At 39.7% G+C, this 288,358-nt stretch overlaps 1 protein-coding gene across 2 annotated transcripts; it reads right to left on the bottom strand.

The window, feature by feature from the left end:
* Positions 1-69,418: 69,418 nt before the first annotated feature.
* STIM2 (stromal interaction molecule 2) lies at positions 69,419-251,851 on the bottom strand. Of its 2 annotated transcripts, XM_027544220.1 has the most exons (13): positions 251,256-251,806; positions 179,194-179,324; positions 133,451-133,565; positions 102,670-102,781; positions 98,767-98,882; positions 95,468-95,645; positions 94,768-94,945; positions 88,899-89,066; positions 88,609-88,632; positions 88,106-88,206; positions 87,572-87,810; positions 75,633-75,906; positions 69,537-70,980 (listed from the first exon to the last, which is right to left on the bottom strand). In XM_027544220.1, exons 1-13 carry the CDS (start codon positions 251,671-251,673, stop codon positions 70,503-70,505), a joined length of 2,532 nt encoding a protein of 843 aa, XP_027400021.1. In that variant the 5' UTR covers positions 251,674-251,806; the 3' UTR covers positions 69,537-70,502. The 2 variants fall into 2 exon arrangements, with proteins under 2 accessions (XP_027400022.1, XP_027400021.1); XM_027544221.1 differs by lacking the exon at positions 88,609-88,632 and having other exon boundaries at positions 69,419-70,980; positions 251,256-251,851.
* Between the last annotated feature and the right edge of the window lie 36,507 nt (positions 251,852-288,358).

Below are 288,358 nucleotides of genomic sequence, written 5' to 3'. Positions count from 1 at the left end.
TGGGGCTGGAGGTTGTACAGCCAAGCATCCCTCCTGAGATGTCAACCAGGGGGATTTTTTACAAATGTAAAAAAAGATTACATCACTTCTATCTTTAAATCTTAAAATGGCCCCTGTCCCACTCGGAATAAGATCTAACCCCTGATTTTCTAGGTCATATATTCAGGGCCAGCACCTCTACGGCCTCAGCACCTACCCGCACACCCTGGCTTTCTGAACTTCAGCTGCACTGACCTCTTTCTCATCTTGAACCAGACCAGGCTCATATCTGCTCCTATACACTGGCACTTTGCTGTCCTTTCCATGTAATTTGTACTTTTTGCCATTTTTCTTTCATTCACGGTGCCTCTCAACTTTCCCTGGCCACCCTATCTGATGTTACCCACCACCGACACCCTCCCAGCTAGGCTCCAATGTCATTCTTTCCTTTTCTTTAGAGTATGAGATGACCTCAGGTCTGTCTCTGTTTAGTCTCTCCCATTAGGATATAAAAGCCATGAGGATAGAAGGAGGGTATGTCCTTCATCCTGGTGTTCCTAACCCCCAGAACAACCTGGCTTATAAGAAATCATCGACAGCAATTTCTAAAGAAATGAAGGAACTAGTCTGGGTGATCTGCCTGTCCGTGGTGGTTGGTTTTCATTTTAGAGGGATATTGAGGGGAAATGAGACATGCTGTGCATCTGTCAGGGTGACAATAAGAAACAGCACACTCAGTGGGACAATGGTACATGCACGCTCAGTCACTTCAGTCGTGTCTGACTCTTTGATACCCCATGGACTGTAGCCCGTCAGTCTCCTCTGTCCATGGCATTCTCCAGGCAAGAATACTGGAGTGGGTTGCCATGTCTTCCTCCAGGGGATCTTTCCCAGGGATCGAAACTCCATTGTCTCCTGCACTGGCAGGTGAGTTCTTTACCAATAGCGCCACCTGGGAAGCTCGAGGAGAGTTAAACAAAGGGGCAGTTTATAAAGATGTGGGCAGGGGTGGGGAAATTGACAAGGGATGGCGTCCTACCCTGGGCACAGCCAGGAGTTTCGCTTCCCCAGACAGAAAGGACATCAAGCGAGTCACGACCAGGCTGTGTTACCAGAGTAAGTCAAAGGCACCTGAAGAAGCAGAGACCAGAGCTTTATCGAGAAATGAACCCAGGAGGGAGGGGGCTCACTCTCCCAGCTCCTATCCCCTCTCAGTGCTTCTCAATGGATGAACTAACCAGAACCCTGGAGATGAAGGTCTTGCAGCTCAGCCTCTTAGGCAGAGACGCAGAGAAGGGTGGAGTGCAGATCTGCAGAAACAATGTTATCTCGCTTGTTATTCCCCCCACCCCAAACTTTCAAAGCCATACAGTAGCAGAGGAGTTATTCACCAAAGTGATACATACAAGACGAACAAAAACAACATATTTCCACCATGCATACAGATTTACAAAAAACAGAGTCTCCTTTCCCATAACCTCCCCCTGGCCCCTCTGGAGGCTCACCTTCCTCTTCTTCCCGCTGTCCCCCTCCCCGCCTCCCGCAGTCTCTCACTGCCCAGGGCTTGTCAGACATGGGAAGCAGCATGGTGGCTACAATCTGTGGAATCATCCTTTACATGTTGGTACTGCCTCGGGTTGTGGTGCAGAGTTAACTGGAGGCATAAAAAAGAATGGCATTCTGAAATTCTTACTGAGCTCAAAAGCAGCAGGAGGTGGTAGAACAAGAGATGTGAATTTCATGCCCTCCATCACCTGGGCTGCAAGTTTTGAAAATGCAGAATTCCTAAAATGCTGACCTTGGCAATGACAGGACTCAGGCTCAGAATTTTCTAAAGGATAAGGACTGCTCTGTGCTTCCCCCACAGATTTGGGTGTCTGTTTCTTAGCACAGAGCCCACTGAGATATGTGGGTGCACATATCTCAGCAATTCACTGAAGTTTTCTGTGTATTTGTTTCTTTGACATTTAATTCAGTGCTTTGCCCCAGGCTTCATATCACAGGCACAATCAAGTATATCTAATAAAACTGTAAATAGAGTCAGTGCTTAAAGCCCTTTTCTTAACATAATGGAAACTTGGGGTGGGGGCACATGCATGTGTGCTAAGTCGGTTCTGTCTTGTCCAACTCTTTGCAACGCTATGGACTGTAGCCCTCCAGGTTCCTCTCTGTCCATGGGATTTTCCTGGCAAGAATACTGGAATGCGTTGCCATGCCGTCCTCCAGGGGATCTTCCCCGCCCAGGAATGGAACCCGTGTCTCTTAGTCTCCTGCATTGGCAGGCGAGTTCTTCACCACTAGAGCCACCTGGAGGGAAAAGAGGAAAAGATTCATCTTCAACCTTCACTGCTCCAGCCAGTGGCAGCGATAAGCAAACTTGGCCCCAAAGTTCCAGGCGTCCAGGGGTTGTCGTTTGCTGCTGGTTTTCCCCACATCACTGGAGACTTCTCCACATTAGAAGAAGGATTTCTCTCTGCCACAGTTTGCATTATTAAAATCAAAGATCAGTGCTGGGTTTGGGGAGGGGTTTTATAGGGTCAATTTGATGCCCCCTGAGAAAGTACAGGGTAGCAGCATAGAATCTCATAGCTTTCTCTTTGCAGAGTCCATCCTCAAACTTCAGGAATAGCCCTCAACATGGGATCTCCAAGAACTGTCTGTAGGAACTAGCCAGTTCCTGGGCTCTGTTATGGCACTGCAAGAAACTACCTGTGGACAGGTAAGGAGCAAAGATGGAAAGAGAAATAAGGAAGGAGAATAGGGCAGGGAAGAAAACAAGGATTTAAATGATTGGTCCATGGGCACTCATCTAGGAAACAGAAGAGGCAGAACTTAGATTCAAGCATGCTTCTATTTGACTCCAAATTCCTTTCTTTATGGGCTTCCCTGATAGCTCAGTTGGTAAAGAATCTGCCTGCAATGCAGGAGACCCTGGTTTGATTCCTGGATTGGGAAGATGCCCTGGAGAAGGGAAAGGCTACCCACTCCAGTATTCTGGCCTGGAGAATTCCATGGACTGTATAGTCCATTGGGTCGCAGAGTTGGTCACGACTGAGTGACTTACTTTCAGACTCAGACTTCCTTTCTTTGTAACAAACTTTGAGTGTTCCTGGCTAATCTGTTTAACTCTAGTGATTTTCACAAAAGCATTTTTTAATAGGCCTTCAGATCAGAGATCAGATCAGTCGCTCAGTCGTGTCCGACTCTTTGCGACCCCATGAATCGCAGCACGCCAGACCTCCCTGTCCATCACAAACTCCCGGAGTTCACCCAGACTCACGTCCATCAAGTCAGTGATGCCATCCAGCCATCTCATCCTCTGGCGTCCCCTTCTCCTCCTGCCCCCAATCCCTCCCAGCATCAGAGTCTTTTCCAATAAGTCAACTCTTCCCATGAGCTGGCCAAAGTACTGGAGTTTCAGCTTCAGCATCATTCCTTCCAAAGAAATCCCAGGGCTGATCTCCTTCAGAATGGACTGGTTGGATCTCCTGGCAGTCCAAGAGACTCTCACGAGTCTTCTCCAACACCACAGTTCAAAAGCATCAATTCTTCAGCGCTCAGCTTTCTTCACAGTCCAACTCTCACATCCATACATGACCACTGGAAAAACCATAGCCTTTAGAAGATGGACCTTTGTTGGCAAAGTAATGTCTCTGCTTTTGAATATGCTGTCTACGTTGGACATAACTTTCCTTCCAAGGAGTAAGCGTCTTTTAATTTCATGGCTGCAGTCACCATCTGTAGTGATTTTGGAGCCCAGAAAAATAAAATCTGACACTGTTTCCACTGTTTCCCCATCTATTACCCATGAAGTGATGGGACCAGATGCCATGATCTTAGTTTTCTGAATGTTGAGCTTTAAGCCAACTTTTTCACTCTCCTCTTTCACTTTCATCAAGAGGCTTTTTAGTTCCTCTTCACTTCCTGCCATAAGGGTGGTGTCATCTGCATATCTGAGGTTATTGATAATTCTCCCAGCAATCTTGATTCCAGCTTGTGTTTCTTCCAGTCCAGCATTGCTCATGATGTACTCTGCATGTAAGTTAAATAAACAGGGTGACAATATACAGCCTTGACAAACTCCTTTTCCTATTTGGAAACAGTCTGTTGTTCCATGTCCAGTTCTAACTGTTGCTTCCTGACCTGCATACAAATTTCTCAAGAGGCAGACCAGGTGGTCTGGTATTCCCATCTCTTTCAGAATTTTCCACAGTTTATTGTCATCCACACAGTCAAAGACTTTGGCATAGTCAAGAAAGCAGAAATAGATGCTTTTCTGGAACTCTCTTGCTTTTTCCATGATCCAGCAGATGTTGGCAATTTGATTTCTGGTTCCTCTGCCTTTTCTAAAACCAGCTTGAACATCAGGAAGTTCATGGTTCACATATTGCTGAAGCTTGGCTTGGAGAATTTTGAGCATTAATTTACTAGCGTGTGAAATGAGTGCAATTGTGCGGTAGTTTGAGCATTCTTTGGCATTGCCTTTCTTTGGGATTGGAATGAAAAGTGACCTTTTCCAGTCCTGTGGCCACTGCTGAGTTTTCCAAATTTGCTGGCATATTGAGTGCAGCACTTTCACAGCATCATCTTTCAGGATTTGAAATAGCTCAACTGGAATTCCATCACCTGCACTAGCTTTGTTTGTAGTGATGCTTTCTAAGGCCCGCTTGACTTCACATTCCAGGATGCCTGGCTCTAGGTCAGTGATCACACCATCGTGATTATCTGGGTCGTGAAGATCTTTTTTGTACAGTTCTTCTGTGTATTCTTGCCATTTCTTCTTAATATCTTCTGCTTCTGTTAGGTCCATACCATTTCTGTCCTTTATCGAGCCCATCTTTGCATGAAATGTTCCTTTGGTATCTCTGATTTTCTTGAAGAGATCCCTAGTCTTTCCCATTCTGTTGTTTTCCTCTATTTCTTTGCATTGATCGCTGAAGAAGGCTTTCTTATCTCTTCTTGCTATTCTTTGGAACTCTGCATTCAAATGTTTATATCTTTCCTTTTCTCCTTTGAATTTTGCTTCTCTTCTTTTCACAGCTATTTGTAAGGCCTCCCCAGACAGCCATTTTGCTTTTTTGCATTTCTTTTCCATGGGGATGGTCTTGATCCCTGTCTCCTGTACAATGTCATGAACCTCATCCCATAGTTCATCAGGCACTCTATCTATCAGATCTAGGCCCTTAAATCTATTTCTCACTTCCACTGTATAATCATAAGGGATTTGATTTAGGTCATACCTGAATGGTCTAGTGGTTTTCCCTACTTTCTTCAATTTAAGTCTGAATTTGGCAATAAGGAGTTCATGGTCTGAGCCACAGTCAGCTCCTGGTCTTGTTTTTGCTGACTGTATAGAGCTTCTCCATCTTTGGCTGCAAAGAATATAATCAATCTGATTTCGGTGTTGACCATCTGGTGATGTCCATGTATAGAGTCTTCTCTTGTGTTGTTGGAAGAGGGTGTTTGCTATGACCAGTGCGTTTTCTTGGCAAAACTCTGTTAGTCTTTGCCCTGCTTCATTCTGTACTCCAAGGCCAAATTTGCCTGTTACTCCAGGTGTTTCTGGGAGGCCTTAGTGTGTACCGAAAAATGGGCTGAGTGTTTGGGAACCGATGATAAACAAGACTGAAGGCCCACAGTCTAGTGGGGGGTAAATGTGAAAACAAATAACTATACCCAAAAATGTAGTAAATGTGAGAACCTAAACAAGTATAAAATGCCATACGATCAGAGATGGGGAATGAACAACTGATCTAGAGAATATGACAAATATACATAAATAAGGGGATATTTAATGTGGGTTTTGGGGAATGACTAGAAGTTCAGAGAGCAGATAATAGCAAGAAAAGGTATTACAGGCAAAGAAACAGTTATTCCAAAAGACAAATATGGGAACAATGTGTGGAGGTGATGAGGGGGCAGTTTTGCCTCAGTCGTGTCCGACTCTGTGCGACCCCATAGACGGCAGCCCACCAGGCTCCCCCGTCCCTGGGATTCTCCAGGCAAGAACACTGGAGTGGCTTGCCATTTCCTTCTCCAATGCATGAAAGTGAAAAGTGAAAGTGAAGTCACTCAGTCGTGTCCGACTCTTAGCGACCCCATGGACTGCAGCCTACTAGCCTCCTCCGTCCATGGGATTTTCCAGGCAAGAGTACTGGAGTGGGGTGCCATTGCCTTCTCCACAATAAAAACATAAACATCCCCAAAATAGAACACTGCTGCAGAAAGCAAGGATCCTCCACTACTGGAGAGGTCTGAGGAGAGCGTACACAGCACTGCATCAATAAGAGAAAAATCAGGTTAAATTCTGCCTAGACTCCTTAGCGGCCCTTAAGGTGTTCCCTCTCAAGCTCGGCTCACAGTGGAATTGGAGTGTGTGCAAGGGTAGGGGCGTGGCCTCGAAATCACACCAGTCTAGTGAGAACCCTGGGTCTTGATTGACGGAGTCTCTCTGAGCCTTGGTCTCCACACCTGTGGAGACCTACCTTCAGTTCAGTTCAGTTCATTTCAGTCGCTCAGTCGTGTCCAACTCTTTGCAACCCGATGGACTGCAGCACACCAGGCTTCCCTGTCCATCACCAACTCCCGGAATTCACTCAAGCTCATGTCCATTGAATCGGTAATGCCATCCAACCATCTCATCCTCTGTCATCCCCTTCTCCTCCCACCTTCAATCTTTCCCAGCATCAGGGTCTTTTCCAATAAGTCAGTTCTTCGCATCAGGAGCCCAAAGTATTGAAGTTTCAGCTTCAGCATCGGTCCTTCCAATGAATATTCAGGACTGATTTCCTTTCAGATGGACTGGTTGAACTCCTTGTACTCCAAGGGACTCTCAAGAGTTTTCTCCAACACCACAGTTCAAAAGCATCAATTCTTCGGCGCTCAGCTTTCTTTATAGTCCAACTCTCACATCCATACATGACTACTGGAAAAACACCTACCTTACCTGCTAGAAGTAAATGAATTACTGGTGTAGAGCACTCAACACAGTGTGTGGAGTGGAAGATGAGTCCACAATATATAACCTTGGATGAGGATGTCATAATTATCACAAAAAGTGAAAACTCCGCTGGGGTAACTCTGACCTGCTCTTATCACCTGGGCCATGTGGCCATGATGGGGTGGCAGCTGCTGGCAGAAAACATGGCTGTGTGTACAAGGGACCTGGGCTGGGACACCAGTAAGGAGAGTGAAGTCAGAAAGTGCAGAGCTGGATCCTATCTCCATTTAAAATGTTGGTATTTTGTTCATCATAGCTCTTTCTGCCCTAATTTTTATTAAAAAAAGAAAGTGTTAATATATTATGTATCTTGATTCTCAAACTTTTTAGCACCTCCTTAAAATTTATGCCCAAAGTAAATTAACTGCTTGTTCCCCTCCGCCAGCACCTCCTCGGGTATTTCCATGCAAAGCCCCTAGTAAGCATCCCTTGTGGGTTCCAACTTTCACCTTAAGGTCTTTTTCTGCAGGACCCCCTAGCCTGTGCCAGACCCTAAGACTCTAAACAAAACAACTCCCGGCTTGGTAATACCTGAGTTCACTTGATTTCTCTTCTTTTTTTTTTTTCCTTTTTTTTTGCCCACCCTATTATGAATTTTATATAATTTTAAAAAAGAAAAAGAAAACTTTAGAATTGGAACGGTTGAGAGCTCTCCACCTGAAAATCAGCCCGAATTGTGTCATTACCCTGAGGAACCAGAGGAGTGAATTGAAATGAATATGGAAAATTCACACCACCTCTAAATGAGTAGTCTTAATGCAAGAGGAGCCTCGCTCAGAGGGCCTGTTTTCCAGGTGTAAAGTGCAGCCGGCTTCCCTAATCGACAGCATGGCCCGTTTAGCCAAGTGCGGAAGCCTTAATCAGCCTTAACGTCAGCGGCTTCCTCAAGGCCTGGTTCCGCTGACTTCTCTCCCTCTGCAACAGCCCTCAACAAGGCTGTTAAGTAATTCAGTTTGAAGAACTCTTATGGAGATCAATTTTACTAATGCACACACAGCATAATAGAGGCTGGGCTACTGTAGGGAGAGGAATCTCTTTTTTCAAATCAGAGAACAGGAATTACCGATCAGGTTGGAGCTGCAGCCTCACCATGCTTTCCCTGTGGATTAACATCTCCTGACTTGGCGCTTTGCAGAAAGGTTACAACTATTTATGACATGTGCAAGCCATGCATACCAATTAGAACTGCTGCACTGTTAAAATGGGCTTCCCTAGTGGCTCCGTTGGTAAAGAATCCACCTGCAATGTAGGATACCCAGGTTCAGTCCTTGGGTGGGGAAGACCCCTGGAGAAGGGAATGGCTACCCACTCCAGTATTCTTGCCTGGAAAATCAGAGGAGCCTGGTGGACTACAGTCCATGGGTCACAAAGAGTCCACCAAGACTTAGCAACTAAACCACCACCACAGCTTAAACTGGGACATTTGTGGGGGTTTCAATGCAGGCATCAGAATCCTTGGATTTCTAGTGACAGTTGTCACTCAGAATTGGCAGCATGGGCCTCAACTTTGCATGTGTATATATTCTAAGCTATTTCTTATCATACACAGTGTTCTTGGTTCTTTATCAATTAACCCTTCTGTTATAAATGTTTCTATTGTGAAAGTAAACAGTTATATTGTGAAGTCTGTAACTTAGCAACTATCCAGCAAGATGGAGATTTAATTCAAAGACAAACCACGGTCTTGTGTGAAAAAGTATTCAAAACACACAGTCTTGATAGAAGTCAGGAATTAACAAATAGCAAACCTCATAAGAACAAAGAAAGCATTTCTAAAGGTAAGGGGCTAGGGTAATCTAGAAACTGGTCAGTGAGTCACTGTGGATAAAGATAAATACCTGGGAAGTTGATGAATGTTAAATCCAACAGTTTATAATTAAAGTGAGTACTCGAACTAAAATGCTATGAACCCCAGGATTGGGAGTCTCTATAAAAGCTATTCTCTTAAAGCTGTGTTTTCCCTGTAACAGAGCTCCCCATCTATATGCCTCTGTGATTCATATTTTTTTGATATCATTCTGGTTGTATATTAAGTACAGACTCAGCTTGAGCCCATGGAAAAGTAGGACATCAGAGAAGCACTGGATCACCCAGGCTACTTCATACCACTTAGGAGATTAGCAATCTAAAAGGGCACACAAAACCTGCTTTAAAATGTCTTTTGCTTTCTGGCGTCTAACTTGAAATAAGCTTCCAGGAAGAAAAGATAAGGTGATGGGAGGGAGGGAGGAAATTAACATTGGTAGGGGACCTGTTATGTTGTCAGACGCTACGCCCAGACACTTCACAGAACTTCTCGCTTAAGCTGGGTCATAATGACGTGAAGTCATCAATCCTCTGGCCTTGTTCTCTTAGTTTTCAGAGAAGCCCTTTTACTGCAAAGTACCTTATGTGTCCAATTTTAATGACTCCTTTATTAGTTTGGATGCCAGTGACAGAATCACAATTCAAACCGGTCTTGGCAAAATCAGAGATTTATTAGCTCAACTGCAAAGAAAAACTAAGAAGCCAGACTGTGGGATGGGCAGAGATGCAGCCCAGCTTTATGACGGCGGGAGCTTGGAGAACGGTTATAACCAGGATTATCTGCTACAAGTTTCCCCTTTCTCTCTAGGTATTGCTTCATTCTTCTTCAGTGTACCCCTGCTTTTCTCCACACTTGAGGGGAAACGTGGCCCTCCCTAAAGCACCTGAGCTTGACATTGTGTAGCTTCTAGATCAGGAGAGCTGACTAATGCCTCTTAACCTCAAGACCAAAAATCTCAATAAGGAGACCATTTGTGATGGACACAAGGTGCCCGTGGTAGTCATGGTGACTGGAGGCGAGCACTTCCTGGGAGAAGGGGACAGTGAGCAGCAGTTCCCTTAAGGCTCCCTACATTCATCTAGGAAGTATTTCTCTCCTTAGCAAACGCCTAGTTTAAATCCTAGCACACAGAGGCCTTCAGTAAATAGTTACGAATGTCAAGAGTGAAAAAGGGTTGGTGGGGAGGAATTAAAAGACAGGAAGTAAGGAGAATAGACAAAAAGGCAGTCTGGCCATGATTCCAGTTAAAGTGACATAGCTTCCCTGCAGGTGAGCTCACCACCTACAAAAGCATATTGAGAGCCCAGGGGAAAGTCACTCATGTGTGTTTAGAAGCACGGGTGCCTTTACCCTCAGCTGACTCTCAGCTGGTGGGGAGCTCTGACCACACCGATTACGTGCTTAAGCTACCAGTGTTTCCAGGCTTATTTTATCTTCCTCTGCAATAATATATATATTTTTTTTCCTTTTAGCAGCTGCCATGAGAATCTGTCCTCCAGGGAGTGACCCACTTTCATCAGGCAAATGCTTTGATAAACCACTTGGGCTCAGGTCAGCCGAGGCTGGGATTAGAGACACAGGTGGGGCTGCTCCGCATAAGATAAGAAAAGTGACTGCTCAGTTTTAGAGAAGGAGGGTAAGAGGGAGGTGGAGGAGGGGAAGAAGGGGGAGAACGAGGAGCAGAGAGAGGAGACTCCATGTCAACGGCACATTCAAAGAAGCCTGGGAAGAAAAGAGACCCATGTCTGAGGGTGTGTGGTGCCCTGGGCTCTGCTATGTGAGCACAAACCCACCCCCAACCCCACACATCCTTCACAAATAGCAGCAATTCAATTCCCCTGCACCCACAGAGGTGGCCTTCCTGGAGAAGCCTGGAAAGGGAAGAGATTTTGTGTCCAGGTCAGAGTGGGGAATGTGAAGAGCCTGACCACCTGGACAAGGGGGCAACATCTGGCCTGGGTTTCTGGCACCCGCATGTGAAATGACAGCCCACTCCAGGCCTTAGGTCACACCTGCGGGGAGCCCAGCAGGGCCCTAGTGCTGGTGTCCCAAGCTGAGGACTGCTGGCCTTCCCTCCCTGCTCCTTAAGGCGACAAGCTGAAGTTCTAATAACAATTCCATCTGGTAAGTGTAGCCCTGGTAAACAGGTCCCAGGTTCCTGTCACTGTGCTGGTCTTCTGGCCTGAGGTCATATCCTCTCTGTTTTATTCTCTCCTCCAGACACTGTGCTGTGCTTCCTCTCCCCCACCTCCCGCCTGCATCTGGTGAGCTGCTCGTTGGCCTTAAGATCTCACCTTCCACGTTCCTTTTTCTAAGGAGGTTTCCTCTAGCCTCCGACACTAGACCTATGCCCCTTTGATATGACCATGATTTCCTGACTTATCTCCAGAAGCACCCTGATCATGTCAAATTAGAATTGTTTACTTGCCACTTCTCTGCCTGTCTCTCCCACTAGACCACAAACTCGCCTGCTGTATTTACCACTGCAGCCCTCGCATGAAGCACAGCGTGGGTCCCACAGCAGCTGCTCAATAAATACCTGTTGAATGTGTTGGATCTATAATCAAAGGCATAAGGCTCTGGGAAAACCACTCACAGCCAGTTCAGTCCAGATGCGTCCTCTCCCTTCCTCAGTCCCAGGCCCTCCCACTGCTCCCCATCAAAGTCATGCAGCTGTGGCTCTGCTATCAACAGTGACTCTTCTGGCGCACCTGCCCATAGAGTCTAAGATCCCAGCCTCAGAGAGGCGGGGAGAAAGGGGCCATCGAGAAGAGGCCGGACCCTTTGAATGCTTCAGGCACAAGTGCCCCTCAGGGCAGAGCTTGGAGACAGTGATCCAGTGAAATTAAGGTGGTGTTAGGAGAGTGAGGCTAGGAGGCAGAGGAGTGACCAGGCCCCTGTAGCACTGGGTGTTGGGTGAGGGGTCGGGGAGGTTTCTCCTCTCTTCTGAGAGCCAAGGCAGTACACAGGTGAGGATGTTGGGGGAGGAAGAAAGAGGCCAGGCATGGGGAGAAGGAGAATTCAGCTTTATCTGAAATATTTGTACTTTTTTACAAGGAAAATTATCTCTGTAGTACTTGAGTGGTAAGAGGTAATAAAATTATCAGAAAGGAAGGGCAAAAGGCAGAAGTAAGAAAGTAAAGAAAGAAAAAAGAGAAAGACTGAGGCAGAGAAGAAAGAGAGGAAGAGAAGAAAGAAGGAAAATCAAAAAGAATATAATTTAGTAGATTCAAGAGTATTCTAGAGTTGATTCACTCTAGAAATATTAACTGGGCACCTATTTTGTGCCAAAAGCTCTTACAGGCACTAGGTTGGAAAAATGGATAAGATAGAAAAGGTTCCCTCCTTCATGGACCTTCTGTTTAATAAAGGAGATAGAAAATAAACAAGTTAAGAAATAAATAACTTTATTCCAAATAGTGAGCAGTAAGAAAAATAAGAAGCCATCAGCATAAACAGAGAGAGAATGTTCACCAGTTATCTTTTGCAGTATAAAAACCAACCGCCAGGGACCTCCCTGGTGGTCCAGTGGTTAAGAATCCTCCTTGCAAGGCAGGGGTTGGTTGAATCCTCACTCAGGGGCATGCTGGGGGGCAGCAAAGCCCAGGTGCCCCAGCGAAAGATCCCGTGTGCTGCAACTAAAACCTGAAGCAGCAAAAGAAAGTAAATTTAAATATATATATATATATAATCTTTAAAGAGTAATAATCGTTAGGTTTTGCTCTTGACTCTCCACATTGGGCTGGGCTCTGTGGGGACAGTGTCTCTGCTCCACTCACTGTCACCGGGGCAGCTCCCAGGTGGGCGGCTGGGTCACCCAAGGCTGTTCTCCCACGTCTGGAGATGATGCTGGTTGCAGCTGCCACTTTGATGGGCCCATGGGCTGAAACACCTTCTCATGGCTTCTCTTCATGTCCTGAGCTTTCTCACAAAGTGGTGGGAAGGTTCCACGAGCAAGGGACAGAGAGTGACAGGGAGAGAAAGAGAGCGTGAGGCTGACAGTATATCGCCTTTCCTAATGCAGCCTCAGAGCTCATGAGTTCTATTCACAGAAGTGAGTCACTAAGGTTGGCTGGTACTGGAGGGGAGAGGAATTAGTCTCTACATTTCTATGAGAAGAACATCAAAGGATGTGTGGACATCACAGAGAGCCATGTGGGAGGATAGCCTCTTATACCAGATGGTTAGTAAAAGGGGTGCTCCAGAATCATTAGTCAAGGTTCTCCAGAGAGACAGAGGGAAGAGATATACATATACCTATACATATAAATTGACATAAACATACACATATGGCCTTCCCAGGTGGCACTAGTGATAAAAAACCTACCTGCCAATGCAGGAGAGATGTGGGTTCGATCCCTGGGTCAGGGAGATCCCTTGAAGGAGGGCATGGCAACCCACTCCAGTATTCTTACCTGGAGAATCCCAAGGAGAAAGGAGCCTGGTGGGCTACAGTCCATAGGGTCACAAAGAGTTGTACATGACCGAAGTGACTGTCCACACACACACATATATATATATTTATACACATAACATATAAATATATACATATTTGTATTTATCATATAGTTATATTTATTATATATATTTATATTACACGTGCATACACACATACATAGGAAGAAATATTTATTTCAAGGATTGAAAGTGAAATAAAGTGAATTCGCTCAGTTATATCCAACTCATTACGACCCCATGGACTGTAGCCTGCCAGTTTCCTCAGGTGATGGGATTTTCCAGGCAAGAATACTGGAGTGGGTTGCCATTTCCTTCCCCAGGGGATCTTCCCCACCGCCCCCCCCCCCCAGGGATTTTCCCCACCCAGGGATCTAACCCGGGTCTCCCACACTGCAGGCAGACTCTTTACCATCTGAGCTACCAGGGAAGCCTATTTCAAGGATTGGCACATGCAATTATGCCAATTCTGCCCACTGTGCGAAGTGGCAAGTCTGAAGCCCATAGGGCAGCTGTTAGCTGGATACTCAGGCGGGCCTTGAATAGTTGGAAACCACTGGAAGATTCTGCAGGGTAGTGCCATTCTGACTCACCCCGTGTAGAGAGGGTGCAGGTTGGAGGAGGGCGGCCCCGAGTCATCAGCTCCTGGATCAGGAGTCTGGAGGGAGTGGACGAAGGGGCATAGGCAGGGCAGCCCATGCTTGCCAGGCCAGCTGAACAAGCAGCGTCAGCTGTGAGACTGACATGAAGACAGCAAAATGGGGCTCTTGATCTAAGAAAGTCAGGTCTGAGATGGAAGCTGCTCAACCAGCTTGAATCAGAATAGCTGGAGAGTCAGGACAGGCTTGACCCATGGGCCCAGGGCTGCGCTGTCATCTGAAAGGCTTGGCTCAGCAGGTGATGCTGAAACCATGTGGGTGGGGGGAAGGGGAGGGGTGTTGGCTGACCCAGGAAGAGAGGAGAGAGACCACAGTGCTCTCCGTGGCCAGCTCCTTCCAATCATCTAGTCACGACCACCAGAGCAGGGATTCAAGGAGCTGAAAAAAGAAACAGAAAACAGATTGAAAAGAGTACTTCTCTGTTCCATCTCCCAAAAAGGCCACGAATGTGCTGAGATGTTAGGCGGCCCAGGAGACAGCTGGGAGGCGGTCGACATGCATTACTTATAAGACTCTGCTGAAATGTAAATTGAGGTGAGTTTATTGGCTCCCTTGGTCTTAAATGGAATCATGAAGTATTCATTGGGCCTTGCCAAGGCCTTTTCAGATCTGGAGCTCCGCGAGAAATATGTAGCATGCTAAGGTTACATTAATAAAAAATAAATAAATCCGTGTCCAGGAAACTCGTGCTTGTGCACTCTAAAACTGCCCATTCTGTAGATATTAATGTTTAATGTGTTTGTAAAAAGCAGTCGGCTTTGCCGAGCACAGCAACAAAAACATCCCGCCATCCTCCGTACTTAACATCTCGGCGCGGCGCCTAAGTGCCCGGGTGGAGGTGTTCTGAGCAGTGTCTGGAAGAGACACATTAAAAAGTTGCTTCACTAAGAGGAAACGTGCTTGCTCGCTGCTAAGGCGAGTTAGATTCAAACTTTCACCCACAGCTCACCCTGCTCAGGAGAAAGACTGAGAAGTGGATGTTCACAGAACTGAATCCATAACAACCAGACACTCTTTAAGGAAAGATCACGGCATTCAAATCAACAGAGTTTGTTTTATGGGGGAAAAAACATCTGATAAACACTCAACTCGGAGAAGCAAAAATACTTTCTGGCTTCAGGCCACTTGTACCATCCCAGGTGTTTCCTAGAAATTTCTAGAAAGAGCACAGCGATCAATCTGACCCATTGCTTTCTTAGGCCGCGGGGCAGCAGGCTGCACATCAGAGCAGCAGGGCTTGGTAGCTGTTTTGTTTTGCTTGGGATCTCAAGTCAGCACAGAGAAATCTCTGCTTCTCCTAATACTGATCTGCAGTCAGAAAACAGCTCCTAGCCCTGCCGGCTAAATCTCAGCCTCCCCACGTGCCTCTGGGTTACTTTTCATCCAGAGGCACCACTTGGAACCAAACAGTGAAATGAGAAAGGGCTGGTGCAGAGAACAAAGCGGATCACCCAAGAACGGGAATGTATGATATACTCAAATGCATCAGGCACCCCCACCTTGCCGCTCACTGTCCAGCCAACTCAGCCAGCATCTGCAAAAGAGGAATGTGGAAAGCAGAACAAGGTTGTCATTGTCCTTCACCTCCATATCCTGGCAGTCAGCTGACCCAGCAGACCCATCTCTGAAGTCAGGGACCAAGCCTGCAGAGAGAACATGGGGGCCCTAACTGCTTGAGAAATGCTGGGAGACACTGGGAGCTCTGCTTCTTATCCTGAGTGAGGGAGCCTGGCTTATGACCCTCCCAAGGAAGCTCTGCTTGTCACAGCCTGTATTGTGGGTTGAGTTGTGTCCCCCAAAAAGACACACGGAAGCTCTAACCCCTGGTTCTTGGTCTTACTGGTGACTTCGACTTGAGGATTAGAATAATGATGTTAATGCTGGTTAATAATATTCTCTTCATCTGATTTAACAAGGATCCTTAGCTTACTTCAGTGTTTTTTGAAGCTTAAACTCAGAAATTTATGTTCAGGAAATGTCTTTTCTCAAGAAGACACTAGGAACGTAACACAGCATTAATGTGGAGCGGGCGAGTCTCTGCTGTGGAATTAACGGGGGATTTTCTGCACAGGAGAGGGGAAGGTCTGCAGGCGCATCAGAGCCTGAGTGTCTCCTAAAAGATGTTGAAATCTTCACCCCCAATACCTGTGAATAAAGGCAGTGCTGTGACTGTGACCTCGTTGCTGTTGTTCAGTCGCTCAGTCGTGTCTGACTCTGTGACCCCATGGATTGCAGCCCGCCAGGCTTCCCTGTCCTTCACTAACTATCTCCCGGAGTTTGCTCAAACTCATGTCCATTGAGTCAGTGATGCCATCCAATCATCTCATCCTCTGTCACTCCCTTCTTCTCCTGCCCTTAATCTTTCCCAGTATCAGGGTCTTTTCCAATGAGTCAGCTCTTCGAATGAGGTGGCCAAAGTATTGGAGTTTCAGCATCAGTCCTACCAATGAATAGTCAAAGTTGATTTCCTTTAGGATTGACTAGTTTGATCTCCATGCTCTGACTTTCCTTGGGAAACAGAATCATTGCAGGCGTAATCGAGCTAAGATGATATCATCCTGGATTTGAGTGGGCCTTACTCCAATGACTGGTGGCCTAATAAAGACAGATAGATTTGGTGGCACTCAGAAACATGGAAAAGACCATGTGAAGAGAGCGGCAGAGTTGCCATTGTGCTACCAGAGCCAGAGAACACATAGGGCTGTGAGAGTCACCAGAAGGTGGAGGAGATGTGGAAAGATATTCCCCCAGGGCCTTCAAGAAAACATGGCAAGCTCACACCTTGATTTCAGACGTCTGGCCTCCAGGACAGTGAGAAAATACATGTCTGCTGTTTTAACCCTCCCAGTTCGTGGTAATTTATGCAGCAGCCAGCCCTAGGAAATGAATACACCCCAAGACACATGGTTGTAGCAGAGGGATAAGCAACAAAAATCTTGGTGCCAGTGCTGGCAGGAACCCTGTGGTAAGAATGCGGGTGTCCACACCTGGCCCCAAAGGGGCTTCTGGATAGGAATGCACTGAAGCTGCCTACAGAATCCCAGCTGGGCAGGATGTAGTCAGGGCACAACCTGTTCAGGAGGAAAGCAAACCACAAAGAGATAGCTTGGGAGATTCTTATAGCATGTTCCATCAGAAAGAGATATATTTTCTAAATGAGGATACTGAGGTCCCAAGTGGGGCAGTGACTGGCCCAAAGTCATACTGCTGGATAGAACGAGTCCAGGTCCAGAACTCAGGTCCTGATGCACCGGTAGACCTTCTCTCCTCCACACACAATCCTCTGTCAGCCCTACAGCAGGGACTTGCTAGGAACCACGGTAATGCTCTTCATGAATGTCAACAAAAAAAGACGTTTCTTAAACATAAATTTGAATAAAAGCTTTAAACACTCTATTACACTAAAGCACTGCAGTAGGCAAAGTGTCCATCTTAAACCAGGTAAAGGGACTATTGTTATTATCATTTTAATATTCAAGTCAAAATTATCAGTAAGCCCAAGAATACCACTTTCCTCCCATGTCCAGTTTCAAGGAAACAACCCACAGAAATTGAATCACAGTTTCAGCTAAATACATATTTAATTCCTTATGTATTTTTTATATTTTGCTTTGCACAGGACTATTTACCTAGTTAATGATGAAGTGAAATCCATTGTCACCAAGTTGATGAGTTTTTTCCTTACTCAGTCTTGAAGTGCCCCCTAGTGAAATGTTTTTGTATTTAATAAGCTAAGAAACTGCTGCAAAGATTTTCATAGAGCTGAAGAGAATTTTAGAAAGAAATAGGGGCAAGAGTGGAGGTGAGGGGAATTGTTCCCTTGTTTCAAGGGGATTTGAACATGATTGTTTTAAAATCTAGTTGGCAGCCCATTTCTGTTGATATACGCTTACTCACGTGGAGTGCCTGCCAGACTGGTCCCTGAGACAGGCAGATTTCACCCACAGAGATTCCACCAGAGAAATCTTGCAAGCCTGCTTGCACCTAGGCAGAAGGAACAGCCGCCCGGTTCAACACTGTGACCACAGAGGAGCTGGAGATTCAGCCAGTCACTCAAGCTGTTGCCATGAAACTTCTGTCAATTTTGTGCCTGAGCGATTTCAGGAAGCATCTTTTCAGGATAGGAAATCTAAGAGTTGTCCTTTGGTTATTTAAAGTCTTGCAAATTTGTACCAAAAATAGCATTTGATGGGGGTCATGCATATGTGGAGGTGAGGATCTACGGGGACTCTGTAATAAAAAATTAAGTGTATTAGTTAAATTAAAAAAAAAAAATTTAACCCGCAGCACTTGGTAAAGGAAAGAAATCACTCAAAGAACTAAACATCAGAGAGGCAACTAAACATCAGCTTCATCCAATCAACAGTTTACAACCTGGCCCCTGCATCAGAGTCAGCTAGAGGGTTTTTTAAAATACTCATCCCCTATCGCCACCCTCAGAAGTTCGAATCTGATTGGTTTAGGGTAGAGTAGGCATCAGTCTCGGAGAAGGCAATGGCACCCCACTCCAGTACTCTTGCCTGGAAAATCCTATGGACGGAGGAGCCTGGTGGGCTGCAGTCCACGGGGTCGCTGAGGGTCAGACACGACTGAGCAACTTCACTTTCACTTTTCACTTTCATTGGAGAAGGAAATGGCAACCCACTCCAGTGTTCTTGCCTGGAGAATCCCAGGGACAGGGGGAGCCTGGTGGGCTGCCATCTATGGGATCGCACAGAGTCGGACACGACTGAAGTGACTTAGCAGCAGTAGCAGGCATCAGTCTTCTTTCAAAAGTCTCCCCAGAGCAAGGCTATGTGCAGCCAAGACTGACTGAGATGATGGCCATTGCTCAGACTCTAGATCTCACCGAGGCACTTTCTGGCTGGTGATCTGGGTTCTCTTGGGGTCCATCCACTATAGGCAGGGGGATAGGAGAGCCTCACCATGCAGAAGGAATGGGCCTGCAGGTTCCTTGCCCCCTGGACCCTTGTAGCAAGTCAGTAAAGTAGCATCTGCTCCTGGATTGGCTTCCCAGATGAGTGGTTCACGGGGTGATTCAGATCCCTACGTCCACTCAAATTATTAGAGTGATTTCATTAACTGAAATGTGCCACAAAGCAACGCTGCTGTGCAGCCTGCACCCCAACCAGACCGCGGTGCTGCTGTGGGGGGCAGAGTGTCCCCTCTAGGCATGGACTTGGGCACCTGATAAGCTGGCAATACCACCAAGAAAGGCTTCTATAAAATACAGATTCCCAGGCCTGCCCCCAAGCTTCTGAATCAGTCTCCAGAGAGAGGACTGAGGAGTTTGGATTTACTAACGCTCCCTGGGTTATTCAGATGTGTTTCCAGGTACAACAGCTACTAATATATGAGAAAGTGAGTCTCAGTTTCAATTCAGGGAATTCTGAGTTCAAGCCCCAGTTTTGCCACTTAAGAGCTGTGTGGCTGAGCTTAAGTTGTTTGACCACTCTGAGACTCAGTCTCTCTGTCAAAGACAAATGCCTTCCCTCATAGAGTTGGAGTAAGACTTAAATTTAGGAGTGTGTGTAGGTATCTGGCCCCACGTGCAGTGGGGCTCAGTCAACAGCAGCAGTGCATTGACTAAGCTTCCAGTAACTCAGAATAAGACTCTAGACCCACTCACCTGAGCAAAGTTACTTAACTTTTCTTAAGTTGTTTTCTCATAAAATAGGGGTAGTAATAATAAACAACATAGTTCTTTTGAGGATTAAATGAGTTAATTCATGGAGAGCAAAACTCTTGGAACTCTCCTAGGATATAGTCAGTGCTCAGCATTGACTGAGCACATAATAAGCTGGATCTTAGTATGTCCAGCTTCTGTATCTTTTTGTTCATTCCATTAACCCCATTTTTAAGGCCTAATGAACATCCCACCTCCTCTGCTCCCAGGGAGCCACAAGAAATCATCAAATGCAGTGGGATAACCTGAGCCTTTGGAAGCCAGTGGTCCTGGGTGGGGGGAGGGGGGACCACAGGACCTCCTGACATCATCCAATGGCCCCTGTGAATACACCACCCATCCCAATAGCCCAAGAAAATGTGAACCCAAAGGTTGATGGGAAGGGACATCCAGCTGGGAGAGGGGGATCAAGGCAGACTCCTCACCTGTTGCAGAGCAAACCTAACACTTCTCCAAGTGACCTCTCTTAGGGTCAGTGACACTCATCCTTATGCCTGAGAGCAGCTCTTCTTTTCCCATTGGACAGAGACGAGCAACACTGTTCTCAGACAGCTTGACACTCGTGACCCCTTTGCTTAGCCCACAAGGGCTCCACTAGAGCCTGGGCACTGCTTGTAGGAGTAAATGCTCTGGGAAAATCACTGGCTCCCATGGGACACTGTAAAAACCTATAGGACTGTACAACAGAGTGTTGTTTGTTGTTTAGTTGCTAAGTTGTCGACTCTGCAACCCCACGGACTGTAGCCTGCCAGGCTTCTCTATCCGTGGAATTTTCCAGGCAAGAATACTGGAGTGGCTTGTCATTTCCTTCTCCAGGGGATCTTCTTGACCAAGGAATCCAACCCAAATCTCCTGCATTAATGGGAAGATTCTTTACCACTGAGCCCACTAGGGAGCCCAACAACACAGTGACCTTAATGTAAAATATGGACTTTAGTTAATTGTTCAACAGTTGTAACAAATGTAGCACATTAATGCAGGACGTTAATCATAGGAGAAACTGGTGGGTATGGGACAGGGAATGGAGTCTGTGAGAAGTTGCTGTACTTTCTGCGTAGTTTTTCTATAATCCTAAAAGTGCTCTAAGAAATAAAGTCTATTAATAAAAAAAAAAAGTCACCCTGTGAATCTCCCTTGTGTCAACCACAAATCAGCACTTGCCGTGGGCTTGCCATCTACTCTATAGGGATTAAATCATGTGCTGCTGCAGCTGTGGACTTCCAACACCCACTGAAGGATTTCAGGGTGGAGAGCAGAACTGAGGCACTCTGTGCTCCTGGAAAACTAGTAGGACAGGTCTTTAGATAGTCAGATATTCTCAGGAGCTGATTTTATGAGCCCAATTCTTATATCTCCTCATCTCTAATAAAGCACTAAAATCCTTCATGGTGACAATTGTTTCTCATGACTAGCAAAAGCTTTATGAAACCAGCAGAAACTTTCTACAAAAAATACGTGCTTGATTGCATGTACTCCCCCTTTGCCAAAATCACATATATACTGTCCTTTCCCCACTACCTCTTTGGAGCAGTATCTTAGAGCTATCTGAGGTGCTAGCTCCCAGGCTGCAGTCCTCACGTGCATGAGTGCAAAGTTGTTTCAGTCGTGTCCAAATCTTTGTGACCCTATGGACCAGACCATCAGAAAAGGCAATGGCACCCCACTCCAGTACTCTTGCCTGGAAAATCCCATGGATGGAGGTGCCTGGAAGGCTGCAGTCCGTGGGGTAGCTAAGAGTCGGACACACCTGAGCAACTTCACTTTCACTTTTCACTTTCATGCATTGGAGACGGAAATGGCAACCCACTCCAGTGTTCTTGCCTGGAGAATCCGAGGGACAGGGGAGCCAGATGGGCTGCCGTCTAAGGGATCGCACAGAGGTGGACACAACTGAAGTGACTTAGCAGCAGCAGCAGCATCAGACCATGGCCCATGCATGCACCAGGCTCCTCTCATATTGCCCCAGATAAACTTAACTCACAACTCTCACACTGTGCTTTTTTTTTTTTAGTTGACACTTGGAATGAAAGAAATAAAGCCTAAACCACCGCAGTGAGAACTAAACATCAGCCTGGAAAATCTAATCATCTCTGTGCCTCCCAGGCCCCAGTGTGGTGACTCCTCAACCAGGCCACCAGTCCCAAGTACCAAGTTCCCAAGGTGGAGCTGCCAGCACTCCGCCCCTGCCATCAGAGCACCTGTGGCCCCTCCTTAATCACAAAGAGCTTGCTACCTTCCCTCTAGGCTCATATTCAAGTGTAAATGAACCAGCCCAGTGGAGATCCCAGGTGGGGGCTTTGATTTTTACATCCCAGCTGCTCCCAGGGCTGAAAATTATTTGCTCACAAAGGTGAATCCTTTCTCCTGGGCTGCTTCTGCCAGCAACATTCCCCTCGCCTGCTGCCTGATGAATGAGTGCAGAGGACCACAGGCGGAAATTCTGCACGCCCCATTGGGCCAGTCACCAGGAAATCTATCCAGGGCTGATGAGAGCTACATCTGCCCACCCCGACTTAGCCAATTTGTCTGCCCTTAAAAAAAAAAAAAAATTACATTGAAAAAAAATGTCCAATTTTAAGGCAGAGGTTGTTTTTTTTCATTACTGTGAAATATTTAGTATCACCCTTTGCTGACTGCATTCCCCTCTGTTTGCTAAAAATAAGGAGCCCAATGTTCTCGTTATCCTGAAGGTGGTTAAACTTGTGCTAGCAAAGCTGCCAGGGGACTAAGTTGCACCCAAGAGTGTACTAGGGGCACAGCCAGGTGAAATGCTTCTATAGTGTTCCCAACAGGCACCTTGACAAAAACAAAACAACGACCATAGATCACAATAAGGAAGGAAGAAAGAAGATACTGTGGTTTAAAAAATAATAATAAAAGCATCCTTAATGTAAAAGTATCCCTGTGTTTGGGACACCAAAAGGAATATTTCCTAGAAGTTGGACCTCCTCTTTTAACCTTTGGATTATCCTCTCACCCACTCTTTGCCCTATTCCCCTCACATAATCCTGGTGGGTATAGAGTTCCCCGATTCCCCTGATCAATGTGTATCTTGACAAGAAAACTCCACTGATTACCACTCCCTCTCCCCATCTCTCTCCTGGAGGAGCATAGCACCCAGCTCATATCCTGGCCTGAGATTTGTTGACAGAGAAAAGAAAGACAGGCATTACTAACCCCCATTCACAGAGGGCAAGGAGAGATCAGAGAAAGAGGCAACCCACTCCAGACTGGTAGGTGAGAGTTTTAATAAGCCAGGGAACTTATATAGGAGACTTGACTGGATGCCACAAGTTGAATAGATCTCAGTACCCCCCAGTCAGAATTTTAAGTTTATCTAGAGGCCTTAATGGGATTCAGTCATGTGTACCATAAAGATGGCCTCAGCACCGCTTTGCTCTCTCAAGGCTGCATCTTTGCAAAGGGCTTCCACTGTGAGAACAGTGGGCAGGAAGTACATTCCGAGGACAGGTCCAACTGGTGAGGTCCAACCTGCAATTATGTTCTCTTCACATCCTCCTCCAACACTGTAAGTGATCCAGCTGTGGTAACAACCCAGGAAAGTACCAGAGAGACAGATAGAACCAAGAAGACTGATCTGACTCTCCACCCTATGATCCTGCCACAGCATGGCTCTGCGACTGCTGGCAGGGGCTTCATGGTGTGATAACCCAGCTATTGGCTGATGCATGGAGATCAGCCTAGATTAGCAGGCAACCTCTAGCCTGTGCTTAATGGGTCTTCAGCCCTGTTCCAATTCCTTGCATACATATATGAAATGAAAGTTTCTCAGTTTGCAAGAAACCTCAGAACTGAGAAAGAATGTTGATGCTTATATACTTTGAATGGAAAAATGCCACTAATTGTACACTTCAGTTAAAATGCTAAATTTTCTGTTCTGCATATTTTGCCACAATTTTTCCTTGTTTAAAAAAAACATGACATGCATTAACTTCTAACAGCATTTGACTCCCTTCCAAGTTAACGTTTTGTCCCATAATTCTTCTCCAGTCCCTTCTTTTGCCTGAGAAGAGGTATTTCTGAAGGAGAAGCAGTTGGCTTCTTACCCAGGTGCCTCTTACCCTATTCTCAGTCATCAAGCTGCTAGAAAGATGAACTGGGCTAGATAAATAATCATGACAGGAACCCCTTGACTTTCTTTTTAAAATGTTTGCAACCTGCTTCTTCCGTTAATATACCATGAACATTTTTCCTGTCCCTTCACTGTGATCTTCAACATCTGCATGGTATTCCATCTCTGGTTGCTTCATCTTCATAAGAGCACTGCAGTGAACCTCACTCTATGTACACATTTGTGCCCTCCTCCAAATATTTTCAAGGTCTTTTGTTTTGTTTTGTTTAGAATTCACAGATAGAGCCACCTCCTTTGTCCCCGCCACTGTATCCCCACACTGCCCTCCAACACTCCCAGGAGCTCATCTTGGCTCACTCTACCCAGCAGAAGATCCTGGGAGATCATCCCAGTATTTCTCATCAACCCGACAAGATCTTCACTGGCAAATATATTCATTTCTTTAGAGGGCATTTGTGGATCTTCATTTGCAATTTTAAGCACTCATTCAGTTGTTCTAAGACGTGGGCATTAAACCAGGGGATGGGCAAGGAAGGTAAACCCAATATTTGATCAAAGAAACAAGAAAGAAAACACCTCAGAAGAGGCTCCCTCAGCACGCTGGACAGTTCTTTCCTAAGCAATAAATTCGTCTGAGAACTGTACTTAGCTTGAACCATTTTTCAAGCTCATTCTCTTTCAAAAAGAAAACGGTAAGGGACGTGTGTTTCATGCCATGAGATAGCTGCACAAGGTCTGTGCTTCATTTTGCTCAGTATTAATCTCCACAGTCAAGTCGACGCTGCTTTCGCTGAGTCAGCGCCGTTCCTTTAAGTGACCTGATTCTGTAATTCCATTATTAATATTATGAAAATGGCTTTCCTCTACACTATTTTGTGCTATCAATGGAAAACCACAGTTCCAAAATGCATTAGCTGTTGCCGGCTCCGGCAAGATTATTTGCATCAATATAAACCGAGTTAATCATCGGCCTATTTGAATAATCAGTCACGTGGCCCAGGCACCTGCCTGGGGCTCAGCCGCACCTCGCCGGCCCGGAGCCCGGAATTTCATTTGGGTGCCGCGTTCTCCTAAGCGCTGCAAATTTTGCTGCTCGCTATCGCCCCGACATCTTGCCATTTACTTTGCCATTTTTCCTCTCCTTCTTCTGACAGTGATGTAAGCCTGTGCCCAGCCCTGTAATCAGCAGGTCGGAGGTAGTAAATGGCATGTGTTAAAACCGATAAGAGGAAGGACAGAAAGAAACGTTCATTAGGAAAAAAAAAAAATAATGAGCTCTGAAAAAATAAATGTCAGAATAGCAAAGACACCTCTTATTTTTCACAATATTAAATTGCCATTGGTATCTTAGGCCTTGAGGTAAATAACAGTTTACTGACTTACTATTTGCAAAATCAAAATTAAGGCAGGAAGGGATGAGAGGTGGGGAGAGTGGCACATTAGATGCTAATTGGGGGCTTTTGATACTTTTCAACCGTCTCCTGCGCCTTTCTGGATTGTCATGGATTTCCCACCAATGATGTCGTTGGCCATCAGCAGAAAATTAGGGAGTTGGAGGCTGCTGAGAAAAAGGGAAGGAACCAAGATATCTCTTTACAAATGCAAATCAAATCACTTTCCTCCGGATAAAACCACAAGACAGCGCTGAGGCTGTGCAGTGGGAACACATGGCCTCTCCACTCTATCTGCATGCCCCACCCCAGCCACCGTGCCTCCCCTTTCTTCCCTGGGAAGTTCATCCTCTCCTAACTCTCCCCCTTCCTTCCTTTGTAAGGCTCCACCCTCTGTAATGTTCTTCCTTCCCGTTTCAGATGATGTCCCTTCCTCTGACAAGCTTTCCCTGGTACCTGCAAAAAGTTGTGGCACCATTTTCCTGAGGACTTTACATGTTCCCTTTGTAACATGCTTCATGCTCCTAAAATTGGTTCACCAATCTGTAGTAGCTTGAATGGTAGCCCCCCAAAAGTTGTGTTCATGTCTTAATCTCTGGTTCCTATATATGTGACCTTATTTAGAAGAAGGGTCTTTGCAGGTATAATTAAGTTAAGGCAATGGAGATGAGATCAGCCTGGATTATGTAGACGGGCCTTACATCTGATGACAAGTGTCCTTACAAGAGACACTCAGAGGAGAGACACACTGAGAGAAGAGGAGAGACCAGGTGCAATCAGAGACAGGGATGTGGCTATAATCCAAGGGATTTTTGGAGGCACCAGAAGCTAGAAGAGGCAAAGAAGGATTCTCCCCTAGAGTCTTTAGAGGGAGTGAAGACTCTGACGCCTTTTTTTGGACTTCTGGATTCCAGAACTGCAAGAGAATAAATTTCTGTTGTTTCAAGTGACCATGTTTGTATTAATAGTAACTTGCTAGGGCAGCCACAGGAGCAGACCATAAGCTCCCTGAGGTCAGGCCCTGTGTCCGTATCACTCATCAGTCCCTACAGAGCACATACCCAGTATGTAGTACAGCTCAATATATGCTATATGAGTGAATGAATGAATTAATCAATGGACAAATAATGAAGGGCACAATAGTATAGGAAGAAATATTTTTCTTCAATATGAGCCTCCAGCTTATATCTATCTAAATACCTTATTGGAAAGGGTCCTTTGTTAATGATGAGACTAATCAAAGCTATGTGGCCATGTCTGAAGTATAGAAATGTAGCCAAGCCTCAGAGGACTCAAAAGAAAAAACTGGGAAATGGTCATCACCATCTCCCATCACAGCCCCACACACAAAGCTACTTTATCCTTCTCTCTGTAGCACAATAGTCTCTGTTTCTGCCTGGGGAAATCCGCCCACATCTCCTTCAGGGCGGTCCAGCTACCTTAAAGAGTGATCTCTTTCTCCACCCTAACTGTTTTCTCAGGGAAATTCTATGGTGAGCCCACATTGAATCAAATGCCCACCTTTATCAAGCAGAGGCAAGGGGCAAACATGGCTATAAGGAGTCATGTATGTTCGCAGTTCTTAGAGCAGAGGGCTGAGCAGATAACCCAGGAGGTACCTATACTGTCTAAAGCATCTGAATGACCCAGCATCTCTGGAGCTGCCATGTCCTCACTGGCTGCCAGTCTTGTAAATGGACAACCAGTCAGTGCACAAGAGTGGATTTTGAAGGTCAGACCCTGCTCAGTCCTAATGCTCCCAGACTTATATGTGTTCCCCTTGAAAAGTACTAAGATTGAAGTCAGTCCCATGAGTATATGCCAGAGACTCAGGCTCTTGCTGAAATGATTATACTACAGGGGAAAGCCACATTAAAAAAAAAAAATCCCACAGTAAGAACAAAACTACTTAGAGGCACTTATCATAATGAAGCTACATTAAATTACAACAAATAAATATCCTCTTGAAAGAATTTCTGCAGATAAAAAGCTCCAACTGGCAGAGGAAGGCCAGGAGTGTCAGCACTGGAAGAAGAAATAGTTGTCTGATTCAATGGACTCACTTGACTGATGCTTAATCAGCCTCAAGGGGAAAAGGGATGTGCCCCCATCTCACCATTAGCCGCGAGAAAGCCCTGGTTAGGATTTGCCCATCCCAGCCCCTGAGTAGTGCTACTGTTGTTTCCTCTCCCCTCCTGCAACAGTAAGTAAAGCCAAGAGAAGGAGTAAATAAAGCAGGTCAAGGAAAAGAAAACACAGACACAAAAGGAAAGGCGAACAGACTCAACCAAAACAAAGCAGAGTGTGGCAGTGAGAGAATAATATCCCTCTTCTCTCTGAGACTGGGCTTCCCTAGTGGCTCAGATGCTAAGGAACCTGCCTGCAATGCCTAAGAGCCGAGTTCCATCCCTAGGTCAAAAAGATCCCCTGGAGAAGGGAATGGCTACCCACCCCAGTGGGAATTCTCTCTTGCCTGGAGAATTCCATCGACAGAGGGGCCTGGTGGGCTATAGTCCATGGGGTCTCAAAAGAGTTGGACACGACTAAGCAATTAACACTTTCACTTTTCTCTCTGAAACTAGCCTGGATATAGTAAGTGCTCAGTGAATCACAGTTAATGAATTGCTGGTTCATAGCCAAGCTCCTCATTCACAAACAGAAAAGTCTCTCTCAAAAGGACAACAGCCAGCTATAAGAACAGCCCATAAGATTATTTTCTCATTGCTTCTTTCATAAAACAATTTTGCTCATTTGTGTGTGAAGATGAAGATTAACCAACTCTTGATGGGCAGAGAGGTGAGATTTTTATTCCTAACCCCCATTCAGTGCTGGAATTCATAGTGATTTAGGAAAAGCACTTATGGGAAGTTTACCATCCCTTTGCCAAGATCTCCAGTCTTCAACATGCAGGCCCCAACAGGCCTAGGGAGAGGAGTTCCCAAGTCCTCCCCTCTTGAAACTTAAATTTTTGTGACTGTGATAGTGTAACTTTTAATGAGATATATGTATTTGAGGCTTCTCTGGTGGCTCAGACAGTAAAGAATCTGCAACGCAGAAGATCCAGGTTCCATCCCTGGGTCAGAAAGATCCCTTGGAGAAGGGAGTGGCAACCCACTTCAGTATTCTTGCCTGGAGAATTCCATGGACAAAGGAGCCTGGTGGGCTACAGTACATGGGGTTGCAAAAGACTCAGACACAACTGAGTGACTAACACTTTCACTGTCTTTCCTATCAAACCCTTGGAATTTCCTGTGATGAGAGTAATAAATGTAACTTTTTATTTGGATGAGGTTACTTTGGAAATCACCTAGACCAGGTCAGGAAGCAACAGTTAGAACTGGACGTGGAACAACAGACTGGTTCCAGATAGGAAAAGGAGTACATCAAGGCTGTATATTGTCACCCTGCTTATTTAACTTCTGTGCAGAGTACATCATGAGAAACGCTGGGCTGGAAGAAGCACAAGCTGAAATCAAGATTTCCGGGAGAAATATCAATAACCTCAGATATTCAGATGACACCACCCTTATGGCAGAAAGTGAAGAGGAACTAAAAAGCCTCTTGATGAAAGAGGAGAGTGAAAAAGTTGGCTTAAAGCTCAACATTCAGAAAACGAAGATCATGGCATCTGGTCCCATCACTTCATGGAAAATAGATGGGGAAACAGTGGAAACAGTGTCAGACTTTATTTTTCTGGGCTCCAAAATCACTGCAGATGGTGATTGCAGCCATGAAATTAAAAGACGCTTACTCCTTGGAAGGAAAGTTATGACCAACCTAGATAGCACATTCAAAAGCAGAGACACACTTTGCCAACAAAGGTCCATCTAGTCAAGGCTATGGTTTTTCCAGTAGTCACGTATGGATGTGAGAGTTGGACTGTGAAGAAAGCTGAATGCTGAAGAATTGATGCTTTTGAACTGTGGTGTTGGAGAAGACTCTTGAGAGTCCCTTGGACTGCAAGGAGATCCAACCAGTCCATTCTGAAGGAGATCAGTCCTGGGTGTTCTTTGGAAGGACTGATGGGAGGGATTGGGGGCAGGAGGAGAAGGGGACGACAGAGGATGAGATGGCTGGATGGCATCACCGATTCGATGGACATGGGTTTGGGTAGACTCCAGGAGTTGGTGATGGACAGGGAGGCCTGGCATGCTGCGATTCATGGGGTCACAAAGAGTCAGACACGACTGAGAGACTGAAGTGAACTGAACTGAACTGAACTGAACTGAGGGGCTAGGTGATTGACCAACCACCTAGAGGAACTAACCACTGATTAGAGAAATGGAACTTTCAGACCCAGCCAGACCTCTGGGGAGGATGAATTCAGAGGATGAATTTAGTCACCAATGGCCAATAATTTAAAGAGCCATGGCTACATAATGAAGCTTCCATAAAAGCCCAATAGGGTGGGGTTCGGAGAGTTTCTGGATGGGTGAGCATGTGGAGATCTTGGGAGAAAGCATTAAAGCTCAGTAACCCCTCTTCATGCCTTGCCCTGGGCATCTATTCTAGCTAGCAGTTCCTGAATTCTATCCTTTTTTAATAAAATGCTGATCTAGCAAGTATAATGTTTCTCTGAGCTCCTTGAGCCACTCTAGCAAGTTAATTGAGCCCAAGGAGGGGGTCAGGAGAACCTCTATCTATATGGGCACTTCAGAAGCACAGGTGACATTGGCGTCTGAAGGGGGAGGGAATGCAAGTCTTGTGGGTCTGAGTCTTTAACCTGTGGAATCTGATGCCATCTCTTCAGTGTTGGAATTTAGTTGAATTGTAGGACACCCAGCTGGTATCTGAGAATTGCTTGGTGTAAAAAAAAAAGAAATCACACATTGGACTTGGGAATAAAACTTGTAGTGACCTTCCTCTAGGAGGTTCAGGTGGAGTCTTCAGAGCAGAGGAACAGTTGCTCCACTTTAGCGGAATTAAAATAGAGACAAATCCCCCAAGCCTGTTCCAGCTGGCTGGTGCCACTGGAGTCATGGGCCGTTCAGTCGAGTTGAGCAAATTGACGAGCAGCACTGGCCAGACGTAGACATGAACTGGAAAATATGCCCATGGACATTCACAGTCACCCTCTGCCTCTGCATGTTCTGATCAGCGACGGAGAACCTACGGGTAAGGCAGGTGGCAACTGTACTAGGCCTTTTTATTGAAGGGTCTTGAGTGTCCACAGATTTTGTTATCAGTGGGAGGAAAGAGGGGCCCTGTCACCAGTCCCTCCCTGGATGCTAAGAGATGACCATATACCCTTTCTTGCCAATGAAAAGTTAGAACTGTCACCTCCAGTCACCAAATCCTGTTGGTGCACAGCAATGTCACTGTTCTCTAACCAAGCTGCCTTCACTTCTCTTCCAGTTTTCCACTGGGAGGAACTTGTGGGTTGAACATCAGAAAATCAGTTCCTTCCCAAAACCTGTTTAGACAAAAGCTAAGCTCTTTGCCCCATCTTGTGCCCCTAGGGGCCAAGGCTGCGAGTGTGGAGACCACAAGGAGAATCACACGGTCAGGTCCCGTCCTGCCTCATTTTGCACAGATGCTCATTAGAGTTGGACTTGAAGTGCACAGAACAGGACGTTGCCATCAGTGTTTTGTCAGGCATCCTGGAAAGAGCCCCCTCACTCTGATATTTTGCTCCTAGATTCCTGGGCCCCATCCATTGACAGCTTTTTAAATTAAATCACCAAAGCATATTACGGAGGTTCTTAACACTGAAAGAGAGAGAACCCTGAGGGAAAGAGAAACAATACAGATATATCTTGATGGGCAAAGAAAAGAAGGACCAGAGAAAGGAGGCCAGCAGCCATGGGAGCAGCCAGGAATAGGGGTGGGATGATGTTATGAGTCTACCCCAAGGCAGACCGAAGGGTCTGGGTATCAGGAAACTTCCTCTGTGATGTGTTGAATGGAGGTCACCACATCTGGCAGCCCTGGAAGGACCACCCCCTGCACGGAAGAGATGTATAGAATATGAGAATTACTAGAAACCTCTGAGCCTCCACGGCCTCTGTGACAGGGAACCATGGCAGGAGGTGACTCTGTTTGGTGACTTCCATAAGGCCTCTCATTCTCTTTTCCCTGCAATCCAGTAAGCAGGGCTCCTGTTATCCCCACTTTAGAGACTGAAAATAGTATCAGGAGAGCTTTATAGTTTGCAATCTCACTGATTCCGGGTGGTCAACATCCTGTTTGACAAGAGAAAAGTCCCAGATCTCCAGTCTGATGGTAAACCCGCCAAGGACTCTGTTGGCCTTCGCTGCCCCAGCCTTGGTTAGGATCACCCTGTTCTAATGTTAACTTCTGTGCCTTAGTGGCTGAGACGTGGGTCATCTCATGTCCTGACTGCTCCTGGGGCCCTCTTCATACTGGTTCTCCTAGGACCTGATGGGAGAGACAACATTTGTAAACCCACAAATAAGAGCTATACCCTCTTCCCAGGAAAATGGGAAGCTCTTTGCTTTACTGGTTCTATGACTCCTGGATGAGTTTTCTGTTTTATGCAAAATGAAAATCTTAATAGTATCAACCTCATGTGATTTTTATAAATTTAAATGACAGAATGCATGTAACGCATTGAGCATGCACATGCAGATAGATAATAAATATTATGTAAAATGTTGCTATCATAATTCACCTACATTTCCAAAAATAAGGTGTTTCAAATGACCCTCTGCAGAATGAACATCTGCTTAAACAGTCTGTCTCGGTCCACTCCGGTTGCAGCTGGAATCTTCTCTGAACCAGGGCTGCTCTCACCTACACGTGCACCAATTAGTGGTCCCAGCGCCCTGGCTGCATCAAAAGCTAATGCCGACCTTTCCATGCATTGACGTTGTTCTCAAGGTTATTCTGCATATTGTTGCTCCTTGTCTTTCATTTCTCTCTGAGTCCCCTCCACATTCACACACACACACACCAGCTACTTTAAAAAGAAAAAGGCTTTCAGAAGGCAGTAAGCAACATTTAATGTAATCCCTGTTCTATTCTCATGATTACTCACACAGAGAAGTATACTGGAGGAAATGTTTAAACTCATTACAATTAAATAATGCATTGCCTGGGTTACTGTATCTCTTTAATAATAAAGAGTATCACTGTCTCTGTTTAATAATAAAGGTCGCCCACATTTTTGTAGTTCAAGTCCTGAGATGGCAATTGCTTTGCAAGTGCCCAGCATCACCTGCGCATTCATTTTTCTCCTAGAAAATAAGTCCTTACAATTGTTGCTTAAACCTGATTAGGATAGGGAAATGAAAGGAAACTAGGATTTTACTAGGCTGGTGAGCTTAAATGTGACTCTATCGAGCACACCAAATCATTAGTAGATGTGAATGTGACTGATGGAATACTGCATCAAGAGCTGTTAAGAAAAAGTTTCCCTTGGCATGTTCATTTCTGGGAAAGCCATTCAAATTCCTCCTTCCCCATACCTTTCCTCCTCCTGGTAGTGAAATTATCCATTTCAGTACTTAATCTGTTTTCCCTCTAAGATATAGATACAAGCAGAATCATTCATTCTATCCAACTTTTACCAGGTCTCTATGCTGTACCCACAACTGTCAGCCACTGGAGACACAGCAATGACGGCACCATGGTCCTGCCTTAAAAGGACTCATGGTGCAGTGCACAGGCGCACGAGGGAAGGACTGTAACACAGAGAAGGGGACTGTGGGGCCAGAAAAAGGAAGCGTGCTGCTGACGGGGCTTGCTGGGAGAGCATTACAGACAACACGTTTCAGGAGGGCTTTTAAGGTTGAGGAGTTCGCCAGGACATAAGGGGCCTTGTATGTGGGAAAAAAGAGTAGAGATTTGAAGCAAAGTGCCCAGTGTTTTCATAGAATGGCAAGCCCAATGCTAAGGATAAAAGGAGAATGTCTTGTTGGGTTCTGTATCAACAAATACAAAGGAAGCTTTTTCTACAAGTAACAGAAAGCCAGACCACCAGTAGTTTGAGCCATGATGGTAATTGTTGTTTACTTCATGAAACTCTGTGGGTTCTGAATGGCCCAAGGGTCATTCTGTGACTTGGTTATGTCATCAAATATAAGCCCTGCTCTGACCATTCTTCTCTTCTCCCATCCTCAGAGCACTGGCCTTCCGCCCTGGGGCTTGTCACCCCACCATGGTGGCTGCCACAAGTAGCTGATGTCACATCCTCATCTGATGCCCCAAGAAGGAAAGGAGGAAAATGAAAGTTTTCCAGAACCAAGTCCCCCAGCCGACCTCGTCTTAGATCTGAAAATAGGTTGTGTGCCCAATCCCCCATGTAAGGGAGAATCTGAGGGTTTAGGTAAGTGAGTCTCTGGCAAAGGGAAATGGAATGGCCTTGCCTGGATTAGCACAGTGCTGATTTATCTCTGAGGATGGGTGCGTGGTCAATAACCAACAGGGCCACACCTTTTATTATTAATGCTTGCTGCTGCTGCTGCTGCTGCTGCTAAGTTGCTTCAGTCACGTCCGACTCTGTGCGACCCCATAGACGGCAGCCCACCAGGCTCCCCTGTCCCTGGGATTCTCCAGGCAAGAACACTGGAGTGGGTTGCCATTTCCTTCTCCAATGCATGAAAGTAAAAAGTGAAAGTGAAGTCGCTCAGTTGTGTCCAACTCTTCGCAACCCCATGGACTGCAGCCCACCAGACTCCTCCATCCATGGGATTTTCCAGACAAGAGTACTGGAGTGGATTGCCATTGCCTTAATGCTTGACACACACACAAAAAACAGCATCAAGAATAACAACTCATAATCCAGCTTAAAAAAGAAACTAACTGCCAACATAGTTAAATCCCCTTTACAGAGCCCACCAAGATTCCTTTGCTCCCTTCTTCCTGCCCAGGAGGAACCCTTGGCCCAGATTTTGGAGATTTTTCATTTATTTATGTTTCTTTTTTTCCTTTGCATATATATTTCTCCCTGTTCAATTAATAGAATTATGGTGTGCATTGAACTTTCTTGTAGATATCATACTGCAAATATTCATTTGCAAATTGCTTTCTTTTGATCAATATTATGTTTGTGGAATTAATCCATATTGATTCATGTAGCTCTAGTTCATTCCTTTTCACTGCTATGTGAATTCCATTATAGAGATAACACAGTTTATTTCTCCTCTGCATGGACACTGGAAAGTTGCCAATATTTTGCTATTATAAATAATACTTCTATGATTGTTATTTTTCATGTCTTCTAACATACATGTGTAGGTACATGCCTGCATATATGTGTATTTATGTGTATATATTAATTCATCTAGGATATATATCTAGTGGTGTTTTTGTTGTTTAGTTGCTAAGTAGTGTCTGATTCCTTTGAAACCCCATGGACTGTTGCCCTGCAGGCTCCACTGTCTGTGGAATTTCCCAAGCAAGAATACTAGAGTGGGTTGCCATTTCCTTCTCCAGGGGATTTTCCTGATCCAGGCATTGAAACTTCATCTCCTGTATTGCAGGCAGATTCTTTACACTGAGCCGCTTGGGAAGCCATCTTGTGGTATCCTTCTGAACAGTAGTGTACATGTATCTTCAGCTTATCGTTGCCAGTTTCCAACAGCGTGTGTAAGAGGTCCCACCACTCCATACCCTAACAAAACTTGATCCTGTCAGACTTTGCATTTTTGCTAATCTGATGGTGTGAAACAGCATCTAATTTTAGTTTTAATTTGCATTTCCCTTATTAATAATGAAGTTAAGTATCTTCTCATATCTTTCCATGTGTTTGTTAGCAATTGATGTTTTCACTTCAGTAAATTATATCTTTTCTGCCTGCTTTTACTAACCTGTCTTTTTCTCTTCAATTTAGAGAAGTTCTTTATGTAATCTAGATATTAATTCTTTATATCTTCCTAACTTTTTTAAAGGTATCTTTTGATGGACAAAATTTTTTTGTTTTAACACAAATTGAACTTTTTGGTTTTTGTGATGGTTTGTGAGTTTGGAACATTATGAAATTCTTTTTTCCATCAAGTTCATAAAGACGGTCTATTTTCTTATAAAAGCGTTTAGACTTTTATATTTTAGTCTTTCTACAATTAAAATTTCAGCCCATATGATGCTGGGGATGTCACTGTATTTTTCTCCATAGTAATAACCAATTGCCAATAAGTAAGTAAGTTGACTGAATAGTGTCATTCTTTTCATTGAGCTGCTGTGCCAGCCGGATATGCCTGGAGTGTTCTGGGCTCTCTATCCTTTGCCAGTGATCTATTTGCCTGTGCCAGTGCCACCCTGTCCTCACTACAGCTTCATGATCTGTCTTGGGAGCTGGCAGGGAGAATCCCCCATCTTGTTATTCATTTTCAGAGGTGTCTGTTAGCACAGCATGACGTATGGGGACACCCCATTCCCATCTGGCTCCCTCCAACCAGTCTACACAACACCGGCTGCTGCCTAACTTTCTAAACCACTAGTAGCCTCTCTCCCCTTTCAGTTTGCAAATCCAACAAAGGATGGGACACTTTGTACTTCTTTGAGTTGAAAGACTCGCTTCCCGTTTGAAGTCCCATCTGAAAACAGACACCCCACGGACCACCCCAAGCTCAACTGTACTCCCTACCCATGCTCACCCACCTCCTTCTTTACCTGATAGGGTGAGAAATAACTTTTGATTGTACCTCTCCCAGGCCTCCCAGCCTGTCCAAACTTTCAGAATCAAATTTAATGTTCAGACTTTCTCTTTCCCGTTTCCTTCCACTTGTCTTGTTCAAATATCCTACCGAATTCCTAGTTTTGTTTATGTATCTCTAAGTGCCGTTTCACATGCATTTATATTTGTAAGTGCCTTCAAAAATATTTTCTGGAAAGGTGAAATCTAATTGTATGTTCTGTTTTACAGCGAAGGGGCTACTCCTTGAGGAGATGCAGCAATGAGTTCAAGAATGTGTGCTGCTATCTGGGTTAGAAGTCAAATCCTAACGTCCACACCAATGTCCTTCTCACTTCTTCAGTCTCCTCCTTCTCTTGGGGGGAGAGAGGGGCCTTCTGGTACCGAGAACAAAATGTCCAGTGGCCATTGAGGCTGACGAGGACTTTCAGGTTCCTTTTTGCTGAGGGCTATCCAAGAAACTGCAATGAAGCAGAACTTGGCTTTAAGGAACTTGACTCCTAGATTGTGTGTGTGTATGTTTGTGTGTATGTGTATGCTGGTATATCCACTTTTAAAATTAAGTGTGCATCTGAAACTCTGCAGAAATAGTGGCTTCCTTGTGCCAATTCCTTTTTAATTCCTAATCCCTCAGCTCTCCCCCTAAGGCATAGAGTTTTATTAACTGCTCAAGAAAGGGGGAGAAATCTTGATACCAACTTAAAAGCTCTATTTGCCCAGCAGGAACCATCATTTTTCTCTTAACCCAGAAACCTGAACTAACAAGCCAGAGGCCCTGTCCAGAAGGCAGAAGAAAGAATTCAGCAAGTTGTGAGTGTGTTAGCACAGGTGAGGACAGGCCCAAGGGCCAGCTCACTCAAGCTTGGGACCCGCGGGAATATTCCACTAAAGAGCGAGTGGGTCTGGCCTGGTGGGGGGTGAGCAGGGAGGGAGAGGGGCACAGTCACTCCCTCCAAGCCTGGGTGGGCCCTTCTCGCTCCCCCGTGCATATGCCCAGGAGGCCCTACTCATGGGTACACAGCTCCGACCTGGCAACTCTCACACTCAAGAGAGCAGCATCACAACCACCCGGAAGGCTCTTAAAGCGGACTGTGGCCCCAGCTCAGAGTCTCTGGTTCAGTGGGCTTGGAGTGGGCTCAGGGAATTTGCACTCTTAACATGTTCACAAGAAAGTGATACTTCTGGAACACAAACCACCCATGGGAACCATGGCCCCACTCAATTCAGTTAAACATGGAAAGACAACTACACAGGTGTCAGGCGCTGTGGGGACAGAGAAATAAATAAGACCCAGTCTATCCCTCCAGGATGCAGACACCTTCCCTGCCTCCTGCCAAGATGCTTCTTATGCTTTTGAAATAAGTTTGTGTTTCCAAAACCAGTTATTTAAAAAGAAACACCCAGGAAGCTTGAAATACATGGACTCCTAAGTTCCTCCCAGAAAATTTGGAATTATGAATTTGCATTTTCCAACAAGCTCCCCAGATAATTCTTATGATCATGAAAGTTTAAGATAGAGTTAAGGCCTGGTTTCCAAAATGCCCGAAAGTTCTATCATAAGACGAATCCCAGAAAAACCTACTAGTGTTCCCACTTCTGTTACCTATTATCTATCACAAGTCATTCTAAAATAAACTGGTTCTTTCCCATAAAAGATTTCAAATAAATAGCCTGGAAGAACAAGGAGGGTGGCGATTTGTAAAAAGCAGCGAGACCAAGGATAGGTGAAGTGTAGTAGGCTTGGATGGAAGGCACGAGATGTTGAGAGGCGCCCTGGGGTCTATGAAGTAAATTACAAAACGGCCACAATACTTGACAGCTCCTCCCACAAAAAAAGTGGAATCTATTTCTTCTCCACTTCTTGAATCTGAGCTGGCCTGTGACCTACTTTGATCAACAGAACATGGCAGGCTTATTCTAGAATGTTTCTAGAATGTGGCATGACATGGTCAAAAGCTACTCTAATCCTTTACAAGCCAGCAAACCCCAGCCATAGAAACAAATACCTGAGCAAGATAGGCCAGACAAGGACTGCCCTGTGGAGTCCAACCCAAATTTCTTGCAGAATACTGAGCCAAGTGGATGGCTATTCTCTCAAGGCACTAAGTTTTGGGTAGCTTGTTACGTAGCAAAAGTTAACTGAGACAAGAAAGAGGCCAGGGGGTGTCCAGGGAACCCTAAAACTCAATTCCATCATTGGAGCATTTTGCCCTAGGCCAGATCTAAATACTGAGCCCCTGCTGTGTGATAAGGCCACTTTCTGGCTTCCTCACTCTCCAGCACCCCACTTAAAATTCAGAGCTTTTCACTGAGCAGTGAACAGGAAAATTCAGACCCTTCCAACGTCTCAGCTTTGCTCACTGTCCCATTGCCCTGAACAACGGTAACAGCTGCCACTTGCCTCCACTGCCATCTAAGAAGGCAAAGCGGGTCAGGCCCCTGTTCACACCCATCTGCGGAGCATCTTGGCACATCCTGGGGACAGTGAACCTGGAGAACGCTCTGTGCTCTGGGTATCCACAGTGTGCTAATTCTTAATAAGCAAGGTAGCTGAGAAGCAGGTGGCCAGGTGATGGATGGAGAACACTTAGTGATGGCCTGAGAACCTGTCAGAGGGGCTCCAGCTCTGCCTGTTCTCACTGGGAAACTTGGGACAGGCGCTTAACCTCTGTGGACCCCAGGAAGTCAGTGGCTGCGTTTGGTCACCCACAAGTTTCTAAGGTTCTATAGAACAGAGAATGACGCTCAGGTAAGAGATCTGGGCCACATTTCTGAGACAGCTCGCTTTGGGCCGGTGCAACCCATACAGTCCACAGGACCCAAGATTTAGAGAGCCCCCTGCTTGGTTTAATGCTCAAGTGTCACCATCTTTGGCTCCTTAATGATTTTCTCTCTGAACTTGGGTTTTGTAAGTGAAGTCTGATGGGACGATGAAACACGTACATGAGAAGAGGAGATAGACACTAAGTGTGTCCCTCTCTCTCCCCTGCCATCACATTCCCAGATGGTGTTTAGGCTCCCGAGGAGCACAGAAAGCAAGTGGCCAACAAGGGGGAATTCAGCACGATTCACGTATATAACTGGGTAAGGGGTATATTGCCAGCCCCGAGAGGTCAAACCAGAACTTGCTCTAAATGCAGCTGTGAGCTCTAAGAAACATGAACAACCAGGGAAATTGCTGTGGGTTGAACTGTGTCCCTGCCCACAGATTCATAGTTTGGAGTCCTAATCCCCAGCACCTCAGAATGCGCCTTCATTCAGAAATAGGGTCATTGCAGCTGTAATTAGCTTAAATGAGGTCATATTGGAGTAGGACAGGCCCTACTCCAATATGCTGCTAAGTCGCTTCAGTCGTGTCTGACTCTGTGTGACCCCAGAGATGGCAGCCCACCAGGCTCCCCCATCCCTGGGATTCTCCAGGCAAGAACACTGGAGTGGCTTGCCATTTCCTTCTCCAATGCATGAAAGTGAAAGTGAAGTCGCTCAGGTTGTCTACTTGAAAGTTATACAGTCATGTCCGACTCCTAGCGACCCCATGGACTGCAGTCTACCAGGCTCCTCCATCCATGGGATTTTCCAGGCAAGAGTACTGGAGTGGGGTGCCATTGCCTTCTCCGCCAATATGACTGGTATCTTGATACAATGGGGAAATTTGGACCCTGACATGTACAGGGAAAATGGCATGTGGAGATTGGAGTCATGCTGCCACAAGCCCAGGCATGCTCCAGAAGCTGGGGAGAGATCTGGAAGAGCCTTCCCTAGAGCCTTCAGAGGAGATGGCCCTGCCAGCACCTTGATCTTAGACCTCTCCCCCTAGAGCTGTGAGATGATACATTTCTGATACATGCCATGGCATGGCAACCCAGTCCAGTATTCTTGCCTGGAGAATTCCATGGCCTGATGGGCTACAGTCCATGGGGTCGCAAAGAGTTGGACGTGACTGAGCAACTAACGCTAAGTTCCTCAGTCTGTGGTTCCTCGTTAGAGCATTTCTAGCGAAGGAAACCTGAACCCTACCATATCTTCTCTTCCTCATGTTACTCACCTTTGTTAGTCAACCACAGATGCTGAAAATGATGACACAGAAGGAAAAGGAAAGATGGTTAACTCATAATCCCTTTTCCTGTCTGTCGTCCTTCCTGACTCATCGTCAGCCAAATATAGAGTCACGGTGGAATGTGCATGAACCCAGCTGTTTTAAACCTGTTTTAAATTTCACTTCTTAGTGCATGCACATTTGGTGCAGCATTTTGACTCTTCTGGTAAGAAAAAAAAGTATATATATTTTATATGTATGTATATATATACACACATATACATTTTATATGCATGTATATGTATACACACACACACACACACACACACACACATATATATTTATATGTGGGTACAAGCTGCAAAATATGAATTATGTAATTTAGGTGATTATATGAGTTAAATGCTCTTATGTTTGCATTTAAAAGAGGCATTGCAAAATATACAGATGAATAGTAAAAGTCCTATTAATAATTAAATTTTTAATTTGTCTTTACTTAAAACAACCTTAAAGAGCAAATACAAAATGCCATCACAAATTGAAAAACAGACAGACCATGGAAGAAAGGAAAAAGTTTTATATTGTACTACTTTTAAACAGTACTCGTTCTCCACATTTTGAAGAAAAGGACCTGCATTTTCATTTTGTGCTGGACCCTGCAAAGAACATAGCTGACTCAATTCTAGAATAAGCCAAGAATTGCAGGAAATGATATTTCTACTTAGGTGCTCTGAACTTTTGGCTTTTCCCCAACTCCAAAATCTGGATCTTCTTGATATTATTTCTTATAACGATTCATATGCACACAGCATACACAGATTTTACATAATCACAGTGCTCAGTGAGCAAAAATGTCACCTTTTTAATTTCCCCATGACTGATGTAAGCTTAGTTCTTGAAATGCCATTTAGCACTGATGGAGGAAAAAATTTTCCAATTCAAAGAAGCGCAGTGATTTTGGGGTTTGAACTCAATTCAGGATACTGTCCCTTGTAAACTTTCTCTCTCTTTCTTTCTCTCTCTCTCTCTCAGACACACACACACAACACACTCCACACCTCCCCAGGGAGGGATTAAAATCTGGGAAGAAATTCCTGGCTCCATCATGAAGAGTCATCCACGCTGACTGAGATGTACCATTCTCTTTTGTCTGTACCCTTCAGTACTCATCTGTCTGTAGATGTTGCTGAAACGTGAGGGCCTTCTCTGCCCTCTGGTCCACACACCCCCTTCTGCATCTCTTCATGATCACAGAGAAGCACTTCCAGGTCCAGGAGGCTGCCTGCTTTCCCTCTCAAGGGCAGAGTTAAGTCGTTGTGACAGAGAATGAACAGCCCACAAGCAAAAATACTTATCTGACTCATTACAGCATAGGCTTGCCGTCCCCTGGCCGAGACACACCGGACATTACTTCTACTTTCTATTTCAGCACAGCAGACATTCTTTTCTCCTGTAGGACATCTGCTGCCTCCTCAGGAAGCAAGTCTTAAGTCCTCTCTACTTTGCAGAACCCCTCAAACTTACCCAGAGTTTCTACTAAGACAGGCATTTGTCAATGCTCCCAGATGGAAATCCAGCATGCCCTTAACCCTGGTGACGTTCATTCTGCTCATTCGTTACCACCAACAAGCCATCAATCTTTATCACCTCTTTGGAAGAAAAACTGATTTTATAACACCATGAACTGGCCACGTGTATTAGTTATCTATTGCTGTATAACGAATGATTCCAAAACTTAACAGCTCAGCAAAACAAACATTGATGATCTCACAGTTTCTATGGGTCAGGAACCTGGGCGTGACTAAGCTGGGTGTCTCTGCCTCAGGGTGTCTCCTGAGAATAGGGTCAATCTTTCATCGGCTGGACTGCAGTTCTCTCAAGGCTAGATTGAGAGAGGATTCACTTCCAGGCTCCCTCACGTGATATGGCGGGCCTCTGAAGTCTGCCTTCCAGCTCACTTACAAGGACCTTTCCACAGGACTACCTCACGATGTAGCAGCTGGCTTCCCCCAGAGCCAGCATGCTGAGAGAGAGCGAGGGACAGCTCCCGAGATGAAAGCCACTTTCTCCAAGTGACATCTCATCACTGCTGCCATATTCTACTCTATCTGATCTAACATGCTGTATTCCGTTTAAAGTGTGGCACTATAACCATAACATCACTCTAAGACTTATGACAAACTCTGGCTGCAAAATACCTTTTGTCAAAAATAAAACCAAAAAACAAAGTTCTTAATAGCCCACGCTATCAAGACAATTGTGTACCACTGTCTCTTAAAATCCATTCAGAAACTTGTCTGAAAACCATTATTCAGAAATACCTTAGCACTCCCCTCATCTCATCCTATGTCTTAAATTCCATTCAGAAACTTGTTTGAAACCATTATTCAGAGATATCTTAGTGCTCCCTTCATCCCCTGGAGGCAATAAATACTTTGTGACCAAAAAAAAAAGAGAGAGAGAAAAGAAAATAGCAAAAACCAAAAAAGGAACCAAGAGGCAAACCTTGGCTATTATCCTCTCATTTTATCCTATCATACTTACTTGACAAGGCATTTGAATGTCTGAAATTTATGTTTGGGCAAAGAAATCAAGCAGATAAAATGAACCAAATGAACGGGTACAAGCAGCTCAACATGCCATAAAAACTCCAGGGTCCCAAAGACATGACTATTTGAGTAAAGGTTTAGATCTGCATAATCATAGGCAAGACTCTCAGGAAGAGACCCTTGGCTACCATCAGCTGAAGGATATCAAAGTCGCTGTTCACATGCAGTCCATCTTTACACACGTGTGTTTCCTTCTCTCTGGCTAGTCCAGGCTCCTTATTCAACTCCACATCAGCAAAAGTTTCACAACGTCCACTGTGAGATCTCAGCCATAACATGAAATTTAAGTGTCTTCCAATATCAAGTAGATGAGGAAAAGTTCACTTTCTTCCTTCTAAGAGTAAGTAACAGTTGTTTGAAGGTTTCTTAAAAATCTAACAATAGAGTTACCATATGATGCAGCAGTCCCACTCTTGGACATATATATGAAAAAGACAAAGCTCTCATTTGGAAAGATACGTGTACCCCGATGTTCACGACAGCACTAGTTACAATAAGCCAAGACATAAAAGCAACCTAAGTGTCCATCAATAGATAAATGCAAAAAGAAGATGTGGCATATATATACAATGGAATATTACTTAGCCATAAAATGAACGAAATAATGTCATTTTCATCAACACAGATGGACTTAGAGATTATCATACTAAGTGAAGTTAAGTCAGGTGAAGAAAAACAAATATCATATGATATCACTTACACATGGAATCTAAAAAAAAATCAGATAAGTGAACTTCTTTACAAAACATAAACAGACTCACAGAGACATAGAAAACAAACTTATGATTACCAAAGTAGAAGGAGGTATAGGGATAAATTGGGAGTATTAGATTAACACATGCACAGTACCATATATAAAATAAACAGCAAGGATTTACTGTATTGCACAGAGAACTATATTCAAATCTTATAATAATCTACAATGGAAAAGAATTGAAAAAAGAATATAGATATACACATACATATGCATAACCCAATCACTTTGCTATATACCTGAAACTAACACAATATTATAATTCAACTCTACTTCAATTTTTTTTTAAGTATTCAAAAAAAGAATGTGTGTATATGTGTATATGTTTACTAAGTCATGTCCAACTCTTTTGCGACCCCATGGACTGTAGCCCTCTTGGCTCCTTTGTCCATGGAATTTCCCTGGCAAGAATAGTGAAGTGGGTTGCCATTTCCTTCTCCAGAGGATCTTCCAGTGATCGAACCCATGAGGATTCTTTATCACTGAGCCACCAGGAAAGCCCCCCAAAAGAATAAATAACAATAAAAATAACAGCTACTGTTTGCTATGCACATATTATCACTTACTTTGTTAGACACTTTACATGCATTGTTTTATTTAATTCTTATCCTCGCAACAACCTTGCAAAAGATATATTATCTTTTTTTTCCCCGGATGAGATAATCAGCTCAGATTAATTAATTCGTTTTCCACAGCTCATGCAGCTACAATGGGGAGTGCAGAATTCAAACCCATATCTGAGTCAGAGTCCATTCTCTTCACAGTATTACCACTCAAGAAGCAAATCTGGTACACACATCCTCCTAAAGTATCAGTTATCTACAAAGAGTTAGGGGGAAATATGATTTTCATATTAAAATAGATTATTACAGCTAGGGAAAATTAATGTGCATTGTTAAGATCAAGTAAACGCCATGGGTTGTGGGCTGGAACACACACGCAGATCTCTAGGGAGAAGTTTCCTCTTGGTTGCACTTGAAGTTTCCTCCATAAAAAAGTTCAAGAAGCCCAACACCCACACCCACCCCTGCCTCCCTACAAGTAAGCAAGCAACAAGCTAAAACAGCAAGACACCAGACAAAGTTTTTCTTATTTTTTTTGTTTCTAACTCAGTCTTGATTCCTTGTGGGCCTCTCACAACACAGCAGCTACTCTACAGTGAGAATGGATGGCTGCTTTTCTCATTCCTGCACCGCCCACCTTGCCTTGGAGTTTTAATACAAGCCTATTGAGATCCTTTCAGAGGAATGAGATATTTTGATTTGTTTGTTGATTTCAAATGCAAATCCCTGGGAAATATCACAGCAATTGCGTTCTAATTCACCTGAGTCGATTGCTTATTAGAAAACAATCTTTGCAACAGGAGCAAGTCGTGCAAAAGATGTAGAGATTGGGAAGCAGAGAGGCCAATAGAGATACTGGGGAAGTTACTGAGGATTCCTTGAGCTGTACTAATGTGTCATGTTTAATAGAAAAGTGAAGGGAGAAACATGGAGCCACTTGAAGAGTACAATTCAGTAATGTAGCCTCCATTAATTGAACGTTTGGACTTGGCCTGAACTAACAGACAAGTGCCATTTAGAGAGCAACCATATCCCACAGATTTGCACATTTGGACCATGTCTTTTCTTCACAACTCTTTAGGATAAAAATTGTCATTCCCATTTTACATAAGTAAAATGAGGCAAAATGTCCAGAAAGGCTCCTGCGTCACTGAACTAAAAAGGTGTAAGAGCTTCCAGGTTGGTGCTGGGAAGGGTGGTGTGCCCCAGGAGGGCATAGAAGCTCCCTCTTCCTATAAACGTCTCTCCCATTTGGTTGTTCAGTTCAGTTCAGTTCTGTTCAGTTGCTCAGTCATGTCCGACTCTCTGCAACCCCAAGGACTGCAGCACTCCAGGCTTCCCTGTCCATCACCAACTAACATTTGGCTGTTACCGAATTGAATCTCTTATAATTGTTGTTGTTGTTTAGTTGCTAAATTTTGTCGAGTCTTCTGTGATGCCCACAGACGGCAGCCCACCAGCCTCTGTCCATGAAATTTTCCAGGCAAGGACACTGGAGTGGTTGCCATTTCCTTCTCCAGGGGATCTTCCAGACCCAGGGACTGAACCCATATCTCCTGCCTTGTAGAATTCTTTATACCTCTGCCACAGGGAAATCCCTTATAATACATTAGTAAACGTTTATTTTTAAAAGATAGCAAAGTAGAGCTTTTAGCTGGAGTGTGGTTCCCCTGGGCCATCAGCCACAGGCATGTGCTATACCCTAGAAATGCCCTTATAGCTGTCATCACATTCTAATTCCAAATGTAACTGGAAATCTCCCCATCAGAGGTTTACACACCCTTGAAAGGTCTGGGGAAGAAACTGCCTGAGTTCATAAACCCAGAAGTAGAAGGACCCTGGGGATGATTCCTAGGCACTCACCCAGAAGCTGTTACAAAGTTCTCACCAGCATCTGCCCACACTCCTGCTCACAATTACCCAAGGACGATAGCTTTTTCTTTTCATTCACTTTCCAAATCTCATTCAAGTGGTTCTGATTGGCTAAATATATCCCAGAACCATATGAGGACAGGAACTGTGGGACATATAAGTCCCTACTTCTTCCTCCAAACATAGAAAAAAACAGACAGAGAGGCAGCAAAGATCCTGAGCTGATCACAGCCAACCCGGCCAAATGCTAGTCTAAGCATTGCCAACTTGTAACTCCAATCTGTGTCCCTGGGAATAGTATAAGGATTTTTAAATGGATGCCACTACTGTATTATGAATCTATTGCTGCATACAAACCACCCAAACTTAGTGGATTAAAGCAACACTAGTGGATTATCTGGGCTCACAAGCCCAGCAATCTGGGCTGTGTACCGCTGGTCGCTCTCACGTGTCTGTGATCGGCTTCTTTCCACTAAGTTGGATGGCTCTGGCTGTTGGCCGGTAGTTGGCCAGGCCCACATCTCTCTCATCATCCAGCAGAAGGGCCTGGGCTGGATCTTGTGGAGACTGGCAGGGTTCTAACTGTGGAAATAGAAGCTGCAAAACCTCCTGATGCCCAGGCTCAGAACTGTTACAATGTCATTTTGGACACATCCTATTGGCCACAGTATGTTACCAGGCCTGCCCAGACTCAAAGGCCCGGAAACAGCCCCACCCACGGATGAGAAAAGCCTCAAAGTCACGTTCCAATCAGGGAGGCACACAGACTGGAGTGTGCAATTTTTACAAACATCTGCTAGACTTTATCCAACAATTTGAGGAGCAGGATAAAGTTCAACCTGTTCTAGACTTATGGACGTGGGCAGAGGGGAGGAGGTGAGGTTGGGAGGAAAGGAGAGAGTAGAGAGAGTAGCATGGAAACATATTACCATATGGAAAATAGATAACCAATGGGAATTTGCTGAATGACTCAGGGAACTCAAACCAGGGCTCTGTAACAACCTGGAAGCAGGGAAACATATGTATGTTGATGTATGCTGATTCATGTTGATGTATGGAGAAACCAACACAATATTGTCAAGCAATTATCTTTCCATTAAAAATAAATAAATTTAAACAAAACAAACAAAAAATTCAACATGTTCTTATAAAGCCCTTGCAGGTCGTTAACACACTAGAGTGCATTATGAGTGGTGTCCCGACAAAGCCCTGTTGGTTTTGTGTGTCTGCGAGCCTGGTGCTCTGAGAATTGGCCTTGGGAACTGCCGGACTCCCACTGTGAATTCAAAGCCAGAAACAAGGATGGTACCTGTTTTCATAATTCAGGGGATAAAATGCCATAGGGCAGACATTTTTGTGGGGAAGAATGTCTTGTTTCATAGGAGGGTTGACAGGGAAATAAAGCCCCATTTAGTCCCTCCACCTTTGGTTTCCAATTGGAAAGACCACATCGCGTGTTCCAGCAGCTTCCCTGAGGTCATTAGTGCTTCAGAGCCAGCTGAATTGCAGGATAATAACGATTCTTTGCATTTATGGAATGCCTGGACTCTGAGGAGCGCCAAGTAATTTATAATCACTTATTAATTAATCCTCAGCCCCCACATGAGATGACGATGGGTTATTATGCGCCTTTGACAGATGTGTGAAGTGGCCAGAGGGAGCCCAAGTGACATTAAGCTTCTGCCCAAGGTCACTGTGTTGCCAGACTCACAGATCCTGTCCCAGCTCCATCAGCCTCGCTATCCATGCTACAAGCGTCTGCCACAGGAGCGCTGGAATTCCTCGGGGCTGGTGCCAGCCATTTCAGAGAAGTCTGAGATTTTAAGATCAGATGTGAGGATTTTGCTACTCCATTTTGTGTGTTACGGGCTGGGAGTGGGGGATGGAGGGGGTTCATGTTTTCCTCTTATGTATTTGGTTTTGGTGTTGATGTGCAGTTTTAGGTCCACCACTTAGGTGTCCAAGAAGAGTTGGTTCTAAGCGCATTGCTTCCACACTTTGTTCGGACATGTTACTTATGCAAGAGAATGTGGGTTCTCCCAGCTGAAAGGGACATGTAACAGCTCACAGAGTGTGAGAGGGGGCCTGGCAGAGGAGCAGGGAGCATGCGTCACTTCTGGCAGGGCCTCGTAGTTTCACAGCAATGTCTAATTAGGAGATAAACGCAGATTTGCTTTTCTAAACAGACTGCACTTACACTAACACTCAGAAAACCGAAGTCCACATCCCTGAGCAGATGAACACATCTGCAGAAAAAGCTGCCAGCTACAGAAAAGGCTTTGAGATTAATTTCAGGCATCCTTTCCAATTTGTTTTCTAAAGGATCTCTTACCTAAGTATATGTTTTTCCACACATATAAATGCAACCAGCCAGAGTGGGATTGTTTTGGTACAAGGAAGTGAGAACCCGTCGCATCGAAAAAAGAGCTACACAGTATCCGGAAAACTCAAAAACTGTGAGGCAAACACTCCAAGGATGAGGCACCAAGAGCCATAGCCAGCCTTCTGAGCTCTTCAAGACCAGCTGCAGTCACTGCTGGCACATGAGATTAATCACCTTGGATGACAGGAAAACCCAGGGCCATGAAGGAGTCATTAAGCATGGTGCTTTCCAGGATCAGTTTCATGGAAGAGAGCATTGTAATATCAGGAACATTGAGGCTAGGATACAGTCAAAGTTATGCCATCTGATGGAACTCCTCCCTTCCTTCCTTCCTTTTTTTCTTTCCTTCCTTCATCAAAGGTGTTTGAGCATTTCCTTTGTTTTTGTTTTTTTTTTCATTTTTACTGGAGTATAATTGATTTAAACACTGTGTTAGCGTCAAGTGTACAGCAAAGTGAATCACTTATACATACACTTACATCCACTCTTTTAGATTCCTGGCCCATATATGTCGTTACAGAGTACTGAGAAGAGTTCCCTGTGCTGTACAGCAGATCCTTATTAGTTATCTGTTTTATATATAGCAGTGTGCACATGGGCTCCCCAGGTGGCACAGTGGTAGAGAATTCACCCACCAATGCAGAGACGCAAGGGGAGGGTTGTTATCCTGTCTGGGGACTGGCCGGCACTTGCAGCTGTGGTTTCCTATCCGAAAGTTCCTGCTGGACCATCCCAGCACACCTTCATACTTTCTCTCATTTCTCTCTCCTTTTTTTGTCCCTGAGTCCCGAGATTAATTTTGTGTATCTGTGTGTGACAGGTGAACATATGTCCTTACATGTGTTTTAACTAATTGCTCATTAGTGGGTGAAATTTATTATCTTCAAACCATCCTTTTCCCTCCCATCTGCCCTCACCTACTGAATTCTCTTGATTATGTTCCAAAGCCATATTTGGCTGGTACCAATCTCATCTCCATCACTGCATGGCCCTGGGTGAAAGATTTAACTTCTGAGTCTCATCCCTTGCATCTGATATCTGTTTTACAGGGTCACTGTGAACAAGAAATAAAATAACTTATGTAAAGTGCTTGGCACAGAGTCTACAGTAAGTTCATTCTCTTTTTACTCCCTTTTCAAACCTCCTTCCCTGTGTTCCAAGGCACTTTGCTCAAACATTTGCCTTAGGTGATGGGCTGCTTATGTAAAAGTTAGTGACAACTAGTCCTTTAAATTGATGATGAATAATAAAAAGAAAAGGGAAATAGAATCAATACTGACTAACAAAGGTAACAAAGAAAGAAGAGGCATAGGCTTGAGGGGCTCGGGAAGTGGGGATAAGACAGAAATCATAACTGACTTTCATATGCACAGTCACCAGTAAGTCAGAAACATTCATTATTTACTATCAAACTCTATAATTTATAAAACTCATGCTTTCCAAAAATATTTACAAAACATTTATCAAATCAACACAATCATATTTCAAACAATAATCTTCCAGAAATTTACCATGCAGGAATTCACTCTATATTTAAGGAGACAAAAGGAAATGATAGATGATGATAAAATAAGTTGCTATCAAGAGGGGATATAAATATGATACAAAAGAACACAAGAGAATAAACATGTGATGTTGGTAAAGGATTTGCTTGCTTTGAGTAGATCCTTGAGTAACTGCCAACATCCATCTATGTGCAAACTAATAAAATATGTACCACATAAAGTGCAAAGTTTGGCAGACATCTGTGAAATAACAGCTAGTGGATAATGAGTTAACACATCCTCTGGAGAAAACCCTATTTTTTCTGACCTATTTGTAAATGAAGGATACAAAAGAAGATTCTATAAGAAGTGAAGAAAAAAATCTAGCTGTTTACTAGAACTATGTCTATGACCTGGTCTATACCATCACCAAGCATGGAAGCTACACAAGGCCCAGACAAGGACTGGCCAGCCCCTAAACTTCTATCACCTCCTTCCTGGGACCAGCTGGAGCAAAACCAGAAGCAAATTCTTCAAATATCTTCCTGCTTCGAGCCCTGCTCAGCACAATAATATTTCTATTATTCCAAGCTCTTAGGGAAAGAAACGTACCTTTACCTGCATTTTATTTTGAGCCAAATACACTTCGGGAAAATCAAAAAGAGATGATTATTCACTGCTCCCCCCCATCCCTCAACAACGTCTTACGGCTTAATTAAGACAGTAACGACTCTGGGGACAGACAACATGTTTGAATTCTAAGCCAGTCCCAGCTTAGCACGTTCCCTCACCAGGCAGGAATCAGGAAAAACTGAGAGCAAGCAAGCCCAGCTGAAGGTCACCACACCAGGGGAAAGTGACTCCTCTCTGATTTTAAGAAGAGGCAGGGAAAGCATGAAGCAGCAGCTGTGGGTTCAGAGAGCTGTGTTGGTATTTGACCAGGGAGAGAGGGCTAGGCAGATTACAAATGAAGCCACACAAGCAATACACTCGGTGGGCAGTGAGAACCAAAATGTGGTGTCCTTGTTGCTGCAATGGTTGGGACATACACATACGTACACACACTCACTCACTCACGGAAAGTATTTCCTTTAAAGAGATGTTCACAAATGAAGAACTATGATTTTTGTTGAACAAAATTCAAACCTCTCTGACCTTCTGCCTTGGAGGCATCGTGTGACAAATCAGAGCAAGCCCAAACCCCATCCCGGCCAGCGGTGGGCGCCAGCTTTTGGTGAGAAGCCCTTCATGCTGCTCAGAATGATGGATGCCAGCATGGGTGCAGCTCCAGTTATTAGGCCTTGTGTCAGAATCCACAGAAGCCCCCAAATGCCCCTCAACATCTATCACTGATGACAACCTCCTAAGACAAACAACAGATTTCATTCAAATCCACTGCTCAACTGGGAGGCAGTTTTCAATTTTATTCCCTAACGAAGGTGGCTTTACTGTCGTCGCTGTTGGAGAAATACAAAGTGGCCAGATTTCTGGTCCATAAAAAGGCCAGCATTAGAGTCTGGAGGAACGTGAGGTCAAGAACTCTTCTGAAGATTTATGTGTCAATAAACTTAAAGCACAGATCAGGGAAACTGGACTCTTTAATATGGCTCTTCTTTAGATATATTTGTACAAGCCTTTGCACTGAGCCCCACCATTCAGTGTTGATATCGTGCAGTGTTCTCAAAGACTTATCAAATATTAAAAACCCTATTCTGCAGAAAAACAGCACTTTACATGCTGAAAAGACAGAGTCTGAGTTATGCAACTTCCCTTTGTTTTCCACCAAGAGAAACTCAAGCATTTTTTTTCACCTTATACATTCAATGAAAGATCTTTTCCTTTGTTGCAGAATCAGTAAGAAGCTGCAAACCCAGTTATTTCAACTGTATTCATCCTGGGCTCCCCCTACAGGACATCAGTGTCTGAGCAGTTCGGGAATATAGTTCTGAGGACTGGATCAGATGTCAGAAAGGATGGAACTGGTCTCTTGGAGCTTCCGGTCTCCAAAGGCTTCCAGTCTTGCTCTGTAGGGACGACAGGCAACCACAGTGAACATCTCTGTGGTCTGAGATTATCAGTGAAAGAGTTCTGAAGAAGATAGGAATTTAGTTAAGCCCTGAAGCACAGGGATGTATGTAGTTAGCTGTTTCCTATTTCCATATCTCTGCATCTTCTATTCCCTCTGCCTGGAACCCACTCTTCATCTCATCTTAGAAAACACCTATTTTTTCTTGAAGGATTTCAAAATCTAGAGCTGGAGCATACCCCACCAGCCCCACCTCTCAGCTCAGCTATTTCCTTTCTGCTCCCTCAAGTCGTTCAGTCTTTGCAAACTCTGTCAGTTACACGGTGAGCATTTTGACAGAGTGCCAGGTGGAGCACAGGGCTTCCAGACCTGGGGCAAGATGAGACTGTCCCAAAAGTGGAAATGCAGACCTCACACTTACTATAACAAGATCCCATTAGCCAAAGGCTATGGTGTTGAAAATGCATGCTGCTTATAAAAAGTGACTTGTCTTGAAATTTTTCTTGAAACTAGAAAGGTTGTCAGAATTTTAAATGCTCCAGAGAAGGTTGGATTTTATGTGCGGTAATACTGATTCCATTTACCCAGGGTTAGAGCCGCTGAAAATCTGGACCAAAAGATAGACCACATCTCTCTCTTAACTCCTTCCAAATGGGTGGACTCAGGATCTGGAAGTATTTAGAGAGAGGGAAAATTCTGTTGTGGAAACAGACGTGTCCAGGAAGGCTTAGTGAAAGACATTCAGTCTTAACTATGGTCCGGAAGACAGAAAAGGAAGAGAGAGGAGGAGAGGAGTCAGGAAGGGTGTTTGGGAGGAGCTGGTTGTCCGGCAGAGTAGAAGCTATACCTGAGGAGGTCAGGTCACTGTTCTGACTTTACAGGGAGGAATCCGCTCACCCGCATGGGTGCTTTTGCCTGAAAGCTAAAGCTACTGATGACCTTTTCTCTAAAGATCTTCCATGGGTGCTGCCAAGTTTGATCCAAAAGCCAGACTCCAAGTAGGATGTGGAAACAGTATGCCACGTAGTGGAACAAAGGTAAAATCCATCATTTGGATCTAAGAGTCAAGGCATTCAGTTCAGGGGTGGGGAGGAGTCAGGAACCATAGAAGTAAGATAGTCTACACATAACAGAGAGAAGTCACAGTGGACTCTGCACGCTGCATATAGAATAAGCCTGCCCAGTCAGATGGGTTCCCTCTCTGTGCCATTTCCAAAGAAATCATGATAACTTCCTGGAGGCTGTGTTGCCTGGGACCCATACTCCCCATGTAGCCTGCAGAACTCCCCGGACACATACCTGCTCACCTGTCTGCTTGCATTTCCTTCCTGCTGCTGCCCTCCCCCAGCTCAGAATGAAGAAAAAAGGTCCCCAGAGTCACCTCTGTCCCTCAGTGGGGCCAATATTGGCACAGTGCTGCCCAAGATAGTCCCATCCCTGAGAGGGCTCATGCAGGGACTGGAGGGCTCGTCCATCAAGGAAACTGTAACCTTCAAACACTGAATGAGAGAAGCCCTCATGGAGTTCTTCCAACTCTAACCTTTTAGGGAGTAATCAAAGTGATGACAACCGGAGGGCTTAAATCCTACTTGGGTTGGTCCAAGGTGCAATTGACCAAGCTTTTACAAAAGGGAACTGCAGGGTCCCTGTGTCACACTTAGCTGTCAAGTGGATTAACCAGGACCAAAAAGATAGCACTTTGAAAACCTGAAACCAAAACCAAAGAATTAAATCAGTGAAATATTAGTTGGTTGTACTTGAAGATAAAATTAAATACTTAATATCTGTCTGTGGCATACCAAAGCAAATTATATAAAACAACTGCAATGAAATATTTAATTAGTTGCTCTGAAATGGATTTGCTCCCAAACCATTAATCTAATTAACATACGCAACTTTCCTCCTGCGGCACTCGCCTCGTTTATATATGAGGCCGGCACACAGCTCACATGTGTCCACTTATGTACATGTATATCTCTAAGAGCCTCCTCCTTGTAGTACACACTATTTTATGCTCCCTCGCCTCCCGTATTTGTGGGTAACATTCAGTATCCACAAAATAATATAAAGAAATTGCTCCAAATGAGAAACATTTGATGTTTCCAAGTGCACAGAGAAAAGGGCTATTTTTCCAGCATGCATTGCAGATGCGGCAGCTGAATTCATGTGCACACACAAACTCTAAATGAACAGCCTGCGTAATCATGACAATTACACGTTGCAATATGTTCTGTTTCTACTAATCAACCCAGGAAGCTCCAAGAGGGGGGAAAAAAAAGAAAATTGTCGTTTTGTTCTTTTAAATATTGTAGCTTGTGGACTATACCTGCTTACTGGTAAATTGACATCATTGGAAAAATACTGAAATAAATTTAGAAACAAAAATTATTTGCACTGAAAAATTAGATAATTAACATTTTGAAGGCCGCGGGAATGGGGATAGCTGAGAGAATGTCAGTACAATACTGCCATCTAGAGGAAACTACAGTTCAAAAAAAGTTTTTTTTTTTCAGGTTGGTTTATTCCAGAGAAATAAAATAGCCGATAAGGATAGAAAAAGGAGACAGGATTCTAAATAATGAGATTCCTATTTTCCTACATGACTTAGAGCAGAGCTCTCCAAACTTTTTTCACTTCTTTGGACTCTGGGGTATTTGGGAGGTTGAAGAGAGGGCATGATTGCTGACCTGACAAGGAGGCTGCCGCCTGGCCGGTCAGGAACCTGAAGACGTGAGCGGGAGGGAGCTTAGCAATGACTCCTCCTCCTTCTCTGTTTTTGTGTTTGTTTAAGGAAATCTGAAAATTTGTATTTGTATGTGAAATTTCCAGATGTTTTAATTTGGCAACTACAAAAAAAAAATTTAACTGTTCAGTATGAATACATGTCTGGGATGCAACTTTGGCTCAAAGGGTAGCGGGTTTGTGACATGTGGAAAGAAAGAAAAAATATTACTGGTGAATTCTGACCTAAGGAGAAAGGAAGGGAGAACTGAGGACGTTGTTACCAGCTTGGAAATGTATTAAAAAGGATTTGGCGGCCACACCCTGAGATTCATCATTAGGAAGACAAGAGTCTAAGGTAACAGTGGCATTCCCTCTCCAACTCTGTAGTTCAAGGACTTCTGTGGCATGAAGTGGAAGTGTTATTCGCTCAGTTGTGTCCAACTCTTTGAGACCCCATGGACTGCAGCCTGCCAGGCTCCTCTGTCCATGGAATTCTCCAGGCAAGCATACTGGAGTGGGTAACCATTCCCTTCTCCAGAGGATCTTCGCAACCCTGGCACCAAATCTGGGTCTCCTACATTGCAGGCAGATTCTTTACAGTCTGAGCCATAAGGGAAGCCTGACTATTCAGAAGAGTGTGGGGTACAGAAATGGAGAGAAGTGTTTTGAGGAGGAAGGAGTATGATAAATGCTGCTGGAAGTCTGAACAAGATAAAGTAGGGAATTTCCTGGCAGTCCAGTGAATAAGACTTGAGGAAATATGCAGTCTCACACACGCTAATGCAATGAGCTCTTCCCCCACCTCATCACACAGGGAAAAGTGTTCATAACGCTGAATCATTTCTGTGTTAGGCCAGTCTTAACCCTGGTTACAGCTGAGAAAGCTTCCCCAAGAATTGTGACCCAGGAGATGGGAGATGCCATGGGAAAGAAAGGAAGGAGAGAAAGCTTAGGGGAAAATGCCCAAGGCAGAGAGAAACTGCCAAAGAAGGAAACATGAGGCTTCTGTTATGATACTGTTTTCAAATCATTGCAATGAGCAAAAGTCATAACTAACTACAGGCTCAGTATCAAATAACTCAGAGAGAGTAAAACAAAAAATGGTATACAGAGTGAGGCGAAGCTCTGCGCTGTCTCCGTTGAGCAAATACGTGTTTGCGGGTAGCCAGCAAACACCAGGCAAGGTGGAATGTTGCAATTGATTTGCACTGTTCGGTTATCTTGTACTGAGGTGCTCTGTGTGTTCTGTTTTTCCTCCCAATAAATAACAGCAGGTTTACACTGTCACAAAGAGAATCATGACATATGTTTCGTAATTTATTCAGCTGATTCCACACGCTTCTGCTAAACAGAGGGGTGAGAGAAGGACATTTCAGGACTGTGTTCACAAGACCCTAGGAGGAAGCAGGGGCATGCATCGTCAGTGAGGGTGAAGGGGGTTCATCTCCTTTCCAATTTTCCTTCCTCTTTCTATTCTGATTTTTTTAATCTCCTTGTTCCATTGATTTATGAAAACAAGGTGTTAAAACCTCCATTTGTAACTGTGCCTTTGTCTAGTTCTTGCTTCAATTCTGTGATTTTGCTTCATGTATTTTAAAGCTGCATTATGTGTGTCTCTGTATATTTAGGAGTTCTGTGCCTTCCTGATGAATTAATTCATCATTATGAAATGTCTCTATTTATATGTAACAATAATCTTTGTCCGAAAGTCTCTCTGTGTGAAACTGATATAGGCACAGCCGCTTTCTTATGCTCACTATCCAGGGTACATTATTTTGCATCCTTTTTTCACTTTCAAACTACATGCATACATATATTTAAATTGCTTCATTTGTAGGTAGTATATTGTAGAGTCTCCCATTTTTGTGCAGGCAGTCTCTATCTCTTAAATGAAGAGTTTAGTCAATTCATTTTAAGTAATTAAAATGATTGGGTTTAATTCTACTATCCCGCTATTTGTTTTCTATTTTTTGAATCCTTCTTGTTTGTTCTTATGGTTTCTCCATCTCACCTGGCTCATTCTCTTTGAATTAATCATCTTTCAAGCATTCTGTGTGTTACTTTCACGGAAGTTTTAGCTATATCTTGGGATGACACTGCTCATCCTTGCTAATTACATACTGCAGAGCATTCATATTAAACCACTTCCTGTGAAATGTAAGATACTTGCAAGAGAATAATTCCATTCTCCCCTAAGCTATTAGTGTCATATATTTTATTCCACATGTGTTATAAATTCCAAAATGCTACATTATCTTTGCTTTAAAGTGCCATGTTTTTTAATAAAGTTTAAAAATTGCATCTTTTATATTTATCCACATTTATCATTCCCAGTGCTTTTTATTACTTTCAGTATATTTGAGTTTTCATCAGTATCATTTCCCTTTAGACTAAAGAACTTGCTTTAGCATTTCTTATAGTGCAGGTCTTCTGGCAAGCAATTTTCTCAGCTTTTCTTTTATTTTAAAAATTCATTTCATCCTAATTTTTGAAGAGTTTTCATGCTGGATACAGAATTCTTGGTTTGCAGAGTTTTTGCTTTCTTCCAACATTTTTAAAATGTTGCCCCATTTTCCTCTGGACTTCATTGTTTCTTATGAGAATGAGTTGTCATATGCATGATTATTCCCTTTTAAGTATTTTTTCCCTGGCTATCTTTAGATTTCCTCTTTAATCTTTGGTTTTCAAAAGAATGACTGTGATGTGGCTAAGTGTGGTTTTCTTTGTACTTGTTAGGAATTGGCTGAGCTTCTTAGATAGATTAATTACTTTTCTACCAAATTTTGGAGCTTCCCTGGTGGCTCAGATGATAAAGAGTCTGCCTGCAATGTGGGAGACACAGGTTCAATCTCTGGGTTGGGAAGATCTCCTGGAGAAGGAAATGGCAACCCATTCCAGTATTCTTGCCTGGAAAATCCCATGAATTAAAGAGCCTGGAGGGCTACAATCCATGGGGTCACAAAGAGTCAGACACGACTGAGCGACTCACACACACCAAATTTTGGAAATTTTCAGGTATTGTTTCCTCAAATATTTTTTTCTGAACCATTCCCTCTCTTTCTCAGACTCTTAATGGACATTTTAATATCTCTCACAGATCATCAAGGATCCCTGAGACTCTCTACATTAGTTTCATATTCAGACTTTTTTCTTTTTACATCTTTCTTCTTTAGATTAGATAATTCTACTAATTTTCCTTCAATTTCACTGTCCTTTCCTTTTGAAGTCTCCAATCTGCTGTTAAATTCATTCACTGAACCTTTCATTTCTGATATGCCTTTCAGTTATAGAATTTCCATTTGGTTCTGTTTTATTGTATCTATTTCTCCACTGAGATCTCACATCTGCTGACTTACCTCATTCATCTATTTTTTTAATAATTCTCTGAACATTTTTATAATGGTACTTTTAAAGTCCTGATCTTCTAAGTACAATATTTGAATCATATCAAAGTCTATTTCATTGATTGCTGTTTGCCCCCTTGATCAGAGGTAACACATGTTGCTCACATGTCTGATAATTTTTATTGTATGTTGGACCTTGTGGATGATATTTAAGAAGTCTGAATTATGTTATTGTCTTTAAAGAAGGTTGGTTTTGTTCTGCAAAGCAGCTAATTATTGTGAAATTTTCTTACCCTGGCTTGGTTTTATTTTTGTTAGGGTGGTTCTGTCTCATATTTATTCTTAGTCCCAGGATATGGCTTTTACTCATATTGCAGGGTTTGGCAAATGTTATCTATAAAAGCCAGGTAGTAATTAATTCAATTCTTGTGAGCAATGTATGGTCTCAGTTTCCTTTTCCTTCTTTTCCCCTTTCCTCTTCTTCCAGCTCCTGCTGCTTTTGAACAACACTTTTAAAAACTAACAATCATTCTTAGCTCAAGGGCCACACTAAAACATGCCACAAGCCAGATTTGGCCATAGTTTCTGGACCCCTACTTTTGGGCATGGTCCCCCAATCCTAGCATGTGGCCTTTATTAGTCCTTACCTGAACCCCTGCAGTGCTTACTGAAGACATTCCCTTTGGGATTGGTCAGACTTCAGTGTCTCACAGCACCGGACACCTGCTGGCTCATCACTGTCACTCTCCCCTAAGCCTCATGAAGCCTCACCTTGTGGATTTCCGCCAAGCTCTCAGCTAAGGATCCAGAAGACACCTTTACGGTCCACCTCACCTTCTCATAGACACACTGACACATCACTAACTTCCAAGCTGACACCACTCAGGCAACTGCAGATGGCAGCAAGGGACTGAGTCAGGATCTCCAGGACTTTTATTTCAGTCCAGAAGCACCCACTTTGTAAAAGCAGATTGAAGACCTAACATCCAGTGCAGCAAGAATTAGTTACATGGGAGTGAATGAACTGATTGGATGAATTGTGATTATTTGTACTGGGATATTATTTCTTAGGGCTTCCCTTGTAACTCAGTCGCTAAAGAATCTGCCTGCAACGTAGGAGACCCCAGTTCGATTCTTGGGTTGGGAAAATCCCCTGGAGAAGGAAATGGCAACCCACTGCAGTATTCTTGCCTAGAGAATCCCATGGACAGAGAAGCCTGGCAGGCTACAGTCCATGGGGTTGCAAGAGTCGGACATGACTTAGCAATTATTTCTTATTGTGAATTATTTTTAATGTTCTATTTTTATGGGCCTATTGCCTGGAGAATCCCAGGGACGGGGAAGCCTGGTGGGCTGTCGTCTATGGGGTTGCACAGAGTCGGACACGACTGAAGCGGCTTAGCAGCAGCAGCATGATTAAGCTCTTCCTCTTGATCAATGCCTAACCTTTATTTTAAATTGGGGATTAGAAAACTCTGGTCCATGGACTAAATCCAGCTCACCACAGGTCAAATCTAATCTATGTGCCATTGCTTACATGCTATCTGTGGCTTCTTTCAGGCTGCAATGGCAGATTTGAGCACAAAATTTGTGGTAGACCCATGGCCTGCAAAACTGAAAACATTTACTGTCCAGTTCTTTATAGAAAAAGTTTGCTGATCCCATTTTAGACTATGCTTTTGCAAACTGAAATGAACCACTCTTTACAACATTGTCAAAGCAGGTGAGGCAAAATGCAGCAAAGGAATCAGCAGCAAAGACACACAGGGCAGGTGGATGGTTTCAGATGATGATGAGGTTTCACAGTGTCAGCAGCACCGGTGTCTGACATTCAGTAAGTAAAGGCCTGCAGTCAACCTCTCAGAAGACTTTGGGGTTGGGTGTAGGGACAGGCTGGTAAATATAACTTCACTGAGGAATATATATGTGACACTAGATTCTCGCACACTGGTGAAGAGTATGAAGTCCTTTTTCATAGAACAGTGCTTGACCTACCTCAGATATTCTATGTGACCCAGAAGCTGAAGACCATAAGGAAGAGAAGAGTAGAGATAACCAAGAGGTACCCAGCTCTCTGATGGGGCCCTTCACCAACTCACCTCACTCAGTATAGCAAGAGTGAGGAGGGGCATTAGCATCCATCCCAGCTTCTCAGATGAGCTGATAGGCTCTAGGAGGATATGCTATTTGCCCAGTATCTCAGCTAGGAAATGTAAGGGCTCATACTCAAAGCTATCAAGACTCCAAATCCATTCTCACAATTTCTGCAGCATCATCTCTGGAAGGATAAGGAAATAAGGGAACAGGATTCAGGAGGGGGAGAGAAGTGGGAGAAGACACTTAACAATCTCTCAAGATGTACATTCAAGCACCTTATTTTTTCCAAAGGGGGAAGAAGTATCAAGACAAACCCTAGAATTGCCCTTTATACCTCAACTGTATATACCAATGTCCATATGAAGATAAAAATGTCCAAAAGACAAAAATAATGAGAACCCATAAAACAAACATAGACCAGAAGTACAAAGAGGAACGCAGGGCCTTTGTATCTGTTGTTCCCTATTGCCTTGCCTTAGAGGCTCCTTTCAAGGTATTTATATTCCAAGGAATTTACATACCTCACTTCCTTCATGTTATTACTCATACACCAGGTTCCAAACACTGGTCTTCCTGAGCATCCAAATGAAAACTGCAAACAACCATCTCAGTCCTCACTCCATTCATCTAACATATTACATAGTTCATTTGTATATTGTATCCCCCACTTGAATGTAACCCCATGAGACTGAAGACTTGGCTTTGTCTGGTTTTCTGTTTTGTTTTTTCATTTTTGTTTTCACTGTTGTACTCCCAGTATCTAGAACGGTTCCTGGCACATGATAGAAATGCAAACATTTTATTTTGTAATAATTTTATTTATTAAGCTATTTGTGGTGCGCTGGGTCTCCATTGCTGCCCGAGGGCTTTGTCTAGTTGCCGGGAGCAGGGGCTATGCTCTAGTTGTGGAAAACTCTTAACATTTTAAAATTTATCTCAAGGTCAAGCAAGTGCCCAGTGACCTGTGGCAGATGTTTCTAATTCTTTTGTTAAAATCCAGCCCCCTTCTCTATCATCAATAGAGTTGTGTCTGGGAGCAGCAGTAGCATACCAAACATAAATAAATAAAAGTAAAACCATTCTATTTCCCGCCTTCTCTTGTGGATGATGCTGTGAGCCACAGTCCTGGCTGATGAAGTGAAGAGGGGTGTTACTCGGCAAAGCTTCCTGAAAAGCTCTTTACAAGGTAGAGGCGTCAACAGGCATACACTGCTTAGCTTTTGCCTTCTTCCAGTCTGGCATGGACACGTGATGTGAGAGGCAGTGCAGCTGTCCTGGGCCATTAGGCAGCTAGGATGGATACAGTGGAAAGAGGAAAGGAGCCACTATGGGGACCACCTGGACCCCCTTCCTCTGGATATCTAATCCTAGGAGGGAGAATAGAGCCTCAAATTTCTGAGCCATTGCTTAGTCATGTTTTCTGTGACTTGAAGCTGAAGCATTCCGGTTAAAAACCACTAAGGTCAGAATTGTGCTTCCTGCTTTCCCCTCCTTCAAATCTAACTTTGCCGTGATCCATCTGCGGGAAAGTTAGGTGTGCTTGGCACCCCCTCAGCCAACAATATGGAGATTACAATTGCTGTTTAACAATGCAGTCAGTCGTGGCAAGACAAATAACACCAAGCACAAGACAGTGAAGAGCTGGCTGCTTTTCCTGTACAGACCTAGCAAAGGTTGGTTTCTCTCAAATTTTTCTAATCAGGAAAAAATTTCAGAGAGAGGAACAGACAGAATTAAATATGAAGTCCTTCAGTTTACAGGCTAGGAATACAATACATAGATACAGTCATTGTTCCCTGATACAATTAGGATCATCCCCGGGATATAGTTTTAAAATGTCAATTGAATCCCTAGTGAGAATTAAAAGAAACAGGAACTCCCAAGATAGGTCCCCTCGGCATTAACTTTGAGAGAGCTCCCCTAGTGCTGTTGACTTGCATGCAGGTTGAGAACCACTGCTTCAGTGGTTTCAATCCTTTAAGAAGGATTGAGTTGTGTCCTCCCTAAATTCATTTGTTGAAAGTCTAACCCCAATTGTGACTATACTTGGAGACAGAGTCTTGTTCAGACACTAAGTCATGTCTGACACTTTGTGACCCCATGGACTATAGCCTGCCAGGCTCCTCTGTCCATGGGGATTCTCTAAGCAAGAATACTGGAGTGGGTTGCCATTTCCTTCTCCAGGGGATCTTCCTGACCCAAGGATTGAACCTGCATCTCCTGTGTCTCGCATTGGTAGGCAAGTTCTTTACCACTGAGCCACCAGGGAAGTTCAAGGAGCTAATTAAGGTTCAGTGAAACCACACAATGGGATCCTAACCTGATAGAACTTGAGCATTCCCCATCTCTTGCTCCCCTCTCTGCCCTGTGAGGACACAGCAAGAATGCAGCTGGTTGTCTGTAAGCCGGGAAGAGGCCTCACCAGAACCCAGTCGTGCTGGTAGCTTGATCTGTTTCAGCATCCAGAACTGTGAGAAAATCAGTTTCTGTTGTTGAAGCCCCCAGTCCATGGTGTTTTGCCACGGCAATCCCAGCTATTATAAAACAAACTTCTAACCAAAGGGAAGTAGAACCACCCTCTCCCAAGGCTCCCCGTGGCTCTCCCATGGCTCTTCCTACAGTCTCTATCAGCCTCCAGAATTACCCTGCGCAGTCTCAGCCTTGCACTTGTCTCCCTCCACTTGGAAACCAAGTTGCTAAATATTTACTATTGGATTTAGTGACGGGTGCTAAGAGAGAATATAAGGATACGTAAATCAACAGTGTTTACCCCTCAAGCTATCTGGAAGCAATAGAAATGTAAAATAAATTTAAGAAGAATCATTTTCCCCACACTTAACCCTTTCAATGATTTCCCACGGTCTCAGGAGCACGTCTACCGTCTTCAATATGACCTGCAAGGCATTGCTCTCTCTGGGTCTCTCGCTTCCTCATTACCATCCAGCCTTCCTTCAGTTTCTTACACACACCTGATGCTTTTCCTCCCAAGTCCTTCTATATTACCACTGCCTGGGCCATTCAAAAACTTGGATCTCCTCTTTGTTTCCTACTAACTCCGCAGGGTTAAGCACAAAATCACTTCCTTGGCAAAGCCCTTCCTGCCCTTTAATGGAGTTAAAGCTTATTTAAATACTTGCCTGGCTCTGTGACCATTTTCTTCATAGCACCAATAACAAACTAAACGTGCTAAGTCACTTCAGTCATGTCCGGCTGTTTTGCAACCTTGTGGACTGCAGCCCTCCAGGCTTCTCTGTCCATGGGATTCTCCAGGCAAGAATATTGGAGTGGCTTCCCGTGCCCTCCTCCAGGGGATCTTCCTGACCCAGGGACCACGAAGCCCACATTTCTTACATCTCTTGCATTGGCAAGCAGGTTCTTTATCAATTGTGCCACCTGGGGAGCACCCTAATAACAAACAGGGTGATTTAAACAGCTATTTATGGATTCGTTCAACAAGTGAAGTGAAGACTATGTTTATCTTACTGTCCTGTGCTCAGCACTCAGCACAGTATAGGCTCTCACCATATAACTTACTAAAAGAATAAGATCTAATGATACAAGAATCCTACTAATTACCAGATATGTAGAACAGTCATTAAAAGCTCAAGTGAAGAGCAGGACTGATAAGCTAAGCAATTGCACAGAGGAAACACCTGAACAGAGCCTGAAAGGAAAGAAGCCATTCTGACACCATTTCTTTTAGACCTATTCAGACAGCACTCCTCATTCAGTGAAAGTTAGTCACTTAGTCGTGTCCAACTTTATGACCCCATGACTATAGCCCACCAGACTCCTCTGTCCATGGAATTCTCCAGGCAAGAATACTGGAGTGGGTTGCCATTTCCTTCTCCAGGGGATCTTTCTGACCCAGGGATAGAACCCAGCTCTAAAAATACATCTCATAAAGAAAACAGACTCATTACCCCCATGCCATCTTGTTCTCTTCCTTCTTTGGAATCTGCATTATAAGACAATGGAAATACAGCCATACCATGCTCATTTGTATGAGGAAATAGTCTTGAATTGCCTTTTAATCATTAAACTTGTGAATGCCCTAACAGTCTGAAACTTGAAGGCAGCAGTAATGTCTGTTACTCATTTATTCATTCGTCAGGCATATAATGTATTCAGTGACTGAAGTTCCAGTCTTTGGGACTTCAAAGCAAGATAAGGCAGAGTCCCTGCTCTTAAGCAGTTCGGTTTATTGGGAAAACAAATCAATAGTTCCATATATTAACAATCTGATGTGACAAACGCTAGAATAAACACCCAATTTCTGGACATTCACACAAGTGGTCTATCATGCTCAGATCGGGGTATGTATGGAAGGCTTCCTGGAGATACCTGAGCCGAGTTAAAACTTTAGTTTATGGCCCAAGACAGGAGAGGACATTCCAGGCAAAAGCAGTAGCCTGGCTTTTCAGAAACCTCCATATGGTTCTGTGTAACTGGAGGTTACACATGGCTGTGTCCTCATGAAGCCATGAGGCTAGAGAAGCAAACAGGCCCAGAACACCAAGGTCTTTTGCTAGTTTAAGTTTGTACTTTATCGTACAGGCAACAGAGAGGCATAGAGAGATTTTAATCAGAGACAAATCCATCCTGCGGCTTGGAAAGCTCGCCAAGTGGATGAAAGATGCTAAAGCCCTTTAAAGTTAATAAGATAAGAAATGAAGAAAGCAAGGCCCCAGGGCAGCAGAGGCATTAGCTGAGATGTTCAGGAATTAAAATGAACAAGATTTGGTGACTTGACAATAAATGCACCTTTTCTCTCCCTACTTGTCCTCTCCTTTCCCAACGTTCCATGCCCTAGTCGTATTCCTGGGTTCACCATCTTACCTTTACGTTATAGGTCAAAGGAAACGTCTGGGTCACTGCTGCACCCAGGCTTCATCCCCTACCCACCCTCAACCAGCCCCTCTTTGTTTTAACTTCCTGTCACACAACTTTTTGACTACAGATGCACATCTTGAGTGTTAATTGAAAGCTTTTTCAAGGAGAAGCACCAAAGTTGAATAGCTGGTACTTCAAAAACAAAACAAAAATGCCACCTACTTATTCTAGAAACCTTTTCCAGTTCCTAAGTGGTATTGCCCTTCAATCTCCCTCTGATCTACCAAATCCCAGGGACTGGAGGTATGTGAGAGATTCCAGAAGTTAATGTTCTCACACATGAGAAATTAGCCCATGTGGATACTTTAGAACTAAGATGCTCCAATTAAAAAGGTGATGGACCTCTACCAGAAATAGACACCAGGTATTCTCAACAGAACCACAACACTGGAATGGCTGCTATGTCACACAACTATTTGAAACTAAAATGTGGCAGTTGGAAGCAAGACAAGAACAAGTTTGACTCAGGTAAGATTTCTTAGAGCCCTACTTACAGGGGACTAGAACCTGCCAGGCCAACCAGGCAGGATGTGGGAAGGGGAGGGCGACTCTCCTGCTACTTTAAAGACGGGATTTGGAGGGGCCAAGTCACTGTGACTCCCGCAAACTGCACAACTGCTCTCCTTACCTGCTTGCTCTCTCATTTTTAGAGGCAAATGAAGATACTGCAACATAAGCAGTAAAAGATCAAACATCGGGATAATGGAGACCCTGGCAGTCAAAACTAGCTCATGAAGGAATCCTGGGCATTGCCTCAATCCTTTCTCGCTGATAAGAAATCAAGATCTGGACTGAGTCCTCCCTACAGTGTCCTACCTGGGCCCACAACACACATTGTCATGGATAGGACCCTGGGGGTCAGAGACCCATACATAACCTCAGGAAAGCCCAATGATGGGACTGAGGCAGCCTCTGAAAACTGGCCTTCTGATACCAATTGAGAAATGTAAATCAGAACTGCAATGAGGGTATCACCTTCCACCTGTCAAAATGGCCATCATCAAAGTCAACAAATAAAAACTGCTGAAGAGGGTGTGGAGGAAACAGAGCCTTCCTACACTGTTGGTGGGAATGTAAACTGGTACAGCCACTATGGAAAACAGTATGGAGTTTCCTCAAAAAAATGAGTTACCGAAAGATCAGATCAGGCCTCCTTGGGAAATCTGGAGTGTCTTTCAACAGACTGCTTTGTTTTCGGGTTGAGAGGGTGGGGAGGGAAAGTCTTTTACGGTACTGTCAGGCCTCTGGTGCAGTAGCTCAGTGTTTCTCTCTGGTGAACAACTTACCCCACAACGAGCACCCTCACAGCTGGCACAAAGTGTTTTGCTGGAACTCAGTAATTGCAAGTTCACTTGTTGGAACTAGACTCCTACTTAGTAGAAGCCCTAAAACTAACTCGCCTTTGGACTTGGCGTATTTCAGCCATAGCAAACCTCTCCACATCCTTAGCAAATTAACACCATCAAATTACCCTTGATTTAATAAATACTTTTGAATTCCATAATCCCTCTTCCCAACATTTGGTTTGTATTTCTATTACTGCCCTTATGTTAGGGTTTATGACCTGTCTCCCCTATTAAATATCAAGTTCCTTTAGGGGAGGTACCTGTCACATTAGCCTCGATACCTCCAGAGCTTGTCATAATGTTTGGTGCATGGTAAGCAATTAGATACTTGCTGAATGAATTAAGCAGATTCTGAATGCTTCTTACCTGCTATTGGAGGAGGAGGGAGGAATGTAGTTTCTCATTCAACACCTAAAAACAGGAGAGCAGTAAGGCTAAAACTTAAAGGTAGGTTTTCTTCAGCTTGCTTTTAAAAATAAACTTGTAAAATGCTATTTGATAAAAAAAAAAATTCACTGTTCTAGTAAGTAAAGAATACAACAGCATTTGAAGACTGTGTAAAAGACTGAGAAAAACACTAGGACCCCAAGCATTTAATGGGCAAAGGACATGAAGAAATAATTCACTGAAATTAAAAACACACGGCATAAAATAACCTTTCCATCCACACTAGACATTATTTACCTAGTAAAAAAAAAACGTATTAAAACAGTGAAGTTTTAACAAATGGTAATTCAGAAATGATGATGTGAAGTAAAAAAGCACTTGTACACTCAGATATTAGGGGGATATAAACACAGCTACATGGAGAAAGAATTTCCAGTCACCGTCAAGGTATACATGTAAGACTCCATGTGTATACATACAAACACATATGCATGTACATAAACTAAATCTTTATGCTTTTCTAAAAAATATGTATTCCAAGGAATGAGAATGTTCCTTAGAATTTATGCAGTATGACTTAGAAAGTCTACAAGTAATAAATGCTGGAGAGGATGTGGAGAAAAGGGAACCCTTTTACACTGTTGGTGGGAATGCAAACTAGTACAGCCACTATGGAGAAGAGTATGGGGATTCCTTAAAAAACTGGAAATAGAACTGCCTTATGATCCAGCAATCCCACTGCTGGGCATATATACTGAGGAAACCAGAAGGGAAAGAGACACGTGTACCCCAATGTTCATCGCAGCACTGTTTATAATAGCCAGGACATGGAAGCAATCTAGATGTCCGTCAGCAGATGAATGGATAAGAAAGCTGTGTTACATATACACAATGGAGTATTACTCAGCCATTAAAAAGAATACATTTGAATCAGTTCTAATGAGGTGGATGAAACTGGAGCCTGAGAGTGAAGTAAGCCAGAAATAAAAACACCAATACAGTATACTAATGCATATATATGGAATTTAGAAAGATGGTAACAATAACCCTGTATATGAGACAGCAAAAGAGACAATGATGTATAGAACAGTCTTTTGGACTCTGTGGGAGAGGGAGAGGGTGAGATGATTTGGGAGAATGGCATTGAAGTATGTATAATATCATATATGAAACGAGTCGCCAGTCCAGGTTCGATGCACGATACTGGATGCTTGGGGCTGGTGCACTGGGACGACCCAGAGGGATGGTATGGGGAGGGAGGAGGGAGGAGGGTTCAGGATGGGGAACACGTGTATGCCTGTGGCGGCTTCATTTCGATATATCGCAGAACCAATACAATATGTAAAGTTTAAAAATAAAATAAAATTTAAAAAAATTAAAAAAAAAAAGAAGTTAGCATAATTCTATCACTTGCTAATGATCTTCAGCAAATAATTAATTTTTTGGACTTAGTTTCCTTATCAGTAAAATGATAATTTTAAAAAAAGAAAAAAATGATCAGACCTTAGAAGGTTGGTGTAAAAATTAAATGAGAATATAGAGTTTAGAACAGTGCCTGGCATACAGGGCACTCAACAAATCTTAAATGCTAGCGTTCCATATATTAGAAATCTGGAAACAGCCTAATGTTTAATAATAAAAGAATGTTTAAAAAGATAGATAAATCAATACAACAGTATATCATATAATCATTAAAATGTTGCTCCTGAAATCATACAATCACTAAAATGTTGCTCTTAAAGAGTTTTACTAATGATGGAGAAATGCTTATATTAAGTGGAAAAGTATAATATAAAGATATATAGTATGATTTCAATTATGTAAAGTATTTATCAATATATAGAAAGTGATCTAGTAGAAAACATGCCAAAATATTAAAAGGATTACTTTGGCAGTAGAATTTGACCTGCTTGGTTGTTTTTCTTCTTCATACTTTTCTATCATGAAATATTTTTGGTAAGTAATAACTTTTAAAATCAGGAAAATACCATGGTTTTTATAAGCTTAAAATAAGGTTATAAATAGGTTAAGTTCAAAAATATATACTAACATCCAACTCTTCATGTGTAAATAGTGTGATATGGAATTATTGTGGCTTTCCAAAACTCAAATTATCTTTCAAATTTACGAATATGGAGCGTTGTACTAATGCAAAGTAAATATTACAAGCAACATGGAGCAGCAGCAAGTATTCCTTGGTTGAATCTGTTTATAAAAAGTGTATGAAATCTAGCACAAACAATGCATTCTCTGACTTACGACAGCCCACATTCTACTTAGGTTGGCCTCTCCCACTCCCAACCACAAGTTCTAGCAGACAGGTGTTTCTGATCCAGGATCCCTTGTAACCCTGAGCAAGGGCCTTGCTGGGCGTTCCTAGAGCCCTTCCTCCTCCCAGCCCCACTCCACACTCTGCAGCTTTTACCTTTTCTATTCATTAAACTGAAAAGTTCTCATTCCTTGTGCAGTTTTAAAAGGGAAGAACTTCTGCCTGGTTGTAAGAAGAAAGAAGATGTTCCCTTCATTCTGAAGAAAGTTTCCAAAACGCTTTTCAATTCTTTATGCAGTTTTTCCCCTTCCTCAACAGTTTCGGGCCTATGTTCCTCAATTCTTGACCTTTCAGGTTAACTTACCTGATAATTAGTCCAAAACGCTATGTTAATTTCAATCAAAGTATTTAACTTATACCACTGTCTACTAAATATATAAATATCTGTATATATAAAAATCATTCAAGACCTTAACAGTTTTAACAACTGCATTAAAGTATGCAAAATTTATAGGAGTTGTTGGGAAACTGTTAATATTCTCACTAAAGTATTTCTTTGGAGTAAGTCTCAAATGCTGATTGTTTAATCAGCATTTTCATCTAAACAGGACTGAGTTGGACATTACCAGTTACAGCCATAAAGCTGAAAAACCATTCTAGTTAATATGCCACCAAACATCCACTCACACTGCATTCACCAGATCATTTTGACTGAATTTTTAAAAGAATTTGTTTAAGCAGAAACTCCTCAGATATTACTTTGTTGCTCCACGTGACAATCTTCACAGTAAAAGTTACCTTTATCATATGCTATCATTTAAACAAACTTTACAAATTAATACAACACAATCTAAATGCACCATAAATTTATATTTGTTAATCTTGATATTAGAACATTTAAACATTTCAAACTACATAAAAATATGACAAACAATATAAAATAGAAAGAAATTTGTTGACAACTTGCTTTCAAAACATCACTATTTCTTATATTGCAATTAAGCAAGAAGACAGTTTACACAGCTCTCCAGAAAACATATAGTGTTCTTAGTGGAGTGTTATCAACAAAAATCAGCACAGTCCCACACAATAATGTCTGAGATTTATTATCTTTTCCACAGTACAAGTTTTTCACAAACCATAAATCCTTTGCAGTTATTAAGTCTGTAAACAAATGCCTGAATTCCCACATTCCCCCACCTCAGGATATGCTTGTGAATGTTTTAAGTCCGTCAATCAAGTTTTTTAACTCTTCTACTTGTGTAAGGAATTAAAAGCCTCTCTCTTTAAATTATTTATATTTTATCATACAGCCTGCAATGCAGAAAATCACAGTGAAAGCCCTGGGATAAACAAAACAACATGATCTTTACAGCAGGACTTGACACTTACAATGTTAAATGCATTTAAAGAAGCGTCCCATAATAAAAGCACGGGTTTTCATTTCCAGAAATCAAGTCAATTAGAAATTCTAGGTTCTACTTAAAAACCCATTTTGATCTAAAAGTGAAAACAGTCCCCTATCCGTAGTCATTTTATAAACTCTATACAGTTTCACTTGCAGGGATTTTTTTCCAGTCTGGAAAACAGTAGTGCAATTAGTTTTACTCCTTTAAAGTTATTTCAGTCCAGGATGTAAATAGCTCTGTGGAAAGATAAGAAGATGCTCTGGTAAACAAGAAAATTTTTGCAAGCCCATGCTGGCTTACTAGTCCATTAAAGCTTGTAAGTCCATAGTGGCTTTCAACAAAATGTTGTATATACATCACTAATAACAAAGCAGAAATAAATAGGCAAAAACGACTGTAAACTGTCTCATCTCTTAATGATTTTTCAGTAATAACTGGCTTGAAAAATTGATTATATAGTCATTTAAATAAGCAGACAGTAGACAGTTGCCCTTAAGGACATTCCACTATGGCATCCAGTCTGGAAAGCCTCAACGGAGTTACATTCCTAAAATTAAAACAAAAAAAGGGGGAGTGAAGGATGGGAGATAAAAGTTTAAAGATGTCACTTGAATGGAATTACACCAAGTCAGCCAAGCCAGTTCACTTAGATTTCTTCTTAAAAAGGCTTTTAATTTTTGATGGCTTTTTGCTTTTCTCTCCATTATGGCAAAGGTCATGTGGGATGCTGCTTATCCTGGCAACACTCGGGGCTTCCTGCACTGGCTTGCTGTCGTTGCCCGTGGAGGAACACGACGTATGGCGAGGTTTAGGCACGGGGATGCCACTGGAGAGCTGGTTCATGCTACACGATTTTTCCAGGATGCCATTGTATACTTTGCTGGCAGGACTAAAGATCATGCTCTTCGTTTCTGTCAGACCCATGCAATCAGGAGAACCCCGCGAGATGTCTGCAGTTATCGGTGAATCTCCTCGCGATGAATCCTCTAGAGAGAGCTCATCTCTTGATATTTTTCGAGGAGACAACGTTTGGTATATCTCAAGGCTTGAAGGAGGAGACTGTTTCCTTCCAATGGAAGAATTTAAGGAGTCACATTCTGAAGCTGTGTCTGGCACTTCCCTGGATGAGAGAGAGGCAAAGGTAAAATTCTGTCAGTATGTTCTTAAGGTACCAGCAGATGTTCCAAGGAATCCTAACCAGAACAGCTTCCATAGTTTAAGCTATCGTTCTGTACACATTGCAACAAAATTAGAAAACTACTACTCTAAATAATATACTAATCAAAATTGAATGTTTAATTTTTAACATAAACTATGATTGTTTCTATGAACAATCTAAAAAAACATCATAACTGAAGTTACAACTCCTTCAATTGTTAGAGAAATGAAAATGTTTAATTTTTACAGACTTTTATCATTTAGCTACTTCTGTGTTTTGTTTCCATACTGAAAACTTTTCTTACGAAATCATATATTTGACATATAGTTGAAAAGACAAATTACAGTCACTGCCTCTCCCTTTATTTTTTAGTCATTAAATTGACTGAATATAGCTTCCTAAGGAAGAAAGAAAAAAATATACTAAGCTAAAATATAACCTCTCCCAAGTTTAAAAAAGAAGGGGAGATCGGGGTAGGGAGTGGATGGCAGGTGAAAGGTAATGATACAGTGCTATTTAATAAATTCTCACTTTATTCCTCTGTGATTTCCCTCACCTTCTCCATAGTTGAAAGAGAAATAAAGAAGACTAGGAAAATAAAGTTTACAACCCCAAAGCCAACATACAGTAAATGCTATCAGCTATTCCTTCCAAATATGCCTCAAACCTACCTCTTTCTGCCTGCCCTACTGCCACTATCCCTCTTCCTGCCCTACCTCAGGACTGCAGTAGCTTCCTGGCTTCCATTCTTGCTTTTCCCTTTCAGTCACTTCTCTGATCAGCCCTTAAAGTGGTTTTTAAAAACTCAACCAGAGCACATCATTCCTTTACTCAAGAAACTTTCCAATGCTTCCTCACTTGCTTAGGCTAGAATCCAAAGTCCTTGCCAAAGTCCACTAAGACCAGGACGGTCAGGCCTTCGGCTGTCCCTCCGGCTGCACGCCGTACCATTTTCAGCCTCTGCCCTGTTCCTGCCACATGCCGACCTTGTGACCCCCTCAAGGCTGCTGCTCTTACTGTTCCCTCTGCCTCATCTTTCTCCCCTCTTCTCTGCATGGTTTACATCTCCCTGTCATTCACATCACTGCTCAAATGTTCTCTCCCAGAGATGTCTCCCCAATCACCCTATTCAGAGCAGCTTTCTCTCTCCTTTTACCAGTCTTTGTTTAGCTTCCCAGAACTTATCACTACCTAAAATATTTCATAGTAACTTGTTTACAGTCAGTTTCCTCAGAAGAAAAGAGACTGAATGAAGACAGGGAGTCTTACTAACTTGTTTTTTCCTGGAATAGGGACAAGCTAATGGGGATATTTAATAAATAAGGGAGGAAGGGAGGGAAGAATAGGGATCATGTTATATTCATTTTCGTATGTACCATCCAGGTGAGATGAACAGCACTCACTCTATGAAAGGAATGACTACGAAATGAAAAGTACAGTCAAGGTAGGGATTAGAGTAAAAAAGTAACTGGCAAAAGAAATAAGGTAAGAGAAGGAAAAGAACTAAAGACAGAAAGGCAGGAACACATGATCATCATCCACCAGCTGAAACTAGGCCAGGATCTTGTCTCACCTGTCTTGGCAGCTCAAGTTTTTAGCAAGTACACGACACACAGCAAGGACTAAATTCGTATTTGCAGAGTGAATGAAGTGAATCATCTCTCACCGTGGATGACCTATGATTACTATCATGACTCACGTATGGATGCATGTTTATGGCTTCTGACATGCATTTTAATATCATACTTTAGATATATATTAGATTGCTAAATGTATTTAGTCTTTCCATGAACTTTACACATACATGTATGTGCAGATTGTCTATTACACCACAAGCTCTCAGAAGGCAGAAAATCTCCTGGGAAAATAAGAGATTTAAATGATGCTTTCATTTTATATAGTTACATGTACTACATACTTTTTCAAATGCTTTTACAACTTGATAATGGATAGTGCTAACAGGGGGCAAGAGGCAGTTCAGACAGCAAGAAATGACTCAGAAATCAATCACCGGTAAGGACTTTTCTGCAAGGCTTCTTTCTGGAGTAGATGTCCATTAATCAAATAGTGTGTGTGTGTGTGTATACATATATATATGTATATATACACGTCACCGTTCCTAGAAGCTGTTCAGCTTCCAGAATCAGAAGCTGATTTAGTTAAAATTTTATGAATTTACTCTTTATTCTGTTATGTTCTTTGGCTGGTTTGTTTATGAAATTCTAAACTAGGTTAAAAATACTCCAAAATCTAGTTTCTAAAATCCAAATAATGTGTAAGCGGAATATCGGTCTAAGTTAGGAAACCTAGATTCCTGTCCTGGTCCGGCCATTAATCAGCTGTACAACCTAGGGCAAATCACTTAATCAGATCTCAATTTTCCTGACAAAGTAAGAGAATTTGATTAACTTCTAATATTTCTTCTAGTTCTCACATCCTAATTTCAAAACAATAATAATCTGAAGTGTTGCTTATTCTGTATAACTTAGTCAGATTTGGAATATAGGTCCAGTGCATCTTAAAATCTCCCATTTTTTTCTACAACATATATTCTTTAGAATGTTGAACTTAATTGTATATACCATTTATGTCATTTTTCTACCTTTTTCCCCCCATATTGACATGTAGTTGAATTTATGTAAGTTTAATGCATGTATAACAAGACTTAAAGTAAGGTTTAAATGAGTGTGTACATGTAATAATGTGTAGAACATAAAAAGATCAGTAAATAGTAAATGCTTTATTTATTACCATTTTGTAAGGATTCTGGTAGTTCAACACTTTAAAGACTAAGAGAAGAGGACGTTTTCTGAATCTAAATTCTTCTCGTATTTATCAGTGAGCTCTGAATTTCTGACAGTGCTCTTTGAAACAAGGACTGAACATTTTCATCCCTGCAAAAATTCTAGACAAGAATTTTAATTCTAGAGTTTTCCTACCAATTTCTGTAAGCCACACAGAATTAGTTTTGTCAGTAAAGCCATCTTACTGGTGACTACCATTACACTGCAAAGGCTAGACAAAAAAAGCTAACTATAAAGTGTTAACCAAGCAAAGCTGCATCAAATGCTCAGTAGCAATGAGGATACAAAACTTGTTCTATCTCCTTAGGAATATGCCATACTGATCACCTGCTAATCATACATTTTACTTCTGCTAGTAAGTAAAATAATGATATGTTACAGGAAAAAAAAAAAAAAATCACGAGAGAGCCTCCGGGGCTCATGGAAAATGTCCAGACCATTCTCTCTGGCTTTGTTTCTCTTAGGAGGGCAGTAAGAAGTCAGGCCACATAGCTATTAAGTAGCAGGATCAGAAACTATTAACAGTTTTCCTGTCACTTATTCCTCCTCCAAAAAAGGAATACGGTTTAGAAAGAGAGATCCCCAACAACATGAGGTCTCACTGGACTAGAACACACTGCTACTATATCCATTTTATAGAAAAAGAAACTGTTGTGAATATAAGTTCCTCCTTTAAGTTCCTACACCTTTAGCATCTGATACTGCATGCTTACTAGCAAGTACTAGCATGCAACAGAACAAATCATTAAGTGACAACAAATATTTTAAAACCTGAGGCATTCATATTTAATGTTTCTTTGTGCTCAAGCATACTGAGGTTCATGCCTTTACAGTTTACATATAAAACTGTTCATTCAGTTCAGTTCAGTTCAGTTTAGTCGCTCAGTCGTGTTCGACTCTTTGCGACCCCATGAATTGCAGCACGCCAGGCCTCCCTGTCCATCACTGACTGTCGGAGTTCACTCAAACTCACGTCCATCGAGTCGGTGATGCCATCCAGCCATCTCATCCTCTGTCGCCCCTTTCTCCTCCTGCCCCCAATCCCTCCCAGCATCAGAGTCTTTTTCAATGAGTCAACTCTTCATTAGACAAGTTGATATTCTGAGACTTGAGTCAATTGTGTTCAATGGCCTCTAATAGTTATATCTCAAAATATCCTAGGTCTGCAGTGGGCAGATTTCTAAGATGGTTCCCCAATTCCCAGCCCTGGTACACACACATCTTCTCCCAGTTAGTTATTAATCAACACTACCATAGGTGCTGCTATGAAGGGATCTTGCAGGTATAATTAAGGACCAAATCTGTTCATCTTTAGAGAGATTATTATTCAGGTAAGCCTTTTAAATTTGGGTCTAGAGATCAGAGATAAAGGAAGGCAGAGATTCCAAGCAAAGGAGGCACAGAGGCCACACGTGGATGGCAAGGAATAGCGGGTAGCCTCTGGAAACTGAGAGGAGCCCCAGCTGAGAGCAGACACAGAAACCGGCACCTCAGTCCTAGCTCCACAAGGAACTGAACTCTGCCACAACCAAGTGAACTTCGATGAGGCCCCGCAAGCTCCAGGTGAGAACAAAGCCCAGCCAACACTTTGATTTTCACCTTGTGGGACCCTCAGCAGAAAACCTAGCCACACCAAGCTTGGACTTTTGCATGCAGAACTGACAGCTAATACCATTGGGGTGTTGTTAGAAGCCCTGTGGTAACGTGTTATGCAGCAAAAGAAAATCAATACCACACACCACTCCTTCCCCCCCACCTCCTCCCACCCACCCAGCCAGACACAGACTGTACTTCATTCATTGCCAGTACCATTGCTTTTCTGCAGAGAAGTAGATGGCCTCCTCCTCCTCTTCATTCCGATACAGAGCAGGGCAACTTGACACTGAGAGGATATCTGGATCAGGGGAAGGCAACGAGTGCTGCGTGTGCGGCAGATGGTGGGGGTGCCGTGGGTGTGATGGATGCGGGGTGTGTGCAGGAAGCTGAGCTCGCTGAGACTGGGGGGAGGACTGCATGATGCTGCGGCGGGAGCGACACAAGCTGCTGCTTCTGGCCAGTGATGCAGCAGGTTTAGCCATGGTCCCTGAAAACCAAGCAGAAATAAATGGCAATGCTCATAAAGCCCACTGCTCCTTGCCCGCATGCTACAGAGACACACTGACGAGAGCTGGTGGCAGTGCCACCAGCGAATCTACCATTACTGCAGGAAGTGACTGTACCCGTGTTACCATCCTCTCTCACCTATGATTCTCAGGAAAGCTAAGAAGTGAAAACATGTAACAAAAATAAAAACAGGTCTGAAAAATAAACAGACATGAACATAAACACTTGAGGTTTTAATATAATAATTGGCATTACTAACCTAAAAGCTTAAATATTTACCTATGATAACAAATCCTTATATTTAAAAATCAACATAGCATAAAGACAGCACAACTTGTTTGAACACTGAGACATTTTAAATCAAGAATCATTAAATACTGTATATACAGTCTCACTACTTTTTAGACAAAGGTTAGATAAAAACTTGTTTCTTAAACACTGACTATTGTGGAACTAACCAGAAGTCTTAGATTACCTTCTACCTGCTCCTAGTCTCAGTCTAGACCTATGCTGATTGTAGACAAACTTCCCCTACATGCTTAAATCTTCACTGAATGGGCACCTCATTTCTTTGCCTTAATGGAAACAGAGTTCTCCTAACACTGCTCAAGCTGAAGCTATTCCTTCTTACAGAACTCCTATCTGTGGCATCAGCACATCACACTGATGGCCTTCTCATTCCCCAATACTGTCTGCAAACTCTCACTCCTTGTATAAAGACGTGTTTCTTCTCTGCTCACACTATTCAGCTCACACATGAATTTCTCACTTCCACCTCACTAGGCACTTGCTGTTCAGTCATTCTCTTTCCAGTTCATCCAACCTCTCATCAACTTGAGCCATCTCATCCGTAAGACCATCACCTCAACCAATCATGCTTCTCATCTCTTCTCACCAGACATTCACCTCTATTCTACTCCACCACCCACTCTCATGCCTTGGTCTCACCATTATTCAAAACTCCCATTTTTTGAAATAGTAAGTCTAAGATACCAAATAATCTAGACTCTGACCACATTTCTACCTTTCAAGCTCACACGTCCTGTTCCTTCCACTACCTGTCCCATTCTTGACCCTCAGCTCCATGACCCTATTCTACTGATTGTCCCTTCTGCTGCCTTTATTTTCATCCTCTCCCTTCCATTTCCCATCAGCACTTAAAAAAGTTGAAAAAACAAACCCAAGAAACAGATAAACCACAACAGCGACAACAAAGCCTCCTCTACGTGTCCTGGTTTCAGCGGACACACTATTCCTTCTCATGTAATGGATCAGTGTTGCTTTCTCCTCTACTTTATCTTCACTCACTCAGGGAAAAAATGGTAAAGTGCTCCCATATGATTTCGCTACAACTACTGTTAACAAAGTTATGATAAACGTCCTCACTGCTAAGTTCAGTGAGTATCTCCACCCTTTCTTACCACCGAATCAGCACGTGATCTTATTAGTTTGTCCTTTCCTCGACTTCTCCAACCATCTTCTCACCTCTTCCTTTACTCACTGCTTCAAAGTTCTATTCTAGGCCTCGTTCTATTCTTGTTCCACTTTTTCTTCTCAACAAATTTCATCCACTCCCATTACTTCAAACTATCCTTTGCAGTCAACAGAAGTCCAAATCTGTGACTCCAGCTTTCATGTTTTTTCTAAACTTCGGAACTTCACATTCACCTGCTTACTGGACATTTAAGTATTCCACAGATGTCCATACTGAATTCAACATTTTCATCCCAAACACACTCCTCCTTCTCTGTTCTTTACCTTGGTTTAAAAAAAAAAAAAAAAAAAAAGCTATCACACCTCACCTAGTTACATGAATTGGACAAACCAGATATTCTTGATACTCCTCTTCCTTCATCATAATCTACATCTAGTTAATCATAAAGGGTTTCTAATTCTACCTCCTCAATCCGTCTCACATCTGTCCACTCCCCCCTCCACCACCACTGCATTATGCTGAACTACTGTACCAGACTAATAACTGATCTTTCTCCTCCAACCTACTCTCCATGCAGCGGCCTGCACAATCTCTTTACGATGGAAAAGGAATATGACATTTTATTGCCTAGAACACTTGATTCCCATTAATTCTAGGATTAGGATAAAGCCAAACACCTTAACATGGCTTAGAATGCCCTATTTATCTAGCCCCTAACTTGGAACTGGTGTCCCTCTTTTCTGTTATAGGAATACTAGGAAAAGATATTCATCTCACACTTCCATTCCTCATCTCATCTCTCCCTTGACCTCTGATTTCAGGTTTTTGCTTAAAAAGCAGCTCCTCCAGGAACTTTCCTAGCCCCTCCAAATTTAAGGTCAGCATTTCCCCCCTTGTTCTCACATGGCAATACCACAGAGTATTTTCACATCATAAAACTTTTCGCATTGAATGGCTCTTGTTGGTCTTCCACTAGACTGCATGTTTCATGAAGGAATTAACTGTGTAAAATGTTCAGCACTGCATCACAACAACTAGCACAGAGCCAGGCAAAAAAGCAGATGTACAATAAGTATTTACTGAGTGAATCAGTAAGCTGAATTCAGTGAGTGAATCAATGAACAACTCAAATAGAAACAGCCAATGAAATATCTTGATGGAGTAAAAAAAAAGATGAAATTGAAAGGAATATTTTCATAATATTTGACTACCTCCATAATGGACTACCTCCATAGAAAGCTTTTTTGAAGCACAAATTATACAATATGAAAATACTAATTTAGTAGGCCAACAGTTAGAATTGTACTTACTTATGATTCATATATTACAGAACTAGAAGATTTCCAATATCGGAATCTTCCAAAGTCCAATATCACTTCACCAAAGAAGAAATAACATCCTACAAATACTAAAAGAATGTATCCAGGCTGACACAGATAATTAAGTTCTACAACTCTTAGCATATGATGCAGCCATTCTCATCAGCCACTGCTTATTTGGTATATACAGTAAAATGTAGCCACATTCAGCCATGACTAGAAGTGATGAGAAAGACTAGGAAGAATTAGGGTTCCCTGCTTGCAAAAAATGAGTATTACAAATATGGAAAGATGTGTCTCTAAGAAGGTTTAAGAAAAAAATTAAATATATTACATGAGGAAAATTCTAAGTAATCCAATAAAAAATATACCACGAAGATAAGAAGCAGTACATGGGTCACATATGGAATTGTTTACAACTCTACAATTCTCTTGAAAAATTTTCTTGTCACATATGTTGCCATTTCTTTCACTTAAAGAAATGTACAAATCCTTCCATTAGAGGTATATACACTTATAGAGTTGAGGGTCCTTCTTCCTTGTGGCTTAATGAGGTCTACAGAAGGCTGCACTCAGTTATAACACCATAAAACTCAAGTAGAATTAAAAAGCAGTTTGTTTTGACCTTGGATAACAAACTCTTCTATACATAGGTGAATATGTTTAATATCTCCAGGCAATTATTAATTCTCAATGAAAGTCTACAGCTATCTCATCCTGTGATTTATCAGAGTAGTGAAACACTGAAGTTTACTATACAGAAATTTATTTCTGAGATAATTTTTCATTCTAGTATCAGTAATTACATACAAAAGCAAAGCGGTTTAATATGACGCTATTTTGCACACTGTACTTCCTTATGACAAAGAAGGGAAAATTCTGTTTTGAATAAGGGGGTCCCCCTACCACCAACAACCGAAAATAATAAGTAATATATGGACTTCTGGTTCTAGCAGTATGGCAGTCAAAGATAACCTGACCACCATTCCCAACCCCTCAGCCCCTAACCACACATTTTAAATATCCTCAAATACTTCATTATGTGGAATAAAATAAAACAATAGTTTTAAGTGCATACCTGACTGTGAAAGGAAGAAGAGAAAATTCTCAGATGCCAAACAAAGACTAAAGCCAGAGCTAACAGGCTTGTGAGTGATGCGGGAACTGCTGTGGGAGGGGCTCAGTTTCAGTACTTTAAGGCTTTGGGTTTTAATTTGGGGCTATAAATGACAGCTAGAGCCCACATAAGGGGAGGAAAAGGAATCAAGAGTGAGTGTTCTGGATAAAAGCTTAGTCCTGGAAGGGCCACCACCCTCCTCAGTGGGAGGGTGTATTGCAAAAAAAATCTGACCAACGAACAAAGGAACTTCCTTCAATGCAAGTTCTGTCGATATAGGAATCTAAAAAGGTTCTTGTGGAAACATCAGTACTCTGGGTGTTCAATACTCAAACTCAGTACAAGCTAACTCATACTACCTTGGAGATCAAGTTTTTACTACCACAAAAGTCTGTGAAACTCAAATTCAAGAAGTTAACAACAACAAAAAAAAAGGATGGTTCTGAGTAGGTGAAGCCCTTGAAACTAGTGCCAGAGCAAAACAAATCATATTGAGGAGCTCTTCACAAAGTGTTTCCCAGGAGGAAGGAAAAAAAGCAAATCCCTTTAAGATAGTTCTTACTCCTACTCCTCACAAATGTTTCCCAGGAGGAAGAAAAAAAAAAAGCAAATCCCTTTAAGATAGTTCAGAACAACACTTCAGGAGAAGCCATCTGCTATGCAAACTCAAGAAACAGGTGCAATAATTCATCAAGATCACCAAGTAATACAATTATCAAATAAAACTAAAAAATAAGATGTTTAAGATCATTAAATTATAAAATAAAAACTGAAAATACGAGAAAAGGAAAAGCATTAAAAAACAAGTCGATTTTATGAAGAATCAAGGAGAACAGAAATGAAAAGTCACTGAAATTGAAAATTCAAGCAACAGGTTAAACAAAATTAGAGCTGCAGAAAGAATAAGTAATCTAGAAGACAAATCTAAGGAAATTTCTCTGAATGCAGCACAATTAGATAAGAAGAAAGGTTAAGAGATATGGAATATAAAATAAAATCCAGCATGTAACTAGAGGCTAATATTAGTCTTATATTTCTATATAGCTAATATTACAGTAGGAGTAAACAGAAGAAAAATAATATTCAAAGAGAAAATTACTAATAATTTTCCATAATTAAAGAGAGATACACATCTTCAGATTCAAAAGCATACCAAGTATCTGGGGAAAATTCTATACCTAATTATATTACAATAGAACTATATTATAAAAGAAAATGAAAACATTCTCTAGGCAATGAGAGAAAATAAGAGATTAACTAAAAAGAAATGAGAACAATCTACCTTACTAGAACTTCTCAACAGTAACAATAAGGGGCCAGAAAATGCTCTCAAAATATTATGGGAGAAACAATTATTAATTTAGAATTTGATATCCTATTAAATAACTATTCTAAAGTGAGAGTGAAAAAAAAAAGACATTTTCAGGCTAAGAAAAAATTTACCATCCCAGTCACTCCCTGAAAGAACTTTTATCAAAAAATATATTTTTAAGGAAGAAGAAAAAAGGAAAGAATGAAGAAAATACAATGAACAGAGAAACACATAAATATTTCTCAACAATGATGGAATAAAACAAAAAAAATGATTTTTGAAGGGTATTCAAAAGAAAATACTAGACAACATTAATATATAAGATGGGGAGGGGAGTGTCTAAAATTAAAGGATCTGAAGAACCTTAGGAGAATGATAGACAAGCTGAGAAGAGGTGTAGAAAATAGACAAAATAATATGCCAGAGATAAATCCAAATGGATCAACAAGCAGATTAAAGGTAATTAGATTAAGTTGACCACAGCTGGCAACAGAAATCCTCAAAGAGAATGCAATGAAGTAACAGTTACTGCTATTTCTTATACAGACATATTCTAGAGTCTGATGATGGAAAAAACTTTAAGAAAGAGAAAAGATTATGTTGGCAAATATTAATGAAAAGAAAGCTGCTTTAGCTATTTTAATATCAAATAATACAAACTTGAAGGCAAAAAGTACTGTTAGCTGTACAGCAGTCTCTGCATAATCATAAAAGAACAGTTGATCTTCTAGAAAGATACAGTGAACTTGTATTTACCACATAACTTGGTTCAAACTATATAAAACAGAAATGAGCAGAATCACAAGAATAAACTGATAAATATGAGCGTTCTTAACACATCTTTCTGTAACTGATAGAAAAGTAGACAAAAATATAGGTATATAGAAGATTTTTCATAACTAATACATGATTAACTAACAATGCAGTGCCCTATAACTAACAACTAGGAAAAGAGTTTTCAGATATGTGTGCAAAATTTTAAATATTCAATCAAATAAATGCTAGGTTATGAACCAAGTCTCAGTTAAATTCAGTTCAGTTACTCAGTTGTGTCCAACTCTTTGTGACCCCATGAATTGCAGCATGCCAGGCCTCCCTGTCCATCACCAACTCCCAGAGTTCACTCAAACTCACGTCCATTGAGTCGGTGATGCCATCCAGCCATCTCATCCTCTATTCCCTTCTCCTCCTGCCCCCAATCCCTCCCAGCATCACAGTCTTTTCCAATGAGTCAACTCTTCGCGTGAGGTGGCCAAAGTACTGGAGTTTCAGTTTTAGCATCAGTCCATCCAAAGAACACCCAGGACTGATCTCCTTTAGAATGGACTGGTTGGATCTCCTTGCAGTCCAAGGGACTCTCAAGAGTCTTCTCCAACACCACAGTTCAAAAGCATCAATTCTTCAGCGCTCAGCTTTCTTCATAGTCCAACTCTCACATCCATACATGACTACTGGAAAAACCATAGCCTTGACTAGACAGACCTTTGTTGGCAAAGTAATGTCTCTGCTTTTGAATATGCTATCTAGGTCATAACTGAATATGCTATTCAACATAATTGAATATGCTATTCAGGTCATAACTTTCCTTCCAAGGAGTAAGCGTCTTTTAATTTCATGGCTGCAGTCACCATCTGCAGTGATTTGGGAGCCCCAAAAAATAAAGTCTGACACTGTTTCCACTTTTTCCCCATCTATTTCCCATGAAGTGATGGGACCAGATGCCAGGATCTTCGTTTTCTGAATGTTGAGCTTTAAGCCAACTTTTTCACTCTCCTCTTTCACTTTCATCAAGAGGCTTTTGAGTTCCTCTTCACTTTCTGCCATAAGGGTGGTGTCATCTGCATATCTGAGGTTATTGAGATTTCTCCCGGCAATCTTGATTCCAGCTTGTGCTTCTTCCAGCCCAGTGTTTCTCATGATGTACTCTACATAGAAGTTAAATAAGCAGGGTGACAATATACAGCCTTGACGTACTCCTTTTCCTATTTGGAACCAGTCTGTTGTTCCATGTCCAGTTCTAACTGTTGCTTCCTGACCTGCATATAGGTTTCTCAAGAGGCAGGTCAGGTGGTCTGGTATTCCCATCTCTTTCAGAATTTTCCACAGTTTATTGTCATGCACACAGTCAAAGGCTTTTGCATAGTCAATAAAGCAGAAATAGATGTTTTTCTGGAACTCTCTTGCTTTTTCCATGATCCAGCAGATGTTGGCAATTTGATCTCTGGTTCCTCTGCCTTTTCAAAAACCAGCTTGAACATCTGGAAGTTCACGGTTCACATATTGCCAAAGCCTGGCTTGGAGAATTTTGAGCATTACTTTACTAGTGTGTGAGATGAGTGCAATTGTGCGGTAGTTTGAGCATTCTTTGGCATTGCCTTTCTTTGGGATTGGAATGAAAACTGACCTTTTCCAGTCCTGTGGCCACTGTTGAGTCTTCCAAATTTGCTGGCATATTGAATGCAGCACTTTCACAGCATCATCTTTCAGGATTTGAAATAGCTCCACTGGAATTCCATCACCTCCGCTAGCTAGGAAAATAGTTTTCATACATGTGTGCAAAATTTTAAATATTCAATCAAATAAATGCTAGGTTATGAACCAAGTCTCAGGAGATACCAAAGAATAAATGTTATACAGGTGCAATTCTCTAACCAGGATACAATTAGAAATTGATAAGTGAAGATATTTTTAAAAAATTAAGGACCAAATAAACAACTAAACAAGCACACTACATTTGGAAATGAAAACATATACTCCTAGGTAATTAATATCTCAAGGAAGAGACATTTTAAAAGTTGGAAACATTTTTAAAACTAGATGACGATCAAACTACACGTATCAAAACTCGTAGGTTCAGTTAAAGTGGTTCTCGGAGGGAAATCTATAGCCATAAAATCATATATTAGCAAAATGGGAAGCCTGAAAATTCATAAACCATTTTGAAAACAACTTGGCAACAACTCTTAAGAAATGCTTTCCCAACAAGTTAGAGATTTCTAGGTGTCCACCCAGAGAAACTCTCCAAGTCAGGAAGAAGGAGACAGAGATAAGGATACTCACTGCAGTTTGTTTGCAAGAGCGTAAGAGCAGAAAGAAATGGCAACCCACTCCAGTTTTCTTGCCTGGAGAATCCAGGGACAGGAGAGCCTTGTGGGCTGCCGTCTATGGGGTCTCACAGAGTCGGACACGACTGAAGCGACTTAGCAGCAAGAGCAGAAAGCACCTATCTTGGCAGAAAAATGGATAAACTGTAGTTTACTGCCTTGTGCGTGTTCCCTCATTAAGGTGTGTCCGACTCTTTACAAACCCATGGACTGCAGCATGCCAGGCTGCCCTGTCCTTCACTGTTTCCTGGAGTTTGCTCAAACTCATGTCCATTGAGTTGGCGATGCTATCTAACCATCTCTTCCTCTGCCACCCTCTTCTTTTTTGGCCTTCAGTCTTTCCCAACATCAGGGTCTTTCCCAATGGGTCAGCTCTTCACATCAGCTGGCCAGAGTACTGGGGCTTCAGTTTCACCATCAGCCCTTCCAGTGCATATTCAGGGTTAATTTGCTTTAGGATTGACTGGTTTGATCTCCTTGGAGTCCAAGGGACTCAAGAATTTTCTCCAGTACCATAATTTGAAAGCATCGATTCTTCAGCGCTCAGCCTTCTTTATGGTCCAACTCTCACATCCATACATGAGTACTGGAAAAACCATAGCTTTGACTACACGGGCCTTGTTGGCAAAGTGATGTCTCTGCTTTTTAATATGCTGTCTAGGTTTGTCATAGCTCTCCTTCCAAGTAAAAAGCATCTTTTAATTCTGTGACTGTAGTCACCATCCACAGTGATTTTGGAGCCTAAGAAAATAAAATCTGTCACTGCTTCCACTTTTCCCCCTTCTATTTGCCATGAAGTGATGGGACTGGATGCCACAATCTTAGTTTATTATTACAATACATAAATAAATATACTGTGGTTAACTCATATTAAACCGTTTTAGTGAATTTAATTAATCTGTATATAAACATGGAAATTCTCTGAAACATATTGGTGAGCAAAAAGTTGTGAAATGATACCTACAGCGTGATCATATTTATGTACATTTTTAAATAACCAATTGTATCTACTGCTTACAGCTATAGCTGCATGTAATAAAAGTACAAAAGGCTTTAGAAGACACACAACAACTTCAGTAGGAAGGGGAGATGACTTATTTTCTTTTTTCAGAGAAAAAGAAAGATGAATAAAGCAAAATGTTATCTTCATAGTAAATAAGTAATTTATTTTCAGCATTTTTAAGCATATCTGAAGAGCTTTATAGTAAGAAATTTTAAATAAATTGCTACTACAATCCTACTATAAATATTTAGTAGACACTATAAAGGTCATAGGAAAACAACTATTACCTGTTCTCCTATCCACACAGAGCTAACCTTTGATAATATTTTCTTTTTTATTTGTACATACTTAAACATATACAAGATTATTCTGTATACGGTTCTATAATCTTTTGTTTGGCACTTAGCATACCACAGGCAGGTCTCCTTGTCATTACTTCACACTCAGACAATTTACCGCACATCCATGGTGCAGATTTAAAACTGCTTTAAAGAATATATAATGAAGACCCTTCATTCTACCCTAGACCCTAGTACTGCTGCCAAGAGTTTATCTATCAGGTCTAGAAATTATGCTTTCTGTCCCTAAACAAAGTATTACTTTTGTGCCACTGGGTGGAGACAGAGCTCTCAAAGTGTAATCTCTGGTATAACTTATTTTCCACAGATAATAAAATTCAGCATTTCTAAAACATCATACTGAATTTAAAATCAGTTCTTGTACTTTCTTATTTTTAAAAGTTCAGATTTCCCTGTATATCACAATCATAAAGAAATTATTCACATTTGGTTGTAAGTTTTGTTTTAAATGCACATGTAGATATCTCGTCCTAATCAAAAAGTACTTTAAAAAAAAGGGAAAGAAAAAAACTTGTTAATTTTAGGGAATACATATACACATACTTCTGTTACTGAATACTGTTTCTAAGGAGAAACTGTAACTGAAAAGCTATCATTTTCAAACAAAACCATATACTTACAAATCAGTATGCATATGGCAAGCTTAAAGGCAGCCTAAGGGCACATAATTCTGATAAACACAAGTTGACAGCAGAGGGGCCCACATCTAGATAAAACTCTGCAGTCCTCACTATTCTGCAGCATGTGGAGGTGAAGTGACTGAGGTCACACACGTGCAGTATGTAAGTGCAGTGAAGACTGCATACAATCCGCCCTCTCCCCTGTTCCTCTTGTAAGAGGTTAATGTCTCCCCAATCTGCTTGTATTACCTGTCTACCATTAAACTAGATAATTAAAATCACAGATATGAACACAAGCAAATAAGTCACTAATTATTTGCAAATTTAGGGCTTTATTTCATAAAATTGCTTTAAAATTAGAACACTTTCTAAATCTTAACTTTTAGGAAAGCTCTATCAACTGACAGAAAAATTCAAACTGGAAAATCGTCATATATCATGATTTGTCTCAAATCTCTGTGTAAGTTTTCAACTGATCAATGATTAAATTTTGTGCTCCATTCTTTGGAATCTTGTTCTATATATACTGTTTCAAAAGGGTTACAAAGATTGGGAAAATGTATCAGATAAGCAATAATAAGGATAAATAGTTCTTCAAATAATTTCTAATGTAAGAAATATATATTTTAAATTTAATCTCTGTAACTTTGCAAAAATTCCAAATATTAATAAATTATAAAATATTAAAACTTTACCTTTCTACCAAAATGTAGAAACATTGTAAACATCTTCAAAGAATAGAGCATAACAAAGCAATTATAATGAAAATTGTACATGTTAAAACCACCTCTGGGAGAAGCACCACCTTCTAGCAACAAAAAGATACATTTTATAAACATAAACACATTTAACTTTGTTTAAAGTTGAATGGATTTAGTGCTTTATGAGTTAAATACAGCAGGATAATATTCTCAAATAAAAAGACAGAATTGGAAAAGCAAAACAAAATACTATGAAACATGCCTATTGGGACAGCAACTCAATTTAAAATACACTGACTGGCTCAAAGTCACAGAGCTGGTTAGTGAGTGGCAGAGCTAGGATTGGAGCTTAGGTTTCTAAGGCCTTCCGCTAATTTTTAGTTTCTACTATAGATAATGCTATCATATGAAAGGATGTTTTGCCTCAAAGTTCAGCATTTCATTCATACAATGACTCAGCATGTATGATGTGCTATTATATATGCGTACATACATATGTATACCACACATACCTTATATAGTATTCTCAAACAGTAAACACAATGAACAAAAAGAAAAAAAAATGAAGAATTAACTAAATTTTTATTATAGATTTCAAAGCAAATGATTCATAAAAGGTATGGTACAAAGTTAATTGTTAAATTGTATCAGCTCTTTTTTGAACTAACCACTTACCTGGAAACTGTGACACTATTGGGGGTGTATCTTCATCTAAATCATCTACTCCTCCAGCTATGGGATAGGGTGGAATGGAGACTCTGGGCATCACTACCCAGCTGTGATCACAATAAAGGGAAGAGGTGAGGCTGGGGAGTCCCGAGTTATGGGCTATCTGAAAACCACAGATCTTCTCTATCTGTTGCCAGCGAAAAAGTCGTTCTCGTAAACAAGTTGTCAACTCAGAAAGAGCTTTCCTGGAAAAGCCAATATAGGAATTACTTCTTGCATCAAAAAGTCTTTAATACAGCACTGAAAACAGGCAACTATATCAGCAGACCAAGGCAGTTAACCAATTTCCAAAAGAAATTATCCCCTCTTAGAATGAGCACAAAGGATATAAGAGAACATGATTAAATGACAAATGAAACCATAAATTGTCTATAAATAACAAATTAAAATTAAAAATTATCTATAATTACAAATTAAAACAAATTGTCTATAAATTTCTACACAATAAAAATAGACAGATAACTGCAATAAGATTCTTACTTTGCTTCCAGAATTTTGTGGTCTACCTCATCTAAGGAGGAGCTATGTGCAACATGTAGAGTTCCAAAGACTGTGCTCCTCTTCTTTTTAATTTTCTCTGCCTACAAGCCCAAGGAGAGAAAAATAAGGCTCAGTTTGGGGGAAAAAACACACACTAATAAGGTTTATTTTGTCTTGAATATATTAATAATTATAAAATCAATGGAGAATTATTAGCCAAGACATAGCCCTATTTTCTAAAAAAGGAAAACAGATGAGGGAGAAAGCATGCTTTCCTAAGCCAAACCCTGTTCTGGAGAATTTTTTCTCTTTATTTCCATGGATCAGAAAGACCTGAATCTTCTATTTAAAACTAGAAGAACATAAACTATATCCTACTGCAATGGCGGTGTTAGTGAATGCACTGAGTTTTTTATTGTTCTTTTTCACTAGAAATCAGAATAAGACTCAATAATTTCACACAATTATTAATAGTCAGACATTAATTTCTAGTAACTACTAACCTGAATCAGATATGAAGCAGCAACCTAGAGGAGAAAAGCTCTGTATAAAACATTTATGATCATGATAGTAGGGATGATTTTTAAATGATACTAAGGTCATTCTGAAAGGTGTACCCTTCTCTTAAAAAAGTAACTTTACTCTTCAGCCTATGATTACAAGAGTCAATCTACCCACTAAGTTCCAATTCATGAAAGAATCTGTGATACTAAAAATTTTATTCAGGCCTTTACACACCAACTGGTTAATCCCTTTAGAAATGTTAGTAAGTTTAGTCGATATAGTCGAGTACCTCATCCTTAGCAATAGCTAGCTGCATTTCAGCATTCTGTCTTTTTATATTGTAGTACTGGACTTCTACTTCATGTGTTAGCTGAAGCCATTTTTGAAGTGCATCTGGAACAGACCAGCTGCTTCTGAGTTCAAATTCTTTTTCCGCCTTTTTTAGAGCCATTCGAACCTGAGAGGGAGGGAGGGAAAAAAAAAAGAGAAGGAGGAGGAGGAGCGGAGGAGAGGGAGGTACAAAGAGATGCAAAGGAAAGTGGCAGAAGTTGGAGACAGAGAAATTTCTCTTTTTTAAAACTATTTAAATTAAGCTTAAAAAAAAAAGAAATTAAGATTTTTTTAAGTACCAGAATTAAAAGAAAAAAGCAATTTGAATTATACTCTTTGTAAAATCACAGTCTAAAATGATATTTCTAACATTAAAACAAAAGTTAAAGATTTAAGTACATCTTAAACTCACTAAGCAAGGTTGTAAAAAGCCAGAGGGTGAGAGGGAGCTTACATCTCTCTTAGGTTGCAATACTGCATTTTCACATTTTACAACAGCCAGACTCAACTGAGAGACAAAAACCCAGGGCATGTACCAACTGAAATGGATAGTATTTTTCTCATAACGTGTTTTTTTTGTTTGTTTATGGACAGGATATGAAGAAGTATCCAAAACAGGGTGAATACTTGTCCTATTACCCCTTCTAATGTTCCCAGAAGACTCTGCTGGGAACTATACACTATAGAGACTCTGCTGGGAACTATAAACTATAATTATACACTCATTTTTTAAGTAATTATACCATTTTAAAAAAGGTTTTCAGAAATCTTCTTTATGCCAGTTATTCCTCATTGTTATGAGCACATCTGCCTCTTATAGTCTGTTTTATATCACCTCTATTTAATTTTTTCCTGCTTCTGACACATCAAAAAGTAGATAAATTAACACCTGCAGACCAAATGTAAATTTCAAGAAAACAGACTGTGAGTGAGATTCATCTTGATTTTTCCAAGGGAAACTATGAATAGCTTCAGTGTCAGAATGTGTAAGTTTTTCTTCTAGTCAACTTTTAGGGAAGGCAGACAACAAACAGAAAATTAAAATGCTTAGTGTGTGAGTTTGTGAGGTGGCATTAAGTGCTAACAAAAAACCTCTTAGGGACAGTCTAAGAAAATGACACAGAGGAAGAGATAACCTATTCTAGGAATGATTCATTTAAAAACTAGCAAGAGCTCAAGCTAAGGATGTGTAAAGATACATGATGGAATTTATGAAATTATGCACACATATTCAAGACATATGCAAGACACACATGAAATTATGCACACATATTCAAGACAAGACACACATATTCAGACATCCTTCGGGAGCACCAAAACTGCAAATTAATTTTTCCAAAGTTAAGTAAACTGAAACTTCATTCCTAAACTAATGTGCAAAGGAATGTCTGATCTGATAAAATCTAATTTATTTAAATAAATCTTACATGCCAGAGTAAACTAGAATACTAGACACAAATTTCTGATAAAGAGAACAGCTGTCAGATACTACAAGACAAAAAATGTAGAAAAATATTTTTTAAAACTTTTTCAAGTTTCCTAAAAACTTTCTGAAACTCTAAAACCATCAGACAGGAAGTAAATAATTCAAAATGTAGACATTAACAGGGAAAGTAAAACAACACTTACTTAAGACAAATCATAAGCAACACTTGCCTGACGCGATTAGCTATGCAATATGCTTGGGACAATACTGTGCTTAATAAGACAGCTGGCAGGGCCCTGCGGCGTCCTTGCTAATCTCTCAGGAAAGAAGCTGAGCTCAGGTCCTGTGACACGGAGTTCTATGTAACACTACAAAGTGAAGGTCACACGCCTGTCTTCTTATAAAGCTAAAATTTCTGTACATTTTCATTGTCATGTAAGTATACAGATAATCTGAACAAATTCACTCATGTTTTTCTCATTAAGATTTTCCTTAATGTTGTGTCCATAAATGTATTTCCCCCAAAGAGCTCAATAAAGAGGGAAATAGATGCAGTGAAAATTGAATAATGAATAGTTTTTACAATGATGAATTAAGTTGTTTCAAAATACAATAATTATATAATTTTTGTGTCTTAGGACTAAAACAGTACTAAAAACATGGTATCACACATAAAAACAACCTAAGTATCTGAAAACATGGCTTCTGGACCTGACTTTATGATTTATACCTCTGTGAGCTTCTTTCAGAAAGGCAATGCCAAAGAATGCTCAAACTACCACACAATTGCACTCATCTCACACACTAGGAAAGTAATGCTCAAAATTCTCCCAGGCAGGCTTCAGCAATACGTTAACCGTGAACTTCCTGATGTTCAAGCTGGTTTTAGAAAAGGCAGAGGAACCAGAGATCAAATTGCCAGCATCTGCTGGATCATGGAAAAAGCAAGAGAGTTCCAGAAAAACATCTATTTCTGCTTTATTGACTATGCAAAAGCCTTTGACTGTGTGCATGACAATAAACTGTAGAAAATTCTGAAAGAGATGGGAATACCAGACCACCTGACCCGCCTCTTGAGAAATCTGTATGCAGGTCAGGAAGCAACAGTTAGAACTGGACATGGAACAACAGACTGGTTCCAAATAAGAAAAGGAGTTCGTCAAGGCTGTATATTGTCACCCTGTTTATTTAACTTATATGCAGAGTACATCATGAGAAACTCTGGGCTGGAAGAAACACAAGCTGGAATCAAGATTGCCGGGAGAAATATCAATCACCTCAGACATGCAGATGACACCACCCTTATGGCAGAAAGTGAAGAGGAACTAAAAAGCCTCTTGATGAAAGTGAAAGTGGAGAGTGAAAAAGTTGGCTTAAAGCTCAACATTCAGGAAACGAAGATCATGGCATCTGGTCCCATCACTTCATGGGAAATAGATGGGGAAACAGTGGAAACAGTGTCAGACTTTATTTTTCTGGGCTCCAAAATCACTGCAGATAGTGACTGCAGCCATGAAATTAAAAGACGCTTACTCCTTGGAAGGAAAGTTATGTCCAACCTAGATAGCATATTCAAAAGCAGAGATATTACTTTGCCAACAAAGGTCCATCTTCTAAAGGCTATGGTTTTTCCTGTGGTCATGTATGGATGTGAGAGTTAGACTGTGAAGAAAGCTGAGAGCCAAAGAATTGATGCTTTTGAACTGTGGTGTTGGAGAAGACTCTTGAGAGTCCCTTGGACTGCAAGGAGATCCAACCAGTCCATTCTGAAGGAGATCAGCCCTGGGATTTCTTTGGAAGGAATGATGCTGAAGCTGAAACTCCAATACTTTGGCCACCTCATGTGAAGAGTTGACTCATTGGAAAAGAGTCTGATGCTGGGAGGGATTGGGGGCAGGAGGAGAAGGGGACGACAGAGGATGAGATGGCTGGATGGCATCACTGACTCGATGGACGTGAGTCTGAGTGAACTCCGGGAGTTTGTGATAGACAGGGAGGCCTGGCATGCTGCGATTCATGGGGTCACAAAGAGTCGGACACAACTAAGCAACTGAACTGAACTGAAATGAGCTTCTTTCTTTCCTTTCTGAGGCTTATTGTTGTTTCATGTATAACAGGGGTACTATGACTTGTCCTGATTTTAAGTTTCTTAAGACTTTAAGAACAAAATAATTTATGTATTTAAACCACACAAAATATAGTCGTACTATTATTCATCCAAAAGCTCCTGTTTAACGGAAATTAACAAAATATATACCAGTTTTTCTGCCTTTTAATTTTGAGGAGTTGATTACCCATCACATAAAATACAATAAAGCTTTAAACTATGTGGGATTGTGGATTATGTGACATAATATGTAAATTAATTTCCCAGTTAAACTTACTTCTATAAACAAAGCTTTTAATAGCAGTATGGGAAAACATGGACTTTGGAATAAGACGCATGTAATCATCTTCCCTTAGCCACATAATAGCTGTGTTACCTATGGCAAGTTATTTAACTTCTCTGCGTACACATCTCATCTGTAAATAAGAATGTATCTATGTACAGTGAGGATTAAAATTTATGAGCAAACCGTTTGCAATGATGTACACAGCATAAAGTTTTGGCATACAGTAAGCACTCATAAAATTGTGTTTCTTGTTACCATAATCACATAGGATAGAGTTCTTTTTAAATACCCAATTCTCTCCTTTACACTTAGTGACTGAGGATCTCATTAGGATCATTAAGTTTGTGCTGGGTTGTAATATCCTGGTAATCTTAGGGTCTACCATGGAGTGCAAGGCCTCGAGGCTCCAAACCTCAGACTAGAATACTTGTGATTAAGAGGTCCTTCCTTACATGGTGTCTTTTCCTCTCGCTGAGGGGCAGTCTCCATTATAACATGCTATCAGTTTATGTCTCTATAGAAGTTTTCCCTCTACTGCTTTCTGATTTGTTCTTTCTTATCTGCAAAGATCAGAAAAACAGTTAACAAACGTTTTAGTTTAGCACTGGGAACAAACCAAGACTTGAATTCTCATTGAGAAGAGGTATGGAGTTGTCACAGAAGTAAAAAACATAAAATTAATTCTCAAACACAGGCTAATTTTAGCTAGGCCTTTTTTGTGAACTCCTTGTTTCTTTACTACATTCTGTAGAAAGAAGGTTCTATCAGGTAAACAGGACCAGACTGAAAAATAAGTCTAAGAGTCATTTTAGAGAACAAACTCCTTACAGGGAAAAGACTCAAAAGACAATGTCTAGGGTATGAGAGAAAGAAAAGTTAACAGTTAACAAAAGAGATAGCTGCATTCAGTCAGACAAGTCCTACCAAAAATGACAATCCTGAAGAACTAGTACCATACACTGAACATTTTCTGATGAGTTTAAGTTTAAACTGAAACTCATTCATAACTTAATTTTTATTTCATATTTAGCACCTGACTGAGAAGGCAACAGTGCATAAAGCAAAGTGGGAGGCAGAATACCTAAGTTCTTGGCCCTCTCTTATGAGTCACTCTCTAAACTTGAACACACTTTCTTGTCTTCATTTTGTTCCTCAGATTCTTTATCAGTAAACAAAGGGTCAAAGTCAGAAGAAGGAGATGACATTATGGAAGCAGAGGTTGGAGCAACAGGCTTTGAAGAGGAAGGAAGGGGCCATGAGCCAAGAAATGCAGGCAGCCTCTAGAAGTTGGACAAGGCAAGGAAACAGATCCTCCCCAGAGCCTCCAGAAGGAATGCAGCCTTGTAGACCTATTTTAGACTCTGACTGCAAGAACCCTAAGATAATCACGATGTGTTGTTTTAAGCTACTAAGTTTGTGGTAATTTTTTATAGCAGAATTAGAAAACTAATACATCTACCTATGAAGATATTCTCCTGCGACCTCCCCACCTTCTCTGAAGGATAGTGCAATGCCTGAATTCCATCCTGAGTAAATGCACAGTAGAAGCAGACACTGGAAAGGACACCTTTTGGACAACTTCAAAATCTGTAGCACAGAATGTTCTAAAACCATCCAACAGGATTCAAATGGATTTTTAATAGAGATTATTAACATGAGCAGAGAAGTTTAACATTACACATACTAATACTTTACTACTAGGTTATAGTCAGAAACTGAGACATACTACAGATGTTAAATAAACATCTTAGGTTTACTCAAGACAACATGGCATGGGCTAGGACTTCATGAATGAGTGAACATAATGCTAACTTTATCTTTTAGTTGGTTCTTTGTTTTTTGCTGTATGAACTCTGCCCAATGCTAACAATATGGACAGGTGACCCTATTACTGACCAAGGAAGAATATACGATGGAACAAATCTAGGAGACTGAACAAAATTTAAAAAAAAAATCCTCAGAGTAACAATACAAATTTCCTCACAAACTCTTCTTAAAAATGTAAATACCTGTTCCAATTCCTGCTCTGCATACTGACGTCTACTCAGTTCACATTCAGCTCCCTCCCTCAGCTCTCTCAGTCGAAAAGCTTCTTCCTTTGCGTAATTGATTTCATCCATCATTTTGCGCTCCAGATTTTGCTTTTCTACAGCAACATTTCTGTTCTCTTCCTGTGCCTTTTCAAGCCTTACAGAATAAACATGAAAATTCCTCACAAAAGTTTCCAAAACTTCATTATTTTAGTGAAGAATAAATATGTATCAAGCAATAATATACATGTTTTGATCAAAATTCGCAGCCATTTCTATTAATCTTAAATCTGGACAAAAAAAATCAGGTAACATACTAGATAGCTATTTGGTTTATCTTGGCCTAAAAATACAGAAATAGCATGGAAATACTCTTCAGGAAAAAGACTTTTCAAAAATTGATAATTATTTAAGTCATGTTTAAAATAAAATTTAACTACACATGTAATTCTACCTACATTTGATTTCCACTTGTCTTCTACCCATTTATTCCCTAATGCATATCTTTTTAATAAATTTGTAATTAGGACCTTTCTAAAAATGTGAAATGCAGTGTACACACAATTCCTGATATATATATCAATCTAAATACAAACGCATAAGCACATGCCCACATTACATATTCACAAACTGTATGGTCCCACATAAACAAGATTTATAGCCTTTTTTATCTACTCACCTCTCTTGTAAGTCCATTAGACTTTGCTCTGCAGTTTGTAGACTCTCTAAGTCTTTCATCATTTTTGCAACATGCTCTTTTGATGTCTTATTCTGCGTATAAGCAAACCAACACCCTCCAACACCAATTACTATAGAAACTGTAAGTATAAAATCCTTCATCCAGTTATGAGGAGGGCCTATAAAGAGAATTACAAATGGCAAATTAATCTGAGTATCACAAAATCTCAATACACATGGCCACTTAATTTAAAAAGTAGTAGATATCTAAAAACAAAATATGAAGATGTTCCTCCCATATATAAGCCCCAGCCTTTTACAAATCTTTTCTTCAAATAATCAATGAGTTTATGATAACTACCTGATATACTACACCTATAGGAGGCAGGGGCTTCCCCAGTGGCTCAGTGGTAAAGAATCTGGTTGCAATGCAGGAAATGCAGTTTCGTTCCCTGGGTCAGGAAGGTCCCCTGGAGGAGGAAATGGCAACCCACTCCAGTATTCTTGCCTGGGAAATGCCATGGACAGAGAAGCCTGGCGGGCTATAGTCCATGGGGTCACAAAAGAGCTGGAAATGACTGAGCAACTAAACCACAACAACAGGGGGCAGAGATAACCCCACATGGATGCACTACACCCCTGCTGGTACAGGAGTTAGTGACAAAAATCCTGGAGCATTCTGAAAAAGCACAGTATCTCCAATCACATACACAGGGAATGGTCCTCTATGGGGTGAAGAGTCATAACGAGTATCACCATCACCAGCCCAACTCCTTCCTTCAGACAGTTAGGTAGTGGCCATGCTGTAATACAAAAACTGAAACCCTAATCATTCACCAGAAAGCTTTCTTCCGAAGCATGTAGCCACATAACTAGTTAGGATTAATTAGTGATTCTCAACTGAGAGGGACACTTCCCTCCAGCAGACATTTGACAATTTTTGCTTGTCACAATTCGGGAAGTGGAAGTAGGGCTATTTGCTACTGGTATCCAGTAGGTAGAGGCCAGGGATGTTGCTAAACACCCACTAATGTACAAAATAATCTCTTTCCCGCTCCCACTCTGGTGATAACAAAGAATTATCTGGGAATTATACAGCCTAGAATGCAAATAGTGGCAAGGTTGAGAAACCACGGGTCAAATGATCACGACAAGCCATGTTTTAGGTGGTTTTTTGCCAGAGAGATCTGGGTGACTCGAGGGAAACAGGTGCCAGGGACAGATGTAACCCCCACACTTACTTGTTTCTAAAGTAAGGAGTCAGGAGCCAGGGCCTATTGTCTTCAGTAATACAAAACACAGAAACCGCTAGTCAAATAATTTCCTAGTTTATCTCTGAATGCAGGGGCTCAATTGAGGGATGCAGGGTAACTAATAAAACATGATGTATTATTTGATGTATTGCAAAGAGATTACAGGTGTTCAGTGAAAAACTGCCTAGCTGCCCATACCTCTGGCAGGAAGGAGATATTTTCCATGTTCGACAAGATGAAGAGCTCCACAGAAATGAAAAGTTCTCATGCTTATAAGCCTAGGGTTCATGTATGTTTACATGGTGTGATAAACAGCATGTTCCATGCCAGAGATCCTCAGCGCTACATATTTTCAGAGCAGATACCCTCACCTACAGTGAAAGAGATTCTCTCCTCACTCTTTGGCAGAAGGCTAAAGTCTCAAAAGGATTTGTTTTTATTCTGCCTCGGGCTGAGAGGTTCAGCTCAGGCTCTAGTTCAAATATGAGACTTATTCAGGCTGAACTATAATCACCAGAAATAATAATAAAAAGAGGGACAAGTCTCTAACTATACAACAAATACCATGAACTGGTAAGGATTTCAGTGAAAACTCCTTTAAAATGTATCTCTATTCACTGGATACTGCTAGTTTTTTTTTTTTTTTTTTTAAATAATCTTAATGTGGGTGTTCCAACCATAAGTTTCATTCACTCAAGTCATAATTCTAAGACAAACACATTAAAAAGGTAATGCATCATTAACTTCTAAACTAGTTTATTTATTAATACATTTGTTTTCAACATTCTTTGAGACTAGTTTGGTTTCTTTACAAATGATAATACTGTCTGGCTTACAGAATAGTTTGTTCTTGGATCAATAAAATAAAAATATCCCCAATCAACCTCTATATAGAGACAAATGCTATAGTTTAATTCCTATTTTAACCAATAATTCACATGAAAAAACTAGAGTGACTCTCACAGAAGACAATCCCCAATAGATTCAGTTGAAAATTCAGGACAAGGAAAAGGTTAGAAAGGGTATCATCTCCATGGAATGCTTGGCATTTCAATAGTGTTCTATTTCCTAGGTTTGTAATTCCCACCAACAGTGCATTTCCACCAACTCTCACAAAGGGGGGTTCCAGCTGTTTCACCAGCTGCTCTTTTAGCCTGAGCCAAAAAAGAACCACCAGTAAACTCATGGAATGCATCAAACCTCTCCAGTAACCCTTTTTTAAGCAGGGGCACCCCCAACGCAGTATCATAGAAATCTATAAGCCTCTTAACTGCAAAAACTGAGGTAAAATAAACATTAGTTTCTTCATTTATAATTTGTGAAAACCATTTTTCTAGAATTAGTCTTTCCGTTTTGAAAAATAAAATTCCTCTAAAATGTGTACTCTTCAAACAATTTCCCCCCAAAGCTTTCTGAAATCTGAAATTAAATGACGTAAACAAATTAAACTTCCCTTCTGGGAAGAAAGTATTCCTGTAAAGGTAAAGAAGAAGGCTTATTTTCCTTACAAATATGACAAAGCAATTTCTTAAATGTTCTTCCTCAGAACAATCAAATAATATTCTCCACCTTGTGCTTCTGCCAGAATAGTCTGTTCCTTTATACAGTTTCAAGCAGGCCTCTAGGGCCACTGTTTTTGATCTGTATCTTAAAAATCCTTTTCCTGGTAATTAATACAGTCCAGTTAGGATTTATTATTTCATGTCATCAAGATAGTGGGAATGCACCTTTTAAAAAAAGGACTCTAGTGAATATTGAACTATAATAACAAACATTAAAACTGCTATAGAGTTTTAAATCTAGAAATTTAATCAACTTACATATAGTTTTACAACTTTCTACATCAGTAACCAGCTTTGAAAATACCACACGGGATATTTCAATGACAGAAAATCTCATCCTATAAATCTTTTAAGATAGTATTATACTCTTATACCCAACAGAGGATTCTTCTGGTCTACTACCTTTCTTACTTTTTCCTTCTTTAAATAACAACAGATGATCTGATTACTCTTTTTCATCATATTTTGTGCGAGAGAATACTAACGCGTTAGAGGTCCGAACAAAACCACATCCAGCGCCTTGAGCTGAAGTTTTTGTCTATGACTCCGGTCGCTGATTTTCAACTGAGAGATCATAAATGAAAATTCATGCACTGCTATCCTGTTCATTTAAAAAAATACATACATATTAAAAATATTACTAGGATGTACACTTAAATATTTCAGCAACATACTTAATACTTATATATATTAGTGATGATTACTTTAAGAGTTCACCCAAGTGCAATTTAATACTTTATTATATGCAACAAAAACCTTTTCAGTGCAAGCTTAGCAGTGCAAAGACTTCTGTATGTCAATAATTTCATTGCTATATTGATGTTTTTGTTTTCTAAGGTTTCTTTATGCTATAAATTAATGTGATTCAGAAATTTATCAAATTCAAAATATTTTATGATTATTAAATTACCTCTGGCATTTTACCATCATTTCATAAACAACAAGAAAGTTGTAAGCAATTTACTTATTAACACAGCAGACTTAATCATTCTCAGTTTAGATCATATTCATTTTCTTTATAAATAGCATTTTAAAAACCTGTATCTTTACATTCTAATATTTAAACTATTTAAAAGTTCACTGAAGTCATAAATGAAAAGTAAAAAGTCATCGCTGGTTGGGGGAATAAATTGAAGAATATTTGTAATAAGAAGTATAGAACCATTTCACTAGCAATGAAGAAAGTCTGCAGGGTGCCAAAAGGCTCAGGTGAAATAAGGAAATAAAACTGCTTTGTTTTGGACTTCCAATCCAAGCAGGCCAGTAGTTAAGATGTCTTATCAACCAAGTGGGATACAAAGACGAATCTTATGACACAAAGTGTAATAATAATAATAAAACTGTTAATAACAATGACAATTAAAAAAATAAGCATGTATTATGTGCTGAGTACTGTGCCAAGAACTTTTCAAACTCAAAAAATTCTATAATATATGTAAAATTGCCATTTTATAAATGAGGAAACTATGGCAGTTGTAACTTGCCCAAGATGACATAATTAGTAAGAAGACAATTAGTAAGTAAGACAATCCCAATTATCTATGATTCCAATGACTGAACTCTGAACCTTTTATTTAGGAAAATTTCAGGTTACAGAACTCCTATGAGGTTTCCACAAAACTTTAGAGAGTAAAGAACTCTAACTTTCCCTATAGAAAATGCCTACATTCATCATCTCTGTGGGTAAACTTTTGTGTGTAAGCTCTTGTCACATCTTTAATATGACACTTATTAAAGTGCCTGAAGGCAAACTGTGTCTTATCTCTTTATCCCCAAACCTAGCATGGTGCTTGGCAAAAGTAGATGCTTGATAAATGTTTATGTAATAGATGAATGAATGCATGAATGGGGGCAAGAATGAATAGCAATACTATCAGTACACAAAATTTAAGAGAGACAATGAGATGTAGTAAAAACGAAACTATAAAACAGAATTTTATGCAAAGTTCAATATGAGTCCAGAGGTGGAAGGGATTCTACCTGAGTGGGTGAGGATGTCAGGGAAGTTCACACAGGTCTGAAAGGAATGAGGAGGCATGTGTCAGGTGAAGAGAGCCTTAGTATAAGCTCTGGTAACAGAATTACAGAATATAGAAAATACAGTAAAAGGTTTAAGATAACCATGACATGAAAACGAACATAGTTTTACCTACCTACTACAGATGTAATAGTATTTTAAAGTCACAGAAAGGAAACAAAATAATGAATTACTGTAGGTATGTGTACATTTGGAATGTGTAATACATTTCTTATACATTCTTACAAATAGCTCTTATATCTACAGTTACACTACAAAAAGCTTTGTGACGTAGGTAATTAATTGCTACTGCCCCTTTGAATGGACTCCTCTAATCTCTATCACCACATAAAAGGGGCTTGATGAAGACTATGCCAGTTTTTCTTTCCCCTCCATTCAAAAAGGCACCAGTAGGCTGACCTAAAAGTTTTCTTCTGTAGTAACATGTTCACTATTTTGAAAAACTTATCTTGATTAAGTGTGATGTTATCTCAACAATTCTACCAGAATTTGAGGTTATCTCTGATAACTTTCAGGCTTCCCAGATGGCTCAGTGGTAAAGAATCTGCCTGCAATCCAGGAGATGCAGGTTTGATACCTGGGTCTGGAAGGTCCCCTGGAGGAGGAAATAGCAACCCACTCCAGTATTCTTACCTGGGAAAGCCCATGGACAGAGGAGCCTGGTAGGCTACAGGCCATGGAGTCACAAAAGAGTTTGACATGACTTAGTGACTAAAAAACTGAAAATGTTTACTTTACTAAAACAAAAAAAGTGGCCATAACATGTACAGTCAAAATATTGAGCAGCCTGTTTATTTCATGTTGTTATTATGTAAAGAAACTTTCCAAAGGACCACATAAGAAAAGTTGTATAAGTCACAGGGTTAACATAAACAACTTAAAAAACCCTAATCCCACCTTAATGCTCTACTATTCTGTTTTAACTTAGAAATGTGTCTTATTTAAAAAGCAAGAACTCAATTTTTTTTCTTCTTTCCAGCATCTAGTTGCACCATGAATATAAAAAATACTTAATATGCACTTACTGATTTGACTCTTAACCCCATTAATTTCATCATTATAGTCATGTGCACAGTAAAATCAGAAATACTGATGCTCAGAATACATTTAAGGAGATACGGAAACTTTCAACTCGATCCAAAATACCAACTTCTAAGCAAAAAAAAGCTGTGTACTTAAATAAGATACATGCAGGCAAATTGATTAGAAATATGCATATAATAATAGACAACATTATTAAAGTCTTTTGATACAGAAACAATCTAAGTTTGAATGGAACATGAGCAATCTTGTAAGGGTCAAATTTCAGTGAAATTTCTGCAAATTTTAACATTTAAATCTTTAGTGATTATTAGGTTAACTAATGGAATTTTAAAATATAATTTAGAAAAGTAGTGACAATTAATTCCAGACATCTAAGGGATAAACTAGCATCTTATACTTTGGTATCAGATCTATCCAGGTTCAAATACTACCTGGGCAAAATATCTAAATTCTTTCTGACTTGGTTTCTTCAATCTATAAAATGGGAATAATAGTACATACTTAATTTTAACCTGAAGCTTAAATGAGATAATATACATTCAAATACATGTGTAATATACATTCAAAAATAATTACTATCATTTACCTTTTATTTATTAAACTTTTTTTTGAGATTTAACTTACTGTCTCTAATATTAAGTGGTTATTGCTGTTATTAAAAGAACAACAATTAAGAGATATCTGTACATTAATCCATTCAAATAGGTTTTCTCATATCAAATGAATAAGTTCTGTTACTTTTACCATAGGTTCAGAGGTTGGTCCTTTGATTTACCTAAGGAGAAGGCAATGGCACCCCACTCCAGTACTTTTGCCTAGAAAATCCCATGGACGGAGGAGCCTGATAGGTTGCAGTCCATGAGGTCACTGGAGTCGGACATGACTGAGCGACTTCACTTTGACTTTTCACTTTCATGCATTGGAAAAGGAAATGGCAACCCACTCCAGTGTTCTTGCCTGGAGAATCCTAGGGACGGGGGAGCCTGGTGGGCTGCCGTCTACGGGGTCGCAGAGTCGGACACAATTGAAGCGACTTAGCAGTAGCAGCAGCAGCAAAAAAGATATAGTTGACCCATCTTCTAATTCTCAAATTACTTTCTCTAGAAATAATTTTTTTCAAAGACCTGATTATTCAAGCAAGAAAAACTGATTAAAACTTACAAATTCATACCTTACAAGTGTCAGGGAATGGATATATTTATAATATTTTCTTTGAGTCCTTAGCCACAGAAGTAACTTAATTGAAAAGTGACCTTATTCTCTAGGAGCAGGAAAAAAAAAAAACACTTGGATAATAAAGACCCACCTGGGAAGCGTTGTTCCTTTGACATTGTTGTCTCTAAAATTCTTCTCATATTGGGGTAGTTCAACAAATTCTATCAACCACTGAAGTGTGTCCTCAAGGGTCCAATTATGAACTACAAAAGATAAAAACAAAGAATATTTTAAACACATGTGCATTCAGAATTTATAAAAATTATATATATGTATATACATACATATATAACACTACTGTAACTTCAGAGGAAATAACGATGTTAGACTGAATTTTCAATTCAATCACTAATAAGTACTAAAATAATGTTTGGCATTATATGAGAAGCTCAAAACAATGGAGACATACCTCCTACCCTTAAGGGCTTACAATCTAGAACAGAGAGGACACATAAAGGAAAAGAGAACAAAACATTAGCATGTTTAATTCTAAAATAAGAACCTATGCAAATTTGAACAGGATGAAATAATCTACTATTTCCCTGGCTGTAAAAAAACTTACCAGATATATATTCATTCTTCCTTTCATTTAACCATCCATCCACATAACATTATAAACCTGCTCAGTATCAGATTCCATTCTAGGCACTGGGAATATAGCAGTAAAGAAGATGGATAAACTCCTTGCCTTCATAAAACAAATTCTTTTGGGAGTAGGCAGGGGCAATTAATAAGAGGAGGAAGAAAAGAGGAAGAATTTCAGATAATGATCAGCTATTACAAAAGAAAGGAAAGATGTCAGGGTAAGTTTCTCTGAGGAGCTGTTACCTGATTTAAGACTCAAAAATTACAAGGAGCCAACACTGTGATGATCTTGGAGAAAAAACAATCCAAACAGACTTAAAAGCTGGTGTAAAAACCTTACGGAAGAACCAGCTGTGTATGAGGGATAGCGTGTAGGACTGGAAGGACCAGTCCAAAAAAGATTTTCAAGAATTCTGGATATCTTTCAATAAGAAGAGGGAAAAGTAAATAATCTATGCTTTTAAAATAGCACTCTCCACTGTGGAGAATGAATTGTGGGAGACAAGACTGAAAACAAAGAGAAATAAGACCAGTCCTTATCCAAGCAAAAGGAGTTATTGTCTTGGACCAAGGTTCTAGTAGAGGATATAGTGACAAGTGGCCAGATTCAGGACGTATTCCGGGGAAAATGCTTTTAGATGTTCTGATGAAATGGATGGAAGCTGGTAGGCAGAAGAAAGTCTAAAGAAGCACAGAGAGTGCTTCCACTAATTAAGATAGGAAAGAGTGAGGAGGACTAGACTTGGACAGCAAGTAGGGGCAAGTGATAGAGACCAAAAGTTCTATTTTTAGACATTATAACATGTCTAAACATTTGAAGTATGTATCAGATATTTAAGTGCAGATAGACAAGAGCAGTCAGATATACAAATCTTGAGCTTAGAGAAAAGTAAGGTTAGGAATAGAGACATAAATTAGGAGTCATGAGCATACAGATGGTCTTTAGACTGAATGAGATCACCCAAAAGAGCTAAAGATAGCTATTACTGGATTCTAGGAGACTGGCTCCAAATCATGAAGAAAAGGACAACTAACATCTCTTCTAGACACTTACTTTGAATTAAGCCCTTTATATGCATTTTTCCCTTTAAGCCTTAAAAATAAAGAAACAAACAAAAATTTATGAGATACTAACATGATTATCTCCATTCTGGAGATAAGAAACTGAGAAGTTAATGGGATCAAGACAGTCAGTAGCAGAACTGGATCTCAACTCAGACCAACTGACCTCAGGACCTGATTCTATGCTACTGTGAGAGGAATAATATTAAATAACAGTAGAGATATAAACAAGCAGTTAAATACTGGAAGCAGCTAAACACATTCTACTTCAAGAAGAACAAAGACAAGTTTATCCAAAGGAAAAGATTTGAATGTGCTTGAAAAAAGAAGAGCTCCATATTCGTCTTCATACATACTTTGAAGATGTGGAAAAACAAAATGCTTACAGATGACAGAAAAGGCCAAAGGAGAGGAAAGGAAAAAAGTGAGCAATAAAAGCAGATCTGGAAATCCATCTGTGATAAACCTGAGATGAGATCTTCCTGAGTATGAACTTACTTTTGCAAGCAAAGCTGATGTTCACAATCTGCCTTTTTCATTAAGTGTTCTTTAGAAGAAAAGTTTAAATAAATCAGAAACAAAACATTAACAAAACTTAACTTTTAAATAACATACAACATTTGATAATTTTGTACTAAGACAGCTTTGACAATTTTTTAAATGAGCTCTTCTTCTTGTGTTCCTGCCCTTAAGACTGGCCATGTGCCTGAGGCTGCTGTACCCATTTAGCCAAATAACGTAGAATAAATATCAGCCAAAGGTTCAGGACCTGGGTGCTTTCCACTGAATTTAATACATGCAAAGTAGCTTTTTTTTTTTTTTTTTAAGTTTCTTCCTATTCAAGACGAACTGCACTGAGAACTGCCTGGTCTGAGACTCTGCCAAGAAACCGACAGCACAGCTGCACCTCACACACCCACACGAAAACTTCAGCCAAGATAACAGGATAAGATGCTGTCATGCCCATGGCTGTTCATCTGATCAACAGCAAAAGCCTAAACACTCCAGTGCATCAAAATATTCTCTCAATTATCAATGAAATAAGACAGAAAAGAAGAAAAATCAAATGAAGAAGAAGACATGTTTAAAGTACCCAAATTCTAGTATTATTCCATCTGATAAGTAGAGGATTACACTGGTGCTAAAGTAATTTTCTTTACAATGAATCTGTAAAACTACAAAATTCTAACACAGAGCACACAGTTTGCTTTGGGGTGCAGGGGTATGGGGTTCATTTCATCATCTTTTTCTCATGCTTTTTGGTTTCTTTGGTAATGTCCGGTAAGTATCTTCTCAGGACCAGGACCTGTACTGTATGTATATTAGCTTTCTCCGCTCCAAATTCAGTAATTGTCTTTTGATTCTTAGGACAGATAATACTATGCCCTTCCTCGGGGTCTTTGCACACATGGCATTTCCTCTTTCATTTTCTCCACCCCTCTGACTCACCTTTACCTATGTACTTTATTGAGCCTTCATATTGCAGTTAAAACTTTAATTCCTTGGGAAACCTTGTCAAACACTGCTATATGATCATACATCACACTGTACTTTTAGGCACAGCATTTAACATAGCATTTATGATTATTTGTTTCTAGGATTATTGTCTTAACATCTGTTTATACCTCTCAAGCATAAGTTTCTTGCTCACTCTTCTGTCCCTAGCACTTGGTACACAAAAGGTGCTCAACAAGATCCTCTCAAATAAATGAAGCAGACTGTGTGTGTAATTGACAACTGGCGTGCTGCGATTCATGGGGTCGCAAAGAGTCGGACACGACTGAGCGACTGATCTGATGAAAATCTATTTTTACATTTCAGAAAGGAGATTCAAACAGAAAGAGGAACTTTTCTGTGTAAGAAATTTTTGTTGGCAAAAGAGTTATTAAGAATTATCTAGAAATCAACTATACTTCAATTTTTAAAAAGTAAACTTAAAAAAATTATCCAGTTCTTTATTATCCAAGTCTCACTGCCTCTTTCACATGCGCTGTTGCTAAACAGCATTTCCACCAGAGGGCAGACAGAGGAGGATAATGTATTTCTTTAAAAATATAGATTTTCTTCTTTTAGTCTATCTGGAAAGCTATGGAAATGTCAGTTTCTACTTAAATTCTATTGTTTCTGCTAGAAACTGCGACCAGCGCTACAGGTTGTTGTCTTTGAGTGATCTAGGACAATTTATCCCAATATCAACAGAAAGAACTCTGGAATTAAAACAGACCTGATTCCAATCCCAGGAACTCAATTTCTCACCATAAAAAATAATGAAACTGAGCTAGACCATCTTTAAAATTCATTCAAATTCTTTGTTTTTGATTTCGTTATAATGAACAAAAGATGATGTTTAAAATACTGCTAGACTGTTAACCTAGAACAGTAGATTATAGAATAATGAGAGGGGGAAAAGTAACTCTAAGAACTTTCAGGACAGCAACAAAACTGTTCCTATTAAACACTGGGAGATTTGCAAAGCTTATTTCCAAAACCACTGCGACAACTCTTTGAAGTAGGTACTTTCAGCATCATACTGAACCTGTTAGTTTATGAAGGTGAAGTTCTTAATTAGCTAAAATGGATTACTAAATGGTCAAACCAGGTTTCAAACAAGTCCATGTCTAGAATCGTTTACCACTGTACAATACCGTTACCTCTTTAGAGTCAGGTAAATGGCCCTCTTATCAAATTAGGCACTTCAAGTAAACAGTTTATGCTCCACACTTGCAACCATGTATGTAGCTTTCTAAATCTGCCATATATGTAGCTTTCTAAATCTGCCATATTCCCACATGTCATTCCTTTAACCTGGAATGGCATGCCCGTCTTCTTCCTTGTCAGGCTGCTCTTCCTTAGCCTTTGAGACCCAGATCAGGAACTCATTCCTCCATGAAGTCTTCCCTGTCTATCCATTTCTAGATTACAGTTGCTCTTCCTCACGCCCCTGATCATATGTACATATATCTGTCATAGGATTTATCCATGTGCTCTAATGAAATTGTCCGTGCTTGGGTTACCCTCTGGCTGATGAGTTCCTCAAGGGCAGGAACTTGTTCTGCCTAACACAGTGATTATTAACACCATAATGCCACATCCCTTTGATTAGGATTTTATATATTAATATACACTATATTTAACATCTCCAAGCCACATCTGTGAGACAGCTGTTTCTCTACAGTCTATACAGAGAACCTTGGCCAAGAGAGGCCATATAACTGTAATGTAGCACACAGCTAGAATTTGACTCTAATCTTCTGACCCCAAGTTCACTGACAATATAGGTGGCTCCTGATTTAAAAGAAGTGCTCATTATTTAACTTTAAAACTCAAAACACATTTTCTCTTAGAATCAAAGCTTCTGGACATATAGCATTAATAGTAATTCAAGAGTTAAACATTACATATGAGCAATCTGCCAAGAGTAATTGTGTTAATGGAGTCAGGATTCCACTAGAGACATCAAGTAAGCACCATGGCCTGCTGAAGGCCCGGCAATAGTAACACTATAGCCCAGTGGAGCTATGCCAGTTCTTCATCATGGCACTGGCTTCTATGACTTGAAAAGGGGGCTCTACCAGCCTGAAGGGTAAGATTTCAAAGAGATTTCAGGAGATTCAGAGCTGCAGCAGGGCTCTGGACCAAAGGAAGTAGTGTGGGACAGGGGAGAATGGGGACAGGATGGTGACTAGAAGCAAATCTCCAGGAGATAAGAGGGTGTGGGGGGTGCACATTTATGGATTTTTCACAGGAACACAGGCAAGATGAGGATTCTCCTTTCCATTATCTCCCTTTGCTGCTAGCTAAAGAGCTATTACTGTAATAAGGGATGAGATTCCTGGTTCTGTACCAAAACAGCTTCCCTTTCTTCCCCTTATCCTAACTGTTGTTATCAATCCTACCTCCACATAATTATTTTGGACCAGCACTTTAAAGAGAAAAATTATAACTGTGCTTAGGAGAAAGCTTTTAGATAGCAGCAGGAGCTGTAGTAATGAGAAGAATGAAGAGATAGGAAAGGCTAGAAACACCCAGCAACAGAGTAAAGAAAGGAACATTCCTGTGGCCATTTAACAAAAGCAGGCTTCCAAAAAAGATGCATGAGTCATGCATAGGTACATCCTCAATTGAACAAATGAACTTATAAGGAGAAGAAACACCAACTGAAAGTGATGTCTCCCTCCCCTGAATTTCTATAGTACTTACTATTCCTACCAAATGGCATATCATATGTGCTGCCTTATTTTGTAACTATTTGCTTAATTACATCTTATGTTCCTACCATATTGTAAGTTTCCAGCAGCTCAGCATAAAGTTGCCATTTAAGTATTAGCTGAATATATAACTGACTTTTTTCTTTCTTAAAGAACCTGTTTTGTTTTTAATTGTGTCCACTTGCTATCCCATAGTTGTATGAAAGACATATGATACTGTTTTCACAATATCACATTTCAAAGTAACAATGGAGAATCCCCCGACTCCAAAAGAAGATCACAGGAACTTATAACATGTTGGAAGTTATAAGGTGCCAGTGTATAGCCATGTATGTGACATTAGGATGAGGTAAGAATTTGTGTGCTTCCTGTCCATTCCTGCCTCAAGCAAATGTGACAGAAACAAAAACTGTGAAAGAGAAACTTCAGAAGATTAAAATACATGTATTTACTTGCTCATTTCATCTATAAAATGGAATCTTATAAAACTTTCTCCAGTGGTCACGTATGAATGTAAGAGTTGGACTATAAAGAAAGCAAACGCAGAAGAATTGATGCTACTGAACTGTGGTGTTGGAGAAGACTCTTGAGAGTCCCTTGGACTCAAGGAGATCCAACCAGTCCATCCTAAAGGAGATCAGTCAGGACTGATGTTGAAGCTGAAACTCCAATACTTTGGCCACCTCATGCGAAAAGTTGAGTCATCTGAAAAGACCCTGATGCTAGGAAAGATTGAGGGCAGGAGGAGAAGGGGACGATGGAGGATGAGATGGTTGGATGGCATCACCGACTCAATAAACATGGGTTTGGGTGGACTCCAGGAGTTGGTGATGGACAGGGAGGCCTGGCGTGCTGCGATTCATGGGGTCGCAAAGAGTCGGACACAACTGAGCAACTGAACTGAACTGAATGCACCCAGTGCAGTTAGCCATATACTTGTGTTAAGTTCAGTTCAGTTCATGAAGTTATAGGCCTAAAAATACGAAACAGCTTTGTGAAGTACCACCACCTAAGTTTTCATCTGTTATATTTAATATAAGTACAAGCTGTCCTAAAAGCCTTCAAATATGATTTGTGAAATCACCTAAATTCTGTGTGTGTGTGTGGGGGGGGGGGGGGGGTGGTACTAATGACAAAGCATTAGTGTGCATGTAGAGACATGTTAATACAGCAGCACCTAACATTTTATAAGCACTTAGCAAGTTCCAGCAACTGGGCTAAATGCTTTATGTGAACTATCTCATGAAATCCTATGAAGTAGGTAGGAGTAATATAATCTTGGTTTACAGATCAGGAAGCTGAGGCTCAGACAGTATGAGTAACTTGTCTAAATTCACACACAAAGTAAGCAGTGGAGATAGGATTCAAAACAGTATCTGTTGACTTCAAAGCCCCAGCTCTTCACCATTACACTCCTTGTTCTCCTCTTTTCTGTATTAATGAGAATATTTCAAAAATATTTCCAAATTCACAATTAGCTGTGTCACACCTTGGATATATTTATATCTACACCATGGATATAATACATCATTTACATTTACTCTGCACTTCATTTCTTAATATCTTTCTTTCTTACTACTTTTTAAAAAGCGCTACATTCTAAATTTATGATACCGTATCTAACGTTCTTAATATTAAGAAAGCAACTGGCATAATAGTTTCTTTTGGCAAACTACGTATTTTAGAAAAATCAATTCCTAATATCTTAATACAGTACTGTACAGCTAAACACGTTACAGTTACTACACACTTACTACTTTCTAATAAAGTATGAAAACTTCTTTGTAAGTATCCAAAGGTATGGTAGGAGGGTCAGGAAGGAGAAAGTAAAAATATTGTTAATGAAAGTAACTATCCTTAAAGCTGGCTATATGAAATGGTTAGTGAAAGAAGTCCTATATTTTGAAGCTACCCAGATACACAACCTAAAAACTATTTGTCATTTGAAAAATATCTCAATTATTGCCATGTTTATGTGAAGTGCTAATTTCTAAAATATAGGTGCAACCCGTATTCATAACTTTTCCAAAGTCTGTTTCAACTAAGAATTTCAAGTTACAAAAGACTCAGAAGTTCTTACAGTGACAGTCATAACTTATTATGGGAAAATGCAACTGACTGAAGGTTCAACATAGCAAGACTTTGGTGAAAAGCAACTTTAACGAAATATAATATAAACATAAAAAATAACTTTCAAATATAAAAAATGAAAAAATTTAAAGCCTTCCACACTCCATCTTAACTCAGACGGTTTACAGACTTTGTGGTGTCCAGAGCTCAGAGTGAGATTTTAGCTGATCAGCTGCTCAAGACCATCAACAGAGGCTTATCTTTAGAACAAGCAAGCATGTGAGCGCCTCAGATGCATGGTGGTCAGCAGGGCATGTCTCTGTAACGTGGACTAAATTCCTGCACTATGCTATATTTGGACACCTAAGAGCCACACCCTGAACTTGGGAAACCTAAATATCAGTAGTTGTATCAAAGAGAAATAACTACACACTTTCTCTCAGGAGCTCCTTACCTTTCATCATTCAAGAACTACATGTAATTTTTAGGCATCCTAGATAAATATTGGTAAATGTCTCAATGCTCAGAGTTCAAAAATTACAAGGGTATTATTGTTCTCTTCCCAACAGTGGTACAATGGACACTAAGAGAAGATTTTAATACTTTTCCTATTGTCAAGTGCATTCTTATCATTTAAACAAGAATATGCCATCAACACCTATTTTCATGAAGATTATGGAAGATAACAAAGACATATCTAAAAACAGAAACTGGAGAAACACTGAATCTCAAAATTGTATGACTGTTCTGAAGATTAACAAAACATATGAGGAAATAACTCTTAGGAATGGTAAAAGTGCTCCACAAATGTAAATTATTATCATAGTATAATAAGTATTATTACTTATAACAAATAAGTAAGTTCAAGGAGTCTACTTACTTTATGTATCAGTCAATAAAATAGTGGACTCAATGGCTATAAAGGAACTAAATGTCAAGTTTTCCTAAATATCTCATTATGGCATCATTGAAGACATCACCTGAGGGACTGAGTGGATGAATTTCTAGTTATGTATCTTCCATTTTACACTCAGCCCTTGACCTTTTTTTTTAAACCCCAAACTGAGACTATAAAGAATAATTCACATCAAATGAAAACAAGTTCTTTAAGGGCAAACAATATCTCTCGTTCATTCCTATACTCACAACACGCTATACAATGCCAAAAATATAACATGCACTAAACAAATGTGGAATGGCAGATGTTTCTTAGGAACTCAATTAATACTTGCTGGATAAGTGAGTGAATAATAAAATGATTTATTAACCAAAGCTGCCAGGAAAATGTCACCTTTGCATTCACTCTTAAGAGTGGCATTTCTAGATAAAGCAACAAACTTTTCAAAAGTATGGTTAAACTTCATAAAAAAGAGAGGATGATACTTTTCAAAGAATATGTTAATAACAAAATAACAAAAACAATTCTAAATTACAGCTTTACAAATGTTTGCTTTATTTTCTGCTAAGAGTTCAAAAATGCTCAAATTTTTTTTCTCTTGGAATTTGAAAGTCTCTTCAAAAGACTACCTGCACAGGTGACTTGGGATTTTTTTATTCAACAAATATTTACTGAGTGCACAGTAATTACCAGCGGGCACTAGATAAAACATCAGAGACAAGAAATTATTACTAAGACTAATGTAAAGCTTAATGTAAGAAAATGTATTGACTTCAAGGAGTTCAACAAATGATGAACACAACGTCCAGTTAATACATGCTTTATTTCCAAAGAGTATTAAATCAAAGGCCAGATAAAAGTTGAGCTTTCACAGTTTCATGTCACACATCTCTGGGCAAGAAGAGACATTACATGAGAAACGTGTTAATCCTTATTTCTTCCAGAATAGAAAAATTCACCAATTTCCATGGTAAAAGCATTTTCAAGATAATGTTACTCAGGAAATTTGTTTGATATGACTCTTTCTAGGACATCTAGCATCTGAAACAGTTCACAAATTATATTAGCTGCATTTGGTATATAGCATTTTCTAACTTAGGCTTCATCTACTAATATACATTACTAACACCAAAACAACTTTTAGGAAAAGTTTACTTGTTTTTTGAGTACTACTAACACAATGATTAAAACATTAAAATACTAAATGGCACCCCCATTTACAGGGGACTTTTTCAATAGCTAGAGTTATGTGATAAAGGAAAAATGTGAATAATGTGCTTTAGTAATAAAAATAAATTCATAAAGAAAATAATGTGCTTCAATAATAAAAATAAATTCATAAAGATGGACTCCTGAACACCATGTCACTGTACAGTGCTCACTCAACTTCTCTCCAAGGTCTATTTTTTAAGTCTCAAATTGCCCAACAGTAGCTGAGTTCCATATGGGGAGGGGAAGGTAGACTACTGGTGGTCAGAGTCTGCATATGAGGACATGGGAATACTAGGTCCATACAAGGCAAGCTCCTCCGTGAGGTAACAGCCCAATGGTGTCAAGAGACTGAAAATGTACAGGGGGACTGAGCTAACTAGAAAATATATTGATGATAACAGAACTAGTTTTTTCATGATTGGTGAAAAGAGATAGCTCAGTTGGTAAAAAATCTGCCTGCAATGCAGGAGACCCCGGTTCAATTCCTGGGTTGGGAAGATCTGCTGGAGAAGGGATAGGCTACCCACTCCAGTATTCTTGGGCTTCTCCTGTGGCTCAGCTGGTAAAGAATCTGCCTGCAATGTGGGAGACGTGGGTTCCATCCCTGGGTTGGGCAGATCCCCTGGAGAACGGAAAGGCTACCCACTCCAGTCTTCTGGCCTGGAGAATTCCATGGACTGTATAGTCCATGGGGTCACAACGAGTCAGACATAACCGAGAGATAAATAGGACAAGAAGTCAACTAAATAAACCAGCTAGAATTAATCCAGTAGTGTTAAACTGCTATCAATGTGAACTAGTATCAGGTATCAGTGAGAACTCATGACTTTTAATATACAGAGAGAAGTAAATACAGGAGTGTGTTTCTTAACTCTTGCTACTGAGAGGGCCTGGGAATAATACCTCAATAGCAATGAGAAGACCTAGTGTGCAAATCTTGGTTTCTAAATACTACCTCAACTACAAGTAACCAGAACTCCTTGGAGTAATGGTTGTTTCCAGGGGTAGAGCTAAGAAATAACAAAATAAGCCTAGAACACCTTTTTGTGCCAGAATATAAGGAAGGCTTAAAAAACTATGAAGACACACATATAAAAGAATAGAAAAGTCAGCTTGAAAGGTTTACAACAGTCATATCTGGGACAATTAAAGCATCAAAATAACAAGAGCAACAAACTCACTGAATAAAGTTGAAATCCAGGCACCATGCTGATATAAATGAATAAATACAGAAGATCAATTTTCAGATCAGTCATAAGATTTTGATATTCATTATTTCTCCCACTTCTATTTTCAAGATATGCCTTTTATCTCCCACCATCTTCACAGGACAAGATGTTAATATACTCTGTTTAATTTTTCCTTATAGTAGAATGCAACTAATAAATAGAAGGAATGACGGGATTTTTAAAAACTATAATTTGACAACCATCAGAGTAACAATTAATTCAGGCAAAATGGATGCTAAAATCAGTGGGTGAAAAGTGATGAGGGATGTGATGTTACAAAGTCTGCAAGTTTCTCTTCATAAAAAAATACTAACTACAAAGGGGGAAAACGCAGCTTTACAGTTACAGAAGCAGAACAGACATTATCTTAATCAAGTGATCAAAGGTAATACTGCATAACAGACTAACACCAGGTGGCACTCAAAGGCTCTAATGAAAAGAATCATTTCTGTGACAGTCCAGCCCCAAATGCCTAACATGGATCTAATCAGAGAAAATACCCAACAAATCCTAATTTAGATACAACCTACAAAATGACACTGTTAACAATTACTGGCCACAGACATGCAAGGCCAGGAAATACTTTGGAATTGTTGCAGATTAAAGAAGACTGCAAAGTGAGGACACCTGGGTATACTTGCATACTCTTATCAGGACCAAAAGCAAAGCTGGGGTGAGGGCCTCTGGGCAGTGTTTTGGTCCTGAAGATTTTCACTCAATTTGAAGTTGCTTTCAATTAAGAAATTAAAAACTGTATTACTAATCTTTCTTTTTCCATTATATAGGCATAGACTTCTAATAATTGCTAACTCCTTCATTACTTTGTAGTTTGTGGTTTTCTTCGAGAAAGTATGGCAATCTTTTAACACTAACAATGGTTATAGCAAATACCAGGTCCTTATTAGCTGTCTAGTCTTGTTCTAAGCTGTATATACTGATTGATTAATCCTTAACAGAGACTTCTATAGAGGGTACTATTACCATCTACATTTCACAGATGGGGAAAGTTAAAGACAGAAAAGATTAATACACTTGCCCAAGGGGAAAAAAATCTATACAAAGACTTGAATCCAGGCAGTCAAGTGCCACACCTTCTTTAGAATACTGTCTGTCTAGGAAAGGATAGCTGTACCTTGGAGTTTCTCAAGATATCAGTATCCAAAAGGTGAGAGACTCAGTGATTATAACGACTCAGAATCTTTAAAAAGGCTAATTGTTCAACATTCACTTAGTACCAGGTTGCAAAGATCTAAGATCCTATCTTCATAATATTGGAAAGCTTGCCATACAGATTTATGCTGTTTATTTAGGGAAAAAAACAACCAATAATAAACTACTGCAAAAATATCTTTGACACTTTTAAAACGAGATTTACTATTCAATTCAGTTCATGACTTTTAATATACAGAGAGAAGTAAATACAGGAGTGTGTTTCTTAAGTCTTGCTACTGAGAGGGCCTGGGAATAATACCTCAATAGCAATGAGAAGACCTAGTGTGCAAATCTTGGTTTCTAAATACTACCTCAACTACAAGTAACCAGAACTCCTTGGAGTAATGGTTGTTTCCAGGGGTAGAGCTAAGAAATAACAAAATAAGCCTAGAACACCTTTTTGTGCCAGAATATAAGGAAGGCTTAAAAAACTATGGAGACACACATATAAAAGAATAGAAAAGCCAGCTTGAAAGGTTTACAACAGTCATATCTGGGACAACTGTGTCCGACTCTTTGAGACCCCATGAATCGCAGCATGCCAGGCCTCCCTGTCCATCACCAACTCCTGGAGTTCACCCAAACTCTTGTCCATCAAGTCAGTGATGCCATCCAGCCATCTCATCCTCTGGCGTCCCCTTCTCCTCCTGCCCCCAATCCCTCCCAGCATCAGTCTTTTCTAATGAGTCAACTCTTTGCATGAGGTGGTCAAAGTATTGGAGTTTCAGCTTTAGCATCAGTCCTTCCAGTGAACATCCAGGACTGATCTTTAGAATGGACTGGTTGGATCTCCTTGCAGTCCAAGGGACTCTCAAGAGTCTTCTCCAACACCACAGTTCAAAAGCATCAATTCTTCAGCACTCAGCTTTCTTCACAGTCCAACTTTCACATCCATACATATTGCTCTACTATAAAAGCACAGCTGGAATTGAAATAACCTCTCTTTTTTTTACTTTTCTAATTGTCTACTCAATAATTCACATTTGTATTTCCTTGTTCTCTTGCAATTGACTTATTTCCAAGATCCAAAAGTGCTTTCCTGTTTTAATTTTTTTTTCAGGCCCCAGCTGTGTCACTGGGGAAAAAAGTAATTTTGCTCACTTTGGTGAAACAGTGTTGAAGACAAATGAACAGTTATTACCAAATTATTAAATTCAGAATTCTTCTTAAATTATAAATTGCCCTCTTATTCCACATAAACAGAATACTTTATTATCTAGTAAGTAATGATAATTTATTTCAATGGAATTGTTGACAAACCAAAACCCTAGAAGTGACCTCTAAATCCTGCCTAGTCCATTTACTTGGAAAACAAATGGATTCTTACATTCCTGAAGACAATACATTATCTATTTTGTAGCTTATACACGTCTTCAGTCTACACAAATGTTACTAGTAAAAATATTACACCAATTTGCTATTTCAGAGAATTCTGCTCCTTGCTTCCTATTAATATAAAGAGAAGTGAAAGACAACCAAAATGACAATTTTTTGAAAAAAATACTGTCCAAATTTTCCATTAGAAAATACAGAAAATTAAAACAGCATTGTAAACTAAATAAAACTTCCATTTTTTCTAGTAGCCTAAACTCATACAAGTATTGCTTTTCCTAGAATTGATAACAGCAGGAAATTACCCATAACTACTATTAATTTAGTAACTCTTTGTAGTTTCACAAAAGCATATCTTTCCAGACAACTCACTAAGGATGACTTTATAAACTTTATATTCATTGATTCTCTAATGTTATGTCTGTTCTTCTCCCTGCTGAGAAGACCTCACTTGGCAAAAACTGATGAGTAGCACAACTGACAAGAACTCCAGGACATGATGAAGACTCAGCATGGGAAAAGTATTCCATATTCTTAAGCTCTTTACAGTAGTTGCAAACAGCAGGCGGTATTTTTAGATATTACTGAAGTGTGATGAATACTATTTGCCTTTAGGGAGTGTGTCATGCTCCAAGACTCATATTATTCCTTACACTGACAAGTATCTGGAGGGCATCACTTTCTCAACGTTTCCAAACTAACGTGGAATGGACAGCACCTACTTTTTGACACCTCAAATTCACTTCTTTGATCCTCCAATGATGCTTTTAAAAACACCTGTTTCCTCCTGCACAGTATAGGCATTTCTGGCAATCCTAGGTGAACACAGTCAGGGTTTCACCTCATCAATGAAAAAACTGCTGTGCAGTAGTGAAAATCTGTAACAGCCAGAAAAATTTTGGAAAGGGTAGAGGTGACGCAAACTGTAATGATAGTGCCCAGTGTTGAGAGTTATATTAGCTCATTTAATTAAAATACCAAAATGGGATTTAATAAAGCATTTACATTTGGGAAATAACATGCTCTTACCATAAAATCCAGAGTGGGAAGAAAAGAGGTCTACGAGAAAAATCCATTTGTAATCCAAAAGTTTTCGACTGAAAATGTCAAGAACGTATCAGATTTTCTGAAGGAGTAACTATATTTTGTAACTTGTGACCCATGCTGCCAGACTCCACTCACCTACTTCTGGATCCAGAATAACCTTTTAAGCTTTTCTTCAATCTACTCTTGTCAACATCTACCTTCTCTTGCTCATCAATCTGTTACAGCTGTTTGTCAAGTAGGTACCCCTTTTCTCTCTGCTGTCTTCTGAGACAAGACTCATAATCACCAGGGAGAGGGGGTCAGAGAAGGAAGTAATCAGAGGGCATCATTCTGGAGGTCACACTGACAGGTCTAGGTTATGGCCACATGACCTAAAGCCAGTTACTTCCTGAAATTTCTCTAACTAGAGGAGGCAGGAAAAATTATTTTCTCTTTTGTCATGACCCTGGGAAAAGGTAAGTCTACAACTGCCCGCAGCCACAGAGTTAGCCTTTAGGAAATACAGTAGGAGAAAATAAAAGCAAAATCCAGAAAGAAACAGACAGAAATACAGATGACCAGAGTGGATTAAGCCCCTACTACATACCTATACTCTCCTTAAATAAAGATGGCTTTAATTAATTGATTTTCTCCTACATCAATTATATCTCAACTGGGTCATTCCATTAATATGTAAACACATTTAAAATCTTTCACCTTTTAAAAAAAAATAAAACTGCCCCTGACATCATATCTATCTTCAGGTTATCATAGTCCCATTTCTCTTCCCCTTCTTTTGAAAGTCAGTATTTACTGTCTTCACTTCCTCTTTCATCCACTCTAATGTGACTTTCACTTCCACCATTACAGCGCAACCTCAACCTCTACTTTGCTGACCCAAGGGTGGTTCTCTGTTGTGATCTTACTCAAACTTCTGGAGCATCTGACACTGTCTATGCCCTTTAAAAAAAAAATATTTCCTTCATATACTTCAGCACCCTAGACTCTCCCAGTTCCCCTCATAAGCTCATTGCTCACTTCTCTTTCTTCTTTCCAGGATCCCTCACTGCATCTTGACCTCTCAGCACTCAGTTCTTCACCTCTTTGAAATGTGACCCTTATTGATCCCTCAACTGAGCCTTTTTCAACCTTTTTTCCCCTAACTGCCTCCAAGAAATTTTAACACCACAGGTACATAAAACTGGCACTGTATGATCCATAATTCCTGTCTCCAACCCCCCTCCCCCCATCAAATTCTTAAATCCAATCCAACAGCAAATCCTGTCAGCTAGTCCTTCAGGAATCAGACCCCTCTGCTACCTCCCTCTCCCAGGTCACTGCAAGAGCAGACCTTTTACTTCTACTCCTCTCTTCTCCAGAGTCTAACAGCCACACAGTAACTACATAATCTTCTCAAAAGACAGATCACACCTCACTGCTTAGCTCAAAACTCCTAAATGGAGCTAGAATTGCAGTAAGTATAATGACTTTAAACTTAAATCCTGAATTCTATTAGGCCCTACAAGGTCTTCTGAGATCATGCAAACCTGTTCATTACCTGTCTTCCTAAGACTGCTAACTTCATGAAGGTAGGATATCTATTTTGATCAGTGCTCTATTTCCAAAACCTGGAATAATGCCAGTCTTCAGGAGGAACTGAATCAATGTTTAATGACTTAATGAATGGAGCAAATGGGCATGCTTTTGTCACTTGCAATAAATAACACCTTTGATGATAAGCATTCTTACAACAAATTTCCCATTACTTGAAGTACTTTAAGTCTCTTTATCTTCTGCCACTAAAAAAAAGACTTAACTAAAACACATCAACTTCTCAAACTTTAAAAGAAAGCTCTAGAGTACAGAAGAAGACACAGTATACCGTAATTTCAAGCCAATCAACAAAGCATGTTGAACAGTCAGTTATGCACAGTAATTTATTAAGCGTTTAGTCTTGTGATAAATTCAGCCTCCAATATTTAATATAGTGCGGGTTCCATTAGAAACTAGAATGATTACTTTGAGGGGACATTCTTTAAAACCACTCAAAGAATCTAGACACAGGCCTAAAAACATATATCCACTAACTTAAAACTTAATCTTCTCTTTTTCAAAATTACACATCTAAAAGAAAATGCAGTCTAAAGTCATGGTCAGATTCATGCAATTGGGCATGCTCATTAAAAACAGATGAGAGAAATTTAACAGCTACCAAAGCACATCAGTCTTCAACTATCTCACACTGCAATCTGGGATTTGCTTGCTTACCTTTGCTAGGGTCACAGGCTCTGGATCAGTGGGTATGCAGCTAGCACACAGAAACCTATTATTAGTCACTGTAGTAGAGCTACAGCACTACCATTAAAATCCTGCCACAAAATATTTGGTACTGGTCAAAACATGGAAAATAAGGATGTTAGAATTCTACATTCTTACGATATATACTTCAGAAACCAAACAAACGAATAAGCATATTTTAAAGGTAAGAATTTCTTGCATCTCCCCTCTCTCATTACTCATCCTCTCATCTTCCCTTTCCCCAGCCCAGCCCAGCCCACCTCCATCGCCTTCCAAAAAGTTCAGCGCACTGTTTTAAGAGAACTGTCATTCAAATTCTTCATGGGAAGTAATTCTATAAAGGACTTGAAAATGGGTAGTGATAGTGCCATCCAGCAATGGAATATTATTCTGTCAACCAGTTTCTTGCCCACACTAAATGCATTTTTTATTAACCTATGTTTTCAAACCATAAACCAACATAATTATAAAGAAAGAAATACAGATTACATTAAGATGTAATAAGGTATAGACTGTTGCTTGCTTATATAATTGTCAAGATTATAATATTTCTAATAAACTTTTGTGGATAAAATAGATGTAATAAGGGGTAATACCAACTTCCAACTCTTATGCTAAAACATGGTGGTACTACTTTTTGAACAAAATTCTTGTTGAATTAAAAATTTTTAAATGTTCAACTTTTTAACATGTCAGTAAAGTATTTCCTTTTTTCAAGCATAATCAGCTCTACCAGTTTCTTAAGAAAGCCCTTTACCTCATCAAACTACCCATTTGTAACTGCCATTCAGTTTCCTCCATTTTCTTACCTACGCCTTAAATAAGAAGTCACTCATTTACCTATGTCATATCTATTTATTCTCATAAATCAGTTTTTATTGTGGCAAAACATGCGTAACATAAAATTTACCGTTTTATCCATTTTAAGTGTATAGATCAATGGTATTAAGTATTCATATTGTTGTACAACCATCAGCACCATCCACTCCAGAACTCTCATCTTGCAAAATTTAAACTCTGTACCCATTAACCAATAATTCCCCATTCTCCTCCCACTGCTGCTGCTGCTGCTGCTAAGTCGCTTCAGTTGTGTCCAACTCTGTGCAATCCCATAGACGGCAGCCCACCAGGCTCCCCCGTCCCTGGGATTCTCCAGGCAAGAACACTGGAGTAGGTTGCCATTTCCTTCTCCAATGCATGAAAGTGAAAAGTGAAAGTGAAGTCGCTCAGTCTCGACCGACTCTGTGCGACCCCATGGACTGCAGCCGACCAGGCTCCTCCGTCCATGGGATTTTCCAGGCAAGAGTACTGGAGTGGGGTGCCATTGCCTTCTCCGCCTCCTGCTAGCCCCCAGCAACTACTATACTACTCTTTGATTTTGACTACTCTAGGTACCTCATGTAAGCAGAATCATACTGTATTTGCTTTTCTGTGACTGAGTTATTTCACTTAGTATAATGTCTTCAAGGTTCACCCATGTTGCAACATTTGTCAGAATTTCCATACTTTTTAAGGCTGAATAGTATTTCACCGTATACCACATTTTGTTTATCTATTTATCTGTTGATAACCATTCGGGCTGCTCTACTCACACCTTCTTTAAGATTTATTTTGTGTGCAAATGTGAGTCAATTCCCCATACCAATGTTTAAATTGCTATCTGTAGATTAATGATTGTCTTCTCACCACATTTAATGGCTTTTTTCCAATACATCACATTTCTCTATTTAGTACTACTGGCCACTTTCCATTTCCTCTCTCTATCCCCCAGAGAGAGAGAAGAAATTACTTACAAAGATTCATATAATGCAAAGACGTAAAACATGAAGGACATCAGTGAACTAGAAAAATAAAATGAAACTAAAAGGATACACAAAATATACATGAGGACCCTTAACAGTTACAAAAAGTAGACAAAGAAGGAAATGAAATCACTGAAAGGGTTCACAAAATAAGCACAAATCATCTCCTCAGAACTAAAAAAGGATTCTTCATGAGGGCTCTCAGCATGTCCTTTGGGGGCACAGGTGGACCATGCCCTCAACTATACAACCATCTGTCACTTTCTGAAAACTCTCCTCTACAGACTTTCAAGAAACTGTACCTTCCTGATTCATCCCCCATGTCTTGATGGCCATATTTATCTCATTAGCTACGCATTTGTCTTATTAGCAGTATTCCCAAGGAGCTATTCTCTTTCCTTTTCCTTCTCTCGGTGAACTCTTAATTCATATGACTCTAACGATGAGACCTTTATATGAGTGAATCACAACTCTACATCATTAATTCTGTTCTGAAACATAGCCCTTAAGCAGCCATAAGTTACTAGTGATATATACCTGTTTGATAGTTTTTTTTTAGCTGATTACATGGTAAGAAAATTGATAATGGAAGTAAAAATTAAATTTCCTTCAATGCAACTGACATTTGCTGTTTCATTTTGTCAGACTGATCTAGACTTTTTCTCAACCATGAAATATTTTAATTTCAAATGTGAATCTTCAATCCTTTTTGTACATTATCTTCTGTGAAGATACATAGAAATGTAATGACCTTCTAGTTTAATAACTTAAGCATGCAGCTGATTTTAAGCAATTTTAATCAAAAGTTTCTAAATGATCCATCATTTTCAACTTCCTGGAAGAATTAATACCGATACAAAGAGAAAGAGAAACAGACTACCCAAATGTCAGAAGAATGTGTATTAACGCCCTCTTATTGAAGAGCACCCTAACCAGATGAGAAAGTTAGACAATTAACATTATTTGTACTTAGTACTCCATTTCAGTAGTATAGCCATTCATAGTGTAAAGATTTTTAAGCATAAGACATAAGTGCTATGTGATTTATCCTGTGTTTTATCATACATTCCCTCTGAAACATATTTATATATGTAATATATGTATATACATATGTTCCAGAATTACAGAAATGTTTAGAATTTTTAGAAATAAGTCATGTTCATATTCAAATTGAAATTGTTATCTAGTATCTTTGAAATCTTTATTTTCTTTGTATTTATAATTTGCATTATTTCTATTACAGTTGCTTCTAAGTTGCTAATTTTCACTAGAATTGAAAAAGAGACCCAAGTAAACATAAGACTTGCTTGAAAAAAGAGTTTGTAAAACTAGCCACCTTTGAAGAAGAAAATACTATTACCAACGAACAAGTTCTGTATCCAAAAGAGCAGGAACAAAACATCTGTTCCACCTAAAGCAGAATTTGACATAGTGAGTCTTCCATAATCATGTAATTTTAACAACCAGAACTTGAACCAGAGTCCCTCCTACCCAGCCCCTTCCCAAAAGATTAGTAAAGCAAAATTTAATACACATCCATACGGAACTGGTTCCCAATTGGTGGGGTAAGGAAAGAAAGAACAGTAAGATGTTCAAGAAAGCCTGTTTTCTAGATAGTCCATCACAGTGAAAAGTGGACAGCCCTTATGTTTACCTTCTGCAGAAGGTTCTGTTACTGTACTCCAAACGTGAGGTATCCCTTGAGTCTGTGAACATAGCAGAGGAGAAATGTAGAATAATTCAGGTATATAAAAAACCATAATAAGGCAAATTCACAAACAATTTTAGAATAGTACCTCCTTAAATGATAAGAAAAGCTTCGCTGCATGATGACTATATAAAAGTTCATTATTTGAGGAAAAAATGAAGCTCACAATACATCTAATGCACGTGTTCACACAGAATAGAAACGATCAAGTTTTCTAGAGCCCAATGTTGAGAGAAATGTAATAAGCAGTGGGTCTCTGCATCTCATATTGACAGGTGGTCTCTACTTCAGAACAAAACCAAGAAAGAACTATAAAGGAACACAGAGCTGTCTCAAAGTCAAGTATCTGCTATACATTAAAAAGTCATAATTCATCCTAGCAAATCAGCATATGCAATGACTAAATCTCCAGAAGTCAAGTATCCTGAAGTAAAAGACAGAGTCCCAACAAGAAAAGAAAAAGAGAAATAGAAGACAACTAAAATAATTAAAATAGTTATCCCTGAAAGAGAGCTGAAATTCAGAGAACAGAGACCAAAATACTTACACAGGATAAGATTAAGAAACACTAGCAATTTATTGTGAGTGCTCTGAACTCATTTGGAGAAGGACCCAATACAAAGAAAGCTATCTGATTGTAAAAGAATAAAACCACACTTTATATAAAGTATAAAAATCAATTCTGATGAATACAAAACTGTTTTTGCAAAATGATCAAGTAATTTACATACTGATCAAGTAATATTTATTCTATTCTTATAGAAAAAGCCCATGTTAACACACTTGAATGCTGGTTGACAGAATAAATGAACAATATGCTTGTCTTACCTACCCTCTACATAAAAGAAACTTTGACTATAAAAGACTTTTGTTAGTGGTGCAAATAATGACATTTGTCATTCTGAAACTAGACTCTACCTCAAGAACAGGGCTTCCTTTGTATAAACCACTTTCTGTGGGCTATGAAAACCCAGTACCTCTATAGATAGTTAACAACTTCTCCTAGAACTAAAAGTATGATATAAAACTTGAAGTGTTAAACAGCTGGATTAATAAAACAGATAAGCATCTGAAGCATATTAAGAGTCTTATGTTTTTAAAATGATATATTAATTACAAATACCCTGAAAGCTATTAATCCAGCAGAGTGCCTACCACTGAAAGAGTGACAAAAGATAAAAAGATAAATGTCCCTTTATATGCAACTAACTCCTCAGGCCTTACCTGACTTCTGCAGGCAGACCAGCATACTTCTTTCTCTATTAACTCACAGTGCCTACTGCCTATCATGATTACAGATCGTAGACAGTAGCACATCCTTTAATTACTTGTCAACAGAACTTCCCCCAATAGCAGACTGTAGGCAGGTGGAGAACAGAAAACATATTCTTCATCTGTATTTCTTCAGAACCTGTGTATCTTCAGTATCTGTGTATTATTATTCCTCCTACTCAAATCCATATTACATTAAACTCAAAGCAGGGTTTCTTGACTATAGTGAATTCATTGTCCTATATCTCTTCTATATTATATGACTTTCTAAAACAAGAAGCTGTAATAGCTCCTAATTAGTGCAATGATGTTAAAAAGGTTAAAAGACTGTAAACACTGCCAACTCATAATTTCTACAATAATATCCTCCTTTGCTACTGAGATCAGGCACACATCAAACATCCTCAATAAGTGCTCCAGGTAATCAGTATCATTTAGTAAGTGATACGGCCCCCAACTCAGAAACGTTAATCTCCAGTGTCCTCTGTATGTGTTGTGCTCACACTTATCTTAGTCTCTGAGCACTTGCGAGGTGGCAGGCACTATTCTAAGCACTTTACATTCACAAATTCATTTCATCTTCAACATTCTGTAGTAGACAGCCTTACCCCTATCTAACAGATGACAAGACCAAGATACAGAAAGGTTAAACACTACATGTTAATAGTAAAAGACAAATATTAAACAGTGATTTACTCTATCTTATACACTAAAAAATTACATTTCTGACTTGAAAACTATGCTTATTTGAGGGATTTAGGACTAATGGGAATTACAAGTACTCATTTTAATATGCTAACCTGTATGTATATCCCTCTTTTTCTCAATTCTAGGAAAATTTTATCTTTCAAAATCTTGCTAAAGAGTCATCCTCTAATGAAGACTTCCTCATAATAAATCTATCCATTCTTTTAAAGTCCCACAATAGAACCACTTACCTACTATTTAATCAAATCTTCATGTATTGTTGTTTAACATTTCATCTGTGCACATGTAACAATATTGTAAACTTCTGGAAGAAAAAGGCCTTATCTTATACTTGTATCCTGCCATAGTGACTGCTATGCATACTGTAAATATACAATATTGTGTTGATGGATGCCACAAAGATAACTGGCTACCTTATTATCCACAAGGTCTACATTTTGAGTTACTCCACTGATAATGTCAAACAATATGCATTGATTGTTTTACATTTTATTTTATTCCAGTCTCACTGCAACCAACAGCATACACATGAAAAAGTAATTTTATTGACATTTAGAGATCCATTTGTACTTTTACACCCAGAAAAATATCCTTAGGAATATCAAGGATCTACATAAAGAAAGATTTAAAATCCTCCTTACTTTTAGAAATTTAACACCCATCATCAGGAATTCTTTTCCTTTATATTTTCTTCATGTAACACTGACATTTTTGCTTTCCTAAACAGAAGGAAAATGCTCTTGCTCATTTCTCTCTAGCTAGATTTTGGACACACTTTAAAACATACATTATTAAAGGCTGACATCTTTCATTCTCTCCAGCAATTTCAGATTCTTTAAATTCTTAGTCAAAAAAACAACAATAAACCTTCAGCAAAATTTCCAAATGTCTATTCAATGTGTAAAGACCAAAATTATACAATGACCTTATGTAAGATAAGACCCATACTGAACATGAACAGGATGGAAAGATTACCTCATGGTTGTCACATGTTAAAATAACTATTTAACCCAATGAGCTGTTTTTAAAAACAGTATATTACTTAATCAGTTTTATATCTAACATGAGTCCCTAGATCTCATACATAATCAATAATTTTCTATATATATTTTCCTTCATTAGGTATCTGGCTGCTGTCTAACTGCTGCATTCATTAGTTTTAACAACTGATCCAGTTTATCAAAATCTGTCTGAAATCTAATATTAGTTTTTTAAGTGACTTTTATTTATATCGGACTTTTGCCATGTGCAAGCTAACCAAGGATTCTCTACACATACACACACACCAGTACATTCAGGTCACACTGAAATTTTTCTATATGAGATCAGTATCAATTTCTGAGGAACACAATTCTACCTTTTCCCCCATTTGACAACATTCCATAAAGATCTTAGTTACATTTCACCACCCAGAGATTTGTACACTAAAATGGTGAGTCTTTAGCCTAATATATCTGTTCATTTTACTGATGAATATTATGAGACTGAAGCAAAAAACCTTACAAAACTTTAAATAGGGCTGAACATTTTTGTTCATTCAGCATTATTACAAATGTAAGTAAGTCAACACTTATTAAGTGCCTATCAGGTGTTGCCAGGAAGTATGCCAGGCACTTTTACTACATTACTCATTTATATGACACAAGAGATCCATTTTCAAGTGCATTTTAAAATGTGCCAGATGTCTTAATGTTTATAAACAGAAGGGCTGTGATGTATATTTATACAGCTTGAAAACCCACACACCACCTAAAGCAGGCTACCTCCACTTCCAGCAAATTTTCAGGTAATTGAAAGAGGAGCTATAAGGGAGCTCCAATATATGGTCTACCTCCTTATTGCCTAGGGCTTCCCTGATAGCTCAGCTGGTAAAGAATCCACCTGCAATGCAGGAGACCCCAGTTCAATTCCTGGGTCAGGAAGATCTGCTAGAGAAGGGACAGGCTATTCACTCCAGTTCTTGGGCTTCCCTTATGGCTCAGCTGGTAAAGAACCCACCTGCAATGCAGGAGAACTGGATTCGATCCCTGGGTTGGGAAAATCCCCTGGAGAAGGGAAAGGCTACCCACTCCAGTGTTCTGGCCTGGAGAATTCCGTGGACTGTACAGTCCATGGGGTCACAAAGAGTCAGACACGAGTGAGCAACTTTTACTTTCCTTATTCCCCTCCAGAACTCCCGGTCAATCCTCACAGCTGATTACAAACACCCCCTTCTGGGTATAATTCTATCAGAGAGTTCATTAGTCCTTCCAATGAGCTACCTCATATCTTATACTTACTTCTATTATTATACACTATCACCATATGTTGTAATTATTTCTTTACTTTGGTTTTTCCACTCAGCTACTTACTTCTCATATTAATAGCACAGAATGCATTTAACTTATCTTTAATACCCAGGATCCACTGGCTGCTTAACACAAAATAGATATAACCTATTAGGCTACACTGCTTCTGTAGCATGAATTAGCTTACCTGCAACTGATAAAAAGAAATCGTGTTAACATAAAAGTCATATCATCTCACAGGTGACTTTTCCTCACATGTTATCATTTTATACCACCAAGTAACAGGAACTGGATACAAAAAAGTATAAAGACAGAACAACAAAGCTATGAAAATGATGTCTGCTTGCCACTCCTTCTTCTTCTTAGCTCAGCCTGGCCACAGCCTCTGAGATATGCCTGCTGTTTAGTTTTCACCTTTGCATACATTGCCCTTATCGTCATTATTTAGCAAGTTCAGCCCTATCTAACACTCCTTTTATTAAGTTATCTTTATGTATTATTAAAGGTAAAGTTCTACAGTAAGCACAGTATTTACTGGTTTGAAATTCAACACTTCTTTTTTTTTTACCTGTGCTAGTATTTTTATTAGTACTGTTAGTGCTCTGATTACAAAGCTGCATAGGTTTTGAGTAGTTGGCTCCAACCCCAGTTTTCTTCCATAAATTCCAATTATTAAGCATAATAATTGAATAGCATAAGTTTTCCAGGAATGCATATATTTCATTACAACAGAAATGCCTGTACTCAAAGTATGAACTGAACTACTGAGTATCCAGCGCTCATCAGACATTGTACACTCATTCATTCATCAGATCTTTACTGAATATTAAGGTAAATAAGGCACTGTTCTAGGCACTGGAGACACAAGGATGGGCACAGGTATGACTGGATATTTGTGTGTATGTCCATGTGTGTGTGTATGTATCTGTATTCATATTCAAGTAAACAAACTTAAGTTACATATTATTGCATTCTAGTCACTTTATCAGCAGTTTTCAAATCTTTTCAGAATTACTTTTTGTTTCCGAAAAGAAATCTTTAAGAGGAACAAATATACCAGATAAAAGCAGAACCCTACACATTTAGCATGCCCTGTCCCCCGAGATGCCTCCAGGAAACCGGGGGCCTGTCAGGTTATGATTAAAATCACTGACTTAAGAACAATGCCCTGCCTTTTCACATGAGCACTTTAATAACTGGAAAGAGTCACACATGGTCAAATCAACTGAGAGAAATGACACTGAGAAAATCAATTCGGTCACTACAGAACTTCTAATAAACGTTTCTTTCATGTAGCTCCTCTCTCTTCCCTCCCATGCAGTTCTTGCAGTAGGAACCTAAGACTCTTCCTCCCAAACCCTAACCCCTAAGAGGTTGTTATGTGAGAGACTGGAGTTCAGAGAAAATGCATGGAGTAGATAATTTAGGCCAATTCTTTGAAGAGTTAAGGGGAAAATCTTCGTACCACCATGATGATAAAATCTCAGGGCATGGAAATCAAGTTGAAAGCCTAGGGAAAAAGAAATTTAAGAGGCTATTCAAAACTTAAAAAGATCTTCCAACTAAAACCAAACAGACATTTCTCATTTCTCACAAAAGATCCCTCACTACGGTGAGAAATCAAAATAGGGTTTAGGGACAGAACCCATCAAATCTGGGACACAATAATAAACAAAAATAGACCAAGATACCCCTTTTCTCTGCAGCTAACTTTTTTGGGGGCAGGGGAGAGAAGGAAAAGGACAAGCAAAACAAGTTAATCAATTATATTTTGGAAGCTGATACATGATGGAGGTGGTGGAGAAAGTCTGAAGCTACAGAAGAGGGATCAACAAGGGTACAAGAGACAATGGGGGTTGTGGTTTGCAATTTGCTGTTTTAAATAGAGTGGTCAGGATAGACCTTAGGGAGAGAATAGCCCAATAAAAGAGGTTATCAGGAGGACATCTGCAGTCCTGCAGCAAGAAGTCCATCTAAGACAGAGCCCAGTGAGAGTGAGATGGACAGGACAGAAAACGGAAAAGAGGGTCTAGGATAGGGCAGATCACTGACCTTTAGAGGTCTTCCTAAAGACTTTAGCTTTTACAGCCAAAGATGGAGAAGCTCTATACAGTCAGGAAAAACAAGACCAAGAGTGGACTGTGGCTCAGACCATGAACTCCTTATTGGCAAATTCAGACTTAAATTGAAGAAAGTAGGGAAAACTAAAACCATTCAGGTATGACCTAAATCAAATCCCTTATACAGTGGAAGTGAGAAACAGATTCAAGGGATTAGATATGATAGAATGCCTGAAGAACTATGGATGGAGGCTCATGACACTGTACAGGGAGCAGTTATCAAGACCATCCCCAAGAAAAAAAAATGCAAAAAGGCAAAACAGTTGTCTGACGAGGCCTTACAAATAGCTATGAAAATAAGAGAAGCTAAAGGCAAAGGAGAAAAGGAAAAATATACCCAACTGAATTCAGAGTTTCAAAGAATAGCAAGGAGAGATAAGAAAGGCTTCCTCAGTGATCAATGCAAAGTAATAGAGGAAAACAATAGAATGGGAAAGATTAGAGATCTCTTCAAGAAAATTAGAGATACCAAGGGAACATTTCATGCAAACATGAGCACAATAAAGGACAGAAATGGTATGGACCTAACAGAAGCAGAAGATATTAAGAAGAGTTGACAAGAATACACAGAAAAACTATACAAAAAAGATCTTCATGACCCAGATAACCACAATGGTGTGATCACTCACCTAGAGCCAGACATCCTGGAATGTGAGGTCAAGTGGGCCTTAGGAAGCATCACTACGAACAAAGCTAGTGGTGGTGATGGAATTCCAGTTGAGCTCTTTTGAATCCTAAAAGATGATGCTGTGAAAGTGCTGCACTCAATATGCCAGCAAATCTGGAAAACTCAGCAGTGGCCACAGGACTGGAAAAGGTCAGTTGTCATACCAATCCCAAAGAAAGACAATGCCAAAGAATGTTCAAACTACCACACATTTGCACTCATCTCACACACTAGCAAAGTAATGCTCAAAACTCTCCAAGTCAGACTTCAACAGTATGTAAACCATGAACATCCAGATGTTCAAGCTGGATTTAGAAAAGGCAGAGGAACCAGAGATCAAATTGCCAACATCTGTTAGATCATAAAAAAAGCAAGAGAGTTCCAGAAAAACATCTACTTCTGCTTTATTGACTATGCCAAAGTCTGACTGTGTGGATCACAACAAACTGTGGAAAATTCTGAAACAGATGGGAATACCAGACCATCTGACCTGCCTCCTGAGAAATCTGTACGCAGGTCAAGAAGCAACAGTTAGAACTGGACATGGAACAACAGACTGGTTCCAAATAGGAAAAGGAGTACATCAAGGCTGTATATTGTCACCCTGCTTATTTAACTTATCTGAAGAGTACATCACGTGAAATGCCAGGCTGGATGAAACACAAGCTGGAATCAAGATTGCCGGGAGAAATATCAATAACCTCAAATATGCAGATGACACCACCCTTACGGCAGAAAGTGAAGAGGAGCTAAAGAGCCTCTTGATGAAAGTGAAAGAGGAGAGTGAAAAAGTTGGCTTAAAGCTCAACATTCAGAAAACAAAGATCATGGCATCTGGTCCCATCACTTCCTGGCAAATAGATGGGGAAACAGTGGAAACAGTGAGAGATGTTATTTTTGGGGGCTCCAAAATCACTGGAGATGGTGACTGCAGCCATAAAATTAAAAGATGCTTGTTCCTTGGAAGAAAAGGTATAACCAACCTAGACAGCATATTAAAAAGCAGAGACATTACTTTACCAACAAAGATCCGTCTAGTCAAGGCTATGGTTTTTCCAGTAGTCATGTATGAGAGTTGAACTATAAAGAAAGCTGAGTGCCAAAGAACTGATGCTTTTAAACTGTGGTGTTGGAGAAGACTCTTGAGAGTCCCTTGGACTGCAAGGAGATCCAACCAGTCCATCCTAAAGGAAATGAGTTCTGAATATTCATTCGAAGGACTGATGTGGAAGCTGAAACTCCGATACTTTGGCCACCTGATGCAAAGAACTGACTCACTGGAAAAGAACCTGATGCAGAGAAAGACTGAAGGTGGGAGGAGAAGGGGATGACAGAGGATGAAACGGTTGGATGGCTTCACCAATGCGATGGACATGAGTTTGAGTAGGCTCCAGGAGTTGGTGATGGACAGGGAAGCCTGTTGTGCTGCGGTCCATGGGGTCGTGCGACTGAGCAACTGAAATGAACTGACCGAGTCATTACAGGATATTGAGCAAATCTGATTTATATGGTAAATAGATTACTCTACAAGTGAAGCACAGACTACCACAGAACACAAGCATCCACAGGGAGATGCTTAAGGACCCTCCACCATTATCAGAAAATTACCGTGATATCTAGGAAAGAGATGGGGGCTGAACCATGGTGAGAGCACAACAGGTGGTGAGAAGTGGTCAAGTCTTTTTTTTCCTTCCTTCAAACATAGTTAAGTGGGCTCCATTCAACTTATCACAAACTCCAAATCTAAAAGATATTAGTAGCAATCAACTCCATAATGGATCACCAAGTCCATTTACTAATATTTACTAATATCTATGTACTACTGAGATATCTCATATAAATTGAGTAAATCTTACTGAGTTTGACCATTCTAGCACTTTTGCCCATGAAATTTATACTCATTTATTCCTTCCTGGTGGCTCAGATAGTAAAAAAAAAAAAAAAAATCCTCCTGCAATGCAGAAGACCTGGGTTCAACCTTGGGTCAAGAAGATACCCTGGAGAAGGGAATGGCAACCCACTCCAATATTCTTGCCTGGAGAATTCCATGGACAGAGGAGCCTGGTGGGCTACAGTCCATGGGGTTGCAGAGAGTAAGACACAACTCAGCAACTAACACTTTCACTTTCATTCCTATTCCTACTCAAGTTTGTATTACTTTAAATCGTATGGGGAAGGGGAATGGAGACAAACTGGTTTTTTTTTTTAATCTATGTATCTTTCATTGAGGTCAACAGTATTTTTTCCCTTCTTTCATTTTCTTCTTCCCAGAGTATTTCATCAGAATTATTTTTAAAAAATGAAAACAAAAATGTTAGCAAATCTTAAGCATGAATAAAAATATGAAGCACTGATGGAAATAGTTTCTTGTATTTTCTGATTTCCAAATGCTATCACTGACAGTCTAGTAAGCTTCATAATTGCTTCATATTCCTACTTGGCACTCTGTCCTAGCTTCTTTTTAATTTCATTTCACCATTCAAACTTGAGAAAAATATAAACTACAATATAATTGTGATTTGATAAGTGAATAGAAACATTAGAAAAAAGACATTTTATTGAACTCTGTTACCAAAAAAAAACCAAAAACTTGGAAGACTTTTTTTTTAAGTAGCTTTCCAATACTCGAGATCTAGTTGAAATTTTATGTCACACATCTTTTCTGCCCTAAACAATTACTATCCATAAGACAGTTTGAGGACTTAAGTGTAGAAAAAGGAATAAAATATAAATTACACTTTACCAAGCAACTATTAGATGACTTCATGAACAGTTTCCTTAAGAAAAAGGTTAAAAGTTCTGTGCCTTCTAAAAACTTTATGAACTGTCCTCCGTAAGTAAAAGGAAAACTTTGTGATCCATATGTTTATTTGACAAACCTTTTATAATAATGCCATTTAATAGATGAAACAACACACTAAAATTTTAAGCTCTCAGACATGTATTATCTTTTTATTCTAGTATAAGGTATCAAATTATCTGAAAACAGGCTGACCCTTAAATCCTAAGAAAAATGAAAATCATATTTCAAAACCAAAACTGGAACAATTATTTATTAAAATATAAACATCCTTACAGAAATACTATTTGGATTTTTTTTGTAAATCGTATGTTAAAAATGGGTGAGCAGTGCAGAAAAGCAGCTGAGAGCTCCAGATCACTAAAACAGCCTTACCTTCTGATGTTTTCCACTGTTTCCATAAATCCTCAACAGTTATGTGCTTATCCTCTCTGTGCAGATGGCTGTGTTTATTAGTGGCATCTTTATATTTCATATCTTCTCTGATAAACTGTAAAAGAGAAAATATTAAGTATACTTAAATGAAAACAAAAAATATAAGCAAATCATCTCACACATTAATAAAACTCCTGAGCATTGATAGAATAGTTTTCCGCATTTCTCTATAAACAGAAAAAAGTAAAATTTGAAGTCCAGCGGTTGGTAATTTTCTCATAACAACTGGCATATTTTTGGTATTTTACACTCATATTATTCTCAAATGCTTATCAAATTTATTTAATAAGATATCTTCTAATTGTAACAACAACAGCAGCAGTTAAAAGTACGTATTTAATGCTCATTATTTATCAGGTGGGCTTCCCTGGTAGCTCAGCTGGTAAAGAACCTGCCTGCAATGCAGGAAACCCCCGTTTGATTCCTAGGTCCAGAAGATTCCCTGGAGAAGGGACAGGCTACCCACTCCAATATTCTTAGGCTTGCCTGGTGGCTCAAACGGTAAAGAATCCACCTGCAAGGTGGAAGACCTGGGTTTGATCTCTGGGTTGGGAAGATCCCCTGTGAAGGAGGACATGGCAACCCACTCCAGTATTCTTGCCTGGAGAATTCCATGGAGAGAAGAGCCTGGAGGGCTACAGCCCATGGGGTCACAAAGAATTGGACACAACTGAGTGACTAAGCACACACATTTATCAGATATTGCCATCTGTTATAGAATAAAGATGTCACATCAACACACACATACACACAGAGAGTCTTTTAACTATTTAACTTTATGATGGTTCTATAAGCAAAGTATCAAGTATCGCTATTTTATAGGAGAAGAAACCAAGACCCAAAGAGGTTAAGTAATTTTCCAATGTTGAAAAAAGAACACCAGAGTTGAGAGTCCAGCCCAAGCAGTTTGGTTATGCTCAACAGTATAATATGCTGCCACAATCTGACCAAATACTTAGTGACAGGGATATTCCATAAGATAGTAAACAGCCTCAATCACTACATCGTATTTTTGTTCTTCTACATTTTAATTCATTTTTTCTAGTTGAAAGACATTCAATTACAGCATTTAGAACTAAAGTTTTTTTTACAAAACTGAAGTTCAGTTCAGTTCAGTTCAGTCGCTCAGTCGTGTCTGACTCTTTGGGACCCCATGAATCACAGCACGCCAGGCCTCCCTGTCCATCACCAACTCCCGGAGTTCACTCAAACTCACGTCCATAGAGTCAGTGATGCCATCCAGCCATCTCATCCTCTGGCATCCCCTTCTCCTCCTGCCCCCAATCCCTCCCAGCATCAGAGTCTTTTCCAATAAGTCAACTCTTTGCATGAGGTGGCCAAAGTACTGGAGTTTCAGCTTCAGCATCATTCCTTCCAAAGAAATCACAGGGCTGATCTCCTTTAGAATGGACTGGTTGGATCTCCTTGCAGTCAAGGGACTCTCAAGAGTCTTCTCCAACACCACAGTTCAAAAGCATCATTTCTTTGGTGCTCAGCCTTCTTCACAGTCCAACTCTCACATCCATACATGACCACAGGAAGAACCATAGCCTTGACTAGACGGACCTTTGTTGGCAAAGTAATGTCTCTGCTTTTCAATATGCTATCTAGGTTGGATATAACTTAATCTGACTTTAAAATATATAGTAAGAAAACACTAAAATTTTCTTCGCTAAAAACCAAACTAGTCTGTATTGCCTCATTATATAAAATTCTTCAATTGCCCTCCACTGTCTACCAAATAAAAAGCAAATTTTTATGAATTATGTACTGCTTCCTAATCTTGTTTCTGACCATCTTTTAGGCCTCATCCCTTGACATTTTTACATATAAACCCATTACTCTATGCAAAAAGAAAAGTTTTTATAGATTATTATGTAACTATGGACGGAGGTTTGTGACATTGTACAGGAGACAGGGATCAAGACCATCCCCATGGAAAAGAAATGCAAAAAAGCAAAATGGTTGTCTGGGGAGGCCTTACAAATAGCTGTGAAAAGAAGAGAAGCAAAAAGCAAAGGATAAAGGGAAAGATATAAGCATCTGAATGCAGAGTTCCAAAGCATAGCAAGGAGAGATAAGACAGCCTTCTTCAGCGATCAATGCAAAGAAATAGAGGAAAACAACAGAATGGGAAAGAGTAGAGATTCTTCAAGAAAATCAGAGATACCAAGGGAACATTTCATACAAAGATGGGCTCAATAAAGGACAGAAATGGTATGGACCTAACAGAAGCAGAAGATATTAAGAAGAGGTGGCAAGAATACACAGAAGAACTGTTCAAAAAAGAGCTTCACTACCCAGATAATCACGATGGTGTGATCACTGACCTAGAGCCAGACATCCTGGAATGTGAAGTCAAGTGGGCCTTAGAAAGCATCACTATGAACAAAGCGAGTGGAGGTGATGGAATTTCAGTGGAGCTATTTCAAATCCTGAAAGATGATGCTGTGAAAGTACTGCACTCAATATGCCAGGAAAAACTCAGCAGTGGCCAGACTGGAAAAGGTCAGTTTTCATTCCAATCCCAAAGAAAGGCAATGCCAAAGAATGCTCAAACTACCACGCAACTGCACTCATGTCACATGCTAGTAAAGTAACGCTCAAAATTCTCCAAGCCAGGCTTCAGCAATACGTGAACCGTGAACTTCCAGATGTTCAAGCTGGTTTTAGAAAAGGCAGAGGAACCAGAGATCAAATTGCCAACATCCGCTGGATCACGAAAAAAGGAAGAGAGTTCCAGAAAAACATCTATTTCTGTTTTATTGACTATGCCAAAGCCTTTGACTATATGGATCACAATAAACTGTGGAAAATTCTGAAAGAGATGGGAATACCAGACCACCTGACCTGCCTCTTGAGAAACCTATATGCAGGTCAGGAAGCAACAGAACTGGACATGGAACAACAGACTGGTTCCAATTAGGAAAAGGAGTACATCAAGGCTGTGTATTGTCACCCTGCTTATTTAACTCTATGCAGAGTACATCATGAGAAATGCTGGGCTGGAAGAAGCACAAGCTGGAATCAAGGTTGCCGGGAGAAATATCAGTAACCTCAGATATGCAGATGACACCACCCTTATGGCAGAAAGGGAAGAGGAACTAAAAAGCCTCTTGATGAAAGTGAAAGAGGAGAGTGAAAAGTTGGCTTAAAGCTCAACATTCAGAAAGCTAAGATCATAGCATCTTGTCCCATCACTTCATGGCAAATAGATGGGGGAACAGTGGAAACAGTGTCAGACTTTATTTATTTGGGCTCCAAAATCACTACAGATGGTGACTGCAGCCATGAAATTAAAAGACGCTTACTCCTTGGAAGGAAAGTTATGACCAACCTAGATAGCATATTAAAAAGCAGAGACATTACTCTGCCAACAAAGGTCCGTCTAGTCAAGGCTATGGTTTTTCCAGTAGTCATGTATGGATGTGAGAGTTGGACTGTGAAGAAAGCTTAGCACTGAAGAACTGATGCTTTTGAACTGTGGTGTTGGAGAAGACTCTTGAGAGTCCCTTGGACTGCAAGGAGATCCACCAGTCCATCCTAAAGAAGATCAGTCCTGGGTGTTCACTGGAAGGACTGCTGCTAAAGCTGAAACTCCAATACTTTGGCCACCTCATGCAAACAGTTGATCATTGGAAAAGAGTCAGATGCTGGGAGGGATTGGGGGCAGGAGGAGAAGGGGACAACAGAGGATGAGATGGCTGGATGGCATCACCGACTCAATGGACATGAGTTTGAATGAACTCCAGGAGTTGGTGATAGACAGGGAGGCCTGGCGTGCTGTGATTCATGGTGTCACAAAAAGCCAGACACGACTGAGCAACTGAAATGAACTGATGCTTTTTCTATTTCAATATTTCTGATTTTTCTTGTTTGGTATTGTTTACTTGGCATCTTTATTGATTTTTTTCCTGATTCTAAAATTATAATGGCATACAAAAGATTATTTAAGAAATCCATAATGCAGAAAGTATAAATCTGTTACAGACCCAAACCACAGAGGCACATATTTATGACTTTGGTGAAAGAGGAGAGTGAAAAGGCTAGCTTAAAACTCAACATTCAAAATACTAAGATCAAGTCATCTGGTCCCATCACTTCATGGCAAATAGATGGGGAAAAAGTGAAAACAGGGACAAATTTTATTTTCCTGGGCTCCAAAATAATGGCAGACAGTGACTGCAGCCATGAAATTTAAAAAAGCTTGCTCCTTGGAAGAAAAGCTATGACAAACCTGGACAGCCTATTAAAAAGCAGCAACACCACTTTGCTGACAAAGGTCCATATAATCAAAGCTATAGTTTTTCCAGTAGTTACGTATGATTGTGAGGGTTGGACCATAAAGAAGAAGGCCGAGTGCCAAAGAATTGATCCTTCTGAATTCTGGTGCTGGAGAAGACTCTTGAGAGATCCTTGAACAGCAAGGAGATCAAACCAGTCAATCCTAAAAGGAAATCAACCCTGAATATTCACTGGAAGAACTGGCGCTAAAACTGAAGCTCCAATACTTTGAAAACCTGATGTGAGGAGCAGGAAAAGATCCTGGGTCATTGGGAAAGACCCTGATGCTGGGAATGACTGAGGGCAAGAAAAGAAGGGTGCAACAGAGGATGAGATGGTTGGACTGCATCACTCAATGGACATGAATTTGAGCACACTCCAGGAGATAATGAAGGACAAGGAAGCCTGGCATGCTGCAGTCCATGGTGTCACAAAGTCAGACAGGACTGACAGAATGAACAACAACAATGTACTGACTGTGAATATCGCCTTCCGACCAAAGGCCAACGTTTGCTTTTGAGTACAACTGTTCTCTACTGAAAATACAAAAGAAAATTTAACAGCTATACAATATAAAGAAAATCATTTCACTTTTCTGAGCTAAATAACCTTGGGTGTAAAATGAGGAAATAAAGTTTTAGGAAAATAAAAATCACTACTCAACATGTGGTCAGCAGACTAGCATCAGTCAGCAAATTGATAGCTGCATACAATACACACAGAAATGGAGAAATTTCAGAATTCAGAATCCATTATAGCAATGAGACAATGTGTTCAAAGAATCCTAACCAATCGTGTGGTAAATGGACTTACTGGATAGGCCCTATCCACAATGAATTGGAAACAAAAAATCTGGTCCCTCACCACAGGTTAACACTAATCTAGATAATCTGGAAAGCACTATTCTAGAAGGTCCACTCTAGCACTTGTATATTCTATTGTTCTAAACAGTGCCTTACTCTTTTTTTTCTAAATGCTCCTTTAAAAAAAAAAGTTGTTTTTAAAGCGACCTGCCTCATTGCCTCTACTTCTCTTGTCTATTTCTATTTCCCTATTTCTGTCCATCCCACTTCATTCTGACTGACATTTTCAGAATCCTGTGAATATACCTGTAAAAATCACTGCTGCTGAGATGCTCAGAAACCCTATCTTGGAAGAGATCCAAGAGCTAGAGAGAAATTCTAGACTGAAAAATACGATGATTGACATGGCAGAGAGGAAGCCTGCCTTGGAAATGGTCCAGTCAGTTGGAACAAATAGCAAGTGTTTCATTTATGTGATACATTAAAAAAACAATGTCCTAGGAAATTCTTCTTACCACAATGAACACAGAGAACCCAGAAAAAAACCAGAAAAAAAGAGTTCAGTGGCTTTAGGATCAATACACTTCATAAAATAAAGCTACTTACCACCTATAAACTAGATGTGACATTCCAAATACTGAACTATTTTAGAAAGCCTAAAATGAGTGTATAGATATCTACCAAAATGTGTGCTTAACAAAATAAAGGTATCAAAATGCAATTTTTAAAAAAGCTTATAAATTTAAAGTAACTATCTGGAGTAAAAAAACTATCTGGCTCCTAAGTTGGGCAAAAACTGAATAAATAACACTGAATTATGTTTTCTGTAGAATTATAATTCAAAAATTAATATATATATATTTCTGCTTTAAAATATGACCTTCAGGATAACACAAAAGTATACTCATATAACAAAAGTATATTCTACATTTCATATATCTTCAACATTTTGATCACGAAAGATGATGAGAAAGTACTATATTTAGAATTACTTTATGTTGACACTAAGTTGGAAAATAAAACAAATATACTACAAACCAACAGCTTCAATAAACTCCTCAATATCCTAGAGAGGAGAAGACAATTCTGACTATTCACACTTTTCTAAAACTTCACAGACAACTGCATATTTTCGAAATGGGGGACGCTATAAGAAAAAATTTAAAGAGTCACCAATAAGTGAAAATACATGTTGTTGTTTAGTTGCTAAGTCGTGTCTGACTCTTTTGTGATCCCGTGGACTGTAGCCTGCCGGGCTCCTCTGTCTGTGGGATATCGCAGGCAAGAATACTGGAATGGGTGCCATTTCCTACTCCAGGGATCTTCTAGACCCAAGGATTGAACCCAAGTCTCCTGCATTAGCAGGCGGATTCTTTACCATTGAGCCACCAGGGAGGTACTTCTTATTCAGTAAGGCCAGTAAATTATGAAATCTGAAAACGGAATTTGAAATCTTATTAAGTAAATCCTCAAATAACATATAGCAAATAACGTAGAGTTTCATGGTAAACCTATCCAATTATGTAAACATACTTCAGGAAAGTCTGCATTGACAATACAAATAAAGGAGTGCTCAGCAAATAAATGACTCAAATATTCTTTTCAAAAACATTTATCAGATGATTCTATTATATAAATTCTTCTAGCATGTACCATTAAAGAAATTATATATGCAGTTGCAGGAAGTTATCTTTTCTTACTTTTTATTTTGAAATATTTTCAAAAATTGCAGAACAAAAAGCTTTCCCCTACCCCCAAATGAATTACTTAGTAATAAGTTGTAGGCATGTTGTCCCATTATCATTGAATAATTCAGCATGTTTTCCTATAAACATGATTTCATCCTATATAGTATTGGTATGACCATATAAATTAGGAAATTAATCCTGACACTCTCTATTTTGCACTATCTAATTCACAGAACACATTCCATATGTGCTGTTGTCCCAATGAAAATCTTTGCAGCTAAAGGATTCAATCCAGGACCATGTGTTACATTTAGTCCACATGTCCTTTGCATCATACCTAGTAACTAAGTCTAGTCAGATTCTTTGTAACTCCATGGACAGGAGCCCACCAGGCTCCTCTGTCCATGGGAACTCCAAGCAAGAATTCTGGATTAGGTTGCCCTTTCCTCCTTCAGGGGATCTTCCCAATCCTGCGTCACCTGCATTGGCAGGTGGATTCTTTACCACTGAGCCACCTGGGAAGCCCCAGATGTCCCTTCATCTTCTTCAATTTAGAACAATTCTTCAATCTTTCCTTGATTTTCACAACCTAAAAGGAAGTCATCTTTTAAAAAACTTGTACCTATAACATATATATTATTTTGCATTTTATATTTGTATTTGTGAAGTTGTTTTACTTTTTATCGCTTCATTTAATTTTTATGATGTGTTTATTGCATCTGTATTGATATTTATATATGTGTAGTTAGTTTTATGATACTGCTTTAATAAAATCCAATATGTACTAGTATAGACATATTCTGGGGTACTAATCTTTCCCTAAGAACTACCTACCAGTGGTCGTGTAGACAGATCCTTGACTATCCTGTCCACTCACTTGTCCTTCAGCCTATCAGCCCCACCACAGATAGGTGATCGAAGGATGGACGCTTGGCCCTGAAGAAAATAATCCAGAGCCTGACCAGAACGACAGAATTCTATCTCACGACAAACTATAAATCTGATCATGAAAAGCTGAGTCACTTGGCCAAGGGTCTGCATATTCAAGGTGGTAAAGACACTTGTGTTGAAGGTATCATTTTAGGAACAGTCAAGGTGAGCCAGGTGGTAAGGAGAAAGGAGGAAGCCAAAATGCAGAGAGAGAAAGAAAATGATGAAAGAGACAGGACTGAACACAGAGACAGAAAGAAATAGTGCCAGGACTGCCTTAGTGTCTCAGGAGGCCTGGGCTACACAGCTCTGGCCCTGATTTCTATGACATACAATGACAGATCTGTGTTTTCTCTTTTATTTTTAAATGCACCACTTAAAGGCCTCAAACCCCAGGAGAGGTGATTTACCATCACAGTTAAGCACTCAAGACTCTCGAAGTTGGCAGACTATATTCAAAATCTGGCTCTACTACTTATATTCTCTTTGATCTCAAATTTCTCCTCTATACAGTGAGGAAAACAAAACTGCCCATTATATACAGCCATGAAAATGAATAAATTAAAAAGGCATTCATAGTACACAGAAGTATTAGACAATAAAAATATTTCTGACCCAAAATGACTGGTTTTTATATGTCAATGTTATTACTGTTGTTTAAAGCTTAAATAAATGAGTTTCATCCTGACTATATGTTAGGATTTTGAGGAATTCGGACATTTATGAGGAAAAGACTGCCCAATGCTATTTGTTTATTTTTAATTGAAGGATAATTGCTTTACAATGTTGTGTTGGTTTCTGCCATACATCAACATGAACTAGCCATAGGTATACATACACCCCCTCCCTTTTGAACCTCCCTCCCACCTTCTATCCAAGCCCAGTACTTTTAAAGTGCCATCTCAGACATACTGAAACAAAACATACAACCTAGAGGTGAAGAGGAAAACCACAGTTTTTTCATAACAATGTAAGCAGAGACTTCCCCAAATGACACCTGTCAAGAAAACAACAGTGTCCAAGGTCTGATATGTGTCAGTCAAAGCAGAATCATTCCTTGAAAAAAAAATTCCAGGGTCTTCCTGTCTTGAAAATAATATTAAAATAGCTTAGAATAATGTCTCAGAAAGTGAAGGTTGCTCAATCATGTCCAACTCTTTGCGACCCCATGGACTATACAGTCCATGGAATTCTCCAGGCCAGAATACTGGAGTGGGTAGCCTTTCCCTTCATGCTAATTAAGCATGAGCTGCCTATGTTTCTCTCCTCTTCCCAAAACTGTTAAAGCAAACAGCACAGTGGATGACAGCACACCCTGGGTCCCCAGAGCACGCAGGTATCCCAAATCTACCATTTGTCATTTGACCTCAGTAAGTTACTTTATCCTCTGTGCTCTTGCTTTCTCATCAGCAAATGGTAATAAAAGTCATGTATCAAAGGGTTGTGAAATTAATTTATTTCATATGAAGTGCAAAGAACAGTACCTGGCATATAGTAAACACTCAACAATGTCAGCCATTTATAGTACTGAAGACAGAACCTGTTTTAAAAACTGATCTTATTATCTAAGATGGTTGATGACACTGACATAAAGTACACAAGAGAATACAGGCGAAGTGGAACATGTCGTCATGCAACTAAGAATTTTTTTTAAAGGTAAATTATGTAACATCTGAAAAAATTTCTTCAGATCCTAAATTCAAAAATTTAAATTCTATGCTAATGAAAACTGCAAGCTGACCTAGAAAAGAGTCTCCATTTTACACAAGCGTAACTTCACACTTTGGCTCCACCTCCCACCACAGTAACTCCCTGCAGTATTGCTATAGAACCACTTCAGCCCTTAATCCCATTCCAAGTTTCCAACATCAAAAATCTACCCATCAATCCCCAGTTTACCTACAGTAAATCCAACAGTGACCTCCTTAGGATTTTGTTCTCTGAACAACTCCAGGGTTCAATTGAGCTGCACAATTACTGTCAACACCATCTAACCTAGATCACAGCCTTTTTTAAGTAATTGTAGAACTTAACCATTATTTGTGATACAGGTGCAACTGACTGATCAGTTAATAGAGAAATGACAGGCGGACAGAGCCAAACAAGTAATTTACAAAGAAACTTGTGAAACTCAATGTTTTTGTGAGTGAAGTTGGCCTGCCATTTGTTTTACAAAAACCAATGCATGACCTGTATCTTGGTTACTCTTCAGTATTATTATTGATTATAATCCAAAAATCTCTAACGAAATTATTTATGCATGATTCTATCAGTCTGTCCACTAGTTTAAAAAAAAGAAAAGGCATTGTACTATCATTTAAAAGAACACTAAGATAGGGTCCAAATGACTTACCTTTTGGATCCTCATTTAGGAAATAAAAGGTAAAAATTATTTCACAAATTATAATGACTTAAAAAAGAAAAGAGGACAGCTTTACAAATATATGGTGAAAACTTATTGCTTTTACCTAAAACAGATAGGTTTCGTGGCAACTAGATCACCAAAGCCAAGTCTTGGCCTTCATTTCTTCTGTCAATATCTACCATTAGGATGTGGTCTCAGATTCCAGAACTCTGAACACCCAAAAAGCTACTTACACATCTTTCTGTCATCCATGAATCTGTGTGGTCATAAGACCACAAAAATTAAACTTCTATACAATCAGCATAAAATCAGTAATACGTAAGGCCAGTCATTCAAATTTAACATAAATATGTGAATTTCACTTTAAGTAGTGATAAGCATTCAAGATGTAACAAACAAAAAATCTTATTCTGTTTTTATTGGCTAAAACTTAGTAAGTCAGAATTTGTATTTCCAGCCAAGATGAAATTATACAGATCAGATTTACCATCCTCTCCCCAAACAACTAAAAAATAAGACAAAACATAAGGAACAACAGCTTTCAGGACACTGAACATTAGGCAACAAAGTACAGTGATCTCTGAGAGACAAGAAACAAAGTACACCTTATGGTTGCCCTAAATTAGTTCCTGGAGAGAACTTCCAGGAAAAGGTACAGGAAGAGAGAACCCAGGCAGAGACTAGCAGTTCTGAGTTGAAGAGATGGAAGTAGAAAGTTGGGGAGACTAAGGGAAGCTAGAGAATATGGGCTCTAAGTACCAGAGAAGAGTGAGCTGCACAGAGGAGAGAAGCCTGGACATCTCAAAGGAGTGCCTTGAGTCTCTAGCTGACTACTAATCAGCTCAGGCATGCAAGGAAAAAAGACATGCAAAAGAACCAGAGAAAACAATCCCTAAAGATTATGCAGGGCAAGGAATGGTGCTTGTTCCAACAAGACAGAGTAGAAAACCATAATATGTGAGTCACCACACAGAATACTAAGAGTGCCTCAGTACTGGGAAATATTAACCCTAGACTAAACACCACATTGGTCCTGTCTAAAGCTTATAGTTTAGTCACTCAGCTGTGTCCAACTCTTTGCAACCCCATGGACTGCAGCACGCCAGGCTTCCCTGTCCATCACCAACTCCCGGAGCTTGCTCAAACTCATGTCCATGAGTGGTGATGCCATCCAACCATCTCAATCTTTAATCGGATTAAAGATTTACTGAGCGTGGCCCCGCCCATCAGAACAAGACCCAGTTTCCCTCACATCAGTCTCTCCCATCAGGAAGCTTCCATAAGCCTCTTATCAGTGGGAAGGCAGACAGAATGAAAACCACAATGAAAGAAAACTAATCAAACTGATCACATGGACCACAGCCTTGTCTAACTCAATGAAACTGTGAGCCATACCGTGTAGGGCCACCCAAGACAGATGGGGTCATGGTGGAGAGTTCTGACAGAACATGGTCCACTGGAGAAGAGAATGGCAAACCACTTCAGTATTCTTGTCTCAAGAACCCCATGAACAGTAGGAACTGTGGTACTGGAGAAGACTCTAGGGAGTCCCTTGGACTGCAAGGAGACCAAACCAGTTAATCCTAAAGGAAATCAGTACTGAATATTCATTGGAAAGAAGCTTAAAAGTGCCAGCCAAAGAGATTAAACTGTTTCCAAGTAATTTCAACCTGACCTAGAACAAAGCTTAAGAACTTTTACAGGAATAAACAGAAGCAGCGTTAAGTGTTAGTAGCTCAGTCAGGTCTGACTCTTTGTAACCCATGGACTGTAGCTCGCCAGGCTCCTCTGCCCATGGAATCCTTCAGGCAAGAATACTGGAGTGGATTGCCGTTCCCTTCTCCAAGGGATCTTCCCCACCCAGGGAATGAACCCAGGTCTCCCTCACTGCAGGCAGATTCTTTACTGTCTGAGCCACCAGAGAAGCCCATAAATAGGAATACTCAGATCCAAAAAGGTAAAATCTACAATGTCTAGCATCTAATAATAACTACCAGGCATGCAAAGATACAGAAAATTAAAACCCAAATTAGGATAAAAGTCAATCAAAACCAATCCAAACATGGCAGGGAGAATTAGTAAACAAAGATATTAAAATAGTCATTTCAGATGTATTCTAGATATTCAAAGTTAGGGTAAATATTAAACACATTAATGGAGACATGAAAAATTAAAGTTCTTTTTTAAAGGCCCAAATCAAAATTCTAAACATTAAAACTATAATGAAGGAAATGAAAAATCTCACACTAAATGAAATTAATGATAGATTAAACATGACAGACTAATATCAGCAAACTTTTAACAATAAGCATCAGAAACTACCCAAACTGGATAATGAGCTGTGGGCCCACCTCAAGCAGCTATAACTCAGGTATAACTGGAGTCTCCAAGGAGCCAAGAAGGAAGAACAAAAAAGTTTATTTGAAGAAATGATGGTCATAATTGTTCCAATTCTTACTAATACTATGAACCTACACATTCCATAAGATCAGTGAACCTCAAGACAAGAGACACAAACTACACCAATCCATATCATGGTCAACTAGCTTAAAATCAGGGATAAACAGAGTATCTTAAAAGCAACCAGAGGAGGGAAAAAAGGGCACATTAAGTACAACTGGGGGACAGAGAAAAGGAGGACAGCAGATTTTTCATCAGACACAAAGAATCCAGAGACCACTTCAGCAGCATATTTGAAATAAGGAGGGAAAAAAAAAAACTCTTAACCTAAAATTCTCACCTAGCAAAAGCATCTTTCAAAAATAAAGGCAAAATAAAAACATTTTCATATATACAAATACCAAAAGAGCTTGTTCCTGTACCATCAGAAATGTTTTTAAAGCCCTATAAGCAGAAGAAAAATGTAACCAGCTGAAAATCAAAATCTTTATAAAGGAATAAAGATTGCTGGAAATGAAACTACATGGGAAAATACACGCAATTTATGATAGGTCAACTTTACCTCAATAAAGCTACTGGCTGGAAAAAAACACAGTCTACAGGACACAAAGGAAATGGCACATTCACACATCTGTTAAAAAAGAGTAAAAACTAGTACAACCTTTTTAGAGGATAATTTTAGCAAAACAATTAAAATGTTAAATGGTAATTGCTTTTATACCAAAATTTCCACTTTTCAGGAAAGGTAAGAACTTTCATTGTAATATTGTTACCAATAATAAAAATTTGAAGATACCCAAACTGTCAACAATTAGAATTATTACACAAATTATGGCACTACCATGGCATAACTTAAAATGAGGCATATTTATCCTTAATAAAAAAAAGCAGCTTACATTTAATAAATCTGATATTTAATAAAATTATGTCCACTGAGTATGATTTCCTTGTATATTTTTTATACTGACTAGAAGCTATATATTGAATATATTAAAAAATAAAATTATAACAAATCAATCAGAGCTTCTGATGACATTTTCATAGTGTCTCTTAACTCCTATCCTGATGCAGAAAGGTGTTAACCTAGATTCACCAAGGCAGTGTTTGATAATTCCCAAGAACAACACAATTAAATTAGGCATTCCCAAAATCTTATTGAGGTTAAAATTCTCATATGTTTATTAACCACTGTATTTATCTTATGAAATATTATATACTTAATTTACAAGTATAATTTACAAGGGAATAGGTACTAGACTCCTCTCTCATAAAACAAAGAGAGACTGGGACAAACCTCCTCACTCTTGATATTACCATGGGAGGATACACAAAGCTCGGAGCTACACATCACTGAGCTTGTGAACTAACCATGATACCATCTGGTCTGAGACTTATGGAAATTTTGAATACTAAACACCTGTTTTTACAGCTACTTTAATTCAGGTATTGAATAACTTGAGGCTACATCACCCTAAAATATACAGTCCTCAAATAACAAAACTTCTGTAGCTTGCAGGTCCCTATTACCCAAAGTGTAGACTCATTTAATGACCAATAATAAGCAAAGGTGGCTTCTGACACAGGAAATAAAGCAAGAGACATACAAGGAATTTGCTGTATCAGTTCAGTTCAGTCGCTCAATTGTGTCTGACTCTGGGACCCCACGAACCACAGCACGCCAGGCCTCCTTGTCCATCACCAACTCCTGGAGTTTACCCAAACTCATGTCCATTGACTCAGTGATGCCATCCAACCATCTCATCCTCTGTCATCCCCTTCTTCTCCTGCCCGCAATCTTTCCCAGCATCAGGGTCTTTTCCAGTGAGTCAGCTCTTCGCGTCAGGTGGCCCAAGTACTGGCGTTTCAGCATCAACATCAGTCCCTCCAATGAACACCCAGGACTGATCTCCTTTAGGATGGACTGGTTGGATCTCCTTGCAGTCCAAGGGACTCTCAAGAGTCTTCTCTAACACCACACTTCAAAAGCATCAATTCTTCGGCGCTCAGCTTTCTTCACAGTCCAACTCTCACATCCATACATGACCACTGGAAAAATAATAGCCTTGACTAGACAGTAATGTCTCTGCTTTTTAATACGTTGTCTAGGTTGGTTATAACTTTGCTTCCAAGGAGTAAGCATCTTTTAATTTCAAAGTAATGTCTCTGCTTTTTAATACACTGTCTAGGTTGGTCATAACTTTGCTTCCAAGGAGTAAGCATCTTTTAATTTCATGGCTGCAATCACCATCTGCAGTGATTTTGGAGCCCCCAAAAAATAAAGTCAGCCACTGTTTCCCCTGTTTCCCCATCTATTTGCCATGAAGTGATGGGACTGGATGCCATGATTTTAGTTTTCTGAATGTTGAGCTTTAAGCCAACTTTTCACTCTCCTCTTTCACTTTCATCAAGAAGCTCTTTAGTTCTTCTTCACTTTCTGCCATAAGGGTGGTGTCATCTGCATATTTGAGGTTATTGATATTTTTCCCGGCAATCTTGATTCCAGCTTGTGCTTCATCCAGCCGAGCATCTCTCATGATGTACTCTGCATAGAAGTTAAACAAGCAGGGTGACAATATACAGCCTTGACGTATTTGGAACCAGTCTGTTGTTTCATGTCCAGTTCTAACTGTTGCTTCCTGACTTGCATACAGGTTTCTCAACAGGCAGGTCAGGTGGGCTGGTATTCCCATCTCTTTCAGAATTTTCCACATTTATTGTGATCCACACAGTCAAAGGCTTTGGCATAGTCAATAAAGCATAAATAGGTGTTTTTTCTGGAACTCTCTTCCTTTTTCCATGATCCAGCAGATGTTGGCAATTTGATCTCTGGTTCCTCTGCCTTTTCTAAAACCAGCTTGAACATCTGGAGGTTCACAGTTCACGTATTACTGAAGCGTGGCTTGGAGAATTTTGAGCATTACTTTACTAGTGCGTGAGATGAGTGCAATTGTGCAGTATTTGAGCATTCTTTGGCATTGCCTTTCTTTGGGGTTGGAATGAAAATTGACCTTTTCCAGTCCTGTGGCCACTGCTGAGTTCTCCAAATTTGCTGATATATTGAGTGCAGCACTTTCACAGCATCATCTTTTTAGGATTTGAAATAGCTCAACTGGAATTCCATCACCTCCACTAGCTTTGTTCATAGTGATGCCTCCTAAGGCCCACTTGACTTTACATTCCAGGATGTCTGGCTCTAAAGAACCACAAATTTAAACTGAAAACTGACTTCATAAACTGATTATCCAACTGCATTTTACTATATCTCAATATTCTCTTAATTAAGAGACATGAAGCCATATTTGTTTCAGCTTTGGGGGAACTCATGGATGCTAATTCACTTCAGTTGTATCCAACTCTTTGCGACCCTATGGAATGTAGCCTGCCAGGTTCCTGTTAATGGGATTCTCCAGGCAAGAATACTGGGGTGGGTTACCATGTCCTCCCCCAGGGGACCTTCCCGACCCAGGGATCGAACCTGGCGTCTCTTGGTCTCCTGCACTGGCAGGCGGGTTCTTTACCATTAGTGCCACCTGGGAAAGGCATATTTCCATATTAGAGTTGCTGCTGCTGCTGCTGCTGTTAAGTCACTTCAGTCGTGTCCAATTCTGTGCGATCCCATAGACAGCAGCCCATCAGGCTCCCCGTCCCTGGGATTCTCCAGGCCAAGAATACTGGAGTGGGTTGCCATTTCCTTCTCCAATTCATGAAAGTGAAAAGTGAAGTTGCTCAGTCATGCCCGACTCTTAGCGACCCCATGTACTGCAGCCTACTAGGCTCCTCCGTCCATGGGATTTTCCAGGTAAGAGTACTGGAGTGGGTTGCCATTGCCTTCTCCAATATTAGAGTTAGATAAAAGGAAAAAAGAGGAGTGCAGAGAAGTGCAAATGCACAGAAGTGTGCACGCATACACACATACAAGCATGCCAGGCTATCACAGCAGCAAACAGTGAGAGACCTTTATAAGGGAAAAAAAAAATCTAGAGATAAAAGTCAGTGCTATAAACTGAATAGTTCCTTCCATCTAATATTCTTTCTCCCTTGTCAAACTTAAAAACCAAGTTTTAATCAGACTAATTAAGGGAACTGACAGGTGCTTAGTCATAAGTTCTAGTGACTTCTGGTAAGTATTCATCTATATTTTCTTTTAATTTCAAAGTGGTTTCACTTTTATTAAGTTCTTTAATTTGATTTATTTTTGATGTAAGGTGAAAAGTTAGAATCTAGTTTTATTTTTCTCTAAATCTTAGTTATCCAAGTATAACTTACTGTAATAACTTTAATATTCCCAATGATCTACAATGCTACCTTTATATAATGCAAACAGTTAAATATCAGTATTTTCACAGTGTTCAACTAATCATACACATAGATGGTTCTATGTCTGAGACACTTAGTCTATTAATGCATTACTTGTTTAATTCTAATACTAATAGTAGAAAAATGATGATTTTTGCATGTGCAACTTATAATAATATCATAGACAAATGCAACTATTTTATACATGGCTCCTGGCACAAAATTGATGTCACTGTGGCTTTTTAAAATCTGCCATGGATTCTAATTAAAATAGTAGTAGTAGTACTACAATAGTACATGATTTTTTTTAAGACTTTATTTTTTGGAACAGTTTAAGATTCACAGAAAATTTAACAGAAAAGTATAGAGTTTCCAAATAACCTCTGCCCCTGTAGTACATACTTTTAAAATATATATATATATATATATTTATTTTCAATTATTTCTTTGGCTGCCCTGGGTCTTAGTTGTAGTACATGGGCTTTTCGATCTTCATTGCAGCATTTGGGATTATTAATTGCTACATGTAAACTCTTTGTTCCAGCATGTGGGATCTAGTTCCCTGAACAGGGTCAAACCTGGGCCCCCTGCACTGGGATCACGGACTCTTAGCCACTGGATCACCAGGGGAGTCCCAGTACGTGCTTTTTTTCATTTAAACATTCTCCATACATTGTTAAGATTTAAAAATCTATACTGAGCCATATTACAAATCAGTACATATGCACCACACATGCGTAGAGTTAACAGAGTCTGAAAGTGGAAGTCACTCAGTCGTGTCCAACTCTTTGCAACCCCACAAACTATACAGTCCATGGAATTCTCCAGGCCAGAATACTGGAGTGGATAGCCTTTCCCTTCTCCAGGGGATCTGCCCAACCCAGGGATCAAACCCAGGTTTGCCACACTGCAGGCAGATTCTTTACAAGGGGAAATACTATTTGGGTAATCAATGAGAAAAACATATTCAGTGATTGTTACTTACAAACAATGTCCTGTTACTTTTATTAAGAAACTGTTTTCACTAGTTACTGGGAAAATTACTACACAAAAGTAAAAATAAACTTTCAGAATACTAATTTGAGCTCTTAAGTATATTATCACTCTTAAATAGAGTATAAAGTAATGTATTTTAATGAACACAGAAATTTTAATTTGTATTAAGACAAAACACCAGGAAAGCACAATGCAAACAATTATTCACATAAATACTTATTGAGTATCTATTATGAACTGGACTTTGTTCTGAGTGGTGAGAACATAGAGGTTTGAAACCACCAAAAATCCCTACCCTCAAAGAATATACTTCCTAGCATATGGAACCCAGAAATAAACAGATAAAATTAAAAGTATACTGTTACTTGAAACAAGGTTGACTTTTTAAGAAGAGAATAAAAATATGTAAATATTTACTTATTTTTAAAAAATTAAAGGGCAAGTAAACCATAAGGTCAGGGGGGTTACCTCTAAAAGAAATGGAAGGAAAATGATATTTCACACAGAGATAGAAGCTATACTTTTTGTATAAACTTTGTTTTACAGATATTACTGTAGAATCAAATAAATGTCTTTTATAATTATTAAAAAATGAATTTTAAAATGTAAACCCTAAAATCACAAGTAAAATAAAACAAATGCATCTGTTATATCTAGTTAGTAGCATAACAACATAGGAAATATCTTCCAATGATTTTAATCATGTATCTCCAGTGGGATATACTTTATGGACGAAACAAGAATTAAGAGAGAAAGGGTTTAAACTGCTTTTAGTAATCACATCTTGGAGTTAATATTAGTACTATTATCCTGAGACTGGTGGGTACCTACTGTGGAATAATTCTAGTGAGTAATTATGCTGGTATTAAGCACAAAAAGTTTCAATGGGATTACAGGGGTAAAATCAATAAAGTAAAATAAAAACCCTGTAGTACTAAATTTGAATCTTAAGTCTCAGGCTGAATTCATAGTATCACCTTTAGCAAAAAGAAAAAAGAAAAAAAACAATAAAATGTTTCTTACTCTGTCCACTGAAAGAACATTTAGGAACAATGACTAACAGCACTGCTAGCACCTTAACTATGGTCTGTCAGAAATTGTTTTCCAATAAAAACAATCAAGTCCCCTAAAGAAATGGCTAAAGAAAGTGGAACTCTGGAACCAGCTATGTACAAGCACAGCCTGGAACAAATTACAGCAGAAAACAAGAAGCCTATCAAAGTCTACTCGTGCACGTGTGCTAAGTCCCTTCAGTCAACCCAATTCTGTGCGACCCTACGGACTGCAGTCCCCTCTGTCCATGGGATTCTCCAGGCAAGAATACTGAAATAGGTTGTTGTGCCCTCCTCCAGGAGATCTTCCCGATCCAGGGGCAGAACCTATGCCTGTTACGTATAACCTGCATTGGCAGACAGGTTCTTTACCACCAGTGCTACCTGGGAAGCCTACTCAGGCTGGGGCAAAAAGACCCAACGCAAGCTTAAATAAGCTTCAAATATTTATAAGGTCAAACACTGGCACAGTTTAAACAATAAAACAAATGATAACAATAATAACAGCCTGAAATTCATTTACATCTATGAATTCATGATACTACACACACATACTTCTCTTTTATCTCCTTTGGAGAACTCCTGGAAAATACCTAGTTATTTTTTAAATCTATAAATAAGAGGAAGGAATCAAGGATTTATCCAGCCTTTCCCATATAAACAGGAATTCCAATAACTGATATACTGAAATTTTTCTCTAAAGAAGTATTCCCGCTAGCAAGAAAGGAGAATGGCATTAAAATAATCAGCATTCTGCAGCCTCTAATAGGTTAAAGGATCTCAGATATGAACAGTGATAGTGAAAAAAATCACAAAACATTAAAGATGATGCAAATTTTGGGAGGCCAGTCCATGCTTCTTATATACACTGCTTAAACAATAATTTAATTGTTAGAAATGAAGACAACTGAGAAAAGATCTGAGTCAAGCAGAAAATCAGTAATAAATTTTGAACAACTGAAGTCTAAGAAATGCTGGGCCAGATGACTCACAAGCTAGAATCAAGACTGCCAGGAGAAACATCAACAACCTCAGATATGCAGATGATACTACTTTATTGGCAGAAAGTGAGAGGAACTAAAGAGCCTCTTGATGAAGGTTAAAGAGGAGCGTGAAAAAGTTGGCTTAAAACTCAACATTCAAAAAACTAAGATCACGGCATCTGGCCCTATCATCTCATGGCAAATTGATGGGGAGAAAGTAGAAACAGTGTCACATTTCATTTTCTTTGGCTCCAAAATCAATGGGGACAGTGTCTGCAGCCACGAAATTAAAATAAACTTGCTCCTTGTAAGAATAGCTATGACAAACCTAGACAGTATATTAAAAAGCAGAGACATCACTTTGCTGACAAAGGTCTGTATAGTCAAAGCTATGATTTTTTCAGTAGTCACGTATGGATGTGAGGGTTGGACCATAAAGAAGGCTGAGTGCTGAAGAACTGATGCTTTCAGCTGTGGTGGTAGAGAAGACTCTTGAGAGTCTCCTTGGACAGCAAGGAGATCAAACCAGTCAATCCTAAAGGAAATCAACCCTGAATATTAATGGGAAGCACTGTGGCTGAAGCTGAAGCTCCAATCCTTGGGCCACTTGGTGCCAACAACTGATTTATCAGAAAAGATCCTGATGCTGGGAAAGACTGAGGGCAAGAGGAGAAGGGGACAACAGAGGATGAGATGGTTGCATGGCATCACTGACTCAATGGACGTGAGTTTGAGCAAACTCAGGGAGATGGTGAAGGACAGGGAATTCTGGCATGCTGCAGTTCATGAGGTCACAAGAGTCAGACACGACTTAGCAACTGAACAACAACGTAAGTCTGAATGTACTATTAGACATCCAAATAAAGGTATTGATGCAGTCGGATATATAAAACCAGAACTTAGGATACCAATCAGTAGAAGGTATTTGAAAGCCTTGAAATGAGGAAGTAAGTATACTTTACCACCAAGGAGGTAAGTATGAACAGGCAAAGAGGTATAAACCCTAAGTTCAGAGCACTCCAACATTAGGCAGTCGGGGAGATGAAGAGAAAATCAGCAAAGAAAGTGAAAAAAAGCAACTAATACAGAAGGAAACAAGGAAAGTGTGGCTTCATGGAAGCAAGTGAAAATTTCATGTTTAAAAAGGAAAGCATGATACCAAAAAGTGATGTAACGATTGACAACTGACCACTGCATAGCAATACAGACATCTCTGGTGAGCAAGAGGCGAAAGTTTACATGAGTTCAAGAAACAACAAGATGAGAGAAATACTACACAAGTCCTTTCATGGGATCTTGTTGTAAACGAAGGAGAAAGTAATTGAGCAGTAACCAAAGGGAAAAGTAGAGTCAAGAGAAGTTTTTATTTTCCTGTGGTTATAAGGTGGGAAAATAACGGCAGGTTTGAGTCAGATGAGAAAAATCCAGTAGAATATGGAAAATATGGTTCTTGAAGGAGAGAGAAAAATGCTGAAGAGTGACAAAGAGTTGATGAGATTGAATGCCTAAGTACACAAATTCAATTTTTTCCAAGAGCACAAACAGTGAATCCACAGTAATAGGAGAGAGAGTTTGTAGATATGAATGCCGGTGGATGAACCCTCCCCCTATGTTATGTGGTCATTGACAACGAGAGAGGAAAAATCTTCCCTACCTGATTTCTAATATCTTTGGTTAATCACTGAATTGCTAGAATGAGATTTCAAATATACTGCAAAGTGTGGGAAATAAACTAGCAATGGGGAGTTAAAGGAAAATTACTGGCCAATTACACTTAATAGATTTAAAGCAGCACAAAGATTTCTTGTCTTCTACAAAAGAAAATGAGTTTCAAAATTTGAGAATCAAAATGTTCTGTATCTCAACTGGGGTGGTAAATACATGGGTGTATTTTTGCTGTTACTATTCAGTCGCTAAGTTGTGTCCACTCTTTGGGACCCCATGAACTGCAGCACGCCAGGCCTCTATGTCCCTCAACATCTCCCAGAGTTCACCCAAGTGCATGTCCATTGCATCAGTGATGCCATCCAACCATCTCATCATCTGCCACCCTCTTCTCTTTTTGCCTTCAATCTTTCCAGCACCAGGATCTTTTCCAATGAATCAGCTGTTTGCATCAGGTAGCCAAGGTACTGGAGTTTCAGCTTCAGCATCAGTCCTTCCAATGAGTATTCGGGGTTGATTTTCCTTGACTGGTTTGAGCTCCTTGCTGTCCAAGGGACTTGCAAGAGTCTTATCCAGCACCACAATTTGAAAGCATCAATTCTTTGGCACTCAGCCTTCTTTATGATCCAACTCACATCTGTACATGACTAGTGGAAAGACCATAGCTTTGATTATACAGACCTTTGTGGGAAAAGTGATGTCTTTGCTTTTTAATACACTGTCAAGGTTTGTCATGGGCTTCCCTGGTAGCTCAGCTGGTAAAGAATCCGCCTGCAATGAAGGAGACCCCAATTCAATTCCTGGGTCAAGAAGATCCCCTGAAGAAGGGACAGGCTACCCATTCCAGTATTCTTAGGCTTCCCTGGTGGCTCAGAGAGTAAAGAATTTACCTGTAATTCAGGAGGCCTGGGTTCAATCCCTGAGTTGGGAAGATTCCCTGGAGGAGGGCATGGCAACCCACCCCAGTATTCTTGTCCGGAGAATCTCCATGGACAGAGGAGTCTAGTGGACTACCATCCATGGGGCTGCAGAGAGTCTGACACAACTGAGCGACTAAGCACCCACACACTAGGTTTGTCATATCCTTCCGTCCAAGAAGCAAGCATCTTCTAATTTCACGGCTGCAGTCAAAATTTGCAGTGATTTTGGAGCCCAAGAAGAGAAAATCTGTCACTGCTTCCACTTTTTCCCCTTCTGTTTGCCATGAAGTGATGGGACCAAATGCCATGATCTTAGTTTTTAGAATTCTGAGTTCTAAGCTAGCTTTTTCACTCTCCTCCTTCACCCTCATCAAAACGTTCTTTATTTCCTCTTCACTCTCTGCTGTTAGAGCGGTATCATCTGTATATCTGAGGCTGCTGATATTTCTCCCAGCAATCTTGATTCTAGCTTGTTAACTCACCCAGCCAGGCATTTCACATCATATACTCTACATATAAGTTAAACAAACAGTGACTATATACAGTCTTGTCTTACTCCTTTCCCAATTTTGAGCCAGTCAGTAATTTCATGTAAGGCTCTAACTGTTGCTTCTTGACCCACATATAGGCTTCAGGAGACAGGCAAGATGGTCCGGTATTTTCATCTCTAAGAATTTTCCACAGTTTGTTGTGACCCACATAGTCAAAGGCTTTACTGTAGTCAATGAAACAGAAGTAGATGTTTTTCTGGAATTCCCTTGCTTTCTCTATGATCTAACAAATGTTGACAATTTGATTTCTAGTTCCTCTGCCTTTTCTAAATCCAGCTTGTACATCTGGAAGTTCTTGGTTCACAGACTGATAAAGTCTGAAGGACTTTATCAACTTGAAGGATTCTGAGCATTATCTTGCTAGCATGTGAAATGAGTGCAATTGTATGATAGTTTGAACATTCTTTGGCATTGCCCTTCTTTGGAATTAGGATGAAAACTGACCTTTATCCACTCCTGTGGCCACTGCTGGGTTTTCCAAATCTGCTGACATATTGATTGCAGCACTTTAACACTATCGTCCTTTAGTATTGTAAATAGCTCAGCTGGAATTCCATCATCTCCACTAGTTTTATTGGTAGTAGTTATGCTTCCTAAGGCCCACTTGAATTCATACTCCAGGATGTCTGGCTCTAGATGAGTGACCACACCATCACGGTTATCTGGGTTATCACACAGTTGTCAAAAATCATCAAAGTGTATATTTAAAATCTCTGCATTGAACTGAATGTAAAACATACCTCAAATATTTAAACCATCAAGAATGTTAGGAAACTCTTTGTCTTATATTTATACGCACAATTTTACTCACTTAAAAGAATTAAATGTACTTCTGATATCTCAGGATCATTAAGAAAACCAACCTTTAAGAAATTTCATTAATTTGCAATATATTATAATTTTTAAACATCTTTTTCTATCATTTGTGGTTTTCAACTGTAGAAAAGAGAGTAGAGGAAGAGGTAAAAATATTTCCATCAGTGAGACTCAGGGTCGTAACTGTAATCCATTTCTTTTGATGAAGACAATCCTATACTAGTACTCAGAAAATATTGGTTTTTTTGGCATCCTTTAATCGCCTACAGAAAGAGTTCAATTTCCCTCAACGACATATGCTAAGTAACTAATCTGGGACAGGCAAAACACAAAGAGTTGACTGAAAGAAGGGAATAAAATGAAAATAAAGGTCAAGCTAAACTATAAGCCAACAAATACCCCAAGGGAAAAACACAGTGCAATGAAAGGGATTATTCTGGCTTAGAAAACGGACAGGAAAAAATACACACACACACACACAAAAAAAGAAACAGGAGAGACTTTATATGGACTAAGTCCTATTTCAGCTAAATTATAAAATTAATCTTAAGAAACTGGATATAGTTTGACATACAAAATGGAACAAGAGGACGTCCCTGGCAGTCCAGTGGTTAAGATTCTTGTGCTGTTGATGCAGGAGGCATGGATTCGATCCCTGGTCAGAGAAATAAGATATCACGTGCCACGTGGTGCAGCCAAAAGATTAAAACAAACCAAAAAAATAGAACAAGAAAAGACTATGAGAAATCATGAGTGAAGTGCCTTGTAAGCATAAGAATACAGGATGTGTACAAGACAGCTGTCTGTCAATAGTTCACTTTGGCGAGAGTAAAGAGTGTGTAAAGAAGCTGCATGTAGACTATGAACAGACTGCAAAAGATCCTGAACGTTATTCATCATCTAGGTCATAATCTTAAGTGCTAAAGGATTCCAGCTATCTCCAAAAAGAACTAAATCACGCAAATTATTTCGTAGGCCCACAACTAAGGGAAAGATTTGTGGATTCCTAGGCCTGCCTGGCTATGGGTCGAGTACAGGTTCTTAATTTTTCTCTATCAGCTTTCCCACTCTATGAACTAACTAAAATTTCAACCGTAAATTCCTCTTTTGGGAAGGTAAACATGAGTAGGCCATCATAAGACTTAAAGGAAGCCTGTAAGAACCACCTGCCCTAGGGCTACCTAACAATTCAAAGTCTTTCACCTTATTTGTACATGAACAAGACAACCAAGCCCTGGAAATGCTCGTGCAAGACCAAGGCGATAAACACAGGCCTATTGCCTATTAGAGCATAGAGCTCAATTCAGTTGTTTGTGTCTCTCCCAACTGCCTTGAGGCTACAGCTGCAGCAGTAAAGTCAGTAGAAGCCTCAGATTTAATCCTAGGAAATGACATTTACTTACAAACTCCACATGCTGTCCAAAGTCTTCTTAATTCTGAACTGACTCAGCATTTCTCTGCAAGCAGTCTAACCCTTTACAAGCGCCTTCTGCTTTCATCACCTAATCTGCATCTTAAATGCTACAGTGTTATTAATTCTGCTTCATTACTACCCTTGCCTGACAAGAGTGAACCCCATGACGATGAGATAATAACATCCCATTTTGTGACAGCAATTTATGAGATGCTCCTTTGACTAATCTTGATCTAATTTTGTTTGTTGATAGATCATACTGTAAAAATGAAAGTGGGAATTTCCCAGCTGGCTATGCTATTACTACTTGATACAAACTACTTGAGAGGGGAAACCTCCCACAAGCTAAATCAGTCCAACAAGCAGAGGTCCACGCCCTTACCAGAAAAACACAAATTATCAGGAGGACAAGTTATTAATATTTATACTGACAGCTGGTGTGCCTTTAGGATCATCTATGATTTGGGGACATTATAGAAAGAAAGGGGTTTTCTTATATCCACTGAGACTTCAATCAAAAATGGACAACAAGTAGATGACTTTCTTGCTACTGTTCTCTTACCTTCTAAATTGTATCAAAATTGAGGCTCACACTAAAAGGACTAAACCTGGCTATTGGGGGAATGTCCTGGCTGATTTTCATGTACAGGCAGCAGCAAGGTCTATAAAGGTCACGGTACATGTGGATCAAGTCCATTCTGTTTATGCAAAAACTGACCACGTGCTGCCGTATTTCTGTCACCCTGATGTCCTTGCAACATGGAAACAATCTGTTCCTAAATAGGAGAAACCACAATGGGCAAATAATGGTTACAAATTGAATGACTAGTTGGGGCTGTGGAAACCCAACCAAGAACCAAAGCTGCTTGGTTCTTCCTGACCCCCTGGCAAACCCCATCTTTCGGTTTTTACATCTCTTTACCAACCATGGTACAATTATGGTGACTCAAATTATGAACAAACATGCATGAGGACACTTCTACAAAACTGTGGAAACAGTTTACCACCAGTGTCGGACCTGTCAGGTCCACTCCTGGGAAAACTACTCAACTGCCGCCCTGAATGACTTACCAGTATGTTTATGTTAGTGTATGTATGTTTTTCAGATGACTTGAAGCCTTCCTTAGCCACGAAGCTAATGTCCCACTTGAGTCTACCTCCCACAACCTCCAGTGATCAAGGAACTCACTTCACTAGGCAAATTATACAACCCTGAACAAAAAAACACTGCAAAACTCACTGAAACTACTGGCCTCCTTTGGCCTAAGGTACTGCTTCTTGGTCAGGGTCTGCTTCTGTACTCCTTTTAGGCAACAAACTACTCCATATAAACTATTGGTATACAACTTTCTGATCCCTTTATCACATGCAAATATGATTACCTATTATAATATCTTATGCTAAAGCCTATTATCAACAGGTTAAAAAAGCTTTCCCAGATCCCAATTTAAAGGACCCTGTAGGTCATAGTCTGGAGCCTGATGACGGGGTATTTTGGAAATAGCATCAGAGGAAAACAACCTCTGAGCCCCACTACAAGGGACCTTACCAAGTGCTTCTGAGCACTGACACTACAGTGAAACTAGAAAGCATTAAAACTTGGGTACACGTTTCATGGCTGAAGGCTCCACCTGACATCAGGTCCTGTACAAGCACTGGAGATCTACAAATCAAACTGACCAGTTAGAGAAGTTGCCAACATCAAGGTAGACTACTTCCATCCAAGCTGCTGGGTCAAGACTTCATACTTTACTAAACATGAAACCCTTTCTTCCTCTCTTTCTTTCCTTTACTCTGGTACTGGCCTGGAAAGATAAAGCCATCATCCATATCTCCCAAGCCACTGCTAAGAGAGGTAACCTTTCAGACTGCTGAATTTCATATCAAAAAATTCCAATTTGTCCATGATGCTAGAGACCCCCCTCGTCCTCCCAATTTTCTGTCTATTCCCAATGTCAACATAAACTACAAACAAGGAAAGAAGGATGGAAAGAAGGAAGGAGGGAAGAAGAGAGGGAACGAACAAACTACAGTCAAACCCCCTGGAAGTTAGAGTCCAAATTTTATAGCCAGAACATCCACGGCCTTGTTCTAACCTTTCTCCAATTAAAACTGTACTTTCTCAATTAGACATAAATACCTATACAAATCACGGCACATTTGCACCTGCATGTTCTTAGGATCATTTAAACTGGACCTACTCTCAATCACAGAAAAAATCTCACCAGCAGCACCCACCTTTGCAAGGAATTTAGAACTTTTTTTTTTTAATTTCAGGCTAGGAGATTTACGTCTCAAATTCACTGGAAACCTAACTGACCCATGGCTTGCAACAGACAAATGAATCCATTAACAGTACCACTTACACAGGAGTAGTCTGTGCCTTGATAGGATTTATCTTTGTGGTGGTTATCATTCTCCTTAGACTTATGAATGCCTAGATGGCTGGCACATAACTTAGCAATGCCCCTTAGGTGATCTAACTGCAGCCCTAACCGTCCACAGTCAAAGTGAAATACCTCATTGGTCAATTCCCCTGAATTTACATCAAGTTAGAAGGAATCTAACAGGAGGCATTCATGATCCAGGATTTGCTTCCTTTGGCAGATCCCTACTTCCTTCCTTGGTTAGAAAGTGAAAGTGAAGTCGCTCAGTCGTGTCCAACTCTCTGCGACCCCATGGACTGTAGTCTACCAGGTTCCTCCGTCCATGGGATTTTCCAGGCAATAGTACTGGACTGGGTTGCCATTTCCTTCCCCAGGGGACCTTCCCAACCCAGGGATCGAACACGGGTCTCCCTCATTTGACCCTTTACCATCTGAGCCACCTTGGTTAGAAGTGAATACAAATCTGACGCTCTGATCAGGAACCTCTCCTTTACTCTTGAAGATACTACAGAATCTGCTGCAAAAGCAGAATGCAGGTGTCCAACAATAAGCCTTAACTCTCTGGCCAAAGTTGTTCGTGGTAATGGGATAGCCCTTGGTTATCTTTTAGCTGAGCAAGAAGGTGTCTGTGCTGTGGCTAACACCACCTGCTGAACCTGGGTCAACACTCCTGGGGGAGCTGAAACTCAACAATATAAGATCACTGAACAAGCCACTTGGCTTAACAAAGTGACTCTTTCAACCAAGTCTGTCTTTGACTTATTTGAATCTGAGTGGTTTGGGTCTTGCGGACCATGGCTTCAAAATGAACTCCAGATATTAAGAATTATCCTTATAATAACCATAGTGTCTTCCTGGTATGCTGCATTCTCTCAAAAGCTTTAAGTGAATGTTCATAGCTACTAACCACTAAACAAGGAATGTATCAGAAAAGGAATGAAGAGAATGACCAACTTAAAAAATGTGAACCTGAAGTCATGACCCGTCAACACCACACAGAGGGTCAGCAAAAACAGCTAGAATTTCAGAGCAATAGCTGGCAGGGTCACTAACACCTTAAATTTTGATTACACCTCTCAGGCCGAAGGTCTGATCAAAAGGGGAGAACTGTTAAAAACAAAGACAACAGGCCCATAATGGAGTCACTTACGCTAAGCCCCACATCACTAAACCAAGACAATATTTAACTTAATTACAGTTTCACCCTCTCCCAGGAATGGAATCTTAATTCAGTCAGGAATCACCTAGTCAGCACTACCGAGGTAAGCTGTCTGATGGACACCTACTGTCCCCTTTTAAAGGAAAGCGACCTTGACACAACCAATCCGCATTTTTGTTCTGCTCCTTTCTGCCTAGCAGGCTGAAAACTGGATAAGTCCATAGGAGAATTTAGACTGAATTCTTCACATATAAAAATGAGGGAAAGCCAAGAAAACTACTAAAAAAAATAACTAAAAAGCAATGAAAGGGTCAGCAAGTACTAAGTTAATACAGAAAATATTGTTACACTACATTATTTCTAAAGAATAGAGAGAGAGAGAGAAATCACTCAATTCTAAGAAAAAGTAATAGAAAACCACCCAAGTCTCTGCCATGTTACTAGAAAACAAATTATACCATGTAAAAGGACTTAAGATGATAAACTAAACTGAAATAGATCCAATCAAGCTTTGCTAACAGAACAAACCTTGGCACAAACTTAGATCAACTTAACAACAACTTAGTAAAGGAGCAAAACGAAGATAAAGATAAGCAGCACAACGGGAACCTGTGATAGGACACACAGTGAGGTGACTACGCTGCCCCACTTGCCAGGGGCACCCCTCGCTCACAACTGCCGTCCTCGTGTAGTTAACTCATATGACCTCCTTTCATTCTGAAAAGGATTCTAGTGTGGATGATGAATCATATGGTCATATAAACAGCAGACAGAGTTAATGTTCCAGCAAAGGTACAATTTTATCTAATTCATTGGTGAAATGGGAATAAATAGGTTCTGTACCCACTGGGACTCAAGAGATCTTTTACAATAATGTGAAGGGTGCTAAACTCTCAAAAAAAAAAAAAAATTTACATAAATGCAGTGCCATGCTGTGATCCAGCGAGTGCCCAGGAAAGGAGGGGGACGAGAGAGCAGGACTGGCAGTACAGTCGGGCTGGAACTGAAGGAGCACAGATGCAGGTCCTGATGGACACTCCCACGCTGCTGCCCCCTTCCAGTCTGTAACAGTACTCAACACGAAACCCTCTGCAAGGCACTTTAACAATTAATCAACAGGAATGAGAAGTCAATTAAATTAAAATACATAATTATCATTTGGTATGATAGGATACTAAAGCAGATATTATTTGGAGGAAAAGGCTAAAATATTCACCAGTTGAAGCAGGGGTTGTGGGAACTCCAAGAAAGAGACAAAAATTTCAAAAGTTTCAACACCATAAAATAATTCCGAAGTTTTGTGTTCTTTATATACAGATCTCATGCCACAAATTATTAATTCCCAGTTGCATTTATTTGCCGTAAGAGCATTTATTTGCTGTTTGAAACCCACCTTTCCACAGAAATTGTTGTTTTATTTAAGGTCCTACAACAAAAGCCTAATATTCAATCTATATATAACTGAACTACATAGGACCAATGGTATTCTCAAATGACCTGTGACTAAGGAATTATCAAGAGGGAACCTACTATAATAAATCAGGGATGGAAGGCGTAGAGGTGAGACAGTCTGGATGATTATAAAAGAGAAGTCTTCTGGTTTCTATGGCACTTGCTTTGAAAGAGAAGGAGGTTTGTGAACTGAAACATTCTAGGGGAGTTAGTCGGAGAAGGCAATGGCACCCCACTCCAGTACTCTTGCCTGGAAAATCCCATGGACGGAGGAGCCTGGTGGGCTGCAGTCCATGGGGTCGCTAACAGTCTGACACGACTAAGCGACTTCACTTTCACTTTTCACTTTCATGCATTGGAGAAGGAAATGGCAACCCACTCCAGTGTTCATGCCTGGAGAATCCCAGGGACAGGGGAGCCTGGTGGGCTGCCATCTATGGGCTCGCACAGAGTTGGACAAGACTGAAGCGACTTAGCAGCAGCAGCAGGAGAGTTAGTTCTTACCAACTATCATAAAAAGATAACAGCAGCTGGTAAATGAATTGCAAAAGTAAGAGACAGAAGAGGAAGTCTAGTAAATAGGTAATATTAATATAATGGTCAAGAAAAGATATAAGAGCCCAGGTACTCAAGTAAACACATGCTGCAGCAGGATAGAAAATTTAGAACCTAAGAAACATTCTAATTATATTTATATAACTATAAAATGAGACGTTTTCTTAAGATCTGCCCAAATAATTTATACAATGATTCATAACTATTCTAGTCTATAGAACCACCTTACCTTAACAAAAGCAAAGAATCTCCCCCCAAAAACACACACAGCCCTGTTTCATAGTAACCGCAGGTCTGTAACTTCTTTAAGGTGGAACGTGGCCAAAGTGAAATCACAAAGTTCAGGGACCAAGACTATCACAGCAGCCAAATATAATGCCTGATATTATAAAAACTGTTAAAAAAGCATAGTGCAAAAACTATCAAGATTTATTAAGTACAGAGTAGGCATCAGAATCATGGAAGAACACGTTAAAACAGATTTCTGGGCTCTATCCCCAAGTTTCTGATCCAGTAGGGCTGGGATGGGGCCTGTAATTTTGCATTTCTAACAAGCTCCTGCTTATCCTGGGACACCCTTCTATTTATTCCTTACAGCAACCTTTCAAAAGATAAAAAATGTTTTCAATCCACTTCTCTCCCTTGAGGCCTGCAGATTTGGCTGCAGTGATCCCTTTGTCCTAAGGGTTCACTGCCTTTATTTTCTCACTCTGTAGGCTAAATGCAAAGTAGAAGAGTGCCCCAACCTCATTTCTGCCTTGTTTCCAAAACATGTCTATAGCCTCCAAATTATTTTGAATAGCAAGCTATAGTTGGGGCTTTCCAGGTGGCACTAGTGATAAAGAACCCGCCTGCCAATGCAGGGGATGTAAGAGACATGGGTTTGATCCCTGAGTTGGAAAGATCCCCTGGAGAATCCCACAGATGGGGTGTCCGGCAAGCTACAGTCCACTGGGTCGCAAAGAATCGGACACAACTGAAGCAACTCAGCACAGCACACAAGCTATAGGAACATGAGAACAGAGAAGAGATGAGGCAAAGTAACAAACATATTTGGTACTTAACAGATTTTGATGTGTCACAAGGTATGAAAAATCATGCATAAATTGATACAGCCACTATGGAGAATAGTATAGAGATTTCTTAAAAAAATTAGGAATGAAACTACCATATGATCCAGCAATCCCACTACTGTGCATATACCCTAAGGAAACCATAACTCAAAAAGACACACGCACCCCAATGTTCACTGCAGCACTATCTGCAATAGCTAGGACATGGAAGAAACCTAGATATTGCCAGATGAATGGATAAAGAAGTTGTGGTTCAGTTCAGTTCAGTCACTCACTCGTGTCCGACTCTTTGCAACCCCATGAACCGCAGCATGCCAGGCCTCCCTGCCCATCACCAACTCCTGGAGCCGACCCAAACTCACGTCCATTGAGTCGGTGATGACATCCAACCATCTCATCCTCTGTCATCCCCTTCTCCTTCTGCCCTCAATCTTTCCCAGTATCAGGGTCTTTTCAAAAGAGTCAATACTCTTCGCCAAAGTATTGGAGTTTCAGCTTCAACATCAGTCCTTCCAATGAATACCCAGGAGTGATCTCCTTTAGGATGGACTAGTTGGATCTCCTTGCAGTCCAAGGGACTCTCCAGAGTCTTCTCCAACACCACAGTTCAAAAGCATCAATTCTTCGGTGCTCAGCTTTCTATATAGTCCAACTCTCACATCCATACATGACTACTGGAAAAACCATAGCCTTGACTAGATGGACCTTTGTTGGCAAAGTAATGTCTCTGCTTTTTAATATGCTGTCTAGATTGGTCATAACTTTCCTTCCAAGGAGTAAGGGCCTTTAATTTCATGGCTGCAGTCACCATTTGCAGTGATTTTGGAGCCCAGAAAAATAGTCAGCCACTGCTTCCCCATCTATTTGCCATGAAGTGATGGGACCAGATGCCATGATCTTCGTTTTCTGAATGTTGAGCTTTAAGCCAACTTTTTCACTCTCCTCTTTCACTTTCATCAAGAGGCTCTTTAGTTCTTCTTCACTTTCTGCCGTAAGGGTGGTGTCATCTGCATGAGGTTCTTGATATTTCTCCCAGCAATCTTGATTCCAGCTTGTGCTTCTTCCAGCCCAGCATTTCTCATGATGTACTCTGCATAGAAGTTAAATAAGCAGGGTGACAATATACAGCCTTGACATACTCCTTTTCCTATTCGGAACCAGTCTGTTGTTCCATGTCCAGTTCTAACTGTTGCTTCCTGACCTCCATACAGATTTCTCAAGAGGCAGGTCAGGTGGTCTGGTATTCCCATCTTTTGAAGAATTTTCCACAGTTTATTGTGATCCACACAGTCAAAAGCTTTGGCATAGTCAATAAAGCACAAATACATGTTTCTCTGAAACTCTCTTGCTTTTTCGATGATCCAGCAGATGTTGGCAATTTGATCTCTGGTTCCTCTGCCATTTTTTAAAACCAGCTTCAACATCTTACATATACACAATGAAATAGTACTCAACTATAAAAAGGAATGCTTTGAGTAGGTTCTAATGAAGTGGATGAACCTAGAGCCTATCATTCAAAGAGAAGTCAGTCAGAAAGAGAAAGACAAATATCCTGTATTCATGTATATATATATGGAATATAGAAAGATGATACTGATGAACCTATCTATAGTGCAGCAACAGAGATGCAGACATAAAGAACAGACTTTTGGACACAGTGAAGCAGAGAGATGGTGGGATGATTTGAGAGAGTAGCACTGAAACATGTATATCACCATATGTAAAGCAGATAGTGGGAATTTGCTGTATGACTTGGAACCCAAAGCCCATGCTCTGTGACCAGCTAGAGGGGTGGGATGGGGAGGGAGGTGGAAGGAAGGTTTAAGAGGGAGGAGACATATGTAAACCTATGGCTGATTCATGTTGGTGTACAGCAGAAATCATCACAATATTGTAATTATCTTCCAATTTAAAATAAAATTTAAAAACAATACTGTGCATAAAAACCCAAACAGTACTGTGCAAAAAAACCCAAACAGATGACTTCTTCCTGATAAGAGAAGGGTATTTCTTGCACAGACTCCTCTTCAAAGGTGTTCAAAATCATTACTTCTTTTGTGATCTCTACAGATCAATAATTAGACACATGCCAAGTAAAAATTCAATTTAAAAATTAAAAGAATTTGCATCTAAAATGAAAAATCATAAATTTACAAAAAGCATACTGTTCAAAGAAAATATAGATTTTAGTCACTGATTCACTCATCAAAATGGTATCTAAATTTTCTGTCTCAGTCATCTCCTGCCTTTTTCTAAATTAGTATAAAGAGTGTGACCTCTCCTTCATTCTTACAATGAAGTGAAGTGAAAGTCGCTCAGTTGTGTCCGACTCTTTGCAACCCCATGGACTATACAGTCCATGGAATTCTCCAGGCCAGAATCCTGGAGTGGGTAGCCTATCCCTTCTCCAGGGGATCTTCCCAACCCAGGGATCAAACCCAGGTCTCCCACATTGCAGGCAGAGTCTTTACCAGCTGAGCCACAAGGGAAGCCCAGTCACAATATAATTTCTGAAAGGTATCATAGTATCAGAGCTAATTTCAATCATAAGAAACAGGGCAGTCACCATAAGAATATCAGTAACTTATATGCTATATAATAAGGAGACCTGTATACAATGAACAGTGGGAAATTAGAGAAGAATATTAGCATTATTAGTGTTCAGGAACTTGCTTTTGTGAAACATTCTCACAGTTGCTGGTACTTACAATTGTGGAGTGAAGCCTATGTGACAGATAACAGATAATGCTTTACAATTCATTACTGCAGTGGTCTCCAAATTTGGTTGCCCAGACGCCAAAGGGATGTAAAATCTAATCCACTTTAAAGGGAGAAAATATTAGAGCTTCCACTTGTATTTAATCTTATATCATTTTTAACTTATATTTTTTGTAAACCTTTTAAAAACAATAACACTGATATTGTAGCATGTATGTATATGTTTCTCAGTCACTAAGTCATGTCCAACTGTTGTGATCTCATGGACTATATACAGGCCACCAGACTCCTCTGTCTATGGAATTTTATTGGCAAGAATACTAGAGTGTGTTGTCATTTCCTTCTCCAGGGGATCTTCCTGACCCAGGGATCGATTCTGCATCCCCTGCACTGGCACACGAATTCTTTACCACTGAGTCACCAGGAAAGCCCATGTATGTATATATTGTATAGTAAAAATATTTTTATACACACACTATTTATAGACAGCTATTTATTTATAAATTGTATCAGGGAGGGCTTGATGATAGAGATTAATGATATACATTTACACAGAAAGGCAACACAGACTAGAAATCAAGAATATGGGTTCAGTCTGCTTTATCACTTTTAAGCCAGTGGCCCGGGGCATTTCCCCAATCTCCCTAAATGGACTTCCTTGTCTGCAAATAGATAATTATTGTATATTCTTAGCTCCTAGGGTTGCTATGAGGAGTCCATACCAGAGTGTGTGCAAAGTGCTTACAATTGTGGAAGAAAAAGTAAATGCTAAATAAATGTTTTCTATTATTTTAGTATATAAATCCACAAATAGAAGCTTGAGAAGTCCTACAGTAACAAAAGCAAATTAGCTATTTTCCAGTTTTTCCATAGAAAAACTTTTTTCTATGGAATAACTATTAATGTTCTCTGCTACTCCAGTTGTATGCTTATTGCTACTATTTTCCAGAAAGAACTAAAGCTTGTTTTTACAGCATCAAGTCTTTAAATAACTGAACTATGAAACTATGAAAAATCTCAACATACAGGAAAATACCTCAATAATTATAATTTAACAGCAAGAACTCTTTTGCACCTACTCTCTTCAGTTTACTTTGTCCCACCCGTCCTTTTGGGTGAATGCCAAGTGATCCTTCAGTCAAATTATGTTGTACTTGTACATTTGTCCATGTAAAGCGCTACTCAATAGATCATTTTAATCAAATTTAACGTGCTCTAAAATGTTAGATGTATCCTATTATAAAGATGGGCTTCCCTTGGTGGTTCAGACAGTGAATAATCTGCCTGCAATGCAGGCCACCAGGGTTCAATCCCTGGGTCAGAAAGATCCCCTGGAGAAGGGAATGGCAACCCACTACAGTATTCTTGCCTGGAGAATCCCATGGACAGAGGAGCCTGTCGAGTTACAGTCCATGGGGCTGCAGACAGTCAGACACAACTGTGAGCTTAGCACACGCATTACAAAGATAAACATGAAAAGTCTTACTGTGGGTCGCTTATAAAACGAAGCCTTTTGAAGGAAGTTATATAATTTTATTGTTTTTATAATCCTGTGGCTTGAGAAGTTCCTGTCAAATATCTCTAGTTAGCAGAAAATAAAAACAAACCATGGTAAGCAGCCTCTAACGTGGCTCATAATAGTCCCCACATCCTCTTATTCCTGCTCCAATGTAACCGCCTCCCCTGAGAATCAGCTAGACCTAAGGACTCATTTTAGACAAACAGAACAAAGCAAAAAACGGATGAAACGTCACTTTCAAGATGTGGTTACAAAAAGACTTTGATTTCTATGTTGTCTGCTCTTCCCGCTTCCTCTCTCTCCCCACGCTACAATCTCCCTGCCCCTTTAGCTCCCCTCTCACTCAATGAGTGAAACGCACTGCCCCATGGAGACAGCCATGTGACAGAGAACCAACATCTCCAACCAATGACCAGTGAGGACCTGGGGGGCCAAGAGCCACATACGTCAGCCTTGAAGTGGATCCTCCCCAAATTAGCCTTGAGATGACTGCAATATCACCTGACATCTTTTTGTTTTATTTCTGTTTTATTCCTGCCACACCACTCAGCGTGCAGGATCTTAGTTCCCTGACCAGGGATCAAACTTGTGACCCCAGGATTGGGAGCATGAAGTCTTAACCACTGGACCTCCAGGAAGTACACCAGCTGACATCTTAACTGCAGCTTGTAAAAGGCTCAGAACCAGGAAACCCAGCTAAACTGCACCTGGATTTCTGATGCACGGAAACTGTGAGATGGTAAAACCATGAGTGACTTAGTAAACCATTAAGTTGGGGAGAATTTATTATATAATAGATAATAATACATAAGTTGAAATTTTAACTTAGAAAACTTAAGAAGAATGCATGCAGTTAGTTATTCCTTCAGAAGACCTTCCCTGGTGGCTCAGTGGTAAAGAATTCGCCTGCCAGTGAAGGAGATGTGGGTTCGATCCCTGGGTCAGGAAGACCCCCTAGAGAAGGAAATGGCAACCACTCCAGTATTCCTGTCAGGGAAATCCCATGGACAGAGGCTCTGGCGGGCTATAGTCCATGGGGTCGCAAGTGTCAGAAATAACTTAGCAACTAAACAACACCAACAACAACATTCCTTTACAAACAGTACTCCATGAAATTCAAAACTCAGTGATCCTTTTTTAAAATGTATTATCTACTATTTTTTTCTGACCCTACTTTTGCCTATTTTCTTAGGTGACTCTCCTTGTTTCAGACAGATATAACTGTGTGGTTAAAACTAAGTCTTCTGAAAGGGGTACAGATAAATGATGACAAAGGTGTTTTTCAGGTAGAATAGCTAAGAAAAACTGAAATACAAGGTACAATCAGATTTTTCAAAGAAATTATTATGTATATATAAATTTATATATAAATTATTTATATTTATATACATATAAAACAAACTGATTAAGAACAAAAACTGAAACTATTCAAAATCACATGAATGAAAAGAAGAATAGATAAAAAGGAAGAGAAAGTAAAAAAAGGTAAAACTTTTTAAAATATAAAAGAAAAAGCAGGAAAAGTAAAAACAGAAAACAAAGTTCATATACACTAGAAATTTAATAAAATTTCCAGCCACTTAGTAGGCAATAATAATGTCAATTCTCACTGCCTGCTACTGCTGGGTTCAGGGCCACAAAATCATTCAATAATTTCATTTAAATTACCTGTTAATCAAGTACCTTCACTGTCCAAAATATCTTCAGTATTAACAGAACATGTAAACTTAACTGTAATCAACACGTCAATCTAAGCAGGTCACAAATTCGGCATATACTGACACTTAGTCTCCTTGATCTTGAGTCAAAAGACAATGACCTAGAGAGCAAAAGCCATACATCCTGTTCCTAATCTAAAACATCCCCAGTCCTCCAATTTCAGTTTTAGAACAGCTCTGGAAATTTTCCAGATATTTATTCTCTTGTCCAAGCACTGCATACAATATACACTTTAAGTGCTACCTTCTTAATGAGTTCTGCCATGACATCCTATTTAAAGCTACAGCTGTGGCTATCCATTATCTACCTGTCTGATCCCCCTTTCCCTGCTTAGTTTGTTTAGTCTGCCTTCCCACAAGGCCCATTAGAATGTTAGCAAGTGCTTGAAGATTTATATAATTTTGTCTGTTTTGTTCCTGATGTATTCCAAGGTCTACTTGAGTATCTGGCATACAGCAGATACCCAATACTAGCTCAATATCAAATGAATGAATAAACTAGAAAGAAAATGCTTTCTCATATGACCAAAAACAAAGGGCATGTGAGAAAAAAATTAAGCTTCCAATCAGCATTTTCAAATGCTAAATATTATCCTAAACTTTTTTTTTTAAAAAAAAGCAATATTGCTAGTTTTTTAAGGAACCTGCATACTGTTCTCCATAGTGGCTGCACCAATTTATATTCCCACTAACAGTGTAGGAGAGTTTCTTTTTCTCCTCACCTCCAGCATTTATTGTAGATTTTTTAATAACTGGCACTATGATCAGTGTGAAGTGATACCTCATTGTAGTTTTGATATGCATTTCTCTAAAAATTAAAGAATTACCTTCTCCAGGAATAATTAGTGATGTTGAGCATTTTTTCATGTGTTTGCTGGTCATCTGTATGTCTTCTTTGATGAAATGTCTGTTTAGGTCTTCTCCCCATTTTTGATTAGGTTTTTTTTTTTATACTAAGCTGCATAGAGCTACCATATGACCCTACAATCACACTCGTAGACATATATCTGGAGAAAACCATAATTTGAAAGGATACATGCACCCCGATGTTCACTGCAGCACTATTTACAATAGCCAGCATATGGAAGCAACTTAAATGCCCATCAACAGAGAAATGGATAAAGAAGATGTGGTACATAACAATGGAATATTACTTAGCCATAAAAAGGGATGAAAATATTGCCATTTGCAGAGACATGGATGGACCTAGAGATTGTCATACAGAGTGAAGTCAGAAAAACAAATACTGTATAATATTGCTTATATGTGGAATATAGAAAAACGGTACAGATGAAAAAAAGCAGAAATAGAGTCACAGATGTAGAGAACAAACTTACAGTTATCCAGAAGGGAAGGGGGAGATGGGACAAACTGAGAGATAGGGACTGACATATATACACTACTATGTATAAAATAGGCTTCCCAGGTAGCGCAGAGGGTAAAGAATTTGCCCACAGTGCAGGAGACCGAGGTTGAATCCCTGCGTTGGGAAGATCCCCTGGAGAAGGGAAAGGCAACCCACTCCAGTATTCTTGCCTAGAGAATTCCATGGACAGAGGAGCCTGGCAGGCTATAGTCCATGGGTTGCAGAGTCAGACACGACTGAGCAACTAACACACACATAAAATAATAACTGATGAAGACCTACTGTATAGCACAAAGAACTCTATTCAATTATCTGTGGTGACCTAAATGGGAAGGAAATCAAAAAAAGAGTGGCTATATGTACACACATAACTGATTCACTCTGCTGTACAGCAGAACTAACACAACATTGTAAAGACTATACTGTGATAAAAAGTTTTTAATTCAAAATACTTTTAAAAGCAATACTTTGATTCCAAAAATCACAAGAAATTAAGTATTTTAACATTTCTGAGTAAGGTTCCCTAAGAAACTCAGGAAGTTTCCTAATGATGCCCACTGGAGATGTATAATAGTATTAATATTCACTTTAAAAAACAGACACTGAAGAAATACAAATCAAGACACAGCTGTAATGAACTGAAGACAGCAAACTGGTCCAAAAACTCAGAATTAAAAACCTATTCCTTAACACTTGCAATACATTATAGTCTCTAAGATCAGTCCTGTCCAATAGAAATAAATTGTGAGTTAAAATTTCCTAGGAGTCACATTAAAAAGTAAAAAGAAACAAGTAAAACAAATTTTGTATTTCATGTAACTCAGTGTGTATGTCCATAATATAACCATTTCCAACAGGTAATCAAGATTTCAAAGTTTAAATGTTTTATATTTATATAAATCTTCCAAATCTGAAGTACATTTTACACATATAACACACTTCAATTTTAAGTGCTCAATACACAAACATACTAGTAGCTACCATACTGTACAATGGATTTCTAGATTCTTTTGGGTACTATTAAAACACAGAAGCATGCTATATTTGCTTTTAAATATTAATATTAAAAGAAATACAAAGAGAAAGATATCATCTTCTGTTTTTAAACATTAAAGGTTAACTATCACACTAATAGAATTCTAGGTTCTTTAAACATAAGCTTTGTTTTATAGTTTTTATTTTCATTACAAAATATTTGGAATTCTATTAAAATTTAAAAGACTGAATAAAAATTCCACTGAAGTATAAATTATACAGCCATGCATGCTTACTTTGTTTGGCACAGTGATAATGATAACACCTCACACACTAGAGCACTTAATATCTTATGATGAGGTAAAAAGATTAAAATAACTTGTAATTCTAGAAACTATTATGCAATCAAATACATTCAAACAGGCTGTCAATTATCTGCATAAGCTTACTTAATACCTGCCTATATATAACACACTACTGGAACAGATCTTTCCCACTGAATGCACTTTTAATAATTAAATGAGTTTTTGCTGTTTTTTCATATTTAAATATTTTTATAATTGTGACAGAATAAAAAATATATTTGTTCTTCATCCCTGGTTCCTGGCATAGAGCTCTTAAAACTCTCGGAATTTCCTCAGTGACCGTGTTCTTTTCTCCTTTGATCACACCTGAGTTCACACTAATGAGATGAGTAAGGGTGGGGCCTCCAGGCAGCCTCAAGATGGAGCTGGTCACCAAAAGGACCAAGTGATTAGAGAATTGGAAACTTTAGTACCTCTCACCTGACCTCTGGGAAAACTGAGCTCTGTAAAAACTCCTCAACTTAGAGATTCAGAGAGCCAGTGAACACATCACAGTGTGGGAGGTGCTGGGAGGGTGGCATGCCCAGAGAGGGCATGAAAGCTTCATGCCCCTTCTATCAAACCCTGTCCTGTACATCTCTTCCATTTGGCTGTTCCAGAGAGCCATTGAAGCAAATTTTCTTTTTTTATTGAAGTACAGATGATAAACAATATTATCTAACTTACAGGTGTACAATAGTGGCTAAGAATTTTTAAAGGCCCTGGTCTACTTATAGTTATTACAAAATATTGGCTATATTCCCTGTGTTGTACAATATATCCTTGTAGCTTAACAGTTTTTACCTCTTAGTACCCTATGCCCACTATCTTGCCCCTCCCAGCACTTCCCTCTCCCCACTGGTAATCACAGTTTGCTCTCAATATTGTGACTCTGCTTCCTTTTTGTATTATTCACTAATTTGTTGTATGTTTAGATTTCACACGTCAGCAGTATCATACAGTATTTGTCTTTCTCTGTCTGACTTATTTCACTTAGCAGCATAATACCCTCAAAGTGCATCCATGTTGCTGCAAATGGCAAAATTTTATTCTTTTTACGGCTAAGTCATATTCTATTGTATACCACATCATCTTTATCCATTCATCTATTGGTGGATGCTTAGGTTGCTTCCATAGCTTGGCAACTTTAAATAATGCTGCTATGAACCTGTAGTGCGTGTATGGTTTGAATTCATGTTTTCGTTTTATTCAGATACATACCCAGCAAATTTTCAAATCTGAGGAAAGAGCCATGGGAATCTCAGATTCAAGGCCAGTCAGTTAAAGTTCATAAACATAACCAGAGATTTGTGGCTGGCATCTGAAGCAAGGGCGGTATAATGGGACTGAGTCCTTTAACTCATGGATTTGATACCATCTCCAGGTAGAGAGTGTCAGAATTGAACTCCTGGAAATGCAGTTGGGTGCTAGAAAACTGAAAAAACTGCTTGGTGTCAGAAAACACCCCAGAGTAATAATATTTATAATGTGATATATCAATTAATAACAAGACTAATTTTGTTATGTAGATTTTAATATTAAAAAATCTAACATTTTTTAAGCTAAAAATGAACCAATCTTAATTTATAAGTTCTGAAAGGTAGCTATCTAAAACTATTCTAGTTTTTTTTTTGAATCATTTCATATTTTTATTTTTTTTTCCTTTTTTTTTAAATTTTATTTTTAAACTTTACAATATTGTATTGGTTTTGCCAAATATCGAAATGAATCCACCACAGGTATACATGTGTTTCTAGTTTCAAAAAGTGAAAGTGCACACTAATCTTTTTTTAAACATTTTATAATACCAAAACTTTCCAAATTAACCACATATGCTCTTCCAGTCCCACCTCTAACTCTCCCTGAAATAATCCCTCTGAATTAATATATTTCTTAACCTAAAACACTGTTAAACAATTATTAGTTCCTCAGTAATACTAAAAATCAGAGGAAAACAGCACCATTAGTATAATAGCTTAAAATTATAACCTTTCAACACAGTACAGGGTTTAGTGTTACAAGTTATTTCCAATTTAATTGATGGACTGAATTATGAAACTGAACAGGGCACTCATCTACATAACACTAGACACTCTGAGCTGACACGGAGTCTGATCAAACTAATACTGTAAATGATTAAGAAAATGTACAACAATATTTTTAGGAAATCTATTCAGTCTAGAGAATATAATTTCCTTTACAAAGAGTATCAAATATATGAACATAAAATGCTATTTATTCCATAATTCATGTGCAAGTAATAAGTTATGGAGTAAATAAAACTTATGTTAGAATACTGATCTTCAAAATCCTAAGTAAATATACTGGCAACTAAATAAACCATTTAGACAATCTTGAGAGGATTAGAATGAACAATTTATCACTAATAATCTAGAGCATTACTTTTCAATGCTTTACTAAAAAACTAAAAGTAGTTTTATAGCTTAATTTTGTTGTGTATATTGTGTGTCTTTGTAGTGGAAGAGAGAAAAAATGGTGATGCTGAGAGAATGAATTACTCAGTATAATAAAGTGACCCTTAATAAATGACAACTACTTTGTTACATTCTAGTAAGTAAAACTAACAATCCATCAACTTCATTTCATTTACTCTACTAAATACTTTTTAAGTTGAGAACAATGTAAAATAGGAATACCCTGTCATCTGTAGTTCTAAAAGTGAACAAATAAATTTGACTGTTTTGAACTGAAGCCATGATTTTGGTATTACTGGAACTGAACTCAATTCAAAATGATTTAAACCAAATGAGAAGAGATTATTATCTCAGTAAGCAGAAATCAGTTGATGCAGAGACAGTCAAAAAAAAAAGACTAAAGAGTTAATATCTGATCTAATAAGTACTAAGAAATCACTGTTAAACTTCTAAGCTAGAGAAAAACATTCTCAAAGTGATATGCATGATGAATTAGAGCAGAAAAATGTAAAAGTGATAATCTACCCATAAAATAATAAATACCTAGATTAAAATGGAACAATAACTAGAACAGATAAGTGGAAGGGGGGGAGGAATTAATTCTAAAAACACAAAATTTCATTTATAGCAGGGGTTAACACACTACAGCCCGATACTTGTTTTTGTGCAAACAAAGTTTTATTGAAACACAGCCATGACCATTACTCCACATACTGTCTGTGGCTGCTTGGCACTACAATGGGAGTGATGAGTAGATACAACAGAGATTATATGGCCCACAAACATCTAAAATATTGATTAGCTAACCTATGTTAGTTTCCTAGGGCTGCTGTAATAAAGTACCATAAACTAAATGGCTTAAAATAACAGAAATTTATTCTTTCTCAGGTCTGGAGGCTATAAATCTGAAATCAAGTGTTAGGAGGGCCATGCTCTCTGAAAGGCTCTAGGGGACAATCTGTTTGATGCCTTTGTCTTGGTTTCTGGGATCATCAGCAATCCTTGTCATTCCTTGACTTCTAACTTCATAACTCCAATCTCTGCCTCCACTGTCACATGATAATCTTCCCCCACACCTGCCTTTCCACATGGTTTTCTCCTCTCTTACAAAGACACCAGTCATACTGGACTAAGGACCCATGCTACTCCATATGCTCCTCTTAAATAACTACATCTGAAACAACCTCATTTCCAGATAAGGTCACACTATGAGGTTCTGGGGGTTAGGACTCCAAAATATTTAGGGACTGGGATACATTTCAACCCTTAACCTGGTCCTTTACATTAAAGTCTGCCAACTCCTGACTTAGAAGACTTAAAAAAAAGAAGAAATAGGTCCACACGTGCCACTGAGGATTTCAAAGCAAAGATCTGGGATTTTGTTTTAGATAAACTAAGCTGAAAACAAGAGTCCTCAAAAGACATCAGGCAGAAAGCCATACATGTAGGTCAGAATCTGCACTGACTTAGAGATGGAAGAAATAAGAGTAACCTAAAAACAGATGAGGAGTTTCAAGGTAAATGTTTTATGTAAGTATTGAAAGTGTTAGTCGCTCAGTTGTATCCAACTCTTTGCAACCCCATGGACTGTAGCCCTCCGGGCTCCTCTGTGAATTGAATTATCCTAGCAAGAACACTGGCGTGGGTTGCTATTTCCTTCTTCAGGGGATCTTCCTGACCCAGGGATCGAAACCAGGTCTCCTGCACTGGTGGCATATTCTTTACCATTTAAGCACCCAGGGATACAGCAGGTCAAAAATTGATCTTTAGAGAATGCTACTGTTACATAACAATGTGATTAGACAACAGTGTGATAAGAAGATGTCACTGTTATACAACATTAGATAATAATGTAGAAAAAAATGTAATTTAGTATTATATAAACTAAAAGAGAAGCAGTGTCAACAGTGACAAATACAACAAAAAGGTTGAACAGACCTAAAAGATTTGGTAAGAATGAGATCATAATCAAATAAAGAAAACAATTTCTACGAAGAAAACTAAAAGGGACACCAGAGCAGGGGTAAGGTGAGAATCCTTAAAAAAAAAAAAAAGCATTATTTATTTGTACAGTGGTTACAGTAGACTATGACGCCGGTGACCCCCAATAAACCACATATGCTGGCATTCATATTTTCATATAATCCTCTCCCACACAAACTCTGAATTCAGCCAATTAACTTTGTTTTAAACCAATTTGATATTAACAGGTATTGGCATGCAGGGGTATAATAAGCACTTTCACACGGGAACTTGTTTTCTTAGAACACTGCCACCTGGAAGGCCAGCTGTCATGTCATGAGGAAGTCTGAGCTAGACCCCTGAATGACGACACGTTAGTAACGGCCAAATGGAGAGACTGAAGGTAAAAAAGTCATTTGAGATATTTCAGCCCAAAAGAGATCACAACTGAATACAACTGCCACCATGACCCTGGGCCATAACTACAGGAACAGAAAATGTACCCAGCAAAGCCCGGTCAACCCAGAGAACCAGGACAAACAACAAATCGTTGTTGTTTTAGACGACAAAATGTGGTGGTGGTTTATAAAACAGAAACAGGTGACATAGAACAGAATATATGTTTGAGAAACGTAAGTACATGAGGCCAAGGATTCTTATAAAACTAGGAAGACATATACGTGTGAAAAAAAGAAAAAATCATGCTAAATACAAAGGGCAAAATTAAAGCATAAAGAAAAAAACTAAAGATGAGGAAAATGGAGTTGAGTCATACAAGGAATAATGGGAAAATTCAAGACTATAAACTTGGTCACGCTGTTACAAGAGAGTATCAGTGAAAAAGGGTCTCCACCTACTTCATCACTTTCATCTACTTCGATTCCACCATCTTTGTCATCATCCATTTGTTTATGTATTGTTTGAAGAGCTTCCAGACTAAATCTATCTTCTTCTGTGAAGCATGGTGGACTCAGTGACATGCATGGATCTGAAATAAAACAAAGGGCAATTACTAACCTGCCACCCCAAAACACAGGCTATAATCAAGACAGTTGGATTTCAAACAAAACCAACAAATTAAATTTCAGACTAAGTCAAACTAAGATGCTTTAACAATTCTATCTAGTAGGATATTCTTCACATCAAAAGTATAGTATATGAACATACTGACTAAAAATAAATAATCCAACTTAATTGATATCAAACTACAACCAATACTAAATTCAAGTTGTCCACATTCTTATACATCTTCAACAGTCATCTTCTTATTCAACTCATGATATTTGTAAATTAACCCCCCAAAAAAACAGATAAACTCCCTCCTTAAAAACTAAAAAAAAAAAAAAAAAATCACAGAGCACAAGGGGTTTTCTTGTATAGGCCAGTCTAAAATGTAAGTCCTTAGGGCAACATCACAAAGAATACAAGAAAAAGAAATGTAGAACATTGACATGATCCTTAGAAATGTCTTTATCATTTTTCTAACAGATTCTAAGAGTCCATCATATGACTCTCTAAATGTGTAACTTCTTAGATTCAACAAGGAAAAACTGAATTTTAAAAACCTTGTTCTTCATATTTTTCTTAACATAAATTTATTGCCTAAATAATTTTGTACGGAAATGAGTGAATCCTCACATGTAGATTGTCAAAAAATAACAATTTATAGAGAATATGTAATTTTTCATGACTTAAAATGAGATTAATAAAAATTACCTCTTGCTGACCTCAAATAGTAAACAGCCTATACACCAAAATGGAAAAGTACTGTCAAAGCTTCACTCATACCCAATCTGGCTGACTGGCAGATTGACAAATTCCAAGAACTGATTTATACCAAGTCACTAAAATAGTAAAATATCCTTTTAAAATGTCATCAAATCCACATGTATTTCCACAAATAGTGTGGTCTTGAAGTTTTTAAAGTCAAAGCTTTGGTTTTTCCAGTAGTCATGTATGGATGTGAGAGTTGGACCATAAAGAAGGCTGAGAGCCAAAGAACTGATGCTTTTGAATTGTGGTGCTGGAGAAGATTCCTGAGAATCTCTTGGACTGCAAGGAGATCAAACCAGTCAATCCTAAAAGAAATCAACCCTGAATATTCACTGGAAGGACTCTTGCTCACCTGAATTGATTGCAGTTATAATGGCTCGCTGATGCTAAGTCACTTCAGTCGTGTCTGACTCTGTGTGACCCCATAGATGGCAGCCCAACAGGCTCCACCATCCCTGGGATTCTCCAGGCAAGAACACTGGAGTGGGTTGCCATTTCCTTCTCCAATGCATGAAAGTGAAAAGTGAAACTGAGCAACTTCACTTTCACTTCACTTTCACTATAATGGCCTAAGAGTATCTAATTCTGCACTGAGGAAAAAAAACAAGAAGTCAGTTGTGGAGATCAACTAGTAACTTCCTTTAAAAACAAAACAAAACAATTTACGCCTCTATTACCTACATGTTCTACTTACAGACCATTTTGGCAATTTAACATTTTTAACAGTTTTAAATCAAAACCTAATTTTCATTCCTTTAGTCTTGAAAAGGAAGGAAACAGAAAAGCCTATAAAAATAAGAAAATGAAATTATAAGTTATGTGACATAAATGTGTAAATATTTAAAACTCTGATAACCATTTGCTAAAAATCTAAGAACTTATAAAAATAATGGTCAATTATAATCCCTAATTCACAAAACAATCCAGAACCCTGAGATGCCCCAACTTTTCCTGAATGGATTCAAAATAAAATATAAGCTCTCGGGTATCACCACCACATATGGCATAAAGAAGATTATGTGTAAAATGTGTTATTGCCTCTCAGACATATTTTTATACATATTTTATTTTGCAAATAAGCATGTGAAGTGAAAGTTTATTATAACTAGCACATAAGGAAAGGTTCAGCATCACTCACTCTGATTAAATAGGCCTTGTTGTTAAACTCTCTAAGCAGAGTCAACAGTGAGGACGGTAGAAATGTTAAAAAGTAGAGAAAAGGAGGAAGTCCTATAATCTGGAAAAAACTCACATGTAAACAAAATTGTATTTTTTTAACTTAAATTAATAAAACACTATCAGAATCTACCTCTGAATTTAACTTCTTCATGACGTATTTCATAAAAACCAACTCTGAGTACTTCTTTCTCTGAATGCCATTCAATCCATTCAACAAATATCTACTGAGCACTACCATGTGTCAGGCATTGGAAATAGCAGTGAACAACAGAGAGAAAAATTTCTCACAAAACTTACGTTCTAATGCAGGAGATGAGCACAACAAGGTAAATAAGCAAAATGAATAGCATGTTGTTTTTAGTAACAAAATATTAGAAACAACCTCAACTTTTACTAGTAGCTGCTAACTGGTGCTGCTAAGTCACTTCAGTCGTGTCCGACTCTGTGTGACCCCATAGACAGCAGCCCACCAGGCTCCCCCGTCCCTGAGATTTTCCAGGCAAAAGTACTGGAGTGGGTCGCCAGTGCTTTCTCTGGAATAGCATGTCAGGAGTGGTAAGTATTAAGGAACAACAGAACAAAGAGCAGATAATGAAATGTCAAGGAATTTGAAATTCTCAACTATAATCTTTATTCTCAAATCAGTCTTTAATGTTGTACCAGAATGGCCGAGTGGTTAAGGCATTAGACTTAAGTTCCAATGGATTTATATCCTCATGAGTTCGAACCCACTTCTGGTACAACAGGTCCTGCTTTTGGCTTCATTGATAGCTCAATTGGTAAAGAAATCCGCCTGCAATACAGGAGACCCTGGTTCGATTCCTGGGTCAGGAAGATCTGCTGGAGAAGGGATAGGTTACCTACTCCAGTATTCTTGGGCTCCCCTTGTGGCTCAGCTGGTAAAGAATCCGCCTGCAATGCGGGAGACCTGGGTTTGATCTCTGAGTTGGGAAGATCCCCTGGAGAAGGGAAAGGCTACGCACTCCAGTATTCTGGCCTGGAGAATTCCATGGACTGTACAGTCCATGGGGTCGCAAATAGTTGGACACGACTGAGCGACTTTCACTTTAACCTCTAATTGCTTAATGTGATTTTGTCCATATGACTAAGCTTATGAAAAGGGCAGGGGCCATGTTCTTCCATTTCTCACATGCTCATAATACCCACAACTTAGCTGGACACATTCTGGACCTCTGTAAATTCTGCTATTTCATACATTAACTAAATCACAAAGTTCTAGTCTTCTATACTGGGCAAACCACTGGCCAGCATTAAAGAGATAATAAGAGTATCCTGTACCTAAAAAAGCTCACAGGCTAGGGAAAGGCATGCTGTTGGCACTGAGAACATTAATTGTAGAGTGCTGTGAGAGCATGGAGGGACGGCACCTAATCCAGACTGGGAAAGAAGAGGCAGAACTTTTCTAGAGGTAAACACAGGGAGTTTTAAAGAACTGTATTGATGACCTTGGGAAGGACAGAAATGCATGCATCATACATTCAGTGTCATGAAAAGACCACAAAACACTCACAGAAATCCAACTGGTTGATATGGCTGGCACAAATTACAATCAGAGGGGAAAAAAATCAATAAACAAGAGACCAAATAGGAGACTGGTAAGAAGGGATAAAAACTCTAAAAGTCGTTTTTCCATACTAAAGAATTTGGATTTTTTACTCTGAAAACTATAAGAAGCCCACTAGGGATTTCAAGGAGAAGACCAACAAAATCAGATTCATATAGAGAGATCAATCTGGTGACAGCGGAAGACAAATGGAGACAAGACTGGGAGGCACAATCATCAGGAAGTGCTGCAAGAATCCTGGCAGCACTCAAGAGCCCATGCTCCCAAGGAATGGGAAGGTAAAGGACGAAGACTGCGCTAAGGTTTGGTGTTTTGCCATGATGGAACAGCAGAAGGAAAGGAAAGACAGGAGCTGAGGATACGGCAAGAATGATCCATTTTCCACATGAAATTCTGTTTCCATTTGGTACAGTGTCTTACGGCCTTTGAATTCTAACTTAGATGAGCTGTGAATTCTGAATTCCATTACTTGTTCTAAAAAAACATCTATTTCTGCTTAATTAACTATGCCAAAGCCTTTGACTATGTGGATCACAATCAACTGTGGAAAATTCTGAAAGAGATGGGAATACCAGACCACCTGACCTGCCTCTTGAGAAATATGTATGCAGGTCAGGAAGCAGCAGTTAGAACTGGACATGGAACAACAGACTGGTTCCAAATAGGAAAAGGAGTTCGTCAAGGCTGTATATTGTCACCCTGCTTATTTAACTTATACGCAGAGCACATCATGAGAAATGCTGGGCTGGAAGAAGCACAAGCTGGAATCAAGATTGCCGGGAGAAATATCAATAACCTCAGATATGCAGATGACACCACCCTTACGGCAGAAAGAAGAACTAAAGAGCCTCTTAGCTGACTTTATTTTTTTGGGCTCCAAAGTCACTGCATATGGTGATTGCAGCCAAAATTAAAAGACACTTACTCCTTGGAAGGAAAGTCATGACCAACCTAGACAGCATATTAAAAAGCAGAGACATTCCTTTGTCAACAAAGGTCCATCTAGTCAAGGCTATGGTTTTTCCAGTAGTCATGTACGGATGTGAGAGTTGGACTATAAAGAAAGCTGAGCGCTGAAGAATTGATGCTTTTGAACCGTGGTGTTGGAGAAGATTCTTGAGAGTCCCTTGGACTGCAAGGAGATCCAACCAGTCCATCCTAAAGGAGATCAGTCCTGGGTGTACATCGGAAGGACTGATGTTGAAGCTGAAACTCCAATACTTGGGCCACCTGATGCGAAGAGCTGACTAATTTTGAAAAGACCCTGATGCTGGGAAAGATTGAGGGCAGCAGGAGAAGGGGACGACAGAGGATGAGATGGTTGGATGGCATCACTGACTCAATGGACATGGGTTTGGGTGAACTCTGGGAGTTGGTGATGGACAGGGAGGCCTGCCATGCTGCGGTTCATAGGGTAGCAAAGAGTCGGACAGGATTGAGTGACTGAACTGAACTGAACCTGTTCCAACGTCTTTTTCATTTTTTTCTCAGTTGTTTTTCCTTCTAGGTTAATTCAGCACAACTGACCATTTTAACTCAAAGTAGGTGATCTAAATTTCTTTTAGAATATACAAACTGATATAAAAGAACTATGCAGTTAACGAATCGGGATTAATAGACAAATTTCAAAGACAACTGCTTAAATACCAAAATCTGTCTCCTTTGCCATCATACAGACATCTACCTTAGCTACCCAAAATGCACCATGTACTCCATAACCAGTTTCTCACTTAAACAAAAATCACCTGTTCATTTTTACACATGATAAAGAGTGCCTGTCCCTGGAAGGCCCTGTGCTTAGTGCAGACACCCACCAAAAATAAATTTCCTCCCCTTAGTGCCCTCATGTGTGTGTGTGTGTGCTAAGTCGCTTCAGTCGTGTCCGACTCTTTGCAACCCTATGGACTGTAGGCTGCCAGGATTCTCTGTCCATGGGATTCTCCAGGCAAGGATACTGGAGTGGGTTGCCATTTCCTTGTCCATGGGATCTTCTCAACCCAGAAAATAAACCTGTGTCTGTCTCCAGCATTGGCAGGCAGTTTCTTTAACACCAGTGCCACCTGGGAAGCTTTCAGTGCCCTCATCTTGTGTTAAACGCAACATGAAGCAATGTATCTTTTCAGCATTATGCTGAGCATTCCTTTCTCTTCTCTGAATCAAGAGCAGCACATTCCAGTGAGAAAAAAATAAAAAAGAAATCAGCTGAAACAGAGAAAGACTTAACCAACCAAAGTCAGCAATCAACACCATTGTTAAGTTCTATCCTGCTTTCCTTTACCCAAACAAATGCTCAGTCTGATTCTGCAGAAATAACTAATGAATTAAAATGATTTTACCTAGTAAGAAGCATCTAATGTATTCTAGAAGCCAAAGCTATTTTATGTACGTAATATAATCCCTACAACGTTGTGTGAAGAACATATTCGTTTTTCAGATGAGGAAATGAGACTTATGAGTAACCTGCTAAAGATTACACCCCTAGAAATGACAGACTTGGGATTCACACCAGTCTTCAAATTCATGTTTGAGTGTCAGTACAATGAATATAAATACATCAGTGTTTCCCGTGTCAGAGAAGAATAAGGAATCGCTATCATAGATCATGCCCAAACCTGGCTGAGAAGCAGAGAAAACCAAGAAACACAATTGTATCCCATGGAAGAGGATCATTAGACACCTCATGAAAGACAGACACAATCTAAAATACAGACCTACACTTCTTAGCTTTCTTCTCCTTTTGATAATAACGTACCTTTAACTCACACTCCCCTTGAACAAACCTTTACTATATTACCACAGTGATAGACATATATTGAAAGTTTGAAAATGAAAGTGTTAGTTGCTCAGTCATGTCTGACTCTGCTATCCCATGGACTGTGGCCCACCAGGCTCCTCTGTCCATAGAACTCTCCAGGCAAGAACACTGGAGTTGGTTGCCATTCCATTCTCCAGAGCATCTGTTTGACCCAGGGATCGAACCCGGGTCTCCCATATTGCAGGCAGATTCTTTACCGTTTGAGCCACCAAGGAAGAACTGAAAGCTTAAACATATATAAATATCAGAAGCCAAATAAACTGCTGAATATAAGTTTTTACCTGGAAAAATGTAGAATGCCAGGCTTCAGTTTAGAAGCCAGGTATATAAAGGGTAAAAACAAAGTTAAACATGGCAAATGCAATGACAGACATGTAATAAATATATAATGGCAGCAAAACTTAGAACGTAGTCCTACACGGCAAGAAAAAGATTTGAGAAGAAAGATACATTCACACTGAATCTTGAAAGATGAGCAAGTGTTCTCTAGGAAGACATCAATAGGCAAGAACATAAGCTGCTAATAGTTATTATACTAACAAACTAATGATGACAACAGCTATCAATTATGGAGTGTCTATTACACATCACATAAATCTATGTTACATATTATACATTTCACTTTGCCTATAAAATAGGCACTATTATTACCATTTGACAAGGTAATTAAGAGATAAGACTGACAGTATCAATGAAGGCCAGATTATGGAGGGATCTACAGATTACTATAAAGTGCCAAAAAGGGGAAAAAATATTAATAGATTACTCACTGAAACCCCCTATTTGCAGTTTCCCCAACCTGCAAAGCTCTTTTTCCCAAGTACACCCATTGTTGGTAACTCTTTTCATTCCAGCACAAATGTTTCTCCTCAGAGGTCATCTTCTTTCCTCACCTAAAATATTCCCCGCCTTTTCTATTTGCTATGTTTTTCTTCACAGCACTTAATCACAGCGCATATATTATGTATTTATTTCCTTACTTTCCACTCCTCCACTATAATGCAGTCATGAGATTATAGGCACTGCTCTTCCTTGAGTGCCTAGAACAGGGCCTGGCACATAGTCCGCACTCAAAAAATGCGTTCACTGAATTACTTACATAACTGGTTTCCAATATAAATTTTTGGAAGAGAAAAACTTTTCACGAAATTACTTGGCTGATTAGAAAACTAAGATGTAGAAAATGACAATAAAAATCCCTTACCTCTTTACAACACTGACGTTAGTCTAAGCAGTTAGTTGAAATCTATTAATATTACTCCTCCTTTCATGAAAACTATTCAGTAGTCTTCAAGAGCCTGAAGTATGAAATCTTATCTATCCACTGTCAAAGACAGCTGTATAAATACTTAATGAACAAAATATATAACACATTATAAAAAAATGGAAGGAGAACTTTAAAATATTTAAGATTCAAGGCTCTACAACTTGAGCAGTAAAGATAAAATTTCATGAAGGCAAGGCCTAAGCTTGTTTTTACTGATTGTTGTTTTAGTCATTCAGTCATGTCCAACTCTTTGCAACCCCATGGATTGTAGCCCACCAGGCTCCTCTGTCCATGGGATCTCCCAGGCAAGAATACTGGATAGGGTTGCCATTTCCTTCTCCAGGGGATATTCCCAACTTAGGGATCAAACCCACGCCCCCCTGCACTGGCAGGCAGACTCCTTAGCACTGAGCCACCAGAGAAGCCCCATTTTATTGATTACTATACATCACTATTATTATATATGTTATGATATATGTATATTATTATTATACAGTGTGTACATGATCAGATGCTTCAGTCGTGTCTGACTCTTTGCGATCCTATGGACTGTAGCCCACCAGACTCCTCTGTCCACGGAATTCTTCAAGCAAGAATACTGGAGTAGGTTGCCATGCCTTCCTCCAGGGGATCAGCACTCCTAATAAATAATTATGCCTGACTGATTTTTACATGCAAGCAATTGCATTTTTGGTGGTATTATGAAAAAGAAATTGGATTTTAATAAGCAGGGTTTTGAAAAAAGAGAAAACAACAAACCCAAAGAGGAAATAAGATAAGATCTGGGACCCACAAAGAGCAGTCTGCTGGCAGACTGGCTCTCAGCAGAGAGTGCTACTCAGTGCTCCTCCCTGTTCACCTCTCCCAGATGCTGCCTCTGGCCTTCACAAGAGTGGGGCGGGAAGGTCAGTCCCACAGTACAAGGAACTGTCCTCTGCTAGACAACACTCCTCCCTAGAAGGAGGAAGGAAAACACTAGCAAGTGGAGAAGCAGTAGGATGTGAATCTGGTGGCCTGGGGCTATTAGTCAGTGAATGACAAGGAACCAAGAATTAAAATAAATTTTTAAAAAAATAGAATATTCAAGGAACTACTGATAAAGTTTTAAGTGGCTGGGAAAGATGAAGGTGGGAGGAGAAGGGGACGACAGAGGATGAGGTAGTTGGATGACATCACCAACTCAATGGACATGAGTTTGAGTAAACTCGGGTGATGCACAGGGAGGCCTGGCGTACTGCAGTCCACGGGGTCACAAAGAGTCACACGACTGAGCAACTGAACTGAACCGTGACTTGTTGGTAACTATAACAGAGATAAGTCACAATTTATATTTTGTATAGTGCTTTCAAGTTTAAAAAAATGCTTTCCTATATACTCAATTTCATTTTAATCTACAGAGGAAAACTACAGTCTCAGTTAACATGCTTGTCACCACTGAATGCCTATTCCAACTGCAGGCAGGAAGTAACAGAACATAAACCACAATCACAGCAGTTGGTCAGATGGAAAAGGTCAGACTGAAGTGACAACTGAAATGTAGTCAGAGAAAGGAGGCAACCATGACTGACATTTCTGAACTACAAGTCTAGGTAAAACAAAGGTACACTTCTATTTGGCTGAGTGTAACCAAATAACATCGTTACAAATGCATCAAAAGTGATTGCATTAAGCCTTTACTAGAGACCAATATTTATGCCATATTCTTCATTTTTTTGTCCCAGTCAATTGATACAGGTAGGGGTACAGTTCAGAAATGTAAGAAAAATAAGAACTTAAGAAACAAATGAACCTGAAAAAGCAAATCCAGTCTTTAAAGCTAGTTTCCCTCCTACAAAACCTTGAAGGTCAGCAGTTTCATAACAACTAAGAAGGAGAGCCAGCTGACTTTTAATCACAAACCAATGACTGAAGCCCATTAACAATGTGTAACATCATATATTGCCAAGAACTTGACTTACCACACTGGCGACTGTTTATGAGTCTCATGATTAGGCTTTTCTTAATTACTACCACTGAGAGAAAAATTTTAAACAACTATTGTTCATACTTAGTATTTTCATTAATGGCTCCCAAGCCACTTATCAAATTAAATACTTCAATCAGAGTATTTTGAGATATTTTCTCTAAAATCTTCAGAGATTACCATTCGGTGTCATTTTCCAATAAACCAACAATCTGATTCAAATTCAAAAAGAAAGTGAATAATGCCTTCTTTCTTTTTTGATATCCTCTTTAAGGCAGAGTCTATTGTCCCTTATTTTCCCAGTGTCAAGCATATCACCAAAATCTGCCATATAGGAGGATTAATTTATTTTTTTGAGAAACATCCATTGATATTATCAAATTATGGCTTAACTGTTATACTCAACAGAAAATAAAGGGCCTGTTCTTTGAAATCTCTTCTGACTAATGACTGGAGCTCTGAATGACTGACTTTGTTGACAAAGAAGTAGTCTGACTCTTGTAAAGAGAAAAAAACTTTCCCCAATCTGTTAGCTAAAAATTTCCCTTAAAAACTGCTAAGTCCAAAAATACCTTCCAAATGTTTTAAACAGACTACTGGATACAAACTCAGTTACTTAGGTCCCTTTTCCCTTTCCAGGGACATCTTTCAACTTACCATCTCTGATTATTTTACTCCCACTTATTCCCCAGCCCAAACAAAACATGTTGTCCTTGTCACCTCAAGAAGTTCCTGCTAATCTTCTCAAAGGTAGGAGACAGAAGGTAATCCCCTCTGCCTCAAAACTCTTAATATGCAATTCATTTACCAAACATTCCTCAATCCAAAAATATCTACACTTATATTCATGGTTAACCAATATGTTCCTTTGATTTTAATAATCAACTTATTAATATTAATAAATATTAATAAATGAGCAGGAGTATTTATGCAGCTGTATTCATCTCTAGATTCACTGACAGATGCCTAATTTTTCCAATTTTATTTTATACTATAACCTCCTAGAAAGCAATACTGTATCTGTACATGACATTGTTGTATCTGTCATATGCAGGAAAATACTGCTGACTAGGTGGAAAAAACAGAAGTAAACAGGTGCATGTATACACTTATTTACTGACTCCTGGTTTCCCAGGATGCTATGAACACTAATGACGATTAGCAATATTATGTGCACAGAGCAATGGAATAGCTTTGCTTATTTTCGTTTGTTTTGAAGGGAAGAAAATGGTAATTCAAAATTACAACCAGAACATTCTGCATGTACTTTATGCCACTAATTCATATTCTTAAAGTGGTTAAAATTATAAATTTGATGTTACATATATTCTATAATTTTTTTAAAAGCTATGAGCAAAACAAGTAGAAAAAAAAGACTATTAAAACCATTCTACTTATATCAACACTTTGGGAAATAAAGAACATTACTGGTACTGCCAGGCACTGATCTAAGAGCATGACACTGTTTCACTTCTTTCTCAGCACAAGAAACCAACAACAATAAGAAAATAAAAACGGTATCCCAATTTTACTGATGAGAAAGGTTGAGCACTCTATAGGGGGAAAAAGAACTTTCAATTCATTCTCATTCTGCCACTTATTATACAACCTCAGGAAAGTTATTTAACTTCTTTGCCTTAACTACTTCATCTATAAAATGGGAGTAACAGTATATTTACAAGGTTGTTATTAGGATTAAATGAGATATCTATGTATAAAACATCTAGCACAGTGTTGGCACATACTTAGAACTCCACAAACAACACTCAAGAGATACCTTTTATTATTATTATTATCCAGAAAGGTAAAGTGCCCGTTGAAAGTAAACAGCACAGCAGGAATTCAATGCCAAGTCTCTTGCAATCTAAGTGTACTCTTCCTATTATACTGCTATTACCTTAACAGACAGCAAAAACATTAGTTTTTAATTAGACTTAACTCTGAATATCTTTTGCCTGATCTCAAAACCAAATACACCCTAAAATATAAAAAGAAAAGTTAAAGAAGGAATAGAGAGTTTGTTGGATAACTTACATGCCAGTTGCTTTGCTTGGCTAATTCTACTTCTCTCAACAGCCCTACCAAGTTGAAAACACACTAGAGCTTCTCACGATGAATTAGCCAAGACTCTCATATGTAAAATAATTTACTCCCAGGTCAAAAGTTTTAATCATTTTGCTGAAATTCAACCTAGATCTGTCCAAATCCAAAGAACTTAATTTTTCCCTATATCCCACAATCTGTCAAAAGAAAAAGACTTCTCAGTTTTAAAAATACCCAAAAAGAATATTTTGTGCAATATTCTTATCACCTGAAACATAACAAGCACTCATTAAGTAAGTATATACTGAATGAGTGCATCAATACAGAAAGTTAATGAGTGGTCATGGGGTAGGCTGGCTTATATTATATTTGCCTAACTTTTAATTACACTAGAAAACTTTCTCTTTTATATGGAACAATCATATCAACAAAGTATGACCAAACCACCAACTGTGATAACAAACTGAGCACTTGAGCTGACAGCAACTTCACTCTTAACAAGTGCTAAGGGTCAAAAACTCTAAAGTCATTCTTGATGACACTCATACACATCACATCTGACCTCAAGAAACCTGCTGGTTCTCCCTCTGAAACATTATGTAGACTCTGCCCTATTCAGGGTCACCATCTGTTGCATGGATTACTGTCCCTCATCTTTAATGTCTTCTGTCTCCTCCTGTTATAGCTAAATCCATGGCCACCCACAATAACCACCCCTCTGTAAACACCCTCACCTCCTTCTCTATTATCTCACTTGGTTAGCCAGGCCACAACCTTGATAAAAATCTAATTCTCCACCTACTGTACCTCTATACCCATGCATCTAAACAAGGCTGATCATGATGCCTGAAATTCATAACCACAGACTTCAATGGCACCCTAATGTTGCCAGGTAATCATACTGTAACTATCTGGTCTATTCACTCTCCCAGTCTATTTCACACCTTCCTGATCCTCAACCCTTAATGTCTTATCCTCATCCTTATTCATGGCAATGACTCTGCTTCTCATGCTTCACTGAAAAAAAAATTTTTAATGAAGCAATTAAAAGAGATTTTCCATAAACTCTCATGACCAATCAACCTCCCAGTGTCTGCACCTCATACTGTGCCTCTGACCTACTGACACAGATGAATTATCCAACTTCCTATATAATGTTAATCTCCTTATGAACTAAATCTCACCTCAATGAACTCCTCAACAGCACTACTCCAAGTATTCATCCTTAACATTTTAACATTTTGTTCTCAGCAGATCACTAGCATCAGAATATAAACATCCTTTTCTCTCATTCTTAAAAAAAAAAGGCAAAATACTTTTTAATTTCACTTCACTACTCCTCTTTCAGAAAATCTCCTTGAAAACACTGTTAATTTACCATCTCTAATTTCTCTCCTCCCTTTCTGTTAAAATACACTCCAACCAAAACAATCTTGAGAAAGAACAAAACTAGAAGAGTCAAGTTTCCTGACTTCAGAGTATACTACAAAGCTACAGTAATCAAAACAGTATCTGGTACTAGCACAAAAACACATACAGATCAACGAAACAAAACACAGAGTCCAGAAATAAACCCACACACTTATGGTCAATTGATCCCCAACAAAGGAAGCAAGAATATACAATGGAGAAGACAGTCTCTCAAATAAGTGATACTAGCAAAATTGGACAGCTATATCTAAAAGAAAGGAATCAGAACATTCACCAATCCATATACAAAAGTACACTCAAATGGATTAAAGACCGAAACATAAGACCAGATACAGATACTATAAAACTCTTAGAGGAAAACATAGGTGGAACACTCTTTGACATATTTCACAGCAACATTTTTTTGGATCTGTCTCCATAAAGCAAAGGAAATAAATGCAAAAATAAACAAATGAGACCTAATTAAACTTAAAAGCCTTTGCATAGCAAAGGAAACCCTCAACAAAAAGACAATCTACCAAATGGGACAAAGTATTTGCGAATGATATGACCAATAAGGGATTAATATCCAACATATATAAAAAGCTCATATCGCCTAACATCAAAAACAAACAATTTAAAAATGTACAAAAGAAAACAAACATCTTTTCCAAAGAGGAAATGTAGACGGCCAACAGGTAGGCACATGAAAAAATGGTCACCATCGGTAATCACCAGAGAAATGCAAATCAAATACACAATGAGATTATCACCTCATACCTATCAGAATGGCTATCATCAATAAGAACACAAATAACAAACATTGGAGAATATGTGGAGAAAAAAGAACCCTCATACACTGTTGGCGGGAATGTAAACCGGTGCAGCCAGTATGGAAAACAGTAGGGAGGTTTCTAAAAAAATTAAAAAACAGAACTATCATTTGACCCAGCAATTTTTCTCCTGGGTATATATCTCCCTCAAAAAGAAAAAAAAAAAAAAATCAGAATACTAATTGAAAAAGATATACGCACCTCAATGTTCAAAGCAGCATTACTTATAATTGCCAATATATGGAAGCAACCCGAGGGTCCACCAACAAAAGATATGGTATATAAATACAATGGAATACTACTTAGCTACAAAAAAGAATGAAGTTTTGCAGCAATTTGGATACACTTGAAGGGTATTACAGTGAGTGAAATAAGTCAGAAAGAAAAAGACAAACACTGTAAGATACTACTTATGTGGGGAATCTAAAAAATACAACTAGTGAATATAATGAAAAATAAAAAGGAACAGACTCACAGATATAGAAAGCAAACTGTGCTTGGGGGAAAGAGGCAATATATGGGTGGAGAAATGGGAGGTTCAAACTACTGGGTATAAGACAGGATCAAGCATGTATTGAATTGGCCAATAAGTTCATTCAGGTTTTTCCATAAGATGTAATGAAAACCCCAAACAAACTTTTTAGCCAACCCAATATTGTGCAACAGAGGAAACATAGCTAACATTTTGTAATAACTGAAAATGGAAAGTAACCTTTAAAAAATTGAATTTATAAAATGTTTTAAAATACATTCCAGTCAGGTTTGTGCTCTTACCACTTCAGCTAAACAGTCCTGGTCAAAATCACCAGTGATCTCCACATTATTAAATTCAGTATCAATTCTCAGTTCTCATATTACTTGGCCTATCAGTAAGTATCTGCCACAGCTGATCAGTCTCTTCTTTTTCCAGATTTCAGGACAACATGGTATTGTCATTCTCCTCCTCATGGACTGCTTTTTCTGTCTTCTCTTCCATAGGGCAAAGGAAATTTGGGGGGCTGATGGCTACGTAAATTATCTTGACTGTGGCAAAGATTTATATACATATTCTAACTGTGGCAAAATATATATACATATACTAACACTTTGCCAACTGTACACTTTTAATAGAAACCATTTATTATAGGTCAATTATACCTCAAAAAAAACCCGTCAGCCTTCACCTACTATTCCTGGTCTCTCAGACTGCTCAGAGATCATGACAACAGAATTATTAAAGTTGTTTTTAAATCCTAGAATGAAAATATCCCAGCCACTGAGAACAGTTAGTTCCTTTCTCATCCTATTCTCTCAAAATAACTTGGATCTACCGTTTTCAATCAAATTACTTTACTAACAAAAGAGAGAGTCAAACGGGTGGTGAAGAGTTTGACTCTCTATTGTCATCCATTATGATTACAAGGTCAGAAATAATCTGCTGCTGCCGCTGCTGCTGCTGCTAAGTCGCTTCAGTCATGTCTGACTCTGTGTGACCCCATACACGGCAGCCCACCAGGCTCCCTCATCCCTTAGATTCTCCAGGCAAGAACACTGGAGTGGGATTTTTCTCCAAACATTCAAAATGTCTCTTATTATTCTTAGCAGGGTCGGCAATCCTCAGCTAAATTTGGCCTTTAAGAACTATGAAAATGGTTGCCAGAGATCTGTGCCACTTTCTTATTTACTATCAGCTATGTGTCCTATTTTCTATCTTTTCATAATTTTATACCCCTGTCTCAACTAACATTAACCTGTATCAAGCATTTTAATAAATACTACCAATAAGTGATTAAGTAAATAAGTAAATAGTACTTAAAACATGAAAAGAAACATATACATTAAAATATTTAACAAAAATTTAAATATGTGGGGGGGGGGGACATGTAAAACCGTCAGAGACAGCAAGACTTCATGGAAATTAAATATTCAAGAAACCACTCTAGTTACACCACAACTTCAAAAGTTTAGAGAACTCAACAGCAATGAGAAACTCATGGAGACACCGGTGGGATGGTGTCAGATTTGTTTGGAATAGAATATTCAGGTAGCTCCAGTATGTGGATGTAAGGACAACCAGTTAGAGGCAGAGAGACAAGTTATTTTATTATCCCAAGCGACAAGGTCTAAACTAAGGTTATGCTTATAAGGTGAGACAGAATGAGGCAGATTACAAAAGTGTTTAAAAGATAAATTGTATTAATTCCTAGAACTTTCATTTAATTCCACTATGGTATGCAGTCTCCATTAAATAAAAGACTTTCTTGATTATCAAGCATAAAGACAACGATGAATCATTTTCCTCTGTACTTCATAATTTTACAGAAAGACAATCTAGAGGAATAACCTAAATTTCTGAATGATTAGAGACTAAAAACTAAGCTCATATAAACCTTTTTTTTTTTTTTTTTTTTGGCACAGTTAACAACAGGAAGACTGTTCTGACAGAAAACCTAAGAAAACTCCACCACATGACAGGCTGGAACACTGCAACAGGTCCCTTGCACTTCAGGATATGAAGAAAGGACAAGATGCAGGGTGGCATCAATTAAGTAGAATCTGGCTTAGAAGGATATGATGTCAAAAAGATGGACAATTACTGCATTCTTCCTGCCTACAGAACTCAATCAGATATTTCTAAGAAATGATCTAGAAGGGAATAAAGAAGCCATTCATAAAATAATACTGATCACTTTAAGTAATATGAGCTTTGCTTCCTGAAATGACTGTGTATATCCTATATTGAAAAGTCTTATTTACACTATTACCATAATCCAGGCATAAATTTAGCTTTCATCCAAAGAAACAGCTTTGTCACTAAGACGATTTCTATCCTAAATGTAGCTATACTCTTAACAATTTACAGCAAGGCTCTTTGCAAATTAGCAATCTGAAGATTGCAGAACTGGGTCAGTTTTCTAAACACAAACTTTTAGCTCTATTTTTGACACTGGTGGTGAGGAGGGGAGTAGAATAAGTGTGAACAACAATTGTATGTCGTCAGTCTATCAAAAGCTCAAATCCATCTGTAAAGCAATTATCTTTTAATAAAAAATACTTTTTAAAAAAAAAGCACAAATCCAGTTCCAGCCTCTCTACCTCTCCATCACTGCCATCAGAGAGAACCTCAATGCTTCGCCCACAGCCTTCCTGTAATGGTCCCTATCTCCAGGACCACCGTGCTACAAACGTATCTTCCTTTATGGTCACCACATCTTTAGGATACGATGATGGTCTCATCTTCCCCTCCTGTTGAAATCCTTCAGTACTTCCTAGTCTCCCATAGAGACTCCCCAGACTCCCCAATCTCCACAATACGAAATACAAGACACATTCTGATCCCTGAAGGATCTCTTCACTAGTGATTACCTTCCTCTATAAAGACTCCCTGATTTCGTAACAGGTACTTCCTATTCTTCACTCTTTTAGCATTTTTATACATAACTATTATAATTACAAGTAGTAGTCTACCTATCAATGCCAAAATTTCCTAAATAATCACAATACCTTCAACTTCGGCATGAGACGTAAATCGTAATTTCAATTTTATCACAATAACCATGTAACCTTCAGCAAACCTCAACATCTCTGGTTCTTAGTTTCCCTAGCTACAAAATTAGCATAAAATACTCATCCTCATGACTTCTTATGAGTAGCATTGAAAAATACAAGTAAAAAGCAATACTTCACTTTAGTAAACTTGAAGAACCACAGTGCAGCTAATAACACTCATAAAACCTAAAAAGAAACTCACATTTATTACATAAAGGAACTAAACATTCTCTATGGAGGTATAAGCACAACCTTTGTGACAGGATGTATGTAATGAGTTTTATTTGAATAAAATGTCTTGTTTTTCAGAACAAAGAAGTCATAAGCCGTGTTAAATGTCACCTTCAACTTTAAATCAAAGTTACTTTAAACAAAATTACCATTAATTTTATATAAATCCTTATTAACTCTTCAGGGGCTTTCCTCGTGGTTCAGACAGTAAAGAACCTGCCTGCAATGTGGGAGACTTGGGTTCGATCCCTGGGTCAGAAAGATCCCCTGGAGAAGAAAATGGCAAACCACTCCACTATTCTCGCCTGGTGAATTCCACGGTCACAGGAGACTGGCAGGCTACTATCCACAGGGTTGCAAAGAGTCGGACACAACTAAGCAACTATATCTAACTCCTCAGAGAAATTTCTATTCATACAAAATCAACACAGCCTCAGTTTCTAGAAAATTTTTACTCAAAATAACTATTAACAACTCTAGCATGTAATTGATTTAAAATATGGGTCACATACTTTCTACAAGACATTTGGGATTTTAAAGTTGCCTTAGCAAACCTGGGCTCCTCCCATTAACAAGTCCCCGTGTGCCTCATCATTTCACAAGTAATAAACTTCCTGGGAAAGGAGGGGTGAAAAAGGAAGGAAAGAGGAAATTCTCAAACAAGAACAGATAGCAGGAACTGGAGATAATAATTAGCAACTGAAATACGTGCTGTACTAATGATGGAGAGGGGTTTCCCAAGTGGCGCCAGTGTAAAGACCTTGCCTGAGAATGCAGGAGACATAAGAGACGTGAGTTCGATCCCCGGGTCGGGAAGATGCCCTGGAGGAGAGCATGGCAACCCACTCCAGTATTCTTGCCTGGAGAACCCCCATGGACAGAGGAGCCTGGCTACAGGGCTACAGTTCATAGGGTTGCAAATAGTCCGACACGACTGAAGCAACTTAGCATGCACGCACAATGGGGCAAGAGGAGGTTAAGCTGGAGGAATGGAGAAGAGAGTGGTCTGGGGTCTTCAGTTACTGCAGCAGTGAGAGGGAGGAAAAAGCCCCCACAAACAGGATGCTGTTGTTGTTGTTTAGTTGGTAAGTCGTGTCTAACTCTTGTGACCCTGTGGACTATAGCCCATCAGGCTCCTCTGTCCGTGGAATTTCCCCACCAAGAATACTGGAGTGGGTTACCATTACATCCTCCAGGGGATCTTCCCAATCCAGAGATGGAATCCATGTCTCCTGCATTGGCAGACGGATTCTTTACCATTAAGCCACAAGGGAAGCCCACAAACAGGATACAATATACGGCATCTTCAAAGCTCAAACCCTTCCCACTATCAGTTTCAACTTAAATTTGAAGGAAACAATTTTCTTCAAGACTATATTTAGTGAGGGGCTTTCCAGGTGGAGCTACTGGTAAAGAACCCACCTCCCAATGCAGGAGATGTAAGAGACACAGGTTCGATCCCTGGGTTGGGAAGATCCCCTGGAGGAGGGCACGGCAACCCACTCCAGTATTTTTACCTAGAGAATCCCATGGACAGGAGAGCTTGGTGGGCTACAGTCCGTGGGGTTGCAAAGAGTTGGACATGACTAAAGCAACTTAGCACAAGCACGTTTAGTGAGAATAAAGAATCAAGTAGACAAATTAGATTTCAAATACTATCTCATAGACACAGTTGATTTGAAAGTCATGTTAAACATAAGGTAAAATTTTACTAAAATTATTCTGAACTAATGGTTTTTTAAGTAAAATTTCAACTGAATTTCAAGTACAAAGTTATGCAGCAACCACAAAGAGCTTTACTTCTTACTGAATTACATCAATTTTAATCCCTGAAAAGTATAACAAGGTTCTCTTTGTCTAAACTGTGGTGGAAAAAAAAAAGATCAATAACTTCTCTGAAGCAGCTTTAATTACTTGTAACTTAAGAAACTAAAGTCTTAACATTCCTTTTTCTCCCTAATATCAAGTGTACTTTTCTACCTGACCTCTTAGGAATGATACAGTCATCTATGTGCCTAAAGAAGTCAGTCTCTCTCAAGTACCCAGTATTTAATTTGAAGGAAGACAAAATAGGAAAAGCCAATAATCTGGGAAACAAGAAGCCCAGACCGTGCAGAGAGCTCTACATATCCTCCAGTAGCTTCTATTATCTAAAAAATGGAGGGATTCAACCAGATCTCAAAGGTTACTTTTTTAACCAAAATCACACAAAGACAGTGCACACAAAAATGAAAAGTACACATCAATATCTCTAATGAACAAAGATACAAAAATCCTCAACAAAATACTAGCAAACTGAAACCAACAATACATTAAAAGGATCATACCATTGTCAAGTGGGATTTATCCCAGAGATGCAAGGATTTTTCAATAACTGAAGATTATCAATGTGATACACATTAAGAAACTTAAGAATAAAAACCACACGATCATCTCAATAGACACAGAAAGTTTCTGATAAAGTTCAACATCCATTTATGATTAAAAAAAAAAAAAAACTTTTCAAAGAGCAGGCATGGAAGGAACATGTCTCAATATATAATCAAGACTATATATGACAAACACGCAGCTAACAACATACTCATGGTGAAAAGCTGAAAGCATTTCCTCTAAGATCTAGAATAAGACAGGGATGCCCACTTTCACCACTTTTATTCAACGTAATATTGGACTTTTATTCAGCATAATACTGGACCACAGTGGTCAGAAAAGAAAAAGAAATAAAAGGAATCCAAATTGGAAGGAAAGAAGTAAAACTATCACTGTTTGCAGATGACATGATACTGTAAGTAGAAAATCCTAAAAACACCACCAAAAAACTACTAGAGCTCATCAATGAATTTAGTAAAGTTGCAAGGTACAAAATTAATATACAGAAATCTTACATTTCTTAACACTAACAAAATACCATCAGAAGAGAAATTAAGGAAACAAACACATCAAAAAGAATAAACTATCTAGGAATAAAGCTACCTAAGGAGGTAAAGGACTTCCCCGGTGGCTCAGACCAATGCAGGAGACCCAGGTTCAATCCCTGGGTGGGGAAGATCTCCTGGAGAAAGAATTGGCAACCCACTCCAGTATTCTTGCCTGGAAAATCCCATGGACGGAGGAGCCTGGTAGGCTACAGTCCATGGGGTCACAAAGGGTCAGACATGGCTGAGCAACTTCACTTTCACTTTCAAGGAGGTAAAAGCCTTATAGTCAGAGAACTGTAAGACGCTGATGAAAGAAAATGAAGACAACACAAACAGGAGGAAAAATATACCATGTTCATGGACTGAAAGAAATAATGTTAAAATGATGATATTATCCAAAGCAATCTACAGATTCAATGCCATCTCTACTAAAACATCAAGGGCATTTTTCACAGAACTAGAACAAATACTTTTAAAATCTATACGGACAGACAAAAGACGTCAAATAGCCAAAACAATCCTGAGAAAGGAGAACAGAGCTGGAAGAACCATGCTCCCTGACTTCAGATTATACTACAAAGCTACAGTAATCAAAATAGTATGGTACCAATACAAAAACAGACACACAGAAGATTACTGAAACAAAAGAGAGAGCCCAGAAACAAACTCACAGAGACAAGAATACACAACATATACAAGACAGTCTCTCCAACAAACAGTGCTGGGAAAACTGGACTGCTGCTGCTAAGTCACGTCAGTCGTGTACGACTCTGTGTGACCCCATAGACGTCAGCCCACCAGGCTCTCCTGCCCCTGGGATTCTCCAGGCAAGAACGCTGGAGTGGGTTGCCATTTCCTTCTCCAATGCATGAAAGTGAAAAGTGAAAGTGAAGTTGCTCAGTCATTTCCAACTCTTAGGGACCCCATGGACTGCAGCCTACCAGGCTCCTCCATCCATGGGATTTTCCAGGCAAGAGTACTGGAGTGGGTTGCCATTGCCTTCTCCGGGGAAAACTGGACAGCTACATGTAAAAGAATGAAATTAGAACATTTTCTAACACTACACACAAAAATAAACTCAAAATGGATTAAAGACCTACTTATAAGACAAAACCATGAAAATGCTAGACGAAAACATAGATGGAATACTCTATGACATAAATCACAGCAATAATTTCTGGTTCTGTCTCCTAAAGGAAAGAAATAAAACCAAAATAATCAAACGAGACCTAATTAAACTTAAAAGCTTTTGCCCAGCAAGGGAAACCACTGACAAAACAAAAAGACAACCAGCTGAAAGAGAGAAAATATTTGCAAGTGATATTACCAATAAGGGAGTTAATATTAAAAATGCATAAACAGCTCACACAACTCAATACAAAAAAATAAAACAACCCAAATGAAAAATGAGCAGAATCTAATAGACATTTTTCTAAAGAGGAAATGCAAATGGCCAAAAGGCACATGAAAAGATGATCACCACCAGTAAAACTCAGAGAATGCAAATTAAAATCAAAATGAGGTATCACCACACACCTGTCAGAATACCTGTCATCAAAAAGAACACAAATAACAAATGTTGGTGAAGATGTGGAGAAAAAGAAACCCTCCCACACTGTTGGTGGAAACGTAAATTGAAGTAGCCACTGTGGAAAACAGTATGGAAGTTTCTCTAAAAACTAAATAAAGAACTACCATTTGACCCAGCAATTTCATTACTGTGTATATATATGCAAAAAAAAAAAAAAACAAACAAAAAATCAGAACACTAATTCAAACAAATACATGCACCCCAATCTTCACAGCAGCATTTATACAATTTTCAAGATATGTAAGTAACTTAAGCGTTCATCAAGATATGAAAGGACAATGAAGATATGGTATGTGTGTATACACACACCCATATATATACATACAAAATGGAATAATACTCAGCTATAAAAAAGAGTGAAATGGATGGACTTGGAGGGTATTATGCTGAGTTAAATAAGTCATACAGAGAAAGACAAATACTATATGATACCACTTCTATGTGGAATTTTAAAACACAAAAACCTAGTGAATATAGCAAAAAGAAACGCACTCACAGTTATGAAGAACAAACAGTAGTTACCAGTGGGAAGAAGTAGGTGGTAAGGCCAAGACAGGGGTAGGGGATTAAGCCGTACAAACTATTATGCATTAAATAAATAAGCTACAAGGATATATTGCACAACACAGGGGAAAGAGCCAGGATTTCATAATAACTGCAAGTGGAGTGTAACCTTTAAGAACTGTGAATTATGTGGCACACCTGTAACATACAATACTGTAAATCAACTATACCTCAGTAAAAAGTTTCCTTCTCATGTCTCTCTTCAAACATATTATCTATATCCATGATCTTTTAAACTTTTCATATATATATATATATATATATATATACATAAAATAGTGTACGATTATAAAGCACTTCTCAGTTTTTCCTCATAAGTAGATACTTTTACAAATGAGAAATCTGAAACCCCAAAAGTAAAAGATATATTCAATGATTTTAAGTAGCAGAGCAAGAAGCTGAAGTTAGATACCTAGCTCAAAGTCCTCTAAAGATTCCTTGAAGATTCATTATTTGGAAAGCTTACAAATTTAAGAAGCTTAAAACACAAATCTAAACTGTTCAATATCACAGTAATCCAAGTCTATGCCCCAACCAGTAACATTGAAGAAGCTGAACAATTCTATGAAGACCTACAAGACCTTTTAGAACTAACACCCAAAAAAGATGTCCTTTTCATTATAGGGGACTGGAATGCAAAAGTAGGAAGTCAAGAAACACCTGGGGTAACAGGCAAATTTGGCCTTGGAATACAGAATGAAGCAGAGCAAAGACTAATAAGAGTTTTGCCAAGAAAATGCACTGGTCATAACAAACACCCTCTTCCAACAACACAAGAGAAGACTCTACACATGGACACTGCCAGACAGTAAATACCAAAATCAGATTGATTATATTCTTTGCAGCCAAAGATGGAGAAGCTCTATACAGTCAGCAAAAACAAGACCAGGAGCTGACTGTGGCTCAGATCATGAACTCCTTATTGCCAAATTCAGACTTAAATTGAAGTAAGTAGGGAAAACCACTAGACCATTCAGGTATGACCTAAATCTAATCCCTTATGATTATAGAATGGAAGTGAGAAATAGATTTAAGGGCCTAGATCTTATAGAGTGCCTGATGAACTATGGAATGAGGTTCGTGACACTGTACACAAGACAGGGATCAAGACCATCCCCATGGAAAAGAAATGCAAAAAAGCAAAATGGTTGTCTGGGGAGGCCTTACAAATAGCTGTGAAAAGAAGAGAAGCAAAAAGCAAAGGAGAAAAGGAAAGATAAAAGCATCTGAATGCAGAGTTTCAAAGAATAGCAAGAAGAGATAAGAAAGCCTTCTTCAGCGATCAGTGCAAAGAAATAGAGGAAAACAAAAGAATGGGAAAGACTAGAGATCTCTTCAAGAAAATTAGAGATACCAAGGAAACATTTCATGCAAAGATGGGTTCAATAAAGGACAGAAATGGTATGGACCTAACAGAAGCAGAAGATACTAAGAAGAGATGGCAAGAACACAGAACTGTACAAAAAAGATCTTCACGACCCAGATAATCACGATGGTGTGATCACTGACCTAGAGCCAGACATCCTGAAATGTGAAGTCAAATGGGCCTTAGGACGCATCACTACGAACAAAACTAGTGGAAGTGATGGAATTCCAGTTGAGCTATTCCAAATCCTGAAACATGATGCTGTGAAAGTGCTGCACTCAATATGCCAGCAAATTTGGAAAACTCAGCAGTGGCCACAGGACTGGAAAAGGTCAGTTTTCATTCCAATCCCAAAGAAAGGCAATGCCAAAGAATGCTCAAACTACCCCACAATTGCACTCATCTCACATGCTAGGAAAGTAATGCTCAAAATTCTCGAAGCCAGGCTTCAGCAATACGTGAACCGTGAACTTCCTGATGTTCAAGCTGGTTTTAAAAAAGGCAGAGGAACCAGAGATCAAATTGCAAACATCTGCTGAATCATGGAAAAAGCAAGAGAGTTCCAGAAAAACATCAATTTCTGCTTTATTGACTATGCCAAAGCCTTTGACTGTGTGGATCACAATAAACTGTGGAAAATTCTGAAAGAGATGGGAATACCAGACCATCTGATCTGCCTCTTGAGAAATTTGTATGCAGGTCAGGAAGCAACAGTTAGAACTGGACATGGAACAACAGACTGGTTCCAAATAGGAAAAGGAGTACGTCAAGGCTGTATATTATCACCCTGCTTATTTAACTTATATGCAGAGTACATCATGAGAAACGCTGGGCTGGAAGAAGCACAAGTTGGCATCAAGATTGCCGGGAGAAATATCAATCACCTCAGATATGCAGATGACACCACCCTTATGGCAGAAAGGGAAGAGAAACTAAAAAGCCTCTTGATGAAAGTGAAAGTGGAGAGTGAAAAAGTTGGCTTAAAGCTCAACATTCAGAAAACGAAGATCATGGCATCCGGTTCCATCACTTCATGGGAAATAGATGGGGAAACAGTGGATACAGTGTCAGACTTTATTTTGGGGGGCTCCAAAATCACTGCAGATGGTGAATGCAGCCATGAAATTAAAAGATGCTTACTCCTTGGAAGGAAAGTTATGACCAACCTAGATAGCATATTCAAAAGCAGAGACATTACTCTGCCAACAAAGGTCTGTCTAGTCAAGGCTATGGTTTTTCCTGTGGTTATGTATGGATGTGAGAGCTGGACTATAAAGAAAGGTGAGTGTCGAAGAGTTGATGCTTTTGAACTGTGGTGTTGGAGAAGACTCTTGAGAGTCCCTTGGACTGCAAGGAGATCCAGCTGGTCCATTCTGAAGGAGATCAGCCCTGGGATTTCTTTGGAAGAAATGATGCTAAAGCTGAAACTCCAGTACTTTGGCCACCTCATGCGAAGAGCTGACTCATTGGAAAACACTGATGCTGGGAGGGACTGGGGGCAGGAGGAGAAGGGGACGACAGAGGATGAGATGGCTGGATGGCATCACTGACTCGATGGACATGAGTCTGAGTGAACTCCGGGAGTTGGTGATGGACAGGGAGGCCTGGCGTGCTGCGATTCATGGGGTCGCAAAGAGTCGGACACGAGTGAGCTACTGAACTGAACTGAACTGAAACTATATTAAAGCACAATATACTAATCAATTTTAATGTAATTTTATTTAAAATAACTGTTACTTACAGACAAAAAGCATGCAAGCAATACCTCAAAAAATGGAGACAAAATAGCTCATCTCAAACCATTAATCAAAGAATGTTGAATCTAAAAAAAGAATCTTTAAAAATGAAAAAAACTTATCAGAACTAGACCCAGAGACAAAGTAAACAAACATGTTTATCAAAGGTGAAGGAGGGAACAGATAAAGCAGGGGTTTGGCATTAACACATACACTCTACTACATATAAAATAGATAACCATTAAAGACCTACTCTGTGTGTGTGTGTGTGTGTTTAACTGAATCACTTTGCTATACATCTGGTGGGCTTAGATGGGGTCTGTCCATGGGGTGGCAAAGAGATGGACACAACTGAGCAACTAACACTTTCACTTTCAAACATCTGAAACTAATACACTGTAGATCATCTATGCCACAATTTAAATAAGTATATAACTGGAGTGTAAATCACCAGGCTTCTCTGTCCACGAGATATCCCAGGCAAGAATACTGGAGCGGGTTGCCATTTCCTTCTCCAGGGGATATTTCCAATCCAGGGATCAAACCCACATCTCCTGCACTGCAGGCAGACTCTACGGAGGCTAAATAAATACATATATACATAAAAAAGTGAAAGTGAAAAACGCTCAGTTGTATCCGACTCTTTGTGACCCCATGGACTATACAGTCCGTGGAATTCTCCAGGCCAGAATACTGGAGTGGGTAGCCTTTCCCTTCTCCAGGGGATCTTCCCAACCCAGGGATCAAACCCCGGTTTCCCGCACTGCAGGCAGATTCTTTGCCAGCTAAGCCACAAGGGAAGCCAAGGATACAGGAGTGGGTAGTCTATCCCTTCTCCAGCAGGTCTTCCCGACTCGAAAATTGAACCAGGGTCTCCAGCAATGAAGGCAGATTCTTTGCCAACTGAGCTATCAGGGAAGCCTAATAACTCCTAAAATAAAAATACGGAATTTTTCACTTTTAACTACTAGCTTATCACTACAGAAAGACACTACTTTAAACTTACAGTCTTCAAAAAATCGAAAACTAAACTACCTAGGAACTTTTCCCACAAAGAAAATCCAAGCCCAGTTGTTTTCATTTTTGAGTTTTAACAATAATCAAGGAAAAAGGAATCCGACTTTTAACACAAAAAGAAAACAGAAACTTCCTTAACTCATTTTATGAGGATAGCTTAACACCAGTACCAAAGCCAAGAAAACAGTACTAAAACTGAAAATTACAATCCAGCCTCACTTAAAACATAAAAATCTAAAAATATTAGCAAATTAAGCAAACTACAGAAAAGGGATAATAATACATCATGACAAACCAGAGTTTATACCAGGGATGGAAGACTGGTTGAACATTCAGTTCAGTTGCTCAGTAGTGTCTGACTCTTTGTGACCCCATGGACCCCAGGCCTCCCTGTCCATCACCAACTCCTGGAGTCCACCCAAACCCATGTCCATTGAGTCGGTGATGCCATCCAACCATCTCATCCTCTGTTGTCCCCTTCTCCTCCTGCCTTCAATCTTTCCCAGCATCAGGGTCTTTTCAAATAAGTCAGTTCTTCGCATCAGGTGGCCAAAGTATTGGAGTTTCAGTTTCAACATCAGTCCTTCCAATGAACACCCAGGACTGACCTCCTTTAGGATGGACTGGTTGGATATCCTTGCAGTCCAAGGGACTCTCAAGAGTCTTCTCCAACACCACAGCTCAAAAGCATCAATTTTTTGGCACTCACCTTTCTTTATAGTCCAACTCTCACATCCACACATGACTACTAGAAAAACCATAGTTTGACGAGACAGACCTTTGTTGGCAAAGTATGTCTCTGCTTTTTAATATGCTGTCTACGTTGGTCATAACTTTCCTTCCAAGGGGTAAGCATCTTTTAATTTAATGGCTGCGGTCACCATCTGCAGTGATTTTGGAGCCCATAAAAATAAAGCCTGCCACTGTTTCCACTGTTTCCCCATCTATTTCCCAAGAAGTGATGGGACCAGATGTCATGATCTTAGTCGTCTAAATGTTAAGTTTTAAGCCAACTTTTTCTCTCTCCTCTTCTACTTTCATCAAGAGGCTCTTTAGTTCTTCTTCACTTTCTGCCATTAGGGTGATGTCCTCTGGTTATTGATATTTCTCCCGGCAATCTTGATTCCAGCTTGTGCTTCATCCAGTCCAGCGTTTCTCATGATGTACTCTGCATTTAAGTTAAACAAGCAGGGTGACAATATATAGCCTTAACATACTCCTTTTCCTATTTGGAACCAGTCTGTTGTTCCATGTCCAGTTCTACCTGTTGCTTCCTGACCTGCATACAGGTTTCTCAAGAGGCAGGTCAGGTGGTCTGGTATTCCCAATCCTTGAAGAATTTTTCACAGTCTATTGTGATCCACACAGTCAAAGGCTTTGGCATAGTCAAGAAAGCAGAAATAGATGTTTTTCTGGAACTCTCTTGCTTCTTTGATGATCCAGTGGATACTGGCAATTTGATCTCCAGTTCCCCTGCCTTTTTAAATCCAGCTTGAACATCTGGAAGTTCACGGTTTACATACTATTGAAGTCTGGCTTGGAGAATTTTGAGCATTACTTTACTAGTGTGTGAGATGAGTGCAATTGTGTGGTAGTTTGAGCATTCTTTGGCATTGCCTTTCTTTGGGATTGGAATGAAAACTGACCTTTTCCAGTCCTGTGGCCACTGCTGAGTTTTCCAAATTTGCTGGCATAGTGAGTTCAGCACTTTCATAGCAACATCTTTTAGGATTTGAAATAGCTCAACTGAAATTCCATCACCTCCACTAGCTTTGTTCATAGTGATGCTTACTAAGGCCCACTTGACTTCACCTTCCAGGATACCAGGCTCTAGGTGAGTGATCACACCACTGTGATTATCTGGGTCATGAAGATCTTTTTTGTACAGTTCTTCTGTGTATTCTTGCCACCTCTTCTTAATATCTTCCTCTTCTGTTAGATACTCCAGGTCCAAGGTCAGTAGCAGCCCTAAGTAGATAACCTACATCCAATGAAAGGAGCAGCGGCTGAGCTTTGCTGGAGCATTGTGAAGAGATACCCCACATCCAAGGTAAGAGAATCCCCAGTAACACAGTAGGCTCTTAAAGAGGGTATCAGAGGGCAGACAGACTGAAACCACAGTCACAGAAAACTAACCAAGCTAATCACATGGACCACAGCCTTGTCTAACTCAAGGAAACAGCCATGCCGTGTAGGGACACCCAAGATGGATGGGTCACGGTGGAGAGTTCTGACAAAATGTGGTCCACTGGAGAAGGCTGAACATTAATGAAAATCAATTAATATATTAACATTAACAGATTAAAGGCAGAAAACTCGTAGAATCACAAATACAGTAAAACATTTCACAAAATTAGACACTAGTACATGATAAAATGAATAGGTATGTAAGGGAACATCCTTAATCAGATAAAGAATCTATAGCAAAACACATTCTTAATAATAAAATATTTAAAATGTTGCCCCTGATGTAAGGAATAACAGAAGGGTTATATTTTCCATTTCTATTCAAACAATAATAGAGTATTATACTACCACAGTAAGGAACCAAAAATGGTATAAAGATGTGAAAAGCAGAATAAAAAACTTGTAATTATAAATCTAAAAATAAATTTAAATGAACAAGAACTTAGCAAGGTTCCTGGATTAAAAGGATCAGTGTACAAAAATCAATTGCACTTCTAAACATCTATGGTTAGAAAGTGAAATTTTAAAGAAAATGTCATTGAAAAGTATAAAATACTTTTTTAAAAAACTACAAATTCAAAATGACACACAAAGAAAATGACAGGAAGGGAAACACCTCATTGGTGTCTTCTGTAGATGACTTGGACAACAAGTCATTACTCTGAGAACTGATAATTAAAGAGGAGTGGGGGGAATTGAGCATTTTTTTTACTACCTTTCCTGTATGAATGTATTTCATGAAAATCAAAAAGTTGATAAAAGTTCTCAACAATCCAGCAAACAAATGCAAAAACAACTGAATTGGAAAATCATCACTTTGTAACCCCACATGAAATACTGGCAAGAGTCCTCAATGGAAGCCATAACCGTTAAGTAAAAGATAAATGAGAAGTGCTTAAATGGAGGCATGAGGCTGACAATGCCTGAAATGATCGAACTTAGCAGTCTGAAAAGCGGAACAGTCAAACGTTACGTGTCATGTGATGTGATACAATGGGGAGTATGCCATAGCCCTGTGAAGTACTCTTGTCTAAAAATCTGAACCAGTATCTAACGAATACACTAAATTTTACTGTCAATTTAGAGGAAACTGGGGATAAGACAAGTTAATTAACACAAAGAGAAAGAAATCAGCCAAATCCAAATTGGTCTAGAAGACAAATGACCCATCTTTTCCAACAAATCTAATGCTTGAGGGAAAAAAAGCAAGGAGAGTGATCAAAAAAGAATATATAACTAAATGATCTTACTTGAATTCTGATTCAGACTCACCATTTTTAAAAATACATCTTTGAAACAGAAAAATGTAAACATGGACTAAATATTAGGTATTAGATACATATATTACTGACATATCCTAAGTATATACTAACTACTAATATATACTATTACTAATATATAATTGGAGAAGGCAATGGCACCCCACTCCAGTACTCTTGCCTGGAAAATCCCAGGGACGGAGGAGCCTTGTGGGCTGCAGTCCATGGGGTCTCGAGGAGTCGGACACTGAGCGACGTCACTTTCACTTTTCACTTTCCTGCACTGGAGAAGGAAATGGCAACCCACTCCAGTGTTTTTGCCTGGAGAATCCCAGGGACGGCGGAGCCTGGTGGGCTGCCGTCTATGGGGTCGCACAGAGTCGGACACAACTGAAACAACTTAGCAGCAACAATATATAATAGGTATACACTAATACAATTAGGTATTAGTATTAGATACTAAGACAAGTGAAATGACATGAAACTTACATACCTGATTTGCTTTGACATATTCAAAAGAACAAAATGCAATAACTGCTGAAACTCGATAACAGGGATTCATTATACTACTGTCTCCACTTTATTTGAAAAGATCCACAGTGAAAAACAACCAAAATCCAGTTAGAAAATGAGCAAAAACAAGAACATAGAGATGGCAGATAAACACATGAAAAGGTGTTGAACCCTGTTAGCAATCAGAAAAAGGCAAATTAAAATCACAGTGGAATACCACCATACATCTATTAGGACACTCAAAATAAAAAATACCAATAGAACTAAAAACTGGCAAGGATGCAGAGAAACTGTATCACTTATCCTTTGCTGCTGAGAATGTAAAATTGAACTCTGGAAATCAGTACAGAAATTACTCTGAAAATCAGTCTGGCAGTTTCTTAAAAAGTTAAACACATACTTGTCATATAGTCCATCAACTGCATTGCTGCTAAGTCGCTTCAGCCATGTCCAACTCTGTGCGACCCCATAGACGGCAGCCCACCAAGCACCCCATCCCTGAGATTCTCCAGGCAAGAACACTGGAGTGGGCTGCCATTTCCTTCTCCAATGCACGAAAGTGAAAATGAAGTTGCTCAGTCATGTCTGACTCTTCGCAACCCCATGGACTGCAGCCTACCAGGTTCCTCTGCCCATGGGATTTTCCAGGCAAGAGTACTGGAGTGGGTTGCCATTGCCTTCTCTGGTCAACTGCATTCCTAGACACTTATTCTGGAGAAACAGAAACATGTTTATACAAAATCCTGAACAGAAATATTTGTAGGAAGTTTATTTGTTAACAGGGCCAAACTGGAAACACGTATTTCCTTTAATGGGTATGAATGGCTAAACAAGCTGTGGTATATCCATACAGTGGAATACTACTCAGCCTTAAAAAAGAAATCAACTATTGATACATTCAGCAATTTGAATGACCTTTAAGGGTATTATGCTGAGTGAAGAGCATCAATCTCAGGAAATTACATAATCTAAATTTTCATTTATATAACATTCTTGTAATGACAAAAGTATCAAAGTGGAGAACAGAACAGCTGTCAGGGATTCAGAAGTAATGTGTTACTATATGCCTAGAGCACAAGGAAATTCCTTTCTGATGACAGAGCAGTTCTGTCCTGAATGAGATTGTTATTAAGAATCTATACATATATTTATGCACAAAGACATACCAAAATTTAAAAATTCATGACATAAAAACTGTTGAAACTGGAGTAAAGTCTGTAGTCTACTTATTCATACTATGCCAGTATCAGTTTCCTGAGTTTGATAATGTACTGTATTTATGTAAGGTATCACCACTGGGGAAATTTTTTCAATTTTTAGATTGGAAGATTCAGTTTATCAGAATGGATACAGAGAACCTCTTTGTAAAAATTTTGCAACTTCAGTCTATAGTTAGTTCAAAATAAAAGCACATTTTAAAAAAAGCTTTATGTGTGAACATAAATCATGTGTTAACAACAATCAAGGTATCATTAGATATGAGAAACTGGAAACTTCTTGTATGAGTCAGACTGTGACAGGCATAATTCTAAGCTGTCTCGCTGGTGTATACAACCTACATAATCCATTTCTCTCAAATGTGAGGAATTATGAATATGATGAGATATCCCTAGTGTGATTTGTTATATTACCTGGCAGAAAAGATTTTGTAGATGTCTTTAAGGTTAAGTCAATCAGTTGACTTTTACTTCACTTTAAAAGAGATTTTATCCAGGGCGGGAATAACCTCATCACATTAAAAGGGCCCATTTAAAAAAAAAAAAAGGTCAAAAAGACACAACATGTAAAAAAGATTGACCTAGAAGGAGCAAACCATCATACTGTGGAGAGAATAACAAAGGGCCAAAAGACATCAGGAGATCAAGGTCCTTGGTACTGTAACCACAAGGACCTGAATTCTGCCAACACTGAATGAGCCTGGAAGAGGACTCCAAGCTCCAGGTGAGAATGTGGCCCAACAAACACCTTGATTTCAACCTTGGGAGACTGAGCAGAGACTCCAGTTAACCTACGCCAAGATACCTGACCAAGAGAAACTCTAAGATAATGAATTCACATGTTTTAAGTAGATGAGTTTGTAGTAATGTACGATGCAGCAATACAGATAATACACTGAGTTTGACAATTATTCCTCAAAAGTGCTTAAAAAGACTATTACTTTGAGGAGTGGATAAAGCCTAAAATAGACTCACTTACTTTTTCAAACTAATTCAAAATTTGTCTGAACCTTAGGCCCTCATGTCCTAGCTGAAAGTTTCATAAGAAGAAATTATCCAAGGAGTTACTTAGTTGGGATTACAACTTCAGTTGACCCTCTGAACAACAGAGCAAGATGAAGACTTTAAACTGATGAAATTTGGTTAGAGTCAAATTTCTGTTTTTTCACATTTCTCATACACAAAGGGTTTCCAAAACCCAATTTAAGGCCTAACTCTTGCCTTTTCCTACCCATGCTAAAAAATTTCAGGAAAAGAGAAAATTTACAAGTTCATGCTTCTTGAAATAAAAAAACAACCAACTCAAGACAACCATGAATCCATAATGTTTGCTATCCTACAGCAGGAGAACTGACAATTACATTTTTTTTGACAATTACATTTTTAAAATAGATACTAGAATATTTTTTTAAAAGAGGGAGAATGAAACAAACTACCTAGGAATAATTAAAACAACATGTAAGACTTCTAAGGCAAAAAACTATAAAGCTTTATGAGAGCCATTAAAATAGAGATATATACCAAAATTTCAGATTGGAAGACTCAATGTTATAAAGATGTCAACTATCCCCAAATCAATTTGCAATTCCAGTCAAAACCCAACAGTTTTTTCTCCCCCACTAGAGCTGAACAAGCTGATTATAAAATGAATATGAATATGCAAAATGACAATGAATAGCCAGTTTGGGGGAAAAAATGAGGAAACCTGCTATACTTAAGATGACAGTAACTTAAAAAACTGTATTGTCAAAGTAACAGACAAACAAATCAGTGGAAGAAATAAAGAGCTCAGAAACAGATCCACACACATATATAGACACTTGATAAATGGCAGAATGAGCAATACAAATTGGTGAGGAAAACTGAAACTTGTAAAATAAATGGTTCTGGAATTAGCTGAGGATCTACATACAGAAAAAAAAGAAAAGAAAATCAGACTGGATTCTCACAAAATACACAAAAGTCAATTCTTGGCAAATTAAAATCCTCAACTGAAATACAAATTACACAGCTTTGAGAAGATAATGTAAGATTATATATCAGAGTGAGCAAGAATTTCTTAACTAAGACACAAAAAGCATTTAACAATAAAAGAAAAGCCCAGTTAATTTGACAAAACTAACTATAAGAACTAATATTAAGCCCACCATAAGTAAATAAATAGACAAGCCATAAACTGAAAAGAAATACTGCAGTTGTAACCAAAGGATAGAAATACAAAGAATTACAAAATAGTTTGTAAAAAAGGATAGAAATATAAAGAATTCCAAAAACATTATTAAAAAAAAAACAACAACAACCCAATAGAAAAAAATAAAGAAGGCCTGAATAGACAATCTCCAAAAGAAGAAACTGAAATAACCGGCAATATGAAATAATGCTTAATTTTTCTGGTGTCTCAGACAGTAAAGAATCTACCTGTAATGCAAGAGACCTAGGTTACACCCCTGGGTCAAGAAGTTCCCCTGGAGAAGGAAATGACAACCCACTCCAGTATTCTTGCCTGGAGAATTCCATGGACAGAGGAGCCTGGCGAGCAACCATCCATGGGGTCACAAAGAGTCAGACAGGACTGAGCAACTAACATTCAACAGTAATGAACAAATTAAATACACAAAGAGATACCATTTTTCACATCCACCCCAGAAACTTTTTTTAAGTGTATATAATATCAATATTGGTGATGCTGGGAAAATAAACTAACATTTCCTCTTTTGGCAAATAATTAGGTATAAACAAGTAAAGATGATACTATCTGACCCAGCAAACTCCTTGATTACATCACCCTGAAAAACTCACATAGATGTAAATAAAAGGATATTCACAGAAGCACTGCTCACAAAAGGGCAGAAACTGGAAAGAAAAAAATGTTCATTTAAAAAGTTAAACTGTGGAGTATTCACACCTGGAATACAATACAGAAATAAAATGAAGTTACATACAATAAATGAACAAAATATACTTCTCAGCACTGGCAAGAGAGACAAAAGGTACATGATTCTATACATACTTCAAGACAAAACTAAGTAATATTGCTTAACAAAAGGAAGAAAATTATTACCATGGAAGTCATCTGTACATGTGTGTGCACATATACACTTGTTGTTTCTCTAAAGAACCCTACCTGATACTGACTTGGGTATCAAAAGTAGTTCTATAAGAACAGATGCTTAAACATGAGTTTTCTGAATTTGTTCTGGGGTTTATGAAATTGGTTCTCTACTCTGATTAAATTTAAAGGCACTGATTCCATTTCCAGTGGACAGGCAAAGAAGGCACTGCCAATCCATAGAGTGACACAGCAAAAGAGATGTACAGAAAAAGATATATAACCACTGGATACTCTTAGTCAAATACTTACAGAAATCAAGGTTCTAGGTGAACATGCAATTGATACCTTACAACATGTGTCAAACTAAAAATTACAATGAGATTAGCAGTGACTCCTGTGCTGGGTAAAGTGGGGAAGTAAAAGGATAAGCTCAGCACTTCACATGCCTAGCTCAAATGCTATATAAATGACCTGAAAGTTTCTTGTCTTCCCTGAAAGAAACCCTTATCTACTGAAGCCTCAGAGCTGAGATTTCTGTAAACCAAACCCAGAGTCATCCGGTGAGTGGCTGAATTCCAACACAAATTGAATTCTCGACCTCACAAGATACTGTCTTTTAAAGGGCACTGGCTAGGAAGAAATGGGGCCTTGCAAACTGGAGTGACAACATGTACACAAATCTCAATGAAGCTGGGGACACTGAACCTCTAAATTTTGCTGGGTCTTCTTTGCTATAAGACACAGACCCTTGACAGAGGTGAACTCTGGTTTGCATGAACACTCTGTAATAACTTCCCCTTAGGTAGGTGCCTTGCCAGACACAGCTAATTCTCTTCAGGATCTACACAGACCCTTTCCTTCTAGACCCAAAAGTCCCAACTGGCCCTTGGCCCTGAAAGGTGTGATGCAAGGAGTGACCTCTAGGTCTACGCCCCTAGTACTATAATTCAAAAGAACAGTATGATTTTTCCAATATACACAGATAAAAACCTGAGTAATACATGTGGGATTTAATATTATGGATGTGGGCTAATATGGACAAGACAAACTTGTATGAGGAGAATTTGTTGTTATGAGACTAACCAAATGGCTATTCTAGATTCAATATTGTACCTCAAGGGGCTGGTTAGAAAAGGCTCTGGTTCAATGGGCTAAAACATGTACTAAAAAGAAGTATACACTAACAGAACTTGAAATGCCAGGACTGCCTCAATATAATACGGTTCAGTTCAGTTCAGTCACTCAGTCGTGTCTGACTCTTTGCAACCCCATGGACTGCAGCATGCCAGGCCTCCCTGTCCATCACCAACTCCCAGAGTCCACCCAAACCCATGTCCATTAAGTCGGTGGTGCCACCCAACCATCTCATCCTCTGTCGTTCCCTTCTCCTCCTGCCTTCAATCTTTCCCAGCATCAGGGTCTTTTCATATGAGTCAGTTCTTCGCATCAGATGGCCAAAGTATTGGAGCTTCAGCTTCAACATCAGTCCTTCCAATGAACACCCAGGACTCTTCTCCTTTTGGATGGACTGGTTGGATGTCCTTGCAGTCCAAGGGACTCTCAAGAGTCTTCTCCAACACCACAGTTCAAAAGCATCAATTTTTTGGCTCTCAGCTTTCTTTATAGTCCAACTCTCACATCCATACATGACTACTAGAAAAATCACAGCCTGGACTAGACGGACCTTTGCTGGCAAAGTAATGTCTCTGCTTTTTAATATGCTGTCTACGTTGGTCATAACTTTCCTTCCAAGGAGTAAGCGTCTTTTAATTACATGGCTGCAGTCACCATCTGCAGTGATTTTGGAGCCCCAAAAAATAAAGTTAGCCACTGTTTTCCCATCTATTTGCCATGAAGTGATGGGACTGGATGCCATGATCTTAGTTTTCTGAATGTTGAGCTTTAAGCCAACTTTTTCACTCTCCACTTTCACTTTCATCAAGAGGCTTTTTAGTTCTTCACTTTCTGCCATAAGGGTGGTATCATCTGCATATCTGAGGTTATTGATATTTCTCCCGGCAATCTTGATTCCAGCTTGTGTTTCTTCCAGTTCCAACGTTTCTCATGATGTACTCTGCATATAAGTTAAACAAGCAGGGTGACAATATATAGCCTTAATGTACTCCTTTTCCTATTTGGAACCAGTCTGTTATTCCATGTCCAGTTCTAACTGTTGCTTCCTGACCTGCATACAGGTTTCTCAAGAGGCAGATCAGGTGGTCTGGTACTCCCATCTCTTTCAGAATTTTCCACAGTTTATTGTGATCCACAGAGTCAAAGGCTTTGGCATAGTCAATAAAGCAGACATAGATGTTTTTCTTGAACTCTTGCTTTTTCCATGATCCAATGGATGTTGGCAATTTGATCTCTGGTTCCTCTGCCTTTTCTAAAACAAGCTTGAACATCTGGAAGCTCACAGTTCACATGTTGCTGAAGCCTAGCTTGGAGAATTTTGAGCATCACTTTATTAGTGTGTGAGATGAGTACAATTGTGCGGTAGTTTGAGCATTCTTTGGCATTGCCTTTCTTTGGGATTGGAATGAAAACTGACCTTTTCCAGTCCTGTGGCCACTGCTGAGTTTTCCAAATTTGCTGGCATATTGAGTGCAGCACTTTCACAGCATCATCTTTCAGGATTTGAAATAGCTCAACTGGTAGAATAATAATAATATGGTAGAATACCAGTATAATAAAGGATAGTCCAGAAGACATACCTTTCTGGACAACTGTCAGAAATAAATGTGTGAGGTGAGCCTTAGCATCACTGAAGAACTCCATGGTTGCTCTTCTCTGTAGGTCAGAAATTACAGTGGGAACTACTACCACTGAACTGGGCTCCCCAAATGCAATGGACAAAAGTGGATCCTGGGAGGCAGGGGCCTAGACAATATTTAATCACCAAAGACAAAGTGGACTTGGTTACCACAATGCACAGCAGGGTGAAAACAGAAATCACAACAGTCTGACTCAGAAAACCGTATATGGCCTTTGCCAGTTGATCATGGTACCTGTAAAAGAGAAACATATCAGCTGTCTACTAAATTCTTATTTGATCCATATGCACTAAAGAGCTCTAGGTCAAGTGAACACAAGACTAATTTGAATTACCAAAACAGAGTCAAGGCCCTCCCAGCTTACAGACTTAGAACCTCTTGGCTGAAGGGGAGAATAGGTCCCCTTAAGGAAAAACCTTCCTACACAGCAAAAATTTCATTCTATTTATCTTTGTCCCAGCCATTCCCAAAAGGATCCACAGCCTTTTAGCAAGATGACTATGCACTGGGGTAAGAACAAAGAAAAGGAAAGAAGAAAGAAGGCAAAGGGAATTCCAGCTTAAAGAAAATTAAAAAAAACAAAAACAAAAAAAAAAACACTTCATATTTATCACTTGTTAACTCTTTAAAAATTACCCCAGTGGTTTATAAGGGCTTCCTCAGTGGCTCAGTGGTAAAGAATCCGCCTGACAATGCAGGAGACGCTGGTTCAATCCCTGATCCAGGAAGATTTCCTGGAGAAAGAAATGGCAACCTCCAGTTCTCCTGCCTGGGAAATCCCATGGAGCCTGGCAGGCAACAGTCCATTCTATCACAAGAGTCAAATACAACTTAGAGACTAAGCAACAGCAATGGCTTATAAAGAAAAAAGAGGCAATAACCACTTGAAGGACTATTATTAGTACTGCCAGAAACAGTTATGCATTTCATATTCTTGGAAGAAGACACTGTGTTCCCCATTCACAGGTAAGTATAAGAAGGGCCTAGCATACCCTGCAAGTCTAATAAGCAGCAGAACCGAGATTCTAACTCATACTGGCCTGACTGCAAAGCCTGGATACTTACCATGGACTATAATTACTGAAATAGGCATGTGTATAAATTTTTAAGTGTGTTCATGACATAATGAATACAGTTTGCAACAGGTAAGTAAACCATGAACCAAATAACAAGCAACTAACAGAGTGAACAAGCAAAATAATATTGAGCATTTACTTCGTACATTTATCTCTCTACCGCCTTTTCAGAATTCAAAAAACTCCAATTATATGATCAAGCAAAATAACTTCAGGTTAGGTAACAGAGACAATGATGTAAGTTCAAGAGAATTTAAAAGATCATCCGAATCAAGAAAGAAAAATCAAAAATCTAATAAACTACCACAGGAATACTGGTTAAAGTATGGATAAATAAAAGACATGAGGTATTTGTAATTACACCACCACAGAAGAGGAAAGCTAAAAATCAGAAACAACAGAAATGAAAGCAAAATCAACATAAAAAGTAACGGGAAAAACTACAATAGACTATGTTTTAAAGGAATCAAGGACATAGAGAGCAGTAAAAAAAAAAAAAAAGTTTATTTGGCTTGGTATTAATGCTAATATACAACATTTGAAAAACTACAAAGTTTGTTGCAATCTCTTAATTCCTTCAGTTATGTATTTTCACTTCACTTCACTTTCACTTTTCACTTTTCACTTTCATGCATTGGAGAAGGAAATGGCAACCCACTTCAGTGTTCTTGCCTGGAGAATCCCAGGGATGGGGAAGCCTGGTGGGCTGCCATCTATGTGGTCGCACAGAGTTGGACAAGACTGAAGCGACTTAGCAGCAGCAGCAGCAGCAGCAGCAGCTTTCATGTTTTTACATCACAATATTATGTTACATGAACTTGATTTTGAGGGCCAGAGAACAGAAAGGCTTTCACTGCATTTAGTATCTGCATATAGAACCACCTATAGCAATCCCTGGAGAAGGTAATGGCAACCCACTCCAGTGCTCTTGCCTGGAAAATCCCAGGGACGGAGGAGCCTGGTAGGCTGCAGTCCATGGGGTCGCTAAGAGTTAGACACGACTCAGCGACTTCACTTTCACTTTTCACTTTCATGCATTGGAGAAGGAAATGGCAACCCACTCCAGTGTTTTTGCCTGGAGAATCCCAGGGATGGTGGAGCCTGGTGGGCTGCCGTCTATGGGGTCACAAAGAGTCAGACACGACTGAAGCGACTTAGCAGCAGCAGCAGCAACATAGCAAACCCCCACCAACTCCACAGCTAGCACTAGAGCGACACCACTCCCTCCCACAAGGACAAAAGCCTCCTAACTGGTCTCGCTGCTCCCTGAGACTAGGATCTTCTACAGTCTAATCTCAATGAAGTAACTAAAGGGATGCTTTTAATACACAAATTAGACCATGTCACAACTTTCCTCAAATCCTGCGGTGGTCCCCATCTCAGAGAAAAACCAACACCCCTACATCAATCTATAAGACTCTAAACATTCTAGATTCATCTACCTCTCCAACTTAATCTCTTACTCCTCTCTCTATATCTTACTCCACCCACCAGTCCAGAGATCTCCTTGGAAGTTTCTGCAACATCCAAACACACTCCATCCACTTCAGGGCCCATGGTACCTGCTTGTTCCCTCCACCTAAGTAGGACTCACATCACTCTGTCCCTCTCTTCCCTCTTTTCAAATGTCACCCAAGCTTTCTCTGACCACTGTATACAAAACAGCAAATACACTTAGACTTTGCCCTGGCATTCTTCATTCCCTGTACTTAATTTTCCTCCAAAGAATTTAATACTGCTTGACTTAATATTTAGTTTTCAACATTCAGAAAACTAAAATCATGGCATCTGGTCCCATCACTTCACGGCAAATAGATGGGGAAATAACAGAAACAGTAAGAGATTTTATTCTGGGGGGCCCCAAAATCTCTGCAGATGGTGAATGCAGCCATGAAATTAAAAGATGCTTGCTCCTTGGAAGAAAAGCTATGACCAATCTAGACAGCTAATTAAAATAAGCAGAGACATTACTTTGCCAACAAAAGTCTGTCTAGTCAAAGCTATGGTTTTTCCAGTAGTCATGTATGGATGTAAGAGTTGAACTATAAAGAAAACTGAGTGCCAAAGAACAGATGCTTTTGAACTGTGGTGTTGGAGAAGACTCTCAAGAGTCCCTTGGACTGCAAGGAGATCCAACCAGTCCATCCTAAAGGAAATCAGTCCTGAATATTCACTGGAAGGACTGATGCTGAAGCTGAAACTCCAATACTTTGGCCACCTGATGCGAAGAACTGACTCATTGGAAAAGACCCTGATGCTGGGAAAGATTGAAGGCAGAAGGAGAAGTGGACGACAGAGGATGAGATGGTTGGATGGCATCACTGACTCAATGGACTTGAGTTTGAGTAAGCTCCGGGAATTGGTAATAGACAGGGAAGCCTGGCATGCTGCAGTCCACGGGGTCACAAAGAGTTGGACACAACTGAGCAACTGAACTGAACTGAACTGACTTAATACACACTTGTTTGTCTACTTCTTTACTATGTCTTACCCACTTAAAGGTAAGCTCATTGTTTTATTCTCTTTTATTAATTGCTCTACAGCCTAGAACAATGTCTATAAACGCTCAATAAATATATGTTGATTTAATACATTAGCCTTAAATTAAAATTTAAAACAATCTTCTCAATTATGTGAATATGCTGCTAGATAATAAAAGTTTTAAGCAGGAAAATCTGATATACTTCCCTAGCTCTCCTTCCATTCTTCTTACCGATTTGGTTTCACAATGAACATAAAAAGATAGCGAAATGTTCCACCTGTCATATTTCTCTTCTTTTCCACTTAACCACAAATTATGGGCTTTCAGTGTCCCAACTTCCTTATTTGTCAAATAAGAGGAACTGGCCCACGGTAATCAGTTTCTAAAAATCTAGCATCTAAATATCAGGTATGAAGCAAAGTTCAAATGAATTTTTCAATAAATTATCATGAAATCTCTCAGTACTTAGGATAAGTCAACACTGTAATATATATATATTACATATATGTACACCTTATCTATAATCTGAGGTGATAATTTTAGCTACATTCTCATAATGCAAGTAACAGTGAACCTTACAGATTTTGCATTTCTCTGCTCCTAAACTCCTTAGTCTTATAAGCAGAATTATATGAAAGCTTCCTTCTGACTTCACCTAGGCAAAACACAGATAAACCTGAAAAACTACAAATATATCCTCAGAAATGAAAAAGATATCACAAATATCACACGTTAAAAACTACAGCCTTTACTCAAAGGAGGATCCCTTACACTACCAATAGTTATGACCACTCAAGCTTTTAGACACCCATCTTCCGGCCTTTGTTGTTGTTGTTCAGTCGGTAAGTCACCTTCGACTCTTTGCAACCTCATGGACTCTAACTCCTCTGTCCTCTACTCCCAGAGTTTGCTCAGATTCAGGTTTGTCCTAACTCCCAGAATTTGCTCAGATTCATGTCCACTGAGTCAGTGAACCATCTCACCTTCTGCCACTCCTTTCTCCTTTTGCATTCCAGCCTAAGCAGCTAACAACAACAACAAAAAAAATTAAATACAGCTGTACAATTAATAAACCGTGATTATAATCATATTTTGACAGGTCTACCTTTGTTTTACATTCAAAAGCAGGAAAGCTACCCTACAGTACTGAATTAATGACAGGAGCAGTTAACCACGGGCAGAGGCAGAGAGTGACTATGAGGGGCACGAGGGGCATGAGTGAAGGCAATACTGTGTTTTCTTGTCCTAGGTATTGGTAATATGGGAGCATTCACTTTGTGAAAAATAATTGCACTAATGATTTTGTGCCATTTTCTGTACTGTTCTACTTTAGTAAAAAGCTTATGAAGAAATAAATACTACAGCAGTTCAAAGCCATGAAAGATAAAGTTGAACAAATCTATACAGATCAACAGTCCTGAAAAATACCTGTGCTTCTGCGTGAGCACTAACAATGTACCTGTTAATTTACATTCAGTACAAGGCAGAGAAGTAACAAATTTGAGAAATAATCTGCTTCCAAAACACTTGAAATAAAGGAAGTTTATAATTCAAAAGAGTTAAAGTACAATTAATTATTCAAGAATCAAAGGAGGACTGATTAAGGATAGGAGTGCTGTTGGTAGAATCCTGTCTCTACCATTTAGCAGCCCTGTGAATGTTTTCTTTTTCACTTATTTATTTATGTCTGTGCTGGATCTTCATTGCTGTTTGGGCTTTTCTCCAGTTGCAGTGAGTGGGACTACTCTCTAACTGTGGTGCGCAGGCTTCTCTTACTGTGGTGCGCAGGCTTCTCTTGCTGCGGAGCACAGACTCTAGAGTGCACAGCTTCGGCAGGTGCGGCTCCCAGGCTCCAAAGCACAGGCTAGCAGTTGTGGCCCACGGGCTTAGTTGCTCCGTTGCATGTGGGATTTTCCCTGACCAGGGATCGAACCTGTGGCTTCTACATTTGCCGGCAAATTCTTTGCCACTGAGCCACCAGGGAAGCCCTATGAATGTTTTTCTAACCTCTCTGGGTCTCCATTACGTCACCTGTGAAATGGAGCTCTACCTCGCAATCCTGCAGTGAAGACTAAATGAAGTACCCTATGTAGAGCATTCAGAACTACACCCGACACACAGTGCATACTCAATAAATCCTGGCTTTTCACTCGAGTGGCATACTTAATCTTCCAATGATGCTAAATAAACAGGGTGTTTCCACCACAGTCAAATGACAGATGGGGGCTAGAATACAACAAAAAGCCCCTTCTTAAAATAGCATGCACTGTACTCTTTCTAAAAAGCTGTGATTAGTCATGTCCAACTCTTTGTGACCCCATGGACTATAGCCTACCAGGCTCCTCTTGTCCATGCAGATTCTCCAGGCAAGAATACTGGAGTGGGTTACCATTTCCTTCTCCAGGGGATCTTCCCAACCCAGGGATTGAACCCAGGTCTCCTGCATTGCAGGCAGATTCTTTACCACCTGAGCCACCAGGGAAGCCCAAGAATACTGGAGTGGATAACCTATGTCTTCTGCAGGGGATCTTTGACCTAGGAATTGAACCGGGGTCTCCTGCATCGCAAGCAGATTCTCTACCAGCTGAACTACCAGTGAAGCCCTTCTAAAACACAGGATTATTAACTGTTAGTTTTCCTTGTATTTGAATTTCCTAAAGAAGCTGGGATAGTAGCAACAAATCACACTCCGGTCCCATTCCAGTACTTTTTTAATTCTCTACTCCAAATAGCTTTAAGATGCATCATCACAGAAAGAAACAACAGGAATTACACACGGAGGAAACCAGAACTGAAAGAGACACATGTACCCCAATGTTCATCGCAGCACCGTTTATAATAGCCAGGACATGGAAGCAACCTAGATGCCCATCAGCAGAGTTCCCTGGTGGCTCAGACGGTAAAGTATCTGTCTACAATGCAGGAGACCGGGGTTCAACCCCTGGGTTGGGAAGATCCCCTGGAGAAGGAAATGGCAATCCACTCCAGTACTACTGCCTGGAAAAATGGAAAAGAAAGCTGTGGTACATATACACAATGGAGTAGTACTCAGCCATTAAAAAGAATACATTTGAATCAGTTCTAATGAAGTGGATGAAACTGGAGCCTATTATACAGAGTGAAGTAAGCCAGAAAGAAAAAACCAATACAGTATAATAATGCATATATATGGAATTTAGAAAGATGGTAACAATAACCCTGTATGCGAGACAGCAAAAGAGACAAAGATGTATAGAACAGTCTTTTGGACTCTATGGGAGAGGGCAAGGGTGGGATGATTTGGGAGAATGGCATTGAAACATGTATAATATCATTATGTGAAACGAATCACCAGTCCAGGTTTGATGCATGATATAGGATGCTCGGGGCTGGTGCACTGGGATGACCCAGAGGGATGGGATGGGGAGGAAGATGAGAGGGGGGTTCTGGATGGGAAACACATGTACACCCATGGCAGATTCATGTCAATGTATGGCAAAACCAATACAATATTATAAAGTAATTAGCCTCCAATTAAAATAAATAAATTTATATTATTTTTAAAAAATGAATTTAAAGTAATACTAACAGCTAACACTTTATAAAAGTCACTATATGGCAAACACTATGTCAAACATTTTTCCTATACTGCTCTCATTTATTCAAAACAATTCCATTAAATAAAATGGCACAAGCCCATTTTATTTTTATTCATCCTAATTAAAACAGCCTGCTGCTGCTGCTAAGTCGCTTCAGTCGTGTCCGACTCTGTGTGACCCCATAGACGGCAGCCCACCAGGCTCCCCCGTCCCTGGGATTCTCCAGGCAAGAACACTGGAGTAGGTTGCCATTTCCTTCTCCAATGCATGAGAGTGCAAAGTGAAAGTGAAGTCGCTCAGTCGTGTCCGACTCTTAGCAACCCCGTGGACTGTAGCCCACCAGGCTCCCCCATCCATGGGATTTTCCAGGCAAGAGTACTGGAGTGGAGTGCCACTGCCTTCTCCTAAGTCCATTTTATTTCAGAGCCCATGTTATTACATTTATCTCCTTCACTTTACTCTCACAATTTTTTTTTCTCAAAAATCTTTTTATATATACCTCTGTTAATCAATCACAGTGTCTCATAGTTATATCCACTCTTCCTCACTAGGTTATAAATACCTCAACAACCCATTCCCAGGGCTCTCCTGGTAGCTCACCTGTAAATAATACACCTGAAATGCAGGAGACATGGATTCAATTCCTGGGTCAGGATGATCCCCTGGAGAAGGGATAGCCTACCAACTCCTGTACTTTTGGGCTCCCCTGGTAGCTCAGCTGGTAAAGAATCCACCTGGGTTCAATTCCTGGGTTGGGAAGATCCCCTGGAGAAGGGAAAGGCTACCCACTCCAGTATTCTGGCCTGCAGAATTCCATAGACTGTGTAGTCCATGGGGTCACAAAGAGTCAGACATGACTGAGTGACTTTCACTTTCCCCATTCCCAGAGCTGGTACAGAAAATAGCACAAAGAAGGGACTGGGGGGTACTCTCCAGGAACTGGCTCATTACAAGGTGAGAAGCTGTAACTCTTAAGCCCAACTGCATGTAAGTGAACTCCACAGCAGCACCTTTTCTTCCAGAGGAATATAAAGAACTCAGGTATCTCATCCCATTATCCCAATCCCACTGGAGATACAGTAAGGCTTTTGGCTCACTGAGAAGGCAATCCATTTGCCAATTGCTAATTCAGGTGACAATCTGATAATCCTATTTTAACAACTACTTTTCAGAGAATAAGATAAATCCTGAGGATCCATCTGATGGGCATCCACTATCAAATTACCAACATCCTATCAAAAGACACAATCTTGCAGATTTATATGACTCACCATAAGGCGACAGTATTCCAGTATCCCACATGCTGCTTGCTTTCTTCAATTATAAAAAGAGCATTATTTGATAAAACATTAAGTCTTCTTCCAAAAAAATTAACAAATGTAGCAGGAAGTTTTCATTTTAAATTGAAGTTTAAAATTTTTTTCATACCCTATTTTAAGTATACAATTCTATTTCCACTACAGCTTGGTTACAGAGAACAAACCTGCTCAAGAGTTTTGCTCACCACAATGTAACTTACTGCATATGTTCGGAATCTGAGACAATGTCTTAACATATGCTCATACAACTCACACCTGTGTTTGAACAATATGGTCTTCCCAGACATCATGACACTCCCTCTATTTCCCAAGGGGAAAAAACAGCTATTTACTGAATGCCATAACATACTATACAGCACAGGAATATACATGCTGTGTGTGTGTAAAATTTAATCCTTAATGTGACCTTAAGATAGAAATCATCATCTCCTTTTCTCCCCAAGAAAGAAACTGAGGCACAGAAGCTTCAAATCAGTAAATGGGACACAATTAAAATGCAGGTTTACATTACTGTAAACGGTAGCTGTTCCTTTATTCCAAGCCTGTCTTCACTTCCTACCCTCCCTGTTTCTCACTCTGCAATTTTCTCTCATCACCAGTTCCCATGGTGAAAGAGACACACAGTTCCCAGACTTACATATTATATTTCAAGCCATAAAAAGAGATGAATAACACAAACTTCAGACTATGCAGTTAGGTACTATGGACATAACCACCTGGAGAAAAGTCAACAATCAAGGGGAATTTCCAACAGAAAATAAAGGCAATCAACATTTATAATATTCATGGTAACTTACTGGTAAGAGTCTTCTCTTGTGTTGTTGGAAGAGGGTGTTTGTTATGACCAGTGCATTCCAAATCCTAAAAGATGATGCTATGAAAGTGCTGCACTCAATATGCCAGCAAATTTGGAAAACTCAGCAGTGGCCACAGGACTGGAAAAGGTCACTTTTCATTCCAATCCCAAAGAAAGGCAATGCCAAAGAATGCTCAAACTACCCCACAATTGCACTCATCTCACACGCTAGGAAAATAATGCTCAAAATTCTCCAAGCCAGGCTTCAGCAATATGTGAACCGTGAACTTCCTGATGTTCAAGCTGGTTTTAGAAAAGGCAGAGGAATCAGAGATCAAATTGCCAACATCCACTGGATCATGGAAAAAGCAAGAGAGTTCAAGAAAAACATCAATTTCTGCTTTCTTGACTATGCCAAAGCCTTTGACTCTGTGGATCACAATCAACTGTGGAAAATTCTGAAAGAGATGGGAATACCAGACCACCTGACCTGCCTCTTGAGAAATCTGTATGCAGGTCAGGAAGCAACAGTTAGAACTGGACATGGAACAACAGACTGGTTCCAAATAGGAAAAGGAGTTCGTCAAGGCTGTATATTGTCACCCTGCTTATTTAACTTATATGCAGAGTACATCATGAGAAACGCTGGAACTGGAAGAAACACAAGCTGGAATCAAGATTGCCGGGAGAAATCTCAATCACCTCAGATATGCAGATGACACCACCCTTATGGCAGAAAGTGAAGAGGAACTCAAAGCCTCTTGATGAAAGTGAAAGTGGAAAGTGAAAAAGTTGGCTTAAAGCTCAACATTCAGAAAACTAAGATCATGGCATCCAGTCCCATCACTTCATGGCAAATAGATGGGGAAACAGTGGAAACAGTGTCAGACTTTATTTTTCTGGGCTCCAAAATCACTACAGATGGTGACTGCAGCCATGAAATTAAAAGACGCTTACTCCTTGGAAGGAAAGTTATGACCAACCTAGATAGCATATTCAAAAGCAGAGACACTACTTTGCCAACAAAGGTTCGTCTACTCAAGGCTATGGTTTTTCCTGTGGTCATGTATGGATGTGAGAGTTGGACTGTGAAGAAGGCTGAGCGCTGAAGAACTGATGCTTTTGAACTGTGGTGTTGGAGAAGACTCTTGAGAGTCCTTTGGACTACAAGGAGATCCAACCAGTCCATTCTAAAGGAGATCAGCCCTGGGATTTCTTTGGAAGGAATGATGCTAAAGCTGAAACTCCAGTACTTTGGCCACCTCATGCGAAGAGTTAACTCATTGGAAAAGACTCTGATGCTGGTAGGGATTGGGGGCAGGAGGAGAAGGGGACGCCAGAGGATGAGATGGCTGGATGGCATCACTGACTCGATGGACATGAGTCTGGGTGAACTCCGGGAGTTGGTGATGGACAGGGAGGCCTGGCGTGCTGCGATTCATGGGGTCGCAAAGAGTCGGACATAACTGAGTGACTGATCTGATCTTACTGGTAAGAAATTTAAGTTGTTAAATTCAATAAATTCAAGGAACTAAATTGCTGGATTAAATGTGAATTAAGAGGGGAAAAAAACTACCAACAGCTCAAACGTCAACAGAATTGGAGAAAAGAAGCATAAATAATCTATGGGAAAGCTCAGCCTTTTTAACATCACACTGTTACAAAAATCACAATAATGGAATGTCAGGAAAGAATCAAGCTTCATCCTCTCATTAGTTTAAGATAAGAGATCTGCTGTCAGGACCACTCTAATCCACCCCCCAGCCCTCACAAGGGACAAAGTGTTAAACAATACATCATGGGGGAACATTCAAACTCTAGTAATTATAGAAACGAAACATGATATTTCACCCCAACTAGCAAAGATTCTTTTTCACTGCAAACACCAATCAGTTCAATTCAGTTCAGTCCCTCAGTCGTGTCCGACTCTTTGGGACCTGATGAACTGCAGCACGCCAGGCTTCCCTGTCCATCACCAACTCCCGGAACTTAAACTCATGTCTATCAAGTCAGTGATGCCATCCAACCACCTCATCCTCTGTCGACCCCTTCTCCTCCTGCCTTCAATCTTTCCTAGCATCAGCGTCTTTTCCAATGAGTCAGTTCTTCGGATCTGGTAGCCAAAGTATTGGAGTTTCAGAAAACACCAATGGGCACTCAAAAACACAATCCTTCCAAAATGCAATTTGGCAGTAATATATGCATTAGGCAAAAATATGCCAGTAATTACTGCCAGTAATATATATTTTTTAAATCTTAAAACATTCATACCTTTTAATCTAATAGTATGCCTTTGGGAACTCACCCTTAATACCCAAAATGCCAAAATGCTTTATGCACATAAATGTTTGTAACAATATATTTAATGGAAAAACTGAAGAGAGTCTACTTAAAAATGGGAAACTATCCGACAATAAGAACAAGCAAATATATCTTCTATTTCATTTAACAGTTAGGAAAAGCTCAGAATATGTTAGACTTTTAAAAGCAAGATGCAAAATTGCATCTAAAAGAATTGCAACTATATATATATAAATGTAACTGCGTACATTTAAAAAGAACAGTAACAAAGTGGTTCTGAGCGTGAAATTTATTTTCTTTGCTACACTTGTCTCAAGTTCATAATAAAAAAACTGTATAAAAGAAGAATGAAAACTGAGATAATACAGCACCCATTTTAAGTATCATAAGATCTAAATAGAAAGGAAATTATTACTGAATGTTTAAATTAGCATATACAGTTACAAAAATACATTAAACATTTCCCTTAGCTTAATTCTACTTTGGCTTTCTAGCGTCAGAAAGGGAAAAGATCAAAATACAGAAAAAGACTTATGCACAAAAGGCATGAATCATGACATTCATCATCCAGAAAGTTTTATAGATTACCGACAACATACTAGACATTACTTAGGATACAAATAAGACAGACAACGGTCCAATTCTTTAGAAACTTACATTTCTATCGGCAAGTACAGACTGCAAATTAATAAATATATTAAGATATAATTTCTAGTTATAAGTGTATCAAACTATTAAGTGATTTGTGTATATACTGAAGAGAGGAAGGAAACAGGCTGATCCTACAGGTGGTCACCGAAAAAGAAACAAAACAAAACACTAAAGTCAGCCATGCAAAAAGCTGATGATCCAGGTTGGATGCCTGAGACAGGGTGCTCAGGGCTGGTGCACTGATGACCCTGGGGGATGGGATGGGGAGGAGGGGTTCTGGATGGGGAACACATGTGCGCCCGTGGCTGACTGTCAATGTATGGCAAAAACCACTACAATATTGTAATTAGCCTCCAATTAAAATAAAACTTAAAAAAAAAAAGCTGATGAGCAACAGGCAGAAAACCTCAAGTACTAAGACTCAGAAACAGGGAAAGAGTTTGGCATATTTAGCAGCAGAAAGGAAATCAGAACAAGCAGGGATTTACAGGCCAGGGTAAAAAGTTGCTATTTTATTGTAATTGCAAAGGAAAGCCACTGAAATGGGAAGGAAATGATCTTATGTGCATTTTTACAGGCTTCAGAGAGGAGAGACTGTCGAAGGTTAAGAGCAATAACCAGAAGTTAGGAAGCTACTGCAGGAACCCCAGCGAGGGGTAATGATGGCCTGGACTAGAGTGATGGCAACGGGAACAGAGAAAAGTGGAGAAACTCAAAACTTATGTGGGTAGTCAGAACCCATAGTATTACTGACAGATGGTCAGGATGTGGGAAATGAGAAATCAGAACAATCAAGTACAGCTCCTAGAAGTCTGGCTGAATCATTATTTACAAAACTAAAACTTAACAGCGTGTTTCTAATAGAGAAAGAGTTAAGTATATTATGAAAGACTCCATCAGATAAACATTACTAATGTTTGTGGAAGGTTTGCTTTCTCTTACTATCCAGAGGCAGTAGGCATGATTCTTAACTATTTGAGCCTTGAGTTTCCTAAAATTAATTACTCAATATTTCCTCAAATAATTACTACTACTACTACAAAAAAAATCCTCAAATAATTACTACTACTACAAAAAAAAAAAAACTACTGCTGTTATAGAGCTGTTGGAAAATTAAATGTGAACCTATAAAAAGCACTTAACATAATGACTATGCTCAATAAGTTAAAGTTGCCAGAAGTCACAGTAATGACTCTGCACCCAGAATAAAGAAGGTAGTCAATAAATATTTTATAGATAGACAGACAGGCAGATAAAAGAAATGGTGAAACAGGAATTTAAACCCAGGTCATCTGACTCAAACTCTACAAAACCATACACTCTATACCACAGGTGAGCAATGAAGAATAAAACCTGTAACAACTGTTAGATTGTGAAATCAACTAAGGAGAATGGATGGAATCCTCATTAGAGACTTTTTGGTACAAATTACACAAAAGTCCAAGGTCCAGAGGGCTAAGTATAATACACAGTCAAGTGGATTAACTATAGAATAACTGGCAATTTCTGAATCACAAAATTAACTGAAACATTTCCTGGCTTTTCAGTAAGTACTTCAGTAATGTTGATGACTCAACCTGAAGACACTGCAGAGGAAGCACAAGACTAGGAATTTAGTTAGACCATGAGGGTCTGGACAGCAAAAAATTATCAATAGGAAGTCAGGACATAGAGAGGGAAGACAAGTGAGTACCAGGATAAGAGAACAGAATCCAAAACCTGGAAGCAAAGAATTAGCACAGATGCACAGATACATATACCAAAAACCACTATTGGTCAGAGTCTGAGAGATAAGCATAGACTGGGAGAAGTAGGTATCTACCAGCAGGATAGTTGAGAAATCCTCCCATCCCCAGGGCCCAGGCAGATTCACTGCTCCTAAGACAGAGCAGTAGTAAAATCCCACTACCTTAGGAGAAAGACAAGAAACCCACTTGGCCCAGGATCCCATGCTGCAACCAAGCAGTAAGCTACCACTGGGCAAAAGACAGGAAGCTCTCTCTAGCCTAAGTACTCCCTCAGACACAAGGCAGAGTTTAGCTTCCACTAGGAGAAAGGGGAGAAGACTTAGAAAGACCCACTACCAAGGCCCAGGCTCACAAGCCCTACCTAAAGCTGAAGGGCCCTCAGGAGAATCAAGAATTCCTCCATTCCTACCGCAAACCCAGCACACACAGAGGGCCCCCTCTACAGCACAGTCGTGCTGCAGACAGTTGCCAGTGAAGCAGGAACATTATTCAGGCCACACAGAACACCAAGTAACAGCAATACTCCACTGGGGAAATTTCAGGTCTGTGGTGCACTGAAGGTGACATTGAAAGCCACACCCAGCTCAACTAGTGACACAAACTACCAGATAGTCTACTATAACTTAAAATGAGTTTTCAAGCACCTCACAAGCTACAGAAGGAAATTCTGAACCCTTCCTCATAATGAAAAGATGATAAATGGAAATTCAAGGTGTTCAAGACAATTGCTCAGTCGTGTCTGACTCTGCGACCCCATGGACTGTAGCGTACCAGGCTCCTCCGTCCATGCGATTTTCCAAGCAAGAGTACTAGAGTGGGTTGCCATTTCCTTCTCCAGGAGATCTTCCCGACCCAGGGATCGAACCTGCATCTCCCGCATTGTAGGCAGAGGCTTTACCATCTGAGCCTCCAAGGAAGACACTTTCCTGAATTACCAAGTCAGAACATGCAATGACTCTTCACTATGGTATTTTCTTTCAGCAAACATAAATACTAATAGACTTTGACGTGTCTATTGATCCTCACTTCAAAGCCCACTTTTCCTATAAGATTTTAGTTCTTCAATTTCAAATTGTGCTAGGGTTAAGACTTCTCAGGACCATCTTCAGCATCATTAGAAAAGAATTATCTATAAACATACCATGTCTTGCTTTGGAATTTGTATTTAACCAAAAGCAGCTGCTATTTATCTGGAAATCTTGAAACACTGACTAAAGACAAAAAATGACTTATCTTTTATTTCCTAAGCAGAGTCTATTCCCATGTCATTTCATTATAAATTAGAGGTCCTAGAATATAACAATTTTTTATCCCTTTACTAATCTAGAATATGAAGAAAAAAGTCCTAATTACTAACAGTTCAATATTCAAGGCTTATGATGAATATATCATAATCACCAGCCACCTACCTAAAAACAAAATTTTTAGACTTCAAAATGTAAAACTAAATTTTAATACACTATAAAAGCCAGTTGATAATTTTATAAACAAGTTTAAAAAACTTCAGAGATGTTCATATGTGTTTCGACTAAATTCAAAGGGCCAACATATCTACATGTTTCTAGGGGTTAAAAGTTTTAAAACGTAAAATTTTTAAAATACACGTTAAGAATTTTTGTTTTGGTTATTTTTAAGATTTTACAAATGGTGACAAACATACAAATACAAAAAAAAGCTTAATGCAAGCTTTAAAAAAAAAAAAAAAGATCTATAAGTAAACTCCAAGAGCTGCAAATAAAAACACAAAAATTGACAAAGATAGGCTCAGAAAAGTGGATGCCCTGAGGCTTACACACAGTTGGCACTACCCAGAAAAAGGCTCCCAAGGAGGCATCAAGAGTGAAGTTAGTACACACCTTTAAACAAGGCAGAAGCATGAGCTGAGGGCAGGAGCAGGCACGAAGAGAGCAACTGGGGGCAAGTCAGGCAGAGGAGGCAGCATCAAGCAAGGGGTGCACTGTAGCAGGAGGGAGCAGAGGGATGGAGGGTGGGGAGAGCCAAGGACAATGAGAAAAAATAGGTCCCATAAAGAAATATGATATGGCATATGGCAAAAAAAAACACAGAACCAGGAATTAATAGATTTTTAATTCCAGTTCTAGATCTATTATATTATATTAGACTTCAGAAAACATATATTTATACATGCTTTGCATAAAACTCAAAGAGATTTATTATGACTTGTATAACTGATATTATAAATGAGCACAAATAAAATCAATGTGCCACCCAGCTTCGATTACAAAGGAGTGTGGAAACCAGTGAACACTGGGATCAGTGGCAATCACAAAATGAGGAAAATGTCAATCTGTTCAAGGATCAGATACTGTACACAGCGAAACTACAGATTCATGACAAGTGAAATCATGAGACCAGAGACTTCATTTGTTTATTTTCTATACTCCTCTGGCATGTAAAACATGTCTAGTAGTTTGAAGTAGGCATTCAAACATCTGCTGAATATGCTCCCCAATTAAGTAACACACTGTAAGTCCCTGCCGAATACTTACTGACTTTACTACTCTTAATTTCATACTAATCAGCACTTTTTAAAAGTTTTTAAAGTCTGTAAGATTATAAACTGAATAAATTCCATTCCTTTTAATAACCACATCATTTTAATTCCCCTAAACACTTTCAAAAAGATGTGAAATTATCAATTAAAGAGTTCAAGTGTTAAGACAACTGAGTAACATATTAATTATAACTGCTCAGTTTTTTAAAGTGAAAAGCAAAGTTAATCCTGTTAACGTTTTTCCACTAGAAATTACAGGCATAAATAAAGATGTGCTATAATTCTGCCCAAAAATACCTGATACACAAAACTTTCAATATCAACAAATACATGTTAGATCAGGTGTCAATGATTAAATCATACAGTATTCCAAACTATGCATATATTTTCAAGTGTTAGACCACAATGTAGCAAAGTGATATTTATAAACCATAAATCACTATACAGATGTAAAGAATCAACTATAACAGATTACAAAGACAAAGCTTCAAGTCAAAAAGCATTTACAAGACTATGATACAACTTTTAAGAGAAAGATACCAGAACAGATGCCTCTCAACTGAGTAAAAAAGAAAGAAAAACCACTCTAACACAATGTAAGCAGACAGATATTGCCTGCAAGAATTGCAATAAGAAGGGTATAAAGAATGCTAACAAAGTTTGAAGGTAGAAGTCATGTCTTCAAATTGACGATGACTCTGAAAATACTTTATGACTAAATAAACGCAGAAGAGCAGGAACCACGTCAATTTTTGCCTACCACTGTATCTCCAACTCTTAAAACAGTGCACTGAACACAGAATATTGTAATATTTACTGACTGAATACACAACATTTAAAATGGACCTTGAGAGACTGAGAGGACACTCTAGCATGAGGGAAACGTGTAAGGAAAAGAATAAAGGAGGAAATAACGATGTGTTTCAAAGAACAAGAATTAGCCTAATTTTGGTGGCGTATATTTATAACGTGCAGAAGATCAGGAGGAGTTTGTGTCCACTATGAATTTCAAAACGTTTAAACTTAATTTGGTATAACCAAAAATAATAATAAGTTTTATGAATGAAACTAGAATATAAGAGAATACAAGATGAGTTATAAGATTATTCCCTCCTCTAACACAAACGATTTAGTTCAGAACCACTGTGGTAGCAATAAGAACGAAAGGAGTGGGGGAAAGGTGAAATGTAATTCTAAGAATTTGAGTTTGGCTGATCAAAAAACAGTAGGATAATTTAAGGAAATACAAAGTCCAAAACAAGATGGTGGGGGTGGGAGGAAGAATCACATAAAGAAAATGATGTTTGTTGAGAATTTACTCCGTGTTAAACATTTCAAATACACCATTTATTTAGTCTTCAAAACATCTCTGTGAGATAGTTATACTCCCATTTTACAAATGGAGCAAAGAGGTCAAGAGGCTTCCCCAAAACTCACAAAGCTAATTACTTATGTGTCACTCCCTCTCTTCTTCCTTCCTAAGACAACCTCCATTTTGTTCAAATATGGGCCAGCAATGTGCTCAGGAAGGTGGGCCACTCGCCTAGCCCAGGGACAATGAATCCTGATTGTTCTAAACAAAGGAAATCCTATTTCCATTGTCCAATAACCCAGGCCTGACCCATGAGGCATGAGAAGAAATACGTTGAGGGCTCTGGGGAACTTTTCTACCTGCATTAGCATTTCGGATATTGAAGCTACCAATCTAACAGTTATCCCTGCTTTCCAATCCATCACCAAGTCAAATCAATTCTAGTTCCAAAATATCTCATGAACCCTTTTCTCCTATCATCCTATTCCAGGCCTTTATTAACTCTCAAATGGACTCTAATAATTACTCTCCTAGTCAATCTCCCTGTGGACACTCCTGCTCCCAACAATTCATTCCCCGAAGAGCAGCCAAAGAAATCTTTAAAATATAAATCATGGAGCAACTGAACACACGCTCTGCTGCTAGGATTGTAAAATGGTCCAACCACCATAGAAAAGAGTACAAACAAAAAGAAACCACCATAGAAACGAAAAAAAGTTTAGTTTCCTCAAAACACTAATATATACATATATATATATTTATGTATATATATACACACATCCAAAAAAATTGAAACCAGAGTCTCAAAGAGGTATTTGCATACCCACATTCAGAACAGCACTATTCATAACAGCCAAGAGGTAAAACCAACAGATGAAAGGACATTAAAAAAAAAAACACGCAGTAGAGGGCTTCTCTGGATAAGAATTCACCTTGCAATGCAAGGGACACCAGTTCGATCCCTAACCCAGGAAGATCCTACATGCCACAGAGCACTAAGCCCACAAGCCGCCAACTACTGATCCCACACACTGTAGCTACTGAAGCCAGGCACATACAGCCCATGCTCCCCAACAAGAGAAGCACGCACACCCCAGTGAAGAGTAGCCCCCGCGGGCCGCATCTAGAGAAAGCCCATGTGCAGCAATGACGACCCACCCACAGCCAAAAAATAAAATAAATCTCTTTTTAGAAAGTGCAGTATAAAAAAAAAAGAAAGTGCAGTATAAACATACGCTGGAATATTATTCAGCCTTCAGATGAAAGAAAATTCTGTATTATATACAAAAAGGACGAACCGTGAGGACCCTATTTTAAGTGACATAAGCTAGTCACAGTAAGACAAATACCACATAATTTCACTTACAGGGCCTATCAAAAGTAGTCAAATTCACAGAAATAGGTAGAATGGTAGTAAATGTATTTAACACTTCTCAACTGTACACTTAAAAACGGTTAAGATGACAAATTTTATGTGAAGCATTCTTTTCACAGTATAAAATACACACACATCAGGCCAAACAAAAATAAATCCTATCACTTAACTCTTCTTAAAATCCTTCAGCTGCTTCCTATCACCCACTGATAAACTTCAAACAAGGTCTATGAGGCTCTGTACCATCTGGTCCTTCTTGCTTATACAGCCAGATCACACGCTTCTCTCCTCCTCCCTTCAAGATGCTCAGTCAGAATAATACTCTCTCACTTCAGACAATTCAGATCCCTTCTTGCCTCAAGGTCTTTGTCCATTCTGTTGCCCTTGTGCGGAATGCTCATCCCTAATCTTCACAGTCTTGGCTCTCCATCATCCTTCAGATGTCACCTTAAATGTGACCTTCTCAGAAGCCTCCCCTAACCAGCTTACCTAAATTAATAGGTGTCCCCACACCATCCACATTATTTTCTGTCTTCTGTCTCTTTCATTCCTTGATGGCATTTCTAATTAACTATTTTTTCCCCCTATCTTCCCAAACAAAATGCAGGCTCCATCAGGACAAGGACCTCATCAGTCTTGTTCATCATTATGTCCCTAATATTTATCATATGCCTGTTGTATACTTAACATTTAAATACTTATTAATTCCACATTAAGGAAAATATCATTCTATAAGCCTGTTATTAAACATACATACAGATCTTTAAAAGGGTGTAACTGATGCTACAATTATTATTTCTAGTTATTGAGGTAGATACATTAACTATAATTTTCAACATGCTCTGAATTTCCTGTAATAAATCTTTACACTCGGAAATTTAAGATTTTTAAGACTAATATTTCAGCTGTTACATGCATCTTTTAATTATATAAAATAAAGGTAAAGAACAACTCAAGTTAACAATACAACCAACTTCTTAAAAATACCATAGTACTCCTCAATCTCTGTCTATACTTAGTTTTCTATTTAGACAAAGTTTTAACTAATCTCAGGCCATGAAGGACAAGAAGCCCAGCATGCTGCAGTTCACGGGGTTGCAGAGTTGGACATGACTTAGCGATGGAACAACAACAGGCCGTTAATGGTTGTTGAGATTACAGAAGTGACTCAAATTATGTCTTCTTACTTTTCTAAATGTATGTAAAACATCTTAACAATATGTAATATATCACTGCACATTTCTCCAACTTTCCTACATCTCTATCTATTGATTAAAAAAAAAATCAACAATAACTGAACACTTACACTTGCCATACTCTAAGCACTCTTCTACATAGATTAACTCATTTGTACTTGAAAACCCATTTTAGAGATAAGGAAATTTAGGTACTAATAGGTTAAACCATCTACCCTAAATTACAATACCACTGTCAGTCTGGGACTCAAGCCCAGGAAATCATGCTGTAGTCTAGAGACTATGCTCTTAATTACTCTTCACAAAAGCTGGAACTGACTTATGGCCCAAATAAAAATTCAAGATATAAAATGCTATGTTTCTTAAAAATTACATTTCATCCTTAAATAGCCATGAAAACAAAGCACAAACAGGAATTACCCACTTATTGAGAATACCAATTTTTTTTAAAGTTGTTTGTCTTAAGCCCCAGAAATGTACACTTTAAATGAGCATTTTTAAGAGCTCAGAATATTTAATAGCAAAACTTTAAGGAAGGAAAAATTGGTTATTTACCAAAGATAACACCAAAGCCTTTGACTGTGTGGATCACAATAAACTGGAAAACTTTTCAAGAGATGGGAATACCAGACCTCCTGACCTGCCTCCTGAGAAATCTGTATGCAGGTCAAGAAGCAAGTTAGAACTGGACATGGAACAACAGACTGATTCCAAATCAGAAAAGGAGTACGTCAAGGCTGTATATTGTCACTCTGCTTATTTAACTTATATGCAAAGTACATCATGCAAAATGCTGGGCTGGATGAAGCACAAGCTGGAATCAAGATTGCCAGGAGAAATATCAATAACCTCAGATATGCAGGTGACACGACCCTTATGGCAGAAAGCGAAGAAGAACTAAAGAGCCTCTTGATGAAAGTGAAACAGGAGAATGAAAAAATTGGCTTAAAACTCAACATTCAGAAAACTAAGATCATGGCATCCAGTCCCATCACTTCATGGCAAATAGATGGGGAAACAATGGAAACAGTGACAGACTATTTTGGGGGGCTCCAGAATCACTGCAGATGGTGACTGCAGCCATGAAATTAAAAGATGCTTGCTCCGTGGAAGAAAAGCTATCACCGACTTAGACAGCATATTAAAAAGCAGAGACATTACTTTACCAACAAAGGTCCATCTAGTCAAAGTTATGGTTTTTCCAGTAGTCATGTATAGAAGAGAGTTGGACTATAAAGAAAGCTGAGCACCAAAGAATGGATGCTTTTTAACTGTGGTGTTGGAGAAGACTCTTGAGAGTTCCTTGGACTACAAGGAGATCCAACCAGTCTATCCTAAAGGAAAGTGTGAGTGAAGTCACTCAGTCGTGTCCGACTCTTTGCAACCCCATGGTCTGTAGCCTACCAGGCTCCTCTGTCCATGGGATTTTCCAGTCAATAGTCCTGGAGTGGATTGCCATTTCATTCTCCAGGGGATCTTCCCAACCCAGGGATCAAACCCGGGTCTCCCGCATTGTAGACAGACGCTTTACCGTCTGAGCCACCAGGGAAGCTATCCTAACAGATATCAGTCCCAAATGTTCTTTGGAAGGAACTCCAATACTTTGGCCACCTGATGAGAAGAACCAACTCATTGGAAAAGACCCTGATGCTGAGAAAGACTGAAGGCAGGAAGAGAAGGGAGAAGGGGGGCAACAGAGGAAGAGATGGTTGGATGGCATCACCAACGCAATGGACATGAGTTTGAGTAGGCTCTGGGAGTTGGTGATGGACAAGGAAGCCTGGCGTGCTGCAGTTCATGGGGTTGCAAAGAGTTGGACATGACTCAGTGACTGAACCGAACCGAACAAAACATAAATGAAGAAGGAATTTATAAAATTCCTCAAACAATAAAGATCTAGAATTTAACATTAATCAAAAAGTTTAATTCTACTACTTCTCCAGCCTCATTTTCTAATTCACTTCTAATCACACCCTGGGCTTTATCATAAAAATCCTTCACACTGGAGGATTTTTAATGTATAAACTATTGGACAGCAATCCTAAATCTCTCCATTATGTGGAATAATTATCATAGAGAAGACCATAATTTCACAAGGCTTCTGTAAAGTTTAAGTGAGATAAAATACACAAATGCCAGGTATAAATTTAAATCTCACATTCAAATACAAATGTTGATACACTACAAGCTGGCTCACAACTGACTCTGCCATCTTGGGTATCTGGTAATTCACAAGCTCCATGTAGCATTCTCAAATGCCAATGTTCATGACCAGAGTCATTTCCCCCTCCACCAGCTTATGCCTCTCACACCACTGTAAATTTCCCTATCTGGTAAACTCTCATATATTCTCAGTAAGGGTATACCTCTACTGTGGAGAAGCAGGAACACCTTCATTAATAACTCACCTCACCAAATCAAAGTTAGGAACTCCATCTTTGTAATTCTATTAAATATAGTACATAGCCGAATGTTCAAATACCTCCATCACAGTGGAGCATCACTTTTTCAGTGGGTATATCCCCTCCTGGAAAAACAGGAAGGATTGATAGTTTATTAATCCTTGGTGAGTAGCACATAAAACTCACTGAAGCTTTTTGTTTGCTTGCATTTTTTAGTTTCTTTGTTAATAAAGGATAAAAGTAACACAAAAAAGAGTAAACAAAAAAGAACATTTATTTTTATATAACTTTTCCCAAAGAAAGGGGAGACTTATTCTTAATACTGCAAATGTATAACAGACACCTGTAACAAATATTCTGATATTTTTAATAAATACAGGCATGCTACTAAATAAGCTAGTATATATAGTCATTTCCTTTTAAAAAACAAATAGATATCTGTTGCATTTCTACAGACTAACAAAACACTATCAGAAAGAGAAATTAAGGAGGCAATCCCATTCACAATAGCATCAAAAAAATAAAATACCTAGAATGAAATCTACCCGTGGAAGTAAAAGCACGTGTATACCTGAAATTTAAAAAAAAAAAATTAAAAAATTAAAAAAAATTAAATTAAATTTTAAAAAAATTAAAAAAAAAAAAAAAGAATTGTACTCAAAAAACTGTGAGAGACTGATGAAAGAAAACTGAAGACAACACAAATAAATGGTAAGATACACTGTGTTCATGGATTAGATTAGATGAATTAATACTATTAAAATGACTGTACTACCCAAGGCAATCTACAAATTCACTGCAATCTCTATCAAGACACCAAAGGCATTTTTCACAGAATTAGAACAAGTAGTTTTAAAATGTGTATGGACATATAAAAGATCCCAAATAGACAAAACAATCTTGAGAAAGAACAGAGCTAGAGGAATCTGACTTCAGATTATACTACAGAGCTATAGTAACCAAAACAGTACGGTACTGGCATTAAAAACAGACACACAGATCAACTAAACAGAACTGGGAGTCCAGAAATAAATCCACACACTTATGGTCAATCTACAACAAAGGAGGCAAGAACACGCAAGAGAGAAAAGACAGTCTCTACAATAAGTGGTGCTAGGAAAACCGGACAGCTACAAGTGAAAAGACTGAAATTGGAACATTCCCTAACACCATATACAAAATAAATTCAAAATAGATTAAAGATCAAAGTGTATGACCAGGAATCATAAAATTCCTAGAAGAATTTGTCATAAATTATAGCAATAATTTCTGGCTCTGTCCTCTAAAGCAAAAGAAATAAAACCAAAAATAATCAAATGGTTCCAAACTAAACTTAAAAGCTTTTGCCCAGAAAAGGAAACCATCAACTAAAGAAAAAGACAACCTACTAAATGAGAGAAAATATCTGCAAATGCTATGACCAATAATGGGTGAACATCCAATATAAACAGCTCATAAAACTCAATATCAAGAAAGCAAACAACCCAATTAAAAAACAGGCAGAAGACCTGAATAGACATTCTTTCAGAAGACAGGCAGATGGCCAATGGGCATATGACAAGATCCTCAACATCATTTATCATCAGAGAAATGCAAATTAAAGCTATAATGAGATATCACCTCATTATGAATGAGGTATCTATTAAGAATGGCTATCATCAAAAAGAATACAAATAACAAATGCTGGCAAGGATGTGGAGAAAAGGGAACCCTCTTACACTGTTGGTGGGAATGCACACTGGTGCAGGTACTGTAGAAAACAGTATGGAGATTTTTCAGAAACTAAAACTAGAACTACCATATGATCTAGGAATTTCACACCTATATACATTTAAAAAAAAAAAAAAAACCACTAATTCAAATAGATATATCCACCCCAATGTTCACAGCAGCATTATTTACAATTGTCAAGATATGAAGCAACTTAAGTGTCCACCAACAGATGAATGAATAAAGAAGATGTGGCATGTATACACACACACACACAAACATACATACATACCGGAATACTACTCAGCCACAAAAAAGAACAAAATTTTGCCACTTGGAGGGTATTATGCTAAGTGAAATAAGTCAGACAGAGAAAGACAAATACTGTATGGTATCACTTATTTGTGGAATTTTAAAAAACAAAACAAACTAGTGAATATTACAAAAAAAAAAAAAGCAGCAGACTCACAGATATAGAGAACTAATGGTTACCAATGGGGAGACAGAAGTGGGGAGGGGCAAGAAAGGGGTGAGGAATTAAGAGGTACACACTACTAGGCATAAAGTAAATAAGCTACAAGGATACAAAGGGAACATAGTTAATATTTTACAGTAACTATAAATGGAGTATAACCTTTAAAAATTGTGAATCACTGTGCTGTACACCTGAAACTTATATACTATTGTACATCTATACCTCAATTTTAAAGAATGATATAACATTTATAACATTTTTTTAAAATTATGCAACACTTTGGCAATTTTCAAGTTTACATTGTTTTTGCAACAATAAAAATGGTCAAATTTTATATCCCCAGTTCTTTGTATCATGTCTGGCACGAAACAGTCACTTAAAAATGTTCAAAACTTACGTGAACACACACATTCACTGAAATCTGACTTTCTCATTTTTAGCCTCTATGGGTTTTTTCAGAATCCATTTTGACAGAACTAGAACCAAACACTGGATGCATAGCACAAGGTATATTTTAAAAAGCAAATTCAAGAAACAGCAAAGGAGGGGAGTTCCCTGGCAGTCCAGTGGTTAAGACCTCGTGCTTCCAAGGCATGAGGGTACCATCGCTCATCAGGGATCTAGGATCCTACATTCACAGCAGCCAAGAAACAGCAAAGCATACCTATACCACAGTTGGACAAAGATTTCGAGTAGTCTTTTGTTTTCTTTTTTTAATTTAGACCCAGAAACACAGAAGGAGGAAACATCAAGGATTAATATAGCCTGAAGTTGTGTGACAAAGTAGAAACAGCTGAAGATGACAGAGAACAGGAAAACATGGGGAAAATAATGTATTTGTCACGAATGGAAAAGTTAAAAGATTTATTGCTGGAGAAGAGGAATAAAAAAGGAGGGGAACTAAGATTATCTATTACACAACATCGTATATTTTTGAAAGGAAAGAAAAACAACAGTGTAAAGAAAACATGAGTGCAATAACATGTACATTGTGAATAGCAGGGGAAAAAAATCAAATCAGGATTTAAAAACCTTTTCAATTATTGAGAATCGCTTAAAAAACAATTATGAATCATCTTTATTAATGTGGGGGTTTGTGATGAGGTTTCTCAGTATTTTTTAATTAAACATAAGATAGTCAATTCAAATAGTTTTAAATTTTAATTTTATTTAATTCTGTAAAATGTCTTCAAAATTTTCAGTTCCATATAATGTCACATTTAGGGAAATCAAAGAGAGGTACAGAAAGTGAAAATGACTAGAGGAAAAAAGTAAATTGCAAATTACAGAAGCTAAGATCCAGAAGAACACAACAACACAAATTCATTAGAAAGAAATACTGGGACAGATACAGGCACTTGGTTTTGAAATGAATCAGTCCAAGTAAACTCTCTTTGTCATACTCTAGCTCCCTGGTCCTGGGGTGGGGAAGTTGCCACTATCTTAAGAAAACACTGAAAAGGCACTGTTCTACAACTAATCTTAGTCTTAATCCTAAAAGTTGTTTCATTTCGACCAGATGGTTGATGAAGCCTAGCAGAAAAGGAAATTACTCTCAGGACTGCAACTATGATAACTGTGCAGTATCACCTCAAGGGCCAAATGAAATAAAGTCAAAAGTCAAATCAATCATTGGCTTGGGGTTCCCCACCCCCAATTTAGAACTTTCCTAGTAATGAAGGTCTCTGAGGAGGAAATGTTCAGCTAGACCAGAGGAACACAGGACTGGGCACTCAGGCTTAGGAGAGAACCACCCTTAAATCTGCAACAGTAAAACCAGTCAAGAATAGTTGCTGAAGGTAGGATTAGCAAGTGTCAAGAAGGATTGAATAGCTAATACCTACTAATATAAAGATCTGGAAGAATACAGAAAAAAAACAAATCATTTAGATTTGGCATGTGATCAAATGTGTAATTCACACAATGAAACTCAAAAATTAATTCTGAAACAATATGTCAGCACTCTGAGGCACTGTTATTCATTCAAAGAAGGGTGGCGTGGGGGGGGGTGGGGGGTAGGTCCAACTCTGAAGCATTGTAATGTTAGTTCAATCTATATCCTTTGTTAAGGAACAGACATTCATTTCTAAATACAGAATACTAAAAAGTTTCATATAAATACTTAGGAAATCAACACATAAGTCCAATCATATACAAAAATAAAGGCATATTTGAAATAAAGAAGACCCTCTACAACCAAGTGTTTCTTCTTGCCCAACTTTCAAGGACTTGTACCAATTTAAATCATTCTACAAGCTCTAGGAGTTAAAAGATTAAAGGTAACTTATTTCTCAGACCTCCTATAAATAGATTCCTTTCTAATCTAACATTAAATTTTATAAAATTTCCTTTAAACATTTTCATAGCCACTGCATCATTTAAACTCTCAAGACCTCCACTTCTATATAGCTTACTAATTGGCCTCTTTATCTCTCTTATCTCCCCACTTCCATCCACCCATATTTAGCTTTTCAAACACTGAGGTCATCTCACTTCCATGTTTAAATACCACAGAGCTTCTCAACCCCTGACAAGATGATAGATTTAGAACTCAGTTCATGAACAAAACATTCTGAAAGTTCAAGATACATTTTTAAGCCTTTTGTTCAACCTCAAAATTTATAATAAACCTATTTTTTCCATAACCTACACGTTTAGTATTGTTAAATGTTTTAAATTACTATTAAATATTTAATGTTTGTTTTCAAAATATTAGTAAAATGAATATACCAAGAAAATGTATCAAAACTTCCCTGCAGCTTTCCATACTCCCCAGGTACATGGCTGCATACCCCAGTTTTAGATGACTTGACATTTCAGTAGCCAGGGAATAAACTAGAGAATATTAAGTGAAAGTTGCTCAGTTGTGTCCAACTCTTTGTGACCCCACGGACTATACCGTCCATGGAATTCTCTAGGCCAGAATACTGGAGTGGGTAGCCTTTCTGTTCTCCAGGGGATTTTCCCAACCCAGGGATCAAACCCAGTCTCCTGTATTGCAGGTGAGTTTTTTACCAAGGGAAGCCCAAGAATACTGGAACGGGTAGCCTTTTCCTTCTCCAGTGGATCTATCCAACCCAGGAATTAAACTGGTATCTCTTGCACTGCAGGGGGATTCTTTACCAACTGAGTTATCAGGGAAGTCCTGACATAAGGGAATATTAAAGTCCTTGGTAATTTGGCAAACCTTCTTTCTCCCAGCATTTCTACTATTCTACACACACCCTATCAGTTTTAGTCACTCATTCGCGTCTGACTCTGCGATCCCATGGACTGTAGCCCACCAGGCTCCTCTGTCCATGGGATTTTTCAGGCAAGAATACTGGAATAGGTTGCCATTTCCTCCTCCATGGGATCTTCCCCACCCAGGACTGGGTCTCCAGCATCACAGGCAGATTCTTTACTGTCTGAGTCATGCTTAAACATTAAAGAAAACTATTTCACTTATTAGTTATTCTTGTATACACCTCCCTCTTGAAAGCCTTTTCACTCATCTCCACAAGAAGTCCTATCTATAATACATCAAGGTCAAGCTCAAATCTAACCCTGCTCCAAGGCACAGTCTCCAGTAGCCTTACTTTCTCCAACATTTTGAAGTCTGTTACAGTTGCTGCTACTGCTGCTGCTAAGTCGCTTCAGTCGTGTCCAACTCTGTGTGACCCCATAGACAGCAGCCCACCAGGCTTCCCGATCCCTGGGATTCTCCAGGAAAGAACACTGGAGTGGGTTCTGTTACAGTTAATCACAGTCTATTATTATGTCTACTTGAGTATATAATGATGCATACAACATATCAGTTAAGAAACAAAGCTCTGGAGTCAGAGAAACCCACATCAATGTCTAACTCTGCTACTTACTGGGATTTTGGACAAGTTACTTACTTAAGATCATCCTGCTTCAATTTTCTCATCTTTTATTTGAAGAAAGCAATTACCTAACAGAATTAATTTCACAATCAAAAACAGTGATATACATAAAGCACTCAGCAAAATACTGACCACCAAATAATAGTATTATTCCCAATGCGCAAACCCACGTCTTACTCTCTTTTCTATTTTTTCCCATTCCTACTACCTGGTGGGCTTCCCTGGTGGCTCAGTGGTAAAGAATCCACATGCCAATTCAGGAGACGCAGGTTCAATTCCTCCGTCAGGAAGATTCCCTGGAGAAGGAAATAGCAATCCACTCCAGTATTCTTGCCTGGGAAATGCCATTAATAGAGGAGCCTGGAGGGCTACAGTCCATGGAGCTGCAAAAGAATTGGGCACGACTTAGCGACCCTGTGGTATTCTGCATATGCTTGATACTTGCTTGGTTGATGAAATCTGATCAATTCCGAAGTAATCTCCTAGGTAGGTCTTAATCAGGTAAGGTCCAAATTCTGGCAAAAATCAAAAATGGCTTGCTAATCAGCTAATCATATTATTAGTTGTTAATTTTAACATTAGCTTAATGAGTTCATACTTTAGCTACCATATACACAAAGTGTTCCATGCTGCATTATTATCAATGAGCAGGGCAATATCTAAAATGCTTGATATAGTTACTCCAAAGTCTTAATTAATCTAAAAATATCAGCATGTATCCAGTCACAAAGCAAGCCTTTAGCAAATTAAACAATTTCTGTGTGGATCCTCCTACTGTTAAAATTAAGCTAAATCCTGAACTATTCCAGCTGGCCCTCGGAGTTTTTCCTGTACCAGGGGATTCCCAACAGAGACCAATCAGTTCTGCCACAGTATTCTCAAAGAGCACCAAGGGATGCAGTGTTTCCAGATCAATGATATTACTACCAATTCTTAAATGGTCAGAATACACTAGATCAAAGGGATATGAGTATATTCTTTAATTCTGCAATCAGGGAAAAGAAAAAAACAACCTAGAGCTATGGCCAAAGACTAGTAAAGAAAGGGATTGGTAAATGTTAACCATGGGAAAGGAAAAAAAGGATACAGCAGAAGAGCTAGCCATCAAAAGGTGGTTTCATGAAATCCTAAATCCAAAAAGAGTAACTTCGCGAAAGGAGTAAAAACACTTTCTATTACTATGTGAGCTACACTATGAATTTAACTACTGTCACAATGAAACCACTGACACGTGTAAATTCACAAAATATTACTCAGAGTAATATATATATATATACACACACTACACTCAAGCCAACTGCTAATTTTCAAAAAAGTGACAGCATTTGCTGGGGTAAATGTTAGGGAGGCAAGGTGAAAAAAGTGAAGTTTAATGTTTTCCCAAAGACAATCATGCTCATGTGAGGTATTTTCATCTAAGTGCAAGCCCTACAATACAGATACGTTTAACACTAGAAAGTAGTGGTAGCTCTTCTAAACGGTATTATACTTTCAAAAAAAGAACACTTTACATTTTCAATGAAATGTTAATACTTCCAAAAGACGTGTTTAAAAATATGAATTTTATATTTTTACTAGTATGCCAAACTAGTGAAAAGTATTACAGTTAAAACCTTTATATAAACACTAAAAAGGGTTACATTAATTCATAAAATAATGATAGAAGCAAATTTTTTTAAGATAAAATTTGTTTTAAAAGACTCTGAAAATGTTCTAATATTTCAATTGTTCTGCATATTTTGCCAGAATAATTGTGTTCTATATACATGCAGTATGTTTATGTATGTACATTATGCACACACAAACATACATATATGTGTATATATATATGTATATGCCCTCTGTCAATGCCCTTTCATAAACTGTTCCTCAGAGACCATATCTGGATGAGATCCATCACTCAGACTTGATTGAGATCAAGTCATTGACTGTGAATCTGTTAGGCAAAAGAGAAAAAAACATGATATTTTAAATTATTCAAGCACTGCTTTAGATTATAATCAACAAGTGCATCCCTAAATTGCTTTAAATTTCAAAATTGCTTTCAAAGAACCCTAAGTATACATCCAGTTATTAAATTAAAATTATTATTAAAATCTTATATACATAACCATTAAATGTTTACAATGCTTTGTAGTAAGGGTTTAAGTTATATGTGTGTATATATACATATACATATATACATATGTATTCATATATATATACACATATGTATATACATATACACATATACATATATACATATACACATATACAACTTAAACCCTTACTACAAAGCATTGTAAACATTTAATGGTTTCATCTTATCAAAAATTTGCACACACTAAATCCTAAAACAGTAATATAAAAAAAGAAAAGAAAAGAAAAATCAATATTCTTACAACAATGGGTCTGTTTATCCTGATGATTTGACATAGTCTCTCTCTTTCAAGGGCTTCCCCAGTGGCTCAGCAGTAAAGAATCCGCCTGCAAAGCAGGAGATGGGGGTTCGATCCCTGGGTCGGGAAGATCCTCTGGAGGAGGACATGGCAACCTATTCCAGTACTTTTGCTTGGAAAATTCCATGGACAGCAGAGCCTGGTGGGCTACAGTCTACAGGGTTGCAAAGAGTCAGACACCACTGAAGCAACTGAGCACACGTGCACACACAGTCTCTTTAAAAGAACACCTGCTTACTCAAAACTCAGCATGCAATAGATGATTGAAAGGCAATTTATTCTCAAAATACACTAAACCTCTAAAGTAAAACTCTTGAGAGGAAAACTTCAGTGGAATAGAACGCTCTCTAGATTTTATTAGTAAGAGAAAAACTCATGGTGTTGCTAAAGCTAAGTATTTAAAATACTAATCTGAAGAGGAAAAGAAGATAGTGACTCTGATTGTCATTTTCAGATCTACTAAGAATTCACGGTTACATGACATCATTCATACAGAGTCAGACAGAACAACTGTCTCCAAATTCTTACAAGAATTTTCCACTTTTCAAAAGTTACATAAAACTTAGTTTTACTACTGAAACTCTCTACTCCATTTCTATCCATTAACACTGACTAGATTATGATAATGCTGTATTTTTTTGGTTCAGTCTATGGTTCTACTTCCTGAAGTGTACAATAGCAATAATTATGTTCTGAGTTTAGCACAACATTTACAAACGGAAACCATAAAAGACAGCACTATTCATACAATCAGAAGAATAGGAAGGAGCCCCATACAGACCATATAAACCAGTGAAATTTTCAATATTCTCTAACCTTCTTGTGGACTTTCAATTTACCTTTTCCCAGCTACCAGTTCTGTTGACTGTATTTACATACTTATTAAAATGACAATTTAACTTGTGCATTGTGTAGTTTGATTATCTTAAAGTTTAAACAGAAATGTCCAACTTTTCAAAACTAATATTCTAACAAAGGGAAAGGATATTAAAAACAAATTTCAGGGTTAATATTATTTTAGTAAACTTAAAGCACTACCACTCAAACTCATTTTATGTGATATATCATACTTTTCATCCAGTACAAATCACCTTGCCTTTTTCACAATGCCATAAATAACTCAGAGGAACTTAAGTCTTCAAAAGGAAGGATTATTAACTGCTTATTAAAATAAAATCCCATCTTAAGTAATTTTCCTGATGTAATCTACATGACACACAACATTAGCGGTTAATTCTAAATTTTCTCAATCATATGCCTTTCTACCAACTACATATTGATAAAACAGTAGTCAATTATTTATTAAACAAACTTTTCTACTCAAGAAACTAAGAGTCACACTCCTATAGCTTCTAGAAACCCAAGGAGTTTCACCCCCTCCCTTCCTGCATGAGGCATTAACACTCCACAGTCTAGTTTTATCTTGCTACCTTCTTAATAATGACTAAGACTATTCAAGCATAAAAGTATCCAATCTATTCTCTCACTCAAACTCTATTACACTCCTAATACTGACCATTCTGTAATCTTTTTATCAAACCATGGAGATCTAATGTTTCAAGTTCCATTTAAAGGGCCTGATAAGCTTTAGGGAAAGCAAGTTAAATATTCCGATCATTATGTTTCATAAAACTTCCAAAGAGCTTGGAAAGTTTACCAACACCCTCCTCTTTAGAATAGTAAACATCCTGTCATAGAACCCAGAGTATAGCTGCTTTGCTCTGAACTCTACCTCCTGAGCACCACTCAGCAGCTGTTAGTAACTTTCAAACGCCTGTTCGACTATCTCTTTGGTTAAATTAATGATGGGTCATATTGTTACACTTGACTGTTTCCTTTTTAGTCCTGCAATTATATATAAAACCTACAAATTACTTTTAAAAATAAAGTTCACACACACACAAAAAAGCTCACTTTAACGCCATTACCTTTCCAAAAGAAAGCATTTCAAGATCCTTACATCATTACTTAAACCACAACCTATCAGTAGCACACGAAAAAGGAAAGCTTTAAAGGATTTAATTTTGTACCTCACCTCACCATATATGTTCGCAAATTTCAAGAACGTTCCATATTTCTAAAAGGTGCTATTGCAGTCTGTAAGGACTATGCTGCTCAAATACAAGCACCGAATATCCTGCACTGGTAAATTTTCGGTATCTTGCTGGTTAGCTGCTGAGCTTTCTGCACTCTTTGCACTGTTAAGATCCCACCAGCAAATACTATCTATCCATCCTTCAAAAGGGTCTTCCTCCCACTCAAAAAGAAAAAAAAAAAAGAAAAGAAATCCACATTAGACTAGAGGTTTGCCCTACTAACAAGGAACCACTAATACCACTAGGTATTATGGCTGTCAAAGAATCCGCTCTAGCAGTCTCCCCTGGGACATTTTGCTCAGCGGGGCTTTGAACCGGTGAGACTCGCTGCCAGCTGCCTTTGCAAAAGCAGCACCAGAGGCGAACTCCATACCGCATTGCTGTTGCTGACTACTTCTAGCAGCTTCAAAAAAAAAAAAAAAGAATCAGCCCAGTACCCTGCAGACCCTGCTGGCTCTTTCTGCAGCACGGAAGAGAAACCACTGCATTGCTCAGCGTGGAACACCGGGGAGCAGACTTAAGGGCGGGGAAGCGAATGCCGTCGGGAGGCTCTGGCGAGGGCGGGGTGTCAGGGGGGAGAGGGAAGGCATCCGGAGTGCAGGAGACTGCGACCCAGCAGCGACCAGGGCGCTGGCGTCCGGGCATCACACACTGACCCGGGCCGTCGAACTGCAGGCGTCGGGGAGCGGCCCGGGCCCCTCCTGAAGATGGGGGTCCCGCAGTGCCAGGCAGAGCCCCGCCCGCCGCCCTCCGGGCCCTCACCTGTCATGAGCACCGAGCTGTCGCCCGCCGCCGCCGCCGCGGCAGGGGCAGGGGAGGCGGCCGCCGCAGCAGAGCCCGCCGCCCGCCGTCCGGGGAGGTGTCTGGGCACCAGCTCGCATCCGTCCGCCGCGCCGGCCACCAGCAGCCCGAGCAACAGCAGCGGAGCCCAGAGCCGCCGCAGCAGCCAGCCCGAGGCCGGACCAGACGTCGTGGCGGGATGAGGACGAGAAGGAGGAGGAGCGGGGGGAAAGCGCGGCAGCGCCCCGGCCGCCGGCCACTCGCCCGCTTCGAGAGGCGCCGCCGCCGCCTGTGATTCCTCGGGCCGCCCCCGCCACCCCAGACGCGAGCTCCTGCCGGGCGCCAGTCTGGTCCCGTCGGCACCGGCGGCCTCTGAAGCTTGGGTCCCGGCTGCGTTCATTGGTTCCGGTTATTTAAAAAAAAAAAAAAAAAGGTGAGGAGCAAAAAGGTACGGCGTCTTCAGGCCGCGCGCGACACCCGCGCTGCTGCGGCAGCGAGACCGGGATCCGCTGCTCTGGCGCCTCCAAACACCAGTCCCGGCGCCCGCGCCGCCGCCGCCGCCGCCGCCACCGCCGCGGCGCATCCCCCCGCCCCCTCCGGCCCGCGCCCGTCGTAGTACCACGCTCGGCCCGGACGCCTCCTCCCCTCACACATTCGCTCGGATACCAATCCCCCGCCTCCTTCAGCTGCTCCGCTGCGCAGGCGCGGAGCGGCTGCACTGGGCCTGCGCGGCCCCCGAGCCCCGCCCCTCGGGCGTTCCAGGGAGGAAGAGGGCCGCGGAGTGGTTTCCAAGGCTTTCGCAGAGCCGCGAAGATTGGGGGTGGGGAGGAAGACCGGCATGTCCTCCTCCCCCGTTCACGCCCCCACCGCGATTGAGACGGCAAGGAACTGGGAGCGGGAACCATGGAGGCGAGGAGGAGAGTACCAACATCCCAAATCGTTTGAGCGAGTTTTAGCCGAGCAGACAGCAGACAAATAATTGCATGGGTCAGAAAACCTTGTAATCCGAAACTGCGGCGGCTCCAGTATTTTGGTACAGGTGGGGTTTACAGGAGGCTAGCAGTGTGGAAGTCGAGGTCATCGCCTTTTACTTACTTAAAGCTCTTGCTAAGTACTAGTGTGCCAGGGACTATCCTGAGCGCTTTACAAATTTACACATTGTGAGGACAAAATTTAAATGGTGGTATCGTTTTCATGCCCATTTTACAAAAGAGGAAACTAAGGCTCAGAAATGTTCCCAATTTCCACAGCTAATAAATGGGAGAAAGGGCCAGATTTAGCGCCACTGGATGTAAATATTGAAAAGGATTTGGTCTAGCCTCTGACTCTCCTGTGCTCAAACATTACCTGAACTCATCGCCTCCCTAACCCCCACCCCATGGAGTCTTTGCTGTCAGTTGAATAGGCTAACAGAAAAACGGTGTTTCAGATTTTTCTTGGCTTCTGCTACCTCAAATGAAGCACGAGACACACACACACATGCACTCTCTCTCTCCCCGCGCCGACCCCCTACTCTCTCCCTCCCAGCTCCCCCAACTCTCTCCCCCGCATCCCCGCCCCACTCTCCCCACCCCCCCCAGCACCCTTCCCCCACCCCAGCGGCACGAAGTTGTTTGATTTGCAGATGAGGTTCTTAAGCACAAAGGTCTTGTTTGGTATTGGGTTTCCGTTGTTGGGTTGGGGTTTTTATTGGTTTATTTATTTTCTCAATCAAGAAGATACTCAAATTACAGTCTCCCAAAGAATTTCTTGGGCAGCCTGACCATGAATTTCACTGTGGAAGAGCAGATGCACACTTCAGAAAGGAATTAAGAATTTCTCTGAGGCTAATCAATTTATCAACAATGATTTCTTGACAGACTTCTTGGGAACATGGTGTTTAGGTGCCAATTCTTTATAGGGCAACAGGGAGATTATATTTCCTCTGCTGAAAGGCACAGCAGTCAAGTCACATACTTGCTGAATGTCCTCCAAAAGGAGATAGTTCTGCTAGAGGGCCAGCAAAATATAAAGACATAACAGGCTTGTTTCCTGCTCTTCAGAAGGCAACGTTTCATTCATTATTAACTGAGTGCCTCGCGTATGCTCAGTAGTGGGAACGAAAGGCAAAGTCAAAGTCAGTATTCAGATATAAGATAGAAAACACCGTTCCTGCCTGGGGAATCTTACAGTCTTGCTTGGGAGATAAAATTTATACCCATTAAACAATGAGAGGTTAAGACAAGGTAGTAATCAGTTGTTAAATTGGGCAGAGCAAGCTGTTAGAGCAATAACAGCAGTATGAAACCACGAACAAATTAACAAATCACTGGTTCCAAGCTTCTTTAAACAAAGATGATATGGGCTTCTTCCTGTCTTTAAAAATAGATGTTGGCACTGAGATGATACTAGATTGGGAGTTATGATTATTTATTCCTCTTACTGGAGCCACAAAAGAGTTACGGAGTTAGAAAACCTGCAAGCGTTAAAGAGACCTCTCTAAGGCAGGTCAGAGTTCAGCAAGAAACCCTCCATCTCCTATTATTTTTGTGATGGGTACCAAAGTTTCCGACTGTTAAATGGGTGGCCGTAATGCATCTTCTGGCTGAACAGAGGAATAGTTAGCACTATGCATCTAGCATAAATCTAGGTACAGAAAAGAGATAGTCCACTGCTTTGGAAGAATCTCTAGAATTACAGATGCTATAATTTGCAAGCCAACACAAGGTTTCAGTTGAGGCAATTCTTTCCTTTTCTTTTCCGGTTTCCGGTTCCACCTCCAAGTTTCTGCTTTCCCTTTCCTTACTTCCAGCCAAATTCTATTCAAAATCCACTGTGACCCCTTTACCCTGACACCTACCTATTCCTACAGCCTGATTTATACCTTTTAACGTTCAAACCTCACGATTTACCACTTATTTACAGAATGTCTTTCTTGTCTAATTATCACCTATTCATGACTCTTGCCTGGAAAATCCCATGAACTGGTAGGCTACAGTCCATGGGGTCGCAAAGACACGACTGAGCGACTTCACTTCACGACTTCCAACCGTCTAATAGGCAGCAGGTGGGCTTTGGAGACAAACCTGGTGGAAAAAGCAACTCCATGACTTCAGCTGTGCGACCTATAGACAACTTTTATCTGTCTTAGGTTTCCAGTAGGGAAACTGAGGAGTAATGTATTAAAGCCAGCCCTGCAGTCGTTGGTGACAAGAGACTGAAATAACAGGTCAGCTTTCGCGCGGTGCCGGCACACAGATACAGAGTCACCCCGAAGGAGCACTATCCCCAGGATCTGGGCGTGAATCTGAGCGTGTTCCTGGCTTAGGAAAATCTCATCGCACCTTTGCAGAACAGTTTGATTTCATCTTCCGATAAATCCCTAACTCTGTAGTGTGCGTCCAGCACAGACGCACACTAGGATCCGTCCACTCGGCCCTTCCCCATCACAGAAGCAAATCCGCCCGTCTCAAGAGTCCGGCTCCAACCGCATCTCCTTTTTCTCCCCTTTCTTCCCCCGCAGCCAGGACAACCCACGACACCCCCAAGCACTCCAACCCGGAGAACCAGATCTAGTTCCTCGCGCGAGGCCACCAGCGCGCCTGCGCCGCCCGGCAGCCTCGCGCATGCCCGCTGTCTCCTGCCGGTTTTCCCCAGGTGCTCGAGCTCTCAGGCTCCCGCGGTTCCGGGACGCCGCGCGCCTGATGGCTCGGCTTCCGGCTCCCACGCCTTGGGCCGCGCGACCCGGCACCCGGCTGCCCGGCGATGACGTTCCGATGCTGGCGGGCTGTGGGTGGGCGTGGAGCGAGAACAGGGATGGAGGTGGAGAAGTGGGGCGCTCCAGCCTGTGGTTCACCCAGCGGGGCTTAGTCTTGCGACTCATTCCACGCACGGAATTTATCCCGTCCGCCTGTGATCTGGATTTCTCAGCTTCTATTCCCTGTCCCTGGAATATCGGGGACTGACTGAACATCATACGAGATCTTGCTTCACTTGCTCATCCTGTTTAAGCCCCTCAGAGAAATTCAAAGAGTTTCCGTTGGTGGAAACCCTTTTGCATAACAACTCTTTTTATGTTTTCCCACCGACTCCCCACACTAGCTTGCAAGGGACTCGATGTCCTGAGAACTTTGGAAACATGTCCAAAGTGATACTGCTTATGTGATGGCCCCAGGATCTGATCAGTGACGCCTCCGCATATAAACATGGGCTTCAAATTGATCAATAAATTAAAGCACTATAAAAAAGGGAGGTAACTAGTTAGCAAGATCCTTTCTTTCTAAAGTCAATAAGCCAATAAGGCATGGAGTATTACTCAACTAGTTCAATGAACGTGGTAACCTTATTACATCTTTCTCCTTGAGTGGAAGAAGGAAGCCTCCTAAAAGATGTCAAGCATCCAGAGTAGAAAAATCAAAAACTAAGAACTGTTAATTTATTAACATTTTTAAAAGCCACCCATCAGAGCAAAGGGACGACAGAGGATGAGATGGTTGGATGGCATCACTGACATGAGTTTAAGAGTAAACTCTGGGAGTTGGTGATGGACAGGGAGGGCTGGCCCGCTGCAGTTTTTGTGGGGTAGCAAGGAGTCGGACAGGACTGAGCGACTGAACTGAACTGAATTAGAGCAAAAGCAAGTCATCTTTCCCCACCAAAGTCCTGGGAGTCAGCGGGCTCTGGAGTCATTTTTTATTAAAGATGTTTGCTCTGCTACTGCTTAATTTGAGGCGCTACATGAACAATAATGATCACATAGTATCTGATTGATACAAAAGCAGTAGGAGTGCTGATAGGTCCTGTAAAAAAGAGGAATAGAATTGTGATGGAGATAAAAGAGGAGATATTTACAATTGAAACTGATGAGAATGAGAATTGCTTCATTTGCACACAGATGACTCCTTGGATAGTACTGACAATTCTGAAGGTGAAAAGCAAATCAGGCAACAGGTAAAACATGATATGCCTATGCTCTTGACAGTAGGAGACTGGGAAAGTGATTGATGGAATGGAAAAACCTTGGAGTATAATCCAAGAGATAAGCTTCCAAGTCAGATGCTTACTAACCTAATCTGGAGTTAGTTAAGACCAAGTATTGGTTCTAGAACTAAAGTTTAAGATGGTAAAATTTGTGTTTTGGGCAAAATGTGGTTCCATAGGCTCAAAGCACTAATCAAATGTTCAAAATATCTGTGGGCACAAAGCTGCTAAACAGTTCCTCTTCACACTTGAAGAGATTATCTAGGAGGGAATTACCTACCCTCAATTTCAAAGTATAGAAAACATGTCTCCTTTAGAAAGAGACACTATTGTATTTCCCTGGTGGTCCAGTGGTTGAGTCCTTGCTCTTACTGCAGAGGGCATGGGTTCAATCCCTGGTTGGGGAACTAAGATCCTGCTTGCCACATGGAGTGGCCAGAAAAAAAGAAAGAGATGCCATAGGACATATATGAGCAAAGATGAGAAAAGTAGACATCTTTTAAAAGGGTTGCCCATCTCCCTTTCCTTTTGTGGGAAATTCATCTGGAGACTGGAAATGTAAACCCCTTCGTGTTAAGTTTGAATGAATTAAAGCCATGGCCATAAGTATAGCCATTTGGAATCTAAACTCTTTGTTAAGAGAGAAGCTCCTTTATCTTGGTTCCAGGAAAGCCAGGTCCTTACTGGAGGCTTCTTTGAGCTATGATGTCTTTAAGAATATGAATTCTGGAGTTCACATAGCCATTTACTAACTGTGCGGCTTTGACCAAGTCACTAAACACCTTAATCTCAGTTTCCTCTTTTGTTAAAAAAAAAAGTCATAATGCTAGTACCTAGACAGAGCTGTTGAGAGATAAAAATGGTCGTAAAGGTGCCTGGTGCATAATTAGCTGTTATTATCTAGGCCAGTGGTCCCCAACTTTTTTGGCACCAGAGACCTGTTTTGAGGAAGACAGTTTTTCCTCAAACCAGGGTGGGAGGATGGTTGGGGATGACTCAAGCACATTACATTCATTGTGCTCCTCCAAGAATCCAATGCCACTGTTGATCTAAAAGGAGGAGTTCAGGCAGGAATGAGAGTGATGGGGTGCAGCTGTAATACAGATGAAGCTTGCTCACTTGCTGCTACTTACCTCCTATTGTGCAGCCTGGTTCCTAACAAGCCACGGACCACTACCAGTCAGTGATCTAAGCCCTTAAGGGTGATCTAAGCCCTTAAGGGTGTTAAGGATAAGAACTTGTTTTCACTTGAATTGTGCAAAAGAGGAACATGGAAAGAAAGAACACAAGAAACATATATGAGAGCACATACCACAAAAGTAAACACATAAAAATCTTTACAAGGCCTATGCTTGAGGAGATGTTCAATGGTGATATTTGAATCCTGGTTGTCTAGAAAACAGAACCTGAGGTAAGGGCTTGTATGACAATTCCTTAGGGAGTGCAACCCCAGGAAAGCAAGAGTGAAGGGAAAGGGGAAATGAGGCAGGCAAGGAGGTTAAAAAAAAAAAAAGAAAGATAACCAAGGTGATGAACTGAGATGGCCACAAAGAGGTCTGGCTGCTCAGTCTCATGTGATTTCTCCATGGCAGACCTGGGAAACTACACTGTTTTGGAACAGAGGAAGAGAGAACAATGGAGCTCCCTTTGGGCACAGGTTACTGCAGGAGCTGTGGACTACCCCGTATTTCTGAATCATGCCTCCTGCCTCCCCAGGCAGCTCTAGGGAAGTGAGACTCTGAACAGCAGTGGCATTATCCATGCATGAGCTGAGCTTGCAAGTGAATGAGAGCCAAGAGCACTCCCCAGCTGTCCACCCGCAGCCTGCAGCTTCCAGCAGTGCCTACCACCACTGTAGCAACAGAGAAGTTCCAGGAAAAAAGGCTGGGTTTTCAAGGTATTAAGTAAAATGTTACTAAGTCATGTCCAAAAGCAACATGAGGAACCTGAGCAAGCAGAGCATCAGAGTATCTTGGCCACTATCACCAAGGCAGCCACAGATTTCAACAAGCCTCCTTCCAAGGAAGACTGAAACATCCCTTTTGCAACCTAGAAGAGTGCTCTATAGTGGAGTCATGTTACTGGATGGTAAGCATAGCATCAAACAGAACACTTTAGCCAAGCAAACTCAAGGAGGCACATAACCTGGATTAGACATAATAGTAATGGCAGAAACATAGGAGGACCAAGGCTTAAAAGGCAATATGAACTAACAGAAGCCCTTCATGATTCATGCATCAAACACTGAATTTATTTTAGGCGTTAGATGATAAATTAGGTGATAGAATCAAAGATGAATAAAATAATCCTTAGGTCCAGGACTGAAGGAGCTCACAGCCACATAGCAGCAATAAAAAATAGATTTTTCATTCATTTATTCATGCTTTGTTAACTGTTTAATAATATCTGCCATCATTAAATGCTGGTTCTACATTATCTGGTGTGGCTAAAACTTCCAAGAAAACAATTTGTTTTTAACGTTCTTCCCCCAAAAAATTAATATCAAGTGAGTTTATGAATGATCTCATACTTTACATAATACAACTGCCAGGAACTGGAAAATTAGGCATTTGTCTGAATGTTTTAATGTTTACACAAAGGTGTTCCAGAATGTGTTTGCAATCAGGTGAGTGGAATGATAAAAGCAGAGTTTGGGAACAAGCCGCCTGACATGGAAAAGAATGAAAACAGCCTGAGACGTGGAGGTTCAGATTATGAAGGAACACGTTCTCATAGCATTATTGCAAATCCAGAAGGAAGAAAATGAGAGTTCAGTGTTATCTCTCTAAACAGGACAAATTAGTGCTGTTTGTCCAAACTTTATTGAGTCCTTGAAATGTAAGAGGAAAAGAAAAACACACCTCGTGGGAAGTATGTTCTAGCTGGGGAAGCTGACAATATGTGAGATAAATAAGGACATGTCCAGTGTTAGATGCTAATAAGTAATAAAGATGGGGGAAAAAAGTGAAAGATTTTTGAGTGACGTCTCAAACAAGGTGAAATAACCACACAGATATCTGGGGAGAGAGGATCCTGAAGCAGGACAGTTTGAGGGAAAATGATACGTGTGGCTTGTTCCAGGAATAACAAGGACATAACTGTGGTAGAGTGGGCTTCCCAGGTGGCTCAGTGGCAAAGGATCCACCTGCTAATGCAGGAGACACAGGAGACACAAATGCAATCCCCATGTTGGGAAGATCCTCAGAAGAAAGTGGCAACCCACTCCAGTATTCTTGCCTGGGAAATCCCATGGACAGATGAGTCTGGCAGGCTACAGTCCATACAATTGAAAAGAATTGGACATGACTGAGCATGCATGCATGCACACACAAGTGTGGTAGAGTAGACATAGGAAGAGAATAGTAGAAGATGTAAGAGAAGTAATAGGAGCCAGAAAATGCAGGGTCTCTCTGGTCATAGTAAGAATTTTAGCTTTTCCCTGTGAATGAGTTCAGAAATGAGTGGAAGGTTTTGAATAGCATGATGAGATCCAACATACACTTTTATAGGATCATGCCAGTTGCTTCATGGCAAGAGCAGGAACAATAGTTTGGAGTCTCCTCCAACAGCCCAGACAAGATGTGATGGCAGTTTGGGCCAAGACAGAGGCAGACGTGGTGGTAAAAATGGTGAAATTATTGGTACATTTTGAAAGTAGAATCAGCTGGCATTATTGAACCAACTGAAAAAAATGTGTGACAACAAAGTCAAAGTTATCTTTGACATTGACATTGACACCGACATTTCTGCCTTAAGCAATGAGAAGAGTAGAGTTGTCATCAACCAAGATGGCGAAGACTATTTGAAGATCAGATGGTATGTGTTGGAAAAGATAAGGAGCTCAGTTTTGGATCGGTTCAATTTGAGATGCTACTAGGTATCTCAATAGAAACACCAAAGAGTAGTTGGATATACAGACCTGGAGTTCAGAGACCTACCTTTAGTGGTCATCAGCACATGGGTTGACTATAAAACCGTGAGATTATCCACACACACTTGACCAAAATACATCCATCCTGTCTTTTTTGTGTATGTGCATTAAACAGGTACAAATCAAAGAAAAATTACTTATTGCAGCAAGGAACTCATTTATAGACTGTACTGCCCTTAGAAGCTGTATGAAATAAGTACTAAATAACTGCAAAGACTTTGTTAAATTAATGGCCAAATGGTCCAAAGTGAGCTTATAAAGAAAATTCAGCAAATGAGGTTTATATTCTTGCACCACTCACCCAAAGTTTGAAATGCCAAGGAGTATATTTCACAATAAAAGAAAAAGTCTTTGAAACTACTCTGATTGTCATTGAGAAAATAAATACATTTCTGTATTTGTTTACTTGGGCTACTATAACAAAGTACCACACTGGCTTAAAAAACAGAAATATGAGTTCTGGGAAAGAATTCTCAGAGTTCTAGAAGTCCAAAACCAAGGCGTCAGTAGGGCTGGTTCATTTTGAGGACTGTGAGAGAAAGATCTGGCCAGTCCTCTCTCATTGATTGTGGAGGGACATTTTCTCTACATGTCTTTTCATGTTGCCTTCTGTCCGTGCATGTCTATCTCCAAATATCCCCCTTTTATAAGGACACCAGTTATACTGGATTAGAGCCCATCCAGTAACCTCACTTTAACCTGATGACCTCTGTAAAGACTTATCTCCAAATAACATCACATTCTGAGGTACCGGGCGTTAGGACTTCACCATATGGACTAGGAGGAGGACACAGTTCAACCCAGAGCAGTGACTGTGAAAATAATAAATCTAGGTTGTGATACTATCTTGAAGTTTAAATAAGTCCGGTATCTGATACAGTAACTGGCATATAGTAGGCTATCAAATATTGTCGGGTAACAGAAAATACAGTTTGGCAAACAATACTGACTTAAGTACGATCCCTTAAACACACACACACACACACACACACACACACACACACCCGTACTATTAACATAGTCCAGGTTTCCTTGGTGGCTCAGTGGCAAAGAAACCTCCTGCCAATGCAGGAGACACAGGTTCAATCCCTGGGTTGGGAAGATCCCCTGGAGAAGGAAATGGCAACCCACTCCAGTGTTTTTGCCTGGAGAATCCCATGGACAGAGGAAACTGGCAGGCTGCAGTCACGAGGTCGCAAAGATTCAGACACGACTAAACAACAGACAACAATTAGCATAGTAACAGACATGAGCTGGCTTTAAAAATAATGAAAATGTCACTCTCCTTCAGATCCAACCAATAGTTGCATCTGTAAGTGTGTTGCTGCTGCTGCTAAGTCACTTCAGTCATGTCCGACTCTGTGCAACCCCTGAGACGGCAGCCCACCAGGCTCCTCCGTCCCTGGGATTCTCCAGGCAAGAACACTGGAGTGGGTTGCCATTTCCTTCTCCAATGCATGAAAGTGAAAAGTGAAAGTGAAGTCGCTCAGTCGTGTTCAACCCTTAGCAACCCCATGGACCGCAGCCTACCAGACTCCTCCATCCACGGGATTTTCCAGGCAAGAGTACTGGAGTGGGGTGCCATTGCCTTCTCCAATAAGTGTGTTAGGTTACTGTAGAACTTGGATAATGATTTAGAAGCCCACCCAACAACAAGAGAACTTTATTTTTCTGTGCAGTCATTAAGCTCTTTCATTTGCAAAGGGCCTTAATTTTGTCACCATATTTGTATTCACTGATTACTAAGGCCAGTCACTGTGATCCTAGCTGAGTATCAGAGGTTAAAAAGAGACTGCCTGCTACAAAGAAACTTCCTATCTAATGATGGAGACATATGAATAAAGATTTATAGTAAAAAGTGATAACAGGGATAACAATGTAGTAATAGGTGTAAGAAGAGAATGCTGTATAACCACAGTCCAATTAGGGCACTAAAAAAATACAACAGAGGGACAATTGTCCTAAAAGAGACAACAATTGAAATGATTTTGAAGGTCAAGAAGCTGTTACCATACCATCTAAGGGTAACAAGATGAAAAAGAAGGAGAAGACATTCCAAACAGAAGTACTAGCAGCTAAGTAAAAACTTCCTTATAGAAGAGTAAATATGCACTTTTTGGAGAACCATTTCACTCAACATTAGCATGTAAATAACTGAATAATAGATTTTGACATCATGATGCCTCAGATCCATGATGCGCACGCGCACACACACACACACACACACACACACATGCATATTTTAATACTGAGCAACTTGGGAAGTTCTTAGAATACCACATTTTAAATGGAAAGATCTAAACCTAAAAGTTTATTTCTGCCTAATAAGCAATGAAAACCACAGTCATGTATACCCACTGGAGCAGAAATGAGTGGGAGAAGATCTTTAGAAAAGTTAGTGGCTTATCATTGCAAGGTAAAAGAAGTAATAATGGCAGTAAGACTTATGAGAATTTGATGAGCAGTGTTATTCCTTGGCTGCCAGGAAGCTCAAAGCGAAATGTGCTGTGAAATTTCAATAATCATATAGAAACTTAAACCTATATAACAGCTTGCTGTTTCCTCTCAGTTTTTATTCCTCTGTTCTGTGAAAATTGTGATTTTGTACATATACAGAGTGCCTGGAGCTCAGTGCACAGAATGCTTCTCTAGCTATATTCATTCTTTAATAATTTCATCTAGCCTCATAGCTTTAAATGCCATCATATTTTAATGAATCCCAAATTTCTCCAGCTCAGAGCTGTCTTGTAAACTCCAGACTCATACTGACATCTCCACTTGGATCTCTAATTAGCATCTCCAGTCCACATGTTCAAAACCCATGGTCCTGACATTCTGCCCAGTCCTGCTTCTCTCTAGTCCCTAGCTTAGTCAGTAACTGAGATCCTTCCTCATACTCCCACATCTAAGCACTCAGTAAATCCTGTTGACCCTGCCAATTTCTCATCGCCTCTACAGTTACCACTCTGGTCCAAGCAATCATCACCTCTCGCCTGGATTATTGCAACCAACTCTTAACTGGCTTCCTTGCTTTGCCAATGCTCTCCTAAATTCTATTCTTGACACATCTGCCAGAGATCATGTTATTTCTCTCCTTAAAACTCTCAAACAGACAATTTTCCTTGGAGTAAAGACAATAAATGACTGACAGGTCCCAGCATGATTTGGCCCCAATTGCATCTCTGCCCTCATTTTCTTTTGCCTTCCTCCTGATTCAATCTGCATAAGCCTTTAATTTCCCTCACTCCTTCTGGAACAAACTAAGTACAACATGCTTCAGACTTTTGCATTTGCTTTTCCTTCTGCCTGGAATGTTCTTCTAACAAATGTCCTCAATGGCTGTTCCCTCATCTGTCTCCTTCAGCTCCTTGCATATATGTCCCCTTCTTAGCCAGGCCTTCCAGGACCACCCATGGGCACTTTTGAACTTCCTTGCTTGCATCAGTTCTCTATAGCCCTTAAATACTGTATATTGTATGTACTTAGAATATTGTCAGTCTCTCCCTTATAAGTTCCGTGAGAGTAGGTATTTTATCTCCTGAGCCTAAAAAAGTGCCTGGTAGAGTAAATGTTCAAGTAATATTTGGTGAATATTAAATGACCTAATGACTGAACTTACAGATCTGGGCTAGAGTTTCTGCCAAAGATTTTAAAAAATAGGGAGAGGGTATCATTGACATATGGGTCCAAGGGGCTAATTACTCAGATAGCATGTACAGCATGAGAAGAACAAATGATTGAAATCAATCTTAGAAACAGGTAGGCAAAAGGTGCAGGGAAAGAGCCTGAAAACCAACAGCAAGAATGTGGAAGAACCAGGAAAACAGTGAGCAGTAAATTGTAGACATAGTTTCAGAAAGAGTGATTAGCAGCCAATGTAGCAGAAAGATAAGTAAGAGTGGCCATAAAAAGTGTCCGCGAAAATTGCTTAGATCATCTTACATCATATATCCAACTCCAGATGGATAAAATGTTGAATGAAAAAAATCAGTGAAGAAATATGCTCTTGATGGGGAAGACTTCTTTAAGCTTAAAATAAGTTATATAATTTACAAATGTACTAAATGATTAATTTGACTACAATAAAATAAAAAATATTTTCAGTATCAAAAACAAGCCTGAACAAAATTAAAAGGCTAAAATAAACTGAGAAAATATATACAGTAAATTTGACACTGGGGAAATATTTTTAAGTGTAAAAAACTGTTCCAGTTAGAAAAATCTTAAGATTCTAATATATATAAATATATGGGTGAAAAACATGAACAGACATTTCACAAAAGTGGAAATATAAACAATTGAAAATGCTCTACTTGACCAACTAATGGAGAAATATCAATTAAAACAATGCTAAGACATTTTTCTCCGATTAATTAACAGAGTTTTAAAATATTATGGCAACTAAGATGTGAAAAAAATTACTTATATACTGTCAATGGACCTAACCAGATATAATTTATTTTAGAATGAAATTTAAAAAGAAAATGAGATATACACAATAGCCAAAAGGTAGAAGCAATCGAAGTGTCCATCAACAGATGAAGGAATAAACAAAATATGGTATATATACACAATGAAATATTATTTAGCTTTAAAAAGGAAATTTGATACTGCTATATTGTGAATTACTTTGCCAACAAAGGTCCATCTAGTCAAGGCTCTGGTTTTTCCAGTGGTCATGTATGGATGTGAGAGTTGGACTATAAAGAAAGCTGAGCGCAGAAGAATTGATGCTTTTGAACTGTGGTGTTGGGGAAGACTCTTGAGAGTCCCTTGGACTGCAAAGAGATCCAACCAGTCAATTCTAAAGGAGATCAGTCCTGGGTGTTCATTGGAAGGACTAATGTTGAAGCTGAAACTCCAATACTTGGGCCACCTGATTCGAAGAGCTGACTCATTGGAAAAGACTCTGATGCTGGGAGGGATTGGGGGCAGGAGGAGAAGGGGACGACAGAGGATGAGATGGTTGGATGGCATCACCAACTCAATGGACATGGGTTTGGGTGGACTCCGGGAGTTGGTGATGGACAGGGAGGCCTGGCGTGCTGCAATTCATGGGGTCGCAAAGAGTCAGACACGACTGAGCGACTCAACTGAACTGAACTGATATTGTGAATGAATTTTGAAAACATTATGCTAAGTGAAACAAGCCAGACATAAAAGGACAAATATTATACGATTCCACATATACAAAGTACCTAGAATAGTCAAATTCACAGAGACAGAAAGCAGAATGGTGCTTACTAGTGTCTGGGGAGAAAAGAGTAGGAGATTATCATTTCATGAGTAGTTTCAGTTTGGGATGATGAAAGGCTCTGGAAATGGTTAGTGATGATGGTTGTACAACACTGTGCATGTATCTAATACCACTAAATTGTACATTTAGAAGTAGTTAACATGATGTCTAACATATGCATTTACCACAGAAAGCTCAACACATATATACCAGACCCTGAAAGGAAACGGTGTGATATAATAAGTGAAAAAAGGCAGAGTAAAACTTGTATATACAATTTGATTTGGACTATGCAAAAACAAAGATTCTTGTTATGTGAGATAATGAATTCCCCTATTGTTTAAGTCAATCTGAGTTGGGGCTTTTTATGACACCTGAAAGCATTCCAGCGGATCTTTACACCCACACAAGAACTTTACTCATCTAGAATTCCTCATGCTTTCCCAGAGCTTATTAAAGAGTGATGTGGAAAGTAAAAAAAGTAATGGTACCATTAATAAAAGTTACCTACAGGCAAGGAAGAAAACTGAAAAAAAAAATCTAAACAAAGCACAAAAAAGTAAATGTAGTATCATAAAAACACAGCTGGCTGTAGAGTTTAGGGCAGGATCAGACAGTTTTATAGACTTCATAATTTTTAAGCTATTCTTATAATAATGGATATTTGTAATAATGATCCTGAGTCATCCATAACGCTGCCTAATGTGTATAATATATTCTGTTTGAGAAGATGGTGCATTATATAACACAGTTTAGAAGGATTTTCATTAAAATGTTTAAAACAGTGAAACTTTTGTGGGTAAACTGAAATTAAATTCTTTTGAGAAACTCAGCTGGAACTTCTCATTTCCCCAATATTGTTAAAGAGAAAAGAAAATTTATTTTATTTGACAATTTAAAATTCTTGTGTTTATGTTGGAAATTGGGTTTTCCTAAAATCTGGAGTGTCTAATGATCACTTGAGATGGTGGGGAGGGCTTGTTAAAAAGGCAGTGTTCTCAGTCCTTCCTCCAAAGATTCTAATTTAGCAAGTCTAGGATGGAACTTAAGTACTGGCATTTCTAACAGACACTTCAGATGATGTGGTCTGGACATCCTGAAGCAGTGGAATCAAGCTATGAAGACTTAGCTAAGGAATTACTAGTGAGTTCTCCACTTTATCAGACCTCCAGCTGAGAACATATCAATGCTTGCTGCTCTACACAAGAAGAGGTAGAAAACATCACTTGTTAGATTGAAGGAAAGTACTATGGTTTTTCCAGTGGTCATATATAGATGTGAGAGTTGGACTGTGAAGAAAGCTGAGCGCAGAAGAATTGATGCTTTTGAACTGTGGTGCTGGAGAAGACTCTTGAGAGTCCCTTGGACTGCAAAGAGATCCAACCAGTCCATCCTAAAGGAGATCAGTCCTGGGTATTCATTGGAAGGACTGATGTTGAAGCTGAAACTCCAATACTTTGGCCACTTGATGTGAAGTGTTGACTCATTGAAAAAGACCCTGATGCTGGGAAAGATTGAGGGCAGGAGAAGGGGACAACAGAGGATGAGGTGGTTGGATGGCATCACCAACTCAATGGACATGGGTTTGGGTGGACTCCAGGAGTTGGTGATGGACAGGGAGGCCTGGCGTGCTGCAATTCATGTGGGGTCACAAAGAGTCGGATACAACTGAGCGACTGAACTGAACTGAACTGAACCTACCCAGAATAATTGGCTGCATTTTTTAAGGCAGTTGAGGATCACATTTGCACTGCCTTTAATTAAGGTTTTATAATTCTGGGTTCTGCTAACTGAAGTACAGTTGATGTACAACACTATATAAGTTACAGGCGTACAATATATTGATTCACAGTTTTAAAGATTATATTCCACTTATAGTTACTATAAAATATTGGCTATATTCCCTGTGTTGTATAATATTTTTATAGCTTATTTTATACACCATAGTTTGTACTTCTTAACCCCCTACCCCTATATTGCCTTTCCCCACTTCCTTCTTCCTACTGGGAACTATAAGTTTGTTCTCCATATCTGTGAATCTATTTCTTTTTTGCTTTATTCTCTAGTTTGTGGTGTTTTTTTTTTTTTTTTTGATTCCACATACAAGTGACATCAGGCTTCCCAGGCGGCTCAGTGGTAAAGAATGCACCTGCCAACGCAGGAGACACAGGAGATGTGGGTTTGATCCCTGGGTCAGGAAGATACACTGGAGAAGAAAATGGCCACCCACTCCAGTATTCTTGCCTGGAAAGTTCCATGGACAGAGGAGCCTGGTGGGCTACAGTACATGGGATCGCAGAGTCAGACATGAATGAGCAACTGAGCAGGCATGCACACATAAGTGATTTCATACAGTACTTGTCTTTCTCTGACTTATTTCACTTGGCATAACACCCTCCAAGTCCATGCATGTTGCTGCAAATGGCAAAATGTCCTACTTTTTATGGTTAAGTAGTATTCCATTGTGTGTGTGTGTGTATATATATATACACGCACCACATATTCTTTAGCCATTTATCAGTTGATGGACGCTGAAGTTGCTTCCTATCTGGACAATTGTAAATAATGCTGTTGTGAGCACTGAGCGGCATGTATCTTTTCAAGTTAGTGTTTTGTTTTTTTCATATATATATATATATATATATATATATATATATCCAGGAGTGGAATTGCTGGGTCAAATGGTGCTTTTATTTTTAGTGTTTTCAGAAACTGCCATACATAATTTTCCATAGTGGCTTTACCAATTTACATTCCCACCAACAGTGTACGAGGGTTCCCTTTTCTCTGCACCCATGCCAACAATTGTTATTTCTGTTTTTTGTTTCTTTTTTTGAGGATAGCCATTCTGACAGGGTACAGATGTATGCGGAGCACATCATGAGATGTACATGGCATTGATATTTTTCCCTTGTGTGGACTTTAAATAAGCATGAAGCTTTAAGTGTCACGATAGCAATTATGAGATAAATATAAAATAGTCAAACTCTTAGAAACAGAGAGTAGAATGAAGTTTGCCAGAGAAACAGGGAGGTATTAGCCAAAGGGTATAAAGTTTCAGTTATACAGATGAATCAGTCCTAGAGACCTCCTGTACAGCATAATACCTAGGGTTAACAATATTATACTGCATACTTCAAATTTTGCTGAGAAGGTAGATCTTATATCTGGTGTTCTCATCACATAGTAATAGTGTGATGAGATTATTACAATAGTAATAAATACTTTTCAAGGTAAGGGATGTGTTAATGTACAGATCATGGTGATGGTTTTATGGATATATGCATTCGTGTTCAGTCACTTCAGTCATGTCCAACTCTTTGTGAACCTATGGATGGTAGCCTGCCAGGCTCATATGTCCATGGGATTCTCCAGGCAAGAATACTGGAGTGGGTTGCCGTACTCTTCTCCATCACAGATATATACTTATCTCTAAACCCATCAAGTTGTATACATTAATTATGTATAGCGTTCTCTATATTAAAATTTTTTAAATGTCATATTAACATGATATGCTTTCCAAAAAATTTAATATGGGAATTATTTCATTACTCATTAATTTTCATTATATAATGCCCATCACTTCACAGCAAATAGATGGGGAAACAATGGAAACAGTGACAGACTTTATTTTCTTGGGCTCCAAAATCACTGCAGATGGTGACTACAGCCATGAAATTAAAAGACGCTTGCTCCTTGGAAGAAAAGCTATGACAAACTTAGACAACATATTAAAAAGCAGAAACTATTACTTTACCAACAAAGGTCCATCTAGTCAAAGCTATGGTTTTTCCAGTAGTCATGTATGGATGAGAGAGTTGGACCATAAAGAAAACTGAATGCTGAATAATTGATGCTTTTGAACTGTGGTGTTGGAGAAGACTCTTGAGAGTCCCTTGAACTGCAAGGAGGTCAAATCAGTCAATCTTAAAGGAAATCAGTCCTGAATATCCATTGGAAGGACTAATGCTGAAGCTGAAACTCCAATACTTTGGCCACCTAATGCGAAGAACTGACTCACTAGAAAAGACTGATGCTGGGAAAGATTAAAGGCAGGAGAAGGGTGGCGACAGAGGATGAGATGATTGGATGGCATTACCAATTTGACCAACATGAGTCTGAGCAAGCTCAGGGAGTCAGTGATGGCCAGGGAAGCTTGGCATGCTGCTGTCCATGGGGTCACAAAGAGTCGGACACGACTGAGTGACTGGACTGAACTGAACTGAACTGAATGCTTTTGCAAGTAACAAATTTTTTTCCTGCTTTTTTGCTTTTTCTTCTTCATGACAAGTCTGTGATTGGAATGAACCTTTAGCTATGCAGATATGGGGTCTGCCTCCATCTTCTGTACCGAGGCCCAGGTATTCCTAGAGAATAGCTTTATTCTGTATAATATTCTGCTTTTTCTGGCACCCATAAATTCTGTCATATTTTTGCTGCACCATCTAATAATTTACTGAGAGTGTCCAATATACTATGCCAGATATAAAAAGTATGTGTGTGTGTGTGTGTGTATATGTGTGTGCTCAGTTGTGTCCAACTCTTTCTGATCCCATGGACTATAGCCCACCAGGCTCCTTTGTCCATGGAATTTTGCAGGCAAGAATACTGGAGTCAGTCGCCATTTTCTACTCCAGGTTATCTTCCCAACCCAGGGATAGAACCTAAGTCTCTTGCATCTCCTACATTGGCAGGTAGATTCTTTATCACTAGCACCACTTGGGAATTTAGGGGTAAATAAATATATTCTGTCTTTGGCTTGCTCCCACTCCAGTAAGGGAGACACATATATATGCACAAATAATCATAATACAGCATAATAAAAGTAAAAGCAAGCTATAGGATTACAGAAAAAGGAATGACTGATTCTTCCTGGATGGTTATGAAAAGGCTTCTTGGAGAAGGTGATATATGATCTGGATTTTGAACCAGAATTAAACAGATATTGTGGGCAGCATGTACCATATGTAGGCACAGAGACATGAGAGGGAATGGAATGTTTGGTTGAACTGATAGAACTTGATGACCAATGGGATATTGGAAACAGAGAAATGAGAGAATTGAAAATGCTTCTAAGATTTTATTCATTCATTTAACAATTTTAGGGCTTCCTTGGTGGTGCAGTGGATAAGAATCCACCTGCCAATCCCTGGTCTGGGAAGATTCCACATGCTGCAGAGCAACTAAGCCCATGCATCACACCTACCAAGCCCTTTTGCCTAGACCCTATGCTCCGCTACAAGAGAAGCCACCAGAATGGGAAGCCTGCACACCCCAGCAAAGAGTAGACCCTGCTCGCCACAACTAGAGTCCGTGCCCATAGAAATGAAGACCCAGCCCAGCCGAAATAAATAAATACCTCAAAAAAATTTTATTACCTCCTCTGTTATAAGAGAATGAGTGGATGATATTTCATTAACAGAAAAAGGAAATGTAAGGGGAGAAGCAGTTTAAGGGAGTGAGATCAGATGAGAATATGTTGAATTTGAGTTGCCCGCAAACCCTCCAGGTGCAGTGACCAACTGTGCCCTCAGAAATGTGGGTCTAAGAGGAGGAGGGATGCCCAGGCTGAAGACACAGGGTGGGAGCCATCAGCAAATGAAGGCCTGGACAGGACCAGATTTACGATTTGTGGGGCCTGGTGAAAATGAAAACGTGGGCCTCCTTGTTCACAAAGCAGGGAAAGGGTGCCATTAAAGGTATTAAATAAACTTGTACTTAGACTCTTGAGAGTCCCTTGGACTGCAAGGAGATCCAACCAGTCTGTTCTAAAGGAGATCAGTCCTGGGTGTTCTTTGGAAAGAATGATGCTAAAGCTGAAACTCCAGTACTTTGGCCACCTCAGGCGAAGAGTTGACTCATTGGAAAAGACTCTGATGCTGGGAGGGATTTGGGGCAGGAGGAAAAGGGGATGACAGAGGATGAGATGTCTGGATGGCATCACCGACTCTATGGACATGAGTTTGAGTGAACTCCGGGAGTTGGTGATGGACAGAGAGGCCTGGTGTGCTGCGATTCATGTGGTCGCAAAGAGTCGGACGCGACTGATCAACTGAACTGAACTGAACTGAACTGAAAACACAAAGCATTTTCTTTTTTCCAGTTTCTTAGCATGTCATGGTGGTTTTTATTTGCTATTTAATGTTCTTCTAAATAAATAAAAATTTTAAATCATTGGCATGAATTTTACCATTCATCTTTATATTGTGCAACACCAGTTCTAAATGTAGATATCAGAATGTTTAGCTTACATGGAATCACTGAAATTATGCAATTTATATTTCTGGCTGGACCCTGGAGGGTGCCTCAAGCTGCTCAGAAAAAAATAAATACTAGCCAGATTCAGGAAAGTTAAGAAGAGAAGGTTCCCCCAGCACAGTGTGGGCCCTAAGAATCTGGAGGTACTTGAAGGGTAAGTTCAGTGCCTCAAAGGTCCTAGGGATTCCGCCTTGGTACTGGAAAGTTCTGCGTCATGGCTACCATATTCCCCCTTCCACCAGTGGACCCTCCCATCCCCCTGCTTAAAGGCCATACCTCAATAGGGAGCTGGGAAATCAAGTCAGGCATCTCCCATTTCCACAGACCAAGCCACAGCAAAGAGACAACCCCCAGGGTACCACGGCCTTTGTGTCAGGATATGCTGGGTATTTGAATTACGGATGGCCAGAGGTTGGCTCTGGCCAATTATCCACTGAAGGAGCTGCAGGGTTGTCAACCTGAGGTGGGCAGAGACACCAGCCAGGCTGTACCTCCGAGATGCCACTGGTTGTGACCCCAACCCTCTTACACCTGTGCTCAGATCCCTGCCAGGGCGGAAGGCAGTAGCAGTTTGGGGGAAAGTGGAGGAAGAGGAGAGCAGGCAGGACCCAGGGTTCAGGGGTAGGGAGCGGGGGGCGAGGAACCCTTCCTAGGGAGGCAGAGGAGGAGAGAAGGCACCTAAACTGAGATGCCAAGCCTTCAGCACAAGCTCCCGTTGTCCCATCAGATTCACTCCCAAACCCAAATTCAAAAACGGCATAAGATTCTCAGAGTAGTATGAAACCCCAAGTGGGGAACTCTTTGAACTTTACTATTAATAATTACAAACCTGTAGAGCCAGCCCTAGGCCTATGGTATCACCCAAGAGGATGAGAAAATAGAAGAGAGCCAAGAAGGAAGACTGGGGAGCCCTGACATGAGAGAGTAGATGAAAATCAGACACAGAAACGAAAGCGGGAACAAGGAAGAGATAAACAAGGAGAGAGAGGCAAGCGCAGATGCCAGGAGCAGCAGAGGACCATCTCCGCGGAGGCTTCTCCCGGGAGGTCTACTGATATGGTTGCTTGTCCCACACTCATTTTAAAATTTTGAGCCAATATTTAGAAATGGGAAGCATTCATAACAAACAAGTTTTTCTTTAACAAATGTAGAGCTTTAACAACACCGTGATTACACTCCACCATAGCCAAAATCAATCAACGATGAGCTGAACCACCCTCCGGCGACTCACTGGGCTCTAACCTGTGCAGCCTTGCCAGGACCCCTTCTCCCGACCAATCACCGTGGGCGCTGAGATCAGAACCTCGGCTCCCACAGCCTGTCCAATGTGCAGAAAGGTCAGGTAGGAGGGGGCCTAAAAATGGGTCACTGGATTCGGCAAGTAGGAAGCCGCTAGTGACATCTGCATCAGAGCAGTCTGAATGGGGCCACGGGATGGGAGCCAGATGGCAGTGGGTTGTGAAGTGAATGGGAGGTGATGAAGTTGAGTCAGCAAGGCTAAGGACTCATTTTTCAAGCACTTTTTTTTTTTTGTCATAAAGGAGGGTGATAGAAAAGTAGTTTGAACCCACCCAGCTCTCTGTATCCCTCCCTCCTCCTCCTTCCCACACACTCTCTATATCTAAATAAAGAAGGAAAGCAACATGACATGAAGCAAGATCTCTGTTTGAAATTTTACACTTGGGGGGAAAAAAATCACTTCAAGACCATAAGTGGAAATTAACTGAGATTTCACTGCTCAATGTTAAAATGTCATCCTCAAAGATACCAATTTATTGCTTCATATTGGCAGTTAGAAAAAATAAAGTTAGGCCATTCGAGAGGAAGGCAGAGGTTGTTTTTTTTTTTTTTTTAAGTTACTTTAAAATATTTTATCCTATGGCAACATAGTATTGTATGGAAAAACCTGATTTTCTTTTTAATATGGCAGGACAACACAGAGTCTAACATTTAGGCACTGTTTTAAAAAATCTAGAAAACTATTTGATAGTCCTGTATTAGAAATTTAAAAAACAAGTAAACTACTCAAATCTTAAGCTGTTATGTAGAATAAGCAACATTCTCCCTTTCAATTGTTGAATAAACTAATCTTAAAATAAATGATGACATCTGTTTCCACCTACTGCACCATTGTTGGGATATTTTGCAGGCTTGTTTTTCTATACAGAATGAGTCTTACAGGCTGATATTTTACCATGAACTAGTTAGGTTTGTATTTAGTGGGTTCTACATTTTATGAAAGGTCTAACTTGGGCAAGTATACTTTACCCCCAAAGCAGAACTTAACTAGAATCATGAGAGTTGAATACCTCTGGCTCAGTGTTACTGGAGATGCTCTGATTTGTTAATGGACTTGTACGAAGTGATTTACGTCAAGTTTTGGAATCCTTGCAAAGTAATCAGATTTTAACCTTGGCTTCCGCTAGTCTCAAAATACAGGAAGCCTGCTCACTCCCTCTGTGGCCTCCTCTCACCAAGTATTTAGAGTGTATTCTTCAGAGTTCAGCTGGGTCTTGTACACAGGCAGCTTTCAGCACTTAAAAGTGTGTATTGATGAGATTTTTGTGACTTTAAGTGGATGTCAAGTATATGAGACAAGCTACACTTAATTCAAAAAACAAAGGAGGGGAGGGGAGAGCTGCATAATTCTTCTGTTTGTTTTTAATGAAGTTGTAGAAGGCAACGAGCCTTTATTTGATAAACTATTAGTTATCTCTAGGAAAAACCCCTAAGCATAATTTTAAGGGTCATTAATCTTCAGCTTTGAGCACCATTCTTTGATGCTAATAAATAGCTTTGGTGGTGGTGATTTAGTCGCTAAGTTGTGTCTGACTCTTCCGACCCCATGGAGCCTGCTAGGCTCCTCTATCCATGGGATTCTCCAGACAAGGATACTGGAGTTGGTTGCCATTTCCTTCTCCAGGGGATCTTTCCGACCTGAGTCTCCTGCATTGAATGCAGATTCTTTACCAACTGGGCTATGAGGGAAGCCCAATAAATAGCTTTGGCCTCCACAATAAGCTGGTACTATCTACATGAAGTTCAAAGTTGAAAGTCAGCGAGCTGGCTTTGTATGCATAATTCCTACAGTGGACCCATCCTAGACTTGGATGAAGGTGGTGTGGGGAGTTGTGGGCAAGGGGCTGAGGTGTGAGAGAGACTGGTTTTGTGGTAGACAGAGAAAATGGATGCAGAAGGGGTCAGGAGGATGGTAAATACACATTCTTACTGTCTTACTTCCTCATTATTCAACCACTCTCACCATTAGAAATGGGCTTTCCCAGTGGCTCAGTGAAAAAGAATCCACCTGAAATGCAGGAATCGCAGGAGATGCGGTTTTGATCCCTGGGTTGGGAAGATCCGCTGGAGCAGGGCATGGCAACCCACTCCAGTACTCTTGCCTGGAGAATCCCACGGACAGAGAAGCTGGTGGGCTACAGTCCATGGGTTGCAGAGAGTGGGACGTGACTAAATCGACTTAGCACACACACAGCCATTAGAAACCTAGATTCTGTCCCTGCTACATGACTCAAACTGATATGTGCAAATCCCAAGGATTTTTCTTCAACCTTTATACTTTTGAACACTTTGCAGGAGGTGACAGTCTTGGCAAGTTCCATTTTTCATCAAGCTGTCTTCTTTCTTAACTTGCGTGGCACAGAACTGCCTTGGTCCTCCTGCCACCTACATGCTAACTACTTCTCTACCTCGCTTCTCTCACATCCAGCACTTCATTCTCCTACCCACCTGCCCACAGGCATCCTTGTGGGGCTGGCTTCTCCACTCTCATCTTTAGTGATCTCATCCAGCATTAGGTTTTTGATTCTCTCTTCTGTGCAAATGACTATCGAGTCATGTTATGTAAACCCAACCTCTTTGTCGAGATGTACACTAAGATCAACAAGCAGTATAATGGAAAAGCAAGGAAACTGGAAGTGAAACCAAATGCGATCACAGGTGAAAACTCAAACTGCTTTACAGATGCCACTTGTCATTTTCTGCCTTCCGCAGCTTCCCAGTCACTTTAATTCTGTCTTCTTGACTCACCTAATACCTCTACTTTTCTCTTAATTAAATAGGGGGAAATTGTGGTGCCATTTGGTTTTTCCTCTCTTGTTCACCTCATCCAACAAAGCCTCTCAGCCTCTAAATACTATTTAATAATACTAATACTAATAGTATTTAGAGGATGCCAGTTTTTGCATCTTTCCCTTCTTTCCAACTCATCCCACCCACCACTAAGCAGAACAGTTGTCTTATGCCCATCTCCAATCAGAGCACTTGACTCAAAGCCTCAGTGAATCTCCTTGTTCACCAAACCCAGTGCAGACGTTTCTACCACTATCTGAGTTCTTCCACACCACAGACTTTGTATGCCTCTGTGGCTTTTCTCCTTGCCATTCTCCCATTTAATCACTATACCTCAGCCAAAAGAAGTGAGAGTCGCTCAGTCATGTCTGACTCTTTGTGACTCTATGGACTGTACAGTCCATGGAATTCTTTAGGCCAGAATACTGGAGTGGGGAGCTGTTCCCTTCTCTAGGGGATCTTCCCAACCCAGGGATCGAACCCAGGTCTCCCGCATTGCAGGCAGATTCTTTACCGGCTGAGCCACCAGGGAAGCCCCAAAATACTGGAGTGGGTAGCCTATCCCTTCTCTAGCGGATCTTCCCAACCCAGGAATCAAACTGGTGTCTCCTGCATTACAGGTGGATTCTTTACCAGCTGAGCTATACCTCAGCCAAACTGGACTATTTTGTGTTCTCCAAAAGTTCCTCCAAACTCTTTCAACTCTGGACTTTTGCTCATGCAAATCTCTCCCAACAGATTACCTTTCTGTCTTCACCTTTATTCTGATTTTTCGACAATATTGGTCTGGATCCAGGAAGGAGAATGGAAACTACTCTAGGTATTTCAAACACAAGGAATTTTAATACAGGGAATTGGTGGCAAAAGTGCTGAAAGTGGTGGAAGAGCAAAAGGTGAGGCGGGAGAAACTGAAGGAATGGAAGAGAAGCCACAACTAGGCACCCTTGGTCTAAACCCCTCAGTCCACACCTGCTCCTGTGCTGCTTGTCAGTTCCGGGTTTGCCAAAGGGGTGCTGCCTGGACCAGTCTGGAACTGCTGAAATGACGCTGCCTTCTTCTGGGCTGCCACGGTCTGGACCCCCATCCCTGCAGTGACCCCAGCAACCACCTCACTCTCAGATCTACAGCAGGACTCCTCTCTCTCCTGTCTTTGGTTCCCTTCTGGGCCCTGCTCACAAGAGAGTCTAGGAAATATAATTTTCAGGCACTCAAACTTACCTCTCCAGAGCAGAATGGGGCTGTGAGACCACAGGCAATAACTTGACAAGAGCCCTGTGCAAACTCCATGCATTTCCCAAAGGAGTTCTCAATTCCTACCTCCCTGCCCCTTCACCATCCCTAGCTGAAAGAAACACTCCCTCTTCTGAATCTTGTCTACATTGTATTTGTCTCTTTGACTCAATTTAAAGTATGTCTATTGAGAAACCACTTTGTACCAGGCACCATGCTAGGTGCTGAAGATACAGCTATGAGTAGGACAGCCTGCACTTCGTTTCCCCTGAAGCTCCATGGAATGTAACGTCTCACTGGGGAGACACACCATTAAATATGCACTTATCAATGTGGGCTTTCCTGATAACTCAGTTGGCAAAGAATCCGCATGCAATGCAGGAAACCCCAGTTTGATTCCTGGGTCGGGAAGATCCCCTGGAGAAGGGAAAGGCTACCTAGTCCAGTATTCTGGCCTAGAGAATTTCATGGACTGTACAGTCCATGGGGTCGCAAAGAGTCGGGCTCGACTGAGCGACTTTCACTTTCACTATCATACAGTGTAGCTTGATGAGCACTAAGATAGGGAAAGTCCAAGTGTGGGAGCCCACACAAGAATGGGGTTTAAAGCAAACTGGGAGGGTCAGGAAGTCCTTCTAGAGGAAGCCAAAGTCTGAAGCCAAAGAGATAGGGGTCAGGGGAAAAGGCACTTGATAGAAAGAAACTCACGTACAAAGGTCCAGAGATGAGAGAGAGTGGACTGTGAGCGAAAGAACCAGTGTGTGGGCAGAGTGGAGAATGGGAAAGAGGAGAATGGGGAAAGACAGGGCTGGAGGAGGCAACAAATGTCATTCTCGAGGAAGGCCTGGTAAGCTACATTCTAGAATCTGGATTTTATCTTAAAAGACAATGGGAAACCATTATGGTGGTATTCATTTTAGGAAGTTTGTGTGGAAATAACATGCCTGCAGAAGTTCCGTTATCCATGGCAGATTTTATGGCACAGGCCACCTTTACCAACTGCCCTGTCTGTCTTAAGATGCTTTATAGACATTTGATCTCTAAAACACTCCTCTTTGCTTGAGATTAAAATCTCACTTTTTCTGCTACCCACTGGATGTTTCCATTTATCTGATATTCTGGAAAAGGCAAAAACAGAGACCCCATATATATGTAGGGACACAAATCAAGTCAGTGTTTGGGAGGGGCTGGGACTCCCCAGAGGGGTTGACTGTGAAGGGCACAAGAGAATATTTTATGGTGATGGAAATCCTGTTTCCTGATTGTATGCGTTTGTCAAAACTCAAAGAATTGTACTCTCAAGAGGGTGATTTAACTGCTTGTAAATTATGCTTTAATAAGCTTAACTTAAAAAAATCTTTCCTTCCTACTGACTCTTGCACCTGAATTGCACCCCTAATTTCTCTCTTGTACCCCCTCCTACTTTGGCATGTGTGAAATCTGGCTACTCATTTCAGTTTAAATCTGTTATTGGGCAATGTATTGTAAAAATCGGGCTTCCCTGGTGGCTCAAACAGTAAAGAATCCACCTGTAACACGGGAGACCTGGGTTCAGTCCCTGGGTTGAGAAGGTCCCTGGAGAAGGGAATGGCAACTCACTCCAGTATTCTGGCCTAGAGACTTCCCATGGACAGAGGAGCCTGTCAGGCTACAGTCCATGGGGTCGAAAAGAGTCTGACATGGCCAAGAGACTAAGCACAGTACAGCACTGTAAAATCATCCCTTGTTTGTCTCTTTGTGTGTTTGCAACTGCTGTTTGCTCCTGCAGACAGTGGGCAGAGCTTACATACATTTGGGCTGTTTTTCCTGTAGGTCAGTTAGCACTCACTCGTTCTGAGGGAGTCTGTTTTCCAGAGAGTGATTTCAGTTTTGTTGAGCTCTGTGATGGTCTTTGGATTGACTTGTCTCTGATTCATTTGGTGCCCATTCTGGCCCTTTCCCTTAACCTCTTAGCGCATTTGTTCAAACCTCACAATCTGATACTGTGCAGATATGAAATGTTCTAACCAGACAGCATGCAAAACTAAATATTAAACAGGAAGATAAAATGACTCATTATTTCGAATGCAGAAAGTAAAAAGAGGTCCAGGGTTTCTGTCATCTTGCTTTAGAAAAGAAAGAAACTGCAGACTTTGGGAGCATCACAAGGATTTCTTTTCTCCCCTGTTGGACAAGCAGCAGCCTGAAGCCTGGCAGGCGCTGCCTGCTTGCGTTTGTGATGCCAAAAGCCTGTGATTCTAAAGGATATCAGGTTTCTAGAAAAAACAAAAGTCTACCTGTGGAGGATCAGGGAGGGATTTCCCACCTGGAGTGAGGTCTGAGGGTAAAAGGGTTATTTTACTGTCATCATTTGCCAAAAATACAATTTCCTTGAGGTGCATGGAGACAAATCATGGTTTAAAGAATCCAGTTTTATTTTCGTCTTATGCCCTGGAAAAATCAGGCATGTCTAAATCTTTTGGTCTTTTTAAGCTTTGTCTTTTATTTATCTTATTTTTTAATTGAAGTGTAATTGATGTACCATGTTATATTGGTTTCAGGTGTCCAATGTGATGGTTCAATATTTTTATAGATTCTACTTTATTTAAAGTTTTAATAAAATATTAGCTATATTCCCTGAGCCATATAATATATCCTTGTAGCTTCTTTATTTTATGCACAGTAATTTGTACCTTTTAATCCCCTACCGCTATCTTGTTCCTCCCCTCTTCCCACTCCTCCCCGGTAACCAGTAGTTTGTTTTCTATATTTGGAAGTCCATTTCTATTCTGTTATATTCATTCGTTTTGTGTTTTAGATTCTATACATAAGTGATATCATGTACACCAACATGTATGACTTCTTTCACTTAGCAAAATAATTTCCAGGTCCTTCTGCATTGTTGCAAATGGCAAAATTTCATTCTTTTTTCTGATTGTGTGTGTATATATGCATATCTTCTTTATCCATTTATCTCTTATAGCTCCTTTTAGTTTTTTGAAGAACTTCCATACTGTTTTGCACAGAGGTTGCACCAATTTACATTCCCACACAAACAGTGAATGAGGGTTCCCTTTTCTGCACATCCTCATCAACATTTGTTATCTGAGCTCTTTTTGATGACAGCCATGAGGCATGTCATGAGGCATGAGGTGATATCTCATTGTGGTTTTGATATGCATGTCTCTGATAGTTAATGATGTTGAGCATCTTTTCATGTGCCTGGACTTCCCATGTGGGCTAGTGGTAAAGCCAGTGCAGGAGATGCAAGAGATGCTAGTTTGATCCCTGGGTCAGAAATATCCCCTGGATAAGGAAATGGCAACCCACTCCAGTATTCATGCTTGGGAAATCCCATGGACTTAGGAGCTTGGTGGGCTACAGTCCACAGGGTCGCAAAGAGTCAGACACAACTGAAGTGACTTAGCATGTACGCATGCGTGAGTTGTTTATATATTTTGGATATTAACCCCTTATTGATCATATCATTTGCAAATATTTCCCCCTACTCAGTAGGTTGTCTTTTTGTTTTGTTGATGGTGGCATGTGGAGTGATGGATTTTAATTGTCTGATGTTTAATGTAATGCGTGGCTTGCCTGACTTGCAGAATAACTTGTGAAATTACTTTCATTCCAATGCAACAATCAATATAATAATATAATCAGACATTTCATTTTTTGCAAAAGAGCTTGATATTGGTATATATCATAAACCCGGCAAATACGTGAGTCTTATCATTTTTATTCAATCGCATCTTTAAACCTTTAAGATAGGGATCAGCAAACTGCTGCTATGGGCCAGATCTGGCCCACCACTTGTTTTTGTAAGTAAAATTTTATTGAAACATCACCACTTCCATTTGTTCACATGTTGTCTATGGCTGCTTTCCACAAAGCAGCACAATTGAGTAGCACAAAGCAGCAGAGACCACAAGGCCCCCAAAAAAGAATTTACTACTGACTCTTTACAGAAATTTGACCACCTCTGTTCTTAGAAATAACATTTTCCAGAGTCAGGTTCAGAATCCTCCTTAGTCCTATACTCAGGCCTTACTTTCGAAGTGAAGAATGAAAAGGTCACATCTGTGTTGTGATCAACTCTCCCAAGAATGCAGATATTTTGTTTTGAATAAAGAATGAGAGCAAAGCTAATAAAATCATTGTTTGTTTTTCTAGAAAATATCTTAGGCAAAGTTTCCAGTTGGCCCTCTTTATGACATAAAAAATTTATGATTGTCTTTTCATTTATGTGTTTTCCAGAACATTCAATAGTAAATAACTTAAAACATCTTACCAGAAAAAGCAATCATTCTTAAACTTTTGGGGGGTTACTGATACTTTTGGGAACCAGCAAAGACCTAAAGTGCCTCTCTTCAGGGCTAAAAATGGGCAAATGCATACGGACTCTGTGTTTAACCTCAAGAACGTACAGAGGTCTGAAGTCTACCTGTACAGTCCAGGTAACTTATTCCTTTACTGATCAATGAGTCTTGACAGGCAGAACTCCAGGCATAAGCCAGTTTGAGGAGGAGTATGTGGAGGCTCTTGGGCAGTCCCAACATTAATGGAAAATCACACCTCATAGGCAGTCATTTTGTTTTATAAATCTAAAACCTTAAAGTGTTTTTAAGCTGCAGATACTAGAATCTGAATGCTTGTACTATGTGATCTGAGGTACAAACAAAAACCTTTGTGAGCCCCTGAATTGCAGAAGCTGCAGTTTGGTGGTTAGGGAATCCCCAGTAACAGAAGGCAACTGCAGAAGTCAGAGGTGAAAACATCCCAGAAATATGCAAACACTGCACAGTTCTGAGAGTTGTACATGGGCCCCATGCTTAACTGCAAAGACCTATCTCTCTCTTATCTCTTTCAGTTTTGTCTACCCATTAGCATACCAGGGAAGTCAGGTTGGCAGAAACATCTAAGCAGAGGTAGGATGTCACATACACTTAAAGAAATCAGAATAACTGGATGATAATCCAACAAGTTAAAGATGGGAGATGGAAACCCTCCAGTGAAGTCTCCACTGGCGTGAGACCCACACTGCTCAGGAGTCCAGGTCAAACACGGGGTGTTCACCATTTGCATATAGGCTTTGTTTATTCACAGAGGGAACAGAGCAGGTGATTTGCAAGTACCTGTAAAGTTGAGTAACTAGTTATGTGATCTTCCCCATTGAATATGTGAAATCGAGTGCTCTTATGATAGGGTCTACTTCTTACAGAAATCTCTTTTGTGGATGGTGGACACCTGAGGTTGGGAAGCCGTAACTTCCTTGAGATGGAACGACCCGCATCTTTGAGTCCCTATTTCCTGAGTCCAGGTCCCAGATGGTTCCTGTAGGGTTTTATGAGTGTGGTAGGGGTGCAGAAGGAACCTGGTTGGCTGCCGTCTCTGGGGTCACACAGAGTCGGACACGACTGAAGTGACGCAGCAGCAGCAGCAGCAGCAGCAGCAGCTATAGCCACCCATAGAGGCCTATTATACTGTGTCAGGTTGGTTACATTGTTCGCTAGAGTAATTCCGGGAGAGTGAAACCTCACCAACTGGGTAGCTAGCTATGCTGTTAGTCTACAGGCATCTCAAAATGCTCAGGTTTTAGTCCCAATGAAGAAAAAAATCAACAAACAAGAAACATACCTGCAGCCAATACACTTGCTCCTTGAATGCTTCTTGATCATTCCTTAGCCTCAACACGTTTTCTGGTAAACCATAATTGTTTCTACAGGTATGTGATCAGTTTATCCTTTTTTTCTGTGTGAAAGAGAAGAACTTGGAGTGCTCCCCATCTGCAAGTTGCAGCATCCTTTCCCCTCTACCACTCCCTCTTTCCTTCCTCTCCCCCTTCTCTCCTGAACTAAGAATTAAAGAAAGTGGGGGTTGACTTTAGCTCCGAGGTTGGAGGTTGCTGAGTTGCCTCAGGCAAATCCTTTAACCCTGTTGGATTTGTTTCTTCAGCTATAAAAAGAGAGCTTAGGAGGAGATGGTTTTTAAATTCCCTCCTATTATAGCTCTGAAATGTGATTTTGTAATTGTTTTGGAATACCTTGGGACAGTCAAAGAAATCTTTGACTCCCATAGTGGGAACAAAGTCTCTCAGAAAGAACATGGCCTGTGTATTATTTAAACAACTGAATCACAGTAAGGTTTTTCCCATTAAGGCATTTGGTGCAGGCAAGCATTTTATAATAAACTTCCCATGAGCTCATTTAAAGCTCCATTAAAAGCAAACATTTTTTTTTTTAAGTGAGCTCCTTCTAATTACCTGTTATTAGAGCTTCATGTTTGCTTCCAATCTTGAATTCTGGGCATCTCTGGATGCCCAGGCGAACTTGCTCTCAAGAAGGGTAATTAGTTTGATAAACATTGTAGATACAATGACTAAAGTGTATTAACTAAATGAATTTGTTCTAATCTCCCTTCCTGAGCTCTTCCCACTCTCCTGCATCACAGTCTCTATCATTTAAAACAGTAATATAAAAGCTAACATTTACTCAGTGCCTGCTAATTGCCAAACACTGTTCTAAGGGCTAACACTAAATACAGCACTTACAATATTCTAAGTATTTTACATTTGTTAATTTAGCAAACTCTCTCTACAATCCTCTGACAGTCGCTCAGTTGTATCTGACTCTTTGTGTCCCCATGGCCTATACAGTCCATGGAATTCTCTAGACCAGAATACTGGAGTAGGTAACCTTTTCCTTCTCCAGGGGATCTTCCCAACCCATGGATGGAACCCAGGTATCCCGCATTGCAGGTGGATTCTTTGCCAGTTGAGCTACAAGGGAATCCCATCCTATGAGGTACATACTTTTATTATTCATATTTAACAACAAGGAAATTGAAGCACAGAGAGCTTTAGTAACTTGTCACACAGCTAATAAGCGGCAAAAGCAGAATTTGAAGGTGGTAGGACTCCAGAGCTCAGACTCTTAACTACTTTAGCACAGTGTATTGTACTTGGGCATGCATGAATTTGGGAAGCAATGCTTTACAATAGAAGTTTTAAAAATGTCATTTCATCTAGTATTTTATCATCCAAGCAAAGGCTAATCTAGAGATAATTTGGAATGACAAAGTGGTTCCTATTAAATCATCTTTGAGTATAAAAGCAACAACTCCAAGATTGTATGAAACAGGCAAAGATGTTTCAGTACTTTCTTTTTGTCTCTAATCCCACTGTGAATTTCTGAAAAAACAAAACAAAATAAAAATCTACCAGAAAGAGTCTACTTTCAACGGAGCTAGGGTTCACAGGTCATTCTTTCCATTTAAGGCAGTTGAAGCTACAGTCTTGGAGGCCGAAGTTTATTTCCCCAGGTGATGAACATTATGTCTCCCACAGAAGTAATAAAATAATAGGTATCCTTTGTGTTTACACATATAGCCCATGGATCCTTTGCTGAGCTCATTTTAGAGAGGAGGAAACCGAGGCTCAGGGACTTGATATCTCTCCTGGGACCACACACAAATGAGTCAGAGCTGAGGCATTGGACTTACCGGTGTTGGGGAGTTTCCATCTTACCCTTTAAACTCACAGTAATCAAAGCTTCTGCCATACTAGTTCTTGGAGGAGCTGGTGCAAAGTTCTTTGTTTTACAAATCTTCAGATGTGGATTTGTCAGATGGCCTCTGTCCATCTCAAAGCCCAGTGAAGTGGCCCCTTCCTCAAAACACATTTGCTTGGATTTAGGGCTGGATAGTTGGGTGCCAGCCTAATGTTTTTGATGCAGATGATGGGATTAGTGAATAAGATGAGAGATCATTTAAATAGTAATACATTTAAAGCTGAGTATTTTAATCAAGTAAAATGGAAAATAAACTGTGTTCAATTTTTGTATTTATCATGTATTATGATGGAATTTGTGATGAGGAGTAAAAGAAAGGTTATGGAACAGTAAGCCCCATTGGTTCACCAGAGTGATCATGGAAAGGTCAAGCCATCCTGGTTAAAGTTAAAAATTAGTTACCTTTCCCCATGATACGACTGAATAAGCACATTAACAGTTTGTAAAAGAGGTTGTGAAACTTCCTAAGGGGGAAAAAATATTATGTAATCAGTTTAGGAGAGAGGCTTGCCTGACCCCACCTCTCAGTAGGGGGTTGAACTGACTGGGAGGTTCATTCCTATTTCAAAACTATTATTATTTCTCTGGAAGAGCTTATCTTTTATTGCTAATAACACTTCACTCTCAACTACTCTGCTCTCTCCTCTCAATCTATGTCACCAATCACACCCTGAACCAATATAAACATCTACCCAACATTGGAGCACTAATCTTTATTAAGTAAAAGCAGTGCTGTCTTTTCTTTTTTTTTTTTAATTTTTTTTAAAAATTTTATTTTATTTTTAAACTTTACATAATTGTGTTAGTTTTGCCAAACACGGTTATAAACTGAAATGTCATAAGGCCAAGCTTTCCTGGACTTTGTGGTTAGAGGACTTGAATATCTAGCCGAACCCAATCTGACAAAATGCACACAGACGTCAATTACAACAATGATTCCCAAACGTATATTGAAAAGCCACAAGAAGTCTGTTAAGAATTTAAAACATGGAAGGAGGGGAGAGGAAGGCGGGACAAACTGAGAAAGAAGTATTGACATATATACACTACCATGTGTAAAATAGACCGCTAGTGGGAATCTGCTATAAGGCACAGGGAGCTCAGCTTTGTGCTCTGTGATGATCTAGAAGGGCTGGATGGGGGCGTGGGAGGCAGGATCAACGGGGAGGGGATATGTGTATACATATAGTTGATTCCATTTGTTGTACAGCAGAAACTCTCACAACGTTGTAAAGCAATTATACTCCAATATTTAAAAGTTTAAATTTTTTTAAGAAATTAGAAAGAATGTAAAACATCGTTAATAGTGTTTTCCATTCTTATATTTTTCTCTACAAAATGTTCACTATAACCAATGGTATATATATATATATATATATATATATATATATTCATTTCAGTTCAGTTCAGTCGCTCAGTCATGTCCGACTCTTTGCAACCCCATGAATCACAGCATGCCAGGCCTCCCTGTCCGTCACCAACTCTCAGAGTTCACCCAAACTCCTGTGCATCGAGTCGGTGATGCCATCCAGCTATCTCATCCTCTGGCGTCCCCTTCTCCTCCTGCCCCCAATCCCTCCCAGGATCAGGGTCTTTTCCAATGAGTCAACTCTTCGCATGAAGTGGCCAAAGTATTGGAGTTTAAGCCTCAGCATCAGTCCTTCCAATGAACACCCAGGACTGATCTCCTTTAGGATGGACTGGTTGGATCTCCTTGCAGTGCAAAGAACTAAGAGTCTTCTCCAGCACCACAGTTCAAAAGCATCATTTCTTCGGTGCTCAGCATTTTTCACAGTCCAACTCTCACATCTATACATGACCACTGGAAAAACCATAGCCTTGACTAGACGGACCTTTGTTGTAAAGTAATGTCTCTGCTTTTCAATATGCTATCTAGGTTGATCATAACTTTCCTTCCAAGGAGTAAGCGTCTTTTAATTTCATGGCTGCAGTCACCATCTGCAGTGATTTGGGAGCCCAAAAAAATAAAGTCTGACACTGTTTCCACTGTTTCCCCATCTATTTCCCATGAAGTGATGGGACTGGATGCCATGATCTTAGTTTTCTGAATGTTGAGCTTTAGGCCAACCTCTTCACTCTCCTCTTTCACTTTCATCAAGAGGCTTTTTAGTTCCTTTTCACTTTCTGCCATAAGGGTGGTGTCATCTGCATATCTGAGGTGATTGATATTTCTCCCAGAAATCTTGATTCCAGCTTGTGCTTCTTCCAGTCCAGCGTTTCTCATGATGTACTCTACATATAAGTTAAATAAGCAGGGTGACAATATACAGCCTTGATGTACTCCATTTCCTATTTGGAACCAGCCTGTTGTTCCATGTCCAGTTCTAACTGTTGCTTCCTGACCTGCATACAGATTTCTCAAGAGGCAGGTCAGGTGGTCTGGTATTCCCATCTCTTTCAGAATTTTCCACAGTTTATTGTGATCCACACAGTCAAAGGCTTTGACATAGTCAATAAAGCAGAAATAGATGTTTTTCTGGAACTCTCTTGCTTTTTTGATGACCCAGCGGATGTTTGCAATTTTGATCTCTGATTCCTCTGCCTTTTCTAAAACCAGCTTGAACATCAGGAAGTTCACGGTTCACATATTGCTGAAGCCTGGCTTGGAGAATTTTGAGCATTACTTTCCTAGCATGTGAGATGAGTGCAGTTGTGGGGTAGTTTGAGCACTCTTTGGCATTGACTTTCTTTGGGATTGGTATGAAAACTGACCTTTTCCAGTCCTGTGGCCACTGCTGAGTTTTCCAAATTTGCTGGCATATTGAGTGCAGCACTTTCACAGCATCATATTTCAGGATTTGAAATAGCTCAACCGGAATTCCATCACCTCCACCAGCTTTGTTCATAGTGATGCTTTCTAAGGCCCACTTGACTTCACATTCCAGGATGTCTGGCTCTAAGTGAGTGATATATATTATATATTGCTGCTGCTAAGTCACTTCAGTCGTGTCCGACTCTGTGCGACCCCATAGACGGCAGCCCACCAGGCTCCCCCGTCCCTGGGATTCTCCAGGCAAGAACATGGAGTGGATTGCCATTTCCTTCTCCAATGCATGAAAGTGAAAAATGAAAGTGAAGTCACTCAGTCGTGTCCGACTCCCAGCGACCCCACGGACTGCAGCCCACCAGGCTCCTCTATCCATGGGATTCTCCACGCAAGAGTACTGGAGTGGGGTGCCATTGCCTTCTCCGATATTATATAGTACATGTATATATGTATATATGTATATATATGTATTACAGCTTTATATATATAGCTATATATTATATATATATTAGCTTTAAACAGTTTAAAATTTTCCTGCCTTTTGTGATACTTGGCATCATTAAATATGTATTAGGTTGCTGGGTAAAAATGCTCTAATGCTAGGTTTAAGTGATAGGAAGACAGAATGTGAAGTTTTACCTGCAAGTGGAAATTAAATTACACTTCTATGTAATTTAAAAGTACTGCTTTTCAAATTAAAAAAAAATTTAAATGTGAACCACCTGTCCTCTATATTCTCCCAGAGGTAATGTAGATGAATTTTAGTCCCAGTTCCACACGTTAATAAGGAGATTTTGGCTAAGTTAGTTAACCCCTCTGCACCTTAGTTCATTTATAAAATGAATATAACAAAAGAAATTGATTCAGAAAGTTGATGAAGATAAAGTTGGATGGTTTTTCTTTGTATCACAGTAAACATTCAATATAGTTTAGCTATAATTATATTTCAGTACTAATGGTTAATACTTATTGAGGGCTTGTATCAGGAGGTTTTGTTACAAGTACTTTACTCACTTTCCCTTAATGATATAATAATCCTAAGAA

This window comes from Bos indicus x Bos taurus, chromosome 6, assembly GCF_003369695.1.
Source record: "Bos indicus x Bos taurus breed Angus x Brahman F1 hybrid chromosome 6, Bos_hybrid_MaternalHap_v2.0, whole genome shotgun sequence".
Taxonomy (NCBI): domain Eukaryota; kingdom Metazoa; phylum Chordata; class Mammalia; order Artiodactyla; family Bovidae; genus Bos; species Bos indicus x Bos taurus.
This window is presented reverse-complemented; position numbering and strand designations above follow the sequence as displayed.

Coding starts and splice junctions, on each gene's coding strand:
- STIM2 (XM_027544220.1), bottom strand. CDS start 251,673: ATGAACGCAGCCGGGACCCAAGCTTCAGAGGCCGCCGGTGCCGACGGG. Junction 89,067..94,767: donor CAGAGCAGGAATTGGAACAG/GTATTTACATTT, acceptor CCTCCCTCTCAG/GTTCGAATGGCTCTAAAAAA. Junction 75,907..87,571: donor AATAGTGTCACAGTTTCCAG/GTAAGTGGTTAG, acceptor CTTGGTTTTCAG/GGACCATGGCTAAACCTGCT.